This window comes from Dasypus novemcinctus, chromosome 24 (genome assembly GCF_030445035.2).
Source record: "Dasypus novemcinctus isolate mDasNov1 chromosome 24, mDasNov1.1.hap2, whole genome shotgun sequence".
NCBI classification, from domain to species: Eukaryota; Metazoa; Chordata; class Mammalia; order Cingulata; family Dasypodidae; genus Dasypus; species Dasypus novemcinctus.
The window spans coordinates 30,883,281-31,134,954 of NC_080696.1; the positions used below are offsets into that span (position 1 = coordinate 30,883,281).

At 44.8% G+C, this 251,674-nt stretch overlaps 5 protein-coding genes, 1 long non-coding RNA gene and 2 pseudogenes across 27 annotated transcripts; 3 read left to right on the forward strand and 5 right to left on the reverse strand.

The window, feature by feature from the left end:
- Positions 1-3,838: 3,838 nt before the first annotated feature.
- FKBP1A (FKBP prolyl isomerase 1A) lies at positions 3,839-34,796 on the forward strand. Its single transcript, XM_004463970.5, has 5 exons — positions 3,839-4,015; positions 4,103-4,150; positions 29,036-29,148; positions 31,911-32,075; positions 33,708-34,796. The coding sequence occupies exons 1-4, from the start codon at positions 3,979-3,981 to the stop codon at positions 32,037-32,039; spliced, it is 327 nt and encodes a 108-aa protein (XP_004464027.1). The 5' UTR covers positions 3,839-3,978; the 3' UTR covers positions 32,040-32,075; positions 33,708-34,796.
- Positions 34,797-59,466: 24,670 nt separating this feature from the next.
- LOC105746648 (uncharacterized) lies at positions 59,467-76,100 on the reverse strand. 8 transcript variants are annotated; one of them, XR_001118954.4, is made up of 5 exons: positions 75,969-76,078; positions 70,442-70,487; positions 68,258-68,611; positions 60,104-65,751; positions 59,467-59,773 (listed from the first exon to the last, which is right to left on the reverse strand). It is a non-coding gene; the product is annotated as an uncharacterized lncRNA (long non-coding RNA). The 8 variants fall into 8 exon arrangements; XR_009183177.2 differs by having other exon boundaries at positions 59,467-65,751; positions 68,258-68,488; XR_011647302.1 differs by having other exon boundaries at positions 59,467-65,751.
- SDCBP2 (syndecan binding protein 2) lies at positions 70,609-94,872 on the forward strand. Of its 2 annotated transcripts, none has more exons than XM_058286825.2 (10): positions 70,609-70,696; positions 70,904-72,312; positions 79,823-79,998; positions 80,653-80,722; positions 86,393-86,493; positions 90,851-91,009; positions 91,572-91,747; positions 91,824-91,995; positions 94,000-94,091; positions 94,325-94,872. In XM_058286825.2, exons 3-10 carry the CDS (start codon positions 79,945-79,947, stop codon positions 94,377-94,379), a joined length of 879 nt encoding a protein of 292 aa, XP_058142808.1. In that variant the 5' UTR covers positions 70,609-70,696; positions 70,904-72,312; positions 79,823-79,944; the 3' UTR covers positions 94,380-94,872. The 2 variants fall into 2 exon arrangements, with proteins under 2 accessions (XP_058142808.1, XP_058142807.1); XM_058286824.2 differs by lacking the exon at positions 70,609-70,696 and adding an exon at positions 78,173-78,221 and having other exon boundaries at positions 72,226-72,312.
- Positions 94,873-95,364: 492 nt separating this feature from the next.
- Positions 95,365-134,175, reverse strand: SNPH (syntaphilin). 9 transcript variants are annotated; one of them, XR_011647299.1, is made up of 7 exons: positions 133,916-134,054; positions 133,569-133,675; positions 107,439-108,084; positions 106,630-106,836; positions 102,842-102,991; positions 95,838-99,380; positions 95,365-95,788 (listed from the first exon to the last, which is right to left on the reverse strand). XR_011647299.1 is itself a non-coding variant. In XM_004463973.4 (6 exons), the coding sequence occupies exons 1-6, from the start codon at positions 134,140-134,142 to the stop codon at positions 98,207-98,209; spliced, it is 1,962 nt and encodes a 653-aa protein (XP_004464030.2). In that variant the 5' UTR covers positions 134,143-134,175; the 3' UTR covers positions 95,365-98,206. The 9 variants fall into 9 exon arrangements, 6 of the variants coding, with proteins under 6 accessions (XP_004464030.2, XP_071067719.1, XP_058142805.1 ...); XR_011647301.1 differs by having other exon boundaries at positions 106,630-106,737; positions 107,439-107,535; positions 133,916-134,021; XR_011647300.1 differs by having other exon boundaries at positions 107,439-107,535; positions 133,916-134,020.
- Positions 134,176-142,156: 7,981 nt separating this feature from the next.
- On the reverse strand, positions 142,157-143,899 carry LOC101412672 (heterogeneous nuclear ribonucleoprotein D-like pseudogene; annotated as a pseudogene).
- RAD21L1 (RAD21 cohesin complex component like 1) lies at positions 143,661-194,781 on the reverse strand. 5 transcript variants are annotated; one of them, XM_023590381.3, is made up of 14 exons: positions 194,653-194,781; positions 192,587-192,762; positions 191,297-191,426; positions 189,166-189,259; positions 186,972-187,072; positions 184,961-185,131; positions 183,907-184,002; positions 181,294-181,404; positions 177,430-177,656; positions 177,094-177,193; positions 161,091-161,215; positions 158,609-158,704; positions 153,882-153,959; positions 143,661-147,380 (listed from the first exon to the last, which is right to left on the reverse strand). In XM_023590381.3, exons 2-14 carry the CDS (start codon positions 192,728-192,730, stop codon positions 147,192-147,194), a joined length of 1,662 nt encoding a protein of 553 aa, XP_023446149.1. In that variant the 5' UTR covers positions 192,731-192,762; positions 194,653-194,781; the 3' UTR covers positions 143,661-147,191. The 5 variants fall into 5 exon arrangements, with proteins under 5 accessions (XP_023446149.1, XP_058142811.1, XP_071067717.1 ...); XM_058286828.1 differs by having other exon boundaries at positions 158,609-158,701; positions 194,653-194,778; XM_071211616.1 differs by lacking the exon at positions 153,882-153,959 and having other exon boundaries at positions 194,653-194,778.
- LOC139437556 (serine/threonine/tyrosine-interacting protein pseudogene) lies at positions 157,005-157,841 on the reverse strand (annotated as a pseudogene).
- Positions 194,782-233,594: 38,813 nt separating the features above from the next.
- Positions 233,595-238,520, forward strand: TMEM74B (transmembrane protein 74B). Of its 2 annotated transcripts, none has more exons than XM_004463978.4 (2): positions 233,595-233,681; positions 237,538-238,520. In XM_004463978.4, the coding sequence occupies exon 2, from the start codon at positions 237,579-237,581 to the stop codon at positions 238,275-238,277; it is 699 nt and encodes a 232-aa protein (XP_004464035.1). In that variant the 5' UTR covers positions 233,595-233,681; positions 237,538-237,578; the 3' UTR covers positions 238,278-238,520. The 2 variants fall into 2 exon arrangements, with proteins under 2 accessions (XP_004464035.1, XP_004464034.1); XM_004463977.4 differs by lacking the exon at positions 233,595-233,681 and adding an exon at positions 235,783-235,866.
- Positions 238,521-251,674: the final 13,154 nt, after the last annotated feature.

The window sequence follows — 251,674 nt, forward strand, 5'->3', positions numbered from 1 at the left end:
TCCTGTGCTGTCAGCACCTTTTGCTATGTTACTATTTGCAAAAGAGGCTTTATTGAACATTTTGAGGGTGAGTGTACCATTGGTACACAACTATAGTGGCAGCTTCTGCTTTAACTTTGTTCTCTGTCCTGCTGAGTTCTGACTTACAGCAACTTCAGCAATAGTCCCAGTCTGATAAAGACCTTCCATCCCCACAAGGTTGCTTCCTATACAAGTTTAGGAGAGGAAGGTCATTGAGTATTGGGTGGAAACTTTTCCATTTCCCTATTGAAGGAACCTTAGACCTAAAGTCAACACTGACTCAGAATCTAGGTTTTAAAGCATAATGTCCCTCAATCCTTTCTCCAAGTAGCTATCTCCAATCACTTTCTTTTTCCTGCTTCACTCCCTGTAAGGAGCCAAGAACCAATACTACATCACTCAGAGCTGGGGAGGGGCTGGTGGTTTCAACCAAGACCGATCCTGAGAAAGGGACTTGGCTTGGTGCTTCTGATCCCAAGGGCAGGGCCTGCCAGGGCCACATCACCCACAGAAATCCTTCCAGCAAGCAGTTCGGAGGTAACTGTGGAAGTTAAATGTGGACCTGGAAAACAACTATCTTACCCTGACCATTACAAACCAAAAAGACAACAGTGGAGTTCTGTACTTTCTAATGAATGACTTGCAAGGAAATTCATAACAGTCACCGTAATTGCTTCAGTGCTTCACAACTGTCCCATTTTTGCAGTACATAAACCGGAAGTCCAGGTCACAGCTGGTAAGTGGTAAGGCACTGCCTGTCTGCTCCCAAAGCCCATGCTCTTAACTGTATGTGCACTCTCCTTCGCCTACTTCTTAGGGTTCCTGCTTACATTAACTCGTACATACTAGAAGAGACCATTAAGAACATTCACTTGGGGAGAGGATATAGGTCAGGAGGTTGAGCACCTGCTTCCCATATACAAGATCCCAGGTTCTATCCCCGGTACTTCCTAAAAACAATAAATGAAAATACCAACTCATTGGTGAGTGGATGTAGCTCGGTGCTTGAGCATCTGCGTCCCATGTATGAGGTCCTGGGTTCAATTTCTGGTACCTCCTAACTAAAAAAATACACTTTAGTCTGCATCTAGAAGAGTTTACAAAGAGTTCATCATTGGATTGGATTTCTACCCCTCCCTGGCAAGTGAGTGATGCTGCTGCTATAATTGCTGCCCTATTGTTGATGAAGCCACCACAGACTGGCCACATGTCAGACCCAACGTTTGGCCAGATCCAGGGATCAAACTGGTCTGGTTCTAGGTTGAGTAGGGACGTTTATAATCCCAGATTTCTGTTCTAGATGGTCCAGATGAAAGGCCCATCCACAGGTTGGTTGGTTGGTTGGTTTTGTGTATGCAACAGCCACTGGCCCTGGGGCTTCTGAATTCTGGGCAGTTGTTCTCAGCTGAGGTATTTTGGGTTGTCCCAAAAGTTGTTTGGCATTAAATGGGCTGGGCCAAGGATGTCTTGCAATGCATGGGCCATGTCCTAATGGACAGTTATCCAAGATTCATTGTTGTTGTGAAAAAAGCAATTTAGCTGCCATGACAATGCCATTTCTAATGAGTTTCTTTAAAGCCATTGGTTTTTAAACTCATCTCTACTGGGGGACATCTGTGGCCTCATCACTTGCCCCCATGTCCAGTCCTTTAGCAAGCCTAAACCCCGCCTCTTGTCATCCCTCCCCTGCTACTTCCCTGGACCAGTCTCCATTGTTCCTCGTGTTTACAACTGCAGTAACCTCCTCTTTGCCCCCCTGCTTCTGCCCTTGCTCCCCTGTGCTATTCACACACAGACAAAGGACTCTTCCAGCAATGTTAACCACATCCTGACACTCCCCTTAAAGCTCTCTGTAACTTCTCATTACCCCTGGAACAAAATCCCAAGCTTCTTACTAAGCTCTGAAGTACTTTGTGTGACCTGGCCCCTGCCCACCACTCAATCCCTGTGCCCAGCTTTATTTTTCTTAGTATATCTCCACCCAGTGTCTCTACTGATGAAAGGGTTTGCTTCCTTTGTCCCTCCACTAGATTATAAGCTCCATGAGGGCAGGGATGTGTCATCTTCACTTTTTTTTTTAAGAAATTATTTTTTCCCTTTCCCCTCCTCCCACCCTGCTGTTTTTGCTATCTGTGTGGTCTTCTCATTTTCTCTCTAGGATTCACTGGGATTCGATCCTGGGGACCTCTGATGTGGAGAGAGGTTCCCTGTCAATTGGGCCACCTCAGTTCCTGGTTTCTGCTGCACTTCACCTAGACTCTCCCTTGTCTCTCTTTTGATATGTCATCATCTTGCTGCATGACTCACTTTGCACGGGCACTGGCTTACTGCGCGGGCACTCATGCAGGCACTGGCTCACCGCATGGGCATGTTTTCTCTTCTTTTTCACCGGGAAGCCCCAGGGATCAAACCAGGTCCTCCCATATCATAGGGGAGCTCTATCACTTGAGCCACATCCACTTCCCTCATCTTCACTTTTGTATCCGGAGCACCTAGCACACAGCCTGACTTATAGTAGGTCCTCAACTAATTACTGATAATTGGTTGAGTGAACCTGTGAAATGGAGACTAGATCTAATAGTAGGTGAACTACAACAATGCTTAATTAAAGTGCCCCCTATGTAGTAGAGTTTTAGTAACTGCACTCCCTCCCTCCCAGAGTACTTCTCAGTTTCAGCCACAGGTGACATCCTTCTAACGGGCAAACATAGCTTTAGGTTCTTCCTACACAAGCCCTAAAGAGAGGAAGCTAAAAACAGGTGTGACTGGGGGTAGGGGGAAAAGGCATGAAGGGAACATTTTCCAGCACCTTCCCTGCCTGCCTTGGCTGGACTAGGAAGTTTATGTTAAGGACAAGTTATTCTCCATATTGACCCATCTGAGACCTTCAATACACAGACTAAGTCTTTAGCAACTAGTAATAATGGCACCTGCCATTATTTGAGCATTAGCTCAGTGAGTAGATCTGAGAATATTTTATGCTAAAGCCAGCCTATTCTCTGGGAGGCACAATTATAGTTCAGAGGTCTGCAGGAAGAAAGGAAGTATAATCAGTTTGATTAACAAGTGTTTTGTTCCAACTTTTCAGAGGGGACATGTTCAGCTAGCCATTTAGGAGGCAAAACATGGACGGTCTGTGTCTGACCTTGTCACAGGTAAACAAAGCGGCATCCTTGAGTCTTAGATCTAAGTCAAACGGGGAACGGTGGTTGCAGTAAGCTGTTTCTGGAATACAAATGTTGGGGGTATTTCTTAACCCTCTTTACAGGACTCAGGTAAAATTTAACGTTGTCAGTACCTCCTTTCGTTCAAGACGAACAAAGTTCTGTGAGTTCAGAGACTGAATCCATCTCTTTCAATCTTGTATTCCCAGCACCTGGGACAGTACATGGCATAAAGTGGTGCTCATTAAGAATATATATATATATAATATGTAAGTGAATGAATGAATCAAGGCAAGAAAGCACAGGCTTCATGTGCTCCTCCAAAAAAGAGAAGCAGAACTCAGGACTTTTAGCCATTTATTTAACGCTAGTATAGGTACCACGTGTACTCGCTGACTTCTCATAACCATCCTTATTGTAGGATGAGTAACTGTGTACTAAGAATTGCAAACCTACTCAGAGTCACCCAATCAGTAATTGGCGACACCTATTATTATTCCCATTTCGTAAACGCCAAAACTAGTAACGGAGATGGCTAGAAGCACAAAGACAGGAAGGCGGAAGCTGTACGGTCCCTCAAACAAGGCGGCATCCGGTGGCTGCCGGGCTTCCGGTCCCCGCCTGGCGGCCGGGGCTTCCGGGACGCGCGCACTTTATAAGGGCGCGCACGCAGGGCAGGGCACGCGGGGGCGCGCGCGTGCACAAGCGACGGGCGGAGGGACGAGGTAGAGCCGCGGAGCTGCCGCCAGGTCCGCTGTTGGTCCACGCCGCCCGCCTAGCGTCCGCCGCCGCCATGGGAGTGCAGGTGGAGACCATCTCCCCCGGAGACGGTGAGTAGCTGCGCTCGGCGGTCCCGGAGTGCCTTCCGCCGCCACCGCGGGCATCTGCTCACCGTGCCTGCCTGTCTGTCTCCTCAGGGCGCACCTTCCCGAAGCGCGGCCAGACCTGCGTGGTGCACTACACGGGTGAGTCAGGCGAGCCCTCGGGGTGGGGCGCCGCGGTCCGTCGGGGCAGACCGATACGGCCCGGGGATCGGGCTCCGGGGCGTGGCGGCGCCGAGGCCCGCCTGGACGGAGACTAAGAGGCCTGGGCGGTGGCCGCGCTCGGGAGGGGGCAGCCTCGGGCCGGCGGAGCCCGGGACGGTCTAAGCGGGCGCTTGTGAGCTTTGACCGTGGGCCAGGCATTAGTCCGCACATCACTAGCATTTCTCTGCCTTACATGCTCCCATTATACCTACTGCAAAGATGGGGAAATTGATGTTTGGCGAGATGAAGTCATTTGCCCAAGGTCATGGGCTCAGGAATGGGCAGAGTCGGGGACCATTAAAGGAAAGATTTGTACCATTTTTGTGTCCGGGTTAACACCCAGCCCCTGCTTCCGGCCTTCTGTTCAGTGGAGATAAGGCGAGATAATTTTTTTGTCTGCGGAGCTGCCCCCTCTGCCGCGGGTGGGGAAATGTCCCACTTCCTAAGTCGTTGTTTTGGTTCAGCCTGCCTTGGAGGAAGTAGATCTGCATAGTTTTTTTCCTCTTTCTTACTTTTGAGTCACTTACAAATCCAAACCTCAGGCTGGCAGAAAGCTGCACATGTAACTTAGCCCTGCCCCCATCCCCCAGCTCTTCCACGAGTTGGAACTTTTCTCATCCCCATCTTAATGATAAGGTAACTTGAGGTTCGGTGAGACTAACACACAGTAATGTAAACTCAAGGAAAGGTTAGACCCCCCCAGCCAGAACTCAGTCGGTACCCCCTGGGGCCATCTTTTACCCCTTGCCCTTACAAGGGCCTCCTAGGCTGGAGGGAGGAGGAGGGGAATGACGGGATTGAGCAAGTTAAGATTCTAAAGCTGTGGGCTCTTTAATTCAAGGAAGGGGAGGAGTGATAAACTGGTGCTGCCCAGTTGTTGATATAACCTTCCCTCTCCCTTGTCCTCCTTTCTGCCTCTTGCCACCCCTTCCTCCCTTTCTCCCCTCCCCCTTCCTCCCTCCTCCCCCTTCCTCCCTCCCCCCCCCTTCCTCCTCCTCCTCCTCTAGGGGTAACAGTGCTGCTTAGCTCTACCCTTCTTTCCCAGATCATGGTGTTGGAGGACTCTGTTGATAGAAATTACTTTCTTTGAAAAGGAAAAGAGGAAGGAAATAAAGGCAGCTAATACGCACACACCCTTGCCCTTTTCTTTCTCTGGCTCTTTTCTTTCTCTGGCCTTTCTCCACGGGTAGAACGGGGGCAGGGGGCGGAGGGAGTTAAGGACTTTTAAAAGGCTGCCAAAGGAGGAGGTATTGAAACCCATCTTGTAGGGAACAGTCTCATGTCCGTGAATGAAACTGGAAAGTGGTTTTGGCTATTAAAGTAGCTGCCTTTGTAGGCCACAGTCAGCACCTAAGCCTAGGAGACCCAGTGAGGGAAAGCTTCATTCAAAGCTTTTTTGAAGTCATTTGATCAGTGGCATGAGAAGGTAACTGTTGCTTTTTACAAGACTCAAATAGTTTGCCACCTCCTGGGCTGAGTGGGCAGTTCACTCAGTCCCCACAGCAGCCACCTGGGATGGAGACTATGGCTCAGAGTAGTGGGGTGGTGGCTTCTGCCCCCTCTTCCCAGTTTGTAAGTACCACGGTAGGATGATTGGCTTCATCTGTCCGACTCCCAAGTCTGTGCCCCTCATTCTTGGCTTGCCCATATCCAGGTATTGCTGGCAGGACTGGCCGCCAGCACCCAGGCAGAACCACATTTCCCTGTGCCTCTTGGTGAAATGCCCCACTCGTCATGTCTGGAGCCTTTTCTTAAAAGAGCAGATGGTTATGGGACCCAGGAACATTGTCAGGGCTCCCAGTGCCTCTTCTCCAAGTCTGTGTTTTCCTCGCGGGTGGCACACACCCACATGTTCCCAGAACAGCAGCAGGACCCTGGCATGCATTAGGACAAAAGCTTGCTTTTTATTTCATTTTTTATATGCTCTACAAAGACGCCTTAGTGAGGAGCCAGCTCTGCTGCATGCTCGCAGAATAGGCTGTTCTCCGCAGGCGGGCGGCTTTGTTCCCATGGGTTTTTGCCACCAGCCTCCCAGGAAGAACCTGTTTAAGACCTGTGGGGGCGTGAGAGGAGGGGGTAAGCATTTTGAGATTTTAATCTGTAGCAGTTAAAGCTTTTAAGTCACCGGAAACAAATCCATCCTGAGTTCTCATCTCTTTTTCTCTACCTGGCTGCCTCAGTAGTCTCCTGCTACAGATTTCCATTTTTCTCTGCCCACCTGGTGGATGGTAGAAGTGTTCCCTCACCCCCAGGCCTACTTTCTCTGTCTCCTTTTGGTATTCTGGCTTACACTGCTTAGCTCTGTGTCTTCAATGATTACAATTCCTGGGAGGGAGACTCTGACTGATCAGGATTTATGTCAGGTGAACAACCTGGTCAGCTCTGGCCAGGGGTCCCTTGTTGCTGATTTGGGTCCAAGTCCAAAGAAAGGGGTGGAAGTAAGAAGGTCAAATCCCCCCTCAACCACCAGAGGTACCGCAGCACAGTCTGACTTGCATCATATGGATGTTTTAAATGCCACTGGTAGCTGCCAGTGGTAGACTTGACGCCACTCTCAAGGCTCCCTGTGGTGCCATCTGTGGCCTCTAGCAGAGTACAGTGTAAGCAAGACCTCAGAGTCCACTGCCATTTCTTTGTAGTGCCAAAAGGGAAAAGAAAACTCTACTGTCACCAGCCAGGCACCTCCTGGAAATATGATAGGCATTGAAGTAGGAGGGAGGAAGTAGAAAAGTAACCCCACCAAATAAGAGCCTTGAGGAACGAGGGGATTCCTGCAGCCCTCTTCATACCTGCTGTAGCGTCAACATCTTTAATGGTGAGCTTGTCCTGACATGAGACATAGCTAGGCTTATGTCCCTTTTACTCACAACAGCAAGCCCTGCACCTTCCATTATGAGAACTTAAAAATGTCTTTTTAATCCTCTTAAAAAGTAGCTGGACATCTTGCCCTTGGAATCCCTCATCTAGGTCTCTTCGGGCAGAAACACTGAGGCTCTTGGGGCATGTGTGGCCACTTACCAACTGCTTGCTCTCAAGCCCTTTTCCTCCTCTGTCTTCCCTTGACTGACTTGAATCCATCTACTCCCCTGCCTGGTGTTTCTTCCTTGATGATCAGTGTCTGTCTGGATGAAATCTCTTGGTAGAAACTCCTCAGATGGCACTCCCCTCCCCCTTGAGGCAGTCTGTAGCTTTAACTCTTCAGGCAGGGCTGTGACAGGACCCTTTTTCCTTCCTGCAGCTAACATGTTTATGAGCACCAGCAGTAGGCCAGGCACTGGGGAAATGGCAAAGACCCTGATCTGATGAGGCTTACCTCATATCGAGGGGACTGGTAACATGAATGTATGACACATGATGTGGTGGTGGGCAAGTGCTATGGAGAGATCCAGCCATTGTGAGGGTAAGGGGTGTTTAGGGAGGGTCGTTGGAAAAGACCTCTGATAAAGTGGCATTTTATCCATTACCCAGGAGAACTTAGGGAGTGAACTGTATGACTGTCTATAGAGTATTCCAGGCAGAGGGAATAGTTAGTGGTAAGGCCCTGAGGCTAGAGTGTGCTTGGCTTTTACAGGAAAAGCAAGGAAACCATTTTGGCTGGGGTGAATTGTGTGTGTGTGGGGGGGGGGAATAGGAAATGGGGTGGTGGGGGCCTTGTCTGTCATAAGAATGCTGGCTTTTTCTTTGAGTGAAGTGGGTCCTGTTAGAGGGTTACAACCGGAGAAGGGTCATGAGCTGACTCAGATTTTAACAGGAAGCTTCCCCTCTGGCAACTGTGAAGAATGGATTGTTGGGGTCAAGAACAGAAACAGGACTCTGGTTGTGCCCTGGGTGATGTGTAGTGTGGGTGGACCCTGGCATGTGAGCAGAGGTGGTGCTGGGTCGGCAGTGATCCCCAAAGAGGATGTCAGTCCTTTGCTGGGCCCACCCTGCTTGGGCTCCTTAGCAGAGGCCTGGTATGAGGACTAGGCAGTGAAGCCCTTCCCACAGGCTCTGAGAGCTTGGGTAGAGTGCCCCACTCTTCTCAGCTTTCATGTGCTGTGAAATGGGAGTGATTGTGCCTTTTGTGAGGTGTTGCTGGGGATGGTAGAGGTTGGGGTGAGTGTGTTTCCAGGACCAGCAGTGATATGATGCTATGATTGTATGTACTGTTGAGATTTCCTGTGTGCCAGGCATTGGGTGATGTATCGCCTCTTCTCTTTTGTCCTACTGGCGCCACCTGTGATATCTGTAATGAGAGGAGCACAGAGCCCTGGTCTCAGCACTCCAGTTCCCTGGAGTGGCTCAGACTTACATGCTAGAATACAGTTTAGGATCGGTAGAGTTGGGTGAGTTTGAGGTAGCATCCTCTGGGGAAATAGGCTAGAAAAGGAGAAAGGAGAGATGGATCTGAGGATTCGTTTTAAAACAGGGCTGCTACACATTACCTATGGAATATATTGTTGCTTAAGAAAGCTGCAGTTCTCTTACATTTGAGGGCTAAAGGGAGAGGTTGGAGTTTCTGTTTTGTTTTGTTTTATTTTTCATTTTGTTGTTTTTTGGTGATTGTGAGGGGCAGGGTTGGTCCATATGAGCTTGACTGTATGAGCTGGGTAAGGTATCAGTCCTTTTTCTCTCCAGTCAGTTTCCTTAACATACTGAGATTTTGAAACTTTGGAAACAGCCCTTGTTTTGAAAACATTACTTTCCTCTGGAATTGTGATGACCAGAATTACAGAATCATACAGATGCTGTTGTCTTCTTCCACAGTTGGAGCAGAAGGTTTGCCTGTCATAAATGAGCCAGAGGCCCATAGCCTTCTTGTATGTATGTGCAGCTCTTCCTTATGAAGTTTTCCAACATACAGAAAAATCGAAATAGAGTAATGAATACTCAAGTACTCCCACCTAGATTCAATGGCAGTTAACATTTTGTCATATTTGCCATTTCTATTTACTTAGAGATTATATAGATTGATAATGCTTTTTTGCTGACCCTTTTTAAGTTGCAGAAATCATGACACTTCTAAATACTTGTGTATGACCTAAGAATGTCTTATCCTCCTGCTTGTCACACTAAGAATTTAAAATTCAAAAGCTCTAGAAAGTGGTGTTGGCCCAATGGATAGGGTATCCACCTACCACATGGGAGGTCCGCGGTTCAAACCCCAGGCCTCCTTGACCCGTGTGGAGCTGGCCCATGCGCAGTGCTTATGTGTGCAAGGAGTGCCCTTGCCACACAGGGGTGTCCCTCGCATAGGGGAGCCCAACGCGCAAGGAGCGTGCCCCATAAGAAGAGCCATCCATCGCAAAAGAAAGTGCAGCCTGCCCAAGAATGGCACCGCACACGCGGAGAGGTGACACAAGATGACACAACAAAAAGAAACACAGATTCCTGGTACGGCTGATAAGGATAGAAGCGGTCACAGAACACAGTGAATGGACACAGAGCAGACAATGGGGGGGAGGAATACATTTTTTTTTTTTTTTAACAGAATTCAGTTAAGGTTCATTCATTGCAGTTGGGTGTTCTGTCTGTAGTCTCAGTCTAAATGAGTCCTCACATTTATTTTTTTCTTAATGACCCTAATTTTTTTTTAAGGAGAGTAGTCTGGTTATCTTACAGAATACTCCACATTCTAAATCTGTCCCATCATTTTCCCATGGTGATGTTTAAATTGTTCCTCTGCTTTGGTTTCCTGTAAACTGGAAGATCAATTTTAAATACCTGAGTAAATTCTGGTTAAACATTTTGGCTTGACTGCTTCATAACGTTGTTACATAGTTCATACTCAGCACATCATGAGGAACCTCAGTATTTGTGATGCTAAATTTTATCTTTTTTTGCTTTTTTGGTAAAGGTACATTTTTCCTTTGTAGTTAGCAGGTGAAGTACTTGGCATCACCTCCTGGTATTTACACCATTTGATCCTTTTTTTTTTTTAGGCTTAACAAGTATTTTAATAAGTTGATTCTCCATTTCTCAGAAAAACTCCAAATTTCAAATCAAACATAGTAAAACAATAAAAAATACACAGCATAACTACCTAAGATAGGCAAGGCTAAGAGCTACTGTCAGACCTTCAGTGTGCAGCATCCCCTGTTGCCAAGATTGTATTAAGTCTGTCAAGAGTAGCTGTACTCCCTCCCACATCAGAGGTCCCAGGTTCAGCTTCCGGTGCCTCCTAAAAAGAAACATGACGAACAGACACAGCAAGTGCAAACAAAGGGGGTGGGAAGAAATAAATAAATAAAATCATAAAAAAAAAAAAAAGCAAACAGCAGCATCATAGATGCAAAAGAGCCATTCCTGAGCAGTCCTCACCCAAGAAAAAGATGGATATAAGCTAACACAAAATATTTTTAAAGATATATTAAAATGGAAATCTGTGAGAAAATGTCTTTAGGACATGGAGGGATAATATATGAGATATAAAGTGAAAAATTTTCTAATAGTCATCCCCAGTGGTGCAAGTGACTTTTTCCTCTGTTTTATTTATTTTTAATATTACTCATATAAATTTTACCTTAATTCATGATATTCATTATTTTTTTGATTCTCAAATTGTCCTAAATTTGACCAGTAGGCACTTCTCTAAACTGACTCCAGTCTTTCTGACTTCTCCCATTAGTCTGGAATTACTTCCTTGCTTTCACTTCCTCTGGGACCGGTATCAGACATCTCTCCAAAGAGCTCTGGTTCCTTTCAGTGGGTCCCACAGCCTTTTGTTTTTAAACAGCTTGATGGAATATAATTTACATACCATGTTAAATAAAATTTATGTACCCATTTGCACAGCTTTTCAATTTCCTGTTGATAAATATTGTTTTTCTGAGTTGCTAATGGATTTATTGTATCTGGAAACTTGGACTTATCTGCCTCAGTTTTCTTTTAAAATGTTATTCTGACCTGCTGCTTCCTGTGGAAAAAGCTGGGGGTGTTATGGGTAACTTAAGCGTGTACTATCCATTCTCCCTTGGGTGCTTGTGGTGGCATGTGGGGTTTTGCCCCTCTTTGGTGAGTTCCTGCATTCCTTCCCCAGCTCTCTTTAATTTTGACCAAATGAATTCTAGCAATGAAAAAAGTAGGAGGAAAGGGAGAAGGGGGGAGAAATAATCAGCTCCTGGATGCTGCTGTCTCTGATCTCGTTACCTTTACTCTCTTCCTCCTAGGACCTGGAACTGCTCTGGCCTGTGTTTAGTTCCTCAGACACACCAGGTCTTTCCTCCTGGGGGGTCTCTGCCCCTCTCCATAGATGCAACCACACTGCCCCCACTCCCCACCACCTTTCCTAGTAGTTCACCTTAGGTCACAGGTTCTTAACAAGGGGTCTGTAAGGAATTGAAATTCAAAAAAGCATTATTCTCGTGGGGATATGTTGGTGCAGGGGTGATATAGTCATTAAATAATACACAGTATAGTGTAGACTTAAGGGTCCATAGAACAAAAAAGGTTAAGAACCCTGCCTTAAGTGATTCCTCTTCAAGTGATACCTCCTCTGATCCCTGGCTAAAATGGCTCTTCACCTGTATATAAGCACGTACCTCTAATTCTCTATAGCAAGGCGCCCATTCATTTTCCTTTTTAACCCTCATCACAGTGACGTCCTCTGTAGTCACGCTTTCTGCTCTTTCTTCTCCAGGGGGTAGGCTCCAGGGAGTAGGCCCATGCTCATGGTTCTCAACAGTGTCTACCTGTCATACCTGGCGTGGAGTGGGTACTCAGTGCGTGTTTGAGTGACCAGTTAGAACCTGGCATTAGACTCTCACTGGAGTGGACAAAGCCTGCATTTCCTATTGTGACTGGTATTATCATCTGTTTCCTTTACGTTAGAGTGAGAAAGAAAATATTTACATTTTGGACTTTGCTCAGTCCTTCTGGATTAATCAAATTGTGGCTACTACTTTCCTTCTCACACCACTGTCCACAAATCAGCACACCAAAACCTTTCCTTAGTCATTCAGCAAATGTCCTAGAAGCTGGGGGATAGCCTCAGCTGTGCCCTCAAGACACTTGAGTAGGCAGTTCCAACGGAAGTGCCTCAAGAGCAGCCTGCACCTGGGCTAGAAAAGAGAAGGCTTCTTGGAAGAAGCAGCACTTGACCTTGGATGTGCACGACTGAGGCAGGCAGGAGGGATAGTGTAGCCAAATACCTTTGATTTTTCTACAAGTACTTATTGAGCGGCTGCTGTGTACAGAGTATTGAGAATATAGGAGTAAAGAAAATAGTCCCTGCCATCATAGAGCTTACATTGTAGTGGGAAACACAGACAATAGTAAGTAAAAATATATGTTACTCAGTAAGTGCTAAGAAGAAAACTTAAACAGGGAAGGGGCAAGGGGAGGTTGAGATTTTAGATAGGCCAGTGAAAGCCTCAATGAGAAAGTAACATTTGAGCAAAGACCTGAAGGAGGTGAGGGACATGATCTGTGTAACTATCTTGGCAAGGCATTTTAGGCACAGGGAACAGCAAATGCAAAGGTCCTGGGGTGGGAGTATCCCTAGTGTGTATGTGGAACATAAAGGAAGCAGTGTTCTTGGAGTGGAGAAGTAAGGATGAGAGTAATCAGATGAGTCAGAGATGATTGCAGCAGCAGAGGAGGAGGATAGCTCTTAGAGGGCCTTGTAGACTGGCTTCTTTCAAACTATGGGAGGATTTCAGGCAGAGAAGTAATAGGATCTGACTTGTGTTTTAAAAGATTATCCTTCAATCTGCTGTCTAAAGTTTAGGTGTTAGGGAGCAAGGACAGAAGCAGAGAGAACATGGAGAAAATTATGATGTTCTACCTGGGAGGTAGTGGCAGCCCAAAATAGGGTAGTAGCTATGGTAGGGTGGTAGCTGATGGTGTTTGCATGGTGTCTTTTAATCCACACAGCCCCTGCTGAGAAGCCAGATGGGGCTCCTAGAGGTAAAATACTATACTAGTTCCATGGTGGTTTTTGTGGCTCCTGAGGAGGTGGTGTGCCACCTTCCCTGCCATCTCTGTCGACACAGCCCTCCACAAGCCCATGCAGCTTCCTGGGAGAAGATAGGCATAAAGGTAGCTTGGAGGTGGAAGACTGTCAGATTTCTGCTCCAGCAAGGCCATGGTTTCAGTAATTTGAACTCAGAATTCAGGTTCAGCCTTGCCATGTAGCTGGTGGTGTCTTCCCAGGTTGAGGTGGCCCACTGACCAAAGAATCCTTTACCACCACCCCAGAGAAACTCCTGCCCATTCCAGCTTCCAGAGCCACCTTGGTTTCTCAAGCCAGAAGAGGGCTGTGCCTGGTGAACTGGAGAACAGTTCACAGGAAGAGCAGATTCACCCACTCTCCTGGCAGTTATCGTGAAGGCTTGAGTGATCTAAGAGGGCTTGGAATAATAATGACGACTAACATTCATTTAGTGCTTATTATGTGCTGGGACCTAATGCAAGGGCTTTACTATGTAGTATATTTATTTAATCCCTATGAGTGAGGTTTGCTTACTAGGTTAATTTTACAGATGAGGGAAATAGAGAGGTAAGGCCACTGGCCTGTAATCACACAGCTGATATGTGGTAAAACTGAAATTTGACTGTGGGCAACCCAGTTCCAGAACCCATGCCCCTTGAACTATCATACATTATAGGCTCTTACCTCTTTGTTTTCTGGAAAACAGAAAAAAATTAAAAGAGCATACATATTTCTTCCATTCCCAGGTAGCCACTATTAAAGTGTTTCCTTCTGTGCGCTGCTCCCTCCCCACTTTGAGATCTAATGTTGTGATAAAATGGAAAGGCACAGACAGCCACAAGACATACTCTTCCCATTGTGTACCATGTCTTTGATAATAAAATCTCTAAAGGGATTTAGCCAAAGGTTAGAAGTGTTTCCAGGTCACTGATGGGAAATAGGCTTACATTCAGTTTGTGTACTTGAGAAAATGATGGAAGGGGGAGCTTGTGCCCTCTTTGTGTGGTCTCTCCAAACCTTAAGTCAGGGATGTGCTGTGACTGCATCCACAGAGGCCTGAAAATGGAGCAAAGACCCACCTTGGTGCATAGAGTCCCTTTTTACCCATCATGATGGGGTTTTAATCATAAAAGGAACATGGCTTTCCTAAACATCTTCAAATTCAAAATTTGCTAAAGGACTGTGTCCCTTTCTGAGTATGGTTCTGTTAGTGGGAGCTTCCCATCATGATTCTTGTGAAGACTAATTTTGGCTTCTTTTAAATTAGAGCAAGGATTGTTGTTAACATGATCTAAATGCTGAACTTATATAGATTTTCTTTCCCCACACGTGCAGTAATCTTACCCACACACAATTCACTAGCAGTATTTTTTAGTGACTTTTCTTTGCGTCTTTCCAAACAGTCACTAAGACATAGGAACAACCACTCTTTTTATTCTCATATTTCATTGATTTACACGCTATTTACTTCATCCTTATACAGTAAGTATAACTGACACATAGAAATTTGGGAATAAACACAGCTGACAGACCCAATGTAAGCATAAAACTCTCAAGAATGAGGAAGTGAGGATGAGCTAGAGACTGGAGCATGAGAGGGCTAAGAGAACTTCTCCTGTTATAATGAAAAGAGGAGAGGAAGGAGAATAGGTAGGCCATTAGACCTAGGTTGGTATGCCTGTTTGGGAATGTTCCATGAGGCTTCTAATGCAGATCTGCAGTATAAGGACATCTTTCAGTTTGGCTTCCCCTACCTGCATTCAACCATAGCACTTTTTTTTTAAGATTTATTTATTTCATTCTCTCCCCTTCCCCCCCACCCTGGTTGTCTGTTCTCTGTGTCTATTTGCTGCATCTTCTTTGTCTGCCTCTGTTGTCAGCGGCACGGGAATCTGTGTTTTCTCCTTGCTGTGTCATCTTGTTGTAGTCAGCTCTCCATGTGGGCAGCACCATTCCTGGGCAGGCTGCACTTTCCTTCGTGCTGGGCGGCTCTCCCAATGGGGTGCACTCCTTGCGTGTGGGGCTTCCCCAGGCGGGGGCACCCCTGCGTGGCAGGGCATTCCTTGCGCGTATCAGCCCTGCGTATGGGCCAGCTCCACGTGGGTCAAGGCCCGGGGTATGAACCGGGGACCTCCCATGTGGTAGACGGACGCCCTAACCGCTGGGCCAAGTCCGCTTCCCAACTGTAGCACTTTTGCCCAGGAAACTCACCCGTTTGTTGAAGGTAGAAGTCCTTTCTCCTTCCCTCAATTGTAATGGCAATAACTTTATTTTGTTTTGAAGGTTTGAGGCTCATGATCTGTTATCCTGTTGATGTTTGACTTATATATGGGATTTTGGTTTTTAATTTTTAATCTTAAACTTCTTATTTTGGTCCCTTTGAAATTCTGCCTATGAAAACCTCCAGCAAAGGTTGACCAGCAACTGAAAAACCTTGTTAGGACTCATGAGCTTAAACTAAAGTGCTAAAGTACATTCATCATCAGCCATCTTCCCTTACCCAATAGGGTATCTGGGAGCTCTTCCTTCCATGAAGCAGAGGGCACTGAAAGTGACTCCGTTTCTGTTGGGTTATTATCAGTGGTTCCTATGAATCTCCTAATCCTGGCCTTGGGTCTTAATTTAACCATTGCTTCTGTGGCTTGGGCCAAACACAGTCCAGGGGTACTTTGTCTCCTCAGCAGCTGCCAGCCAAGTCTCTCTCTGCCAGTGCCTTCTAAAATAAGAGCACTCAAACATGAGCAACAGGAAAGAGCAAGCTGCCGAGGGAGAGACAGACTTGAACTTTTTTAAGCCTTCTTCCTCCCTCTCCAAGAATTTGAGTCTGATTCTCCCCCTTAAAAAAGAAAAACAGCTGAACTGTTTGAGAGGAGACCCAGGTGAGGGGGTCATTAACTGCCCTACAGCCAGAACCTGCTTTGACAGTCCTGCACACAGCCATAACTTTTACTCCTTTCACGGTCTTGGGCTTTCAACTGCAGACCTCCAAGTTTTCACGTTTTTCTCACTTAAGTAACTTAAAGATGCTGAAAGTAAAGACTGCCATTCTGAGATTACTGTTCAGATTCTTCTTACCATATAAGGAAGAAGATCTAAATATGGAAGCCTCATGGTTGTCCTGCTGGTTCTTAAGAATCAATTCAAGTGAAGCAAATCCAAAACTGCTCATAAGAGCCAGCATTGCCAGTGCCAAGGGTTGAGATGAGTGCCACAGGGATGTAGACCTCTAGTGCAGGTCTGTGACCTCAAGCTGCACTCGACAAGAGACAGAAATTGATCCTTGAGAACATGGAACTATCCCAGGCAGTTTCTAGGTCATGAGGTATAGGTTAGTGTGTACTCAGAATGAAATTCTGTGAATTGAAGGTAATGCTGGTGATCTTTTATGCTAAGAAGTAACCTTTGGACCTTAAAGAATGTCAGCTGTTATTCTGTCACCTCAGTTGCCTTCTCAGCACAGCATGCTTTCTCTAGGAAATCATGGCAGGTCCTGGCACAAAGATCTCCAGAGTTAAAATAGGAGCAACTGCTGAGAGACTTGATTTGCTGCCTGCTTTACTTGCTCTTTCCCCCAAGCAAGAAGCACCTTTTCCCATTGCCACATTGGATGTAGGAGATAAACATATGTGGATTTTAGTAACTCTCACTAGCTACCATTTTTTCCTTTTCCTTTTTAAAAACCTTTTTTATTAGAGCAGTTGTAGGTTTACAGAAAAATACAGAAAGTACAAAGTTCTCATATATCACCATCTTCATTCTATGTTTGTTATGTTGAGGCATAATTGACATACAGTAATCTGCATATTTAAAGTGTATAGTTGCATAAGTTTTTATGTTTGTGTCTTTTTGTAATTCCTCTCTCCTCCGCAAGCAACTATTTTTATACTTTTCTGCTCTATATATTAGCTTTCATTTCATAGTTCATTTTTATTGCTGAATAGTATTCTATTATATGGCTAGATGATAATTTATTCACTAGTTGTTGGACATCCAGGTTGATTGTAGTTTTGTGGTATTACAAATCTGCTATGAACATTTGTGTAAAAGTCTTTATGTGGACATGGGCTGTAATTTTTCTTGGCTGAATAACCAGGAATGGAATGGCTGGGTCATGGGAGGTGCATGTTTAACTTAGACAAGTGTTTGTTCATTTTGCATTCCCACCAGAATTGCCTGAGAGTACTCGTTTCTCCACATCTTTGTCTATGGTCAGTTTTTATTTTTAGCCATTCTAATCTGTGGTAGCAATGGTAGTGATATATCCTAAGGTTTTTTAAAAATTAAGATTGTTTTGGATTTTTTTTCCTTTATTCCCCCACCCCCACCCCCAGATAGTTCTCCTGTCCAACTGCTCATTGTTTGCTCGCCTTCTCCAGGAGGCACTGAAAACCAAACTGGGACCTCCTACATGAGAGGCAAATGCTCAGCAGCCTGATCCTTATCTGCTCCCTGTGGACTGTGGCCTCTGCTTGCTTTTGGTGTCTAGCTCATTGCAGTGGGAGGCGGCAGTCTGCTTGTCTTCTTTAGGAGGCACCAGGACCAGAACCTTGGATCTCCCTCCCCTGTGGTAGGTAGGCACGGAACTAGTTGAGCCACATCCTCTTCCCTAGCCTAAGGGTTGTAATTTGCATATCTGTCATGGCTAATGTTGAGCATCTTTTCATGTGCTTACTCTCGGTTTGTGTATCTTTTTCAGTGAAATATCCGTTCAGGACTTTTGCTTTTTTTAAATTGTTGGATTGTTTTGTTTTCTTGTTGTATTTTGAGAGTTCTTTATAAGTTCTGGATACAAGTCCTTTATCAGATATATGCTTTGCAAAGATTTTTTTCACAGTCTGCAGCTTGACTTTCCGTTCTCTTACCATTGTCTTTTGAAGTGTAGACGTTTTAAATTTTGGTGTTGAGTTTGTCAGTGTTTTTAGTTGTTGTTTTTAAGGAGGTACCACTGAACCCAGGTACTCCTACATGGGAAGCAGACGCTCATACTACTAAGCTATGAGTTATGCTTTTTGGCGTCATACCTAGGAAATACTTGCCTAATTCAAAGTCACAAAGGTTTTTCCCCTATATTTTCTTATAAGTAGTTTTGTAGTTTTAGCTTTTACATCTAGGTTAATGATTCATTTTTAGTTATTTGATTATGCTGTGACATATAAATTCAAGTTTTTACTTTTTTGCATGTGGACATCCAGTTCTAGCACCAGTGTATTTTTTATCTCAGATATTGTTTTTATCTCTGGAAGTTTAATTCAAGTCTTAATATCCTTTTCAACTAACTCTAACGCCCTTGTCGGTTTTGGGTTGGTTTCTGTTGATTAATTCGTCTCCTCACTATGGATCGTGCTTTCCTGCATACCTGGTGGTCTTTGAATAGAAGCCAGACATGGTGGATCTCTTACCTTTTTAGGGTGCTGTATATTTTTTTATTCCTGTACATCTTCTTGATCTTTGTCCTAGGAAGCATTTAAGCTATGTGGAAACAATTAGATCTTTGGGGGCTTGCTTTTATGATTTGTTAGGTAGGTCTAGAACACTAGGACTGATTATTCCCCACTGCTGAGGTAAGATCTTCCTGAGTTCTCCGCCCAGTGCCTCTTGTCATGACTTTCTCCAGTCTGGCTGGTGGAACAGACATTGATCACAGTGCTGTGTGAGCACTGGGTACTGTTCCCTCTAACCGTTTTGGGTGGTCTGTTCTCCTCAGAGACATGGACTGATCAGAACTCTGCTGAATACTCAAGGGAACCGGCCACTCTCTCTTTGCTGGTATTCTGTCCTCTGGACTTACCTGCCCTAAGCTATCTACTCAGTTCCCTCTTCATCTCTCCCTAAATACTCCCATGGACATACACTGGAATATAGGCTTGCCTTTTTCTGTCTCTTAGTAATCACCATCCTTTACTGCCTGATGTACAATGTCTTAAACTATTGCTTCAGCTGTTTTCTCTGGTTGTTTTGTTTGGTTTTGTTTTTATTTTGGGATGTTTTGTTTTTTGTGTGTTGTTGTTCTTGTTGTTCTTGGTTGTTTCAGGTGGGGAGAGTATTTCCAATCCTTCTTTCTCCATGTTGGTTAGAAATGGAAGTTCCCACTATTTTGATGCTTCAGTTTCTCTTTCTACATTCAGCACTGACCAGCATAATTCCTTCTCCAGACACACTGCAGGCACATTTATTCCTGCTTCTTCACAGAAGCTGCCTCTTTTCCTGGGTCATCTCTTCTCCCAGTCTACCATCGTAGAGCTATAAATGGATGGTCCAATCCTCCCTGTTGGGGATGCCCTCCTTCTAGCACCCCAGGTCCTTATAGCCTATGCCAGTAATGTGACATCCACTTAATTACATGCCACTCCATCCATCTCTGGGGGTTATTGTTTAGCTTTTGGGTTTAGATTATGGGAAATTCACTCCACCACCCCACTCAACCCTTCTCTGAGATTTTTCCTTCTCCCAGAAAGTAGATGAGATTGACACACAGTGACTGGTCTAAAGTTCTAAGGCAAGAGCTTATAACCCCTTTCCAATAGCGTAGGATATAAGGATGATGGGCAAAGCTCCTGCTTATAGGTTCTTTACTTAGAAATCCTGTTTTCTGGTGTTTATGATTTCCCAAAATGGGATGAGGCCTACCTCTCAGTGCCCCAGATGAGATAAAAGAGAGGTGGAAGCAAACAGACATCCTCACAAACCAACAGTCTGAAGGCTCTTTCTGGTCTTTAGTCCCCCTTGGGCTAAATAAATCCTTTTGCTGGATCCAGGCTTTATCACTCACTGATTCTTTTTTTTTTTTTTTTTTTTAAAGATTTATTTATTTATTTAATTTTCCCCCCTCCCCTGGTTGTCTGTTCTTGGTGTCTATTTGCTGCATCTTGTTTCTTTGTCCGCTTCTGTTGTCGTCAGCGGCACGCGAAGTGTGGGCGGCGCCATTCCTGGGCAGGCTGCTCTTTCTTTTCACGCTGGGCGGCTCTCCTCACGGGCGCACTCCTTGCGCGTGGGGCTCCCCCACGCAGGGGACACCCTTGCGTGGCACGGCACTCCTTGCGCGCATCAGCACTGCGCGTGGCCAGCTCCACACGGGTCAAGGAGGCCCGGGGTTTGAACCGCGGACCTCCCATATGGTAGACGGACGCCCTAACCACTGGGCCAAAGTCCGTTTCCCATATCACTCACTGATTCTGACCTTGGGTAGGTTACTTAGTCTTGAGTTGCCTTCTTTATTTCTGTTACAAACTGTCTGGCAAAGTTGGATGGAAAATAAAGACTACCTGCCTAGCCAGGGAAAGGACTCTTAAGAATCATAACTGCTCATTCCCTACTGTTAGCCGTAACTGTGAGTTCAGTTTGTGGGTTAGATTAAGTGTCGAAGTAGAGCTTGAACTAAGACAAGGGGAACATGTTCACTGGGTACTCTAGAGAGTGGAGACCTGTTCCTCTCCTGGTTACTCATTTTTTGAAAACTCAAGTCTTCCCATTTGTCATTTCTTTCATCATATGGTGATTGTGAATTCTGGTGAAGAGATGAGCCAGATGAATACCCTATTGTCACCAGTTTTGGGGTTCCAGTTCCTGGCTCTGCTGATTTGGGACAAGGGCAAGTCACTGCCCTCTTGTCTCCCTGTCCTCAACTCCAGGCTTCATGCTGCCCCAAGACATCAGTGTTCCCTTCTCTTCTGTTAAGACAATAGCATGCACCCCTCCTCATTTCCTATTTAGTTCAAATCCTGATAGTCTGGTGACTGTGATAACAATCTCAGTTGATCTCCACTTTTTTCATTCCACTTAGTTGACATTCTTTTAGGTTGGGATTTTACTGGAATTCCCTCTTGCCTTTAACACACACAAAAGAATTCTGTTTTGCTGGGTTTTCTCAGTAAGGGTTAGAACCATGGTGCCCTCCCACCCCATGCCTGCAGCCTCCAGTCAAATCTGTATGTGTTAATTTTATGTCAGTAACTGGCTGGCCCCCTCCAATCTGGGTCCTCGTGTATGAGCGTTTTCAGAAGCTCAGGAGCCATGGTGATTGGCATGGTTTCCGCAGCAGCCAGTGCCAAACAGTCCCTTTTGATAAGGAAGGTTGCAGGTGTCTAACCCCTCTTTTCTCATACATTTACCCTCTGTGGTAGTACATGAGAAATTCCCCTGGAATCCTTGGAATTCCCTTTATTGGCAGTGGCCATGGTGGCTTGTCCAGCGTCTGGGAAACTGGTGGAGTAGAAGGAAGATGGTGTTTGGATTTATAGTCCAGTGTTACTGCTTGGGCAAGTTATCTCATTTCTCTCTACCTCAGTTTCTTCATATGAATTAGAGATGGCGAGGTAGGGAGGATTGACTGAATTCATATATCAAAGCACCTAGCCTCTGACTCAGACTACTAGAAGCACTGTTGACAGTTAAGTTAGAGTACTTACCCATACACTGGGTTTAGTGAATAAATTCCCTAAGGACAGCCATTTGAATCTCCTCATTACTGCTACTGTTCTTTTAGTCATCAGTCTTAGAAAAGTTAGCTGCAAATATGGTTTTCAGAGTTCTGGAGCTCCATTGTATAAAACAGGATGAATGCTGCACAAGTTCTGTCATTCATTTCTGATTAATCCCAGGTCAGTTTTTACCTTTCCCAAGAAGATTATGACAACTTGAGTCAGTCTAAGCCTGTAAGGGCCTATCTAAAACACTTGCTTCATAGCTTTCTCTTACAACATCCGACTACTGTGTGGCTTCTCCTCTCTGCCCTGTATGGACAAACACACAAACCCCAATAACCTGGAGGGCAGCCACGTTTATGGGTCACATTCAGTGAGCCCCACAGGAGATCTGGGGTGGCAAATAGGTGGGGGGGGGCCCCACTAAGATGCCTGCCTAAAGAACCTGTTTGCCTTGCTGAAGAATGGAAGAGGGGTATGTAAACACACTTCATTTAAAAGGTAATGAGGGGAAACAGGTGTGGCTCAACCAATTGGTCTCGCATCTACCATATAGGAGGTCCAGGGTTCAATGCCCAGGGCTTCCTGATGAGGGCAAGGTGGCCCACATGGCGAACTGACCCACACGGGAATGCCGCCCTGCATGGGAATGACACCCAGTGCAGGAAAGCCACCCTGCTCAGGAGTGCCAGCCAACACGGAGAGCTGGTAGAGCAAGGTAAGTAACGAGACACAGAGGAGAGAAAATAAGAAGACATAGCAGAACAGGGAGTTGAAGTGGCGTAAGAGAGTAATCGCCTCTCTCCCACTCCACAAGGTCCCAGGATTGGTTCCCAGAGCCGCCTAACAAGAATACAAGCAGACACAGAAAAACACACAGCGAATGGACACAGAGAGCAGACAACAGGGGAAATAGGGGGAACACGGGTGAAGAAATAAATTAAATAAATAATAGTTTTCTTTAAAAAAAAAAAAAGCAAATGGTGCTATTTTTTTAAAAAAAGGTAATGAGTACCTCCTGAGAGCCCCCTTGTTGCTCAGGTGTGGCCTTTCTCTAAGCCAGACGCATCATGTGGATGCATCACCTTCCCTCCAGCATGGGATATGACTCCCAGGAAAGAGCCTCTCTGGCACTGAGGCATTACTACCGAGCACCAACTAGCAATGCAACTGGAGAAAGACCTTCACCAAAAGGGGGAAAAGGTAGACAAATGAGTCTGTATGGCTAAGAGACTTCACAGTGAGTCGGGAGGTCATTCCCGAGGTTATGCTTATGCACATCTCATCAGGATCTCATTGACTGCCAAAGTAAACTACTTCAAATAGCATGGCTCCTGAGAGCTCTGGAAACATCCAGACACTATAGTTAGGGCAAATAGCTCAGGGGTTTGGTACCTTTCCAGTGATCCTTACTTTGGAATTTTTGCTCCCCAGTGTGACAGAGTTGGTTTCCCTACACATGACTCTTCTGACCCTTCTATTTGAACCTGTGATTAGTACTAGAGTCAATAGTTGTACGTCCAAGAGACTTAAATCTTTGGGCTGTCCATGTGCCAGCTAGACCCTGAATCTCAACGGAGTTGCAATACCTACTCTCCAGTTCATTGGACTCACCCTGGACTCAACCAAGACAACTAACACGGATAGACAACAACCATCCCAAGGAACCAAGGGAGTCCCATCTATCTGCTGTATGGGATTGAAGCCCCCTTTCAATTAGAGGTAGAGTGGGCATCACCATCCCAAGATCCTCAGGATTGAAGAGTGAACTACGGACCAAAATAGACTTACTGGTATTCTACTATACACTTATTGTGATTCTAGCAATATAAGAATTTATGTCATTGTTGTGGAGGCAGTGGCCACTGGAGGTTCTGAGGGCAGGGAGAGGAAAAAACAAGTGTAATATATGGGCATTGTCAGGACTTGGGAATTGTCCTGAATGACATTGCAACAGACCAATACAGATCATTATATATCTTGTCATAATCTACAAAATTGTGCCGGGAAGAGTGTATAATCCATGCTCAATGGCAGTGCTCTAAAATGCGTTCATCAGTTGTAACAAATGTGCCACACTAATGAAGGATGTTGTTAATGTGGGAGGTAAAGGGAGCAGGGCGTATGGGAATCCCCCTTTTTTTTTTTTTATCTTTTTAAGATTTATTTATCCCTCTCCCCCCCTCGTTGTTTTGCAGTCGCCGTCTGTTCTCTTTGTCCATTCACTCTGTTCTTCTGTGTCTGCTTGTCTTCTCTTTAGGCAGCACTGGGAACTAATTCTGGGACCTTCTGTGTCTCTTATTGTATCTCCTTTGTCTCTTTTTGTTACGTCACCTTGCTGGACCAGCTCTTTGCACAGGCCGGGTCACCTTCACCAGGAGGTCCTGGGAATCGAACCCTGCACCTCCTATATGGTAGATGAGAGCCCAATCACTTGAGCCACATCCACTTCCCAACCCTTTTATTTTATTTTAAGATTTATTTATTTCTCCCTCCTCTTTCCATTGTCTACTTTCTGTGTCCATTCACTGTGTGTTCTTCTGTGTTTGCATGTATTCTCATTAGGTGGCTCCAGGAACCAATCCTGGTACCTTCTGGAGTGAAAGAGTGGTGATCATTCTGTTGCACCACCTCAGCTCCCTGGTCTTCTGCATTTCTTATTAGCAATTCTCTGTCTCTTTTTGTTGCATCATCTTCATGTTCCAGTTCTCCACATGGGCCAGCACTCCTTTGCGGTGCAGCACTCTGTGTGGGCCAGCTCACCACACGGGCCAGCCGGCCTTTACCAGGAGACCCTGGGCATCAAACCCTCCTGTATGTAGACCTCCTTTATGTAGACAGCAGCCCAGTTGCTTGAGCCACATCTCCTTCTTCCCCCCTTATTTTTTATGTAATCTATCTTTATAAAAAAATAAATATGGGAGACAGCAAGATCGCGATGGAATAAGGAGCTCCTAGAGTCAACTCCTGCTCCAAGGCAGTTAGCAAACACCCAGAGCTCTCTGGAGTTAGCTGAAGCACCTGTTTGGGGACTCCAGGAGGCCAGAAGAGCATCTTGCAGTGTCCTTGGGGGAGTGGAAGGAGGAGACTGCCTGTCTGCAGAGAAGGCTCATAAGTAGAGCACTCCATGCCACGGAGGCCAGTGCCCATCTTCCACTGGAGGCACAAGCCGCCTTGAGAGCTCTTCTGTGGCTGGAATTGAAAGCTCCACTTCCCAAACATGGGGGAAGAAGAGACGGTTGCGCACCAATTTCAGCTATAATGAGGAAATTCAGTGGGCTACAGTATGATCCTGAGAACAGCTAAGGTTTGAGCCTGTCCAGGTCATAAAGAGGCTGGGAGCCGCCGTCTTAACTCTGCGCCTGGCACGAGGGGAAGCAGGGCAGACTGAGAATCCCAGTGCTGGTGGGGACTAGCTTCTTTCCATCCAGATCAAATTGCAACTCTAGCCTAGGCCTCAGTGCCACCTCCAGCAGGGAGGAAGCTGTGGGGGCTTGTGCCAGCCCAGGAAATTACTGGCCAAGCCGTGGAGCCTGGTGATTATCCTAATCTGGCGGCACAAGCCGCCCCAGGAGCTGCTCTGTGATGGGAATTGGAAGCTCCATTTTCCAGAAATGGAAGGAGGAGACAGTTGGCTGCAGATTTCAGCTACTGATTGGGAGACTTGGCTGACTAAGCAATAACCCTGGGACAGCTGGGGTGAGAAACAGCCCAATTCAGAAATAGGCCAGTAGCCACCATTCTGACTCTGCCCCCAGCCCGAGGGGAAGCCGGGCTGACTGAAACTCTCAGTGTCGCAGGAACCAGTTTCTTTCACGCAGATCAGCCTGCAGTCCGCCTAGGCTTCAGCCCTGCCTCTGGCAGGAAAGAGGCTGAGGAGCCGTGCTCCAGCCTATACAGGTAACTGCAGGGAACTTTGGCTGGCACAGACTGAAAATCAGATGTCTACCAGGGCAACTGCGGTCATCTTAGGACCCACACTGCATAGATTGCTGCCCACACCTGCAGTTCCCCCTCCCTGCCCCAGGTAGGGGAGAAAGAGATGTGAAGCTTCATCAGTCTCTCTGAGCAACTACAGTCTAGAGCCCTGCACGTGGATTATTCCACATAGCTGTGACTCTGTCCCTATCCCTGGCAAAGGAGAAAGTTAGAAGAAGCTTCATTGGTCCGTGGTGCAATGAAGGCAGCTTGAACCTCCACAGTTTACAGCACCAACTACATGCTTGGCTCCTACTGCATAACCAGCAAGGGAGAAACGATAGGAAGCCCTAAACTAGAGAGAAAAACGGCACCCAGAAAAAATACTCTAGTAAGCCAGATGTGAAGACACCAAAAAAATTTACAATCCACACCAACAAACAGGAAGCTATGGCTCAGTTAAAGGAACAAGATAAGCCTCCAGATGATATAACGGAGTTGACAACTAATTATAGATGTTCAAACAAATCTCCTTAATAAATTCAATGAGATGGCTGAAGAGATTAAGGATATTAAGAAGACACTGGATGAGCTGAGCACAAAGAAGAATTTGAAAGCATGCATAGAAAAATAGCAGATCTTATGGGAATGAAAGGCGCAATAAATGCAATTTTAAAAACATTGAAATCATAGCAGATTTGAGGAGGCAGAAGACAGGATTGGTGAGCTTGAAAAAAGGGCCTCTGAAAGGAACATACAAAAGAACAGATGAAGAAAAGAATGGAAAAAAATGAACAGTGTCTCAGGGAATGAAACAACAGCCAGAGATATGCAAACATATGTGTCATGGGTATCCCAGAAGGAGAAGAGAAGGGAAAAGGGGCAGAAGGAATATTTAAAGAAATAATGTTAGAAAATTTCCCAACCCTATTGAAGGACATAGATGTCCATGTCCAAGAAGGACAATGTACTCCCATCTGAAAAAATCCAAATAGACCAACTCTGAGACACATAATAATCAAAATATCAAATGCCAACGACAAGGAGAGAATTCTGAGAAAAGGAAGAGAAAAGCAATGCATAACATATAAGGGATACCCAATGAGATTAAGTGCTGATTTCTCACCAGAAACCATGGAGGAAAGAAGACAGAGTAGTATGATATATTTAAGATAGTGCAAGAGAAAAACTTCCAGCCAGGAATCTTATATCCAGCAAGACTGTCCTTCAAAAATGAGGGTGAAATTAGAATATTCACAGATAAACAGAAACTGAGAGAATTTCTAAGCAAAAGAGCAGATTTTCAGGAAATTACTAAAGGGTGTGCTAGAGCCTGAAAAGAATAGACAGGAGAGAGAGGCCTGGAAGAGAGTCTAGAAATGAAGATTATATCAATAAGTAATACAAAGTGTCAAAAGAGTGGTGAAAATAAAGTATGACAGGTAAACCTCAAGTAGTCAGGAATAAACTTAACCAATGATGTAAAGCACTTGTATTCAGAAAACTACAACTCATTGTTAAATCAAGAAAGCCCTAAATAACTGGAAGAACATTCCATGCTCATGGATTGGAAGACTAAATATCATTAAGATGTCAGTTCTATTCAAATTGATAAAGAGATTTAATGCAATCCCAATAAAAATTCCACCATCATTAAAGAAAAAATTGAAAACACGATCATTACATTTATTTGGAAGGGTAAGTAGTCCTGAATAGCCAGAAGCACCATAAAAAGGAAAAGTGAACCCTCATCTCCAGACTTTAAATCATAATACCTACTTATAGTAAAAACAACATGCTACTGTCCTAAAGACAGACACAATAGACCAATGGAACCAAGTTTATGGTTCAGAAACAGAGTCTCACAGGTATGGTCAAGTGATTTTTGACTAGCCTGTCCAAATTCACACAGTTCAGGCAGAAGAATCCATTCAACAAATGGTGCTGAAAGAATTGGACATCTATAGCAGAAAGTAAGAAAGAAGACCCCTATTGCACACCTTATACAAAAACTTAACTCAAAATGGATCAAAAAACTAAAAAGCAAGAACCATAAAACTTGTAGAAGAAATTATTGGAAAATATCTTCAAGACCTGGTGGTAGGTGGTAGATTCTTAAAGGAGATAAGAGAAGGACTGAGTGGACTACTGATGTTTAATGTATATAGAAGTTTTAATTAGCTTTACTGTAAAATTGTGGAAATGTACAGAGTGGATGGTAACACACAGTAATAGCTAGTTTATAAATGGGAATGTGATGGAAAATGGTAGTCCAGTTATGTAAATGCCAATTGACAGAATGCTAGAGAATAATCTAGGAACTGGATAGCACAGTAAACCAAGGGGTGGGTGACAATTGTGGTTTGATGGTACAGATACAAGAGTGTCCTTTGTTAGCTAGAACAAATGTATATCACTACTGCAGGGTGTTGGGAATGTGGAGAAGCATGGGAAAAATTCAACTGGAGTGACCTATGGACTGTGGTTAGTAGTAATAATATAATATTCTTGCATCTATGCAGAAGGTGTACTGTGTTGATACTGAGGCAGTATGGAAAATGTGAGCCAAATGTACATTATGGACATGGCAATAATCAGATGATATTTTATCTGTAGTAAATGACACACATATTGTGGTATGTTGATGGAGGGGTGTTTGGGAATTCTGCACATGTACATAATTGTTTTTATAAGTTTGCAACTTTTGTCATAAAAAATATATTTAAAAAAATAATAATAGGGTTGGTTGGGGGCAAAACACACCAAATGTAAGTTAAGAGCTATGATTTGTAGTAAGATTTTGACAGTGTTCTTTCATAATTTGTAACAGACATCTCATGACAATGCAAGGTGTTGGTGGAGGGTTGATGTATGGGACCCCCATATGATGTTATGCATGTTTGCTTTGTAAGTTCACAACTTTTCTATACACGTAATTGTTTATGTATGTTAATATATAAATGATATAAAGATAATTGTATTGGTTAGGGGAAAAATACTTTGTTTAGTAGTAATATTTTGACAATGCTCTTTAATCATTAGTTAAAAAGGTTTAAAAACTGCAAGTTATTGGTGGTAGGGTGAGATGTTATACATGTTTGTTTGATGTTATATATGTTTATTTTGTAAGTTCACAACTATTACACATTTATTGTTTATGTTTATGAGTGATATATTTCAATTAAAAATAAATATGTTTTTAAAAATAATATGTATGGGGGATTAATATTGTTTCTTGTTTTGTATGTGACTTTCAACTGTTGTGTGTCTTGAAGGGCCCACAGCTATTCTCAGTCTGGAGGAAATCCCCAAGGTGCTGAGAAAGTCATGGTAGAAGTGAATTTATACTTGCCCATTCTCTAGACCAGTGTAGACTGCTGCTAGGCAAGGTCCTTCTGTGGTCATCTCACACTCAAGGTCACGGGATTCTCCCCAGATCCTGCATTCCTGCTCAGGCCACAACACACTGCCAGGTCCTTCCTGCTGCCTTCTGTGATGTGTCCTCTGCTGCTGGTTTCTGACTTGCCTCATGTTGTTGGTCCTCATTGCTCATGTTACAACTGCCCTTTTTCACAGGGATGCTTGAAGATGGAAAGAAATTTGATTCCTCTCGGGACAGAAACAAGCCCTTTAAATTTACACTAGGCAAGCAGGAGGTGATCCGAGGCTGGGAAGAAGGGGTTGCCCAGGTATGCTCTTGTTTGTTTTCTTTTGTTTCCTAGTATCTTCTTTTTAAGTTATTTTTAAAGGTAAGGCATGCATGTGGTTCAAAAATCTGAAAATGGCATAAGTGAAAGGTCTCGCTCCATTCTGTCTCCATCCACCCAAACTCCCATAAGTAATTCCTGTTCTTAATATTTCTTACAGTTTTTTTTGTAAACTCACACGGAGACATATTCCTCTTTCTCTTGCTTTTATACACATTGTTCTGCACTTTCCTTTTACTTAACATGTCTTAGACACTTTCCATACCTGTACATAAAAAAGATGAGGATGCTCTCTCCAGCTCCATGGTACTCCCTTAGAGAAGTGTGCTCTAATTTGACTAGTGCCCTGTTGAGCATTTGGATTGTTCCCAGTACTTTGCTATTATAAACAGTATAGCAGTGACTTTATTTTACATGTGTGCAAGTGTTGCCATAGAACACATCCTCAAAAGTGGAATGAGAGGGTCAAAGGCTGTATAGGTTGTATTTTGACAGCTATCACTAAGTTGCCATCATAGAGTTTAAACTGCACTCTTAGAACTCCTCCCAGCAGCGTGTGAAGGTGCCTGGCTCCCCACAGCCCTGCCAGCAGCATATGCTGCTAAACTTTTCACTTTGGAACAATATGACGAGTGAAAATGGTATTTTGGTGTCATTTTAATTTGTGTTTGTCTCATTACTGACCAGGTTGTGTGAGGACACTTCTGAGAAGTCATATTGAAGGAGAGAAAGTCATTTTGTCTGTCTTATGTCTGTTTCCTCATGTCTCCACTTCCCATTTTTGCAAAAAGTTTTTGTTGTGCCAACACTGTGAAATTCCCAAGAGACAATAGGAAACCCAGGGTTGCCAAATTTCCCTTGGATTCTGTCCTATCAATACCAAGATTTTTTTATTTTTTTATTTTTTATTTTTTTGGCACTAACTAGGTAAAGGGAGATTTAGAGCAACCTAAGACCCAGGGGACTTTGTATTAATAACCCAGCCCTGTGCAGGGGGTAATCAGTCTATTTCACATTCACCAAGGAGAATTAGAGACTTAACAAAGATTAAGAGAAAGATTTGTCTTTTTTCCAGAATATACATTGCATCATTTCCTCTCTAAAATGTCACAGATTTATCTCCCAATTAAACCACTTTACTTTCAGAAGCTTTGATCCATCCACTCAGAGATATCTGGATTTTGGTTCCTGTAGGCCACGTGGTTGGCAGTCCAAGAAGGAGGGTTCGTTGTGATTTACATCCCTTTGGAAATGTCGCCAGCCTTAGCTTTCTGTCCTTTTGCCCCTACCTGCCTGGCTCTTGGGTCTATGGCCCATCCCCCATCTCATGTACCAACCGTTGTCCATACCATGACCCATCTTCTGTGACTGTTCCAGCATTGGAACAGTAACTATGTTGTATGTCCCTAGAGACATAACTGCCATCAAGATAGTGTTATCAGCGTTTTTCACTGCCCCAGGCTTGGCAAGACATGACGAGGTATTGGGGAAATACCCATACTCCTCCTCAGCCCAGAGAGCTTCGGGGACAGTCACAGCCATGTCAGTAATGAGGAGTGTGGGTAGTTCTAAGACCTGCATAGAACATCTTTTTAAAAACTCCTTCACAGTATTTGTTCAAATGAATACCTTGGGCATCTTCCCATGTTAATACATTTAAAGCTAATATATTCTTTATAATGGCTAATTCATGGTGTGGATGTTTCTATGCAGCCACTCCCCATGTGATGGACATTTGGTTGTCCCAGAATATTTCAGAAATGGAATTGTTGGCTTAGAGGATATATGGTTTTGAATTTTGTTAAAGCCGTATTGGAATGTGACAGGGACAGTGGTAATCTATGCTTTTAACTACAGTTCTGTTCCTCCCACCATGGTCCAACATGTCCCAGTTAATTGAAGGGAGCTATTGGAAAGCAAGTATGCTGAGTTGCAGTAAAGTTTCCTTCCATCCTTCAGCTTCTTACCTCTTGGCTGGATCAGAGACTCAGGAATGCTCAATAGAGACTAAAAGTAGAAACAAATGAAAGAATGGAAATAAAGCAGAGAACTTGCTCACTCTTCAGAAAAAAATATTTCTACTTTTTTGTGTTTTTGATTAGAAAATGAAAAAAATACACAAATATATCTTAAAAAGTAAAATCTACTCCACCCCAGCCATCATCTACCTGTTCTTCACACAGACACACACTGGTGGCATTAGTGTCCTTTCAAAGATGTTCTCTTTGTATACAGGCACATACAGATGTGTATGTATTTTTCTCTACTAAGTTGTTTTATTTTTCTGAGTATAAAAATAGAAAATGCAGAAAAGGAGACTACCAGTAAATACTGCATACTTTCTTTTTAAAAGTTTAGAGTATTCCTTTAAGAAGAATGTAGATGCCACTTAACATGTCCTTTGAGTGACAGGCCATTGAAGGAATAAGTGGTAAGGGTGCTACCTGCCCATCATCAGATTAAGACCTGGGTAAAAAGGTTGGTGGGCCTGACCATTCTGGAAGCCAAGAGGAGTGTTTAACCTCCTTGGGGCCCCTTGAAGTGAAGTGCAGGGATCATTGAGCCTGGCCACCAGCCTGCAAGCCCAGGATCCTGCACATGGCTGTGCCTGACAGTGCCTGATGTCCAGGTAGCTGCAGAGTCACTGGAATAAGACCTTTGTCTTATTCAGGAAACACAGCTCTGCTGCTTACAGAGACAGTTGGGGACTGTGTCCAACTGATTCCTTTTTCCTTTTTTCGCAGATGAGTGTGGGTCAGAGAGCCAAACTGACCATCTCCCCAGACTACGCCTACGGTGCCACTGGACACCCAGGCATCATCCCACCAAACGCCACTCTCGTGTTTGATGTAGAGCTTCTAAAACTGGAATGACAGGAATGGCCTCCTCCCTCCACTCCCTGTACTTGGGTAAGAGAACTAAATGCCAAAGGCCTTTAACTTACCTCTGCTCCTCCCGTGTTTCACCCAGTGTTTGTGTAGTAGAGAGAAAAGAAAAAACGCCACAGCGGTTTTTTTCCCCCCATGCATTCTACCTCTAGCAGGAGTTCTTTTTTGGTTAATAGTGTATACCTTGAATGTTGAAGTTGGTCACCCTGAGGAAAGGAATGGCATATGCTCTCCAACAAACTCATGGGGATGGAACAGCTGGTGAAGAATACCGTTTAGATGAAGTATTCTTATATGTAGCTTAAACTCAAACTGAGGTGGGGACTGGAAAACACAATTTTTAGTACCAACATTTCTTTAGAAGTAAGCCTGTTGATGAATTTGCTCTACCCTGTTTCTGTAGGCTTGTGAGAAAGGTGCTCTCTCTGAACCAGAACATCATGTCCTAACTGGTTCATCTTTCTTGTTCGTACATTGTTATGGTTTCTTTGTGCTTGATAAGAGGGAGGAGGCCTTACCACCTTAGACTGCCTAGCTCAGATAGAAAGCCCAAGCTACCTGAGGCCGGAGAATGCTTGTCAAGTGTACAAGATGTTCTCAGACAGTTCTCAGAAGGGAACTTAGAGACCAGGAATCAGCCTCCCTGTTTTGCAGGTGAGGAAACTGGGGCCTAGAAGAGAAAGGCCTTATTCAAGGTCACTTCTAGGCAGTGGAACAGTAGGGCCAGACTCATTTCCTCATTCACCTTCCTAGGTTTTTTCCCCTCTACCTTCATTTCTAGGAAACCCAACTCTATTAACTATGTTCTCACTTGCTTGAGCTCCGCAGACATGGGAAGTACAATCCTGGGCAGGTTTGATAATTCTGGCTTCTCCACTTATCCTTCCTACCAGAGGATAATCCCTGAGATTTTACTGAGTCTCTGTTTACCCAAAGGTCTCCATCTAGTCCAAACCCTCCTTCCTGTTCTTTGAGAGCTGAGTCATTTGGATGTAAATGTTCTTGAGCCTTGGAGCTTTTCTGGTTCAAAAACAGGCTTTCTGCAAGTGTGGTAGGGTGGGGGGAGGGGAGGAAGGAAGAGATTGAGGGTTGACCCTCCAGAGAACAATTCCAAACTTCTCTTGTTAATGGTCCTGAAGGAAAAGCTAAGGACAAACCCAGAAAGTTGTAGGTTTGAATGAATGAACAAATAAAACAGACATTTTCCAAGTCTCAACCTAAGCTGAACATTAAAATCACTTGAGAAACTTAAAAAACCTTGATGCCCATGCCACATCATGGAACAGTTAATTACATTCACTTAGGGTGGGGCCCAAACGTTAAGATTTTAACAGCCCCGGGTGAGTCAAACATGAAGCCAGGTTGGAGACCCAAGATAATGGGCAGCTTTACTGCCACAGTGTTGATGGGCTGCCCTCCTGCTGTCCTTAGCAAGGTAAACGGTAAAAGACCACTTTAAGCAGGAAGAATGTTGTCACCTGGGAATCCAACTTGATCTGACTCTCCCCAGCTGTAGCAGGAGTGTCTTGGTCTCAGGAGACCTCAGCACTGTCAGGGAATGGATTTAGTAGTGGCAGGTGGCATTGTGGCTCATCTCATTGCACTCACAGGTCTCTGAGATGTTGGAACTCACAGATTTTCTGTCCTCAACAGATCTGCCATGGAGGGATCTGGCGCCTCCAGACATGCGCACGTGTACCCATACGGAGCTTTTCCTGATGTTCCACTATACTTTTTGTATAAACATCTGCCCAGGCTGAATGTGTTCTGTCACTCAGCTTTGCTTCCAACATCTCCCATTTCCTCTTCCCATTTCTCCTCATATATGTTGACTTTAATGATATGCCATAAACCTCAAATTACTTATTTTTTGTTTTGGTTTTGGGGTGGAAATTCAGTTTCAGTCTTTTGGATCTAGGTTTCTAGTTAAGTGTATGTTCAGGTATTAACAGCACAAACAATGGGTTAACTTTAGAATAGGAATTGGTGTTGGGGGGAGGGGATGCAAGAATCTTTATTTTATTATTTTTTGGGGGGTGAAATTTTTATCTATTATATATTAAACATTTCTTGCTGCTGTGCTGCAAAGCCATAGCAGATTTGAGGCGCTGTTGAGGGCTGAATCCCCAAGTTGAGAGATGCTCTTGGGTTGCATTAAAAGCCCTACCCAAAACTGAAGTGGGAAAGGGGAGAGCCTTTGCCTCCACCAGTCCCACCCTATCCTCTCCTCAAACCCTCTGCCTTTTGAAAGCAGATAGTTTTCACTGCGGTGTTGGACACTACAGGGATCTGTCCCTGGGCCAGCAGGGACCTCTGAAGCCTTTTCCATGGCCTGGCTTATTTTTTTTTTCCATACTGTAATTTTTCTAATGGATCTTCAGGACTTTTGTACTCTTCTCATAGCTGTCAAAGCTCCACCACTTCCTAAATTTTAAGAATTTTAATCGAAAGTTTCAATTGAAGGTGCTGTTGTAGACACTTACCACCCAATGAAAGCCCAGCCATCTGACAAATCCTTGAGTGTTCTCTTAAGAAAATGATGCTGGTCATCGCGCATCTCCTGTTTTTTGATGCTCAGCCCCTGCTGCTGATCTCAAAGTTTCCTGGCTTTTCCTTCTCCCTCTCACCCCGTTGCTGACTTGTGTAGTGATTTGGTGAGAGAAACTGTTGCTTTTCCCCACCCTCCCATCTTCTGCACCACATACGAGTTTTGAGTTATTGCAATAAAAGTGCTTTATGCTGGCTTTTCTCATCTGTGTGATGATGGTTACTTGCAAGTGTCTCCCTCCACCATTCAGTGCTCACTGACAGACATGGAGAGGGTGGTAGTGGGGGGTTTAGTGTCTGAGGTTGTCTTGACAGCAGGACTGCAGCACTGAGCATCCTTCCCACTTGCCTGTGGGGGCAGAGAAGGAGTAGGTTTGCATCTGCACCTGTAGCCTCATCTGCTGTCATAGGAACTGCCTTGAGGTCAGGCTAAGATGGTGGGGGTGATGTTTGATCCCTGACTATCAAATGTTTTAAATATATGTTCTGGGTAGAGCACTGTAATGGGTTTTCTGGGGTTACAAAGAGGTGGGTGATGCAACAAGCCCTTAAGAAATGAGTTGCTGTCCAATTGGAGACACGAGCTACAAGCAAATTGAAGTTTTACAAAAGGAAGAGTTGGGGTTTAAGTTGGTGTTCCTTAATGGAAGTGTACTTGGCATTTGGTGTGGAAGGATTGTCACGTGGACAGGCCAGGCTTTGAAGAGTAGCCTCCCTGGCCAGCAGCACTTCCACACTCCTTCCCGATTACTGTGGCCACCTCAATCTTCCCATACCTTTACAAATGACATCCAGAATTCTGCTTGAGAGCCACTCATTTTAAGTTGACATTGTTCAAGGACTTGCTTAATGATTTCGTAAATTCTTTCCTTTTTTTTTTTTAAAGGAGGTACCAGGGGTTGAACCCAGGACTTGTACATGGAAAGCAGGTGCTCAACCACCGAGCTACATCTGCTCCACATCCTTCCCTTGTTAATGTAGGTCACTGAAGTAACATTCCAGGGTCATCTTATTTTTCCCAGTATTCTTTATGGAAATTGTTAAAAGAATTTTACGGTGAGCCACCCAAATATACACCACCCAAATTCTGTCATAAACCTATTATTATTTATCACATTTGTCCATATCAATCCATCCTTTTTTGTTACATTTCAGAGTAAATGGCAGAAGTACTGTTTTCCCCTCAATGCATACGTAACTAGACTCAGTATTTTACACCATTGTGCCCAAAACCCGATCAATATACAGAACATCACCATTATCCCAGAGAGTTCCCTTATGCCCTTTCCCAGTCTCACCTCACCCCCAGAGGCAGTAATTGTTCTGATTTTTTTCCCCACCATAGATTAGTATTGCTTGTTCTTCAATTTCAGTTAAATGAAGGAGGTCTTGGGTTCAATCCCTGGTGCCTCCTAAAAATGAATAAATGAATAAATTTATCCATTCATCCAATCTATTCTTACACTCAGCACCCAGCATTGTGTAGCAACTTTTTTCACTCGGCACATAGGGAAGCTGTTGGTTCTCACTGAACTTAACGTTAAGAGAAATCCTCTGGGTTGGGAGTGGGGGCCTGTGGTAAGCAGAAAAATGCCCCCAAAGATGACTACATTCTAGTCCATGGAAGTTGTGAATGTTACCTTAATGCCTTAAAAGGGACTTTGCAGACATTAAATCGAGGACCCTGAGATGGGGAGATTATCCTAGACTATCTAGATATGTCTAATATTGTCAGAAAGGTCCTTAAGACAGGACTGAGATTTTGAAGATGGAGGAAAGGACTATGAGGCAAGGAATACAGGCAGCTTCTAGAAGCTAGAAAAGGCAAGGAAATTGATTCTCCCTTAGAACTTCTTAAAGGAACACAGCCCTGCTGACAGGAGTTTAGCCCTTTCTGACCTATTGGTATTAAGCCTCTAAATTTATGGTTGGTATAGGAGCAATAGGAAACTAACATGGGCCTTTGTTTATTTTAGTTTTGATGTATAACAGAACAGAGTAACCAATCAGAACTTTTTAAAACTTTATCCAAGATCCTACTACCCTAACAAATAAGATTTTAATTTTTTTCTCCCTCTTCCCTTCTCAGTTTCTGCCCTAGATACTTAGAAATTTTAGTTTGAATCACAGTATGTTAGAAATTTTGCGTTCTGCCTTTTTCTCCAGTGTTTTATCAGGGGTCTTTGTCCATGTTGCTGTATGGCCTTTATATCCAAAAGGGCCATAAGTAAGTTGTACTCAATGAATGTATTAAATTTGTTTAACCATTCACCTTGCTAAAGCATAAATTTTTAAAGATAAAATCATGAAGTGAACATGTGTTAAAGATTTTAGTTAATTCAGTTAATGAGGGAACCAGTAAGATGATACAATTTGTTCAAAGGAGAGTCCAAAAGGCAAACAAATACATAAAGCCAACAGGAGTGATGAAATGAATTTCCCTAATAGGTACAAAATGGGCAGAATTGGTCAATATCCACAGAACTATATACTCAGTTACATTCCATTGGATACAAATTGCATTTCTATGCCAAGAATCATCTGCATTATAAGCTCCCCTCAATTGAATTTTAAAGTAGCTCAAAGACAACGAAAGATAGAGACAACCCAGAAGAGTGCTGTAGAAGGAACACCCAATAACTGGGGAGGGGGACCTATTTCAAAGTCTTCCACAATGTTTCCTGACACCCTATGGGATACTTGGTGTGATGGCTTGGTATTATCTACCCCAGAAAAACATTAATCCATTCCTGTGGTGTGAAGCCATTGATAAACAGGGCCTTTTGATGAGATTACTTTAGTTAAAGTACGGCCCAACTGAATCAGGATGGGTCTTTTTTTTTTTAATAAACTTTACATAAAAAATATAGGAGGGAAGCGGATGTAGCTCAACGGATTGGGCTCACACGTCTGCCATATGGGAGGCCCTGACTTCGCTTCCTGGGGCCTCCTTATAAGGGCAAGCTAGCCCGCACAGCAGAGAGCTGACAGCCTGTGCCCATGGAGAGCTGGCGCAGTGAGATAACACAACAAAAGGAGACAAGCAGACACAGAAGAATGCACAGCAAATAGAGAGCAGACAGCAAGCAAGTGGCAAGGGGGGGTAAATAAAATAAATCCTTAAAATATATATATTTTATATATATATTATATATATATATGGGATTCCCATATGCCCAACTCCCTTCTTACACACTTTCTCACATTAACAGCGTCCTTCATTAGTATGGTATGTTGGTTACAATTTTTTAACACAGTGAAGCATTGTCACTAACCATGGATTATAGTTTATGTTGTAGTTTATACTCTGTTCCATGCAATTTTGTAAGTTATGACAAAATATATAATGGCCTGTATCCAGCATTGCAACATCATGCAGGACATTCCCAGTGTCCCCAAAATGCCATCATGTTACACCTATTTTTCCCTCTGCCTCTCCTCAGAATCTCCGGTGGCCACTGCCTCCACATCAGTGATAAAAGTTCTCCCACTGCTAGAATCACAGTAAGTCTATAGTAGAATAATATTAAGTCTACTTTAGTACATTGTTCATTCCCCAGTCCTGAGGAATTGGGAATGGTGATGCCTACTCTGTCTATTGAAAGGAGGCTTAGATCCCATGGGGCAGGTGGATGGGGCTATCTTGCTTGCAGTTGCAGATTCTCCCTATTCCTTGGGTTGTTCATTGTCCATCCTCACCTTGTTGGTTATCCTGGGTGAGTCCAATGAACTGGAGAGTAGGTGTTGCAACTCTGCTGAGATTCAGGGCCCAGCTGGTACATGGATGGGCCAAAGATTTAAGTCTCTTAGACATACACCTATCAAGTATAGTATAAACTATAGGTTCAAATAAAAGACAGGAGTATGTGTAGGTAATCCACAAATGAGTCCAGCTCTCTCACTGGGGATCATAAATTCCAGGGTAAGGCCCAATGGCAGGGCACCAAATTCCTGAGCTGTCTGCTCTGCCTGTAGTGCCTGGATGTCTCTGGAGCCCTCACGGGTCCTGCTATTTGAGGCAATATTTCCTGTGGCAGTCAATGAGATCCTGCTAAGACGTGCACAGGTGTAACCTCAGGAATGACCACCCACCTCACTTTGAAATCCCAGGATGGGTCTTTATCCTTTTACTGGAGTCCTTATAGAGAAGACCACAAGGAGCATCCAGAAGCTGGAAGTAAATGAAGACCAGAAGACCACATGCATTGCCATGTGACAGAAAAACCATGGAACCCTGAAGATGGCCAGTCGGCCAGACCCCAGAAGAAGCAAGCCTACTAGCCTCTGAAATTGAGCCAATAAAAATTCCTATTAAGTCAACCCACAGTATGGTATTGTTTGGCAACCGAGAAACTAAAACACTTGGGTTATTTCCAATTCTGTGCTTTTAAAACAAATAATAAAGCCAATACATCTTTGAACTTGTAACTTTTTTCTTTCTTAAATGCCTAGATCCTATAAGATAAAACACTAGAAGAGAAATTGTAGACTCAAAAGAAATTCTGTGACTAGATACATGTTGCCAGGTTGTTAACAAGTGTTGTACAAGCCTTTCACAAACAACAAAAGTTTTTGTTTCCTGTCCTATGGCAGGAAATGGGCTAACCCATTCCATGGGTATCCTAAAGTAAAACTAAAAGAGATTTTTTTTGCTTATCAGCCACAGTTGAATCACATTCAGTTTTCTGTGGTAAATTGACTAACCTGGGCCTTTCAGGACCCACCCCCAGGGCTAGGGAAGGTCCCAGACTCCCCTGAAGCCCAGAGGTCCTGAATATAATCAGGGTTCTGTTATTTTTAAAATAGGGGACAGAGTTGTGGACAGGTTCAACCAAGATGCCCAGCTGAAACTGGGTCATATTGCTACTTAACTATGTTTTCAATTTTATCTCTCTTTTGTTTTTGACAAGCATACTGGTTGTATTTATGGCCCTAAGATTCAGGAAAACCTGTTTCTGACTTGAATTATGAACCACATAATTCAAGGCTTAGACATTGAATTACTCTGCATGTGAATTTTTCCATTCATTAAATGGACTTGGGATGGAGGAGGGATTGTGGGTGGTAGGCCAGAGTGACCAGATAGATGAGCTTTAAGAGATTTCCCAACTCTAAAATTTTGATTATTAGACATTTGATGATCCATGCGAGAAACTTCCTGCTATGGAAGCCATCCCTCATAAAGACTATAATGACAGTTTGACTGCAAAACAGCATCCCATCAGCCCCCATTTGTTCCAGCAAATGTCTGGCCACAGACAACCCTCCCCTGCTAACATTGAACAGTCCTTCCTCTTTTGACATGTCCCCAGACTGCTCACTTGCTCCTTGCAGCCAACCAAGTTCTGCCAAATAAATATGCCTAAAGAGCAGTTAGATAGTCTCTGCTTCACTTCCACAAATCCTCCTCTCATGTTTGCCAGACACTCTCAGTATTGCTTTCTATTTACTATATAAAATGTACTCCTAACATTTTGAACTCCTGTTGAAAGTGACAGCACAAGGGTTCTCTTGGTGCAAGTTTAGGAATAAATAGCCTTTGTTAATTTTGCCTTAGACTTCGACAGTGTAGGATGTGTATGAGAATTCTGCCTTAATACTCACCTCATGCTTCCTGGGTGATTGTGGGTTCACTTTGGTTGACAAACGTAGACTACACTGGATTCTTGAGGAACCATCAAGAACTATAGTTTGGGGATTCTCTTTTAGACCTGAAATTAAATTCAGTCAACTAATAAGGGACAGCTGGCACTAAACATAAAAATGCTAAGGGCAGCATCCCCTGGCTTCTGCCCAGAGTGTCTGATGAGTTCATCTGAGTTCCCCAAGTTCCGTGCAAGCATAGGACAGATCCATTACAGACTCATTAGAGGATGGACTTGCTGCAGCAGCTGCCCTATAGAGCATACAGGGAAACAGCTGTCAGCTTTTATTAGGAAGGTAGAAATATATGCCAGTGGGTATGTAGGACTGGTATATTACTGGATCTGCTTATTACCACCATAGTTTTTCCTGTTTTAAAATTAATGTCTATATATATTTTTTATATAATTGTATAAAGTAGTATATGTCCAAGATTTAGAAAAAAAATTTAGATAACAGCAAAATATGGTGTACCATTCCCATACCCAGAGCTGTTCTAGGTGCTGGCAACATAATAAAAGAGAACACCTCTGCCCACAAAGACCTTCTCTCCTACTGAAAGAGACCCAAAGCAAATGAGCAGATAATGTATCCAGAGTCTGAATTAGAGCTGACCTTGTGATTATTTTGACCATTAGAAGGCAGTAGAAAGGAAGTTCTGAGGCTTCTAAGTTCCTGTCTTAAGAGAACTGGCAGCTTTGGCTTCCTTCCTCTTGGGACACTAGCTTTTGGGCCCAAACCACATGGAGGGGAATTGAGGCCAACAGCCCCAGCAGAGCACCCAGCTATAGGCCAACACGACCTGCCAGCCAGGTAAGTCAGCCACCTTGGACATTCTGTCCAATAAGCCCAAGATGACCACAGCCCCAGCCAACAGAAGAACCACCCCACTCAGCCCAGGAAAACTACAGATTGTGAGATGTAATAAATTTTGTTTCGAAGTGGTTTGATTCACAAGCAATAGATAGCTAAAACTGGGTAAGGGTGGAAGCAGGACACCAGTGAGCTGGTTGTAGGAGTCATTTAGATTAGAAATGATGGAGGCCTTAACTAGACTGGTAGAAGTGTAGGGTAATAAGTGGTCAGAATCAGGATACACTTTAGCATCATGACTTTAAGGCTAGGGTGTGGGAGGGTAAGAGTTATAACAGAAAAGCAGCAGTTCCTTGCTTGGCCCCTACTTCAAATCATTCCTGAGAAACTCTTAGCTTTCTCTTCTGGTGGTTATCATCGTATTGTATCATATTGTACCTTGTTGCTTATACTGTTACTTCTTTCTCTTTTTTTTTTTAAGAGAAGATTAAAGTAAATCTGAGTGAAGGCCTTCTAGAGAAACAAAACCTGAAGGACAAAAAAGGAAATTATTTATAAATGTGATCACCTAAAAATAAAGATGAGAAAACTTCTATATCATAAAAAATATGTTAGGAATGAAAGAAAATATTTGCAAAATACAATTAAACATTTCATTCTATAAATATATTAACAGGACCATGATCCAGTGGTTCTTATATAAGATGAAGAATGTGTCCATAGATTCTTTGAGTTTGCAGTTAGAGGGATCATCAAAGGATATGGATAATTCCTATATCTGCTAATCCTCTGCAATAGAAATTGTATTGCCTTTCCCATACCCATGTTACAAATTCAAAGGACATAAAAAGCAATCTGGGGGAGCAGACTTGGCCCAATGGATAGGGTGTCCGCCTGCCACATGGGCGGTCCGCAGTTCAAACCCTGGGCCTCCTTGACCCACGTGGAGCTGGCCCACACACAGTGCCTATGTGCACAAGGAGTGCCGTGCCACGCAGGGGTGTTCGCCTAGAGGAGCCCCACTCATAAGGAGTGCGCTGTAAGGAGAGCCGCCCAGCATGAAAGAAAGTGTAGCCTGCCCAAGAATGGCGCGCACATGGAGAGCTGGCCCAACAAGATGCGCAACAAAAAGAAACAGATTCTCAGTGCCACTGATAAGGATAGAAGCGGTCACAGAAGAACATGCAGTGAATGGACACAGAGTGGACAACTGCGGGGGCGGGGTGTAGGGAAGTGGAGAGAAATAAAAAATAAATCTTTTAAAAAAATAATAATCTGAGACCAAGATTATAAAGCACTAAAATTCTCTGTCAAGAAAATTTCTGTCTTTCATGTGATTAATAAGTATATAACAGAGTAGATCAATGCAGGCAAATCCAGAAGAAACTGTCCTTTGTGGGATCTTGTGGTCTAACCATATAAAGTGATGCATCAAAGTTTTTCTCCCTTGGATCGAGAAGCAGTAGCTTTGAGAGCAGAAACTCAGTAATGGTGATGACAGGGGTCACTGTGGCAAGTAGACTCCTGGGGTCTGTCAGACAAGAGCAGATGATGGTGACAAAATTAAAGCATGGGATGGGGGGAAGTTCGCTAAAAATATGAAATAAAAGGCAGTAATGGAAGAATTGAGGGACAAAAAAGATGTAAGACCTATAAAATGGCAGAAGAAAATCCTGCATTATCAGGACTTCCTTAAATGTAAATGAATTAAACTCTCCATAAAGAGAGATTGGCAGAATGGATTTTTTTTAAAAGCATGACCAAACCATATATGTTTACAAGAAACTCACCTTGAATTCAAAGACACCTGTGGATTGGAAGTGAAAGGATGGGGGTGAAATCCATGAAAACAGTAACAAAACAAGAGCTAGGGTATATGTAACCTGAGTATCTTTAAAATATATATATATATATATATACATTGTATGTATAAAGAGCTAGGGTAGCTATGCTAATATCAGATGAAATAGACTAAGTCTAAAATTGTTACACGGGACAAAGAAGGGCAGTATATACTGATGAAGGGGTCAATTCAACAAGAATATATAACCATTATATATGCACCTAAAAGCAGAACCATAAAATACATGAAACAAATGTTGACAAATTTGAAGTTCTACATTAGTAAGAGACTTCATTTTACCACTTTACCATCTAGACAGAAGATTAATAAGCAAATCGAAGATTTGAACAATACTATGAACCAACTAGACCTGACAGACCTGTGTAGATCACTTCACCCAACAACAGCAGAATACACAATCTTCTCAAGTGCACATGGATCATTCTCTAGGACAGGCCATATGTTAGGGAACAAAACCAGTTTGAACAAGTTTAAAAATAGTGAAATCATACATTGTATCTTCTCTGACCACAATGAAATGAAGCTAGAAATCAATTGGAAAATTGACAAATTTCTGGAAATTAAACAATATACTCTTAAGTAATGGGTGAAAGAAAAAATCACAAGAGAAATTAGGAAACACCTTGAGAGGAATGAAAATGAAAACAACATGCCAAAACTTAAGGTATGCAGCAAAAAGCAGTGCTGAGAGGGAAATTTATAGCTCTAAATGCTTACAATAAAAAAGAAGAAAGATCGCACATCAGTGGCCTAACCTCACACCTGGAGAATCTAGAGAAAGAGAAAAACAAACAAACAAACCTGAAGCAAGCCTATGGAAGACTATAACAAAAATTAGAGCAGAAATAAATGAAATAGAGAATTAAAAAGCAGTAGAGCAACTTAACCAAAAGTTGGGTTCTTTGAAAAGATAATAAAATTAACAAACATTTGGCTTTAACTGATAAAATAAAAAAGAGGGCATGCAAATAACTAAAATCAGAAATTAAAGGGTCAGTGCTTCCAGCCCTACAGAAATAAAAAGGATTATAAGAGGATACTATGAACAATTGTGTGCCAAACAAATTAAATAACCTAGATGAAATGGACAAATTCCTAGAAGCACACTCCTACTTACACTGACTCAAGAAGAAACAGAAGATCTCAACAGACCAATAACTAATAAAGTGATTGAATCAGTAATCAAAACCTCCCAACAGGTGGCGATGGACTTGGCCCAGTGGTTAGGGCATCTGTCTACCACATGGGAGGTCCACGGTTCAAACCCCAGGCCTCCTTGATCCATGTGGAACTGGCCCATGCGTACTGCTGATGTGCACAAGGAGTGCCCTGCCACACAGGGGTGTCCCCCGCGTAGGGGAGCCCCACACGCAAGGAGTGCACCCTGTTAGGAGAGCCGGCCAGCGCGAAAGAAAGTGCAGCCTGCCCAGGAATGGTGCCACACACATGGAGAGCTGACACAACAAGATGACGCAACAAAGAGAGACACAGATTCCCATGCCACTGACAACAGAAGCCGACAAAGAAGACACAGCAAATAGATGCAAAGAACAGACAACCGGAGTGGGGGGAGGAAGGGGAGAGATAAATAAATCTTAAAAAAAAAAAAAAAAAAAAAACCTCCCAACAAAGGAAAGCCCAGAACCAAATAGCTTCAGTGGTGAATTTTACCAAACTTTCAAAAAAGAATGAATACCAACCCCGCCCAAACGCCTCCAGAACTGAAGTGTTAGGAACATTCCCTAATGCATTGTATGGGGCCAGCCTTATCCTAATATGAAAGCCAGGTAAAGATACCAGTATCTATTACAGACCAATATCCCTTATGAGTATAGATGCAAAAATCCTCAAAAAAATACTAGCAAACTTAATCCAACCTATAATAAAAGAATTATACACCATGATCAAGTGGGATAAATCCCTGGTATGCAAATGTGGTTCAACATAAGAAAGTTAATTAAGGTAATACACCATATTACCGGAATGAAGGGGAAAAAAAAAAACAGGATCATCTCAATTGGTGCAGAAAAGGCATTTGAGAAAATCAAGTGCCTCTTCTTGTTATGAACTTAGAAAATTAGGAATAGAAGGAAACTTCCTCAATTTGATAAAGGGCATATATGAGAAACCCATCACTGACATACTCAGTGGTAAAAAACTAAAAGCATTTACTCTAAGATCTGGAATAAGACAAGGATGCCTGCTGTCACCATTGTTATTCATCATTGTACTACAAGTTCTAGCCAGAGCAATTAGGCAAGAAAAAGAAAAGGCATCTGAATCAGATATCAAGATAGATGCTAAGAGATGTACACCAAGACACATTGTGGTGAAATTGTCAAAATCTAACAACAGAGGGGATTTGAGAGCAGCAAAAGAAGCTACTTGTACATACAAAGGATCCCCAATAATATTAAAAAGGATATCTCATCAGAAACCATTGATGCCAGAAGACAGTGGGATGCCATTTTAAAGTATTGGGGGGGAAAAACAAGAATTAAAATATAGCCAGCAAAATTATCTTTCAAAAATGAAGAAGAAATTAAGACATTTACACATAAACAAAAGCTGGAAGAGTTCCTTATCAGAAGATCTGCCAGATAAGAAATGCTAAAAAGGGTCCTTAAGGCTGAAAACAGATACCAGACAGTAACTCAAAGAATTAAGAATCAAAGAACATTGGTAAAGGTACGTACACAGTTAAATTTAAAATACTGTATTACTGTACTTCAGGTTTGTAACTGCTTCCCACCCTCCCTCCCCTTGAGACTTTGCAGGCAAATTTGTAAAATAACATTTTAAATCTATGTTAATGGGCACACAATGTATAAAGATGTAATCTGAGACAAAAACAATATAAAAGGGAAGGGATGGAAATGCATAGGAGTAGAGAATTTATATACTACTGAAACTAGATTGGTATTATTTGAATTAAGTTATTACCTTATGATGTTGGTTGTAATTACAGAGGTAACCACTAAGAAAAGAACTAAAAAATAGAAAAGGAAAGAAGGAGGAATGGAAATAGTACACACACACACGCAAAAAAAAACCCAAGAAACAAAAAAGCTTTTTTTAAAAAAAGGCAGTACTGGAGTAATTGAGAAACAAAAATCAGACAAGAAATACAGAAAACCAACACCTAATGGCAGAAGTAAATCCTTCTCAGTTATTACCTTAAACATCAGTGGATTAAATTCCCCTATTAAAAGGCAAAACTGACTGATTGGATGAAAAAGCATGAACCATCTATATGCTGACTACAAGTGACTCACTTTAGGTACAAAAGACGAAGTGATTGAAAGTTGATGGGTAGAAATAGATATTCCATGAAACAGTGACCAAAGAAGGCGGTGTGCCTATATTATTGTCAGAAAAAAATGGACTTTTTATAAGTCAAAGAAAGATTACAAGAGAAAAAGGATATTACATAAAGATAAAAGGCTCAATTCAGCAATATGATTTAACAATTAAAAACTCTTATATGCACCTCATGACAGAGCCCCAAAATATATGAAACAAAAATAGAACTGAAGGGAGAAAGTGTTCTGCATTAATAGTTGGAGACTTCAGTATACCATTTTCAATAGTTGATAGAACATCTAAATAATATCAATAAGAAAATAGAGGACTTGAACACTATTAATCAATTGGACCTAACACCCAGCAATAGCAGAATACATATTCTTTTCATTGCACATGCATTATTTTGAAGGACAGACCGTATGTTCACCCACAAATCAGATCTTAGCAAATTTTAAAATATTGAAACCATAAGGATCTTCTCAGACCATAGTGGAATAAAGGTAGAAATCAATAACAGAAGGAAAACTGGAACATTTACAAATATGTGGAAGTTAAACAACACACTACCAAACAACCAGTGTGTCAAAGAAGAAATCACAAGGGAAATTAGGAAATATCTTGAGAAGAATGAAAATGAGAACACAATATACCAAAATTATAGAAGTCCAGAGATAAATATACACATCTATGCCAGTTGAGTTTTGACAAGGGTGCCAAGTCCATTCAATGGGAAAATAGTCTCTTTAATAAATGGTGCTGGGACAACTGAAAATCCACATGCAAAAGAATGAATGTACCCTCTGCTCTACCATATACAAGAATGAATTCGAAATGGATTAATGACCTAAATATAAGACCTAATATTATAATCTTACGAGAAAGCATCTGGAAATATCCTTAGGACCTTGTAGTAAGCAATGGATTTTTAGATTTTACACCAAAAGCACAAGGAACAAAGGAAAAGTAGATAAAATGGACTTCATCAAAATTTAGAAAGGACAGTATCAAGAGAGTGAAAAGACAAGCTACAGAATGGAAGGAAATACCTGGAAATCATTTTTCTGAAAGATTTAATATCCAGAATATATCAAGAACTCCTACAACTCAACAATAAAAAGACAATCCAATTTTAAAATGTGCCAAAGAGTAGACATTTCTTCAAAGAAGATATTCAAATGTCTAATAAGAATATTAAAACCTGCTCAACATCATTAACCATTAAAGAATTGCCAGTTAAATCTACAATGAAATACCATTTCATACCCACTAGGATAGCTATTGTTAAAAGAAACAACTGGAGGTAACAAGTGTTGGTGAGAATGTGGAGATATAAGAACCCTCATACCTTGTTGGGAATGTGCAGTGGTACAGTACTGTGGAAAACAGTTTGGTGGTTGCTCAAAAAGTTATACATAGAATTAATTATCACATGACAATTCCACTCCTATGTATATACCTGAATGTATTGAAAGCAGGGATTTGGACAGACATTTGTATACCAGTGTTCATCACAGCATTATTCACAATAACTAAATGGAAGAAGCAACTCCCAAGTGTCCACCAACAGACGAATGTATAAACAAAATGTGGTATATCCATAAAATGGAATATGACTCAGCCATAAAATGAAGCAATGTGCTGGTACATGGTACAACGTGGATGTACCTTGATGATATCATGTTGAATGAAATAAGCTAACATAAATGAACAAATAGTATGATTTCTCTCAAACATGAAATAATCAGAATAAGCCAATTCATAAAGAGAGTGGAATCATGGTATACTCATAAATGAGTGTCAGTTTTTGTTCAGGGTGATGAGAATAGCCTAAAATAGTGATAAAAGTTTCATAGTATTGGTAATGTCAGAGAATTGTCCACTTAAAATGGTTAAAATGATTTTTGTTATGTATACTTTAACACAATTAAAAATTCATTAAAATTTGCATTAAAATATTTTTCTTGATTTCTGAGTTTTGAGGTGCTCCTTTAAATTTTGCGACTACCTCACTTGCTTCAGCCTGGTCCTGACCCCACCTGCCTCAACCTCTCTCCCACTCATTTCCTGCCACTTCTCTCCCTCGCCTCACTGCAATCCATTCTGCTCTCTCTGCATTCCACAAGTACACCAGAAGGTTCCCAGGCTTGCAGTTCTCTTCACTGGGAATGTCCTCCCCCACCATCTTCGCTTGGCTTGTTCCTTCCTGCCTGTTAGCTCTCTTTACACAGCCACCTCCTCAGGGAGGCCTTCCCTGATCCTCTGGTCTCAAAGATCTCTTCCACCCTCACCTCAGTCACTTTTTCACACCAACCTCTTGTTGCTTTGTTTGATTTTTATTTTTCTAACCCTTAGCTCAGATTATCTTATACATTTGTTAGTTCATTGCCCATCTCCTGCCCCTAGAATTCCATGGGTGCAGGTACCTTTCTCTCCTGGTCATCACTGAACTTCAGCATTAGCACAGGCTGGGCAACACAGGAGGTGTAAAGTAATATCTGCTTGCTTGGAACAACAACAACAAAAATGATTCCAAGTTCTGCTGACTGCAGTACAGCCAGGGAGTAGCTTGTGGGCTCTTTCTGTGCCTTCCTCTCTGGCTCCTGCTCTGGTCTGCTCACAGCCTACCAGGCACTCCAGGAAGTAGCTGAGGAGCTAGAGAAGGAGGGTGCTCCAGCTGAGGGTCTCGACAGTCGCCCAACTCCGTAAGGCCTTGAGGAAACAGTACACTCCCCTGACATCACCTCCCATTTCTACCTGAGCAAAGGCTTTTCATCTTCTGCTCATTTTAACATGAATTTACATAAATAGGTTGGAGGTATGAGTTTCCTAGACTTTGGAGGTGTGAAAGTGGAAGGGTGGGGACGATGATGTGGCCACACAAGAAGGGAAGAGGGAGAGGGAGGAGATGGTGGGAAAGGGGGAACCTCGGGGTTCTCTCATCTGCCTCAGTGTTAAGCAGAGTCTAGCCCTGGAGACCCTGTCCACTCTGTTTCCCAGACTTCACTCATGGCCTTGCTCTCTGATGTCCCCAGAAGGAACTCTTGTCACTACTTGGGGAAACTGACATCAGAGACCCTGTCATCTTTTCCTCCAGGGAGCTTTTACTAGTAATGCCACATTCTCTTTTCCTTACCCAGCCAGACTAGGGCTGTGTGGAGTGGTGATGTCCATATGTGGCAACACAGGGAGAAAAGCAGGGAAGTGACTCACATCACAGGGTGCAGGTTACCCACGGTGATTGTGAGTGGGGGGATGCAGACAAGGAAAGGTACCCAGGGTCTTTAAGGTGCAGGTGTAGTGTTCTTGTCTTAATCTGGGTAGGGGTACATGGGCCCTCCTTTTATATTTGTTCTTTAAACTATATATTACGTATATGATCTGTTTTATATGTTTTCTGACATATACACTTAAAACCTCAAACCATATTTAATATTTATTGTACACTCACTGTGAGTCTTATAAAGAGATTTACATGGAAAAATTCATTTAATTCTCTCGGCAGCCACCCTACAAGGCAGACCCCAGTATTATCATCCCATTTGATGGTGTGGGAATCTGACACACAGGGGAATGGTGTAGCCAGCTTCCAGCCCAGTCAGTCTGACTCTAGAATCTTTTTTGTTTGCAGTTCAGTTTTTAAATTTGGTACAAGGTAGAGAGGTGCCCAATTGCTTGAGCCACATCCATTGTACTTATTGAGCAGCTACTATGTGCATAGCTTCATGTCATATAATTTCTCCATTAATCCAACAATAGTGAGAAAGGCATTTCATATTCTATAGAAGAGGAAGCTGATGCTTAGATTATGGTTTGTGCCTGAAGTTTCATCTTTCCTAAATAGGAGGGTTAGGGAAGCAGATGTGGCTCAAGCAATTGGGCTCCCATCTACCATATAGGAGGTCCAGGGTTCAATGCCCAAGGCCTCCTGGTGAAGGCAAGCTGGCCTGCGCACCTAGCTGGCCCACACTGAGTACTGCCCTGCACAGGAGTGCCGGCCAACGTAGAGAGCTGATGCAGCAAGATGATGCAACAAAAAGAGACACAGGAAAGACAATAAGAGACTTAGCAAACCAGGGAGCTGAGGTGTCACAAGAGAATGATCACCTCTCTCCCACTCCAGAAGGTCCCAGGATCAGTTCCCAGAGCCGCCTAATGAGAATACTAGCAGACACAGAAGAACACAGCGAAATGGACACAGAGAGCAGACAATGGAGGGAGGGGGGAGAAATAAGTCAATCTTAAAAAAAAAAAAAAATAGGGTTATAGCAGCACTTGGATAGATGGACCCTGGACCAGAAATTAGGCCATCTGTCTCTACATGGATTCTTTGTAACCTTGAAATGATGGCAATGGCTCCTTTACTACATGCAAATGTTTCTGCAAAGTAGATACCAAGAAGTAGAACTGCTGGACACTTGGGTGCATCCATTTGTTCACTCTAATAGGTCTGGATAGTTTTCTCTAACACTTGATAGCCGCAACCTCAATATTTGAGACCTTATTTTCTAGCAACCTCCTCAACATCTTACATTATCCAACTTTATCAATTTTTGCCAGTTTGGTGTTTGATAATGGTATCTTTAAAATGTTTATACTGGCATTTCCTTGTCTAAAGGGAAGTTGAGTAGCTGCCATCTTCATCCATGAGGTCATATTCCTCATGAGCATATGATCAGTGCTGGGCAGGTCAGAGCACATCCCACTAGCCCCAGTGATTAGCCCAGACCAACTAGAGTCCTGCCTGGCTCCCCCGGGGGCCATAAAATGGCTGCAGCAGCTCTAGGCATCACATCGAGACAGAACACCATCCTGAGGCAGAAAAGGGGACAGGTCTTCTTTGTATTTCTATTTAAAAATCAGGGGAGTGACTGGATGGAACGTGGGAGAGTGTGGGCTATGGTGTGGACCACAGGCCATGGGGTGCAGCGATGCCCAGAGATGTGCTCACCAGATGCAATGGATGTGTCATGATGATGGGGGAGAGTGTTACTGTGGGGAGAGTGGTGGGGTGGGGGCGGTGGGGGTGAATGGGGACCTCATATTTTTTGAATGTAATATTTTTTTAAAAATGAATAAACTGAGTAGAATTTGAAAAAAAAAATCAGGGGATTGGATGTAGCTCAGTGGTCAAGTGCCTGCTTCGCATGTACAAGGTCCCAGTTCAATCCCTGGTCCGCCTAAAAAAAAAATTTTTTTTTTTTTTTAATAAAAATCAGGAAATGTTCTCTCTAGCGCCCTCCCACCACCCCAAGAAACTTCTTTTATTGGCCAGGCTTGCATCATATGCCCTTGCTTAAACCAATTACAAGGCAATAGACCACAATGACTGCCTTGGACCAATCAGAACCCTAATCCTAAGCCTAGGAATGGCGGCAAACTTTCTTTAAATACCATATGGAGGAGATGGACACATTCTGTTAGGAAGGGGAAGGAGCCTAGAAAAATATGAGAAGATGTTGAATAATCAACCAACAGAGTCAGCTGCATCATTTAAAAAGAGAAGTGTGGGAAGGGGACTTGGCCCAGTGGTTAGGGCGTCCGCCTACCACATGGGAGGTCCGCGGTTCAAACCCCGGGCCTCCTTGACCCATGTGGAGCTGGCTGATGTGCAGTGCTGATGCACGCAAGGAGTGCCCTGCCACACAGGAGTGTCCCCGCGTAGGGGAGCCCCACGCACAAGGAGTGCGCCCTGTAAGGAGAGCCGCCCAGCGCGAAAGAAAGTGCAGCCTGCCCAGGAATGGCACCGCACACACGGAGAGCTGACACAAGAAGATAATGCAACAAAAAAAAACACAGATTCCCGTGCCACTGACAATAACAGAAGCAGACGAAGCAGACGAAGAAGACGCAGCAAATAGACACAGAGAACAGACAACTGGGGCAAGGGGGTGGGGGGAAGGGGAGAGAAATAAATAAATAAATAATAAATCTTTAAAAAAAAAAAAAGAATAAAAAGAGAAGTGTCCCAAGGACCTTTCTCATGACTTTACATAGTAAAGACATTCAACAGTTTGAAAGAAGAGCCAAGAAGAAATATAAGAGCTTGGCAGAAAACTACAACAGTAAAATCAGAACAAGGGCACAGAGAAAAGATAACCAAGATCCCATGTCATCCATTGCTTCAACCTCTTTTCACAGTTTTTAGAGAATAGTCTTGTGAAACTCATAAGGAATTTTTCCTAGCTCATGTCATTCCTGGAGTATAATGTTCTATTTATGTATTTTATTTCTATCTACTCATCTTCCTATTTTGGTAGCTAGTCCCCAAAGATGGCCCCCAGCCATTCCTCTCCTCCCTATATGCACAGGCCAGTCCTTACAGCCTCCTTGAATTGGGCTGGCCTTGTGACTAGATCTGACCAATAAAATGCAACAGAAGTGGTGCTCTGACACCTGAGTTCAGATCTTAAGAAGAAGCTTGTACTTTTGTTTCGTTGAACACTCACTCCTTGGAACCCATCCCCTACACAATGAGGAAGACCAAACATCCATGTGGAGAGGCCCCAAATGAGGAAACCAGAAGCTCACCAGCTGGAAGTCCCAACTGAGCTTGCAGACACCTTCCCTACCAACTGCCAACCATCTGAAAGAGGAGGTCATTTTAGAACTTCTGAATGCCCCAACATCCCAGCTGACACCCTGTAAAGCAAACTTCCCAAGCTACCCACAGAATCTTAAAGAATAAATTGTTATTTTAAGTCTCTAAGTTTTGAGGTGGTTTGTTTTGTAGAAATAGACAACCAAAGGACATATTTATTCTTTTGTCTTGGAAATCCATTATTACTGATGAAAAGTCTGTCATCAGTCTTAATTGTTGTGACTTTGTGGATTTGTCTTTTCTCTTTGGTAATATTGAAGATTTTCTCTTTATCCTTAATGTTCTGCATTTTACCACAGAGTGCCTAGTTGTGGAGCTCTGAGGATTTTTGTTTCTGTTTTGTTTTCTTTCTCTCAATAATCCCCTGCAGATAGATATTTAAATTGTTGCCAATCTTTTGCAGTTATAAACAGGGTTGCAATGAGTCACCTTGTATCAATATCACTTTGAACATGTGTGAGTACATCTGTAGGATAAATGCCTTAAAATGAAATTTGAGTCAAGGGTATGTACACTGGTAGTTTTGATAGCTATTGCGAAATTATCCTCCATAAAGATTGTTCCAGTTTTCTCCTGTATTCAATGTCTTTATCATCTCATTTATGTATTCTCTTTAATTCTGTTTATGTTTTAAGAGAGTTACTCAGTTCTGTCCTTTAATTTGTTAATCCTCTCTTCTACTCTTTAGTCACTATATTCAGTATTTATTTCAAACACTGTATATTTGCTTTCCAAGATTTTTAATTGGTTCTTTCCCACATTGTCCTATGTTTATGTCACTTCCTCCTAGTCTTATTTCATGTAAACTCATCCATTCTTTATCTCTTTGAGACTTTAAATACACCTGCTTTGAAGTACTCTTCAGGTTGCTTTATTATCACTATTCTCTCTGTTTGCTGGGACAATTGGGTTTCATAGAGACAGACTGCATCCTGGCCCTTATAATTTCTGTTTGTGAATTCATCTTTGACAGAAGTGTTTTCCTCACATTGTCCTCCCTGTGGGTAACTTCCTAGTAGCCTCTGCCCCAACCTTGGAGGTAGATAACCATGGTCTCAGTCAGGGGTTCTTAACAAGGGGTCCATGCGCTTGAATTTAAATTCAAAAGAACATTATTTGTGTGGGGACATGTTGGTACAGGTGTGATATAGTTATTAAATAATACACAGTACAGTGTGGACATAGTAAGGGGGTCTGTGCTTTTCACCTGACTGGCAAAGGGGTCCATGGAACAAAAAAGGATAAGAACGCCTGGTCTTATAGTAGCAGCATGATGGGCCTCTTGCCTGACATGGATTCTGCTCCTGGACCTCAGTCCTTCCTTCACCTGGCTGACTCTGCTGCTTTTTCTGGCCTCAGCCAAAAGGATGATTTGATCATTTCCTTGATTTTGGCAAGGAAGTAGGAAAATGACACTCTAATACACTTTAGGACAAACAACAGTCTAAGCACTCAGTTTCATGTGGGGGATATTTGGCTTCTGGGCCTTTGAGGGTATTAAGGTCTCTATTTGTTATCATTTGCTATCTCTGTGTCAAACCACCCCCAAATTTAGTGGCTTAAAACAGCAGCAATCCTTTATCATATCTCAGTCTCTGTGGCTCAGGGATTTGAGGACTGCTTGCCAGGACAGTTTTGACCCAAGTAGCTGTCAACTGAGACTTAAATCAAGTGAAAGCTTGAATAGAGCCAGAGAATGTGCTTCCAAAGTGACTCACCCGCATCACTGGCAAGTTGGTGCTGGATACGGGCTGGATGCCTCAATGCCTTTCCATGTGGGCCTCTCCACCGGGCTCTGAGAGTGTCCTCACAACATGGCAACTGGTCTCCCCAGAGCAAGTGATCCAAGAGACGAAGGTGGAAGCTGCAGTGCCTTTTATGACCTTGACAGTCACACACTGTCATTCTCACTGTACCTTACCAGTAACAGATCAGCCTTGATTCACTGTGGGAAGGGGCGACACAAGCACACAGATACCAGGAGGCAAGGCTCACTGGGGGCTCTTGGAGGTGGGCTGCCACAAGACCCAAGGCTTACATCGAGGCCTGGCTCCCGAGGCCGGGCGGTTCTGTTTTGCTAACCGCTGTGCGGTTTTCTCTCTGGTTAGTGGAGATTTTGAAAATGATTAGATGACGATAACATTGATGATTACGATCAGTGTGTATAAACTTAGCATTTTTTCTATCAAATTTACATTTTATAAATAAAAGGGAGGAAGTTTCAGCATGTACTAATCTATGCTCTTAACCTTCAAATCCCCTATTTCTCTTTACAAGTTTAATTTTTCATTATAAAACAATTATAGATTTATAGTAAAATAGAGAGGTATAGAAGAATCCAAAATCTTATCCCTCCAAATTAATACTTGTAATAAGTTATTATTGTATTTTTTCCAGTGTTTTTAAACAATTAAGTGGTTAAAATAACTTTATTTTTAAAATTGTGCAGTTAATGCAGATTCATTCTGGAAAAATTGTTAACTGGATAAAAAAAGAGAATAAAATAACCAGCATTTGTAATTTTTCACTCATATATCCTGTGCTTTTTTCCTTGATCTATTCCAATGCACATACACAAATTGTGTATATACATATATATCCACATTTTATTTTTTAAAAATGGGTTTTATGCTATACATACCTCTACTTGCCTGGGTTATCAAATCTGTCTTCACAGTGCCAACTAAATGACTGCATTGCATTCCATTACATGTTTGACTTTCTTTAGTCAACCATTCACTACTTTTAGCCACTTAGAACTTTTGTAGATTTTCACTATTACAAATAGTGCTGCAATGAACATCCTTATGGCTAAATCTCTGTGTACATCACAGTTATTTCATAGAGCCAAATTCTAGAAGTAGAATTATTGGTCCAGGGCGTGAACATTTTCAGGCTTTTGAAGCATGTTAGCACAGTCCCTCCAGCCGGTCTGCCCCATACATTCACACAGGAGTGCAGAGCACAGCCCACGCTGCTCCCCCACCCAGCAGTGGCGAGAGTATTTATTTTCCTGCATCTTCACATCATGTTTTAAATCTTTGCCAGCCATTTGATGAGTGAACCAAATTATTTCTTTGTCCTCTGCATATGTTGAGCCTCCTGTAATTGTAGTTCTCGTCATTAATCAAGGCAACATCTACTGAGGCCCCTCCAGCATGGAACTTAACTTCCGGCCTGTGCATTGTGTATGTGTTTGGATGTCCTGTCCTGCCAGACTAGCTCACCGTTGTCAGGACCAGGCAGAGACCTGACCCGCCCTGGGATCCTCTGTGCACGCTGGGCAGACAAAACCTCCCTAGCCATCCCTGAGGATTGGCAGACTCTGGCCTTTGCTGTCTTTTGGTGGATATGGGGAAGTCCCCGTGGAAATAAGGGACCCAGGTATCAGGCAAGGTGAGCTTAGGAAAATGGCTGAATGCCAAAGATAAGGAGAGAATTCTGAAAGCCTTGAGGTTTGTCACTTACAAGGGAGCCGCAATAAGATTAAGTGCCAGTTTCTCATCAGAAACTATGGAGGCAAGAAGGCAGTAGGATGATATAATTAAAGTGCTGAAAGCAAAAAAAAAAAAAAAAAAAGTGCCAACCAAGAATTCTGCTTCCAGCAAAACTGTCTTTCGAAAATGAGACATTCCTAGATAAACAAACACTGAGGGACTTCATCACCACTAGACCAGCCCTACAAGAAATGCTAACAGGAGTTCTGCAGGTTGAAAGGAAAGGACAGCAGACAATTGACTGAAGCTGCATGAAGAAATAAAGATCTCCAGTAAAGATAAGGACACAAGTAAATATAAAGGCCAGTACTACTGTATTTTTCATTCGTAACTCCACTTTTTACTTCCTACAGGTTCTAAAAGGCAAATGCATAAATGCAGTGATAAATCAATGGTTTTGTACTCATAATGTATAAATATGTAATTTGTGACAAGAACTACTTAAAAGTGGAGAGATGGAGGGGTTTGGGAACATAGTTTTTGCAAGCTGAGGCTAAGTTGATCAAAATAAATGAGATTATTATGGATTTAAGATGTTAATTTTTTGTGCCATGGCAATCACAGAGAAAATATCAGAGAATATGTAAACTCATAGAGACAGAGAGTAGAGTACAGGTTACTAAGGGTTGGGGACAATAAGGGGAATGGAGAGTTAAGGCAAAATTAGTGTAGGGTTTCTATTTGGGATAAAGGAGAAATAATAGCAATGGATGGGGCTGCGGGTCCTGCAACTCTGAATGTGATTAATTCCACTGGATGGTGTGCCTGGGTGGTGGCAGAGGGTGTGGTGGGATGGGAAGATTTATGTTGTGTATATGTTTCCACAACTTAAAAAAAAAGAAAGGAAGAGAAACTACAGCGATAATGACAGTTAAATGCAATATCTGATACACGAAGAGATCTGAGAATGGAGGAGAAAAGGCTCAAATGGAAGTGATTGTAGCATTAAAAAAATTGGAATATAGAGTAAGTTCTATTTTAATGTTAAGTTTCTTGAACTTGATGAGTTCACATAAGTGAATATCCTTGTTCATAAGAAATGTTCATGGAAGATTTAAGTGTTCAAGGAGTATGATATTTGCAACCTACTCTCAAATGTTCAGAAATTAGAGTTTATGTAGCTAGAATGATACAGAAAAGGTGGCAAAATGTTAAAATTGGTTTATCTCGGTATCTGGGGGTAGGGGTGGTATATGTGGCGTTCTCTTTATGGGGTTTGTATTATTCTTGCAACTGTCCTATAAATTTGAAATTATTTCAAAATGAAAACTTAAGAAAAAGCCTAATGTGTAAAGATAGCCAGTTGTGGAGCAGAACAGGTGAGGTGCAGGTGAGGCACCTCCAAGAGAGGTGCCCAGTGTTGGAACGGAATGCATTTGTCACCTGTTCCTGCCCCTGGCCTGACAACTAAATCATCCAGGCTGAGCATATCAGGGAACAGTTGATTCATCCCATCTGAAGCCCAGAGAGGGTGTGATTTGCCCAAAGACACCCAGCATGTTAACTGAGTTGGGCTCTGTTCTGGGCTTGCTCAGTCACTCCCTCATTCCTCCCTTTCTGGGGACATTCAGTAGTGACATCAAGTGACAGTCATCAAAACCACATTACCCTGAACTGAGTACAGTGGAGGACTGAAGGTGGGTGCTGAGAGGGCCACCCCAGTGCAGGCAATAGGGGTGCATCATCTGTAGAGAATGAAGCTATAGTAAAACCAACTAAAAGTTGGTCTGTTTCTTACCACACTGCACTGGAAATTCTAAACAAAGTTGGTGATTACTCCCTCCTACAAAAATTTTTTGTTGATGTAAGTTCTAAACAATCATTGTAGTTATTAAGGTTTAATAATACAGTATTAGCCCATTTTGTGTTGCTTTTCCCATAATAAACATTGTATTCTGTATGGGAGCTAATCCAGAGAAATTCCAGTTATTCAGTCGGCCCCCAACAGACCCAGACTCAGCTACAGGCATTTGTTTTCGTAACAGTCTGGACTGGTTCAAACCCCGTCACGCTCCATTTGTGCCACCGTCTCCTGTGTACTCCATACATCTGATGTGAACAGTCAATGTGAAATAAGCCACGAGAGCCTGCGAGCAGGCAGAACTAGGCGGGAGGGGCTCCCGCACGCTGCTCCTCACACAGGGCGTGCAGGTCCCTCTTTGGGAAGTGTTTCCAAAAAAAGGGTAATGTGATTCAAAAGTCTTAATCCATCACTTCTTCCTTTTTTGTACTGTAATAGTGCATTTGCTTATTTTTTTTCCACTGGCACAATTATATTTATATGAAATGCAATTAAAAGGAGTGTTTCACTGTCCACATTTCTATCATTATTATTTTTCATTTTATTTAATGATTATTCAAGAAAATAATTATACTGGGTAGAGGAGGGGAAAGTGAGAACCTCTTGTCTGGGTAGGCTGCTGGGTGGGGGCTCCCTGCGTAGCAGGCCATGCTCCATCCTCTGGGTGACAGCCTCCCCTGTGACTTCACAACAATCCCGAGAAGTAGCCTTTTGTGACCCATTTTACAGTGAGGAAACTAAGGCTTGACAAGGGAAGAAACAAACCCAATATCACACAGCTAAAAAGTGGATTTGAATTCAATGTCTGCCTGACTCCAAAGCCCATCTATGAAACCAGAGTAAGCAGTCAGGGAGGCTTCCTGGAGGATGGGACGTTCACGAGGGTGGGCACTGAAGCATGAGAACATGCGAGGAGCCGGGGAATGGGGGCTCTAGTCCCAGCACATCCTTGCGTATGACCCTTCCCTCCTGGGCCTCCGTGTTCCCTCCCTGGGGTTTCAAAGGCCCAGGACTGCAGGAATCGGGCTGCCGGCAGTCAGGGCAGTGAGCTTGCGTGGTGAGCAGGTTTGACCTTTCCCTGCCCCAGGTCTGAGAACTGGGCACCCCCTGGCTCGCCCCCACCCTGTGCCTCTGGGGTTGGGTGCCCAGCCTCCTGCTGGGAGTCAGGAGGGCAATAGGCTGCTGACAAGAATAGAAGCGGACATAGAAGAACACAAAGTGAATGGACACAGAGAACAGACAACTGGGGTGGAGTGGGGGGAAGGGGAGAGAAAAAATTTTAAAATTAAAAAAAAAAAACACAGGCTGGCATGTATAGCAAGGGGAACAGAGAGAGACTGAGAGGTGATGAATTATTTGGTTTATTATTATTATTAAATAAAATGCTCATAATATTTGAAGGGATGAATGCACAGCTTTGTGATTATGCCAAATACCACTGATTGTACACTTGGGATGGAGTGTAAGCTTTACTAAAATGTATCAATAAAATTGATTTGTTAAAAATTTTTTTTAAAGAAAGAACATAGGCTGGGTCCTGGCATATCCATCACCTCCTTCTCAACTGAGTGGCCTTCAGCATGACGCTTTTTCTCCCCAAGCTCAAATTCCTAAATCATGAAGTGGGATTATCGTATTGACTTCAAAGAGCTGTTGTGAGAATAAAACGCAGAAATTAGTCACAGTTGTGTTGACTGCCAATTCTTGCATGTCAATGATGTTCTAAGGGTTTAACATTGACTTTTTTCTCATTAAATCTTCCTAACAATCCTATGAAGTTAGTATTATCCCCATTTATAGATGTGACCATTGAGAAAGAGTGGTGGCATTACTGTGCAAGGTCACACCTCCGTTCTGCTTACTGCAGAGCCTGTCCCCAGGAAACAGTAACCATGACCATTACTTCCTTGCTAGTTCTGGCACACAGCCCCAGCACCATCACCAGGATCTTAAGGTTTCTGGAATGAGGAGGTGTCTCACAATAGGTGTCCAAAGGAGCGTGCAGGCCAGCAGGAGGAGGGGTGAGTCAGAAGTGTCGTCACTGGCTGCTGTCTGATTGCTTTGGTGGCTGTAATCAAGCCCCATGGAAATCCCCAATTGGATCCCTAATTATCACAAAAAAGTATTTTAAAAATGATGCCACCTGGAAATAAAAGGTTGTTGAGTGTGAAGACAACTACCATCAACAAAACAATGCAATTAGAAGTAAAAATTGCCAAATTCATGCAAAGAAATTTTAGACTCTAAGTGTGAAAAACTGCTCATATGCATTTTTATAAATAAAAAATACTACTCAGTTTTTTAAAGGACATATCTAATGATATGCTTTTTTCACCAGAAAGCTCTTATTAAATACCTTTTATTTTCCCTTAAAGGTATCTTACGATTGATGATGACTTAGAATCAGGTAACTCTAACAAAAAGATTGGGATTCTTCTAGATGCCAGAGACAGAAAATCCACCTCAAACTGGCTTCAGCAGAAAAAGGCCTTTTGTTTGCTCTTGTAGTTGCCTTTGAGAGATGAACCTGCGTCAGCGAGCCCTGGTCCCTGCCTTGCCATCCCCAGGTCTGCCTTCTCGGTAGTGGAGCCAGCATGACTGCCAGCCATCCAGCCCCAAATTCTCCCAACTTGATGTAAAGATTTCTCAGCAGTTGCTGGAATTGGATCCCGTGTCCAACCCCACTCTGCTGGAGGGTGGGGAAGGGAACACGGGTTAGCCAAGCCTCCTCCCACTGCTTCCCTAGAAGTCAGGTCTGGGTCAGCTCCACCCACTGCCTGTGGCTGAGTGGAGGGAAGGCGGTTCCCAGAGGAAAACTGGGGGTGGCTACCATAAGAAGGGGAAATGGGTGCTGGGGAACCCCAAAATATCCATCCTTGGAACATAATTGGTGTTGAAAGAGAGGTTCAGAGACTCCTTTCACACACCTGGCCACTCAGGTGACCCCAGAGGACAGCATCTTTGTCCGACCACCTGTCAAAGCTAAAAAAGCCCTTGTAAGTCCCTAGTGTGGTAGGCATTAGGAATCCGGAGGCCCAGAGAAGGAGAGTGACTTGCCCAAAGTTGCACAGCAGCCTGCAGGCAGGGAAGAAACTAGAACACAAAACTCAGGTATCCTGGCTCCCATACAGTGGTCCTAGCTAGTCAAAAAGGGAGATCCAAGGGCTGTGCACCTGACTGGGGAGGCTGTCCCATCAGCCTCTCCCAGGGAAAGGGCTTTCTCCCTGCAGCTTTTGTGGAGACTTTAACAAATCTGAGACAAAAGGGCGTAAGAGGTAACAAAAAGGATTAAGAGGTGCTCAGATGCCCACGCCCCCCCCCTCCCCCCAGTCGTTGAGGACGCCCCTCTGAGGCCTCATGCTCTGTAAAATGCAGGAAGCACAACCCCATGGCCAGCTGCTGAATTCAGCCTTTCTGGAGATGCTGGAGCCACTGCTGTCTGGCCAGCCCGGGGCTCCCCAAGTCTTCCTCCAGGGCCCTGGGCTCCAGATCTCCATCCCTTCGGGATCCTCAGAAACCTGGAATATCACCACAGTTTGTTCAAAGGGCATCACCCCACAAACAGGCGGCCTCCAAATTCTCTGTGTGAGGTTCGGCACAGCCGTCTGCTGGGAGGGGCGGGGACGGGAGGCTCCTCCCGAAGCCTCATTTGCATAGCAAGTCCATTGTTTTCTCTGGATTGTGTGTATTTGGGTGGCTGAGGGGTTTCTGTGGGAGATGAGAAGGGGTTTAAGCACTCCTGGGCCACCCTGGGAGACCCCGCTATTAGCTCAATTAGAATTCAGAGAAACTACACCTTAATGAAAGAGCAGGAGTGGTGGGACGCCAGGCCCCCCAATCAGAAGAGCCCGGGGTGGGGCCGGGACGCGTGGACAAGCCTTCTCCACACCTTAGGACTGCACAGCGGTAAGAGCAGCCCATCTGGAGCCAGACTGCCTGGGTTCAAATCTCGCTTCACCTCTCACGTACTCTCTGTGCCTCTATCTCCCCATGCCTAAAATGGGGCGAAGAGCAGGCCCTGGCACACAATGTCAGTAAGTGCTTTACAAGCAATGTCAGCTGCCAGACTATTGCTAGACTCCTTCCCACAGCCTTTGCCACGGGCAGGCCAGTGTCGCCACCCCCACTGCCCCCACCCCCCCCAGCCCCGGGCTGCCGGAATCAGTGTGCTGCTGCCCATTGTTCGCATCTTCCTGCCCTGCCCCGCTCCAGGAACGGGGCGGGACCAGCCGCAGCCCCAGCGCAGAAACCGTCAGGCCTGCTGTTCGCCCTCCCCCACCCCGTCCTTACGGACGCTCAGCCATGTCCCCTCCTGTCGGCTGTGCGTGCACCATGAGTTTTGAGCACTGGACTGAGAGTCCTCAGACCTGAGTCCTCTCGCTTCGGTTTCCTAGCTGGAAAAAAATTAAACTTCGGAGGAGCCCACCCACCGCCCAGGGCTGCTAGGGGTTGGTTAAATGAAATAACGAGTGCAGAGCGCCATGCGCCACGCCCAGCCTTCCACCGCCAGCACGGCTGCTCTCAGTGGCTGGCTGGCTCAGAGTGGGCTCTCCAGTGCTGTTCCCAGCCAGGGGCGGGGACCGCCTGGCCAGCCCCTGGTGCCAGGGCCTGCGTGGTTTTCTCAAAACAGGCTGTCCCCACCTTGACCAATCTTCCCAGCACCCCAACACAAGGCAAAAGGTGAGTGAAAGGGCTGGCAGCTTTCCCAAGCTGGCAGCCAGAAGGACCCGAAGAAACCAGGATTTGGAGCCGTTGGGTCCTGGCCCAGCTACTGAATTGCTGTGTGACTTTGGGCCTGACCCTCCGCCTCTGTGCTCCAGCTTCCCTCCTGTAATGGCTAAAGGCAGGCAGATGTGGCTCCTCATGCAGGCCGCACCCCTGGCTGGCCGGGTTTCAATGGGCAAGTTGTTGGACCCTTCCAGGGATCAGTTTGTCTTATCTGCAAAATGAGTACGCTGGTGTGTCTAAGTTAATGAGCACCTGATACCCGGATGTTTTCCTCTGTCTTCCTGCCACTACCCCCCTGCCCCGCATTTCTCTGCTCAGAGAAGAGGAAGTGTTTGGCACCAGATGGGGGCTGGAAGAGTAGATCCCAGCCTCAGCTGTGTATTGGGTTTTGAAGTGTTTTCTCCACACCCCATCCCCACAGAAGCAGAAGGGGCTTCCGTGTGCACAGAGCCCACTAATCTTATTCAGGTTTTCTTGCCCAAAGGGTGGCTTTGACCCAACGTGGACATAAGGTGACATGTGGGCTGCCCACTGTGCAGGAGCAAGCCTCCTGTCAGCAGAGCAGAGTTTACTGAAGATTTGAGGAGTGAGAAGGACGTCAGGTGGGGCTTACCTCACAGCAAGGCCGACGGCCTCGAAACCCATCCACAGTCTCCAAGGACCCGACTGCTGCTGCCACCTGCCAGGGACGTGCCCTGGAGGTCCCTGCACTTGTCATGCTCCCATCCATCACCTGCCTTCCTTCTCTTCTCCTGCTCCCCTCTTTTTGCTCCCCCATCTTGCCACAGGAACCCTCAAATCTTCTCATTCTGTTACCTCCGCCAACTCCTCAAAACCATCCCAAACAAAAAAAGTCTAAAGAAATCTTAGGAATATATTGCGCTTTCTAAGTACACACAGCCTTACCATAAGGCCCCTGTCCCTTCCAACCTGGCTGCCACCCCCAGGCGCCTGTGGCCAAGCTCCTGCTTTCAAATTTGCCTGCCCAAATTCGTAGAATTTGCCTGCCCAAGGCGTCTGGCAGAGCAAAGGGCCTTCTGCAGAAAGCACAAGCATAAAGGCCTGTCCCCCATGCCTATTCATCTATTTCAGTTACTCTTCACTCAAACCCCGTAGCTTAGAAAGCACTGTCCTGATCTTACGAAAGTGGAAACTGAGGTTCCTGCCTGGGATAGAGGCAGCAGTGTCTGCTATCACTGCCCCAGGTTCTGTCCGTCAGCCCCTCGCTGGCCAGGTAGGTCCCTGGGCTCAGCGTCTGCGCCCCTGCCCCTGCCAGCCTCACAGGTCATCACAGCCACCTGGCAGACCCCCTGGAACAGGGGCTGGCCCCTAGTGTCTTTGCGTCCTAGAGCTGCCGTAACAAAGTACCACAAATGGGTGGCTTAAAACAACGGAAATGTATCGTCTGAAAGTTCTGGAGGCCAGATGTCCAAGATCAAGGTGTCGGCAGAGTCATGCTTCCTCTTATACCTGTCTGGAGCATCTGCTCCACGTGCCTTTCTCCCGGCTCCCCGAAGTGGCTTGCCAGCACTCCACGGCAGCGTCACGTGGCAGTCTCCCCTGTGTTCAAAGTTCTACTTCTCGTGGAGACACCAGTCCCACTGGGTTAAAGGCCCTATCTAGGACCTCATTTTACTTGCCTAATTCCATCTGTAACAACTCTCCTTCCAAATAAGGGCACATTTTTGAGGTACGGGGCAATAGGACTTCAACATCTCTTTTCGGGACTCGCAGTTCAATCCAAACACCATGTACTTCCCATCTCTGCCTCCAGGCACGTGGTGGGGCAGCACTTTCCTGGCCTCTGGGATCAGGTGGGGTCACGGGATGAGCCCTGGTCACTTCTGCCCAAGTTTGTCACTTCAGGTAGAATATTTAATTGCTGGGTAGAGACCCTGTTTCCCTCGACCGTGGCTACTGACAGCCTTTGAGGCAGTGGCTGCTCCACTGGCCTGGGTCCAGAGTGAGAAGACAGGGAGGCCCCTGCCGGCCCTGATGGCCATGTGGTGTGAGTGAGACATAAGCTTCATGTTAGAAGCCACTCAGATTTCAGGGTTGTCTGTTATCCCTGAAAACAAAATCAAGATGGAGCTGAAAACTGCATGGAGGATGTTCTGTCTCCGAAGACCTGGCTCTCTGTGGCGTCTAGGGTCTGGCTCGGGGGGGGGGGGGGCACTGAATTGGCCCCTTGCTGGATCTTAGATGGCACAGCTGGGGGAACCTCAGAGGTACTGCATCCAAACCCCTCCCTGGACAAATGTGGAGACAGGAGCCCAGAGAGGGCAGGGTCTTGATAGCATGTTGTGGCAAAGGCTGGCACAGAGCCCTCAGACAGAGCCAGAACTGTTACTGTCAGTCGTGACTCCCACTTGACAGATGGAGAGACTGAGGCCCAGAGAGGAGCAGAACATGGATTTGAAACCAGATTCCCCACTCAGGGCTCTTATGCACATTCCCCTCCATTAAAGGCAGATGTCCTCAGGCTGCCTCCATTAAAGGGAAATGTCCTCAGGTTGCTACCTGGGAAGGACCAAGACACAGACTCCGGAAAGGTTACCGTCTGGCTGGGAGGCCACAACACATCACTGGCATGAATGGCTGAGACTGCCTACCTAGCAGCCATCCTCCTTTTGTCCTTCGTAACAGAACTCCAGCATTATACAGCAATGTGTCCAGCTGAGAGACTCCAAGTTTCAGCCTCTGGTAGAAATGTGGCCATGGATTAAATGCTTGCCATCTAGGTAAGTAGACTAGCCCCTTGGAGAGCTTACTATGGGAGAATGACTCAGCAGGAGGTGCACTTTTTGTTCATCTGTTTCCTCCTTCCTGGAATGTAGTTGTCACGTCAGAAGCACTAGCAGCCATCTTGGATGGTACAGGTATCACGGTGGGTGCAAATACTGGCAAGACAGGGAACATGTCTTAATATATAATGAATGATTTATAAAGCCTCCTAGTTATTACTTAACTTTCACTTTGCAATCTGTAAAAATGGCTCTCCAAGAAGTGCCATGAATCTCCATGGTTTTACAATCCTATGGCATGCCCCACTGTACCCAGCCAGAGAGGCCTGACTGCACCAAACAGAGAGGGGCCATGCTGCTTCTTTCATTACTTCAGCATACCCAGGGAACCAAGAGTCTGGAAGGGACATCTTTGGGTGGGAGGAAGGAGTAAGGATATTTCCTACAACACTGGAGGAGGGGAAACCTTGGATAAAGCAACTCAGATACCTGGAGAAGTGGCGCTTTGAACATTCATTCTAGAGTTATTTTCACCTTCCTTACCCTACCCACATCTCCCCAGGTGGAAGTGAGACAAGGGAGGGCTCTTCCCACCTGGCTCTCCACTCAGCCTTCAAAAAGGTGGCCAGGACCCTCCAAGACGTGGGGCAGTGTGTAGGTGGGTGAGAGAAGCCCTGCACTGGCTGCTCCACAATCCAGACAAGTCCTTCTCCCTCTCTAACTTGGGGTGATAACTACCCTGCCTCCCTCCCAAGGTTGTCCAGGGGTTGTCCTGCTCTCTGCTGGGGGTGTAGGAGGCAGGGGAAAGGGGTGCAGGCAGGCAGTGTGGGTGAGTCCCAGGAAACAGTAAGCATGAAGCACATCACAGTGGTCATGTGCTCTGGACCAGGGTTCCCTGCCGTGACCACCACCCACGCACTGTGTGACCTGGGCCTCGGCTGTCTCACCTGTGAACTAAGCAGTTCCTGTAAGTAAGGATTGGAGCTAATGGATGGGAACCACCTGGCACACGTAGGCCCCGAATATCTGGTGGGTCTCCCACCACCCTGTCCTGGTCATAGTGGATGTTTGCCAATCTCATTGGCTGCTCTGTTTTGAACTCTTCCCACATCTAGGGAATCCCCCACCTACTGAGGCTTCCAGTAGAGCCACCCAAAGGTCAGATCTGCACTTTACCAACTGCCTTGCAGTGGGGGCCTGGGCACATGTCCCCAGCCCAAACCTTTGTGGGAAGCTGTGACCCAAGGAAGCAGGGGACACACATCTCCATTCAGGTGGTGGCTACACCTAGCATCTGCCATCAGGAACAGAGGTTCTGCAGGGACTGGTCAGTCTGGAGCGTCAGAAGGGTGAGCTGCCATGTGGGCATCTCATGGCAGGGGGCAGTGGGGTCCCCACTGACCAGTGCTGAGGTGTGATCTGGGGCCTCCAAGCTGGTTTCCCCGACTTACCCAGAGAATCTGTGGATTCCCTAGCAGCCTTCAGTAAGTTCCTTTCCTGCTTGAATGGCTCAAATCTATTTCTGTTGCCTGTATCCACAAACCCTAATATCCCTGCCAGGCCGGAATGCTAAGAGACCCTCCCTTTAAGGCTATTCTCTGAAATCCTGACATACCCCCACTCCAAGCGTTTAGATGTACGCCTCCATGCGCCCCCCCCCCCACCCATGCCTCTCTCAGGCCATGAATGCTGGCTGGAACAAGCAGCCCTCACCAAGGAATTTCAAAACCAGACCCAGGCCCAGGACTAAAGAGGGTGGCACAGGCAGCATTTATGGGAGATTACCCTTTTGTATAAGGGAAAATAGGCAGCTTCTGGGTTCTGATCCAAGCTCCATGACTTACCGGCTATTTTGATTTGGGCCCCACAGTTTACCTTCTGAACCAGTTTCCTCATTACATAAGAGTAACACCACCCCAACAGGCATCTTTTGGATATGTTCTGGGGGTTAAACAAGGTAAGGGATCAAAAGCCCTTTGCCCCAGGCTTAGCACATCATAGACACTTGAACTGAGAAGATACTGAGTCAGAGAGGAGGAGCAAACAGTAGTCCTCATCTGGGAGCTTGCACCTAAATCACCTGGAGAGGTGCGTCAAATGCAGATTCCTGGGCCCCACTCTGAGAGTTGGATGCAGGGAGTCTAGGTGGGTCCCTGTACCCCAAAGGTCTGCTGCAGGTGGCTGGGGCCACAACTGGAGAAACACAGGACCTGACAGGCAGGAGATCGCAGGTGAGGGGCCCAGGTGGCTGCCCCGGGGCCTGCCCTCAGGACGGCACTCATGCTTCTGAGCTCTTGGCTTCTGTCCCGCTGGGGGCCACTACAGTCTCAGCCAGTCTGACCTGGACTTATGTCCTAGAAAGGATGCAGGTGTTTCTACGTGTTTGGCCTTTGATCACAGTTAGGAGGGTAATGGTTAACTGCAATTACAGTTCACATTTACTGAGTACCTCCTAGAAGCCGAGCAGCACGCTCGGGCTTTACCTGATTCGACTAATAAGTAGGAGGGGCCATCACAGGTGCAGTGAGTAGGCCCAGCAGCCCATGCATTCGCATTCAGGTGAGCTGTTCCCCCTGCAAGACACTAGTTTGGGGTGCTGTGGGAGTGGCACAAAGGCCTCTGAATGGGACCAAATGGGGCACGAGTATGAGACATCACCTACCTGGGTTCCGATTCAGGCTGACTCACGGGGACCTTAGGAAACCGGGGCCAGCCTCTCCATCTGAGCCGTGGGGCCTTGGGCAAGATGCTTCCCTGTCTGAACCCAGGGGTCGCTGTGAACAATAGATGACACAAGCCGTGCCAATGCCCAGCAGAGGGCCAGTTCAGCTCGGCAGCTGTTCCGGGGACGAGCACCCGTTTTCACTTGAACCGATGAACTCAGTTTCTGTAACTTGCAGCAAAGACAGATAGCATGAGGAAGTCCAGCCCTTCCTGAGTGCCAGCTGTGTCCCAGATGCTCTGCCAGAGTGACTCATTTAATTCTCAGGACAAGCTGGTCAAGCAGTAAACAGCCCTGTCATGTGCAGATGTGGAAACAAGCTCAGAGAGGTTCAGGACTGCACATCGCCCCATAGCTGGGATTCAGATCTGATGCCACAGCCCAGCCCCCTTATTCACTCACTCGGTACATCTTTATTGAGGCTACTGTGTGCCAAGCCCAGTGCTAGGCCCTAGGACCCAGAAGTGAGCCACGGACAGGCCCCTGCCCTCAGAGTGCGACTCTAGATGGCAGAAGCCGCCTGCAACATTACCATGAGAGCATTATCAGCAGCCTCTGGGCAAGGAGTAAGGAACAGACCACTGGGGTCTGCTGGGGGTGCTCGTAGGGACTCTGAGCCTCTATTGCACATTGGTCACCTGTGCTTTAGACTTTTTAAGATCTTAGAAATATACAACAAAGCAGAAGATATGTCCTGGTTAGAGCACAGGTTCCAATTTTTACTTTAAAAATAAGAACCACTATGGATCTAATGGAATAATGAGGCCATGCACTAAGGAACTGAGGGCCTAACTGGGAGCCTAAGGGCCATGTGGCCAATACATGATTATAATCAAAGAATGGGATGGGACAGTCTGATCCAGAACTCAGAGGTACAGAGGCCACATGGATGGGCTAATCAGGAGAGGCTTTCTGGAAAGAGCAGCACAATGAGTTGGGCTCTGCAGAGTGAGGGCAGGAGAAAGGCATTCTAGAAGCAGTATCACAGGCAAAGGTTTGGAGTCAGGAACAAGCATGAAGTGGGTATCAGGTGGGGAGGGAGTGGTGAAGATTCTGGCCAGCCTGAGGTTAGAAGTGTTGGGGGGGGAGGTGGCGGCGGCAATGGACTTGGCCCAGTGGTTAGGGCGTCCGTCTACCACATGGGAGGGCTGCGGTTCAAACCCCGGGCCTCCTTGACACGTGTGGAGCTGGCCCATGCACAGTGCTGATGTGCGCAAGGAGTGCCCTGCCACGCAGGGGTGTCCCCCACAGGGGAGCCCCATGCGCAAGGAGTGCGCTCTGTAAGGAGAGCCACCCAGCGCGGAAGAAAGTGCAGCCTGCCCAGGAATGGCACTGCACACACGGAGAGCTGACACAAGATGACGCAACAAAAAGAAACACAGATTCCTGTGCCATTGACAACAGAAGCGGACAAGGGACACACAGCAAATAGACACAGAGAACGGACAACCGGGGTGGGGGTGGGGAGGGAGGAGAGAAGTAAATAAACCTTAAAAAAAAAGAAGTGTTGGGGGGACAAGGTTGAAGACGGAATAGAGGGGTACATGGGGTCCCAAATGTCAGGCCTAGAAGTTTGGTCCTGATCTTGAAGCAGTAGGGAGAGGGAGCCACAGAAGACTTTGGAGCAAGGGAATGTTCAAATTTAAGACATTACTGGGTGGCTGGAATAGGGGAAGAAGTGAATGAAAGGGAGGCGGCTATAAAAGCCACTGGATGAAGAAAGAGCCCCTGCACGTAGGGGGGAGGTAGGGGACCTGGATTCCAGCTCCAGACCTAGGCTGACTTGCTGTGTGACCATAGCAAGCACCTTACTCTTTCTGGGCCTCTGTTTCCTTCATCATCTCTAAAGGCCCTTCTAGACCATGACTGAGTGAATGGGATTCAATCAGGGTCTCTATTTTCTGCATTGCTTCGAACTCGGAGACCTGGCCCAAGGTGAGTCCATCACTCATGATTTATCTCAGGCTTTAGGCCCATATGGCTCAGACCTCAGCTTTCTTAAATGACATGTCTCAAAGAAAATATGGCCATGGAGCCAGGTTCCAGCTGTGTGACTTGGGAAAGGGATTTCACATCTCAGTGCCTCAATTTCCCCAACTGTAGGAATGTGCCAAACACACTTACTTGGCAGAGACGATCCGAAGTCATTGAAATGATGCCTTCAAAGCACCTGCAGGCAGTAAGTGCTCAGTTAGTGGCAACCATTTTGTTAGTGTTGTTTCCAGGGCGGGACTCTTGGCTGTGAGCCCCGAGGAAGCAGAGACGTGTCTCCTTCCTTATTTCCTCCAGGTGCTGACCAGCAGGCAGGAGCTGAGGCCCAGTGTGGGTGGAGCGCTGCAGGGCTCGTCATGGGGACTGTGACGTGGGCCTCCTGGCCTGGTGAGTAGCCTTGGTCCTCTCACCCCACCCTGGGAGATGCCTGTGTCATTCCTCATGGGGCTGGCCATACACGTGTCCCCAGCCCCTCCCTGAGGTCCCAAGAGTGACAGGCACCTTTGTCGAACCACACCCACCAGGATCTAAACTAAATCCCTCTCCCTTTCTGTTTAACCTCAATTCTATATAATTTTTTTTTTTTTTTTTTAGGTACTGGGGCCGGAGATTGAACCTAGGACCTTGTGTGTGTGAGGCTGGCTCTCAACCACCGAGCCATGTCAGCTCCCCTGAGTTGGTTTTTTCATTCGTTTGCTTGTTGTTTGTTGTTTTGTTTTTAGAAGGCAGTGGGAACTGAACCCAGGACCTCCCATGTGAAAAGCAGGCGCTCAACTGTTTGAGCCACATCTGCTCCCCTCTATATAATTCTTTTTGGAAAAGGTAATACACTCAAATTTCTCAAAATTTAAAAGGCACCAAAATGTGTATTATATAAAAATCTCCCTCCTACCCCAGCACCTATCCTTGGTTGCCCTCACTGAAGGCAATCTTTTTAGAAATTAAGGTTAATTGAGCCTCCATGACAAAAATCATAAGCATTCAAAGCAAAAAAATTAAAAAAAAAAAAAGACACACCTTGGAACTCACACAAAAGTATAAATTGAAAACTCCATCTCAAATATCTCAAATCCCACCTTCCAGAGATTCTTTGCATTTTAGCAAATAGCTGCCCAGACTGTTTTCGATGCAGATCCACTTTACAAAAAAGTAAGCAAAAGATCAGAATCTTAATACTAAATTTTCATCTTATACATTTCCTCATAGCTTCTTCCTTAAACAATGACAAGAGTTGTGTGACCTTCCATAGATAATTTACTTAACCAGACTCTCACAATGGGTGTTCGGGAGTTCCAGATTTTTTCCCTATTATAAGCAACACGTGTCCTCGACCTCTCTGCCTACTTACTTTCTTAAAACAAATTTGTAGAAGAGGAAATGCCAGGCCACAGGGATGGCCTTATTTACTTATTTATTTATTTTGAGGTACCAGGGCCAGAGAATGTACCTGGGACCTTGTATGTGGGAAGCTGGCGCTCAACCGCTGAGCCACATAGGCTCCCGTGTTGTTTTTTTTCATTTGTTTGCTTGTTGTTTGTTTTTAGGAGCACCAGGGACCACACCAGGGACTTCCCATGTGCACAACTGATTGAGCCACAGCCATTCCCCATGGGATGGTCATTTTTAAAACCCTGAATGTGCATCAAGCCACCATCTAGTTTACTGTCTTCCCTGGGTATGGCAGGACTGGGAGTTCAATTCAAATTTGGGTTTTCTCAAGGGAAGGCCAAGAAGTCCTGGTACATACCCAGCTGTGTGCACCCCTAACCCCACCTCTGAGTCTAGAGTAAGGCAAACCTCTCCTCTGGGCCTGGCGGCCTGCCTTATTGACTCAGCCACAGGTCTAACCTGGGCCTTCCTCCCTGCCCAGAGTGACTAAGTGACCAGGGGCGGGCAGCTGGCCAACAGGAACCTGGCTGGGACAACAAGGCCACCACCTCCCAGGGAGGGGAACAGATTCTCTCAGCAGTGGCTAGAGGACTGCAGCAGCACCTGGCCTGCAGGTAAGAGCGGGGCCTGAGCCCACATTGGCTGGATCTGGGATGAGCAGGACTCCCCCCACCCCCCTTAACTGCCCTTTCTGGGATTTACCAGGCACTTTTCTCTCAAGGTACTTCTATCAGGGAGGGAAGCGTGAACTGGGGCTTCTGCCCCCAGCCTGGGTCAGAGTGGAGGGCCGAGTGAACATCTTCACTCAGATATCAAACCAGACATCCCGAAGGCCCATGACGCACTCAAGGAGGTAGGGCCCACTCTGCTCCTTGAAGTGGGCCCCCTAAAGACCAGGTGCCACGGAAACCAGAGACTGTGGCCAGGCAATGAGCTTATTTCTAGAAGGACCGAGGGCCCATGTCTCTGGTTCTGGTTCCTTCTCTACCTGAAGCTGCTTCTATCTACAGCCTCCCTATTATGGCAAGGAAGAGCCTATTAGGAAACTGGGCCAGTGGCTCTACCTTTCTAAGAACTGGTTTCCTCATCTGGAGACTGGAAATACTCCCATAGTTCAGAGAATGAGATAATAGACACAGAGGGCCAGAATATGCCCTCCATAGAGCAGGCCCTCGGAAAATGGAGCTTAGAGGGAGCCTGCTGGGTGCTCCCCAGCAGGTACTGGCTGCTTTACATACGCTGGCCCGAGTCAGTAATAGCGCCACCACTGATCCTCACCTGGGCTCCCTGCCTCCACCCTTGCCCTCTAGAATCTTCTCATGTCAGCAACGGGGCCTGTTAAGTGACAGCCGGGCCATGTCATCCTGCTCAATTCTCCAGGGGCTCCCATCTCACTAGGGTAAACACCAACACCTTCGCCATGGCCTGCAAGGGCTTCCAGGACCCGCTCCCCTACTGCTCCCACTTTTTTTTCCTCTCCCCTTCCCTGCCCCCACCCTCTGCTCCACCCTCCGCCAGTTGTCTGCTCTCTGTGTCCATTCGCTGGGTGTTCTTCTGTGTGTGCTTGTATTCTTGTCAATGGCACCCAGGATCTGTTTCTTTTTGTTGCGTCATCTTGCTGCATCAGCTCTCCGTGTGTGTGTGCTGCCACTCCTGGGCAAGCTGCACTTTTTTCATGCTGGATGGCTCTCCTTACGGGGCACACTCCTTGAGCATGGGGCACCCCTATGTGGGGGACACCCCTGTGTGGCACGGCACTCCTTGCGCGCATCAGCACTGCGTGCAAGTCAGCTCATCACATGGGCCAGGGGGCCCTGGTTTTGAACCTTGGACCTCCCATGTGGTAGGCAGACACTCTAACCGTTGGGCCAAATCTGCTTCCCTGCTCCCACTTTTGATCAACTCATTTCAGGCTCACCGGTCAGCTGTTCTCTAAACATAATGGACAGACCCCTCACCTCAGAGCCTTTGCATGGCTGTGCCCTCTGCCTGGAATTTTCTTTCCTCAGGTATCTGTGGCGCTTCATCTCTTTTTGGCCTTTGCTCAAACATCAGCCATGGCGTTCTTCTGGACCTCCGGACACTCTGCTCCCTGCTCTCCATCCTGCTTTATTTTTCTCCTCAGCATGTCCCACCTTCGAACAGCATGTCTATTCTGTTCCTAGTGTGTACATTCCTTAAGGAGAAATTTTTCTTTTGTTCACTTCCATACTGTCAGCACCCAGAACAACATGAGACTTGGTAGGTGCTCGGTAATTATTTGTTGAATGAATGAATCACAGCTAACATTTACTGAATACCTATTCTGTGGCAGGTACTGTACTAAATGTTTTCCCTACATATCATGTCTCTTTTATAAAAAATTATTTAATCCCCACCAATATTCTGTGAATAAAGCAAGTATTGTTTTTCCAAATTTCAAAGAAATGAGACCCAAAAGAGATTTACCCTCACAAGCAAGAGGAAAAGTCAGTTTCAGTCCATCCTGCCTGTCTCCAAAGTCCTTGTTCCTGCTCCATCTCCCCTGCCCCCAATTTTGGGGGGCATCTGTGTTCCTTGTAGCAGTCCACAGCTTGTCTTCAGCACTCAGCACAGCAGTGACGTGAGGGTGCCTAGCAACATGCTGGTGGCCTAGCAACAGCCTCTTCCTTCCCGACTCAACATATCCCTGGGCTAATTTGGCCTTCCAGGAGCTATTCTGCTGACACTCTAACCCACGCTTCCCTCCCGCACACCTGCTAATGAAGGATGGATGAGTTGTCCACAGGAACGAGTGGGAGTCCATAGCTTCATGGAACAAAATGTTCCAAAGAATGTTCTTACTTTAAATCCAAAGACAGGGGCTGAAGACCCCTTTCAGCGCAGCTGATCCCTGAGGAACTGACTGCTGTTTTGTTGTAGGTGTTATCACTTTTAATATCAAAAAGTACAGAAACTCAGGGGTGAGAATTCTGGAAAGTTCTGTGAGAGAGGAAAATTCTTTCGGGAAAGAAGGGTTCCATAGGTTCTTTTCCTTTCAGAGGCCCCAGTGGCAGGAAGGCCCCAGCACAGACCTGCACAAGCTCTCCCAGTATCAGACTGTAGGAGCCAGTCTTTCACTCTACCTTGTCGGAGAAGTGTTTTCTCCTCCTTCTAGTCCCAGGGTTATTCTTCAAAGGACTTTTACTTTTTGATTGTGAACACAGAGGAGGAATGGGAAGAAAGGCTGTGTTTTTGGTTTTTGCTTCTCCACTCCTTTAACACTCCCTAACTCGATGCCCGGCACTGGGGATTCAGAAATGAGAAAGGCATTCCCTGACCGGTGAGGGAGACAGACAAGAGATACAGCGCAATGTAAACCCAACCAAGGAAATGCAGGCGGCCTCAGTCGGTGCTTATACCGTTTGTGCGCTGCATGAGTGGGGGAACTGCTGTGGTCTAGGGAAGGGAGGCCTGTCTACTTCTGTGGGTGGGTATGGGGATGTTGGGGAAGGTAGTGATTTGAAGGAAGAGGAGTGTGAGGGGGGGCAAGAAGGTGTGAATGGCATTCAAGCCAGAGGGAAGAGCACCTGCAAAAGCACCAAGGCATGAAAGAGCTGGGTGAGCAAGCAGTTTGGAACGAATGAAATGCAGGGTACATATACAAGAGTGAAGAACTGACACTGGGGACATTACCAGCACCCAGGTCAAGGAGCTCTGAATATCAGGTTTTAAGATTTATTCTGAGTGCAAGCGCTGGGAATGGCTTCGAGAGGGAAAGGCAGGAGCTGAGGTTAACTCCCAGGTTTCTGGCTCTGCCCACGAGATGGAGTTGGTGGGGGCCGCTGTGGAGAGGCAGTACGGGGTGGGGGTTGGGGTTTGTGAAAAATGCATTCAGTCTAGATGACCTGCAGGAGGTGGTATCCAAAGGCAGCCGGACTCTAAACTTGGGCCTCCCTATCTCTGGACTAGTAGTGCTGCGTGAACCCTCCAGGCAAAGAAACAGGTGGGAAAGAGGGTGGAAGGTTCGGTGACAAAGGAGTCGATAGCGATTCCTTTTCAGAATGAGCAATACGCGGGGAGCGCAGGAGTCGACGTCATGCTGTTCCCCACCCCCAAGAAGAGGCGGCTCAACCGCGTGCTTCTTCCTTCAGAAGCCATAAATGACCCTCGGGGGTCAGGGGTGTGGGGAGGCGACGGGACACTTGCCCCTTTAAAGCTCTACTTGACCCGCACCGCCTGCCATCCCGCAAAGGGGGGGGGGGGCGCGGAGCCCGTCCGAGTCTTCCCATCCATTACCCCACTGCTTTACCTGATCCCTGGCCACGGGCGGCTGGTCAAAGAGAGAGGCTGGGTGGGCCCTAGAAACACACTCAGCCAACAAAACACGCGACGCGGCGGTCGCAATTCCCCGCCCCGCAACCGCGGGGCACCCTGGGAGCCTGACCTGCGGGCAGAGCTGGCTTGGACGCATGCGCCCTGGACGGCGCTGCACACCCTCCGGTTCCCCGGAGTCTTTGCGCAGGCGCCGTAGCCCATAGTAACAAGGAGATGCCGCTTCCAGCCGGATGCCTCGGGTGTCTGGAGTGTTAGAGCGGCGAGAGGGTCAGTGTGGGGGTCATGTTTGTGCTTGGTTATTCCCATTTCGCAAAGCCGGCAGTAGCGGCAGAGGGCAGGCGTCCAAAGACTGCAGCCGAGGCGGCGGTTCACACTGGATAAAAAGCCAGTACACTGCCCTATCTTTATTATAAAGGAGAAATGAAAGTAGTTGTCAATAAAAGACTGTATTTAACTATATAAAGAGTCAGGCAGGATTACTTCAAAAGATAATTAACATACAACGAGGAAGTTTGGGTTTAATAGGAGACAGTATTCAACTATTACCAACATTTCATTTTGAAATTTTGAATCGGAGGTTAAATATATTTTGTATACAAGCGGGAATCGCTGTGTTGGCTGCAAATGCAGACAGACATGGGTGTCTGGTCTTGGCGAACCGATTGTGGTCAGCAGGGAGCCAGTCATTTTCCAAAATGGTGAGCAAGGGAAAATATAATTTCCTTCGATTAAACTGGTATGTGCATTCCTAGGTAATATGGGGTATATTGAACCTGGGAAATAGTTTATTATATTTGTATATAAAACAGTTTTTAGACAATATAAGGTTTTTTGCCCAAGTGAAGGTCTGGCAGGACATTTGAAAGTTGTGCAGGACAGAGGACAAATTGTTATGGGGAACTCCTAAGTATTGCAAAAGGTCCACATCCCTACTCCCAAATGCCAAAAGTGTCTCCTCAGTCTTGTGACACCTCGAAACACCCATACAAATCCCCAGACTCTTCTTTGGATAACCACTGATTTGTTCAATCAAATGGTAATATTTGCCAGCAAACTCTGTCTTGGTGAGGAGGGTTATCGTGGTGGACAGGACAAAGCCCCTGTCCTTGAGAAACATACACAGATAGTTATGTTTTAATATGCTAAGTAGCTCGACAATAGGGGCAGTAGGACAGGGTTGGAACATACAAGGAGACCCAGATGACTGGCAGAGTGGTACAGGGCCTGGGAAAGCCAAACGGAGAAGTAGCATTAGAGCTGAGTGCCACGCAGAGAAGGGCTGGTGTGCCAAGCAGAGGGACCAGCACAACCAAGACAAGTCCAGAATGGCTGGCACCCACTAGGCACTCAATAAATGTTTTGAATGAATAGATGAGTAATGACTGAATGAGAACACGGGCCACAATTGTTGTCAGGGAACCATTTCCCACTATATCATGAACTGCTAAAAGGCTGAGAGAGGAACACCTGCTTCCTTACTCCCCTGAGCCCAGTATCAAGTTGGGACCCAAAGAAGCCTCAATGAATGGGTCCTAGACAAAAAGACAAAGCTGTGTGCTCCTAGCCTGGGAGTGACTTCCAGGAAGCGGAACACTGATTATCTGCTCTCCCACAGGGCAACTGCTAAAAATACAACTGCACTGCTGCTTAAATGTGAGAAAAAGCAGGGCAGGGGTGGTCTCTTATTTTTGCATCTGCTATACATGCATGATCCGGTGTCAGGGCGTATTTCCACAAATGGTAACTTCTGAGGACTTTCCTAACATCAAAGTCTCCCACAGTGTGTGCACAATGGGGTAGGCCACGGGCAGAGGGTCATATCCCAAAGAAATTTCTCCCTAGGACAATCCCTGTCCTGTTGAGATGGTGGCCGGGCTAGGGCAAAGATCTGTAACTGGCTTCTTCCAGGAGCCAAGCAGGCAATGCAAATCAGCAAAGGGTTGCTTGAGTACTTGGGACAGCACCCCCTAAAAAGGCAAGCTGCTACTCATCTTGCCTGAGTACTGCCTAGCATAACTCTTGCTCTTGTGTGACCAAATATTTTGGTTGTTTTATTCAATACAAGCTAGAAAAAGAGTTTCATATTTCCAGATTTTTCTTATGCTGGCACTAATTCAGATATCTGTATCTATATATCTATCTATATGTATATCTATCTATATCTATATCTATTTTTAGTGGTGAGAGCCAAATGAACACCTTTTGAATCTCTGGTCCATGTTTTCAGGTAGGTGTTCTTAGGATATCAGTTTCACTTTGCAAGGAAAAAAGTGGAAGTTCAGGCAGACACATTGTTTCTGGTAATATTCAATTAGTTTCCATGTGGGGCTAGAGATTCCACAGCTAATGAGAAGATCCAGTTCCTGGCTTCTTGGGAGTCCCAATTTAGTAAGGTAGACAGACAGTCAAGTACAGAGGCAAACGCAGCACAAACTAATCAAAAAGTAAGGATACGTGCCAGGGGCGGGGGAGGGGGAGCGCAGAATGAGGACGACCCTCAGAACAGCCCTTGGTGGGGGGAGGGGGCCGGGAAGGTGGGCATTAAGGCAGATTTCCTGCAAGAAAGGTCCTCTGGGCTAGGACTTGGGAACTAGTGGACTTAGCCAGGCAGGGGTGGGGGACGGAGGTAGTATCCCAGGTAGAGGAAATAGCATATGCAAAAACCTGGAGACATGAGAGAATCCGATGTGTTCAAGGATCTGAAAGTAGTGCATTGGGCTGGAGCTGAAAATGGGTTTTGGTAGAAGGGCACATGGCAAAAAATGAGGCTGGAGAGTTAGGCAGGGGTTGCAAGCAAATGTCTATTGGGACTAGACAGATAGTGCCAGTGAGTAAAACCGCCTGGGTGTAAGAGACGATAGAGATTGGTGGGGACTGGAGTCTGCAGCTACTCAGCTGTAGTCTAGAGATGCCAGAGTTTCCTATTTTTCAGGAACAGTAGAGAATCTAGATTGTTCAATGCAGTCCTTTGAATTTTGCATGTAGGTGGCTAATTTAAATGTTCAGAGTACTCTGTGAGGTCCAAATAAAATCTGTTGCACCTGGCCCAATCTCTGATTCAGCTCCAATCTCTGGTGGCATCTTGGAGGCCTTGCTGGGCCACTTGAGCGAGTGTAGACTAGGTTCTGAGGGCGGGGGGGGGGGGCCTGGTGGGTGAGGGCCTGTTGGCTGCTGTCTGGAGAACAAGAGGGGAAGCAGAGACCTGTCTGTACAATGTTGTGGCACCTGGAGGGGTGTGGGGAGTGGGAAATGACAGCGGTCTGTGCAACAGCTTCAGGGCCAGGGATGGGGCAGGGAAAGATGGGTGGGTTTAGTGACAGATTGAAAGGAGTGGTGGAAGGGAGGGAGGGAGGATGACTGGGGTCCAGGCAGCAAGTGTGGAGGGAGGCCAGGAGGAGCAGTGATGGGTGAGGATGTCCTGGGCCCCTGGGGGTCATGCAGCAGAGGTGCCTGGTGGATCTGGGCCTGGGAGGGGCTAGAGTCACATTGCCCCTGGCACAGCCCACTTGCGAGGGGCCACTCAGCTCTGTGCAGTGCCAGGCATTCTTTTATCGTGTACCCCTGCCGCAGGTGGGCCTGGTGTGGGCTGTGGGTCAGACACACCTGACTCCAGGCAGCTGCAGCCTCACTGGGAAGACAGACTGAGGACAACTGCTGAGTCCAGAGTGGAGTCAGTCGAACGCGGTGTGATAGACTCCTGAAAGGAAGGAAACCACAGACTGGGAACCAGGCAGACTTGGGTTCAAATCCCAACTCACCAGCTCTGAATTCCAGCTTTTTCACCAACAAAATGGGGGTAATACTAGTTTCCTGCTGTCTTTCCCACAGCTGAGAGTGCTCCAGAGCACACAGTGGTCCCCAGCCCCAGCAGCTCCTTGGCCTCATCTCAGCAAGACACATCCTCCTCCCTCCTCTCCCTCTGAGCTCCGCAGGTGTTCCAAGGAGCAGCCATGTCTGCCCTGTACCCATCTCTGGAGGACCTGAAGGTGGACCAAGCCATGCAGGTACAGGCCTCAGGCCCGGGTTAGCCTGAGTTCCCCCATGGGGGTATTTGGGACACCCCCCTCCCCGGGTAACTAAGAAAAGCTTGCCTTGGGAGGTGGCTGGGTGCTGGGGTTCCCAGGAGGCCCTGGACATGCCCGACCCTACTGCAGGGCCTGCTGGGCAGAGAAGGTACCCCGAGGCCAAGATCATGGAATCACAGCAGGAATTAAAAAGTCCAGGTGACCACAGACAAGACACTCCCCTCTCATGCCCCTCTCTGTCCTCTGTCCCAGCACTTCCTCTGCCAGTTCAGGCTTTCAAGCAAAGCCCAGAGGGCCGGGGTTTGGCCCGCTCAGCCACCAGACGCTCCATCCCATCATTTTGTGGTCCAAGGGAGCTTCCAGAATTTAGGGTTTTCGACAGAGAACTTGGCTGGGAGGCTGACCTCAGTGTCCTGGCCGCCTCGGGCAGTAAGCGGTTCATGACATTTGGGGATCATGGCTCCTGGGAGAAACTCCTCCCAGAAATATGCACGTCCACAGAGGGCACAATTTATACAGTACCCGGAGGGTTCATGGACCCCCAGGTCCACAGCATACCTAATGGCTGGACCCCCACTTCAGCGAGCCCCGTGTTCCAGTCACAACTGACCAGCTCTCCCCTCCCCTCCCCAGGCCCAGGCTCGAGCCACACCCAGGATGCCTGCTCTGCCAGCCCAGGTGGCAGCCACCTCCCAGCCTTCAGGTGAGTGGCTGGGGGTGGGGGCGCTCGCAGCGGGGTGGCGGGATGCCCAGGGCTGTCAGGGCAGTGTGGAGGCGCCAAAGCTGTGGGAGGTTCCGGGCCCACTGCCTGGGGGACCTCGGCCTCCTAGAGCCTTTGCCCACGCCGCCCCCTCCCTCCTCACCTGCCGGGTTAGCTCCCATTTCATGTTTCCAAGCCCGGCTTGCAGAGTCAGGGCATCCAGGCCTGACTGCCCCCAGCAAGGCCACCTCCAGGGCGTGATTGTTCGGGGTGACCCTGTCTACACATTCAACGTGAGCCACCCCAAATCAGTGTGAGCAGCATTGTGGTGAGCCAAAGTCACGTGATCTCAGAAACAAAATACCGCGTTGGCCAGAGGGAGCCGTCCACTTGCCAGACCGCCTCCTGGCACCGGGGCCACCGAGGCGGGAGTGGGGGCTGGTACATAGAAGGTTGGAGATTTCCGGGAAGATGGCAGATTAGAAAAACACAGGACTTTCTCTCCTCACAAAAAAAATAGCTAGAGGACAGGCAGAAATGACGTGGAAAAAAAAGTCCTGGGGTGTAGGACACCAGGGAAAGGACGGACACTACCCAGAAGAGAAAGGGACAAAGAAAAGGAACCTAGATGTTAAGACCATGAGTAGAACCTGCAGCTGCTGCGCTCCTTCCTCACTCTAGTTGCAGAAAGCTTTGAATTCTCTGAGGCCTGTGGCCACAGACAAAGAAGATCCAAGGGACCCATCTCCCTAGGAAAGCGGAGAGAGAGGGATGCAGCCTAAGGCTGACTCAGCTTTTGGCCTGTGTCCCACCAGCCCTTCCAGGCCAGGCAGGGCCCTGCCGTTGTTTGCCTTGGGAGCCGGCAAGGGGCTTAAAGATATACGACCCTCCCCATCTCCCTCCCTACTGAGGGACTGGTTGTTGAGGACACAGAGGGGAATGGAATTATTTCCTACTCGGGAAAAGAGAGGGGGCTGCCAGCAAAGTTTGGAGAACTATCTCTGAGAAAGTTTTATTTGCCAGGCTCTGAATAGTCTCCAGGCAGGAACCTCTGTCACATTGATCCAGTCTCTGTTGCAACACACACACTCCAGCCAGGCTTTGAACTGAGAGGCCTGCCAAAGGGCGCCGTCTGCTGTCCGACCTAGGAAATGCATGTGAGGGAATTAAAAATAAACGAGAAGTTTTCTCAGGCCTTCACAGCCTTCCTCCCCAAGGCCCTTGGAAGTGGGTCTGCTACCCATTATTGGGTCCAGGGCCCAGATTTGAGCAACTAACAGAGACAATCCTAAAGACCTAAAACAGGTTGAACCAAGAATCAAAAGAATGGCAATAACACAGTCTCCCGCCACTAAATCCCTACAAAAGAGAGAAAAACTGAGTGACAGTGTAAATTCACCATCATAATCAGATGCCCAGACATCATCAAAAAATTACAAGCCATACCAAGAAAATGGAAAAAATTGCCCAAATGAAGGAATACATCAAAGAGCCAGATGAGACACAGGATTTAAGGCAGCTAATCAATGAGATTCACACAAATTTCCAAAATCAATTAATGAGTTGAAAGACAATATGGTTAAAGAGATAAAGGGGGCAGCGGACTTGGCCCAGTGGTTAGGGCATCCGTCTACCACATGGGAGGTCTGCGGTTCAAGGCGTCTACCACATGGGAGGTCTGCGGTTCAAGCCCCAGGCCTCCTTGACCCGTATGGAGCTGGCCCATGCGTGGTGCTGGTGCGCGCGAAGAGTGCCCTGCCATGCAGGGGTGTCCCCCGAGTGGGGAGTCCCATGCGCAGGAGTGCGTCCCGTAGAGAGAGCCGCCCAGCGCAAGGGAGGGTGCAGCCCGCCCAGGGATGGCGTGACACACGCAGAGAGCTGGTACAACAGGATGAGGCAACAAGGGGAACACAGATTCCCATGCCGCTGACAACAACAGAAGCTGACAAAGAAGTTGCAGCAAATAGACACAGAGAACAGACAACCAGGGTGGGGGGGGGGAGGGGAGAGAAATAGATAAATAAATAAATCTTAAAAAAAAAGAGAGAGAGATAAAGGGCATCAAGGAGACACTGAGCAAGCACAAAGAAGAATTTGAAAACCTGAATAGAAAAATAACAGAGCTCATGGGAATGAAAAATGATAGGTGAGCTCAAAAACACATTAGTGGCATACAACAGCAAACTTAGAATGATAGAAGAAAGAATAAGTCATACAAAAAACAGAAGAGCTGAAATTGAAGAAAGAAAAGAATGGAGAGAGTAAAGAATGGAAAAAACTGAGCAGAGGCTCAGAGTTGAGTGATAACATGAAGCACGATAATAAACATGTCACGGGAGTTCTGGAGAGAGAAGAGAAGGGAAAAGGAGCAGAAGGAGTGTCTGCGGAAAAAATGACTGATAATTTCCCAACACTTTTGAAAGAAATGAACTTATGTGTCCTAAAAGCGCAACATACCCCAACCAGAATAAATCTGAAAAGACATACTCTAAGACAAATACTATTCAGAATGTCAAATGTCAAAGATAAAGAGAAAATTCTGAGAGCAGCAAGGGAGAAACAAAGCATCACATACAAGGAACTCCCGGTAAGACTTAGTGTATCTCATCAGAAATCGTGGGGGTGAGAAAACAGTGGTATGATACAGTCAGAATACTAAAAGAGGAAAATTGCCAGCCAAGAATTCTTTATCTGGCAATATTTTCCTTCAAATACGAAGGTGAGTTTAAAATATTCACAAATAAACAGAAACTAAGAGAATTTGTAAAAAAGAATCCACCTTTTCAGGAAATATTAAAGGGAGACTTACAGCCCAAAGAAAAAGACAGGGGAGAGAGGCTTGGAGGAGAGTGTAGAAGCCATGAATAGCAGAAAGGATAACCAAAAGAATGAAAAGACAGATGAAAATAAGATATGACATACAAAATCCAAATAATAAAATGGTGGCAATAAATAATGCATTTACAGTAATATCACTGAATGTAAAAGGATTAAATTCCCCCAGTCAAAAGACATAGGCCTACAGAATGGATAAAGAAACATGAACCATCCATTTGCTGCTAACAAGAGACTCACTTTAGACCTGGGGATACAAACTGGCTGAAAGTGAAAGGTTGGACAAAAAATAATCAATGCAAACAGTAACCAAAAAAGAGCAGTGTTAGCTATACTATTTCGGACAAAACAGACTTTAAATGCAAAAATGTTATAAGAGATACAGAAAGCCATTATATATATTAATAAAAGGTAAAATCTGTCAGGAAGAAACAACAGTCATAAATATTTATGCACTAACCAGAGTGCCCCAAAATACATGAGGCAAACTCTGGCAAAACTGAAGGGAGCAATCTCTGCAATTATAGTTGGAGATTTCAACACACCACTCACATCATTAGATAAAACAACTAGAGAAAAAATGAACAAGGAAACAGAGAACTTGAACAATACGATAATCGAGCTGTACTTAACAGACATATAGAGAATGTTGCATCTCAAAGCAGCGGGTTATAGATTCTTTTCAAGTGCTCATGGACTTTTCTCCAGGACAGACCACATGTTAGATCACAAGGCATATAAAAAAGATTGAAATTATACAAAGCGTCTTCTCAAAACATAATGAAATGAAACTGGAAATAAAAAATAGAATGTGTAGAGGCTGAACAACACACTCCTAAACAATCAGTGGGTCAAAGAAGAAATTGTAAATGAAATTAGCAGGTATGTTGAAACAAATGAAAAGGAGAACACAATTTATCAAAACTTATGGGACACATTGAAGGCAGTGCTAAGAGGGAAACTAATAGCCCTTACGAAAGAAGAAAGAGCTAAAATTAAAGCTCTAACTGAACAACTGGAGAAACTAGAAAAAGAACTGCAAATCATTCCCAAAGCAAGCAGAAGGAAAGAAAAAATAAAGATTAGAGCAGAAATAAATGAAATTGAGAACAGAAAAACAATGGAGAAAATCAACAAAACCAAAAACTGGTTCTTTGAGAAGATCAATAAAATTGACAAATCCTTAGCTAAACTAACAAAGTAAAAAAGAGAGAAGATGCAAATAAATAAAATCAGAAAAGAAAGGGGGGAAGTTATGCTGACCCCGCAGAAATAAAAAGGATCATAAGAGGACATGAGAAACTGTTTGCCAACAAACTAAACAACCTAGATGAAATGGACAAATTCCTGGAAATGCACAACCAAACTACACTTATGCTACAAGAAATACAAGAACTTAACAAACCAATTAAATTTAAAGAGATTGAATCGGTCATCAAAATCTCCCAAAAAAGAAAAGTACAGGACCAGACGGCTTCACAGGTAACACAGTGAAGTTTTCTTACTGGTGTAATGAAATTGTTCTAAAATTTTTTTTTGACAGGCAAGTTTCTTTTTTTTTCTAAGATTTATTTTTTATTTATCTCCCCCCACCCCTGGTCCCCACAGTTGTCTGCTCTCGTGTCCATTCACTGTGTGTTCTTCTGCGACTGCTTCTATCCTTATCAGCAGTACCGGGAATCTGTGTTTCTTTTTGTTGCGTCATCTTGTTGTGTCAGCTCTCCGTGTGTGTGGCACCATTCCTGGGCAGGCTGCACTTTCTTTCGCGCTGGGCGGCTCTCCTTATGGGGCGCACTCCTTGCGCGTGGGGCTCCCCTACGCGGGGGGCACCCCTGTGTGGCAGGGCACTCCTTGCGCGCATCAGCACTGCGCATGGGCCAGCTCCACATGGGTCAAGGAGGCCCGGGGTTTGAACTGTGGACCTCCCATGTGGTAGATGGATGCCCTAACCACTGAGCCAAGTCCACTTCCCCCTAAAATTTTTTGTGGTGATGAATATACAACATTGTAATTACACTAAAAGCCATTGATTATACACTTTGGATAGATTGTATGGTATGTGAATATATGTCAATAAAACTACTTTAAAATAAATAAGCAAGAATAGCCAGAAATAGCAGCTATGTACAGCAGGAAAGCATAAAGAGTTTGAGAGGTTTCGTTTGTTCATTTTTTGTTTATTATTATTATTGAAATAATGAAAATGCTCTAATAATGATAGAAGTAATGAATGAACAACTATGTGCATTGGTACACAACAAGGTGTGCCGATGATTGTACACTTTGGATGGATTGTATGCTTTATCAATATGTATCAATAAAATTGATTTTGTTTAAAAAAAGCAACAAAGTCAGAGAGATGAGGCCAGGGCTTCTGGTGCTGGCCAGTCCCGGCCACCAGAGGGACTTGGAGGGGCTCTGAAACAGGAGGGAGGCGTGGGGTGGGGCAGGGCTTGCTTGCCCAGGGCTCAGGGCACTTCTGGTCCTAAGGACACAGCCACCACTTACATCGTTTCCCAAGTGCTCCGTCTCTCTGCCCCAGGGCTCTGGGCTTCCTGCACATCTCCCCTCACCACAGTCCTGGGGACAAGCAGTGTTCTCTGGGATGCAAGCAATCCCGGGGACACAGAGCCTTCCTAAGGGATGCAGTATTCTCACATATCCACGGCATTCTCAGGGATATACTGTGTTCTTGAGAACAAACTGCCTTCCTGGGCCCTGTTTCTAAAAATACATGAGATCAACAGCCTTAGCGACCGCACGGGAGCCAGGCAGGCTGAGTTAAGCATATGCCCTTCAGTAACCCTTTTCTTCTCTCTTCCTCCCCTTCCCCATCAGGTTTGTACCCCAATCTGGCAGAATTGGAAAGTTACATGGGTCTTTCCCTCTCCAGCCAAGAAGTCCAGCAGAATCTGCCCCGGATTCCAGAGGCTGACAACGTAGGTGCTCGCCTTTTGCCTAAATGGGTACAGCGTGTCCCAACTCTCCCACTTTCTTGGTCCTGCCATTTAAACAGACTTCCTTACTCTCTGTGCTAGAATCTCAGCCTCGCCCCATCATTTCTGGAACTCTTGTTTCTTGGTGACGCTCTTCATTTTGGGTCATCACTGAAAGTGTGGTGGAGTTTTATGTCTTCCTACAGGCCTGGGGCTGGAGGGAAAGGGCCTGCCCTTGGAGCTCTGGCTTCTGGGTTCTGGTCTGAGCCTGGGGAGTAGAAGGGGACACTAAACCCAGCCTGAGCCCGAGGGCTTCTACTGGAGGCTACCTGAGACTTGGCAGCAGCTGCAAGGGACAAGGGAGAGCTTGCAGGGCGCGGGAAGGGGAGGCGGGGATGGGGGCAGTTTATCATCCAATTCTTGGTCTCCAAATTAAACACTAGTGCATGATTGCTGCACTCCATGACTTTGGGGAGCAAAAGGCACCCTAACACAAAAATATTCACTACTGAAAATGTATTTGCTTATAAAACCAGGGTCCACTCAATTGTCCTCCCAATTGGCTCTAGGATCCCTGTCTTTGTCTGCTAACCTGTCTTTGAGTCAATGAAAACTAATTGCAAAGTGCAACTAAGGCTGGAGGGTTTCATGAAGTTGATGGGATTGATGGAGAATGGCCACAGCCACATGCAAAGAAAGCCACTGACAAACGAGGATACGGGGTCAGACCAGTTAGCAAACAACCAGGAGAAAATAGACAAGGATGAAGACATGTGGGACCCTGAGAAAAACTGGTGACATCCTGAGATGTTTTTGCAACATGACCCCCTTGATGGTTATGCTGTGAAATACAGACATGAAACAAAGGAGGCCCTGTTCTGTAGAGTTCAATTTTAATCCCTCAACCCAATCATTCTTTGTTCCAGTAATTGGGACATAAATTCATTCAACCTAAATTTCATTAAAAATGTAACAGAAAATGCATTTTATAGTGAAAAAGTTTTCATTATATTTATTTAACTTTTTATTTTGAAATAATAATAAATTCACAGAAATGCAAAGATAATAGAGCCCCACGTACCCTTCGCCCAGGTTCCCCAGCAGTTACACCACCACCAAGATTTCCCTTGTTCCACTCCTTCATAATCACACTTGCACCCACGCCCTATCCATCACCCCTTGGCACCCACTAATCTGTTTAGCTCCTCTATAATTTTGCCATTTCAGAATATTATATAAGAGCTTATACAGCATTTTTTTCACTCAGCATAACACCCCAGTTCCGCGTGCCAATGCTTTGTTCCTTTTTATTGCTGAGTTGTATTCCATGGTATGGTTGCACCACAGTGTTTAAACTATTAAGGGACCTTTTGGTTGTTTCCAGATTAGGTCTACTGTAATTATAGCTGCTGTGAACAACTGTGTACAGATTTTTGTACAGATTATAAATTTTCATTTCTTTGGGACAGATGCCCAAGAGTATAATTGTTGAGTCATATGATAAGTGAATGTTTAGTTTTTAAGAAACTGCCCAACTCTTTCCAGAGTGGCTGAACCTTTTCACATTTCCACCAGCAGTGTATGAGAGATCTGCTTTCACCACATCCTCGCCAGCGTTTGGGGTTATTACTTTTTATTTTAGTCATTCTGAGAGATGTTTGATGGTATCTCATTGTGATTTTAGTTTGCATTTCCCTGAAGGCTAATGATGTTGAACATTTTTTTTCTTGTGCTTATTTGCCATCTGTACATCCTCAAAAGACCTGCCATCTGTTTGTCTTTTTAAAAATATATATTTTTTATTTAATTTTAAAAGATACATAGATCACACAGAATGTTACATTAAAAAACATAGAGGATGCTCCTATGTCCCCTCCCCATACCCTCCACTTTTCATACATCAACAACTTCTTTCATTAGTGTGGTACATTCTTTGCAATTGATTAATACATTTCGGAACACTGCTACACAGTATGGATTATAGTTTACATTGTAGTTTACATTCAGTGGGTTATGGCAGAATATATAAAGTCCTGCCTCTGTCCCTGCAATGTTATACAGGACAACTCCAAGTCCTCAAAATGCCCCCCTATTACACCTTTTTTCCCTGTCCCTGCCTTCAGCAACTACAGTGGCCACTCTCTCTACATCAGTGATATAATTTCTTCCATTGCTGGAATCACAATAAATCTATAGTAGAATACCATTAAATCCACTCTAGTCCATATTTTATTCCCTAATCCTGAGGACTCTGGGATGGTGATGCCCACTCCACCTCTTAATTGAGAGGAGGCTCTGTTCATGTCTTTTGCCCATTTTCTAATTGGATTGCTGGGGGGGGGGGAGGGGTTGTTTGTTTTGTTTTTATTTTTTGCTTTTATTTTTTTATTGTTGAGTTTTGAGAATTTTTGATATATTCTTGAGTTCTCTGTCAGACATGTGATTTGCAAATATCCCCCCCCAAATCTTTAGCTAGTGTGTTTTCATCCTCTTACGAGGGTATTTTGCAGAGCAAAAGTTTTTAATTTTGATGTCCAATTTACCCATTTTTCTTTTTTTTTATAAATTTATTTCTCCCCCCATCCCCCCTACCCCCGCCCCGTTGTTTGCTCTCTCTGTCCATTTGCTGCGTGTTCTTCTGCGTCCGCTTGCCTTATCCAGCGGCACTGGGAAACTGACTCTCTTTTTTGTTGCGCCATCTTGCTGCTTCAGCTCTCCATGTGTGTGGCACCACTCCTGGGTGGGCTGTGCATTTTTGTGCTGCAGCGCTGCGCGTGGGCCAGCTCATCACACAGGTCAGGAGGCCCTGGGGATCAAACCCTGGACCCTCCATATGGTAGACGGACACTCTATCAGTTGAGCCACATCTGCTTCCCCAATTTATCCATTTTTCATTTGATGGATCAAGCTTTTGGTGTGACGTCTCAGACTCTGCCTAGCCTTAGAACCCAAGTATTTTCTCTTTATTTTTCCTAAAAGTTTTATACTTTCACATTTTACATTCAATTTGATGATCTATTTTGAATTACTTTTTTTTTAGATCAGGTGTGAGATTTAGGTCAAAGTTCACATTTTTGCCTATGGAAGTTCAATTGCTCCAGCACCCTTTGTAGAAAAGCTTATCCTTTCTCCATGGAATTGCTTTTGCACCTCTGCTAAAAATCAATTGGCCACACTTGTGTGGCTCTCCTTCTGGATTCTCTGTTTGGTTCTGTTGATCTGTGGGTTTCTGTCTCTGACATCACCATGCTGTCTTCACCATGGCTGTATTGTAATCCTTAACCTTGAGTTCAGCGATTCCTCCCACTTTATTCTTTTTCAGAACTGTTTTAGCTATTGTTGTTCCTTTGTCTTTTCATATAAATTTTAGGTTAACCTTGCATATATCTAAAAAAACATTTCATAGAGATTTTGATAGAAATTGCATTAAATCTGTATATCAGTTCAGGAACATCTTTACAATATTCTTCCAAATCATGAACACAGATTATCTTTCCATTTATTTAGATATTTTTTATATCTTTCATCAATGCTTTGTCATTTTCAGCATAAAATTCCAGTACATGTTTTGCTGGATTTATACCCAAGAATCACCCTCACCCCTATCCCTACCTTTTTTTCTGAGGGATTGTAATTGGCATTGTATTTTTAAGTCTGGTTTCCATATGATCATTGCTAGTGTTTAGAATAACAATTGATCTATATTGGTCTTCTATCCTGCAACCTTGCCAAACTCACTTATTAGTTCTGAAATTATTATTATTATTTTTTGCAGCTTCGTTGGTATTTTCTACATAAACCACCATGTCATCAGCAAATAGGGATAGTTTTATTTCTTCTTTTCTGATTATGTCTTTTATATCCTTTTCTTGCCTTATTGCACGGCTAGAACTTCCAGTACTTAGTTTAATAGTAATGGTGAGAGTGGACAGCTTTGCCCTGTTCCAGATATTAGAGGGAAAACATTTCCTCATTTAATTTTAGCTTAATTTTTCAAGACAAAACCAAAATTGAGCCTTTCCTCCTCAATGTTCACTATTTACTAGGAATTTTTGTTTCTGTTTTTAAGTGTATTTTAAAAGGGTCTTTTCCTGATATCAATTTCCCTTAGATAATGAAGAAACCCGCCCCCCCCAAGTATACCCTCCCGCTCCCCTCCCCCCATTTTTCTCCGAGGCGTGGACTTTGTCGCCCCCTCGTGGCTCCACGGGGCCACATCCCCCGTCGGCCCGTGCGGAGACGTGTGCGGTCTCAAGTGGGCTGGGCCTGCGAGCCGCTCCATCCTTCTCCGACCGCGGTGGCTTTTGCGGCGCGAATCCTTGGGGCCCGAGCTGACCCCCTGCTCCACTGGTGTCTGCAGACGGCGGCTCCAGGCCCCTCGCCAGGCCAGGTGGTGGCGCCGGTGACCGGGAACAGCGTGGGCGCGCGGCGTGCGGAGATCAAGCCCGGGGTTCGCGAGATCCACCTGTGCAAGGACGAGCGCGGCAAGACCGGGCTGCGGCTGCGGGCCATCGACAAGGTGCGGCGGGGGCGCACGGGAGAGGAGGGGCCCCGCCGAGGCGAGTGCGCCCGCGGCTCTGCGCCCGAGGGCACCGGACTTGCCTCCACCGGCTGCGGGGAGGAGGGGCTGCCCAGTGGCCCGTGCGCGTGAGGAGGGCGCAGAGCCGGCCTCTGCACTCCGCCGCCCTGACCCCCAAGCCCAGGCTCTTTGCCTATCCCGTATCCTCCAAGGCTCAGGCTGCTGCTGGGTTGCAGCCCTGCGGCTCGGAGGCCCCTTCGCCCCTCCCTAACTCAGCCACCAGGCAGTTGTCTACAGACAGCCAAGGCAAGGGATGGCCAGTGGCGGCGGTGAGGGCTTTGGAGGTTAGGGGTGTAGCCTCCAGCCAGGGTTGAAATTCCACTCAGTAGCTTCCCAGCTGGGTGGCCTGGACTGCCTTCCCCTCCCCCACCCCAGGAAAATGGGGTAACCACTGCACCAGCCTGTAGGCTCCCAAAGAACCAGGAGGAAAAACAACAGCCTGGAGGATGGGCCTGGCTGGAGGCGAGGCGGGGGCCAGCTGACGGGGCCCTGCCTCCCCCAGGGGCTCTTTGTGCAGTTGGTCCAGGCCAACACGCCCGCTTCCCTCGTGGGGCTGCGCTTTGGGGACCAGATCCTGCAGATCGACGGGTGCGACTGTGCCGGGTGGAGCACAGACAAAGCCCACCGGGTGGTGAAGAGGGCCTCGGCTGAGAGGATCGTCATGGTCGTTCGGGACAGGTGAGCGGCCGGGCCCCAGGAGGGTCTGTCCGACCCAGCCATGTTCCCCGGCCCAGCTCACTGTCCTCCCCACCAGGCCGTTCCAGCGGACGGTCACTGTGCACAAGGACGGCAAGGGTCACATTGGCTTTGTCATCAAGAAGGGGAAGGTGGTCTCTGTGGTCAAAGGGAGCTCTGCGGCCCGCAACGGGCTCCTCACCCACCACTGCGTCTGTGAGGTGAACGGGCAGAACGTCATCGGGCTGAAGGTAGGCCCCCCTCGTGCTCCGCCCCGCGAGTTTCAGGGCCAGTCAGTCGTGTTGGGTGGTGGGAAGGTCCAAGCCACAGGCAGGCTGCTGCCCCTTTCCAAGCCTCAGCTGGCCTCAAAGGTTCAATAGGAATTCACATACAGCTCTGAGAATAGTGCCAGGCACATAGGAGGTGCTCAGTGAATATCATCTATGGTTGCTGACACATGGAGACTGGAGGTGTGACAGAAGGGGGGGTGCAATGGCATGTGTGAGGACACAGACATCCAGGTGAGGATGTGGGAACTCAGGTGAGGGCACAGCATGCAGGTGAGGACATGTACCCAGGTGAGGACACAGCATCCAGGTGAGGCCATGGGCACCCAAGCTGGCTTCTGGCTGCACTGGTGCCTTCTTACTCTGTGTGACTCTTCTGCTTGCACACTGGTTCGCATTTGGTAATAGGAATATTTTAGAAAATTGCTCTTCAGAAACTCATTTCTGACCTTTGTTAATTTTTCAAGGGGCAAGTGGTATGGTGAATTTTTTTCTTTAAAATATAAGAAAGAGTGAGCAGTCCAGGACATGGATGGAGCACCCACTGCCTCTTGGCCCATGGAGGATGATGAGTCAGATGGCTTTTGCTTCACTGAAAAATTGAAGTTTTACCCTGACTTAATGCCACTGAAAGCCATGGCTCTTGATCTCAGTTGTGACTTAGAGAGAGTCCCTGCACCCTCCTGCACCCTCCCACGGCAGAAGAAGCCTTGGTGCTAGTATCTCACTGCACAGGTGGCCAGTCTTTTAAGCCAGGCCTCTGCTCCCCACAAGCGCCATCACCAGCCATCCCTGTCACTTGTTGTCTGCATCTCTGTGCTTGACAGCCTCCCCCACCTGCCTTGGAGGCTTATTCTGGTGGCTCATGACCGCTGTGGTCACCAAGTTCTTACTAATGTCTGTTTACCATCCCTCCTGCTGCTGCCTCCCCAGCCTTTGGGATCAGGCATGACGATCCAAAGGGAACCATCAGATTTAGAAAGTGGGGTGTAGGAATACCCATTCTGACTGGCTGGGACTTTTAGATATTAGTGAATTCACTCCTCTTACAGCATTACAGCCCTTGGAACTTAGCTCTTCTAGAAAGCAGTCATTCTAAAATGTGCAGTGGATTCTCCCATCCTCGCTGATAGTTCAAGGCATCATTATGAACTTACATATTACTCCACCCCTCGGAGATGCCGTGAAGCCCTCGGGGATTGGGTTCGCCCCTTTACTGGACAGCTCCAGGCAGCTCTGCTTCCTGCGTTCCCTTGTCTCTGTGGCCTTCACTCATCCTATCAAGCACATTATCATTTATTCTGGAACAACTAAGAAAATGCATAATCCAGGTAGATGTGTGTATAAAGTAAAAGTCACTAGGTTCTAAGTAAGGGCCAGAGGCTCTCCTGTGGTCACACTTTGAATGGTTGGTTGGCTGTTGGACACACTTTGCTTAGAGACTTTTAGTTTCTGGCTCTCCCCACGATCTGGATGGCATCTGAGGGCTTTCTCTTTGTACTGGTCAGCAAGATGTGTGAGGAAGAGGCCTGAGCCCGGAGGGTGAGTGGGTGCAACTAATGCCTTCCCCAGGGTGGGTCCCCTTCTGGTGGTCGGCGGCCAGAACCTGAGTGCGGCTGGGACCAGGGAGCTGGGGTAGAAAGTGTGGGCCTGGCGAGTACTGTTCACAAGGCCCTGCTGGACCCCGCCCCCAGGGAGCGTCTCTCGCTCCCAGCTGCCTCACTTTACCGAGGGCGTCCTTGGGGGGCGCCTGGAGGAGGATGCTCTTGTTGAAGCAAGGCTACACCTCGGGGCCTGCCTGGGACCCTCTTCAGACGGCCTCAGGGCTGAGGCGGCCCCGCCCTGGCAGTCAGGTGTCAGCATCCTTCCTTGCCACCAGCCGTGCTGACCCTCCTCAGAGGTGCCTGCAGGGTTGCCCTTGGCTCCAGCCCCGGCCGGGGGGTGACAGCTCACTTGCCTCCCCCCCAGGACAAAGCGATCCTGGAGATTCTGGCCATGGCTGGGAGCACTGTCACCTTGACCATCATCCCCACTGTGATCTACGAGCACATGGTCAGAAAGTAAGTCTGCACCCCCTCCCTCCTTCCCCCCGCACCTCCCTCCCCAGGACGTGCGTATTCCCAAGCCCACCGCGCGGCGCCGCCCGCCCTGCCTCCCACCCCTCTCCTCTCTTGGAGGTCTGGTGGCTTCTGGCGGTTTGGGTCTTAGACAATGAGGTGAAAGCGCCCATGGGGAGGCACAGGCTCTCAGGGAAGGTGTTACCAGTTTTGGCCACTGTCCTTGCTGTATCCAGGTTGTCCCCGGCCCTGCTCCAGCATACCATGGACCATTCCGTCCCAGATGTCTGAAGCCACAGAAGGGAAGCTGTGGCCGCCGCCCTCCACCCTTGGATGTTAGGAGCCTCCCGGGGGCGGGGCCTCCGGGGGCGGGGCCTCCGGGGGCGGGGCCTCCGGGGCGGGGGTTCCAGGTTGAGTGGACTGAGGATCACGATCACGTGGATCTGTCTTTTGTACACACAGGCCTCTAAAAGGGGCTGACGGCTGGCAGGACCCACAGGCAGCCGAGTCTCTGCTCATTTAAATGCTGGGCGCATAGGCAGGGCGACTAAACACTTCTTAAAATTGCAGCTGGGTCCCTTTCAAAATGTTTGCCTCTACCAGGAAAAGTTGCATGTTTTGAGAGAAGAGAACTACATGTTTTGTGAGAATATTTTCTTTTGCCTTTATTGCTCTTTGTCACAAACACACTCTGGGTGTCTGTAACTCTTGACTGTCTTTTGAACCTCATATTTTTTTAATGTAACATTAAAAAATCAAATAAAGACAAAAATTTTTAAAAAAAGATTTTAAATAAAATCCTTTCCTCAAATGTAGTAAAAAATATGAGTCCTTGGTCCCATCACTTGCCAGACCAAGGCCTTTCTCCCAGGTGCCCCTGGCCCTGGCCATCTTATGCGGGCACGACTAGACTCGGGGCAGGGTGGGGTGTGTGGAAGCGGCTAGAAGAGGGAGCGCCTCTTTGGATGACTCTTTGACCGAAGCCTCTGCACCTCCAAAGTGGAAAGCAGAACTCACTTGAGAGCGTGTTGGAGAGCGTGCACGCGAGGTGCTGACACTGCCGGCAGGGTCAACACTCAGAGGATGGGGCGGGCGGTTCAGTGATGCCCCCCACCCACACAGCAGAGTATGGCAGAGCCCTCGGGTCCCCTTGATACGGGAAAGGATGGGCTTTTACCTCCTAGGCTGACAGAGGGAAGTTTGAGCACTACCCACCCACACCCTCCACCTCAGAAAAAAGACACGGTATTTTAAAAAAGCAGGCCAAGGGTCTTGCTGTGTTTTCATGCTTTAATTCAGAGCTGTCTGCTGCCACTACAGCTCTGTCTGAACAAAAGGACAAAGGAGACAAGAGTGAAGACTCCCCACCCTCCCCCTTCCCAGAGCCCCAGGAATTCTTCGTCCAGGGATTGGCCCTAAGATCAGAGAATCCTTTCTGCCCGAGTCTGGCCCAGAGAGGCAGGTAGGCTCATCTAGCCCCTGGTCCCAGGCTAAGAAGGAGCTGCCTCCAAGTCACCTGATCCCAGGGATGGGCAGTTCCAGAAGCTTCCATTGGAGGCTGGGGACAGGGGAAGCTCAAAGATATCTGCTTCTGAAGTGGAGGCAGGAAGGCAGGTCGTGCCCAACAGGAGGAAGCATCAAGCAGGGAGGAAAAGGGCAGCACTGGAGGATGAGCAGTCCCCAAGGGAGGCCCCAGGGCCCTGGCCTCGACTCCCAGCCCCTTGGTCAGGGCCCTGGCACAGTCAGGGCTTGGATCCTGAGCCAGCAGGCCAGCTGACCCCTGCCGTGGGAAGCCCCGGGTCTTGCTGCTCCCTTTGCATAGAGGCAGGATTCTGAGCACATACACAACACGCGGGGGCCAGGCCGGCGGGGCCTGGGACCCTGGCTAACCTGGTCCCTGGGCTGGGGTGGTGAGATGCCCCCTACACAGACACAATGAAGAGAAGCCATCTGAGGGCCCCCCACTCCCCCAAAAGAGACCCTCAAGGCTGTGGGCTGGGGCCCCTGGTGATCACCACAGGCAGGCCTCGGGCCAGGGTGGGTGAGAGGGCGGCAGCCACGCGCCCACCAACCTTCTCTCCAGGCCTCAGACCCACCCAACCACAACCCAGCCCTTCACGAGTGGCTTCTCCATAGCAGGGACGGAGCAGACCACAGCCCCAGCCCTGGCCACGTCCACCAAAACACAAGACACACAGGAAGGCCACAGGACAGCAAGACACAGACAGGAGCAGAGGGGCTATGTGGCTCGACTGAATCCCAGTGGTGAAAAGATATAATTTTATGTCACCAGATACAGTAATACATTTATTTTTCTCGGCAAAGCTGTAAAGATTTATGAGATGCTACGCAGCTCCATGAGTACACAGCCAGGGAGGCTAGTCCACAGCCAGTCCTGGCTTGGCTTTGGATTGGATTTTGTCCGCTGCCCCCTCCATGTCACAACCCCAGCGTCCTGTGGGACAGCCTGGCCAGGCCCCAGGCATTCAGATTTGGTTCGGCTGGGGGGAGCCGCTCCACAGAGGATGGCTGGTCGGGGGCGCTGACCAAGTGGGAACTTTGGAGGCACAAGCGCTTGGCAGAGGGGAGCACTCTGCCCCACTGGCTGGGCTGGGGCCACTTCCAGTGCATGCAGGTGCCCCCCCAGAATGGAGGGCTCAGAGTGGGGCTGCAGACCCCAAGACTCAGGCAAGGCCTGGCGGAGCAGCAAGGGTGGGGCAAGCAACCTTGGCAGGAAAGTAGAGTGGGTAAGGTGCACCCACCCCAGATGTGGAGCCTGGACCCCTGAAAAGTGGGGGAGGGGCCAGATGGATGTGACCCAAGGGGGAAGGGGAGCCGGTTCTCTTTGTAACAATGGTAAACGTACAAGGTCAGCAGCTTTGCTGAGGTACCCAGGGATGGTCCAGGGGTAGGAGGTGGTGACAGTGAGCCTTTCCAGGCATCCTGGAGCAGGGCTGGGAGCCGGGCAAGGCTGCAGGTGTCTGGCTACCCACCCCCTCCTGGGAAATGCATCCCAGGGCACCCCGCTTTGGCCTGGACGAACAACATGGCTTCAGTATCCCGTTTGCGACTCATCCTGCCCACATTCCCCCACAGAGGCATCAAGGCTTGACATTTAGGAACCCTCACCCAGAAAGCAAGTGCTCACCTCCCCGGAGTCCTGGGATGGGTGCAAACCACGCCCCAAAGTGAACATAGTGCAAAGCAGAAGTTGGGCCTGAGGCCCCCAGAGAAGCTCGGGGTAAGCTCCAGGGGCAGAGATGGCCTCTGGCTATTCCAACAAGCCAAGGGGTCTGGAGTCCAGCCCTGTTTTTCAGAGTGGCGGGGGGGCGGGGGGAGCTCTCATCTCAGAAGGCTGGAGGAGTCCCCCTTCCTGTCCTCAGACTGGCAGGTTCTCCAGGCAGACCTGGGCCCTGGCGCGGCAATGGCCTGGCTTCCTTCACTCACAGGGAGAATTACTGGACATGCCCAGGATTACGGGGAAGGTCTGGAATGAAGAGACAACACAGACCCACAGGCCCTTGGCCGCCTCCTGCCCCCTCACCGCCCCTCTGCCCGCCTGTGGCCTCGACTGTGTGGCTGACTCTGGACGCGGGGAGCAGCGGGGGAGGCCGGAGCTCCAGCCCCAGCCCGGCTGCTCCAAACCCTGCTCTGAGTCCTGCACCCTGGGCCGCAGCTCCCTCCATCTGAGGAGATAATACTGACCCAGGAGCCTGGGCTGAGGGCCAGGGCGACTTGGGAGATGCACGGGAGGCACAAACGGAGTGAGCGGGGACCAGACAGGACGGGGGCAGGGCTCTGATGGGCGACTCAAGGACAGCCTCCCCAGGTGAAGATGGCCAGAGACTTCCTGAGGAGGGTCTCCCCCCGGGGAGCCAGGTGGGCAGAGGGGCTCCCTGCAGCCTGTCCCACCCGCGTGCCTCCCTGTCTGTGATCCCCCTTTGTTTCCTCCTGCCCCAGTTGGCCGATGCCCTTCCCCCACCTCTACCCAGCCCCCTGAGAAAACACCACCAAACCCCAAACGAAATAAATAAGATGATGCCCCACGGGGATGCGTGAGAGGGAGAGCGGCACCCCTACAATCAGTGGTCAGGCCGCCCGAGCCGCTGGCCGGGCCCTCAGAGCTGGGCGCCGCCACCCGCCCCGCCCGGGCCTGGCTGGCCGAGCGAGCGGCAGCTGATCCTGCGGATGGAGTGCAAGGCCACGGTGCAGCAGCCCCGCAGCAGGGAGCTGATGTTGTAGACCGGCTGGCCCTGGCGCCGCTGGGAGCGGCAGAGCCAGGCCACCGTGGGCACGGCCGGCACCACCACGGCCAGCAGATCCACAATGTAGTGGCGGCTCCAGTAACTCTTGGGCTCCTTCTCAGCCACGGCTGCCTCCTCCTCCTCTTCCACGGGGCACGCCACGCTCACCGACGGGCTGGGGTTGGGGTTGGTGCCAGGTTGGTGTGGGGCCGGCCCGTGGGTGATGGGCTCCAGGGCCTCGAGCTCGTCACCCACTGTCACCACCACGGCCGAGTTGGGGTCTCTGGGTCCCGGGGGTCGGGGGTCTGGCTCCGGGTACCTGTCCCCTGACTCAGGGACTGTCCCGCAGGCCTGGGCCTTGGTCACTTTCTCCAGGATGGTGTCCAGGTCGGGCTGGTACTGCGCGAAGTCCGTCTGGATGGCCTGCTCCTGCATACAGCTGGCCTGCACGCCGGCCTCCAGGCCGCACAGCAGCTTCTCGTAGGTATGGCTGGCAGGGAAGCGGGGGCCCAAGCTGAAGGAGCTGTGCAGTGAGGCCTCATCGGGGCCACAGTCCACCCCTGACGACAGCAGGCTGCTGGCTTCCAGCACATCCGTCCGGCTCAGGGTGTCATCGGCCACCGCAAAGCCGCTGTCAGCCCCATCCTCAGCGGAGGTACTGGTGGGGTCGCCAGGTGGGCGGTCGCCGCAGACGGCCGGATCACTCAGCTTGGTGTACGTGGAGCTGCGTGTGAGGGAGCGGGCGGGTGACCCGCCGCCCGAGCCCCCAGTACCGTCCTCCTTGGTGCCGTTCTGGGCCACCTCCATGCTGTGTAGCAGTGTCTCCAGCTTCTTGTTCTGGATGTTGATGTCCACGAAGTACTTCTGCAGCCCCTTGTCCTTGTCGATGAGGTTGTTCTTGACGGTGTCGATGACCTGCTTGAGCTGCTTGATCTCCTTGCGGGCCTCCTTCAAGGCCAGCTGCGCCTCCACCCGGTGGCACTCCTCCTCGATCCAGTCCTCCTGCATGCGGGACAGCTGCGTCTTCAGGTCATCGATCTCGGTGTCCCTGCGTGCAGACAGACACACACACGCTCGCTGCCTGCCTGGCTCATCACGGCCATCCAGGAGAGGCCCGTGGACAGGAGGAGGAGGGGACAGAGGGCCCTGCACTGCTGCAGTTCACAGCCGGGAGACAAAAGGAAGGGCTCGGCACCTCCTTCCTGCTGCCCGCAGCCCCAGCTGAGTCCCTCGTTTTCTTCCATGGGGAGTGGGGACAGGGACCACAGGTGATGATGGAAGAGCCTCCTCCCGGGCAGAACTGTCAGCAGGAAACACCACCCATTCCCACCCCCTAGAGGCTGAAGTACAGGTGGCTTTTAAAATTTAAATACATCATCTAGAGAAGAGACAAAAAAGATTCCCAATTCATAAATGCTACTTCCATGGAAACCTAATATTCTTTGTTTTAAAATCTTAGCATAAAACAACAAAAACTAAACAAAATCTGCTCTGTAGAAAGGGGCATGGCCTCCTACTGAATCAGGTTGTGGACATTTTAAATGGAGAGATATTTGGCCAGAGATCCCTGGGGAGGAGGTGGGGGGCTGCTTCGGCTTTATGGGAGAGGGAGATTATCTCCTTCAAGGCCAGGAGGGCTGAAGGCAGGGGGTGGGGGTGAGGGTGGCCTCATCTTCCCTTAAGCAGTGGGATTAGAACTGGCGGATAAATCAGAGAAGAGTGATGAGAACAGGGTGGCCCTCTTTTATCCGTGCTAGAAGCTTCTTCTTTGTATCTGCTATAAAGGGGAAAGCCTGAAAAGACGGACGAAAGCTAATCCTTAGAGGAGCGGCAAGTGCCATGCAAACAGGACAATTGGAAACTCTTGTCTAGAAACTTTCAGGCTTTTAAAAATCCCTGAGTCACACATGAATCCAGAGGAGGGGAAGAAGAAGGAGAGGAGAGAGAAAAATGTTTCATCAAGTCAGAAGTAAAACCAGAGCAACACTGAAGGGCAATGGACTAAAAGTAGTGAGAAGGGAGGAAAATCATCCACGAGGCTGAAATCCTGTGTGGAGTATTCCGCCTCCAACACACTTCTTTGTGATACAGCTCATGGGCAGCCACTCAGCCTGCACCCCATATTCATGCAAATAAAACCCAGAAATGATGTGACTGTCAACCTCAAGGTTATGAGCCCAGCAGAGTGACCATCCCAGATCAAGCATCATGTAGTTTCAAAAATCAGGTGTGAAATCCAATTCAGGAAATTGGCCCAGGAGTCACCTTACACCACATGCTGAAGAGCCTGGGACCGAGGGGCTGCAGGGCGAATGGTCAGCCAACGGCCTCCTCCGGAAGCTACTGCCCACCCAACAGAAACCACTTGGCAAAGGACGAGGGCTGGCAGAGGCAAAAACAGACAGGCCAACAAGCATGGTGGGATGTGTGATGGGGGTCACTTGTTCTTCCTTCTTCCTGCCTCATGGCAGGGACTCACTCTGGGGTGGCCCTCCTGGCCTCTGTCCCTACTCCTCACTCACGCCTCGCCCTGGGAAGAAGACGTTTAGAAAAAAGGAACTGGGCATGCTCAGCTGGGCTGGCCCCTGCCCCTCTCTCCCTGGAGCAGGCTGGTCTCCAGGGAGCTGTGGCTTCCCAGCCCTGTCTATGCCTGGGTGGGCTGCGGGGTGACAAGTCCACCTGGTCATGCACACTTATGCCAACAGACCCCAGTAGAGCTTTAGCAGTAACAAAGCTGATCTGTTCAACCGCTGTGTCTTTCTCTCACTGGCTCTGAACTTGGCGGTTGGTGGGGATGGGGATGGAGACTGTAGGGAGAAGGTGGAATATGGTGTTGGCCTCCTAAAACCTCAACTGAAAGTCTGTTTGAAGAGGAGGGAACCATGGGAAAGCTGTAGGAAAGGGGTGACATTGAACTGGATCTTGAAGGATGAGTTTGCCAAGGAGGCAAGATGGGGGAAAGAAAAGCCCAAGGTAGTGGACGCAGCACATGGACACATGGGGTGGGAAGCACATGGTGCCCACAAGGAGGCAGCTGACTGTGGGAACTACAGGTATCAAACTATGCGTATAGAGAGTGGGAGGAGCATGACAACATGGATGTGCAATTCCTGCAAGTAAAGAGCTGCCACAGGCTCCTGCTGGAGTAACGGGCAGAGAAGCAGCCAGGGAGTTTGTGTGCAGGCACGTTCCCAACAGGGCGTCCTGCCCACACCACTCACAGAGGGCCGCCATCTGTGCTGGGCGATGGAGGCACTCATGGAGTGCTGGGCATCACTAGGAAGGAACTGGAAACACAAGGGGAAATCCTAGTTCTACAGGCAGCGAGGTGCACAGAATGGCACTGTAAACTCCCCAGTTCAAAACCACAACAAAACCAAGCCAGCTACTTGGGAGAGCTCTGCTCAGGAAAAAGCCTCGTACATTCTAACTGACCCAATCGGGAAATGGGCAGCTAAGATAATGGAAGAGAACAGAAGAGATGTGGCCCTGAAGCTTCCATCAAAAAACTGAAGGCCCTAGCCTGGAAAGGTAGAGGCTGGGAGGGTCATGACTAAGCCCCTCAAAGCACTGAAAGTGACAGCTCAGCTGGCCAGGGAGGAGCCCAGAGAAGTGCTTCTGTGATTTTCCATCACCTTGAAGCAGGGAGTGGAGGGGGAGCAAGGCCTCTGGGGCTGGGACTGGTGGGCCAACAGCCCCCTGGTGACTCACCCACGAGGAAACCAAGGGCAGAAAATGCTTGTTTCTCTCCACAGAGACAGGGGTAGCAGGTTGAACTGTGTCCCTCAAAAAGAAATGTTCACGTCATACCCCCAGGCCTTGTGAGGTGGCCTTATTTAGAAACAAGGTCTTTACAGATAAGGTCATAAGGGATTAGGACCCTAAATCCAGGACTGGTGCCCTTATAAGGAAATGGAAACTTGGAGAAACAGAGAGAGGAAAGAAGGCCAGGTGAGCACGGAGGAAGAGATTGGAGTGCTGTAGCTACAGGCCAAGGCAGGTTAGGAATTGTCAGCAACCAAGAGAAGCTGTGAGGAGGGATGGAAGAGATTCTCCCGCAGATCTCCAGGAGGCAGCAACCCTGCCGGAACCTTGATTTTGGACTTCTGGCTTCCTGAACTACAAGAGAATAAGTTTCCGTTACTTTAAGCCACCCTGTTTATGGTAATTTGTTATAGCAGGCCTAGAAAACTAATCCAACTGGAAAGCCAGGATAAAATTCCCTGTGCTCCATCTCCCCATGTGCAAAAGAGCCAGGGAATAAGGAGTGGCCCAGAGGCTGCCCGGTGGCTCTGGAAGGGCACAGCCACGGGTGGAGGCGGGGCGGGACCCCAGCAGCTGCCTGGAGCTGTCAAGGGAAGCCTCTGAGGAGAAGGCAGGGCTGGCTGGGGGCTCGAGCAGTGGCTCAGATGGGGCCTTGCTGGAAGGAGAGGGCGGGCTGGAGCCCGGGCAGCTCCCAGCGACTCCTTCCCAGAGACGCACCGGCACTGTCCCTGGCTGCGCGCTCACCGGTCCTGGAGCCGGTCCTGCGTGTCCTTCAGCCGAGCCTTCAGGTGCCGGATGCACACCTCCTTCTGCTGCAGTGGGGTCAGGTACTGCTCCGGGGTGGGGGGCTTGATGCCGTGGTTGTCACTGCACAGCGTGTACTTCATGGAGCGCCTGCAGGAGGACGCTGCCCGTGAGAGGGGGGAGGCCGGCAAGGCGCAGGCGCCTCCCTCCGGAGCAAAGGATCCCCATCCAACCACCTTGTGCCACGGCCACCAGGCAGCGCCAGGCCAGGCCCCCCGCATGAGGACACCCGCCCTCCTGGAAGGTGGGTTTTGTCAAAGCTCTTCTGCACGAAGACCCGTGGCGTCAGGGTGGGGCTGCGGCCTTTTCTAGCTAAGGGTGGGAGACACATGCCAGGGCACACGAGTGAGCCGGCCCCAGACTGCACCCTGCCGGCACCCGTCTTCAACCCTCAGGGGCCCTGAGAGTGAGGACTGTTGTCACCTTTCAGCAGTGACCACTGGGTTCAGAGAGGTTAACTTTTTTTTTTTAGAGAGATATATAGATCACACAGAAGGGGTTAACTCTTGCCCAAGGTCCCACAGAGGGTCCTGGTGATACAACCCCGGAACCCAGGCTTCCAGTCTCCCAAGCCACAAACGAGTCTGGGGGCTGAAGGCTGAGGTGGGAGGGGTGCTCCTGCCATGTAAGACTCAGGGCAGACTCTGGGTTTGTGTGGCCGACGAGGACTTCCCGTCCCCTCCCCCCCACCAAGGAGGACACATGGGGTGGGGGAGGCGAGGAGTTCTCATCCCCACAGCAGAGTCCTCAGAGCCTAGAGCTGTCCCCAGGACCAGGATGGGCACCGGGAGAGAGTGTGCAGATACAGTCGACTGCTTGCACACTCTCACACCCTCCCCCAGCCTCAAGTATGCTGGGTGGGCACCATATGCACACATACTTGGAAAACACATCTGAGCACACCGATTCCCTGTCCCTGGGACCTGTGCCTGCCCATCCCCACAGTCCCCACAGTCTTGCTGCCACTCTCATGTGCTCTTGTGTACACCAAGATACCTGCCATACACACGTCTGCATAAATGCATGCTGACCCTTTCTGAACAAATGTATGCTGACCCACACATGTACACACATATGCTTGGGGTCACACATGGCCATCCCCTGCATGAGGACACACGTGACACCTACTGGTGCTGGACACCGCCCACCAACAGCTGATGCTGAGGCGGCACATGCACTGCTCCCAGCAGCCATGGGCTCCCCTGCATGGGCACCACAAGGATGTATGGTGCAGCCACACAGTGCCAAGGAGGAGGACTTCCCACCCTGAGGCTGTGTCAGGTACCAGCAGAGGCGCAAATGCCAAAGCTTTGGCCTCTGAGGCTCACAAGGAAGAAGATCACCTCAATTCCACCAACAGGCCAAGGCCTAGTCACCTCTACTCCTTCTATCCTAAAGAAACCTCCTTGGCTCTTGCCTCAAAGACCTGGGCGTTTTCTCACCCAACCAGAGAATCAGAGGCTCTGGTGCCATTAAACTGCTCCTTCAGGAGATAGGGGTTAGGCATCGAAGGGCCCAGATGAGGCCCATTTAACTGATGGTGGCTTTAAAAGTTTTGTAGGGGAGCAGATGTATAATAGCTCAAGTGGTTGAGTGCCTGCTTCCCACATATGAGGTCCTGGGTTCAATCTCTGGTACCTCCTAAAAACAAACAAAACAAAAGGAAAAACCAGCTGTCATTGGGGAGTGGATGTAGGTCAAGTGGTTGAGTACCTGCTTCTCATATACGAGGTCCTGGTTTCGATCTCCAGTACCTCCTGAAAAAATGAAAAACAAAGTTTTATGGTAGTTGGCTAATGTCTACTGAGGAAAAAATATTTGTAAATTGTAATCTACGGATGAGAAAGTGGGGAAAGATGCTCCAACTACCAGTCTGATAGAGAGGAGAAATGATTGTTTTCTCTTTACTGACCACTTGATCCCTAAGTTTAACTCAAGCCAAATCACACGCGGGCCTGTGTCCTGCTTGGCCAGAGGCAGAGGAGTGGCATGGGTTGGGAGCTTGGGGACGCCTCCTCTGGTGGACTCTAAGTGGACCTGAGCAGACTCCATCCAAAAGAGAAGCAAACCAGCAAGGGCCCTGAGTCTCGGCTTGCCCTGAAGCCCACATGCTTCTGCAGATGTCCCTGGGCCCTGCAAGGACTTTGTCTAGAGGGGCACAGCTTTGTGTTGAGTAAGAGGGAGGTGGCAGTGGTAGAGGAGGACCAGGCCTGAGCATTGAGGGCTAGAAAGGAAATAACTATTTTAACTCTTTCCATTTGCTTTTCTATTTTTTCCCACTATAACATTTCATGCTCACACACCTATTTGTAACTAGCTCTATTTTTTGTGTGTAGGTAGGTGGATAACAGAGAAGACAGATACGCTGTAATTCACTCTCAGTCACACACAGAGGGCATGAGGAAAACCCTTCCCAGCCGCAGGGTTAGGACTGCCCCCGTGGGCCAGAGTAAGGAGGTGTGCTACAAAAATCCATTACCAATGAAGAAGTACTGAAGTTGTCAACCACATGCACTTTAAAATGTACATTCAGGCACCAGTCTCGCTCATGTCATCTACATACTGAGGGGTTATGGCCAGGCCCTGGGCCCTGCACATGGGCATCTCAGGGGCAAACTCTGACACAGATGATGGTATCCCTGCTGGAAGGGGCAGGACAAACCTTCCCAGATGGTGCTCCAGCCATGGGCGCTGCAGGCCAGATGTCTCCCGCTCTTCTCTTACCATGACCCACAAGCCAGACCAAAGTCACAATAAGGACAGCGGCCAGCGATTGGCCACCTGCTACATGCACTGCATGGACCGCAAATCACGAAGCCTCTGCGCTATTAGCACCACTTTACAGACAAGGAAATGAGGACTCAGAGACCGAAAGTGACTGAATCTGAAGGTCACGTTTGTCCCCCCACTCCCCTAATTTCCCCTTGGATTCAATGCTGGGGGAACAGAGGCTGTGGCTCTGCCGTTACTGCTCTTACTTCCTGGTCTTTGAGGACCCACAGCTCCCCTCTACCTGCTCCTCCTTTTCAAGTCTTGGTCTAGCATACTTGGAGACCTCAACTTAGCGTTTACCGTGTTTGTAACACATTTCACTTTCCAAACCAATTCCACATCAGCTACTCTCAAAGCGTCTCCTGAGAAAAGCAAGATGCTCATGCTTATTGCCTTCCAATATCATTTCTTGCCTTCTTCCTAATAGAACCCCAGTTTTGTTTGGGGTGGCACCAACTCTCCAAGCCTCCCCAGCAATCAGAGTTGGCCCATGACCCAGTTCTGGCCAGCAAATTGCAGGCAGACTTTCCTGGGGAGGGTGTCCCTTCTCAGATAAAACGAGCCTCTGAGGACAGCTTTTGGCCTTTCTTTTTCCTTCCTGGACTGCTGATCTGATGCCATCTTGTAATGCGAGGATGAAAGCTGCACACCATGGACGGCGGAACAGGAGGAGAGAAGGAGCCTGGGTCCCTGAGGCTTTGGAGCGCTGCCTACCTCTGGCTTCCTGTTCTGAAAATGCCCCCTGGCTCGTTTAAGCCATGCATCTGGGTTTCAGGTATGTGCAGCTGGGTGGTATCATATCCGCCCTAGAGCAGGCCACCAAGGCTCCCAGAGGAGTGGCCTGCTCGAGATCACACTGCAGGCAGATGTCCCTGGAGTCGGGGAGGGTTAGACCCCATGCAACTCACTATCCCCTGCCTTGGGGCAGCCAGGCCCTGGGTGGGGGGACTGGTTACCTGGGGGTGGGGCTGCTGTCACTGCCCTTGCAGGAGCCGGAGTTGCTGCTGCTGCTGAGGGAAGAGGTGCCGTAGGCATCCCGCACGCTCACGGGGGGAGAAGTGCGCCTGGAGGCAGGAAGAAGAGGCAGGGGCTCATTCTGGCTGGTGGGCAGCTGCGGACACTGGGCGAACACCGCCAGGCCGCTGCGGCCCAATGTGCCCCCACTTCAGGGTCACCGCCGGGGAGACAAGCAGGGAGGAGAGGGGGATGCACAGACAAGGGTGACAGAACAGACAGTGCCAATCAAAATGGAAAACCAGAGGAGGTGGTCCCCCTGGCTCCCCAGGGGCAAGACTGAAGGTAGGGCAGGGCTGGGGGCTGGGGGGTCCCTGCCTGTCCTTACCCAGGGCCCTCAATTTCCAGGGCTCCCCCCAGCCCAGGGGGGAGATCCCCCTGTACAGACTGAAGCCAAGGTGGAAAAGAAGGGGGCAGACACGGGTGGGGACATTAGGTGGGGCACACGGGGTGAAAATCAAGGGCAGCCAAGTGAGCCTAAGAGGAAGTCCTCACAAAAACCCAAACAAGATCGACAAGGACCTCGTGAAAAGGAGCCCAGTGGCTACGTCCTCAGAGCGCTCCTTTCCACCGCATCGTCTGAGCTGGTAAATAGTTCCAGGAGGTGGCAAGTGTTATCGGGCCCATTCTAAAGGTGGGGAAACGGGCAACAACTTGCTCGGAGACACAGGGCAAATCGGTGGCAGATGGGCACAAAGGCCCTCCCTCACCGGCCCCGCAAGGCCGAGGTCCAGGCAAGGGGGAGGCTCACCTGCGGGATCCAGCAGAGGTCCGTCGGCTCCCGGGCAGGGACATGGCCATGAGGCTGCGGGTCCGGGTCAGGGGCGGGATGGGTGGTGTCCCCGGGGCTGAGGAGAGAGGGCGGGTTGGGGGGGCCGCGGGCAGGGCCGGCCCGGGCCACGTCATCCTGTCGTTGGGGCCGCTGCCCGGCATGGCTTCTCCTTTCACCCTTCAGCAGGGCCTCCCCAGGGCCCAGCGAGCACCCAGCCACAGGCTCTGGCTGCAGCTGCGGGGCTGGGGAACCAGCTCGGGGCACTGGCTCCTGCCACCGGACTTAGAGTCACTGGTTGCCAGAGCCTTAGGGGTGGCCAGAAATCTGCAGTGAGTTACTGTGCCCAGAGAGCGTGCAGGCCTTGATGGGTCACACTGGCACAGGGCAGGGCCTCCGACCGCCAGCGCAGCACTGAGTCCTCTATGCTAGGAGCCAGGCCTGCCTCTCCTCCCGGGTCCCTGATGCCCGGACCCCACCCCGGCACACGTCAGTCCCCCCTCCTCGGTGAGGGATGCAGGCTGGAGCACTCCTGGAGCAGGAGCAGGACCCCAAGTTAGACTGGGCTAGTCTCGCCGACCGTCACCTTTCCGGAGCACCCGTTGGTGCGTGGCTTGGGGCTTCCCGTCTACAGGGGAGACAAGACAGACCAACACACCAGCACACGTGTAGAAAGACAATGGATACACACAACCGTGAAAAGATACAATGTCCCTGCCATTCCAGGTTGCTGCCACATGTCTCGGTGAGCATGCTTGGGTGCTTGCCCACGAAGCAGGATGTGCAACAGACCCTCCCCCTGGCATGCTGTGCTCAGGTGCGCCCGCGCCCATCGTGCAAACACACCCACGCCCATCAGGCAAACACGTGCGGGCTGACTGGCATACAGCAGATGCTCAGGGGCACAGGCTCAAGGCAGATGAAGACTGGGGCAGATGGACATGGGCCATGGGTGTCCTGGGGGGCTGGAACAAGTAGGAAGTGTCCAATTTCCGGAGAGACCCATCTTTGGTCCACCTGACAAGTGGAAAGGTGGACTCAGGCCCTCTGGGTCCTGCGCAGGAGTCCTTAGGCTCCTTTCCTGCCTGTGGGCTTGGGCTCATAGGGCAACCCTACAGGGGCTTGTGCAGGGGAGAGGCCCCGTGCAGGGCTGGGCCAGGCTGTCGTGGGGTGATGGAGGGGTCTGGGTTCTTTGCAGCCAACATGCTAGTCCTATGCCAGCTCCAGAGACCCCAGCCCCCTCCTTCCACACTCAGAGAATGGACCGGGGACTGTAGCCAAGGACATCACGCACTGGCCCTCAAACATGCTGGGAGAGAAGTGCTCACGAGCACCGCTGTGCATCAGCCCCAGTGCCAAGTGCCTTACGTACATCACGCCACCAGTTCCTCCCAACACCCCCATGAGGAAGTGCTACGATGCAGAACCCGAGCCTCTCAGAGGGCAGGCACTTGCCCAAGTCCCACCTCCAGTGAACGACAGGGCCAACACCTGAGCCAGGGCTGCCTGATGGCTGAGCAGGTGTATCTCAAACCCCGGCATCCCCAGGCCAGGGTGCCACCCGCTTCCCACATCAGGGCCTCTTGGGAGCCTGGTTACCCCAGCCAGTGGTGGGCCTGCTTTCCGAGTGGACAAAGGCGGCCGCTCAGGTGGCCTATTTCCTGGCTGTGACACAGACTGGGGCCCAACCCTCCCCCCACCCTAAGCCTGGACACAGCCTGCATTGTCTGCCCAGGGGTGTCGGGTGCCGGGCTGCAGGAGCAGCTGCCATCATGCCCGACACCCGAGAGGCTCGCCCCAGCTTGGCGAGGCTTCCTGCCTTCCATGTTCCAACCACCCGGGGAGGGCCTCCTGCAACCACAGGGCCAGGTTCGGAAGGGGTGTTGGGAGGGGAGAGCAATAGTGCTCCACCTGACTTGCCAGGGGGTCACGAATGGCCCAGGAGGACCATGACTAGGAGCAGTTGGGTGAGTGACAGGCCTTCCTAGTGGGTGGGCAATGGCTTCAAGTATTACCTGTCATTGGTTGGACCCTTCTGTGGCCAGGTGGCCATGGGATAGGCGTTGATGTCCACTGGCCTGTCACTCTGTGCAGCGACCCTTCGAGGCAGGTGTTGCTATCCCATCTGGGCCCCAGGTCACACAGCTACAGGGCTGACACCCCCTGGCTTCTAGCCCAGGTCAGTCTGGCTTTACCAGACATCCTCCCATGTTCCTTCCTCCCCCCGCACCCTTCTGGCTTTTAGGAGGATCAAACAGGTGCCTTCAGAAGGGCCTCGAGCAGAAGGGTTCAGATCAGAAGATGGACCCGTCTCTCACTCCCGACTCGGTGAAGTTGCTAAGGAGCCAGGAAAGCCCATGTGCCTCCAGGCTGGGTCCTGGGAGGTAGCCCAGATGCCTGGTTTGCCTTGGAGCTGCGTGTGGCCTCAGCAGAATGAGGCCTTTGTCCCCACTGTCCCTGCTACTCCCTTGCCTGGCAACCTTACACCTCCCTCAAGTTCCCTGCTGTTGCTGGCACCTCTTTCTTCTTCCCTGGCTTGGGGGTGGGAAGGGGACAGCATTTGTATCTGGATGGAGCCAGCGGTCTCTGGGGAGGCCAGAGCCAGCCATTCATCTGGGACAGAGGTGGAAGTGGCACTTCCCCTGCTGGGACGGGACCTCGGGGGGAGGGGGATCCCTCACGGGAGGGCAGAAGTCACCCAGGCCCAAAGGGAGCCACCTCTCCAGGATTTCTACTCAGAAGCCTCAGTGTACACTCATGCTCCCTCAGGTCCTCCTGTCCGTGCAGGCCCCAGAGAAGAGGCAGGTTGCCATGGCGTTGGTTGCCATGACGCCTGCTCCGCTTGGAGTCCCACAGGCCTGTCCCTAGGTGGCCAGAGGCTGCCACTTGGAATGGAAGGCGGAAAGGAAAGCCTCAGCCGTGGGAGCAGGGCTGCTGGTCACCTCGAGCCTAGGTTAAAGCCTGCCTCTCCTCCCTTCGCTTCCCCGTTCTGCCCACACATTGGAAATCCTGCTGCATCCCACACCCAGAGTTTCCTGAGGGCCTACGATGGACCCTCAGGATCCAGGGTGCAGGGAACAGGAGACTGAGGGATTCAGAAGTAGAGCCCAGCAGATCTGGATTCAAGTCTCAGCTCTGTCATCCTCCAACTACATTCTTTGGGCAAATGACATCACTTGTCTGAACTTCAGCTTCCTCATCTGAAACTGGGCTGTAACAGAATGCAGCTCAAATGATTACTGAGAGAGGAACACAAGATAATGCAGGTGCAAGGCTTAGGCCAGTTCCCGCCACATAAACGGGAGTACAGAATTGCACTGCAATGTGAGTTTCACAATGGAAACAATTTTAGGGCATACTGGTGGCCCCAGGAGGGTCAGGCAAGCTTTCTCTAACCAAGACATTTACACTGGGTCCTGAAGGAGTTCCCAGGCAGTGAAGGCAAATGGGAGGGAAGGAGAAGCCTGGACCAAAGCAATGAGTAATTCAAGAGCAAGGCTTATCAGGAAACTGCGGGGGGCTGAGGGGAGGCTGGTGAGGGCAGAGCACAGTGGGCGGGAGGCTGCCGAAGGAGGCAGGGCCAGGCCAGCAGAGCCCCATAAACTGGGACTTTGTCCTGTGGGCAACAAGTAGCCGTGGAAGGGCTTTGGAAAGGGGAGGTACACAGTCAGATTTCCACTTTAGAAAGCCCCTTGGTAGGGGGCTCTGTGGAGAGACTGGGAAGGGACAAGAGCAGGGGGACCAGTAAAGAGACTCACAAACTTCCAGGGAGGAGGTTAGGAGGCCTGGGTCAGGGCGGTGGCAAGAGTGGTGGGGAAGAGGGCCTGCTCCCTGCTTAAAATTCACCAGAAGCCCCTACTAAGTAAAAATTAGGTCAAAATTCTTGTTCCTGGTGTTCAAGGCCCTCTCCCACGAGCTCTCTGCTGCCTCCCAACCCCCCAGGGTCGCCCTTTGGGACAGTCTGACCTCCTCATCTCCGTGCCTGCTGTTGGCCCACACTGTGCCCCCCCCCGTCCCCATACCCCAACCCCATCCTCAGGCATAAGTCACACTATTGCTGTAAGACGCCCTCCACCACAGGCCTGTCCTCCTGCCACTTCCCCATCACTTACTAGTTTGCCAGGCTTTGGGCCAAACCTCAGGGAACACCACCCCCTGGGGAATTTCATAAAAATAAGCACAATCAACACCAAATGCTGAGTAGCACAGTGGTTTAAACAGGCACCACCGATCGAGGTTGGATTGGATGATCTGAGGCACTTCTGCATCTAACAGTCTCTGTTTCTAGGGCTCTTAATGAAATGATGGAATTCCAGCTGATGATGTCTGCCCCTTGATTAGTAGGATTCCTGGGTCTCAGTTTCCACATCTGTAAAGTTAACAAGCTGGATTCTTTAGAGTGACGCTACCATTTTACTCAATCAGCTGGTCTTGGGAGGAATCAGGTGCTTGGGTTAATCTAACAATTAAGCCAAGCAAAAGTCCCCATATGCACTATAAATTGCCCTTTTTAATTAATAAAAGAAGAAAACGATTCTAAAATCCAAGCGAACAGAACAATCTGTGTCTCTGACTCAGGTCCCCGACAGCTGCAGCGCACTGCAGCAGCCAGCATAGAACCCTGGGAGGCAGCCCCTCTCTCCAGAGGCAACATGGAACCCAGAACATTCTGCCCATCAAATCACAGGGCACCTAATGCTCAGGAGCAATCTAGAATGCTAATAGCAGAGAGAAGTGAGAGATGGAGGACTGGCCGAAAGTGTCCTAGCAGAGCACATTAGATTTCAGAAGATTAGTGATTCCAGGGCTGTCTGTGGCTAGAAGAGTTACGCAAACCCCACTGACCTCACAACCTCAACGGCCATTACATTTCTCTGTGCTGTGGGGGAAACCAGCACTTTTCTTCCTGAACTCGGGAAGGGCAGTGTCGGCATTTCTCTGGCTCCTTCTGGTTGCCTGGCACAAACTGCTCTCAGAGCTGATAACCTGCCATGAGGAGCCACTGGACTCCTTCTTCTCAGGGTGGCAACCCCAGTAGAGTGGCAGGGCAGACCCACAGCTTGGCCAAATGCTGCAGACGGGTTCTCAAGGCAACCAGGATGGGACTTGAGGGCTGAGGCGGGCAATCTCCAGGGATTAACCTCTGATTCCAGAGCTTGGTCTTCAAACCATGGGGGGCCTCTGAAGCCTTGCCTCTGGGATTGTGGAGTGTGGGCTCAGTCTCCATCCCCAGTTCATCTGAAGAGGCTTCGCTCTCTCCATTCTATGTATAGAAGGTCTGAAGTAAGATTCTATTTTTAGAAAGGTTTTTCAGGTTGAAAACCTTCATAATAAATATTTTTCCACAGTGAGATACCACTTCACACCCATTAGGACAGCTACAATTAAAAAGATGGACAATAACAAGTGTTGGCCAGGATGTGGAGAAACAAAAACCCTCATACCTTGCTTGTGGGAATGTAAATGGTGCAGCTGCTTTAGAAAACAGTTTGGCAGTGCCTCAAAAAGTTAAGCAAAGTCTGATCATATGATCCGGCAATGCCACATTTAGGTATAGCCAAGAAAACAGAAAGCATATATCTACACAAAAACGTGTACATGAATGTTCATAGCAACATTATTCATAATAGCCAAAAAGTAGAAACGACCCAACTGTCTGATTTACATGGAATGTCCAGAATAGGAAAATTCTTAAACAGAAGTAGATTAGCAGTTGCCAAGGCCTAAGGGTTGGGGGGAGATGAGAAGTGACTGCTAATGGGCTCAGGGATTATGGAAATGGTCTGGAATTAGGTAGTGGTACCACCAGATGGATGACTTTGTGAATATACTAAAAACCACTGAATAGTATACTTTAAAAAGGGTGAATTTTATGGTATGTGAATCTACATAATATATATTTTTAATCAACGTGCTTCTCCAGGAATAGAAGGATAAGCACAGTCAAGAAAGAGACAGAAATGCCCAGAATGGGAACGAGAACCAGCTCTCCTTCCTCCTCCTGACCTCAGGCAGCTGGGCCCAGTACACACCCTGGCAGTCCTGACTCTGGGTCAGCCTGGAGGAGACAGGTGTCAGAGGCTGCCCCTTTTCAGGTTCTTGCCTAGGTGCCACCATCTGATCCTCACATGTTCCTTTGGGGGAAGATCATGCAGAGACTATGTTCTCTGACACATGTGGATCCTGAAACCACATGAGATTACAAGAGGTCACATCCTGGACTTCCAGAACATCTGTGTTTCTGTTGCATCATGAACATCTCTTAGTACAGTAGAACTGGACACATAACATTATGCTGCATTAAAAGGAAAATCCCCACTCCATCCAGAGACTAAACACCGTGGCAGGGATGAGGGGGTAATATCCCTGCATCCTGGGCTCTGCGTGCTTCCAAATAAAGCACTGCATCACAGGAAGAGGAGGTGAGCAGGGTTCTGAAGGTGGTTAAAGCAGAAATCTTCAAGCACCTTTCCTGTAACCAGCTTAAGTCCTTCCCTGTTACTCATAGAACCACCTTTGTGAGCCAAGGAGAAGCCCTCTGCCTGAGGACTGCTGCTCTCATCTTCCCCACAGCTGCTGCACCCACCCAGAGGTCCAGGCACTGTGCAAGTCCACCCCCGAGACCTTCAGCTCCTCTGAGCTACGTGGCATGGTCCCTGCTCATGACCTTGGGTCAGCCCCTTGACCGTTCCGAGTCCCAGCTACCTCGTACATTGAGTGGGAATCACCATTCTGGCCCGCCTGCCTCTCAGGGATCCAGCCAAGGCAATGAATGGACGGAAGGGGAAGATCTTGAAAAATTGTAGAGGACTGAATATTCCTTGCTCTTCCTCCTACCACTACCTCTTGAAGGTGATCTCTCTTTTTCCATTCCTCAGAGTTAGTCCTTGCTTTACCGCCTCAGGGGAAGTCAGAGCAGGCCTAGGGGTGACTCTGAAATTACTGGCATCCTCTGCCAGGCCAGTTGCCTGAGGGTGACTCTCCAAGGCAATGCCTGGCAGATCTCCTTCACAGGGAGGGGACAGTGGAGGGAACACTGGTCCCCATTCTTCCACCATCTCAGCGACTCCAGCATTGCTCCTTGCAGACACCTAAGGGGAGGTGTAAGGAACAGAGGTGCTGTGGGGTCAGCCCCAGCTTCCTGATGCCTGGCAAGTGGCTCCCGGCAGATGGAGGCCCTTCAGTGACCTTGGCAGCAGCATATGCTTCCCCGGGCTTCCCCGCTGGCAGAGCTGTCAAGCAGCAGCATGACCCCTCCTCCCGAGGTCCTGGCTCCAAAGTGTCACTGGAAGGGTAAGATGGAGGGGCTTCCTTCCCTTTGGAATCTCCCCTTTTTTAGACCATTCCTTGGTTGCTGGGACCCTTAAGCCAGCCCCACCCCCATCCCACCCCCACTTACTCCTAGCAGCAACAGGGAGCAGATCCCACTCTCAGAATCCTAGAGTGGAAAGGATCTTCAGCAGACTTTCACAGCCCATCATTTCAGAGAGAGAGAAAGTGAAATCCAGAGAAGCCACATGACTGGGCTGTGGATGCCTGGCCAGAGAGCCAGACTCCTGGCTCCAGTGACTGGGGCACTGCACTTCAGCCCCTCCCCTTTCTCCATTTGCATCCAGGCAAAGCTCAGTGAAAGAAAAGCAAAGCATAGCTTTCTGAGTAAAAAGTCATGGCAGCAAGGCCCAGGAGTCAGACAGGAGAAGTCCCACCAACTTCACAGCATCTCACAAGTGATGCAGAGTGAAAGGTGCATAGTGAAATACTCGAGGCCCGGTGGGGAAGGGAATGCCTGACCACAAACACCAATGTGGTGCCAATAACGAGGCTGACATTCACCTCTGAGCTTCCTGGCCACTGAGGCAAAAAGAGTAATTATGTCCTGCTATGTTGTTCTCGTGGGTAGGGCAGGGTGGGAAGCAGACTAGTTCTTTAGGAGAAATAAAGATCTCCCTAAAATGGATGCTAAAAAAAACCTTTTCAAATGGGATTTTCTGTAAGGGAAGAGAACTGCCCATCAGGAGCTTGCAAGGAGGGTCCTGAGGCAGTGGGAACCCCCAGAGCTTGCCTGTCCTCACCTTGTGTGTGCTGTGCTTTATTGGCAGGAGTTGAACATAAGGACCAAAGGGTTAAGAGGGTGGAGATGTCATCTGAGATGCCATCTGATCTGCCTGGATCTGCAGTCCCTTTCCATGGAAATAGGCTCCCACCCAAACTGAGAGTAAAGAACTTCCGCTTTCCTGGGAATACAGGCAGAAAACCGCATAAACACACTGCCTCTCACATTCTTTCTCCTGGCATTTCATGGCAATCTAGTCCAACTGCCCCATTTTCTGAGCAGAAAATAAGGACTTGCTGAAAGCCACAAAATGAGCTAGAAACAGAGAACATGAGGTTGAAACTCCAGGCTGGGGTGGGCTGGCCAGTCTGAATCCTACCAAACTACGCTGGCCAAGAGGCCCCTGTTGAAAGCCAAGTCTCATCTATCTCCTTGTGACTCCTGGGGGCTCAGTGTAGATACACTTGGGCCAGCTCATGGTTCTTCCTCTATCCCAGGAGCCCTGCCAATTCCTGGCAGCATCCTTCATCTCTCCTCCAGCACTTCTCTTCTTCTCCAGCTGCCAGCTTCCCTGCCAACCTCAGCAGCTGGTCCCTGTCCAGCTGATCTCCAATAGCATTTTAAGATCCAGGACTTTCACCATTGCTCATGGATACTGGAAGAGGGCAGGTGATTAATAAATTCTTTTTCCCTAAGAAGCCTTCCCTCTCTGGAAAAGCTGCTTTGTCCCTTAATTTAGTGGAAATGAGCATTTTAAAAGGCTTTGAAAGAAGATTCTGCAAATACCTATAATCTCATTTAAAAAACCCTTTGTCTCAGAATGGTCTTACTCCTTCACTAAGAGTCCATCTAACCTAACAGAAAGAAACCATGGATTTGGGTCTCACATGTGTCTGGGCTTGAATCCCCAATTCAAATTTCTCTAAGCCTCAGTCTCCTTATCTATAAATGGGGCTAATTACAGCTGTTATTCATGAGTATGGTAGCAATCAGCAATGACACATGCTAAATGCGTAGCAAGGGCCTGGCATAGGGAAGGTGCTCCATAATTGTTTTTCATCTAAATATATTCTTAATAATATATCATACATATACACATATATGTACACATACGTATATATGTATGCATATGTATCTGAATGTGTGCATGTACCAGTTATATCTTCATCTCAGTCCAAAATCTTAATCTGGAATATCATAACAATTTGTTTCTCAGGGCTCCCTGGCTACAGAATCATTTTATACTTAGTTAGATCTAATGGCAAAAACAAGATAAAAAAAAATCACAAACCAATTATTGTCTACCGAAAGACAGAATTTCAGGACATTGGCACTTTGGTCTAAAAGAGCATCTCAAAATTAACGTGCCCAAAACGTGAACAACTGATCTCCTTAAAAAATCCTGTTTTCCTGCAACTTTCCACATCTCCGTTCATGGCAATTGTATCATTCCAGTGGTTTGACCAATACTCTCATATCCATCAGAAGAGTCCGTCGGCTTTCTTTCCCTGAATCTCTTAGCCCCTCCACTGCCCCCTCCCTGATCCAAGTCACCACCATCTTTCTCCTCAATGTAATCTGCTTACCCACTACCATCTCTTCATGGCAGCCAAAAGAATCCTTTTAGAACCCGAATCAGATCATGTTACTCTGTGCTCAAAACCCTCAAACAGTTCCCATCTCAGCGGGAAGCAGAAGACTTGACTTTAACCGATGGAAAGCCCTGCACATCCTGTCCCACCTCCCTTATTTCTCTGACTTCACCCCCCACTATGTCTTGTTCACTCTGCTCCAGCCACACTGCTTCCTGGAGCATTCTAGGTGCACTCCCACCCCAGAGACTTCGCACATGCTGGGCCCTCTGCCTGGAATGTTCTTTCCCTAGCTCTTTGTCCAGCGTACTCCCTCTCTGTATTCAAGCCTTTTTCTTTGCTCAAATGTCACGTTCTCAGTGCTCCTTCTCTGACTACCTTATTTAAAAATACAACAGCCTCTCCTGGCACTCCCTCTTTTTATTCCCATGCTTTTTCTCCCTGTCTAATAGATTTCTCCAGCATCTAATATATTTATTTTTCTTATTTTCTCTAGACTATAAGCCCCAGGAAGGTAAAGATATTTCCTTTTTTGTTCCTTCTTTAATCCCCAGGGCTTAGACCAGAGCCTACTACACTACAGGTCCTCAATAAATATTTGCTGAATGTTTAAAAAAAATGGGTCTGCACCTGGATGATGTCACCACACATGGAAGAGTGGTCTTTTTAAGTCTAAAAAGAGGCAAGAAACCTTTGTGGCACTTTGTTTATACTATTATAGTCCACTTTACACATTTAGGTGGGTTTGTTTCTTCTGCTAGATTCTGTGCAGGAAAGGGTTTTTTTCACCTCCGTATCCCCAGTTTGCTACAGGTGTGGAAAAGCTCTCAATCACTGGGTCCCAAGGGAAAGAATAAAAGCAGCACAGCTGTAAAGCTGCCAGGGTGCCAGGCACTGTACTGGGTGCTCCACACTCATTCTCTCAGTTCATTTAGCAGGACAGAGCCTTTGAGGGCCTGTGTATTTGGCAAGGGAGGGATGGGGGTCCAAGTGAGCCAATCCAGGGCCTCCTCCTCGCCCTCGCCCTCGCCCTCGCCCTCAGCCTTTCAGCAGGCTGACCTTCCTCTCTCACAGGCCCAGGCTCATTCTGCCCAGAAATAGCTGTGGACCAGGGATCCAGGAAGCAGAGGAGCAGAGCCAGAGGCCCTTGGAGGCAGGTGACTCCAGTGGGCACACACCAGCAGCCCATGGGCCATAGTATGCCCGAAGACAGGTTTTCTCTGGCCTGCATATACGTGTTTTTTTGGTTTGTTTTTTATTTTTTTGGTATGTTTTGATTTGAGCCAACATTTACAACTTGAGCACTTTCATATAAAAATCCAGACTTCTGCCTTGCCTTAAACCAGGGGTTCTTAACCTTTTTTGTTCCACAGATCCCTTTGCCAGTCAGATAAAAAACATGGACCCCCTTCTCACAATGTAGTGGCAAGATAGAATTATGACACTTGACATCAGCGTGTCTTTAAATTATATTTTATGATTATTCAAAATTACGTTTTATAACTTTCCCATAATATCAATACCTGATAACCTAGCATGGTTCAACATCTGTTCAAGTGGTCATTTTCAGCAAACATTTAGAAATTTGAGTTTTCCCACAGCATCATAAAACCATCTCCGCCATCCTTACCAACCTTCTTGTAGGCAGTTACCCACTGCACTCAGAACATGCTACATCAAAATAAAAATCACACTAAGTCCATACTATACTGTGTATTACTTACTAAATACATCACACCCTTACCAACTCGTCCCCACAAGAATAATATTTTTTTGAATTTTCAATTCAAGCTCATGGACTCCCTCAAATCCTTGCATAGACTCCTGGTTAAGAATCCCTGCCTTAAACAAATCAAAAGACCTTGCAGCACTGTGGCCACATTCCTGCATGGCAACAATTGGTGGAAGCTGAAAAGTGGCTTCTTTGCCCCAGAGCTCTTACCAATGCTATTATTGATCTTATACCTGGATTGTTTCATCTCTTTGTTCACTGGCTGGCATTGCAGTTTGGGACCTCTAGTCTAGTCCAATCACATTTTACAGAAAGAGAATCTTGAGGTCAGGGGTTGGGGCCTAGGACAGGGCAGAGGCGGCTGCAGTAAATCTGTGGTGGAGCTGGGATTTGAACCCTTGGCTTGCAGCTCTCAGTCTTGTGGGCAGTGATACACAGGAGGCTGGGAACTTGGCCCTGCTGTGTACTTTAGGTTCCCAGCTGTCAGGTAAGAACTTGGGCTGAGGGGTAAACCCTGTTTTGGGAAAAAGCTGCTGGGGCCAGAGAGGCAAAGTAAAGGACACCAGCTCTGTTGTCAGCAAAAAGATCTCTTCTTCCCACCTGACAGCAAATGCTGGCCTCTCCTGCCCTGTAAAAAAAAACTCCAAGGAAACAGCCAAGCCTACCCTGGGCTCTGTTGCCACTGTGTGCTCAGGTGTCTCTCTCACCTGCCCTTTCCCCTGAGCAGACAGAGAATTGTGACTGTAGAGGCCACTGGTGTGGAGTAGAGCAGGGACTTGCTCCTAAAGCAGAGATGCAAGCAGAAAACCTAGATTTTTTTTTGTTATGTATTTTTACATACTTATAAATGTGGTATATATGCAACTTAGCACCTTTTGAAAATTTAACATGGTTTAGGAGTTGCCCATAATGTATTCTTTATGAACAGCATTTTATGGGCTTTGCAATAATCCATTCCACAGGTCCATCACAGTTAACTTTCCCCTCTGTTGAACATTTAGACTGTTTCTATCAAAAATAATGCAAAGTTGATATCTTGGTGCATAATAATAATTATTATTATTTGTGTTTAGAATTACTTCCTCAGGCTGGATCACCAAGAGTGGACTTATAGGGACAAAAGGTATGAATATGCTGTCAAACCGCTTTCCTAAAGAGTTTTGGTTGATTCTTCCACCCAGAACGCAGGCACATGAGATGATGATAAACCACTGGCACTTAGCCATGGTCCTGCAAGGCAAGGTGGTCAAGCTCAGATGAAGAATCATTCAAGACGATCTTTCTGTATCTCCTGGGCCTTGTATCTTCATCTCTATGAGGCAAGTGCAGAAACTAAGGCTTCCAGAAGAACCCAAGTTCAAAACTGACCTAGCCCTAAGATTCAAAGCAAGACCCCACAGACTTCTCCCTTCTCCTAGCTTCTGTACCTCCTACCTGTGTGGCAGCTCTGGCATGGCACTTGGAGTCAATATTTACCGAGTGTGCCAGGTCCTCTCCTCAGAGTTTCAATAATCACAGCATGTGTCAGGGAGGGCTGGGTAGAGGAGGAACCCAGAAGGAGGTTCCCTGGGATGACTGCATAGTTGTTCTCCAGGCACCTAGGAACTGTCTGTGGAGGAGCATTCCAGACTCAGCACAGGGGCAGGGGTTAATATTTACAGAGTCTTGGAGGTGGAAAAGAGTTACAAGGGCTGGACACTGCCAGGTCGTACAGTAGAAGGAGGCAGGGGCTAGAGAGGAAAGCTGGTCCAGGGTGAGAAAGAGCCTTTTGAGCCTAGGAAAAGAAGTTCTGAGCAGAGGAATGATGAGGCCAGGTTTATAGAGAAGCCCATACCAGCCTGCCAGGAATGGACTGGAAGCACCAAGAGGTATCAGGAGGTCAGGTGAGAGATGATGAGGCCTTAATGAGGGCTAAGATGGAATTCTTACAATGAAGCTAAAATGGACATAGAGGAGAGGAAATGAGAGAGAGAGATGGCTTCAAGAGACATTTAGGGGAAGTGGACTTGGCCCAGTGGTTAGGGCGTCCGTCTACCACATGGGAGGTCCGCAGTTCAAACCCCGGGCCTCCTTGACCCGTGTGGAGCTGGCCCATGCACAGTGCTGATGCACGCAAGGAGTGCCCTGCCACACAGGGGTGTCCCCCGCATAGGGGAGCCCCACGCGCAAGGAGTGCGCCCCGTAAGGAGAGCCACCCAGCGCAAAGAAAAGTTCAGCCTGCCCAGGAATGGTGCCGCACATATGGAGAATTAATGCAGCAAGATGACACAACAAAAAGAGACACAGATTCCAGTGCCGCTGACAACAACAGAAGTAGACAAAGAACACATAGCAAATGGACACAGAGAACAGACAACTGGGGGAGGGGAGGGGGAGAGAGAAATAAATTAAAATAAATCTTAAAAAAAAAAAGAGACATTTAGAAGGTAGACTCGTCAGGACCTGAAGAGATGGGCTGTGGGGCATGAGAGGGAAGAGTGGCCAGGGTGCCTAAGGCTCTGGGTGGACAGGGGAGGACAGACAGTAATCACTGATCACTGTCCACCCAGCATGTGGTCCCCAATTTTCCCTTAATAACAGAACACTAGAGGTGTTCGGGGGTGCACTGTATCCAGCTTTAAACACACACACACACACACACAACTCTGCATCCAGGGATGTTCATGTGGTGGTGCTGGCCCCAAGCTTGAAGATCTGGCTGGTTGTCTTTTAGCTTGCAAGGGCTAAAAGGGAAGCAGCTGTGGGCATCCTGCGTTAGTGGCTCAGAGTCTTCCCAGGTGCAAGAATTCCGAATTCAACCTTAGCACACACCTGCTGAAGGGAGTCGGGCAGCCAAAGAGGTGATCCTGGAGTCCTGAGAACCCCACACAGAGCCACGTACCAGGAAAGGGGCCCTGAGAGAGCCCCTCCCCATCTGCCCTGGTAACAGCTTGGCACAGTACAGAGAGCACAGTATTGGGGGCCAAGAAACTTGGCTCTGCCAGACTCACAGGCCAAAGGACATGCCTCTCTTGACTGCTCAGTGCCTCAGTCTCCCCACCTGTAAGAAAGAGATAATACCATCCAAAGTTCACTTCACAGAGCTGGCTGGGGATTGAATCATGACCCCCACAAAAGGTATGTTCAGGTTCCAGTCCCTGGTCCCATGGGGGTGAACCCATTTGTAAAGAGGACTTTTGAGGATGTTATTAGTTAAGGTGCACCCAAACTCAGTGAGGGTGGGCCTTACTTAAACATGGCTGCAGTCCTAAAAAGCAAAGGAAATTGGATCGGGAAGAAGCCATGGGAGAAGCAAGAAGCTGGAAGTGTATGGAAACCAGAAGAGAACAATGCTGCCCTGTGCATTGCCATGTGATGGAAAGGCCAAGGAACCACAGAGATTGCTGGCCAGTCAAAAGACACCAGCCCCGAGAAGAAGAGGGCCTGCCAGCCTTTGAAAGTACAAGTCAATAAATTCCTGTTGTTAAACTAACCCATTGTGTGGTATTTGTTTTAGCAGCTAGCAAATTAAAAGAGAACTGTTGGCCTCTGGCATCCTTATCAGCCTCATCCCCCTCACACCCTCTCCCCAGCCATCTTGGCTGAGCTTACCTGGTGGATTTTGCCCATTCAGGGCCCTCTGCCTAGAAAGCTTTTCCCACAATAGAAAACAATAGATGGTGTCCACACACACTCCCCGGCTTCAGAGGTGGGACAGTCAGCTAGGGGCAGCTGTCTAGCTCTCCCCAAGAGGAAGGCAATGCTATGTCCCTCTTACAGGTGGGGTGAGGGAGGCTCAAAAAAGCTACCTGGCTCAGCCAGGGTCACAGGAGTAGAAGGCATCAGGGCTTCCAGCCACGGCCCTCTACCTCAGAGACAGAGTCCTAGTGGAGACATGAATTTTAAGTACTTCCAGGCACTGTCCTTCTAAGATTTTAGATGGTAGTAGAGCAGAATTGAATTCAGAAGCAGGAGCCTCTCTTGGGTTCTATCAGTTAATCTGCCTGTCTGTCTCTTTTTCATACCGAAAGCATAGGCACACTGAGTATGAAATTCCCACAAGACCCTCCAGGGCAAGCCACAGACCAGGAGAAAATATTTGCAAAATACATATCTGATAAAGAACATATATCTAGAACGTATAAAGAATTCTTACAACTCAATGTCAAGAAGACCATAATCCAACTTTTTGAATTTGGCAGAATATCTGAACAGATGTTCCACCAAAGAAGATATATAGATGGTAAATAAGCACACAAAAAGATGGTTGTCATCATTAGTCAATAGGAAAATGCAAATTAAAGCTATAAGGAGATACCACTATGCAACTGTTAGAATGGTTCAAGTTAAAAGATTGGCCATACCAGGTGCTAGCAAGGATGTAGAGGAACTGCAACTCTCACACACTGCTGGTGGGAACATAAAAATGGTACAATCACTTTGGAAATACTAGCGCAGTTTCTTAAAAAGTTAAATATATACCTACCAAATGATCCAGCCATTCCATTCCTAGGTGTGGAAGAGACAAGGAAATGTATGTCCGTACAAAGATTTATGTACAAATATTCATAGGAGCTTAATTTGTAATAACTATAAATTGAAATCAACCCAAATGTCCACCAACCAATAAACAAATGTGACTTATCCTTTATCTACACAACGTAATAACACTCACCAATAAAAAGGAATAAGCTATTGATACATGCAAAACATGAACCAAAATAATTATGCTGTGTAGAAGTCAGACCCCAAAAAAGTAAATACTACATGATTCCATTTATATACAGTTCTAGAAAATACAAAGTAATCTATAGTGACTGAAAGCAGATCAGTGGTTGCCTGGGGATATGGGAGTGGGGGAAAGGGAGGCATGAGAGGGAGGAATTACAGAGGGGAATGATGGGATATGTTCATTACCTTAATTGTGGTGATGGTTTGAAGGGTATAAATGTTTGTCAAAACTTACTAAATTGTATACTTTACATACAGCAGCTTGTTGTATGTTGGTTATGCCTCGATAAAGCTGGAGGAGTGAGGAAGAGTGGAAGGGTCAGGGGAAGGAGGAGCAGCAGCAGCAGAAGTCTCTCTTAGGAGCCAGACACATAAACATAGACACACACACACATCACACACATGCACACTGAGTATGAAACTGCCACATGGTCCTCTAGAGTTGCCCTAAGAGTCTTTCAACCTAGAATTTCATCTGATAGGAACGCCGAGGCTATTTGTCATTTTTTCCGGAGTATCTCCTGTGTGCTTGGCTTGTGCTGGCACTGAGAACCAGAAATAAATCAGTTTTTGCCCCTCAGGAAGTTCATCCAAACAGCCATGGTGTATCTTTCCCAAAGTCCAACCTAAATATTTAGCCACATGCCTGAAACACCCCAGCCAGTTTCCCCTCCCAGGGTCTATTAAAGCTCTCCTTCATGGATCTGATTGTTTCTAGCCTTGCCACCTCTTGGGAGAAAGCCTTCAATTAGCTTACAACTCCAGCTGAATTCCATCTTTTATCAGGCTAAAAAGATGCTCAAGCAGAATCCCAACTGATTTCTAATAATTGACTAATGAGATCTGAATCTAATCTTCACAGAACTACAGAAATTCAGGGCAGGAAGGAATCTGAAGGTTTCAAAGCCTAACACATATCTGATTGAAGTTTCCCCTCTTTGAATAACATTCCTATTCTGGCATCACCCAGACCCAGTTTGAATGTCTCTAGTGGCAGGGAGCTCACTACCAACTAAAGATGCATTGGCTTTTTGGAAAACCAGGGAAGTTATAAAGTTCTTTCTTTCTAACTGCGCATAGAAGGACACTGACATTTACTAAACACCTACGTGTGCTAAACTCTGTACTAGGGGCTTTATACATATGGGATTTCAAATTTAGTTTAACAGCTTTGTTCTTGTGAGGCTGGAATTATGATTATGATGCCTGTTTTTGCTACTGAGGAAATACAGGGTCAGAGAAATTAAATGGCTTGCCCAAGGTCACAAAGTAAGTCCATGGTAGAGGCAGAGATGGCAGTCCAAGCATGTCCAACTACAAAGTCTGTGCTCTCTTTACTCTACCATTCAGAGACCAGTGCAAAGGATCTGACACTTTCTAGTCTTGGATCCTGGTCTCCTTCATTGGAAAGGTTCAGAAGGGCCTCAGCTGGCTTACCACTCAGATTCCTTACAACACCCATTTCCGGCTGGTCCTAACTAGCTCTGAGGCCCATCCTCTCCCAAGCATGGAGCCCCTAGAGTAAAAAGTCCCTCCCATGCAGAAGGGGAGGCTTTTCCAGAAGAGGGAGTTGGCCAAGTTGTCCTCCAGCTCCAGTCTGGGCCCTGGGTCCCACCTCAGGTGTGGAGCGGGTGGAACTTAGGATGGTGCCTAAGAGCTTGGGCTCTGTGAAAGGGCTGTGGGAGGCAGAAGAGGAACTCCTAAAAGATGGCATTTGAATGGGAGTTGAGATGGACAGGACATAAGCATAAGGAGATCGCAGATAGGGTGGAAACATTTCAGGCAGAGGAAACAGACTGCATGAAAACACCAAGGTGGAAAAGAATGGCCCGTGAGTCCACACCGCCAACCTCGGGTGGAACAAGTCCAAGGGCTCCACAGTACTAGTCCCCTAGGCCAGCTCACTCCAGTCAGGCCTGGGGCTAGCATCATGTTCTGAAAGGCCCAGCTAAGGGCTGGACAGGGAGGAAGAGACATTCACAGGCCTAAGAGACAGGAATAGGGAGAGAAAGAGAAGGAGAAAACAAAGGGAGAGAAAGACAGAGCGGCAAATCAGTATCAGGTATTTGGATCCTGACTCAGTCCCGCTTAATCACCGGGAACTTGAACAAGTTGTTTGAATTCCTTTTGACTCAGTTTCCTAATCTCTAATAATACCTTCCTCAGTACGGCTGCCGTGATTGCATAGCTCTGTGCCTGGCATGTGGTGTGTGCCCCATGAAACAGTGTTTTTAGAGAAGCAATTCAGGCCTGTGGAGAGGAAGCGACTCAAGAGGAAGCAGCATTGTGGGGCTGTCCACCGTTCGTGAGACCCTTTCCTGCAGAAAAGTTCATCAGATCATGCAATCCCCTTTCATGGCAAAAAACAACAGTTCCCTCTTTGGTACATGTGAATAGGCCCAGGAGGCTAAGATGATTTGCCTGAAGTCACAGGCCAGCAAGTGGCAGAACCAGAAATGAAGAATGGCTCCCAGGAGGCCCAGTGGCTGCTTCAGTAAGAGCCGGTCGGTCTCCTCCTCCTCTGGCTCTGCGCCCCAAACGGGAGAAAGTTGCCTTAGGCTGCTCCACTGCTTTCACCTCACTGCAGAGGCAATGTTTAACACACCTTCCTCTCAGCCGAGTTCACTGTCCACATTCTGCTACTTCTGAAAGGGAGGATGGAAGGGAGGTGGGTTGTACAATAAGTAAAGGAGGGGGAGAGTGGGAGGTAAGAGGGGGGATGTGGAGGTACGGAGGTGGAAAGATCCAGGATTCACTGTGACTCCATTTCCACCATTTAAAAAACCAAAGAGAACAGGGGCTGCCCTTTGCTGAGGGGCAGCAACCCTCTGCCCCAGGCAGGCTGGCGAGCTTACCTTACACAATCCTGTTCCTCTGTCAGCCTGAAGATCCTGCTTTACTTCCTCCCCTCCTGCAGGAAGCCTTCCTTCATGACCCCAGCCTACAGCTACTCTTGCTCAGTGGTATCCACTCTTTGCATCACATGTGACCAGCCCGACTCTAGAATTTCAGAGCCTCAGGACTGTATGAGACAGTCAAGCACAGCCACTCCAAACTCCATCCCATGGCAAGAATTCCTTCTAGAACATCCAGGCCTGTGTGTGCAGCCTAGAGATGAAGTGTGAGCTCTCAAAAACACAGTTTCACTGCTAGTTGCATTTTCATATTAGAATGTTCTCCCTTGAATTGAGTCAAAATTGGCCTCCCTGGCTGGCACTTGAGAGACTGCTCAGGGATCTGCCCCTCAAGGCATGTGGAAGACGGGCTCTCTACTGTGACCATTCTTCAAGCACCTGCTGACAAATGCCTTTATCCCTGCAGACCTGCCACCTGTTATAGTAGAGGAACCCGAGCCCAATTACATGGGTTGGAATACTGATCCCGCACCTCATAGTTAGGAAACTTTGGGGCAGTTTCTTCTTCCTGGTAGCCCCAGGTTCCTCATCTGTAAAACTCCCTACCTCACTGGTTACCTGTGAGAATTAAAGGATATAATACATGGAGAGCACTTAGCACTGGGCCTCACCTGTCGTGTGTGTGCAAAAAAAATGGAACTTGATTATTTTTTTCATCAATCACTAACTTAGAGGCAGTGTGGATCAGAAGAAAGGACATACATTTGATGCCAAACAGACCTGTATTTAGAGGTAGGCTCTGCTATGTAGATGTGTAACCTTGAACAAAGGACCTTGCCCCCGGACCTGTCCCTTCACTACCCTCTCCTGTAAAGTGAGGATAATATTTGCTGAATGGGCCTGAATTGTTTTGCTGCTTCTTGTTTTCTATGCCCCATCTGTGCCTGGGCTTTTCTTCTGGGTCTGCCTGGTTTTCCAGGTTAAAAACAATGCAGCTACCTTTCTGAGCAGCACGATGCGCCAGGCACAGTGCTGAGTGCTTTGGAGGAAGAGCCATTTAGTTCTCCCCCATACCCTCTAGAATAGGCACTGTTCTGGCCAGCACCTAACGCTCAGAAGACACACAATCAATGGCAGCTGTTATTACTATTTCTCTGTGCCAGGCCCTATCCACCATCCCCAAATCTTCCCTCCAATCAGGCCAAAAAGCCCCCTGAGGACAGGGACCATATCTTGTTACCTACACAGAGAGTACATGTTGGTTGAATGGATAGATGTAAATATTTCTTTGCATTCTCCCCCAGTGGCCAGAATAGAGCTTGCCACAGGTTTGATAAATATTTGATTAAATGGAACCACAGAAACGTAAACTGTCCTCAGTGGTTTCAGTCTGACTCCCAAAATGCCCTTCAACAAAGTGGGGTTCCTCCTGCTAACTGGGAGCTCCTCGGAGGTTCCTCTCATCAGTCACTGTGTGAGGACAGGGCCCTTGATGCTCTAGGCTTTCTCTGCAACCAGATCCCAGCTTTTCCTCTGTGGGGCTGTCTAGCTGTATGCAGAGAGACTGCTTGCTGCTTAGACCAAGGCAGAGACGGCTGAACCTTGGCTGCAAGGCCAGTTTGGCTTCCAAAGAACAGGAACTGCCCCTTCCACTGAAGAGCTGCCAGAAGCCTCTTCTCACACCTGTTTCTCAAGGGCAGCTTCTGTGCCACCAGCCAAGTTCCCACTTTTGAGACTGCCGACCAAGCCTCTGAGACTCTGTACTAGGGAGACCTGGCAGGGCCAGACAGAGGTGTCTGGAGGCCTCCATCCCTACAGACTCTATCCTGACAGTGCCAGGAAGGGGCACAATTAGGGCCTTTGACCCTAGGGGCCCAGCAGCAAAAGATCAGAAGCTGCCAAATTAACGCCATACTCCCTAGCCCTGCAGACAATGTATGCCTGGCCCAGGCCTGCCTTTCCAGCTTGTTTCCCTTCTCTACCCTCATCTGTGGACCAGTCAACAAGTACTGAGCATTACATGGCAGGCATCTAAAACTACATCACAGGTCTCAAACTGATGGCCTACCACAGTCACATTTTAATATGTGCATTTAAAAATTCTATCTAGTTGACCACATTTAAAAGTCAGGAGACACACACACATCCAGATTTCTGTCTTATAAATCAAAATATCTGACAACATTTAGCCTACGCTCTTGCATGGCAGTGATGGTGGGGGCAGGATAGAAGCTGCCCCTTGAAAGCAAGCACTCCCCAGTATTGTCTCTGTAGACAATGGAGTTGGAGGTCCTTTGCTTTACTCATTTTAATTTGGCATACAGATCTTCTATTGACCTTCTAATGACTTCATTTTTCCATTTTACAGATGAGGAAATAGAGGCTCTGAGAGAAAAATTGACTTGGCCATGATTCAAACCCAAGGAGCCTGACTCTAGCACCAAACACAATGACACGGGTCTGCAGTAAAATATGCAGTGAGTTTTTAATAAAGTGAAATTTATTCCATTTGAAAGGATATCTCTTTTTTTTCTGGTATTATGCCCTTCTCACTTTGGAGATAGAGGTGTTAAAATGCTCTTTCGCTTACTATGATAGAGATCATAAACAGAGCTCTATTTAAGGGGCATTTGAATGTCTTTGTTTGTTGAAATAGAAAGTTGGCCCACCTATGATGGATTCCCAGACATACTGGTCTTTGAAATCAGAGTCTAGAAATCAGTGTTCTCCTATATAGCTGGCCTGTCCCAGAATGACAGCAGGCTTCTGCCATTCCTTCTGGTTAAAACAAGCAAAAAAAAAAAAAAAAAAATCACCCCATCTATCTGTATCATCTTATCTTTGAAGAGGTAACTTTTGAACTAAGCCTTTCCCAAGCCCTCTCCCTCCAGCAAACCCACAGAGTATTTGTTCATGCCTCTTGTTAGGTTTATCTCATTCTTCCTCAAGTTACAGTTATCCGTATCCTATCCATCTTTGTACCCCCTAAAATGGTTATACAACAGAAGAAAGAGCTGCTGAATTATTAACCAGTCAGAGATTAAAGGTCCTTAGAGACCACCCATATCTGACTCCTGTGTTTTGCAGGTACGGAAAGGCAAGGGACCTTACCCAAGGCCACCCAGAGAGGGTTTGGCAGAGCCGAGGCAAGACCTGAGACTCCTAACTCCTCAGTTCTGGCTCTTTCCACTGTACTGGCTGCTTCCCAGACGCTCTCTTTTGGTTTGCTCAGCACCTAAATTCAGGGGACAGTGCTGAGCATGTGACAAACACTTCATAAATATCTGTCCAGTAAGAGGTGCAAAGCAGCCTGGGAAACACAAACCTCCCCCTCTGCGAAGGCCAACGGAGGATCTCAGCCTGACTTCCTATCACCCACATCCAATCTTCACTCAGTTCCAGCTGCACATTAAATGTAGAAATGACCAGGTGGGCCCCCAGGGTCCTGCATGTAGCCATGTGGCTCAGAAATGCAGTGCCATTAGGCCCTGGCCCTGCTGAGTAGTCCTGAGCAAACACCTTCACCTCTCCAGGTGAGAGGTGCTTCTTTAGACAGGTGGAATGTTGAGAACAGATCTAAGGAAGACATCCCCAAGCTTATCAGATGGTCATAGGCAAGAGACAGGCTTTCAAGAGGAATTTCAGACTCCTATAAGGACAGGAAAGGCTCTGGTCTCCCGGGGACAGACAGTTCCATTGGGACTATGCCACAGAGTGAGCTGGGAAGGCCCCTTGGACTCTTCTGGATTGCTGGGGCCTGGAGCCAAGACGTCTTCGGAACTGTTTGGAAATGTCCCAAGCTGGGTAGAACCCTATTATTATTATTACACAAACTCAATGCAGAAAATAAGAAGATGATATTAGCATTATCTTCTCTCTAAAGCCTTCCTGACCTACTGAGTAGGAAAGACCATCCCCTTCCTCTGTTTCCCCATTATACCCCATATCAATATGCATCACTGCTCCTAGATATTTTATCACATTCACATGTTTAGGTATCTGCTCCTTCTTGAAAGCAGAGATTGCTTCTTACTCTTTCCTATATCCCCTACACTTAGGCCAGGGCCTGGCTAATAAATAATAATCAATGGTTAGAAGACAAAGAATCCCCTCCAACCCCCTCTACTGGGACAAGGTTGCATTTAGACCTTTTAGAGTCAGTAGGTGCATCCAGCCTTGACTTACACAGTCTTCAACCCAGCAAGGTCCCTACGGCTATCACTTTGGGGAACGCCTGATCCCTGGCCATGAATCCTTCACCACTTTCCCTTCTCTATATCCATGCTTCTGTGCAAATGCACCCATAATTCACAGCTATGACAGCAAGGGACAAAGGGGGAGACAGCAAAACCTTTGGAAGAATTGCTCTTTCCTGGCAGACAGACCTGGTGTCAGATAACAATTCTCCCACTTCTAGCTGTGCACGCTTGGGTTAGTCACTTAATTGTTCTAAACCTTAATCTCTTCATCATTAAAATGGGTATAATTTGTCAAGAGTACTCCCTGAGATTGGTAAATGGTATAGTGCCCCATAAATTATACTATTACTACTAATAGCTGTCCCAGAGCCAGAAGGGGCCTTCGGGTTCATCTAGTCCAGTCTCCTCATTATACAGGTGGCACATGGAGGCCTTGAGAAGAGGTCTGATAGGCCCAAGGTCATACAGAGGCAGTGGTAGAACAGGACTGGGAGCCCGGGTCTCCCAGCTTTCTACTGTGTCCATTTTGGCCCACTTGATTCTCCTTACCTGTCCCCAGGCCCCAAATAGAGAAAATGGCTTTTCCAATGCTTTTCCCTTCACAGTGATGGTCCACCAGCCAACACCAGCTGGATTCCTGTTTGCCAACATCACCTTCTCCCAGGCATATCGAGCCCCTTCAGGCCCAAAGGAGAAGGCAAAACTTCTGTGGGCCACTGGCAACAGCAAAAATGACTGTGTCAGTACCAGCAACACTAACGATAGCCAACAAGCTGTGTAGTGTCCTGTACTGAAGAAGTGCCTTTTACCTATACCACCAACACCGTTCCTCGGGAGTTCTCTCTAGCCTAGTTGGCTCAGGGCTGTAATTTCCTCAAACTTGTTTGATTTAAGGCTTACCTAGTCTGTGCCTAGCCACATGCCAGAGGCTGGAAACACAGAATGGAAAAAGACAGGCCCTCTACTAGGGAAGGGCTCCAAGTCTCAGGGGAATGCAGGGCAGGGGCTGGGGGGCCAGGGCAACTTCTTTTAGCCCAAATGGTGCAGCAGCAAAATGCCCTGCCCCAGCCTGTGGGGAAATTCCTTCCTCATTGCTGTCAAGAGGCATAATGGGTCTATGGAATAAGTTGGAGCAAGAAAAGCCGAGTGCAAGGATGAAAACGACAGTAGAAGGAAAGATAAAGACTAAAGAAGATGGGCACCCAAAGCTCCACTGCCTTGTCTCAGGGAGATGGTAGTGAGAGACTTCAGGGAGGACAAGGGAGCAGTGGGGTTCAAGTCAAATCTGGAAGCCATGCTTCTACCTCACCCTACCCCCACCCCAGCTCATAAGATGCTGATGCTTCTGTTCCTTAGAGACACACTCCAGCTGCCAGGATTTTCCGAACCCAGTGCTAGGGTAGAGATGCTTCCTTGGGACCATCATTTGTGCGAATGATGTCACAGCCCTTGCAGTGGAAGTGTTTGAACCTCCTGGTTGCTGCCTTGGCCCTTACTGGGCTGCCTCACACACTCCAGCATTCATTATCCCCTGACACCAGCCACAGGGATGTGGAAGAGACTGCAGGATGGGAAGGGCAGGGAAAAGAAGAGGACCGAAAGTAGCCACCCCGGCCTCTTGTTTCCAGCCTCTCTCGAGTGCAGAGGCCCTCCAGGCAATGTGGTGGACCTGGTTCTGGAGGCAGAGAGGGGACTGGAGAAGGAAGTACCCTGAGTGGGTGCCAGGCCCAAGCACCATTTTAGGGGCTTCCATATTCATCTCATTTAATCCTCCGATCAACCCTCTGAAGCATGTATTCTTCCCAGTTTTACAGGTAAGGAAACTGAAGCTTAGGGAAGGGAAGTTACTTGCAAAGGTCACCCAGTGATGGGCACAGGGATGCCAACATAGGACTGCGATGCTTCCAGTCTGTGATGCTTCCACACAAGGTCAGTGTTTTACTTGAGAGTTCCAAAGTTGAGAGCGGTCAGCTGAGGCAACCCCAATTATGTCATGGACCCAAGTTTAAATTATGAGTTGCTTTAGTAGAGGAGTCCCTCTGACACGTAAGAGCTGCTTGAGTGGTATGCTGAAGTTGTACAGTCCATTTAATTAAACTCCTGCATTTAACTGATAGCAGGCAGACACCACAGCTAAAGAATGTTAAAATGGATACTTGTGGCCACCTAGCAAATAAAGGGACTAGAACCCCAATCTCTGGCACATTCCCTACACCACTGCCTGCAGAGATTATCTTTTTCTGGGAAGCTTCTTCAGCCCATTCAATACCACCAGATGGGCAGAGAAGGCAGAGGAGAGAGGCAGCATGTGGTCAGGCCTCTCCTTCAGTCCAGAGTACTGAGGTAGGAAATATGGGGCTCCGTAGGCTATAAGGTATTCCCAGCAGCCTAGATCCCTGCTGGGGAGCGGAAGAAGAAAGCCTTGTATCCCATGGAAGCTCCAAGGAGCCCAAGACACAGATCTCCCATTCTAGGGGTCATGGACATTTTTTCCCCAGAAGTACTGCGGGGCCCTGAAGCTTCACAGAGGTGGAGATGGGAAGGAAGCAGTCATTAGCACTTGACCTTGGGGTGGGTGTGGGGTTCCATTCTTCCCCCACCCCCAGGTATCCTTGCTCCTGCCCCAAGAAAGAAAAGAAGAGAAGCTTAAATGTTGCCAAATGCCAGAAGAGGAAGACAAATAGAGATTGGGGGGGGGGTGTCCCTAAAATCCTCCCACTTGCCCACCTTGGTCATCTTCCCGGCTACAATCAGCATCTTCTAATTAGTGAGTTTCAAGGGGGGGGGGGTGTTGGGGGTGGGGAGTAGAAGGAGGTAGGGGAATGCAGGGAGGGTAGAAATGAGTCACGGTTAACCCATCCTCAGCCGGTGCCCTCCGAGGGATTTTACCGCAGGGAGCGGTCGCAAGCTGCCCCCGCCCGCCGCGGCGCAGCGCAGGGCCCCGCTCCGGGCTCTGCCGCGGCCTCCTTACCTGAGTCCCCTCGCCCGCCGCAGCCCCGCCGGCTCGCACCACGCCGGCCCCGCTTGGCGCAACGCCTCTGCAGTCGCTGCTGCAGCCGCCCGGCCCTGCTCAGCAACCTGCAGCGGTGAGAAAAAGAGACAGATGGGGGCTGGCGCAGGCGGGCGGGGACACCGGGGCAGCCGAGCCCCCGGCCGCTGACAGCTGGGCCGTCGCAGCCCGAAGCCTGGCGGGCAGGCTGCCTGCCGCGCGCGGGGCTCGCTCCGGGGCCCGGCCCGCGCCCTCCGCCCTGGGCGCTCTCGGCTTCTGCGGACGCAGCTGCGCGGTGGGCGCGGAGGTGCCCGGGTCCCTGTCATCACCTGCGGAAGCTGCCATGGCTTCGGTTGCCAGGGCCGCGCCGGGGCGGCCGAGCTGCTCTCCGGAGCCCCTGCTGGAGGCGGCTCGCCGGGTGCTCGCCGGGCTGGGGCTGCCGGGAGGGAGGGGCGGGAAGGGTGAGGTGGATGGAGGAGAGAGCCAGTCGGGCGGCTCGCCCGCAGCTGCGTAAGCGGCCAGTCTTCACTTTCCTTCTTAAAGAGATAGTTGGCATCTTGCTCCAGAGGCCCCGGGAGCGGGGACAGAGCACCCAGGGGGTCGTCTCCCACCCACACACCAGCCTGGGGCATGGCCGATAGCGCTGTTGGCCCACTGACAAGCTGTGTGACCTAGGGTAAGTCCCTTCACATCTCTGGGCCTCAGCTTTCTCATTTGTAACATGGGGGTGATGATACCACTCTCGTAGTGCCTGGCACACAGTCGCTCCGTTAAATAGTAATTTTATCTGAAATCCTTTAGAAACAGTTTTCACTCCCCAAACCAAGTACCTATGTGTACCAAGGTTACTTAATGCAAGCCGCACTTGAACTACTAAGAAAAATGATAGCAGGAATCTTAAATATTTGAGAACAGATTTTTTAAGATTTTTATTTATTTCTCCTCACCCCCTTGTTGTTTGCACTTGCTGTGTCTGTTCATCTTCCTTTTTAAGGAGGCATCAGGAGCAAACCCAGGACCTCTCATGGGGGAGGGAGGCTCGTTAATTGCTTGAGCTGCCTCTTCTCTCTGCTTTGTTGTGTCTCTTATTTTATTATTATCTTCTGACTTATTATGTTTTCCTCCTTATGTCTCTTGTTGCATCATCTTGTTGTATCAGCTTGCCGAGCCAGCTTGTCACATCAGCTCACTGTCTTGTATGTCTTCTTTAGGAGGCACCGGGCACCGAACCTGGGACCTCCATGTGATAAGTGGGTGCTCAATTGCTTGAGCCACATCTGTTTTCCAGAATTTTTTTTTGAAGTATTAAGATGACAAATGGTTGGAAAGATAGAAAGATAAGCAATCACAACCTAAAGTAAGTGTTCATTATGTCCCTTTTTCTTAAATTGGCACCTTACTGCCTTCCATCAGCTATCATAGGGGAAACAATAAAACTTACAAGACCAGAAAACCAGATTCTTGGTCAAGTCCTTCCATTTCTAGACATACAATATTAGCTAAGTTAACTCTAGGCCTGGTTTCTCATTTGTTCCCTATGTGGGAAGTGAGATGAAGCAGGAATGGACTCCCTCCTCCTGAACCAGTCCTAACTACAGATCAGTCATTCCTTTGCTCAAAACTCTCCAGTGGTTTTCCATCTGCTGTCTGCTCCTTCTCACTCCACCTCTGACTCATCTTGCATGTTATTCCTGTACTTACTTCCCTTTTACCAAATGGGTCTCCTTGCTGAAGCCTGCATTTTGAGGCCTTTGTATTTGCTGTTCCCTTTGTCCGCTATACTCTATATCCACATGGCTTGCTCTCTTACTTCCCTCAGGTCTCTGCTCAAATGTCACTGCCTCACGGAAGCCTCCCTGGGTCACCCTACTTTGCAATATTTTCTAATAGTAACTCTCTTCCATCCACTCCCTTTTGGGCTTGTTTTGCTATATTCGGTTACCAGCTGACATGTTGCAGGTAGTCTGTCTTTATGAACTTTGTTTTTATCCCTGCTATATCCCCAGTGCCTAAAACAGCACTTAGGTATCAGTAAATGCCCAATAAACAGTGACTGAATAAAATTGGAGTGCAAGCACACATTGTGCAGGCCTCAGTCTTCTGTAAGAACACTAGGCCAGATGCCATGCTGGAAGTCTTTATGGTGTAAGTCTCCATCTACTCTTGGCAAGGCTTGAACTTGGTGCCCTCTACTCTCCTTCCCAAGATGACTTTCCCAAAAGAAGAATCTGTAAAGTGACTTCACTGACATATCATTATGCTACAGAACTGACTTGGTGAGGAATATTTAATAAATTTTCATGTACATAAGAAGAAATAATTATTTTAAATGTTACTTTCCAAAGTTAAAAATTTTAGCTCTGATTTTAATCTTTCTTTAGGTTTGCTATAAGTTCATCACTCTTTTTGTAACAAATACCTAAAATTATTTTTTGTCATTGGTTATATTCTTCCCCTCTATTCAATTAAATTGATTTCTCCTATCAGATGGATAAAATTACATTGTGCTTTTGGAAAAATATGACAGAGCAACTGTAGCAGGAATAAAAATTGTAATTGAAATGGTGAGGTCTGCTGTCTAAAAACTTAATGCTTTATTAGTAAATTAATAGACAAGATGTTTATCTGCCCTAAAGTCGTCCTAAATTATAGAAGTCACTTCTTTAGTACTTAAAGCAAAACCAAAGGAAGCCATCAAAGGACTATTTTTTAACTAGGAGATTATTACTGAGATTGTCATTAAACATTTGTTGTCTATCCCCCATGTTGTTTTACTTGGTACTTGGAAGACTACATTTCCCAGAAATCTCCGCAAGAAGCTTTCCCAAAGCAAAAGATTACCTTCACCCACGTTACTGCCATCTGGAATGGTGTTGGCTTAGTAAACCATTTTCTCCTGAGCATGATAGAGCAGGTAACTGAGAAGAGAGTTGGTGTTTAGTTATAATGTAAATTTCAACAAATTAGGATTGTAAGCATAAATCAAAATAAAATTATTCCAAAGGCATCAATAATTTTGTTGTTTTGGAATGAGGTAGTAAGAAACATGTTAATATATACAGATTAAAGGTTTATACTTTGGATTTAGCAAAGTATTTAGAAAACTTTTGGGGAGCTGATGTAGCTCAAGTGGTTGGGGGCCTGTTTCCTATGTACCAGGTCCTGAGATCAATCCCTGATACCTCCTGTAAAAAACAAAACAAAACAAAAAAATAACTTTCCTGCAAGGAATGCCCATGAATCAAGATCACTGATAAATGGGATTTAAATGCAAAAGCCTTAAAGTAACTTTATATTTTCAAATCAGTTAACCTCCCAATGGATAAATCATCAATTTAGTTTCTAAGAAGTAAAATGCAGAAACATTATGAAATGACTATAATTCTATGTCTCAAAGCAAAACTAAAATTAAAAAAAAGACAAAGTATTCATTGTGACTACAAAATAAATGAAATTCCACTAAGAGGTTCTTTCTTACACATTTACATTTGGGTACCAGCCATAATAATCTCATGGATCCCGCACCTTCCCTAATAGTTTAAGAGATGAATTGCAAAGTGCTGTACTTATATTTTAGTTTTTAAAAAGCAATCTTTAATCCCCTTCTGAGTAAGCACAATCCATTCTGTCTCTCCCACTGAATACAGCAAAAAAAAGCCTGGACAAAAGGCATGTAGTAGCTATTTGAGAACCCTGAAAAGAAAATACTAGCAGACAAATTGGGGAGGAAAGCCAGAGTTTGGGATGTCACTGAACTAGTGGGAGTTTCCCATTTTGTTTCCTCTTGTATCCCCTGGTCTGGTCTCAAGGCAGCCCAAAACCTGGATTTGGAGATCAGTACAGACAGAGAGAGCTACCAAAGCATTCCCCTACTTCTGATTTGAGAATCATGAAAGAGGACTCCTAAGGCTCAGAGACAATGGGGAAAATCATTGTTTTCTTTTCTTTTAAAATATTTTCTCTACTGTTCCATGATCCAGACCCCAGGCAATCCTATAGTTATGACTGTGACAGCATAAAATCTCTGAGGGAGAGGAAACTCCTCCAAAGAGGGGACCTGTGGTCCTGAAAGAGGGCAAATCCCTGCTGCTTTGTCTCTTTCTGTCCTCCCACCATTTGGCCCCAGATGCCAGTGCAGTTGAGGCAAGTGGGTGGCAGAGCAAAAAAAGTTCCAGTTTCCAGGCCAGAAGAGTGAAAAGAGGATTCCTAAGGAACCAAAAAGTAGTGGGGACATAGCAGAAAGAATGAAGTTTGGGAAAGCAACCCCATAAAGTTGTTTGTGGACTCCTGGTCTCACCCTCATGTTACACATGCGTCAATCTGATCCTAAACATCATATCAAAGACTCTGAGAAATGCACTAAGGGCTACACCACTGTGCAGGTCCCAGATTGGCCATTGAGTGTTGCCAAATAGTACTGCAAAGGCTTTGAAAATGGAACAGCTGTTGAAATCAAAACCCATAGAAGACTAGTCAGAACTTGCAGGCTCACCTAGCAGGGTCAACTATTTGCTAAATAAAAAATATCGACATCCTCCATGGGATTAAAAAAAGACCCAGAGTCTCATAATATAATGTCCAAAATGTCCAGGATACAATAAAAGTCACTGTACATACAAAGAACTAGGGAAATCTTATCTCATGTAGGAAAAGATATCAACAGATGCCAATGCCAAGATGATACAGATGTCAGAATTATCTGACAAAGACTTTAAAGCAGTTATTAAAATGCTCAAGGAGAGAGGACAGTCTTGAAATAAATGGGAAGATAGAAAGTATAAGCAAAATAAGAGGAAATATAAAGTAAAACCAAACAGAATTTTCAGCACTAAAAATCACAATAACCAAAATAAAAAATCTAACTGGAAAAGATCAGCAGCAGAATGGAAATGATGGAGAAAAGAATATGTGAACTTGAAGACAGATCAATGATCTAATCTGAGTAAGACAGAGGGAAAAGATAGAAAAATAGACAGTCTCAGGAATATGTGAGACAATACCCCAAAATCTAATATTCATGCCATTGGAATTCCAGAAGGAGAGGAGAAAGTGTGGTGCAGAAAATATATCTGAAGAAACAATGGCTGAAAATTACCCAAATTTGGCAAAATACATAAAAATACTGTTTCAAATCTCAATGAACTTCAAAGAGGATAAACCAAACCAAACCAAACAAAAAACCATGCCCAGACATATCATACTAAACTGCTGACAACTAAAAACAAAGGAGATCAGTCAGAGAAAAATGATGCAGTAATTATATAATATAAAAATATTTGAATAACCATGAATTTCTCATCAGAAACCATGGAAGGCAAAATAGAATGGAACAAAAAATATGTATTTTTTTATTAAAAAAAAAAAAGCCTCTATTCTTTATTTTTTTGAGGACCCAGGACTGGTGATTGAACCTGGGACCTTGTATATCAGAGGCCAACACTCAACAAATGAGCCACATTGGCTCCCCTAAGTTGGTTCCCTCATCTACTTACTTGTTTTTGTTCATTGTCTGTTCATTGTTTTTGCTTGTTGTTTGGTTTTTGTTTTACTGTTTTTTTTTTTTCCTTTAGGAGGCACTGGAAACCAAACCCGGGACCTCCCATGCGGGAGGCAAACAAACAACTGCTTGAGCCACATCCGTTCCCTTATTCACTTTTAAAAAAAATTTTATTGAAGTATATCACTCATATATAAACATACATAAACAATAAATGTATAGTAAGAGTTGTGAACTTACAAAACAAACATATATTACATCATACAGGACTCTTGTACCTCACCCTACCACCAATACTTTGCATTGTTAAACATTTTTAACTAATGATTAAAGAGCATTGTCAAAATATTACTATTAACCAAAGTATTTCCCCCAACCCACCCTATTTTTATTATCTTTATATCAGTTATATATGAACATGCATAAACAATAGGTGTATAGTAAAAGTTGTGACCCCTATTCTTTTTCTTTTTTTTTTTTGTAAGATATTTAGAGGGGAAGATGTGGAAGGTGGAGGGAGTGGGGTATATGGGAATCCCTTATACCTTCAATGCACCTTTTCTTTTTTTTAATTTTCTTTTTTAATTATCTTTTTTTTAAGTTAATAGATCACATAAAACATTACATTAAAAAACATAAGAGGTTCCCATATACCCCACTCCCCACCCCCCTACTCCCATCATTTTTTTAATTGTATTTTTTTGAAGATACATAGATCACAAAAAAATGTTACATTAAAAAATATAAGGGGCGGACGACTTGGCCCAGTGGTTAGGGCATCCGTCTACCATATGGGAGGTCCGCAGTTCAAACCCCGGGCCTCCTTGACCCGTGTGGAGCTGGCCCATGTGCAGTGCTGATGCGTGCAAGGAGTGCCCTGCCATGCAGGGGTGTCCCCTGTGTAGGGGAGCCCCACGCGCAAGGAGTGCGCCCTGTAAGGAGAGCCGCCCCGCCCAAAAGAAAGTGCAGCCTGCCCAGGAATGGTGCCACACACAGAGAGATGACATAACAAGATGATGCAACAAAAAGAAACACAGATTCCTGTGCCGCTGACAACAACAGAAGCAGACAAAGAAGACGCAGCAAATAGACACAGAGAACAGACAACCAGGGTGGGAGGGTGGGAAGGGGAGAGAAATAAATAAATAAATTAAAAAAAAATATATATATATATGAGGTTTCTACATACCCCACCCTCCCAACCCACTCCTCCCACATCAACAACCTCTTTCATCATTGTGGCACTTCATTGTTTTCGGTGAATACATTTTGGAGCACTGCTGTACCACATGAATAATAGTTTACATTGTAGTTTACACTCTCCCCCAGGACATCCAGTGGGTTATGGCAGGATATATAAAGTCCAGCATCTGTCCCTGCAATATCGTTTAGGACAACTCCTATTCACTTTTGATCAGGGAAAGGACAATTTCAGTGTCAGCCTGTTACCTCATCATAAATTTGAATTTGCAGGATTCACTACCCTAAAGAAATTGCACCTATTGACTTTGACAATACAACTTAAAATGATCTCCCTTTAGTTCCCTAAGTTTGCATGTTTTAAGAACAGAGAATTCCTTGTGATAGCCAATATTGGTACTTAGACTAAAGATCAAATAGTAACAAAGGAACAAATGAGGCTAAGAACATTACTTTATAGCCCAGTAAATACAAATATTATAGGGAAAAAAGGAAAGTTGCTGGCACCAAATTTTTGTAACAGCAAGTTCATCAACATAAAAAATATATACTTGTTTTAGTGTGAAATCAACTAGTTTGCATGTGAACGTCTGAGTAAACAAGTATTTTTCATAAACTTTTCCCTAAACCCAGTCAACTATATTGAATACAAAATGGAATGTTTGGATCTATCTTCTCGAAGTGCTCCAGGACCAGAGAGATCAGCAATGATATAAAACTGTCACACTTAGGTTTGCACTAATATACAAAAGATTTAAAGTGTTTTTTTCCACTTCTCCTTCCTATGTCTGAATATGGAAATGCTTAACTACTCAGGCTCATGCATTAACTGCAATAAAAATAATGGGACTTTTCTAAGAATTCACACCACAGGAGGTGTTCACTCCAATACTGGCCCCTAAGAAGGCCCGATGGAAAACATTCCTCAGTTTGATGGTGGCTATGGCATAATACCCACATAATATGACTTTACTCTGCCACTACTTCAAATAGCTTACCTAAATTAACCAACTTTAAGGAGTAGACTCATACCTGTCTGCCAAAATCCTGCAAATTTGTAGGTACTTTTGACACTCTTAAATTAGGTATAGCTCCTACTGCACTTTTACAGTGCTCTTCCCCTGTGTATATCAGAGATTTTGTCAAGATAATGTTTTTTTTTGGAGGGGGGGAGGGAGGTACCAGGAATTGAATCTGGGACCTCATACATGGGAAGTAGGCACTCAAACCACTGAGCTACACCTTCTCTCCAAAGAACTGTTAAAGACAAAATATTGTAGTTAACTAAAGTTTCTTCTAGAAGACCGCTGACTCTAAGGTCAAAGAATTAGCAAATCATAATAAATGGCTTTCCAGACAGGAACACAAAATCTTTTCTATTCATAAAAGGCACTACTAATGTTTTGTCATAAAAAATACTTTTTTGGAAAACAATTCAGAAGATTCATGGTTTACCAGAAAGCTAAAGCTAATCACAATACCATGACAATATCATCAGATATAGAGGGGAAACAACATTATTCAATGGTGTGGTGGAAGCCTTGAGTAACAGGGAGAGAAAGTCTAGAACAAAGTACACACCTACAAAAATGGGAACAGGGTGACAATAACTGGCTATTCATAAAGCACCACTGTTCCTCCCTAAGGACCAATACTCCCGACAAAATAAACGATGCCTTTGTTAATGCTTATTTAAAATTACATTTTTAAAGCTATTTAGTACCTGACACAGAAAAGCAACCACCTAAGGAAGAATTTATTTGAGGTTTACCATGAAATAATACAAATAAAATTTGTATAAACACAAATCCACATTAAGGTGTAACACAGATAGCAAAAGACAAAGTGAAAACAAAGAACATGAATTGGCAGCTATATATGTTGGGCACAGTTGTGTCTTGTACACTAGAAAGTCTTTTACAAAATAATCATCTTCAATCAACAGCAGACAAAGCTTCAATGTTATCCTACAAAGTGGGTTACTTTAGCATTTCCTCCTCTTTTCTCCAATGTCCTCCTTTAGTTTTGCTTGTATTGTTGGTGACTACCACCCCCTCGAGATGCCTTGCTATGTGCTTTGTTGGCCACCGGATCTGCATATCCCTGTCCATATCCATAGTTTCTATAGCTATACCTAGTATAATCATATCCACCATAGCCACTATAGTTTTGATCACCACCATAGGCACTATTGTAATTTCCATATCCTTGATCATAATAGTTATTAAATCTTTCATTCCAGTTTTGGCTCTGACCTTGTCCACAACCCCTAGTACAACCTTGTCCACTAGCTGCAGGCCCTCTTCCTCCTTTCTGTTGTTGTTGCTATTGCTGTCTGTATAGGTCTTTGGGTTGCGCAACTTTGATTTCACACTTCCCAGAACAAATTTGATGATATCTGCTTTCTAATAATTTCTTTACTGCCTCTTCATCTGTATATGTGTTCAAACAAAATCCTATTCTTTTATTGTTTTAGGAAGTTCAATATTTTTGATCTCTTAAAATGCTCCAAAATATTTTATTTGTTCTTCAGAAGTATCTGGGCTCAATATACCCACGAAGACTTTTTTGGGGGAGGGGGCAGGGGGTGGTTCTTTGCCTTTTAATGCCTTTGACCTTTTGGGGTCTATCTGCCATCCAGTTTGTGTTCCTTCAGTTCCAAAACCTTATCAACACTGGCAAGATTTTTAGAAAGCACAAATACAAATCCTCTCAATCTTCCAGTGACTGGATCTGTCTTAATTGTGCAGTCTACAACCTCTCCACAAATTGAGACAAATATTCAGATCTTTCTTGCTTGTACCCCAGCTCAAGCCTCCAATGAATATTTTACCATTATCCTGCTGATTCTTGCTTATGTTGATCTTGGATCCCTCTGTGAATTCCTCTATGTTGCTGTACTAATTTATGTCTTCCATGGTAGTGGAACTGTCAGTTGGGTGTGCTGGTGCATAGACTGAGTCCCAGCAGCAGCAGCAGAGCGTTGTATGTGGCTGAATTTTAAATGGTGGTAGAAAAGTGGAGCAAAAATTTTTAATTGCTGAAAAAACTGTCAAGCAGTGTTTTATATCCAGCAATAATAAAGGAATAAAGATGAAATAAAGACATTTTCAGTTAAAGGAAAACTAAGAGAATTCATTCACAACAGACCTGCTCTAAAAGAACTGATAAAGAAAATTCTCCAGATGGAAGAGAAATTATATCAGAAGGACACTTGGAAAATTTGGAATAAAGGAAGGGCAACAAAAATTTATCTGGATAAATTTAAGAGATCTTCCTTTTCCTCTTAAATTCTTTAAAATATGTTTTTCTCCAACCACAGTAGTCAAAACAGATAAATTGGTATTTTTCAGCACAAATTTATCACAAGAGTTTGCTTTTATATTGTTTTATATTGTTTATTTATAAAACTGCCATAATGGACATTAAAACTTGAATTTTGATAAAAATATGTTGACAGTTGAGAGCAAAAGCTATTACATTTCCAGATGGGTTTTTCAATGTATGTAGATATAATATATAAGACAACTCTTAATACAATACAAAGGAGGGAGCATAAAGAAACTTATATGGGGAAACGGACTTTGGCCCAGTGGTTAGGGCGTCCGTCTGCCATACCGGGGTTCAAACCCCGGGCCTCCTTGACCCGTGTGGAGCTGGCCATGTGCAGTGCTGATGCGGGCAAGGAGTGCCTTGCCACGCAAGGGTGTCCCCCGCGTGGGGGAGCCCCACGCGCAAAGAGTGCGCCCACGAGGAGAGCCGCCCAGCATGAAAAGAAGTGCAGCCTGCCCAGGAATGGCGCCGTCCACACTTCCCGTGCCGCTGACAACAGAAGCGGATAAAGAAACAAGACGCAGCAAATAGACACCAAGAACAGACAACCAGGGGAGGGGGGAAATAAAATAAATAAATAAATCTTTAAAAAAAAAATAAAGAAACTTATATGGTATAAGGTTTCTACACTCCACCTTAAGGGGTAAAATAGTAATTCTAAGTAGAGTTTGAAAAGTTATGTATGTTTTTTGTAATCCCTAGAAGTAACCATTAAAAAAAAACCTATAACAAGAGATATCGTAAAAACACAACATATACATTAAAATGGAATATTTTTTAAGGGTTCAAATTTTCCAGAAGAAGGCAGGAAAGAAAGAAACAGGAGTGAAAAATAGAGGGAACAAACAGGAAAAATAATAAAATGATAGAACTAAATTTAAACATATCAATAATGATACTAAATGTAAATGGTTTAAACACATCAATTAAAGACAGATTATCAGAATGGAAAAAAAGATGATTTAATTAGATGCTGTCTATAATAAACTCACTTTCAATACTATGGAAGCAAGCTAAAATTAAAGGATGGGAAAAGATATACTGGGTAAACACTAATCAAAGTGTTTATATCAATATAGAAAAAATAGAATTTAGAGCAAAGAAAATAAAAGGGTCAGAGTCATTCACCAAGAAAAGATAAAAATGATAAATGTGTATGCACCTAACAAGAGAGTTCCAAAAACTAACAGAACTGAAAGGAGAAAGAGATCCACAATTATAGCTGATGATACAAATAAAATCTCTCTCAGTAATTGATAGAATTAGTAGACAGAAAATAAGCAAGGATATAGAAGAACTGACCAACACTATCAACCAACTAAATCCAGTGACATTTATAGAACCACCTAACAGCTTCATAATCTATTCTTTTAATAAAAATATACAAAGACAGACACTGTTCTAGGTCATGAAACAAATCTTAAATTTACAAGAATCTAAATCATTTAAACTATGCTCTAGGACCATAATGGAATTAAACCACAAATCAATTACAGAAAGATTCCAGGAAAATCTTTAAACACGTGGAAATTAAACAATATACCTCTAAATAATCCACAAATCAAAGGGGAAATCCCAAAAATTATTAGGAAAAAAATATATATATATACATTTTAGGAGGTACTGGGGAATGAACCCAGGACCTTATTATACATGGGAAGCACACTGAGCTATATCCACTCCCTGATGAGAACTGTTTTTTTTCATTTTGTTTGTTTTTGTTTTGTTTTTAGGAGGTACCAGGATCAAACCCAGCACCTCATACATGGGAAGCAGGTGCTAAGTCACTTGAAATATATCTACTCTCCTAGAAAATATCTTGAACTGAACAAAATGAAAATACAATATATTACAATTTGTGCAATGGTGCTAAAACAGTGCTTGGATGGAAATATATAGCATTAAGTTTTCACATTAGAAAAAGAAGGAAGGTTTCAAATCAATAATCTAAACTTCCACCTTAAAAATAAAAACTAAAGAAATAAGAACAAAATAAACCCAAAGTAACCATAAGGAAGGAAATAATAAAGGTAAGAGCAGAAATCAATGGACTTGCAAACAGAAAAACAAAAGAGAAATATCAATGAAACCAAAAGCTGTTTCTCTGAAAAGACCAATAAAATGAATTAGCCTTTAGCAAGACCGACAAAGAAAAAAGAGAGAAAACAAAAATTAAAAATACCCAGAAAAAAGAATGGTCATCACTGCAGACCTTGCAGACAGTAAAAATATAATAAGGGAATACCCTGAACAACTCTACACACATAAACTCACCAATTTAGATGAAGTGAAGCAATTCCTTGAAAACCACAAACTATTATACCTATACCAAAACTCAATCAAAATGAAATAGCTAACCTGAGTAGTTCCTAAAACTATTTCAAAAATTGAATTCATAGTTTAAAACTTTCCAAACTAGATTTCAGAAAATTGTCCCGATCTGCAGACAACATGATTGTCTATCTAAAAATCCCAAGAATAGGTCCAGATGGTTTGACTGTTGAATTGTACAAAACATTTAAGAAGAAATAACAATTCTATACAATCTCTTCCAGAAAACTAGGAGGAAATACTTTCCAAGTTATTTTATGAGGCCAGTATTTTCCTTATACCAAAACCACACAAAGATAGTACAAGAAAAGAAAAATACAGACCAATATCCTTCATGAACATAGAAACAAAAATTCTCAAGAAAATATTAGCACATGAAAGATGCTCAATGACATTAGTCATCAGTGAAATGTAAATCAAAACCATTAGACACTGCTTCACAGCACTAGGATGGTTATAATAGAAAAGAAAAACAATGTCACTGTAAAAAAAAAAAAGCTCAGTAAACACTTAGTAAAAAACATTTATTTTAGTGACCTTTACTCAAATTGTAACTGTAGCAACACTGCTAAATAAGTGTCTGCTAATTTTTTTTAAAAACATAAGAAAATGATTTCGTTTTTTTGACACATTAATGGTGTTATAATAATAATTAAATAGTAAATAAAAATGGTAAATGATCTATAAATTGACTAGAAGCCACTCAGGCAATTTAAAACATTCAAGATAAATTTCACAACTCTTCAATTAAGATATTAGATTTAAAACCATGGCATTAGGTCAACTCAAAGATGATATGTGTTAAAATCAAGTAATTGTCTGTGGGGAAATAATGGAATTATTTATATATATGGGAATTAATTACCCCCCCAAATTTTAAATAATCCAATGCAAAACAGCCTTAAAAAAATAATGTTTCTCAATTCAGTGTTCCTTGAATGTTTCTCAAAGGCATATAGTATCCTATCTAAGCTAAGTGTAAAATTTAAGTCAGGGAAATGATAAACGCTATACATTCAAATCAGCTAATTTAAAAATAGTTACTTGCAATAATTAAGAATTTCTGTAAGCATGTAGTTTTCCAATTCTGGCTATGATTATTCTGAATTTATGGAGAGGAAACAGGAGGTCTGCTTATCTACGAAATGGATCTTTCAGCTGCTTCCAGGCAGCTTCTGCCTTAAAATTAACAATGTACAGAAAAATTCCAGTGATGAAATAAATCTGCTTGTTCTCGATTTCTTTCACATTTTATGGAACATTGGTCCCACTGTAGCTATAATATCTGCATAGGGAACACTCTGGCTCAGGTCAATAGCCCGCTGTTTTTTTAGGACAAGAAAACTATAAAATTTGGCAGCTGCTTGTTTTCGGTCACTATTTCTGCAGAGCTTCATCAGACTAAAGGACTGCATGCCCTTCTTATTGGATTCCTGGGAAAATAATTGGAAAAAAGAAAAGGAAAGGATCATTAAAAGTAGAGCAGGTTTAATATATTATACTGTGGATGCATGATAAACAACAAAATACTGATATTTTTGATAACTGAGTGTGAAATCTTTAAATGGAGAAATGCATTACTCTTCAGTAATCTTATAAAAATATCATAGGTCACTGAACACAAACTTGGTTCATTGACAATATACATGCAAAATAACTCTAAAGTGTTATACACATTTCTAATGTGTTATACCAATGTTATCTTTTAAAAAATTGATGTTAACATAAATGGCTCCTGTGGAAAGAACAATTAGTTTAGACTTGCAAGAGGAAAATCTTCCACATGAATTTGGTAGGCTTCAAAACACAATGATAAATCAGCCTATCAGGCTTCCTCTTCTTAAAGGGAGGGGGTGGAATGACTATAAACAACTCTAGTAGTAAATGTATAAGTACCTTTATACATTTCAATGGCAGGGGAATAGGATTATAAACATCTCCAAGTTTCTCTGCACAGATTAAAAAGATTCACCATAGGGCATCTGTGTACCTACTAGAAATAACTGAGGTACAATAAAGTAAGTAACTTGATGAATCAAATTCTAAGTTATAGGCGTTTTTTAGTTAGAAATACTGTAGCAAATACTGGCTAGTGCCCTTGTTAGTACAGTACTCCTTGGATGGTTGTGAAGCTCTTTTAGAAATATCATACACATATTCCACCCTCCCCCCCCAGTCCATAACATTTACAAATTAAAATTTACTTTATTGTACTTTATCTCCACCAAAGGACTGGCCTAACATCAGCATTCTTTCATTTATTTCATTATCCCTTCATTTATTCCCTCTCTTGAGACAAGATGTGGACCCGGTAGCTTTGCCCTGAGGAAAAGAAGGGACAGCTTTTCCAATTTTAGAATTCCTTTAAAACACACATGCACACACACACAAAAAACCCTGAGGGGACAAATATGCAAGATTAAACACATATGCTTATTTCTATTCCCTCCAGAAATCCCTTTAAAAAGTAACAAAGGAGATAAATAAAGTGGAAGATGTAACAGATCCAGCAGAGTAGAGAAAGCTGAAACCTAAGTGCCAATAAGGAGGAAAGCCAGAAAAAAATCAAGCCAATTTGAGATATAGAACCTTGGAAAAGCCCAGGTATTGAGGCATCAGTTTGCCATAAGGTAGGGATGAGGAGTGAAACTGAAAACAGAATTTTTGAAAGTCTACTTGGGAGCAGTTAGACATTCAGGTCTACTCAACCACTTCACAGAATCAGGAGACTATCCCATGTTCTAGCAAGTGGCAGGAAGTCACCTTTCTGGAGACATCAACTATTTAGGCTCTGGACTTGGAATACCAAAGACTGTGGATGGTGGAGGAAAAGTGTCAAAGAGGGATTAAGTGACATTCTAGCTTCTAAATTGTAAGACACCACTCCCTCCCCCAGCTTTTCCCTTACTGCTTTTTGGCTCTCAAACCACTGGTCATGTATTTATATTCCTCAGGCAGTGAACCTGAACATTTACCCTGGGAAAAATGACCATTGTGAGGAAAATGTGATACAGATAGTAACACCTGGAGTGGCCTCTTCAGCTACCTTATTAAAAGATCCAAGTCTACAAGCCCCACCCATACATATATAACTTTCAGCCAGCTTTTTGGTCCCTCACTCTTAAATAGAAACAAAGATCCACCAGACATTTGAGTAAAATCTCTAACACGGAAGAGCAAAAAGAAAAGAATAATGCATTTAAGAGAATCACTAAGGAAACAGTTAATGTAGGTAGCAGAAGAAATCTATAATTCTGTAAGTTAATAGAAGACACTTCATCCATGGAAAATGATTAGCATGAGTGTGAGAGAAATAGATCAGTGGTAGCCTAAGGATGGGAGGAATGGGAGAAGTGGGAAGAAAGAGAGGGTGGAATCACCAAGGGGACAAGGAAACCTTTGGGGTGACAGATATATTCACTATCTTGGTTGTGGTGATGAATTCATGATGTAAACATAGGTCAAAACTTATCAAACTGTATACTTTAAATATGTATAGTTTATTGTATGTAAATCATACCTCAATAAGCTGTGAAAAGATTAAGATGCCATAAAATAGTAGTTGATAATCAAGAAAAAAACTCTTGGAAAACGAAAAGGTGAAAGCAGAAATAAAAATCCAATGAAGGAGGGATACTGGTATGGGATACCAATGACAGATGATATATGACTGACAGGGAGCTGTACAGAACATATGTCCAGGGTGCATGGTAATGTTTGGATATACTCATAGTGGCAACAATTAAAAACCACAGTAGGGGGGGTACTGGGTTCCCGGCCAGTGGTGCTCTGTCGTGGTCCCTAGGGGAGCAGCGACAGTCTCCCAGGTACAGTGGTGGGGACCGGGAGGGAGTGAGGGTTCAACAGTGAGCCCCTGATACTAATGACTATGCTTGTGAGCTGATAAACCCAAAATAATAACAAGGCCTAGAGCAACTTTGTGCCTGGGAATTTCCTTCTGTCAGCCTTCATGTTACTCAAATGTGGCCAGTCTCGAAGCCAAACTCAGCATGTAAATGCAATGCCTTCCCCCCAGCGTGGGACATGACACCCGGGGATGAGCCTCCCTGGCAACGAGGGACCACTATCAACTACCAACTGATGATGCAACTGGAAAATGACCTTATACGGAAGGTTCAATGCGGATCAGCAGAATATCCATGTCTACATAAAATACCATGACTTTAAAATGCTGTTTGACCTAAAGTAAGGGGGAAATGGAAAGGAGAAATGAGTTTATATGGCTACGAGTTTCTAAAAAAGAGTCTGGAGGCTGGCAGAAGGTTTGCCCTCATGCACAACTGAGCAGAGTCAGAGAGACAGATAAAGCAGATACAACCCCCAGATATTGGTTCCTTTGAGGGCTAAAGAGACCCATGGGAGTTATGGTCATGGCTGATGGGGTTAACTACCAGGGCAGATGGCCCCTCTTTGGAAATGGTGTTTATGTGTGATGAATCTGGACTCAGATGGGATCTCCCTTCATAAGACTTTCATGCTAATGTGCTGGAGGTGCAGTTAATGTTGGGGTTTAAGATATATTTAGGGGATTTGAATCTCTGGACTGACAATGTGATAGCCAGATCCTGAGCCTCAACAGACTCCAGCACCTACAATCTGATTTATTGGACTTACCACACTCAGCTAAGATGGAGGTGAAGAAGGACAACCACCACACCATGGAGCCTAGAGTGATTACAACTGAAAATGGGAGGATTGCATCCAGCATCCAGGTGGAATCTGAGCCTCCTCTTGACATAAAGGTGCAATGGACACAACCAATCCAGTGTCCACATAGAAGAGGTGGCATTGGATTGGGAAAAGTGGACATAATGGACAAAGGGTATGGGGAAAGGCAGGAAGAGATGAGAGGTGGAGGCATCTTCGGGACATGGAGCTGCCCTGGATGGTGCTTCAGAGGTAATCACCGGACATTGTAAATCCTCACAGGGCCTACATGATGGAATAGAGGAGAGTATGGGACATGATGTGAACCAATGTATATGAGGTGCAGAGGTGCCCAAAGATGTACTTACCAAATCCAATGGATGTGTCATGATGATGGGAACGAGTGTTGTTGGGGGGGGGGAGAGGGGGGGTGGGGGGGTGGGGTTGAATGGGACCTCACATATATATTTTTAATGTAATATTATTACAAAGTCAATAAAAAATAAAAAAATTAAAAAAAAAATCCAATGAAGTTTGGAAGATAAAGTTGAGGAAATCTTCTAGAGAGTAGAAAAATGAAAAGACAAAGGAACATAATATAGACAAGAAAAGATTTTTTAATCATTAAAGAAGAAATTTGGGAGAACCAAAATCTGACCCATAAGCAGTCTAAAAAGAGAGAACAGATAAAGAGGAAATCCAGGAAATAGTATTTGACACTTTCTCCGAACTCAAGGATATACATTTTCAGATTATAAGAACCCACTGCATGCTTGGCACAATAAATGAAAAAAGATTCATATATCACTACGAAATTTCAGACCACCAAGAATAAAGAAAAGACCTAAAAGTTTCCAGAGAGAAAATAAAGGTTGCCTACCAAAGAATACCACCTAACAAAGTATCTGACTTTTCAATAACAACATTAGCTGCCTAGAAATGCTGTAATGCCTTCAACATCTGAGAGAAATTAATTCCAACCTAAAATGCTATGTCTGGAGACAACCAATTAAGTTAAAAGTACAATAAAGATAATTTCAGGCTTGAATGTAGAGTCTCTGTCTTCCATGTATTCTTTATCTCAGCATATTATCAGATGATATTAATCAAGATAAAGGAAGATCCCAGCAACAAGAAACAGATGAACTAATACAGGAGAAAGACAATGGAATTCCTGTGTTTACTATAAATGAATATCCCAAGATGAAAACTGTGGAGCAGACCTAGAAAGCAACAGTCCAGATTAAAGCAAAAGGATAATGAGCTCCAGGAAGGATATCTCCAAGAAAAGAAAATTGGAACTGATGGATCAGCTGATAAATCTGACCATACTAAAGGGGATTTTAGTATACTTTCAGAGAGATTGGAAAAAGAATTAGGAATAGTTTTATAGACACTAAACAAATGGGAAAGAGAACCAAAAAGTTAACAAAAAAAGAAAATAATCACACTATGAAGTTTCATTGTGAACTAATTTTTACAGACTAGCAGAGGCTGATAGTTATCCCTTAACATCCATTCCCCTCTTCTTCCATACTGATAGAATTATTAGCTGGGCCCTAGGTTGCTGAATAAAGACTACATTTCCCAGCTAGAGGTGACAATATGACTAAGTTCTGGTTACTGAGATCTGAAAAGTGGCATACACACAGTTTTGGGTTATACCATTAAAGGAAACCTTACTGCAAGTTGGAAAGCAGACATGGTAGGTAATTAGGCATTTTGGACCATGAGAATGAGGATGACAAGATAAAGGAAAACTGGGTCCCTGACAACTTTCTGAGCATACCTGCCATACCAGATTAAGCTTTTTCCTGAGATAGAAACAAATTTCTATATTTTTTTAAGCCACTGATATTTTGGCTCTATGTCATAATTGAACCTGTATCATAAATATTTCAATTATATTATTGCAGACCCTGAATATTGATTTAACCAAAAGTTGTGCTAAAATTATCCTAAGGGAGGATGTAACTAAGCTAAATTTTCATTTTCTGTTGGAAGAAGTCAACAGATAAAATTTAAAGCTGAAATATCAAGGAAAAAAACAGTAAAATGTTAATTAGAAATATGGATATAAATACTAAAATAAAAGTATAGAGTTTATCTTAGTTGCCTATGGTGAGCAAGACTTAGGATAAGAAGGGGTATCCTTTTTGGCTATATAGCATAATACCACTGAACTTTAAAAATTACATACCCTTTATTCTGATAAAAATATAAATTATTATTTAAAATTCCCTGCGTGATCACTCTTAAACTATTATAAACTTAGTTCCATAGTAAGAATTATTTGAAAGCCTGTTAAAAACTAAGTATTTGGGGAGCAGATGTGGCTCAAGCTTTTGAGCGCCTCCCTCCCACATGGGAGATCCTGGATTTGGTTCCTGGTACCTCCAGAAAAAAACAAAAAACAAGCAAAACAAATGAAGAAACCAACTCAGGGAAATGGATGTGGTGCCTCTTCCCACATACGAGGTCCCAGGTTCAGCTCCCAGCCCCCAGTACCCCCAAAAAACAACAGTCTCTTCCATTGCTAGAGTCACAACAACCCTACAGCAGAACACCAGCAAGTCCACTCCAGTCCACACTGACGTGGAGACAGTGGCCACAGGAGTTGCTGAAGGCAGGGAGAGGGAGGGGGAGGTATGATGTTGGGGCATTTTCAGGACTTGGCGTTGTCCTGAATGGTGCTGCAGGGACAGATGCAGGATGTTGTATATCCTGCCATAGCCCACTGGATGGACTGGGAGAGTGTATGAACTGCAACATGAACTGTACTCCATGTGGTGTAGGAATGCTCCAAGATGTATTCATCGAATGCAATGAGTGTGCCATACTGATGAGGTTGTCAATGTGGGAACAGAGGAGAGTGTGGGGAGTGGGGTATGTGGGAGCCTCTTATGTTTTTTATTGTAACATTTTGTGTTATTTATGTATCTTTAAAAAAAAGATAATTAAAAAAAGAATAAAAAAACAAAACAAAAAACAACAACCCAAAACAAGCATTTATCTGAATGGGACACAGAATAGATGCCATGGGGCATGAGTATGTGTAAGAAGTTGATTAGATCATGTAGGCACCAAAGCCAAACTCCTATATCTAGCCCTGGGTATACCAGTCAAAATCACCTACTCTAATGGAATTTGACTCAACAAAAACACAGCGAAAACTGTTCTGCATTTATCAATACTAGAAGCTTGAAAGTCAGTATTTTATTTATTTTTAAAAGTGAGAATAGGATTGACAAGCCCTATCTTCTTACCCGTAAGCTATTTAACACATGAAGTATTCTTCGATTCCATCTTTCTGCTTCAATAGTTTGCTCATTCCCCACTGATTCCTGTTTGAATGAATAAATAAAATATTTCATTTAAGCAAATTTTACAGAATGTTTACTATTTGCCAGGCATAGTGTTAGTTGCCACAAGAAAATACAACTGTATCAGGCTTACACCTATACTCTCCAGGCTACCTTCTGATAAGGGGGATCCAGAGCAGGAGATCCTGCAATCTTTATTGGTCATGCATCCCAGGGTGTTGGGCCTTTATTGTAAAAAGATGACTACTTTTGGCAAGGACAATCTGAACTCCGTTGGCAAGAGTGAACAAAATGCTCTACAAAGCCTGTGTCTTTTAAAGACCTTTATCTGAACTTATTTGGTGATATAGAAGCTCTAACAGTAACTGGTGTTTAGTAGTTTGTGTATAATTGGGTTAGAATCCTTTAAGACTTTGAGGGTTTTGTCCAAAAAAGTTCAGCCCACTGCCTGTCATGTTATCTGTTTTCAGTCTTTTAAAGCTTGACCACCTTCTGGAAGACCTCATTGTTTAAAACAGTAAAGTTGAAATCCCTTAGCAGGAACTCATTGTAAACCCTTACCAACTTAGGAGTCAAGAACAGAAACTGGGCCCAGGAAAGGTGCTGCTGAGTATGATGAAAGAGCAGACCTATAGAAGGATGAGGGAAGGGGAAGTGGCACAAATTTGACCAAGTTTATAAATTTTCCTAGGCTAGCTGTGACCGTGCAACCCACTAGCACCTGTGTCAGCCTTATCACATACATCCACTGTTGTCAAGCCTTCATGTATAGCTCTGGAGTCCCAGACACTTGCTAAAAGTTAAATTTCATGGGCTCCAAGATGATTTCAGAAAGCTCCAGAATATGCTGTAGAACATTTTTAATCATTCGCAGCTAAGGGGACTCTTAATAGACTCAGGCTGGGAACTGCCAAGTCCACATTCCCAGTAGCTATACTGACTATTTGGTCCTGCCTATGCCTTAGCCCTTGTAACATCCCAGAGACTGATTTGAAAATACAGTCACTTTATTCTAAAGAGTTTTCTAAATCCCTCCAGCTACAATTTCTTTATTCTTTTCTGGTCTGTCCTGGGAAAAATAAGTTTACCCATCTTCTGATGTTTATCTTGTTAAATACATGAATGATTATTTTGAAATGTAAAAGCAATAGTCCAACTTTTTGTTAAAGATCCACAAGACTGTAGCTTCACCTATATTGCATAACCAAACTAACCAGAAAAAAGCTCAGAAGAACTATTCTGTATATTTTGCTGAAGCCTGTCTACTTGATCTACCTGGACCCTCTATAGCTGACTCCATTGTGAGGAGAGTGCAGTGGATTATTAAAACAGCTGTACTTATTCTCTGTTGTGGTTTGCTTGACCATCTATGGAAATAACATGCATCTAAAAAAGTAAAGAGAAAGGTGAAAATGGATCAACCCACTTCTAGCTCAGCACTCTGGAAGTTTCAGGTAAAAATTTGGGTTACATATAAATTTTTATTCTGTCCTAGATTATCCAGAGAATTCAGTCAGTTCTTCACATAAGAAAAAACAATCATGAGTCTAAGAACTCATTACAAAGAAAATATATTAAAAAACAAATTAATATCGATTTTTAAAAAAAGGTTTATTTATTTTTTTATCCCCCACCCCCTACCCCCAGTTGGTTCTTTTCGTCCATCTGCTCTTTATTTGCTTGCTTTTTCCAAGAGGCACCAGGGAAAGAACCCAGGACCTCCCACATGGGAGGCAAGTGCCTAATGGCCTGAGGCACATCCGCTCCCTGTGGGCTGTGACATATGCTGATTTGTGGATCTGCTCATTTAGGCATCTGGCTTGTTGAGGCAGGGTGCAGCATCTAGCTCTTTGTGGTGGGTGCAGGCATCTAGCTCATTGCAGCGGTTGCAGGCATCTGCTCATCTTCTTTAGGAGGCATCAGGACCTGAACTCAGGACCTCCCATGTGGTAGGCAGGTGCCCAACTGGTTGAGCCACATCTGCTTCCCAATATCAGGTTCTAATAAGGATTTTTATACTATTTTTAAAAATTTATCAAAGTCTCTTCAAACCTTAATATTATTTATTCAAACTAACTTATAGTAGAAAAAAACAAATTATAGGAAAACATAAATCTTACTTTTCATTAGAATGGTATACTAATTTGGAAGTCATGAAGATTTATCTGTTTATTCTTTAAATTATGCAAGGCACTTTTCTTTTATGGGTTTCACATAGGGAAAAACCCCAATAGTGCTACATTAGTATATTATATTCTATTCAAAACCATTTTGGACAAAACAAAAAGAAAAACAACAACCACAAAAAACAGGTTCTCAAAAGGACAGATAAAAAATAATGCAGAAAGAAAGTCACTTGAGACTTCTAACCTTTTTTTGGGGGGGTGAATTTGGTAATATAAAGTAAGACATCTTCCTTTGATCATTAAACTTTTATTTTTTAATAGAATAAACAAATTAGGAAGGTAACAGGAAAGGAAACCATAACTGGATCTTGTTTAAGTAAGGAAAGTTGGCTAATGGCATGATTTAAAGACTATTAGTGAAGGTGCAAGAAAATCTTAGAAAAATAAAAGGACATTTAAGGTACTGAGTTATACTAAAAAAGAAAAATGTGACAGATTCCTCCATTTTGTTAATGTTTCTATAAAAGGATCCATCATAAAAGTTAACTGTAAAATTAATTTAAAATGCAATATATATAACACAAAGTGAACTTTTAGCAAATTTCAGTAAATTCTTTTGTTATAAGTTACCTGAATTTTATAAAGATATCCCCCTAACATGCATTTTGTATAAATAATTTTATATTGTACAAATAAATTTCAAGTATGAAGAAAAGTACATTATTGCAATAATACCTCTTTGCAAGTCCAAAATTCTTGGTTTATAACAAAACTGTAAAGTGGGGAAAGAAAAACTACAAAAAAGGAGTAAAATCATCAGTACTATCTATTGCAGAAGTCTAACATCTTCTTAAAATGTTGCTCAACAAATTGCCGAGAAACATGTCTGGAAACATGTCTGGAAGCAACATATAATTGAAAAGAAACTACTTGTGTTTTTACCATTTTACATTATTACTGCATCAAGTATTTTCCCCTTCTCAAATAGAAATTCACATCTTCCATAACGTTGCTCTTGACTCAGCCATTCTTTGCAGTCACGACTTGAATGTTTTCAAAATCATCTTGCCCTTCGAACAGCCTATGGTACCAGAATGGACAGATAATAACCTCCTACCTGTAGTGGTGACATCACTTGTATATTTAATTTTCCTAGGTCGATGGCTTCATATTACTAAAACGATGGACAAATCCAGCATTAGGATTAATGCAAAATCTTCTTTCTTGAACGTAGGCAAATGTATCTCTGTCTTTCATTCTAAATGTTTCCATAATGTTTGCAATAACAAAGGTAGCATTCCTGGAGATCCCTGCATTTCCATGGACTAAAACTTTTCCTCCAGGTTGGAAGCTCCCATCAATAAATTCTTTTAGTCATGGGCAAAAAAAGTATTATATTTTCAACTGGATTATCTGCAATATACAAGACTAAATATCTAAATAATTGCTAAAAGTTTGGTTTAATAAAGTTTGCGTCAATATTTTGTTTCATGTATATTATAGGGGTTATTATTCTATGTTTCTGTAGTACAGGTAGCTTGCTTTTCATAGCAGATGAATATGGGTCTAAAAATTCAGGTAAAACGTCCTGCATTTCTTCTCTCTTTGGATAGGTCGACTCTTCCTGTCTTCTTTGTACTTTGTACTCAAACTTCAAGTCTTCCGTGGTCCCCGCCCTCCAGCCTGTGGATGGGGTAGGAGGACGAGATATACAGCATACCAAACCCGAAGACAGGCAGTTGGCCGTGCAATGAAGAACCAGTGGACCGGAGGATTGGCAGGGGGCAGTTTACAACACAAGCAAAAATAAGAATTTTGGTGAGAGAGAAAGCATGGGGGAGGAGGGTTGAGCAGCTCGTACCCCGCCGCCGTGGTGCTACAATCTCCCTCCCCCAATGTCTCCGCACGCTCAGGGTGTCCAGGCTCCAGCACAGGCCGATACTATTTATTTTTAAACATACAAAATTTCTTACAATCTTAAAAATGCCTTCAAGAACTCTGGGAGCAGGACCTGGAAAAATAAGGGAGTCTGTTGAACCGGAATTTACTTCCGACTTTGCTACTGATATACAGACCTTTTTTTTTTCTTTTTTTTTTTTCTGACCTCTAGGTATCTTGAACAGATACATGCCTTGAGCCATTTAATGTTTTGGGGAAAAAATGTCCGTACTTTATTTGGCAAATAGAATAAAATTTGAAACGCCCTTGACCATACACCTAATAAATGTCTGTTTTTTCTAAAGATGGTATAACTTAAAGTAGTGATTCCCAATGTTTTTAACCCATGACCACTTTCGGTAAGCATAAAAATTACATACTTTCCTTTAAAGTTACTTGAAGCTTCAAAGTAAGTTTTAGAAAAATTAGTCAAAGCAATTCTCAATACATTTTCTCAAACTACACAAATCTATTGTGTTCACTAATTTAAATTATAAATTTACAAGTAACATGACAATCTTAAAAAACAATTTTTAGATAAAAAAGGTGTTAAATATTTAGAAACAAAGTTTTAAAGAACTTTTCTAAGACTATATATACATTTACCAAGTCAATTGGATAATTTTCAATTTCTTGTTCCAAGAAGACACTCATTAAAGAGAATTCCTGGGCAGCAGAAGAAACCACTTCAACAATATCCTGCTAAAGCAAATTAGGAAAAGATAGGTAATTCTGCTAGTAGTTATTGTAGGAACAATCTCATTTTCTTAAATGTTTTAATCACATGAATGCTCATTTCTAAAATTAATTTAAAATACTACCCAAATTCTCAAAATATTATTTCTGAATGAAATTAAGTCCCTACCTTAAATATCCCTATTTTCCACATGCCTCCCACAAATGAAGGGCTTGCACAGCTCTTTCCTTCTTGCTTCCTAATATTTTCCTCATCACTGATGAGGGAAATGTGTATTAGCATATTTTCCTAATTGTTGCTTTTGAGACTTCTTTCCTTTGAAGCATTTTACCTAGCCTCAGTCCCCTACCTCTCACTCCAGTAGCAAGGGGTAGAGGAAAGAGATCTCTAATGGGCAAGCATAGGGTATGAGGAAAGGGGTATTAAGCTCCTGCCACCACTGCTGTAGGGGTCACTGACAAAAGGGAATGAGAAACTGTGTTAATCCTCTGGAACAGGAGGGAAAAAAGGAAAAAGGGAAAAAAAAGAAAGGAAAAGAAAGCCAGAAACTCCCATTCTCCATCACCTGCTCCCCTTTTCATCCCTATAGAAGCTGTGGGCCTCATTTTCATCTTCTGCATGTCTCTTAGCTTCATTCCCCTACTGTCAACCTTGATCTTGATTAAGTTGGATGCTTCAGACACTGACCTTTACTTGATTTTTCACTTCGGTTTTAAAAAAATTTTAGTGATTTTGTGGAGTTGCATTTTATTCTTTAATATACATATGTGGGAAACGGACTTGGCCCAGTGGTTAGGGCATCCGTCTACCATATGGGAGGTCCGCGGTTCAAACCCCGGGCCTCCCTGACCCGTGTGGAGCTGGCCCACGCGCAGTGCTGATGCGCGCAAGGAGTGCCCTGCCACGCAGGGGTGTCCCCCGCATAGGGGAGCCCCACGCGCAAGGAGTGCGCCCCATAAGGAGAGCCACCCAGCGTGAAAAGAAAGTGCAGCCTGCCCAGGAATGGCGCCGCCCACACTTCCCGTGCGGCTGACGACAACAGAAGCGGACAAAGAAACAAGACGCAGCAAAATAGACACTGAGAACAGACAACTGGGGGAGGGGGGGAAATTAAATAAATAAATCTTTAAATAAATATATATATACATATGTATGGAGATTTACCATGTTTCTCCCGTTTAATTTCTGTGAATATTCTACACTTTAGATACCCTCCTTTTTGCAATTACTTTATATAAAAATTCTGTTTTATGAAAATTTGAGAATCATCAATCAAAATCAACATTTTCCTGTATCTTCAAACTGACTATGTGCCTATACCTGACTATTTCACATCTGCTCACCATTTCTGGAAGTAGAATAAGAATGAACTTGAAAGTTAAAGCATAAGACATACTCAGGAATGCTTCCCAACTCCTCAAATTAGGGTAAATGGTAAACGGTTCAAAGAACTCGTGCATCAATCTCTTTTCCTTCTCTCCACTTCAAGCACTTGGGAAAATCTATTTGTTAATATGACTGTGATAACTGCAACTATGTTTTCCTTCCAAAATATTATAAACTAAACAAATCTTCCTAGTCATAATTTTTAGTAGGTGCATGCCAAGTCTAAATGAGGATGAGCTGTACTGACAACCCAGTATCTAATACCCAGTATATTATCAAATATTTAGTAAAATACATTCCATTTTAATGCATAGTGAAATTCTTTCCTTCCAAGGGCATTCAGTTTCATTGTGGATTGACTTTTAATTCCCTGAGTGGTTATCAAAATACAATGATGATAAAACAGACCAGAAAAGCACTGGTTTATTTTTGTCTAGTGTGACTATAATACTTAGGTTTGTACAACCAATGAAATAACAATTAGGAAAATATGCTAAAGCACATTGTTTCCAACTATTGTAAAATGTATTTTTGAACACATTTTTTAAAAAATTTTGGTCATGGATTTTAGACAGTGTTTTAGATACAAGGCCAGGGTACTTTGTGGGTCTAAAATTTATGATGAGAAATAAAACACAAGTTTATTTGCTGGAATTCTAAAAGATACCATGAGATTGAATGTAGAGACTAGAAGGATACTTGACATATAGCCAGATTCAAGTATAAACAATCATTCATTGAATATACAATGGAAAATATGATTTCAGTATGAAACTACCTTCTCTTGTGATTTCCTATTCTAAACTTCTTGGGAATTCTGTTCTATAGATAAAAATCACATTTTACCCTGCAGCACTGACAGGCTAAACAAAATTGTGAAACAATGTAAGAGGAAATATGAACAATAAATATAAGGTATCAGAGTACCAAAATTCCTCCAACAGTCTTAAAACATTCACTCTGTCAGAAAAATACATTTTTTATGATTCTCTCTGGTTAACTCACCTCAGAGTTAATATTTTTATTGGGGTCCTCATGAGAGCTACTCTTAGATGCATCGATGATGTCCTTCCAAGTTTGGGCTTCACTGAACTCTTGCTGGGAAGTTGGGTCTTCCATCATGGAGGTCTCTGAATGATCAAGGAAGCAAAGAAAGTTTCACCAAAATACTTTTCAAATTGAATTGGAAAACTTTTGAGAGACTATTTGCAATCTAAGAATTTAAGCAAAGAGTGAAAAAACATTTTTATGGTTTCCCAAATCTCATACATCTTCCTTTTTCTCTCATCTGCCTCTTTATCATCTCTACTTCCCATCCTCCACCATCTCCTCCAAACTGAGTCCCACATATTTACTCATGAGACAACATGGATAGTTCTGAAGCTTATCTTGGTATCTTGTTCTGGAAGGGTGATCAAGAAGTGGAGGTTCACTCACCAACATAAGTTGCTTTTAATATTATTCTATAATTTTGACAGTAGTAACCAGCAATGATTAACATTCCATGTTTCCTCTGGGTGGACAGAAATATCGGTTCCTGGTTAATATTATTGTTTAAATGCTTACTTACCACTGGGTGATTTTTCACATTAACTGTTTTAACGTGAAACATTATCCTACTAGACATAAAGGTTTTTCTTTGTTGAGGGTTTGGGAGTACTACTTTTGGGGGTAGAAGAGGTCGTGAAGAGTGAGATGAAGAATGGTCTACATAGGGACTTCTAGTCCACCAAAATGGCATCGTAAAGACTTCCAGGGTGCCCTTCCCCCACAGAATCTGTGAACAACCAGCAAAACGAGCAAAGCCAACTTCCTCAAACTCCAGAAAACAGTTAAAGGGTTGCAGTAACTGGGCAAGTGCCAAATCAAGAAAACGAAGTTTTAACAGTGGTAGGAGAAGCTTGTGGCACCCTTGCTGGGCCCTACCCTGTGCCATCCCTGGTGCCACGTGGAACCAGCCTGCACTCCCATTGTGAGTCCCTGGCCCTGTTTTGGAAGGAGCAGAGTAATCCCTATGCACATACAGGGTTCCTGTTAGGTAGGTGCCAATCTTTTGGGTGGAAGCCTGAAAGACTGAACCAGGGCAAACTCTCCTCTCTGGTTTACTCTTTCACACTTTCCCTGCAGGCTGGAGCAGCTTGCAGCATTAGAAACAATTAAGTCAAAGTGCCTGGGATAAATAAAGGATTACCTCCTTTAAGTCATACAATAGAGTATCTAGGAGGGGAAGAAAGTCTTTTTCTTAGGGAGTAGAGGGGACATTCAAATTCCTATAAATGGAGGAATTCCTAAGGCCATGAGCAAGTACAAGCCAAGAAAAGAATCAGGGTCAGAAAAGACAGAGAGGACTCTGTGCTTCACATTTGCCTCCAGCTGGTCTTCTCCATAGGAAGGCTAAACTTTGAAGAGGTGAACCACCAATGCAAAGCCAATTTGCAAAGTTTGTGAAAGGTATTTTTGTGCTCGTTTTTTTTTATTTTGTTAGCTCCTGGCACTGAAGGAAATCTGTCTTATCACTAGTTGAATACAAATTTAAAGAACAGACAGCTCTAGTGTTAAATGCCACCACTTTAAAATATTAAAATACACAATTTACAACAAAATATTGTAAGGAAAAAAAAAAGAAAGAAGAGAAAAGAAACAGGCAATGATAGCCAATCCAAAGGAACAAAATAAATTTACAGAAAGCATTAACAAGGAAGACAAGACTTTGGACATACTGGACAATCACTTAATAATAATTTTAAAAAGATCCTCAATCACTAAGGAGATAAAGGAAAACACATAGAAAGAGCTAAAGGATGTCAGGAAAACACTAAATGAGCAATATGAAAATCCCAATAAAGACATAGAACATTTAAAAAGGAACCAAACAGAAATACTGGATGTGAAGAACAATAAGTGAAATGATAAATTCCCTAGTTGGGTTCAACAGCAGATATAAGATGGCATAAGAATCATTGACTTCAAAGGCAATGCAATTGAAATGATTCAAGCTGAGGAGCAGAGAGGAAAAAGAAAGAACAAAAGTGAACAGAGGCCCCTCACCCTGCAGTATGCCTCTGGTCCAAACCATAGACCATGTACTTTTATTGTTTTCTTGTTTCTTAATAAACTCTTTACTCCCTTGCCTGCCCTATGGCATGTTCTTAAATTCTTTTATGTGACATAAGCCAAGAACCCAGAAGCCCAGAAACCAGAACCATCCAGTAACAGTATTTAGTGAGCCAGGCCAGGAGATGGAGAGGCAAGTGGCACCCCCGGGGACCCCTGCCAAGGACTGAATCAATGCCTTATTAGTTATGCAGGGATTTAATCCAATTCCAGCCAGACCCATCTTCCCTCAACAGCAAAAGAATAGCTAGAGGGTTTATACCTTGTCAGGTAGGACATACTCCCCCTAACCATCAGGAAGTAGTTAGGGAAGAAAGACCATCACCCTTCAGTGCCTCCTTGAGAATAAGGGTGTAAACTCTCTGATGGGGGGTATTGAGGAAGGTTAGTATAGTGAAAGGGGAAAGGCGACTGGCCCACCAGACTATGTGACCAATAGACCACATGACCATGAGACCCAACCCAGAAACCTCCTGAGAGGAAGACTGCTGGAAAGACCCAGTGAGATCTTGGCCCTGAGACTCATTTGGAACAAAAGGGAAAGCCCTGGTGTCCTCAAAAGTTCTCACCATTGGTCCCCTGAGAAATAATGGATGGGGCAACCAATCAGAACTACAAATAGACTTTAAAAAGCCATGATCTGGGGCCTCATGTGCACCACTCACCCTGCAGTATGCCTGCGGTTCATGCCTGAGACTGTGTACTTTTCTCATTTTCTTGTTTCTCAATAAACTCTTTACTCCCTTGCCTACCCTGAAAAGAACAAACCAACAAACAAAAAAACCCCAACCAACCAACAACAACAAAAAATCATCACCAGCAACAACAAAAAAAAAAACAGAGCCTAAGAAACCTGTGGGACACATTATATAAGTCCCAGAAGGAGAAGAAAGAGAGAAAGGGGCAGAAGGAAAGAAATAATAGCAGAAAATACCCAGATTTAATGAAAGACATGACTATGCATATTCAAGAAGCCCAATGAATCCCAAATAGGATAAAACTCTAAGGGAACCATGCACAGACATATGGTAGTCAAACTGTTAAATGTTAAGGACAAGGAGAGAGTTCTGAAAGCTAGAGGAGAAAAGCAATGTGTTATGTACAAGGGAGTCCCAAGAAGATTGTCAGTTTCTCATCAGAAACCATGAAGGTGAGAAGACAGTGGGATGAAATAGTTAAAGTGCTAAAAAGAAAAAAATTTATCAACCAAACTAAGGGAAATTCTTCAGACTGAAAAGAAAGGACACTTGACAGTGGTTCAAAGCAGCATAAAGAAATCAAGATCTCCAGTAAGGTAACCATATGGGTAGTTGTAAATGCCAGTACTATTGTGTTATATTTTTCGATATGTAACTCCTATTTTTACTTCTTACAAGCTCTAAAATGCAAATGCATAAAAAGTAATGATAAATCTGTAGTTCTGAAAAGCAAATGTATAAAAATATAATTTTTTAAAAGTACAAAAAAGGCGGGGGGATTGAGGGTATAGGAATAGTGTATGTGTATGCTACTGAAGTTAAGTTGGTATCAAATTAAAAATGATTGTTGTAAATTTAAGCTCCATGGCAACAACAAAGAAAATATATGAAAAATATATACAAAAATAAATGAGAAGGGACTCAAAATGGTACAATACAAATAGTAAATAAACATGAAAATAGGCATCCATGGAAGAATTGAGGGAGAAGAAAGGTATAACACTGACAAAGACCAAATAGCAGAGGAGGTGTCTGGATGTTGATCTCGAGAGACTGCAACAAAATTATTGCTTGCTCAAGGGAACTTAGCCAACAACAAGGAAATAGAATAAGAAGAACAAAGTGACAAAGAGAAGACTTAACATGCACACAAAAACAACTAATTAAACCCTGAAAAGAAGAAGCTAATCAATGGAATAAACTCAACAAAATAAAATGATGACCAGACAGCAACAAAAAACTACAGACCATACCAATAATCGGAAAACATGGCCCAATCCAATGAAGAACAAACTAAAAACCAGGAAGAGGAGTGGAACACAGAACAACTAATTAAAGTTCTCAAAACATGTACCATGGACCAATTCAGTGAAGTTAAGGAAGAGATTAAGCATATTAAGAAAACACTAGGAGAGCATACGGAAGAAACTGTAATCATGCACAAAAAGATAATGGATATGATGGGGATCAACAGCACAATCCAAGAAATCAAAAATACACTCTCAGCAAATAACAGCAGATTTGAAGAGGCAAAGGAAAGAATTAGTGATGTGGGAGACAGTACATTTGAAATCAAACAGATAGCAGAAGTGATCAATAAAAAGACAGAAAAAATCCAGCAGGGATTTAGGGACCTGAATGGCAATGCAAAATGCACAAACATGTGCATTATAGGCATCCCAGAAGGAGAAGAGAAGGGAAAGGGGACAGAAGGGGTGTTGGAAGAAATAATGGCTGAAAACTTCCTAAACCTATTGAGGGAAATGCATGTACATGTCCAGGAAGCAAAACGCACCCCAAACAGCATAAATCCCAACAGGTCTACCCCAAGATATACTTGTCAAATTATCCAATGTGCAAGACAAAGAGAAAATACTAAAAGCAGCAAGAGAAAAGAGAACCATTACATACAAGGGAGGCTCCATAAGATTAAGTGCTGATTTCTCATCTGAAACCATGGAGGCAAGAAGGCAGTGGTATGACATAGTCAAGGTACTAAAAGAAAAGAATTTCTGAAAAAGAATACTCTATCCAGCAAAGGCTAGCATTCAAAAATGATGAAGAGTTCGAAATATTCACAGATAAACAGAAACCTAGAGAGTATGCCAACAAGAAACCTGCCCTTTGAGAAATACTAAAGGGAGTTCTGCAGGAGGAAAGAAAAAAACAAGAGAGGACAGAGTTGGAGGAGAGTATAAGAACAACTAAAATGACGAAAAGAGAAAAAATCAAACAACATATGACAAACACAAATCCAAAGTAAATATGGCTAATATAAGTAATTTCTTGAGAGTAGTAACACTGAATGTCAGTGGATTAAACTCACCTGTTAAGAGAAACTGATTGGAAGATTGGATAAGGAAATATGACCCATCTATATGCTGTCTACAAGAAATACATCTTAGGAACGTGAGAGAGTCTGGGCTATGATGTGGACCATTGACTTGGGGTGCAGTGATGCTCAGAGATGAACTTACCAGGTGCAATGGATGTATCACGATGATGGGAGAGAGTGTTGCTGTGGGGGGAGTGGGGGGCGGGGGGCGGTGGGGTTGAATGGGACCTCATATATTTTTTTTAATGTAATTAAAAATAATAATAATAAATAAATATTTAAAAAAAAAAAAAAGAAATACATCTTAGACCCAGGAATTCAAGGAAACTGAAAGTGAATGGCAGGAAGCGGACATGGCTCATCTGATAGAGCATCTACCTACCATATGGAGGGTCCAGGGTTCGATACCCTGGGCCTCCTGACCCATGTGGTAAGGTGGCCCATGAGCAGTGCTGCCATGTGCAAGGAGTACCGTGCCACACAGGGGCGCCCCTGCATAGGAGTGCCCCATGTACAAGGAGTGCGCCCAGCAAAGAGAGCCACCTCACATGAAAAAAAGCACAGCATGCCCAGGAGTGGTGCTGCACACACAGAAAGCTGATGTAGCAAGATGACACAACAAAAAGCAATGCAGTTTCCCAGTGCAGCCTGACTGGGGGCGGGGGGGGAGGGGAGAGAAAGAAAGAAAGAAATATTTTTTTAAAAAAGAAAGCAAATGGCTAGAAAACAAACTTACAGGCAAACAATAAGCAAAAAAAGAGAACAGGAATAGATATATTAGTATCGGAGAAAATAGACTTTAAGTGCAAAATTATTGTGAGAGACAAAGATGGACACCACATATTAGTGAAAGGGATAATCTTTCAAGAAGAAAGAACAGTCATAAATATTTATGCCCCTAACAAGGGCGCCTTCAAATATGTGAGGCAAACACTGGAGAAACCAAGTGAAGGAATAGATGCCTCTACAATTATAGTGGGGGACTTTAACACACCACTATCAGAATTGGACAGAACATCTCAAAAGAGAATCAATAAAGAAACAAAGACTTTGAACAATATATTAGAGGATCTGAACCTAATAGGCAGATACAGAACATTACACCCAAATATACATTCTTCTCAAGTACACATGGACCATTCTCCAAGATAGACCACATGTTAGGCCACAAAGAAAGTCTCAGTGAATTCAGAAAGATTGAAATCATACCAAACAATTTCTCTGACCACAGCAGAATGAAGCTGGAAATCTGCAAGGGCCAGAGACCCAGATTTGGCACCAAGATATGGAAGTTAAACAACACACTCTTAGAAAAATAGTAGGTCAAGGAGGATATCTCAACAGAAATCAGTAACTATCTTGAAACTAATTAAAATGATAACACACATATCAAAACTTATGGGATGCAGCAAAAGCTGTACTGAAAGGGAAATTCATAGCCACAAATTCATACATCAAAAAAGAAGAGCTAAAATCGAAGAACTAACTGCACGGTTGGAGGAATTGTGTAAAAAAACAATAATCTAACCCCAAAGAAAGAAGAAAGAAAGAAATAACAAAGGTCAGAGAAGAACTAAATGAAATATAAAATAAGAAAGTACTCAAAAAAATAAACAAAACAAAGAGCTGGTTCTTTGAGAAGATCAATAAAATTGACAAACCCTTAGCTAGAATAATAAGGAAAAAAAGATAGAAGATGCAAATACACAAAATAAGAAATGAGAAAGGGGATATCACCACTGACCCCACTGAAATAAAGACTATTTATTATAACAGGATACTTTGGCAAACTATATTCCAACAAGAATGACAATTTAGAAGAAATGGGCAAATTCCTAGTAACACATAAGCAGCCTATATTGATGAAAGAAGAAATCAATAATGTCAACAAACCAATCACAAGGAAAGAGATAGAATCAGTCATTAAAAACCTCCCAGCTAAGAAGAGCCCTGGGCCAGATGGCTTCACAGGTGAATTCTACCAAACATTCTGGAAAGAATTAACACCAATCTTGCTTAAACTCTTCCAAAAAATTGAAATGTAAGGAACATTGCTTAACTCATTTTATGATGCCAACATTACCCTAATACCAAAGCCAAACAAAGACACCACAAGAAAGGAAAATTACAGATCAATCTCTCTAATAAACCTAGATATAAAAATATTCAACAAAATACTTGCTAATTGTATTTAACAACACATTAAACAAATTATACAGCATGACCAAGTGGGTTTCATTCCTGGTATGCTAGGATGGATCAGCATAAGAAAATCAATTAATGTAATACACCACATAAAAAGATTGAAGGAAAAAAATCACATGATCATATCTATAGATGCAGAAAAATCATGTGACAAAATACAGCACCCTTTCTTGATAAAAACACTGCAAGAGATAGGAATAGAAGGAAACTTTCTGAATATGATAAAGGGTATAAATGAAAAACCCACAGCTAACATCTATTTAACATTGTGTTAGAAGTACTTGCTTGAGCACTGAGGCAAGAACCAGATATAAAAGGGATCCAAACAGGAAAGGAAGAAGTAAAAATTTCACTATTTGCAGATGACATGATCCTATATATAGAAAGCCCTGAGAAGTCTACAACAAAGCTTCTAGAACTTATAAATGAGTTCAGTAAAGTCACAGGGTATAAAGTCAATGCACAAAAATCAGTAGCATTTCTGTACACTGATGTTGAGCAATCTGAAGAGGAAATCAAGAAACAAATGCCATTTACAATGGTATATAAAAAAATCAAATACCTAGGAATAAATTTAACTGAAGATGTAAAAGACTCATACACAGAAAACTACACAACACTGTTCAAGGAAATCAAAGAAGACCTAAATAAATGGAAGAATATTCCTTGTTCATGAATAGGAAGACTAAATATTATTAAGATGTCTATCCTACCAAAACTAATTTACACATTCAATGCAATCCCAATAAAAGTCAACAGAGCATTTTTTAATGAACTAGAAAAATTAACTATAAAGTTTATTTGGAAAGGAAAGAGGCACCAAATAGCCAAATACATATTGAAAAAGAAAAATGAAATTGGAGGAATCACAGTACCGGACTTCAAAACATAATACAAAGCTACAGTAGTGAAAATGACATGGTATTGGCACAAGGATAGATACACTGACCAATGGAACCGAATTGAGAGTTCTGATATAGATCCTCATATATGCACTCATCTGATATTCAACAAGGCCACCAGCCCACTCAACTGGGAGAATGGTCTCTTCAACAAATTGTGCTTGGAGAAATGGATATCCATATGCAAAAGAAGGAGAGAAGGATTACCATTTCACACTTTATACAAAAATCAACTGAAGATCGATCAAAGACCTAAATGTAAGAGCAAAGATCATAGAGACCTTGGAAAACAATGTAGCGAAGCAGCTACAGGACCTTGTAACAGGAAATGGCTTCATGAACTTCACACCCAAAGCACAAGCAGCAAAAGAACAAATGGATAAATGGGACTTCCTCAAACTTAAAGCCTTTTGCACCAAAAGGAGTTTGTTAAGAAAGTGAAAGTGAAAAGAGAGCCTACCCAATGGGAGAAAGTATTTGGTAACTATATATCTGATAGGAGACTTATATCCTGCATATATAAAGAACTCCTATATCTTGAAAATAAAAAGACAACCCATTTAAAAAATGGGGAAAGATTTGAACAGACACTTCTCCAAAGAAGATATACAAATGATAAAAGGCACATGAAAAAATGCTCGAAATCACTAGCTATTAGGGAAATGCAAATCAAAACTACAATGAGATACCATCTTACTCCCATAAGACTGGCAGCTATCAAAAAAACAGAAGAATACAAGTGCTGGAGAGGATGTGGAGGAATGGGAACACTCATCCACTGCTGGTAGGAATGCAGAAGGGTCTAGCCATTCTGGAGGACAGTTTGGCAGTTTCTCAAAAAGTTAGCTATAGATTTGCCATATGACCCAGCAATTCCACTGCTGGGTACATACCCAGAAGAACTGAAAATAAGGACACAAACCAATATATGCTCACCAATGTTCATAGCAGCATTATTCACTATTGCCAAAAGTTGGAATCAACCCAAATGCCCATCAACAGATGAATAGATAAATAAAACGTGGTATATACATACAATGGAATACTACTCAGCTATAAGAACAAATACAGTACAAACACATGTGATAACATGGATGAATCTTGAGGACGTTATGTTGAGTGAAGCAAGCCAAACATTGAAGGGCAAATACGACATGACGTTTCTGATATGAAACAAGAAAACTAACCTGTCTCAGAGAGCTAGAGACTGGAAGATAGATTTAAAGGAATTTGGGAGAAGGTTGCGAGCTGACACCCACATGGGTGAAGTCTATGATAAACTGGAGGTAAGTATTTGTACAGGGAAGGGATAATATGGGGGCATAGGGATACCTTTGGGTGGGGCTTTGTGGGCTTGGGGGGGCTAGGGTTGGGAGGATGGGTCAGATGGCCCAAGGAATTGGGGAGAGGGCTGGGGGGAACAGTTGAATATGGGAGCCTGTCAGGTATATGGTTGAAACTATAAGGTTGAGAAAATGCTTTAGAAAATATAATAAGGAAGGATTACGTGTTTAAGGTGCTTAAGGGGGGGGGCATCTAGTACAGGAGCAGGCTTCTAGGAAGTGTGTGAGTGCTCATTTTGTCATAGTGTGTTATATCATTGGGTGGAGACCCATACAATGAGGGTGAAAGTGTACCCACATCCTGGGGAGACCTGAGGTTCTCAAACAGGGAATTGTGTCTCTCCAGAGAATCGGTGGCTCCCACCTGGTTAGGGCAGGCTAGTAGGTCAAGCCCTCAGCATTGTTACAAATATCTGTAAATCTGGTCCTTCAAGTAGTGAAGATTGATTGTCACTGTGGGCCCTGAGGGGAGGGGAAGAGAGGAATAGAATAGCTGGAAGCAGGGCAACTGGGGGGCAATGGAAGTGCTCCACAAGATCATATAATGATCGATATAGGACATGTTAACTTACACCAAAAGTGTATAAAAGTCTATAAGCTAAAATGTAAACCATAATGTAAAACATAAGGAAACAAAAAATTTTAAAATGTTACAGTCTAAAATATAAACCATAGTGTAAACCAAAATGGAACCATATTTGATAGCTATGTTTCAAAATCTGTACATCAGCTGCAGCAAATATAACATGAACATGTAAAAAGATCATTGCTGGGGAAAGGGTAAAAGGGTTTGATGTTGGATATATGGGAGTCCCCTATATTGTATATGTGAATTACTGTAATCTAAAACTTTTTTGAAGACAAAATTAAAAATTAGGAAAAAAAAAAGAAAGGATGTAGACACTGAGGATGAAATGAAAGAAAGTGCCTTGCCACTGTACATACAGGTCAACACCTATTACAGTGATGAAAGGCAAAACGTTTAAAACAAAGCTTTATAATATTTTTGATTTTTTAATACACCAATTTATTTTTACTTTATTTTAGTATTTCTAAATTAGTCTGTATTCTATTTCTAAACTTTAAACCCATCACTGTATTTCAACTTCCTATTAATTGAATTTGGCAATATATTAGGCTTCATTGTTGAAAAAGTTTGGAGCACAGAGAGGTTCAATAATGGCAGGGGAGGAACACTGGTGTGGGATATTATTGATGGGGGGGGCACATCCTAGAGGAAGTTCTCCAGGGCATGTATACAGAGGACATAAAATGTTCTGATATATGTTGGGTATTTTCATAGTAGTTACAGTTACAAACGTCACCTGAGGGAGTACTGAGTTCCTACCCAGGGGAGTTCTGCCACATTTCCTAATGGAACAGCAATAATCTCCCAAGTGCAATGGCAAAGACCAACAAGGAAGGATGGCCCAATAATGAGCCCTTGATCCTGATAACTATGCTTATGAGCCTGTGTGCCTGAAATATGACCAGGCCTAGAGCTGCAGGATGCCTAAGAGTTACCTCCTGAGAGCCTCCCTGTTGCTCGAATGTGGCCACTCTCTAAGCCAAACTCAACATGTAAATGCATTCCCTTTCCCCCAGCATGGGACATGACTCCTGGGGATGAGCCTCTCTGGTGCTGAGGGATTACTACCAATCACTAAGTGGTGATGCAACTAAAAACAGAACTTGAATAAAAGGGTCAACTCAGACCAGCAGAATATCTCAGCCTACATGTAGGATCATGTGTTAAAAACTGCTTTTGGCCTTGAATGAAAGGGGGAAATGGCAAAGACAAATGAGTTTATATGGCTAAGATACTTCAAAAAAGAGTCGGGAGGTCATCAGACGGGTCATGCTTATGCGTGCCTCAGCGGGACCCCAGAAAAAGCCAAAGTAGATAAATCCCTAGGTACTGGTTCTCCTGAAGGCTACGGAGACTCACAGGGTATATGGTCATGGCAGATGGATTTGGAGTTCTGTGCCATGTCAGAGGGCCCTACTCTGGAATTTGTGCTCCTGAGCATGATGGAGCTGGACTCAGATGTGATCTTTCTACACATGCCTCTTCTGTCACTTTTACTGAACCAGTGGTTGGTGCTAGGGATGGTATATACTCAGGGGACTTGAATCTCTGGACTGCCCATGTGCCAGCTGGCCCTGAGCCTCAGCAGATTTCAACTCCTACTCTCTGGTTCATTAGACTTACCCAGGTCAGTTAACAGGGAGGTGAAGATGGTCAGCCACCACACCAGGGACTCAAGAGTGCCTACAACTGTAAGCAGAAGCATTGCATCCATCATCCATGTGGAATCTAAGCCCCCTCTTGATATAGAGGAGTGGTGGATATCACCATCCCAGGGTCCACAGAATGGAGGAATAAAATATGGATTAGAGTGGACTTACTGATATTCTACTATAAAACTATTGTGACTATTAATAAAAGAAATTGTAGCATTGAGGTGGAGAAAGCGGCCACAGTAGTTGCTGAGGGCAGGGAAAGGGAAGAAGAGATGTGATGTGGGGGCATTTTTGGGACTTTGAGTTGTCCTAAATGATACTGCAGGTCAGATGCTGGACTTTATATATCCTGCCATAACCCACTGAATGTACTGGGAGAGAGTGTGAACTACAGGGTAAACTATCATCCATGTGCTGCAGGAGTGCTCCAAAATGTGTTCACCAAGTGTGATGAGTGTGCCAAAATGATGGGGGAGGTTGTTGGTGTGGGAGGTGGGGGTTATATGGGAACCTCTTATGTTTTTTAATGTAACATTCTTTGTGCTTGATCAACTTTAATTTAAAAAAGTAAAGTATAAAAAAAAAAAGACCAAATAGCAAAATGGTGAAGAAAGTCCTGCATTATCAGTAGTTACTTTAAATGCAAATGGATTAATAAAAGGCAGAGGTTGGCAGAATGGATTAAAAAAAGCATAACCCAATTATATACTGTTTACAAGAGACTCAACTTAAATTCAAAGACCCAAGTAGGTTAAAAATAAAACAATAGAAAAAAATATACCATCAAATAGTAAGCAAAAGAAAATTGGGGTAGCCATATTAGTATTGGATAAAATAGACTTTAAATAAAAAGCTGTTATGAGGGACAAAGAAGATCACTATATACTGATAAGGGGTCAATTCAACAAGAAGACGTAATAATTACACCTAACAGCAGAAACCCAAAATATATTAAGCAAATATTGACATATCTGAAGAGAGAAATAGACTGTTCTAAGTTAATAGTAGGAGACTTTAGTGTACCACTTTCGATAATGGATATAAATAACATCTAGACAAAAGATCAGTAAGGAAGAAGAAGCCTTGAATGATACTACAAACCAACTGGACCTAAGAAACAACTATAGAACACTTCAACCAAGAGTAGCAAAACACACTTTCTTTTCTACTGCACATGGATCATTCTCCAGGATAGACCATATATATTAGGTCACAAAACAATCTCAATAAATTAAGAAAATATTGAAACCATACAATGCATCTTTTCTGACCATAATGGAATGAAGATAGAAATCAAAAACTGTGGAAGAATTAGAAAATTATGAAAGGTGGAAATTAAACAAGTATGCTTAAGCAACCAAAAGGTCAAAGAAGAAATCCGAAGGGAAATTAGGAATAATTTGAAGCAAATGAAAGTGAAAACAAAACATACCAAAACTTATGGAATGCAGCAAAGGCAGTATTGAAAGGGAAATTTATACAGCTAGATGCTTACATTAAAAAAGAAGAAAGACTTCAAATCAGAGACCTCACAATGGGGAAGTCTTGAAAAAGAAGAATAAACTAAACACAAAGCAAGCAGAAGGAAGGAATAACAAAATTAGAGCAGAGAAAACTGAAATAGAGAATAAATAAAACAAAAGAATGAACAAAACTAAAAGTTGGTTCTTTCACAAGGTCAATGAAATTGACAAATCTTTAGCTAGACTGACAAAGGAAAAAAGAGAGAGGATGCATATAATGGAGTTGTCCCAGGTGGTACTGCAGGGACAGACGCTGGACATTGTATGTCCTGCCATGGCCCACTGGGTGGACTGGGGGAGAGTGTAAACTACAATGTAAACCACTATCCATGTGGTGCAGCAGTGCTCCAAAACATATTCACCAAATGCAGTGAATGTCCCACAAAGATGAAAGAGGTTGCTGATGTGGGAGGAGTGCGGTGAGGTGGGGTGAGGGGTATATGGGGACCTCTTACATTTTTTGAATGTAACAATAAAAAAAAAACAGAAAAAAATTTTGTAAATAAAATCAGAAATGAAATGGAGGATATTACTACTGACCTCAAATAAAAAGGACTGTAGGATATTATAAATGACTGCCAACAAATTAGTTAAACTAAGTGAAATGGTCAAATTCCTAGAAACCCTCAAATGACCTACATTGACACAAAAAGAAGTAGAAACTCTCAACAGACCAATAACAAATAAAGAGATTGAATCAGTAATCAAAAACCTATAAGCAGTGGAGGGGATATAGCTCAGTGGTTGAGTGTGTGCTTCTCATGTATAAGGTCCTGAGTTCAATCCCCAGTACCTCCTAAAAAGAAAAACAAAAAACCAAAAAACCTACAAGCAAAAGAAAATGCCAGAACCAGATGGCTTCACAGATGAATTTTACCAAACATTTCAGGAACAAGTAACACCAATCCTGCTCAAATTCTTCCAAAATATTGAAGTGGAGGGAACACTCCCTAACTCATTCTATGAGGCCAACATCACCCTAACAACAAAGCCAGATAGACACAAGAGAAGAAAATTACAGATCAATATCCCTTATGAATATAGATGTAAAAATCCTCAAGAAAATTCCAGCAAACTGAATCCAACACCATGATTAAGTGAGATTTTCCCCAGGTATGCAAGGGTAGTTCAACATAAGAAAATCTGTTAATGTGATACACCACATTAATAAAACAAAGGGAGAAAACCCACATGATCTCAAATAATAAAGAAAAGGCCTTTGATAAAATTCAACACCCCTTCTTAATAAAACTTGGTTTCTTAGGCTTTACACCAAAAGCACAAACAACAAAAGAAAAATAGGGACATAATCAACATTAAAATTTTTTTGCATCAAAGGACTTCATCATGAAAGTAAAAAGATAACCTACTGAATGGGAGAAAATATTTGGAAACCAATATCCAATAAGGGTTTACTATCCAGAATATATAAAGAAACACTATAACTCAAAAACAAAAAACAAACAACCCAATTAACAAATGGGCAAAAGACCTGAATAGATATTTCTCCAAAAAAGATTTACAAATGGCCAAAAAGCACATGAAAAGATGCTGAACTTCATTAGCCATTAGAGAAATGTAAATCAAAACCATAGTGAGATAGCTTTTCACACCCACTAGAATGGCTACTATTAAAAAAAAAACAACTGAAAATAACATGTGTTGGAAAGGATGTGGAGAAATAAGAGCACTCATTTGTTGTTGGTGGTTATGGAAAATGGCACAACCACTATGGGTAACAATTTGGTGGATCCTCAGAAAGCTAAGTATAGAATTATTATATGCCCTGACAATTCCACTTCTGGGCATATACACAAAAGAATTGAAAGTGGGGACTTGAACAGATATTTGCTCACCAATGTTCATAGTGGCATTATTTACAATTACCCAAAGGTGGAAACAACCCAAGTGTCCATCAACAGATGAATGGATAAAAAAAAATGTAGTATATATATACAATGGAATAGTTATCAGTCATAAAAAGGCATGAAGTTCTGATACATGGGACAACATTGATGAACCTTGATGACATCTTGTTGAGTGAAGTAAGCCAGACACGAAAGGACAAATACTGTATGATCTCACTGATATGAAATAATTAGATTAAAAAATTCATAGGGTCAGAAACTAGAGTCCAGGTTACCAGGGGCCAGGGTGGGAGTAGGGAATGGGGATTAGTGCTTAATTGGTACAGAGTTTCTAGTTGGGGTCACAGAAAAATTTTGGTAATGAATAGCAGTGATAATAGCACAACACTGTGAATGCAATTACCACCAATAATATATATTTGAATGTGATTAGAAGGGGAAATGTTAGGTTGTACTTATTAATGAATAATAATTTTTAAAAGAAACATACAACTATGCAATACGAATAGTGAATCCTAGTGTAAATTAAGGACTGTAGTTAATTGTACAATTATAATAATATTCTCTTATCAGTTTTAACAAAAGTACCACACTAATGCAAAGTGTTAATATTAGGAAAAACTGTGTGAAGTGGGTGTATGGGAACTCTATTTCTGCATGATTTTCTGTAAACTTATAACTTCTCTAATAGTAATAAAAAAAAAAGAATGGTCCACAAAGTACATATACTTCTCCACAACATTCCCCTCAATATCAAAAGTATTAGGAATTCTCACCTACTATGTTTTGGCTTCCCATTTCTTCCCTTACTGACTCCTTCTGTATCAATTTTCTTCCAAGTTTAAAACCAGAGGACATAAAGCATTTTGTAAACAACTGTAAAAATACACATATTTGTTTCTTGTTTTTGTACATGTAAGAAAATTCAATAAAACACATATGCTAAAAAGTAAAAACTATAATTCATGCACATGAACCAAGCAAATTAAGTCAAATGAAGTGAGAAGGTATATATTCACAGGTTTAATTTCTATTATATATCTGCATATAAACATACATTTATTTACATATAACTAAACATCATACCCATGTAAAAGGAAGGAAATTTTTACCATTTTTAGTTCAGCATGAATCAAACCCTGGGCAGCAGTTGACAGGAGGGTATCCACACCTCCTCTCTTCTTCCACATCATCAGTCTTTGGGTAGGAGGCGCAAGTTCCAAAACCATGAGTGTGTCCGTAAAGGAAGTAAGCTGTTTATGCATGGTTTTGCTACTGATCTCCTTGACTGGATCTATGAGCAATTTCCTCCTTTTACCTTTCCTTTTCTCAGCAATATCTAAGTATAAGAAACAGGTACACATGTGATTTCTTGTACAGCTTTTTAAAATGATATTTCAGGCACCACATATTTAAGAAATGTCTACCAAAACATACCCCACAGATTTGCATTGGAAAGAAAATGGTCCCTCTCTTCTAGTCTGAAAATTATACTTTACAAGGTTTTTGCACAGCAAGAATGCCTGAGCAGCCACCAGCTGATGCATTTTGTAAGGTGTTGTTTTAAGTGCTTAAAAGGAACTTGTGGCCTGCTCAGTGGGCAAGTGAGAAATGTGGAGCAGAGACTACATAGAGAAGGGACATCACACAATTTGAAAGTTCCCTAAAATGTAAGCTGCCTGTGTAACAGTATAACTTTCTGAAACATTAATCTTTATTTATCCAGTGTATTTTTCTCATCCCACTGAAATTCATACACAAATTCCAAGTAGATAGCTAGCTCCATGGGATTTTGCCATTTCAGGGAATTTCACCAGGAAATAAGCTGAAGCTGCCTGACACCAAGCTTTTCTTTAGTAAAGCTGCAAAAGGGGAGGGAGAGTTAGATTTCCTAGGTTGGTTGGGGATCTGAAATCAGATGAGCCAGAAGGAATAGGACCTGTTGGCTGATGTACCTCAGCAAAATTTTGGGAGCCTGACAGATCCCAGAGGGGTTGGCTGCCTGTGTGATCATCCCAGAGGCTATGTAGCCTGCGGCAGTGGGTACGATGAAATGGTGTGGCTGATGATCAGAAATCTGCTTCCACCTTCAACATCCCTTTTCTAAATCTTAGCACTACATGGCCCAGGGCAGATAGCTCCGTAGAATGAATTTTCTGCCAGTTCTGTGGATAGGGGCTCAGAGGTGAATTTATTCCTCACGTCTAAGTTTATAAACTGAAATAAATATTAATGTTTGTTGAATTACTGAATTCAAGACACCCACCAACTTAATAAGTTTTGTTAGAAGGGGGAGAATATTTTACTAAACAAATTCATTGATTGGAAAGAATGTGAAAAAACATGCATTTTAGAATTAAAGTAGAGATTGTCCTGAGCTTGGTGATTGGACTATCTTCTTCCTCTCCTTTCCTTCTCCTAAGTTTTTTACTGCAGGATGACAATGCTAATGTCCTAACTTCTTACAAATTGCACTTTCTGAATCTTTACCAATACAGACTAATCTACACAGGCCAACTCCACTATCCTTCACCAATTCACTCCTTGGACCCTTACAATATGAATTCTAATTCATCACTCTGCTGAAACAACTTAGTTAGATATCAGTGACCTTCTAATTACTAATGCCAATGACCTGCTCTAATTTCTCAATCTTTCGGATCTTTTGTAGCACCTAACAATAAAAGTAATTTTTCTGTCCTCAAAATTCTTTTCAACAATATTTATGGAGACAGCAGTTGTTGATTTGCACATGAGCTCTGGAAGCAAAACTCTAATAAAGTGAATGATCCTGACCTAATGAAGGGCCTGTTCTATTACATGGCATATCTAAGAATGATCACCGTGATCCTGGAATGTTTCAACTAAGTTTTGACCTCTCTACTTCTATGAGAGAATATATACATATATTTACACATGTAAGACATCATGTGAAATGATTCAGATATGGAAGGATTTTAGGAAACACCAAGAAGAAACAGGAATCTTTACTTATACCTAAGAAGTAATCACAGAAATATGGGGAAAGAAACTAATTGAAAATAACTGCCACAGGAAAAAAAACACATCTATTCTAATCAAGGCCTTAAGTTGGGTTCAGCTGAGTGTGGGGGAATCCATAAAGAAATAATTTGCATTTGGCACTTTGTGGTGGAATCTTCCAATAGATTTGAGAAAAGACTTGAACAAAAAGTTAAAGTATAGGGAATATAATGTGTCAATCTAATATAAAATCGGAGGAAGTTGAAGAAAAATCTGATACAATATTCAATATTTTTCTGTATATCCACAGATCATAAATGCTAGCGTTATATTACACAAAACCAATGGTGCCTTATAGAACCATTTCGGTGACCTACTGACCTTTGCTACCTCAACTCTATGAAGGGACCCTTATGTAATTTGCCTATCTGATCTCTGGCTGTGCCTCAGATCACAGTTGAAACAAAGATTCTTATTTGCTTCATTCAGTTGAATGTTTTTTTTAATCATTTCCTTTCCATATAATTTAGGAAAAGAAATTTCTATAAGTAACAATGTTTTGATTGTTTAGCCTTTGCTAAAAACATTTTTCCTTTCATATATATGTGCAGTTAAAATTGTTTTCAATTTTCCGTCCATTATTACAAAATCATTTTCAAAAGAAACAGTATATTAGAGAGCTCTGGGTCTTCCCATGAATAAAATGACTATTTTTTAAAGCAAAAAACAATATATTTTTAAATGCATAAATAATTAAAATCTATTGTTTGACATAAAAAAAAAACACACAACAAAAACTCTTTTCTTTCATGGCTTCAATTCTTTCACTATTCATCTCCAGGCACCCTTTCATTGGTACTTCTTCTATTCCTGCCCTCTACACTTAGGCATTTCCTAAATTTGTCTTTCTACACCTATATGCCCTTCTCATGCAATCTGAACTATTTTTATAACTCAATAAAAAGAACAATAATAGCTAACATTTAGCATTTGTTTTCCTAAAGCATTCCTTTACTTTAAAAATGTAAAGGCTTTCCACTCACATTAAATGAAATTTTAAAATCCTTAAGTTCAGAACTCAGGTTCCTTTAAGCTCTAGTGCCAATCTAATATATAGTCTTGCCAACTTCTATCTTTCATTTATCCATATTCTAATCAAACTCAACTACTGGTTTGTACTTGTCCTTTGCTTTTCTAATATTCCATCTTTCCTCAGAGTATTTTTTTCTACTAGAATGCCTACCCTCAAGTTCAGCTTTTGAAATACTTTCTATCTTTATGAAACTCAAATCAAACGCTACTTTCTTCCACAGCCTTCTCTTATCTCCAAAACAAATGCCATCTCTCCTTTACCCAAGCCTCCAGAGTGCATAGTTCCTCTCTTCTAATATTTTTATTCTGCCTTATATTATATTTTTTTGCATATTTATTTATCTTCCTTGTCAGATTGTAAGCTTATTGAAAGCAGGAACCATGTTCCATTTATTTCTGTACCAGACACAGAATAATAACTCAATATCTATTTGAATTGAATTAAGGATTAAAAAAATTTTAATTTCCAAATTGGATATGTGATTTGACCAAAACTGAATAAAATTTAAGGATAATCTTAAATTTCCTTCAGACTTTTCCCTATTTTTTGCAAATATTATTACTAGATTTACCGCATTCAATCATATCATATGTACTAGTCCAGGGGTTCTTAACCTTTTTTGTTCCACAGATCCTTTTGCCAGTCAGGTGAAAACCAGGGACCCCTTACTAAGTTCACACTATATCATATATTATTTAACAAAAATATCACACATGCACCAACATGTCCCCACAAGAATAATGTTTTTTTGAATTTTCAATTCAAGCTCATGGACCCTCTGAAATCTTTCCACAGACCCATCTGTGGACCACGGGTTAAGAACCCCTTTACTAGTCAAATCTCACAGTTCAATATTGTAGTATATTGAAAAAAAAAAAGTAAAAACATGAATGACTCTGACCTGAAGTATCAATTGGTTCAAGGGTAAATCCTTCCTCTTCATTTGATAATAACATGGTTTCCTCCATTTTTTCACTTTCAGGTAGATATATACATTCTGGATTATATGGTTCTATTAATCAACATAATCGTAAGAGTCATCACAAAAAAATAAAGGTTTTCTTGCAAGATAGAGTAATATATGAGAATTAAAATGAAAGATGAAGTTAATTGAAAATTTAGTCTGCAACTGAAGCCACATCTGAATTCTTAGAATCAAATATTTAATAGAGTTGAAGAGGACTGCCATGATAAAAAATGCCTCAAGCAGGGGTACTCCTGAGGGCTCTAGAGACATCTAGAAAATAAAGGTAGAGCAGACAACCTCAGGAAATTGACACCCCATGATAGGCCTTACCTTGTAAAAATGATAACCTATCTCCCCGATGTATCAGAATTAGACTCATCTACAATTTTCCTAAATATGGCTCTTCTGCCCCTTTTATTTGAACCTATAATTAGCACTATATTCATTAAATATATGTCCCAGAGACTTCAATCTTCCATCTGTTCATATGCCGGTTGTGTCCTGGATCTCAGCAAAGTTGCAGCCAACATGTACTCTCCAGTTCATCGGCCTTGCCCAGGACAACTAATAAAAGGATGATGGACAATGTCCATCCCAAAAAACAGAGAATATCTACAACTGCAAGCAAGACTGTTCCATCCAACTGCCCCATGGAATCTAAGTTCTCTTTCGATCAGAAGTAGTGTGGGCATTACCATACCAAACTCCTCAAGACTGAGAAATGAACATACATAAGGGGGTGTAGCAGTTTAATATTATTTATGAATTCCAAAAAAGATATTTGATTATGTTTGTAAACTGGTCTGTTCCTCTGGGTGTGGACTGTATTAGATTCAGCTGAGATATCTTTGATTAAATCATGTTAAGACCAGGGCTTTGAGTCGACCATGTCATTAGGGCAACTCAGCCTCTGCCCACTCTGTGGGCTATATAAAATGGACACTCAATTTGGGAGACACAGAAGTAGATATACAGAGAATATACATAGAGGAAGAGGCTCTGGGAAGAGAGATGAGCCATTCGCCTGAGAATTTATAGCGACCTTGTGAAGAGAACAGAGCAGCTGAACCCAGAAAAAATAACGAGCCCCAGGAAGAGAGATGAGCCCTATGCCAGCCTGCAGCTGAGATCAGAAGAAGCTGAACCCACGGAGACTTAAGAGGAAAGAGGAAGGCTGAACCCTCGCAGATGCCCACCATCTTGCTTCCACATGTGGCAAGAGAGTTTGGTAAGGAAGTAACCTTGAGTTAGACTCTTTAGGGCCTAGTGTGAGTTTTTACTCCAAATAAATACTCTTTATAAAAGCCAACATATTTCTGGTACTTTGCATCAGCACTCTTTTGCTGCAACTATGGACCAAAGTAGACTTATTATTATTCTAGTAATGGAAGAACTTGTAACACTGATACAAAGGCATTGGTCATCTGAGGTTTGAGGGGAGGGAGAGGGAAGAATAGGCGCAACATGGGAGCATTTTTGGAACATTGGAATTGTCTTGTATGACATTGCAATTATGGATACAGGCCATTATACATTTTTAAAAACCTATTAAATTATACGGGGAAAAGTTAAGCTATAATGTAAACTACAGTTCTTGGCTAGTATAATGTTTCAATATGTGTTCATCAATTGTAACAAATGTACCACAATAATGGAAGATGTTGTTAATGGGGGAAAATGTGAGAGAGGGAGGAGATAGGATCTGTGGGAATCTCCTATATTTTCCATTTAACTTTTATGTAATCTAAAATTTCTTTAAAAGTAAAGAAAAAAATAGAGCTGAAGAGGCTGAGAGAATATATGACCTGGGACCCACAATTTTCAGAAGAATCAAGTATCATCACCCCCTTTTGTACATGAAACATCTAAGGATGGGCTAAAGTCATAGAGAAAAGTGAAAACAGTGATAGCAACCAAAATAAATGTCTGACATAAATTTGACTGTATGTCTGCTAAAAATTTATATTCCACTATTCAGTGACCCATGAAGAATTAGGGATAAATTTTTATCGCTTAACTCTTAACATTTTCCCTTTCAACATTGTGTTAGAAAGCAAATGTAACATAAGAAAGAATAAAGAACCAAAACAGCACTAATCATACCTTTAATTACTAAGAAAAATCAGACTACTAAATGACTTCATATCATCTGAAGCACTTTTGCATGAATGTCATGTAAGTAAAATATCCCCACATTTGTAATTTCCCCCAAATAGTATACAAAGAATCAAACCATACTATTCTGTTTTCTTTTCTTTCTTGTTTATACCATGTAATAGATATCACTTTAATGATTCAAAAGCACAGTATTTTGGCAGAGTATTCAAATGTGTTCTCATACCAAATGAACCCAGTTCTATTTAAATACCCTTTATTGTGCCTTTCTCAGAACCCAACTTTTTACTTCTAGAGTCAGACTAAGAGAGTTTGAGGGATAACATTCTTTATTATCTTTCACTATACTATATTGCTACTCAGAAGTTTCTGAGGCTTAGTTTCAATATTAGCATCTGTTCACTTTCTACACAAAGAAAGTTTTTTACATACCCACTGCAATATTGGGAGGCTCAGAAGGCAGGGAAATTTCTCTCTCTAAATGCATGTCTTCTAACAGGATATTCTGGTCATCTTGCAACAGATTGTCTTGAAAACAGAATAAATGTTTTTTCCATGTGGAGTTGAATCTCAATTGTTTAATCACTTATTGACATTATTGTGTGCAAGGCATTATGAAAGATACAAAAATAAAGGAAGCTTATGTGATTAGATTTAATTGGTTACATGGGAGACCACATTTCATGTAGGATAAGAAAGAATTGCAGATATTCAATCTCCTTTATTTTATTAAAAAATCCATTTCCAAATGTTTAGTTTCAGGAATACTTAACCAAAAAATGTACAGTAGCTTTGGACAAAGAAGCCATGGTTAGATTTCAAATCAAGAGGTAAAAGTGCTCTAAAAAGATGTTTTAGTGCCTATAATTTCAAACTCCCTTGGTAGAGATCTAAGGTAAAACCACTGTTGTTTTTTTTTTAACTAATACTCGTTTCAAAAATTTTGTTGTACCCAGCCTTTTAATGTGAATTACAGAATTTTTAAAAAAGATTTGGTATGAACTGTCTAATATCTTTAAAATATATATCTTTCCCAGTTTTCATTCACCCTCTTTCTGTGATTATTTTATAATATTCCAAATGCTGGACAGATCCTTTAGAATAGCTGTCCCACAATTTATGTTAGGGGAAAAAAATGTTTTCCAACATACGGCCTAGTATATTTTCTGAGGGATATACTAACCTTACTATACTCCCTTTAAAAATTAAGAATTTGTAAAAAAAATAAAATAAAAGCAAGCAGCATTTCACAACCTATATAGAGAAAGTATTTAAACAGACAGTTATTTATTTAGGCCTAACCTAGATGTTTAAATATAACTATAGGTTTTGAAAACTTATGTAAAAATGTTTTGACCTATACAACACAGGAACATATATGAAATTTTAGTTTGATCTAATAAACCTACAATAGTAATTGTAGTAACCTACATTGTACTAATTTGATTGAAATAAATACACAATTTCTATTGGCTATATGGCATACCAATCATTTCTCCTGCAGCCCCTTCATCTCCAAATCCATCTCCACTATCACAGAATAGGGATTTTTCTCCAACGAGGCTTCCAGAACTATGTTCAACTAAAGGACCACTGGAATTCAGTAATATGTTGTCATCAAAGAAGCTGTGTCTTCTGAGAATTTCAGATTCCTCCCCTAAATAAATACATTAATAATGAGTTAACCATAGAAAGAATTATGAGTCAGAAGGAAATTCAGATATCATTTAATGTAACTCCCCTCAATTTCCAAATGAAGAAAATGAGAGCTGGTAAGCTTATCTCAATTATTCAACCAAAGTTACTCATTTCATCAGTGGAGTTTGAATTTCTAGTCTACTCCTTTTTCTAATACAATAGGAGAGAATTGCTGAAATATTAGGGGCAGAATTTTGTAGTTGCAATATAGTTTATTAATTTTTCTAGAAGGTAGAAATACTATGGTAGGTGGAATGATTTCTTCTACTTTAGGTAGTTAAGTTCTACTTAACCAAATATTATTTCACATCTCTTGTGTTTATTCATAATGGAGGTTAGGAAAATAAGGAGCATATCTGTCTTCTTAGGAAATGGACAGGTGGATAAAAGATTAAAGAGTTAGTTTATAATATTCATTCAATAAACACTGAGTGACTAGGTATTGGTTAGTATGCTTGGGGCTGGAGATAACAGCAGTGAAAAAGACAAACCCAGTGAGTTAACATGAACTCAGTATTTATTAAATGCATTATATTAAAATAGAAGATACTATTATAATCCTCATTGTACAGATGAGAAAACACATATACAGAGAAAGATTATGTAACTTGAACACAATCAAATCCCTAATAAATGACAGAGCCAGGATCTGAACCCAATTTTATCTGACTCTAAAGCCTAAATTCTGATAATTTCAGGCGACCAAGGAAGTGGAGAGAGTGATAATATCAGTGTTTTCTGACTTTATCTTTGAATTTCTTATAATGCCCAACAAAGTGAGCATAGAAGAAAACTGTTCTAAATCTGTCTGGGGCCCATACAAGAAAGAAATGCTTGAACTACATCTAAGGCTCATCCTCATTCTCTCTCCAAGTATCTTTTTATCTGTAGCAATGTTTCTCAAATGATCTATTGTGAAGGACCAGTTTTATTATTTTTAAAATTTCTAACCTGTCATGGACTGATACTTTCGCAAAACAAAATAAATAAAAATGAATCACTAGAAAAACTGAAAATTTAAAAAGCAAATACAATCCTCACTTTTTTATTAGATTTAACATATATAAAATTACTTTGTCAAACTGCTATGAAAGTTTCTTAACTCCCTCATGGAGTTTGCAGACCAATATAGGAGGTATACAAATATCATGATACAAAAAGAGAGCGGTAAATATCATAAAAAGAACAAATATTATATAGTTGAATTATACCATATAACTTCAATTCTAAAATAAACTCACCTTGCTCATATACATTTTAATATTTTAAAAATCAATATCTGTTTCATAATCAATGTGTACATAGTTTGGTACGATTTCTTCTTCCTCGCTCTTAAGCTGTTTTTAAAATCTGTTATTTTACAATTGATGTCATCATACACTGGAGGAGATATATTTTGAAGGCACTGTATGCAGCACACATGTAAAATCTTGTATCTTTGTTAACTACAGCAACTGTTTATTTCCCACGTTTATCTTTCTCCTGGCCTGAGTGCTAGAACAGCTTCTGTAAACCTTGTACCACCTGTGCTTATGATAGTACCTCACATACAGCAGGTAGTCAATAAATGGTTGTACACTGAGAAAAGAAGTATAGTCTAAGATTGAATTTTGATGTTGCCATCTATACTAGAAAAGACAAGGGCAAACTTACTGGAGATTCTATTTAGACATCGAAAGATTCATTCTAAATGTATTTTTATTGGCATAAAAATAGATATTTCTACTGGTATTATTTAATGTGAAAATGCAATTATAATTGATTATGACTTGGAATTTTAATTTTTCAAATATTCTCACCAAAGCTCCCAGCTTGGAAAAGTAAATCATAATCTTCTCTAAGTGTGATTTCTTCTGGTCTGCTCTGGTTTTGAGTAAAGTGTTCTGAAACATCAATAGCACTATGGAGAAATATAAGATTGAGGAAAATATGTGAACGGAACACAATGATTTGCATGATACTAGAAAACCTAAAAGAAAAATAGATTTCATTATAAAAATAAGCATATTTCTCAATAGTATTATTATTAAAACACTAATTTATTATATACGAATATAAATCAATGATCTCCAGGTTGCCAAATCCAATGTTTAATTCCATTCTTATCTCACTTGCCCTAAACAAAAGCGTTTTAAATGATTGTTCACTCCTCTGATGATTAGGCTAATGTGTCAACTCTGCCAGGTAATTATTTGGTCAAGCAAGCACTGGGCTAAATGTAATACAAGAGCATTTATGGACTTCAGTCATCAGTGAGTTTACTGCATAGATGGCTGATTATATCTGCGATCAACCAGGGTGACTGCTGTCAGAAATGAGTGATGTTTTATCCAATCGGTTGAATGACTTAAAAGGGGAAGTGATTTCAGCATTCAGAGAGAACTGCCCAGCTCTGGAAACTCATCAAGGACCTTCATTGGACTTTCATTGGAGCCCCTGGTTTGCAATTTGCCTGTGGAATCTGGACTTGTGCATCCCCACGGTCACATGAGAGAATATTATAAAACCTCATATTATTTACAGACATCTTCTGTTGATTGTTTGCCTAGAGAACCTTGACTAATACAACTCCCTTCTTCATGAACTCTGAGATACCACTCTTGATTTTCCTCCTGCCTCATTTCCCTCCTTTTCCATTTTCATGTTATCTCTCAGACTAATAACTATTAGGAATGACCCAACACTCAGTCTTTGGACCTCACTTTAAAAAAAACCTACTCCCTTGTGTATCTCTTATGTTCATGGTTAAAATTCATCTGTACGCTTACAACTCTCAGATTTATATATCCAGTCCAGCCATCTCTTCTGAAATTGAGACTTAGATATCCAACTGCCTACCTACATCTCCCCATGGATATGTAACAGTCACCTCAAAACTTATGTCCAAAACCTAACTTACTTCCTACACCCTGTTACCCACCCTACAACTCCACCTTAAATCTGTGATTATCCTAATCTTATTTAGTGGTAACTCCATTCTTATGACAAAAATCAGTTATCCTTCACTTCTCTCTTTCTCTTAGAGCCCTACAGTATATCAGCAAATCCTGTTGGCCCTGCCTTCAAAATACACCCTTAATTTGACTGCTACCACCTGTGATAAGATGAAGACTGAGAACTAATCACAGTCATCTTTCACCTGGGCTTCTTACTGCACTAGTCCCCTCCCAGGCTCTCTGCTTCCTTCCTTCTCCCCTACAGCAGTTAAAGGGAACACTGTGAAATCAGGTCAGATCCTGCCACTCCTCTGTTCAAAGCCCACCAGCCCCGCCACCCATGCTCCCTATCTGAATAAAATAAAAATCCTTATTGTAACCACAACACCTCAAAGCATCTGCATGCCTGCAACCTCTATGACTTCACCTCCTACAACTCAGCCCCTCACTCATGCCAATTGTTACACCTGCCTCCTTGCTGTTCCTTGAAAATGTCCAAAGTACTCTTCCTTAAGAGTACTTGCTCTAGTTGGAACAGTTTTACACCACATATATGAATGACTTGATCCTTCACTTCCTTCAGGTTCCTGTTCTCATGTTATCAGAAAAGCCTTTCCTGACCATGCTATATAAAGTAGCATTCCCTATCACCTAGTTTCTTCTTATCCCATTTCTATTTTTCTTCATAATGCTGATTATGTCTGGGTATATTCATTTTTTATTGTCTATCTACCCCAAATAGAATGCAAGATCCATGAGACCAGGAGCTATGTTTTATCATTGTTATTGCCTCAGTGCCTAGTATGTGGAAGGCAGCAAGTAAATATTAATTGAATGAATGGATGGATATACTGTCACTATTGCAAACAACATTCAGTAGGTATCACAATATGTTGTCAGTGTTGAACTCTGGAATTTCACACCAAATTTATGTCTCTATAAATTGCATGTATACTAGTTTGATTGTTAACTACTTCCATTTGCCTTCATGAAATCCAAATATGAAAACAATAAAATATTGAGAAAATCAAGATTGAAGGAAAATAAAATAATTTACTTCACATTCTGGGTGTCAAAATCATGAAATTCTTCTGGCAATGTGATAGCACTGTAAGCGGCTTCAAAGTTCTCTTTTGGAAGGTCTAACAGTCCTGAAAGAAATACTAATAATAAAAAAAACCACATTCAACAAGCAATGATGCTACATAAAATAAGAAACTTCCAACTAAATCTCTATTTTCTCTCATTGGCAACTGTTTAGTCTTCTATCTGGCCACCCTGTTATCTATTTCTACTCCTCTGAAGTCTGATCATTCTCAACAAAGCAGCCAGAGTGATATTTTTTAAAAGTGAATCAGATCATTCATGCTTGAAATGGTTCAGTGACTTTCCCAGTGCACTTAAATAAAATCCAAATTTCTAACTGGGGCCTTTGTAGCCCTACAAACCTATCTGGCATCATCTAATGACACTCTCCCCCGACTCACTATACTCTGCCACACAGGCTTTTTTGTTTCCTGAACAAGTCAAGCACTTTTCCACCTCAAAACCTGGACTCTTGCAGTTCCCTCTGCCCAGAATGCTATTCCCTCAGGGACTTTTTACATGGCTGTGTACTTATACTTGAAGTCTGAGCTTAAATTCTATCCCCTCAGAAAGGCTTTTCCCAACTATCTTAACAAAAGTGATTATCTCTGTTATTTTCTACTGTGGTGCTCTGTTTATTTCTCTTTATAACACAATCACAGTCTAGAATTATTTTAATAATTTAAAAAAATTTTTTAGCTGATTCCCTCACAAGAATGAAAGAGAACTTATTTTTCTTGTTTGAACTCATATCCCAGAGCCTTACATGATATTTGGCACGAAGTATGGGATCAATAAATATTTATGGAGTATATAAATGAAATAATAAATAAATAAATGAACAAAAGAATCATATTTGGTAAGAGATAAATATACCTCAGAGTCTACAAATATTTTAAATAACAAAACACTTTTCAATACTGATTCAAGAAAAATTGAGGGAATCGTATGTGCAATTGCACAAAGACAGGTACTATAAGAGATTCAGAAAATGAATATAACAAAGTCCCTGACTTTAAGGAGCTTGCAGACTAGTGAGAGAGGCAAGACCTGTACCTAAATTACTACAACACAAACTGGAAAATGACAAATGTCTTAAAAGTGGAACAGATGCTATGTAAATTAAAATTTGAAGGCATTGTATTCATGACACATGTAAATCTCTGGCACTTTGGAATATCTAAGGATTTACTATACTATTTCATAATAGTAAGCTACTTAGTGTTTTGAGAATTTTGAAAACAATGACATAGTATATAAGTTTTGTCAATCACACTATTTCCAATTTCTCTTATAAAGACAAAAATATATGGCAAACTAAGTGATCCAATAAAAACTGAGTATTGGGAAGTGGACGTGGCTCCAGCAATTGGGCTCAGCCTACCACACAGGAGGTCTTTGGTTTGGTTCCCTGTGCCTCCTAAAGAAGATAGTAAGTTGGCGCTATGTGCCAGCATGGCGAGCTTATTCAAAAAGAGACACAAGAAGAAAAACATAATGAGAGACACAACAAAGTAGGGAGTAGAGGTTCCTGGTGCCTTTTAAAGAGGTTGAGCATGACAGTGAGCTGACAGGCTGGGCAGATGCAGCAAGCTGATGAAACAAGATGACAGAACAAAAGACACAAGAAAAAAAAACACAAGAGACACAACAAAACAGGGAATGGGGGTGGTTCAAGCAATTAGATGCCTCCCCCCCATATCTGAATTCTGTTCCTAGTGTCTCCTAAAGAAACAAGGAAGATGAACACACACAGAAAGTGCAAACAATGAAGGGGTAGGGAGGATAAAATAAATCTTAAAAAAACAATGAGTTTCAGAGTTTCTTACACAAGTGTAGTGGCTTTAAGTATATTTCTTACATAAATATGCAGGGACTTTACAAGGTTTAGAAAGCATAAATTTTTCCTGCAAATACAGGGAAAGAACAAGGGAAAGAATATAATTTGTCACTAACCATGGAAATTTAGATTCAGTCAAATAGAAGTTTACATTCACTATACTTACTCTGGAATTAGAGATGCTACCAATTAAGAGAGTCCACCCAAAATAAAAATGCAAAAAGAAACCAGAATAATGAGACAAATCAAAATGCTCCTATACCTGGGCGAAATGTCATCTTCATTTTAAGAAATGCTTCACTGCAATCTGCCAAAAGATATCTTGCCTTTCTATTATAGATTCGAACAACTCCCAAAAGAAGGTGTCCTGAAGTTCGAAGTGCAATTTTCACCTTTCAATAATTTAAAAAATATTAGAATATTAAAAATTAGGTTCATAAACCTTGTTTTTTGAAAATCATTGGTCATAAGAATTTTCTCTTTAAAAAAGCAGACAATTTGTACTCTTATTTAAAGTGAATCACTTTACTTTTACCTTATCTTTTAAAATTATTTATATCCTTTTTTTCTTAGTGAAGATAATCTAATGTGGCATTTAAGTGATATATACTATCATGGGTATTATGGGAAGAATATAAACTTTGGAGTCAGGCAGACTTCAATTTATGCCTTGGTTCAGTTGCTGAGTCACTCCCTGAACTTCAAATTATTAATAATGGCTACAGTTTATTATCTTTCTATTTGGGCCAGGCATAATCCTTTTAATGGCCATTCATACATTAATTTATGTAATTTTGACAATTACCTCTACTTACAGAAGGAAAAAATACCCAGAGACTCAAATATGTGCAGTAGCATACCCAAAGTAACACAAGTATTAAGTTATGGAGCTGAAATTAAAATTAAAATTTGACCAACTCAAAAGGTCATTTATCTGTCTAACACACTTTATCAAGGTTAAAAGAAGCCCATCTCATAGGCTGTTGTGAAGATTAAATAAACTAAGGAACAAAGTCCAGTGCTGACACACAGTAGGTATTCAATTCTATTTCGTTCTCCTCTGAAAATATAGAAAAATATTTAACCTATAAAACTATGGCAACAAAGTTTAGAATCATAATGTAAATTCTAATAATAACTATATACAGCTTTATGAAGTGATTTCACATATATTTCGATCCACTCAATCATCCTTGTTTCTACTCTCCCCATTAATTCATTAATTATTTTTCTAAGAAATGCTTATTATGTACCTACTATGTACAGAGTATTTTCCTAAGGAATAAGAAAATATTACTATATATATATATATAAAACATGACTTTATCCTTCAGAGTTCAATTAATGATAAACATATGATATAGTTAACTATCAACAGAAACTAATATATACTTATGTTTCAACAACAAATGCTATAGGAATTAAAAGAGAGGAGACCATTTGAGAAGTAAAACTTCCTTGGACATAGACTTCATAATATAGATGTATTTTAATTCCTTGTGGGATTTAAAAACATGCCAAATGCAAACTATCATTTTAATCAGTAACATACCTTTGGTGAAAGAATTTTTTCAATGGTTATCTCTAGGTTACATTCAAATACATGGGCCTTTGTAAGTTTCTTCTCCCAATGAGCTGCAAGCCATATTTTGGCCAATGGTCCTCGTTTACTCATAAGCACGTGTGTATAGAACATGTTGCCTGTATTCCTTAGTTGTATTTAAGGAACTAGAGAGAATATTAAAAGATATTTAAAATTTGAATGCAAAAGCCTTTCAGTGCTATTTTACAAGAACAATGAAAATACTTTAATTCTATAAAAATAACAGATTATCTCTAATTGAGTGTATTATCGAATTCAAGTTTTTTTTTAAAGAAAACCTTATTTAGAGCATAATTATAAACTAATTACAGAGCTCTATTAGATTGTGAACCACACCTGGTTTAAATTTATCCTGATCAATAATCTCTTCTTACACTTTACTTTTTTTGTCTCACACACTTTCTTAAAAGCATAGCCAAATAAATGAAAGAGGAAGGTCAGAAAAAATAGGAAGTAGAAACAGGGAAGAAACAATATAACAGGAAAAAAGGTAGACAAATTAAGAAAAGTGAATACAAGTCACTGCTTCTTTTCTAAAATTCATGAATGTGAGAAGTGTTGGGTCATTGGTTTATGCCCCAGTGTTGAATTTATCTGTTCTTTTCTAGATGCTCTAGTTTATTCAACAATATATTACATATGTTTAAAATAATGGAACTCCAAATAATCATGAAATTTTAAAAAAATGAAGGAAACAAGATACCACAGGGAAAAAAACCAGAAGGTAATGAAGGAATCAAGTATTAAATTAAAATGTTTTGAAATAAGTATGGTAAAATACAAACTTCACTTAAAAACAAGGAATGCACATATACATAAATTTAACTATTGTGGATGACATCCTACTGTTCTATTATTAAGCCAAAAAAGGAGAAGGGAAGTTATAGCACTTCGGTTGACTTCTGGAGCAGAATTGAATTATTCCTTACATATTAAGTAATGGATGCTTTTTGCTTCTTTTCTACTTAAAGTTTTGATAAAGGAGAAAATTGACCCATAAACGAACATAAAAACAAAATCAGCCCCAGAGCTATAAACTTAGGCCAAGTCTGATCAAGACCCACTTCCTACCTCAAGAATCAAATCATTAGGTGCAAACTGAAGGTTTGCATCTATCAAAACCACATTCCCCAAGGCTGACATCTAGAGATTTAATGTTGATGGCCTGTGCATTTGCCTCAGTTTCACTTTCTTCCTTTATGGTTTCTGTGTGTTTTGGTATCTTGAAATAAATTCCAATTCATCTTTAATGGCTCCCCGGTGTGTGATTAGTAATGTTTTTTAAAAACATCAACAACAAAACAAAAAGCCTTTTGATGTAATATTCTTGAGGCAATGATTTTCCTCAGTCTTACCAAAAATAAAAATTTAAATACACACACACACACCCAAACCCTAAAAGTTCTGGGCGTTATTTCTAGATTTGAGTTCACTTCATGCAAAGCTAAGCTAACGATAATATAAAGGCAGGGAACAGGGAATGGGCCAAAACGGGCCCAGGAAAGGAATGGGGACGGTGAGGAAAGGAAGGGGGATGGTGGTGAGCGGTGTGGTTACAGCGGGCGGGAGGAACCGGTAGAAAGGAAGCAGGCGGGGGATGCTCTGGGAGAGGGGAACAGCGAGTGAGGAGAAAGTCAAAGGCGCGACGCCCTTCAGAGGAGCAAAAATGGGGTGTGGGGCGAGGAAAAGGAAGGCGCTAGAGCGTGTCCAGGGCTGCGAGGAGATCGCGGGGTAAGGGCAGGAACGCCCAGGGTCCCTCCACAGACAGCCGCTCAGAGTTCAAGGCCGGTGGTTAGGAAGGCAAACCGAGGCCTGAGGGGTGATCGCAAGAGCCCGAGTCCCCCACACGTGGGAGAGAGGAGGCCCCGTGTCGCTCCCAGCCTAGGGAGAGCTCGGGGCGGCGGCGCCTCCTCAGGCGGGGCCTTCAGGGCTTGGCGCGGCGAGCTGAAGGAGCCGCCGGGAACCCCGGCGGGGCGCGTGTGGAGGTGTGGGATCCCGGGGCCTCCATCACCCACCCTCTTGGGCTGCGCCCTTCTTTCAGCTCTGGGTCTGAAGAGAGCTGCGCCAGAGCAGCGGCTGCGAGGAGTAGCGGATCCGCGCGTCAGGCGCGAGACGTTCAGCTCCGGGTGCCGCTGGGCGTCAGCGGGTGGGGGGCCGGGCGAGGGGCGGGGCGGAAGGGGGCGAGGGCGGGGCAGGCAGGGGACGAGGCTGGGCGGGGCGAGGGCGGGGCGGCGGGGGCGGGAAGAGGGCGGGGCAGGCAGAGGACGAGGCTGGGCGGGGCGAGGGCGGGGCGGCGGGGGCGGGAAGAAGGCGGGGCAGGCAGGGGGCGGGGCCACCTGTTCCCGCTCTCTCGCAGCGCAGATCTCAGACTTCCAGTGCACAGTCGGATGGAGGGGTCGGGTCCTGGGCTCCAGAACTCCATTGTGAGTACTGACTTCTCCCGTGCTAAGAACATCGCTAGAATGGAACCCGTTTTCCTCCACTTCCTAGCTAAAGGTCCCTGGAGAAGTTATTTAATCGCTTGACCCCCAATTTTTCTCATTCGTAGAATGGAAACGATGGTTATAAAAGACCTGCCTCATGGAAGGGATTAGATGAGATGAAGCATGTAAAGGGCCTGTCATAGTGTCTAGCAATATAAATTGTGCTCAGTAAATATTAGTTATTGTTGTTGTTGTTATTTGAAAGAGCATGCACATTGACCCACCCTTTGGGGACAGCAAACATTTTTCTGCCAGAAATAGTACAGCTTTCAATAGCCAAAGCCACTTGCTAGAAAGTGAGGAAATCATAGCAGAATATGAGGGTCCAAGGCTGGTTTTGTTTTTGTTTCATAGTAAATCTTTTGTTTCATAATAAATACTAATAAATTCTAGAACAACCGTGGCATCCAATATATGGGTTACTGATAAGGTACCAGGCTTTTGGCTGGAGGTTTTCACAGGTTATCTCCTTTAGTTTTCGAACAGTTCCACAAGGTAGTTATAGATTTTCCCATTTTGCTGATGAGAGAATGGGTCTGAGAGGGAAGGCGACCTGTCCAGGGTCACGTGGTTGGGAATGGTGGAAACAGTATTCAAACTCAGGTCTAGCTGTCATTTTCCCACCTCAGGGAATGGTGTCACAGATATGTGGGAGACACCCTGGAAGCCACACTCAATCTACCTACTGTCAATCCATCAAAAAGCTCATCACTCCACCTTCAAATATGACTTTCATCCACCTACTTCTCACTATCTCTATCCACAGCACCCTAGTCTAAGCCACCTCTCTCCTGGAAAGATTCCACTAGGCTTTCTTGACGTCACCCGCTCATTTCCTGATGTCGCTGAAGCCCATTCTCCACAATGAAGCCAAAGGAGCCTTTGAAAAATATAGATCAAACCATGTTATCCCTGCCCCCAACAAACTCCTTAAGTCTTCCTGTTACTCTTAGAATAACACCCAAACCCCCTTCTACCAAGGACAAGCCTCTACATGGTCTTCCCCCCCTACTTACCTCTCATATTATGTGGGTGGATTTACAATAAGGAGTTTCAGTTTCAGGGCCCTCACTTGCAAGAGCCCCTCCAAGACTCTGGGGGAAACACAGCAATGTGTTCACATACACCTGTTTTTGTAAACTTTGCAGAAGTAAGGTATCTAATCCTTTGAGATGGTTATCTCTTTCTACATTGCCTCTCCCTCCATCACTCCATGTTGTCCATGGAGTGCCTGAGGGCATTTTGGGGATGAAGCTGAGGAGAGTTGCATTGGGAGCACATTTAATTTAGGTTCAAAGGGATATATTTATGTAGTTTGCAGTCACTTCCATGGATAATCAAGTAATTGATATCCATCATCTCAGTGTGGGAATGGATTCCAGGAGTACACTCTGCACTGTGTTGGCTCATCCTGTACTCTGACAAGAAGGTATAAAGTCATAAGTTGTATTAATGCCTATGCTATGTATGTGGTGGATGAGAAACAAAGTTTGGAACACACAGAGCCAGAAGCCAGTGTATGGAAAATTTTTGCCATCATCAGACATGTTGTAAGCAGAGGAGGTGATTCTCATCATAGTTAAAGCAGTTCTTTCCTGCCAGAAATATGTTTGGCAGTACAACACATACAATTAAAAGTACACTGCACATTTTTCTTCTTTTCTAATGAGAAGTACATAAACTAGAAGATACCACGGTCCTGTGTCTGTAGGCTACCAACAGAGTTAGCAGCACTACAAAGAGTGAGTGTGATGCCTATTAGGGAAGCTTCAGGTTTCACTGTATTGGGTCATGTCTTCGAATATTTGTCCTAGTGATGTCTGATGTTAGAGATGAAATGACATGAAGATCATATTCAGAGTAGTAATTCATTAAGAGGAATAGATGAATTTCAAATCAAAGTAATAAATGGGCTCTTATAATGTTTGCTAATTCAATTAATTAAAAGGATTGAATCACATAAATACATAGGAAAAATATTTAAATTTCCTTCTTGACATGAAATGCCTGCTTGGATGAAGATAACACAGAACTCATAATAAGCTACTACAATGGAAGCATCAACACAGTATTTAAAATTTAGTCACTGTACAAGAAAACTTGAAATGCTCTGAAATTTTACACCAAAAAAAGAAAAATTAATATTTTCCAAAAATTTTACAATAATCTTCAAAATATACTAAGCTTTACAGCTTAAAAATTTTTTAAAGTATCCACAAAAAACATCAATCAACAATGTGAAGGAAAGAGTGATTTGTTTTCTTACTCTACAGAAAATAATGTGACAAAATCATTCTCTTACAACTAGATTATCAAAGTATATACACAAAAATGCAAAGAAAGGGGAGCCTGGGTTCAACACCCAGGACCTCCTAAAAAGGAAAAAAATAAAAGATAAAAAAATTTAAAAATAATCCAATTGGGCTTTTAAAATAAAACGCAGAGAAAATATGATGGAGCCATATCCTGCAGTTAATTAATAAAAATGGTGTCCTCTTTTTAAATTTGTAATTTGGTGTTATTTCTTCTTTCATTCTAAAAAAATTTGTTTTCTAGCCTAATTCCGTATTTGTGACTTTGTATTCTTTTTTTAAAAGAATAAACAGATTGTCACAGAACCGGGAGTTGCTCCCTGTGCTTCGGCCATACTGGAGGAACCTCTGTGCCCTTGCTTAGGAAAGTGCCTGGCACATAGTTGGATCGAAAAAATATTTGTCAGTGATTGAATGAATGAGTTAGAAATCAGAATGATAAATGTTAACAACAGGAAAACATGAATTTTTTCTGTTTTATTCGTTATTACATTCTCAGCACTCACACAGTAGGTGCACAATAAGTATTTTTTATGATTCTTCCATGTTCAACTGCAGAAAATGCTGCTTTCCACTGCCCCTACCCCCATTATTCCCAGTTCATAAAGCACTTTCCCAAGATCCTCCCCAGTGCTCTGAGAGACATAATTTTCATTTTAGAATTAAGCTTCAAAGGAGGCTCAGAGAAGGTATGACTTGTCCAAAGTCACTCAGCCAGTGGCAGAGCTGGAATTCAAATCAAAATCCCTGGGTCCAGAATATATCCTCCATGGCCCTCCCGGTAAGATGGCTCTTGATAGGAAAGCAGATGATGAAGAACTGCCGTATGGACACCAGGGGGCACCCACCTACAGACTACTTACCTCATCTTTTTTTTTTTCTTTTCTTGGGCAGGGGATTGAACACAGGACATTTTATGTGGAAAGCCAGTGCTCAACCACTGAGCCACATCAGCTCCCCTGAGTTGGTTTTTTCATTTGTTTGTTGTTTGTTTTATAGGAGGCACTGGGAACTGAACCTGGGACTTCCCATGTGGGAAGTAGGTGCTCAACTGCTTGAGCCACATCTGCTCCTTACTTTCATCTTTGATGGCTCCTGCTCGGCTGGAGCTACTGTCTCTGTGCTCAAAGAAGGGCTGGGTAGGGCAGGGACTCCAGACTTCAGAGAGGAGCTATTGGCTGTCTGGGGCTGATGTGTCTGAGCTCAGGGGAGGGGTCCTCAGGGACTGGGACCCAGACCCCTACAAAGGGGATGTTGGCTGTTGCCAGAAGGAATTGTGGCTGTGAGGGGAAGAAGCTCTCCTGGGTGATGGTCATAGAACAGGAAGCCTGCAGGAAGCTACAGGGAACAGAGATGAAGCAACCAGTCCCTTCTCCCTCTTGCCGTCTCTCTCTAGCCCAACCCTGTTTAAAGGCAGAGTCTAACTGGGAGCATCTGGCAATGCAGAAGTTTTTTTTTGCAGGGTCCCAGCCTCAGCACCACAGAGCAGATATTTTTTATAGGCATCAAGTATTATATAAAAATTCCAGTTCATCCAACTACAATATTGTACTTATAATCTCTTCCCCTGAGAAAATGTTGGAGGACTGAGTTGATCCTGTCATGTTTGATTGGAAATTGCTGTTTCTAACTCTGTATGAGAATCAACTATAATGCATAAGTATTTTTATTATAACTGAGCACATACATATATACTACTGTAAAAACAATGTTCTAACAAAATACAGTAGATTTTCAAAGTCAAAAAGAACTACCAATAATTGAACCCTTTAGCATCTAGACTATATTTTCACCAGCTTCATTTTAGTCTTTTTTATAGACAAATAGAATTTTTCAAAGTTATGACTCCAGCACCCCTACAATGGAGTGAGTATCCTGCCATATCCTAAGCCCTATTGCCTGGCATTACGGGCTTGCTATTGTCAACCGTGAATGGATCAAATGCCATTTCCTTCATCTTTTCTCTCCTTTGCTTCTTTGAACACCTGGATTGTATTTCTCGGGACTGTTTTGGTTGCAAATGACTGAAACCCTATTCAAACCAGTTTAAGCAAAAACCAATTAATGTATGTCACAGTGAAATTTATCGGCTTTAGTAGTTGGAAATAATGCAAAGAAACTCACAGAACTAGGGTTTGAAACCAGGGAAGAAACTGAGCCAGGGTTCTTTCTCTCTGTTCACCTTTTGTTTGGCCGCTGTCTATTTCTCTTAAACATTAGCCTCATTCTTTCCTACTGCAGGCAGTCTTGCCTCGCCAGGTGGAGAACATGGTTACACGGTCAGCTTTGCAGTAGAAAGAACATCCACATATAACCCCTGGGAAAGACTTTGATTAGCTCCGTAGAGTCACAGGCTTATCCAATGGGCCAATGGTATTACTAGGGTGACCATGAATTATGATTGGTCATGCCTGGTCACAAGCCCACCCCTATGACTAGGGCAGCAGCTGGGTCTCTTGTTACCAGATATAAGGGGATGGGAAGACAACCATCAAGATAGAGGCAGAGTAAGGAGCTCCTAGAGTCAGCTTGTGCTACAAGGGTAGTTAGTAATCACTCAGAGCTATCTGAAGCACAGGTTTGGGGGTGCTCCAATATCCTTGAAAGGCTGGAAGGAGGAGACTGTCCATCTACAGAGAAGATTCATGAGTAGAGCACTCCACACCACAGAGGCTGGTGTCCATCTTCCACTGGAGGCACAAACTGCTTCAGGAGCTTTTCCAAGGCTGGAATTGGAAGCTCCACTTCCCCAAAAACAGTGGAAGAAGAGATGGTTAGGCACCAACTTCAGTTACTGTTTAGTAAATTTGGTTGGCGAAAGTACAATCCTAAGAATAGCTAAAGTTTGAACCTGTCCAAGTTAGAAAGAGGCTGGTAGCTGCCATTTTAACCCACCCCTGCCATGGGGGAAGCAGGGCTGATTGAAAATCACAGTGAAGGTAGGGACCAGCTTATTTCCATCCAGTTCAGACTGCAGCTCTATCCTAAGCTCCAGCCCCACCTCCAGGCAGGGAGGAAGCTGAGGGGACCTGTGCCAGCCTCTCTGAGAAAATACAGGCTATGCTGCAGAGACCAGACCCTCAGGAGCTATTCTGTGGCTGGAGTTGGAAGCTCCATTTCCCAAAAACTGGGGAGGAAGAGACAGTTGGCCATTAACTTCAGCTACTAGTAAATAAATTCAGCTGGCTAAAGTATAATCCTAAAAACAGCTGAAGTTTGAATCTGTCCAAGTTGTAAAGAGACCAGTAGCTGTCACTTTGACTCTGCCCCTGGCATGAGGTAAAGCCAGGCCGATTGAAAATCACAGTGTTGATAGGGACTGGCTTCTTTCCACCCATATTGGACTGCAGCCCTGGCGTAGGCTTCAGCCCCACCTTTGGCAGGGAGGAAGCTGGCGGGACCTGCACCAGCTTCTCCGGATAATTGCAGGTACATTTGACTTGCACAAACTGAATAATCAGAAGTCTACCAGGGCAACAGCAGTCATTTTGGACCTGCATGGCATAGACTGCTGTCCACACCTGTAGCTCTATCCCCACCCCAGGTAGGGGATGAAGGGCATGCCTTCATCAGTCTTTCCAGGCAACTATAGTCTAGGCCCACATAACTTGGATTATTACACACAGCTGTGGCTCTGTCCCTACCCCAGCAAAGGAGAAAGGTGGGAGAAACTTCATCAGTCCCTGGGGCAACACAGGCAGCTTGAGCCTCCACAGCTTATAACACCAACTATATCCTCAGTTTCCACTACACAACCAGCAAGGGAGAAAGAGCAAGAAAGCCCTACATTAAAAGAGAAACTGCACCCAGACTTAGTAAGCCAGATGCCAAGATACCACCAAAAAATTACAGTGCATACCAAGAAACAGGAATACATGGCCCATTTAAAGAACAAGATAAGCCTCCAGATGACATAAAGGAGTTGAGACAACTAATCATAGATATTCAAACAAATCTCCTTAATAAATTCAATGAGATAGCTAAAAGAGATTAAGGATATTAAGAAGATATTTGGATGAGCACAAAGAAAAATTTGAAAGCATATATAGAAAAATAGCAGATCTTACAGGAATGAAAGGCACAATAAATGAAATTAAAAATACACTGAAGTCATATAACAGCAGATTTGAGGAGGCAGAAGAAAGGATTGGTGAGCTTGAAGACATGGCCTCTGAAAGTGAACATACAAAAAAAAAGGTGCAGAAAAGAATGGAAAAAATTGAACAAGGTCTCAGGAAACTAAATGTCAGCAAGAGACGTGCAAACATACATATCATGGGTGTACTAGAAGAAGAAGAGAAGGGAAAGGGGCAGAAGGAATATTTGAAGAAAAAGTGGTAGAAAATTTCCCAGCCCTATTGAAGGACATAGATATTCATGTCCAAGAAACACAACATACTCCTATCCAAATAAATCTGAATAGACCAACTCTGAGACAGATACTAATCAGAATGTCAAATGCCAAAGACAAAGAGAGAATTGAGAGCAGCAAGAAAAAAGCAATGCATAACATACAAGGGATATCCAATAAGATTAAGTGCCAATTTCTCATGAGAAACCATGGAGGCAAGAAGACAGTGGTATGATATATTTAAGATACTGCAAGAGAAAAACTTCCAGCCAAGAATCTTATATCCAGCAAGATTGTCTTTCGAAAGTAAGGGCGAGTTTAGAATATTCACAGATAAATAGAAACTGAGAGAGTTTATTACAAAGAGACTGGCCTTAGAGGAAATACTAAAGAATGTGCTACAGTCTGAAAAGAAAAGACAGGAGAGAGAGGCTGGAAGAGAGTCTAGAAATGAAGATTATATCAGTAAAAGTAACTAAAAGTCTCAGAAGAGTGGTGAAAATAAAATATGACAGATAAAATGCAAAAGTCAAAATGGGTGAAATAAGAACTGTCTTTTAGTGGCAATTCTCCAAAATGGTTCATCAATTGCAATGAATGTACCACACTAGTGAGGGATGTTGCTAATGTGGGAAAGTGTGGGAGGTGTGGTGTAGGGAGTGAGGCATGTGGAAATCCACTATATTTTTTATGTAACATTTATGTAATCTAAGTATCTTTTTTAAAAAAGCATATAAAAAAAAGAAAAAAGAAAAAGGAACTGCCTTTACAGTAATAACATTGAATGTTAATGGAATAAACTCCCCAATAAAAAGACACAGACCGGCAGAAAGAGCCATCTATGTGTGGTCTGCAAAAGACTTACCTCAAACCCAAGGATACCAACAAATTGAAGTGAAAGGCTGGAAAATGATATTCCACATATGCAGTAACAACAACAACAACAAAAAGTACCTATACTTAATATCAGATGAAATAGACTTTAAAAGACTGCACAATCTGAGGAGGAAGTCAAGGGAAAAATTCCATTTATAAGAGCAACTAAAAGAATCAAATATTTAGGAATAAACTTAACCAAGGATGTAAAGCACTTGTATTCAGAAAACTACAATGCATTGTTAAAATTTTTTTAAAGACCTAAATAATTGGAAGAACACTCCATGCTCATGGATTGAAAGACTAAATAGCATTAAGATGCCAGTTCTACCCATATTGATAGGCAGATTCATTGCAATCCCGATAAAAATTCCATCAGCATTTTAAAAATAAGTGGAAAACACAATTATCAAACTTATTTGGAAGGGTAAGGGGTCCTGAATAGCCAGAAACATCTTAAAAAGGAAAAGCGAAGTTGGAGGACTCTCACTTCTAGACTTTAACTGATAATACCTAGCTACAGTGGCGAAAACAGCATGGTACTGGCATAAACACACATAGACCAATGGAACTGAACTGATGGTTCAGAAACAGACCTTTATACCTATGGTCAAGTGATTTTTTTTAAAAAAAGATTTATTTATTTATTTATTTCTCTCTGCTCCTCCCCCCTCCCCCGCCCCCGTTGTCTGTTCTCTGTGTCTATTTCCTGTGTCTTCTTTGTCCGCTTCTGTTGTTGTCAGCGGCACGGGAATCTGTTTCTCTTTTTGTTGCATCATCTTGTTGTGTCAGCTCTCTGTGTGTGTGGCGCCATTCCAGGGCAGGCTGCGCTTTCTGTCTCGCTGGGCGGCTCTCCTTATGGGGCACACTCCTTGCGCATGGGGCTCCCCTACGCAGGGGACACCCCTGCGTGGCAGGGCACTCCTTGCACGCATCAGCACTGCGCATGGGCCAGCTGCACATGGGTCAAGGAGGCCTGGGGTTTGAACCGCGGACCTCCCATGTGGTAGATGGACGCCCTAACCACTGGGCCACATCTGTCGCCTCAAGTGATTTTTGACAAGACTGTCAAACCCACCCAGCTTGGGCAGAACAGTCCGTTCAACAAATGATGTGGCGAGAACTGAATATCCATAACCAACAGAAAGAAAGGGACCCTTGTCTCACACCTTATACAAAGATTGACTCAAAATGGATCAAAATCTAAATATAAAAGCAAGAACCATGGGGCTTCTAGACAAAAATGTAGGAAAACATTTCCTACCATCAAGATCTGGTGGTAGGTGGTGGATTCTTAAAGCAGATAAGAGGAAGACTAAAATGGACTACTGGTGCTTAATGTATGTAGAAGTTTTAATTAACTTTACTATGGAAGTGTGGAAATGTATAGAGCTGATGGTAACACATTATAGTGAGTAACAGCGGGTTTATAAATGGGACTGTGGGTGGAAAGTGTAGTAAATGTCAATTGAAAGAAAGCTAGAGAATAATCTAGGCACTGAATAACACAGTAAACCCAGAGGTGGGTGAGAATTGTGGTTGATGGTACAGATTCAAGAATGTCCTTCTGAGAGCTGGAGCAGATATACGTCACCATTGCAGGGGACAGGAATGTGGAGAAGCATGGGAAAAATACAACTGGAGTGACCTGTGGACTGTGGTTAGATGATGTAATATTCATGCATCTATGCCAAAGATGTACGTATTGATAATGGGGGAGTATGCAAAAGTGTGCCAGATGTACATTATGGACCATAGTTAGTGGTAATAGTCTAATGATATTATCTTACAATCTATAAAAATGTTCTACCACGGTGTGGTGTGTTGATGGAGGGGTGTTGCGTGGGAATTCTGCACATGAGCATGACTGTTTTGTAAGTTCACAACTTCTGTGATAAAAATATATTTTAAAAAAATAATAGGGTGAGCTGGGGGGAAAATACCCCACATGTAAGATATGGACTATAGTTGGTCATAACGTTTTGATGATATTTCATAATTTGTAACAAATGTGTCATAACAATGCAAGGTATTGGTGGTGGGTTGATGTAGGGGACCCCTGTATGATGTTATGCTTATATGCTTTGTAAGTTCACAACTTTTACTATACTCTTATTGTTTATGTATGTTCATATATAAATGATATAAAATAATAATAATAATAATAATAATAAAAGGGTGGCTTGGGGGGAAATACACCAAATGTAAGATACTTTGGTTAGTAGTAATATTTTGAGGATGCTCTTTCATTGTTTGTTAAAAATGTAAGTTATTGGTGGTAAGGTGAGATATGAGGTATGAGAGCCCTGTATGATGTTAGTCATGCTTGTTTTGTAAGTTTGCAACTTTTATTATACATTTGTTTATGAATGTTTATGTATGAGTGATATATTTCAATAAATTTTTTAGATTAATAAAAGAGGGGGGTGTACAGGAAGGCCTTCAGGGACAGCAGAAAATAACCTCTAAGTCACTCTACACAGGGTTCTGCTTTTTCACCATGGCAACGCTCTATAAACATCCCTGCATATTGAGCTCTTTCTTTGTCTTAACGATCACCTTGTGAGAAATTCCCAAGTATAGAATTACTGCCATACTGCTTGCCAGAAGTCATATGACATGTTTTTGCTTTTGAAGCATGTTCACATCCAATATTTTATTTGTGCCTCACACAAAAGAAATGACAGAAAAGGAACCAACCTCATGGAGGGGTCCCAGGACACCTAGCAAAGGAGGGCAGAGGTGAACCCAGGGCCAGGGCATCCTGACTCCCATTCCAATGCTCTTCCCATAACACCACAGAGTTTAGACCAGTGGGGGGAGGGTTTAAGCCCCGTGGCAGCTCTAGCCTGTCTAAGGGAGGGAGCTTCGTCTGCTGTCTTCACCCCGGAGGAGCTGAGTCAGCCCCCTAGAGCAGGTAGGCTGGTGGCCCCGGCCTTCAGAGCCTGCTCGAGCTCTGATGGGAGATGTCCCTCCATGGCACCTGGCATCCTCCCAGTGGGCGCTTTCAGCACGCAGCTCCTCCAGGACACCATGAAGATGCCTCAGCGTGAGCAGGAGTCTCTGGTCTTGGATCTGCATCTCGGACTAGGAGAAAGAATGAGTCGGTGAGGGGCTATGTTTCCCACAAAGTCTGCTCCCAGCATTAGCTCATCGGATCCCCACTGGTGAGCTGCACCACCTGACAGAAGTTGTACCCACAAAGCCTCAGTTTCTTCATATGCAGAGTGGGAAGCAAACTACTTACCGGGCAAAGTTTTTTTGAGGACTGAAAGACGGAGTTCACTGGAAACCACTCTCTAAAATATGATGTGCTGAGCTACCAAGTTCTGTGATGATGGTGATCATCATCATCATCACTAAATATTTACAACCTCATCATATCCTTTAATCTTCACTGTAACAAACAAATCTTCTTATAACTATTAAGGTGATAGTGGCTTCATATTAAAGCAAAGTGGAGGCAACCCTATAGGCAGGTGGGACCTTTAGAACAGAAGTTCTTAACATGATGTCCAGGGATCTCCTGGATTCTGGAAACCGTTTGGGGGTCTGTGAAGTCAAAACTGTTTTCATAAGAGCTTATTTTCCCTTTTCAATATCAGTTTCTTATGAGCGTGAAGTGGAGTTTTCCAGAAGCTATGTGATGTGTGTTAATGCAACAGATCGAATGAAGAAGCAGGTGTGAGATCCAGGTGTCTTCTATGAGATCCAGCTATCTTCTATTAAGCTAGACATTAGAGAGATTTGCTGTAAGTAATACAGTGCCATTCTTCTCACTAATGTTTGTTTTGAAAAATATAGTTGTTTTTTAGAAAAATTGTTTTGCCAACATGCAATGAGTTTATTATTTTTAAATGCATTAATAAATATGAAAAATTTCTCAGTTTTGGTTTCTAATTTAGTCAATATTAATGGATATAACCCATACAAACAAAAGTTTTTTGTGTTCTCACTAATTTGTAGGAGTATAAAGTGGTCCTGAGATCAACACTCTGTATTCTCTACCATCATTACTCTCCCTCTCCACTCATTTTCTGGTTTGCCCCAGTTTTTTTCCCATACATTTTCACTCTTGCTTTCTTTCTCTTTATATATATATATATTTTTTTTTTCCCCCCTCTGAGATGGCTCCCTCATCTGTTTGCTCATTGTTTTTGTTTTTTTTTTGCTTGTTGCCTGCTCATTGTTGGTTTTTTTTTTTTTTTTGCTTGTTGTCTGTGTGTTGTTTTTGTTCATTTGCCTATTTATTGTTGTTGTTTTTTTCTTTCGGAGGCACAGGGAACCAACCCAGGATCTCCCATGTGGGAGGTGGGTGCTCAACTGCTTGAGCCACATCCATTCCCTGCTCATTGTTTTTGTTCAATGTCTGCTTGTTATCTGCTTGTTTATTTGTCTTCTTTGGGAGGTACCAGAAACCAAACCCAGGACCTCTCGTTTGGAGGCAGGCACTCAACTGCTTGAGCCACATCAGCTTCCCTGCTTTTTCTTTTAAACTGTTAAAATTTTATTTTTCTGAGCAGGTAATTCTTAAACATTATACAAAATTTAAAAGGTTCAGTGGGGTATAGAGTTAGAAATGACCCCAGCCCTTCAGACCCCACTTCCCACCCTCTCATCCCACTGCTCAAGTCTCCCTTCCCCAGAGGTAACTACTGTGCACAGTTCCCAATTTTCCCTTCTGAAGCTGGTTGAGGCATATGCATGCAATTAATCCATATTAGTTAATATTAGTAAATTAATTAAATAGTTGATTAGTATAATTACTATTTAATTAATAAGTATCCTCAATATCTCTCTCTCTAAGAGATAATTATTAACCTTCTTTTTCCACTAAAAGTAGGGTTTTTATTTTTAGGACAAACTGATCACTTTACAAATGAGAAGACAAAGTTGGTTTCCTTTCCTCAAGCACTAGTAATACCACCAAGAGAGCAGGTAGCTGCATGAAGGGGGAAGTTTAGACCAGGTGAGGTGGTTAAGTTCATGTGTCACCTTTGCTAGGTTATAGTGTCCAGTTGATTGTTAAGCAAGCTCTGACCTGTAATCAGTTGGTCTCATCTATGGCTGATTGAATCTACAATCAATGAAGGAGATTGCCCTTAGCAATGAGAGATGTCCCATCCAATTGGCTGAAGGCCTTAAAAGGACAACTGATGATTCAGCAGGCAGAAAGGAGAATTTCTATCTCTAATTCAGCCAACCACCTTCTCCTAGGGAATTCATCAAAACCTTCTTCGAGTTCCCAGCTTGTGGCTTGCCCTATGAAATTTGGATTTGCCAATCCCCGTAACCACATGAGCCAATTCCTATAATCTCTTAAAATTTATATACATATTCATGTACATATACATATATATTTCTGTTCTGTTTCTCTGCTGAACCCTGACTAGCATACCAGGGATCTTCCCTCGGGCTGCAGGGAGCAGCCAGGACCATCAGGTGCAAAGCGGGTGGGTGGCACAGTGGCTGGCTTGGGAAGGGGTACCTCTCCTCAGGCTAGCTGGCGATCACCCAGGGACGCAGGCCTTGAGAAGTCCAGTGCTCAAGAGAATCCAGAAACCTGGATCTTTGTGTAACCTCTCCTAATTTTTAAAGGAAGGCAAATGTGTTTTGTTTTGTTTTGTTTTCCTCTTCTAGGATTCACCGGGATTTGATCCTGGGGACCTCTGATGTGGAGAGAGAACCTCTGAGTGTGCCTCCTCAGTTCCTGGTTTCTGTTGCACCTTGCCTTGACTCTCCTCTTCGTCTCTCTTTTTGTTGCATCATCATCTTGCTGCATGATTCACTTGCATGGGCACTGGCTCGCTGTGCTGGCACTCGCACAGGCACCTGACTCACCGTGGGGCACTTGGCTTGCTGCGCAGACACTTGGCTCACCACGCAGGCACTGGCTCATAGCCTCCCCTTTGGGGAGCAGCCTCTTCCCACAAATAACAATGGTGAGACAGTTTTATGAAATGGGTCAGGGCCCTCGATCTCCCCCCGACCCTGTGGGGAAGGCAAGATAACCCCACTCCCCTGCTGAGGGAAGGGCTCAGCTGAGGTGCCCGCTGTCTAGGGGAGCATGGAGGCAGCTGCTAACCCTGGGTCCCAGATAAAGCCCAGCTGGGGCAACTCTACCCCATACGATGAAAACAAGTTCGGGTCCCCGAGAGCCTGCTGCTTGGCGACTCAGAAGGAGCCTCTGGTGTCATTTTCGCACAATCCTGTCTGTCCCTCCACAGAATGAGGCTGGCATCTTGGCATATGAATCTGGGGTGCCTTCTGAGGTTCCCTGAGCTGCCTCTTTCCCTCTCTTGACTGATCTCCCATGAACTCTGGGGCACCCTTCCCCTTTGGGACTTGCAGAGAACACCACAGTAAAGGGCATAACGTCTATTTGCTTGAGCAGCCACCAAGGGGCCAAGAAACCTAACGCATAAATTCGGGATGTAGGGTTCTGAGGGGCGAACCCTTCTCAAAGGGAAATGGGAGTCAGGACTGAACAAATAAATGTCCTGGCCTTTCTCTCTTCCCCAAGGTGCAGTTTCGCCTTTGATGCCTGCAGGGAAATCCTGCAGCCTTCTTCAGGTGCGCTGGCCAGCTCAGTAACACAATGCATGTCCTCATATAGCATTGGCCTTTGCCTCAACTCGCTAGCTCCCTACTCTTACCCCTCTGTGTTTGTACTTCCAAATGAGTTCATAGCACCTTAATCCTTGCCCGAGTCTCTGCTCTCTAGAGGACCCAGGCTAAGACAGCAGCTATATGCCATGTCACCTCGGTCAGGATATAGTAACCAATGCAGATATCCAAACGTGCTAAAGACATCACACATCTCCTTATTGAATTCTTACAATAACCCTTATGACATTGTACTGTTGCTGGGTTACTGATTTTATGATAAGGAAACTGAGGCTCAAAAAGGGTAAGCCACTGGCTGGAGCCCACACAGTAGCAGAACTGGGCACGAATTCAGCGTCATTCCAAAACCAGCCTTGCCAGCACTGCACCCAGGGCCTCCGATGTAGGCCATGACCTACTTATCCGAGCTCCTGAGACTGCCGTTGTGCACTCTGTGGCTGCTCCATGAGAGTTCCCGGGCGGGAAGGGGGGCACACCCCAGCCTGCAGCCTCTCCCCAGCCCAAGAGCACCTAACAGGACCAGGGAACCTTGGAAAATAGGGGGTGGGGGCTGCAAGTGAAGGAAGCATAAAGACTTACCAGCTCCTTTCTCAGCCACTCCAGGGTCTGCCCAAAATTCGAGGTTGGCTCTTCTGCTGTTTTCATCTCAGGGTCCTCGGGAGAGACCTTGACCCAGACCCGGTCGTGGGCCTGAGGAATCTGACTTCTACAGTCTCCCACCTCCTTCAAGCTGGGAGAAGGGTCTGGCCGAGTCACCAAGGATAGAGCTAATGAGATCAGGAAGTGGCTCACCTGGGAGAGTGTCTCTTTTATTTATTTATTTTTATTTTAAAGGGCTTCAGTGCTCTGAACAGAAGGCAGAGAAAGGGAGGGAGATCATTAGGGGTGCAGGTGCTGCAAGCCAAGAGATTTGATGCCACCAGGATTACAGCTTTAAATGGTAATAATAAAAAATATAGAAAAAAAACCAAAACAAGAAAAAATAAAATAAATGGTAATAATGATAACTGTTATTATGATGGTGAAATTAATATAGCCCTTTCTGAGGGCTTGTTTGGCTTTATATGTATATATTATCTCATTTGGAGCAGACCCCCCAGCTGTGTGTCCCCAGTCATCCTCCTCTATTTGTCACCTGTCTACAGAGTCTAGATAAAATGAAATACTCACTTCCTTTGCTTCCCATGTAATCCATTTCTACCCAATGAGATTAAAAACAGAAATTTGCTGTTAGGCTTCTAGGAAACTCTTACCTTCCAGATAACAGGGAAAATGTCACTGAAGCTTCCCCTTTACTCCTCTTTTTCCCTTCCTTCTGCCTTATATGTAGATATGACACCTGGAACTAAAGTAATCATCCTGCAACCATAAGACAAAGGCCAAGAAAATTGAAGAGCTATTTGAAATCAGCGAATTACAGAATCAGTAATGGCATCCTTGTACCTTCAGACTTCCTGTTATGTGAGACGTAAAACGTATTGTTAGTTGAGCATCCTGTTATTTGCAGCAAAACATGATCCAAACACATTATTTCTTCTTTACAACCTAGTATGAAGTGGGTATTCTTAATTCTTTCTTTCAACAAATACTTATGGGCTGTCTACTGTGCACCAAGCTTTGCTTTAAGCATTGGGGATTCAGACCCAAATCAGTCAGTCAAAATCCCTGCTTTCCTGAAGCTGACATCCTCATGAGTGGAGATAACCAACAATCAAATTAATGCTATGATGAAAATAAATAGGGTTTAACTCCTCACATGGTTGTTGAAATTGTTGCTATCCACATAAAGTGGTAACTACAAACCAAGAATTAACATAAGGAATGATCCTAGATGAAGAGCCAATATGACTGGCAAAACCAACTCAACCCATTTTAGAGGGATTTTCCCTCAACCCAGACTACACAAGATAGCTACAGAAAAAGCCCCCTTGATAATGAGAATGTAATGCAAAATCATGAAACATACAAGGAAACTATACACCATAATTAAGAGTCAACAGACACTCTGAACAATAGGATTCAGTCCCCCAAGGATTATAGATAGTAAAATCAAATGAAGACAATAAAAAGGTACATTGAAAAGAATGAATGATATAAAATATGGAATAAAAAAAACCAAATTATTAAAAAGGCAGATTTGAAAAAGAACTAAATAGAACTTATAGCAGTAAAAATTAGAGCAAATGCTTAATAAAGACAAAAGAGGAAAGACATTCCCCAGAAGACAGAGCTAGGGCCAGTGTGCAGAGGATACAGGGAGGCAGCATGGGACTCGATAGGGGGAAGGTGTTGCTTAGAATTCTTGCAAGCAGTAAGCACTTGATCAGTGGAGTGTGGAAGCCCAGCCCAATGATCAGAGAGGCTAGAGAAGGGACTCCACTGGCTCGGATGTGGGACCTGAGGCTTCTTCTAAGTGTGAGACTGACTGGACCAGAAAAGGGGTTCTGTATAAAGAATCAGAATGCCTAATTCTAACCCTGGCTCTGCCAAACTCTCTGGGTGATCTTGGGTCTCATCCTTTCCCTCTCTAGGCATAGTGGGGCTCAATATCATTACTAAAGTGCATAGTAAGGAACATCACATTTCCTGTATCCTGACTGAGATGCATCTGACTACCACTTGCAGACAAAATTTTTTGTACAGTTTCTCCTAGTTCAACTGTCACCCTCCAGTACCAAAGAGGATCTGAGAAACTTCTATCTGCCATATTCACATCCCACCTGAACACGGAGGCCGAAATGATTCCTTTTAGGAAGTTCCCCAGGCTTTGTGTTAGGTGACCCTGTAATTATGGGACCACTGCAGATCAGAGATGTGTGCTCCAGCCCAAGGTAGCCATGTACAGCCTGGAAAAGAGGGAGATACTTGGTTTGCCGGCTGCTGTCCTGACAGAAGCTGAGCTCTGAGTGGTGACCAAAGGATCCTATCAGATCTTCTCCCAAGGAGTTTGAATTTGCTGCAGGTCGAGAATTTGGATTGTCACAAGAATACTGTGGAGCACATCTTTCCAATACTCCATACCTTTAAACAATGGGTTATTTTCTCCTTAAGAGTTTGAGATTGGCTGGGATGGTCTGCCTCAGCCTGCAGATTGGCAGGTCTAAGTCTGTCACCCATGTCTTTTGCCCTCCTCCTTCTAGAATCATCAGGTTAGTAGGGTATGTTCTTCCCAGTGGCAATGGAAAAGGATAAGAGAGCAAGTGGAACTCCAGAGGTCTCTAAAGGACCAGACTCGGAACAGGCATATTGCTGCTTTCGCCATGTGTTCTTGGGCTAAGCAAGTCACATGGCCACGCCCAAGGTTGAGGGGCAGGGTGTATACTCCATTCACGCTGGGATCCTGGCATTTGTGTGGAGCCAGGGAGGGTGAAGAAATGGGACCAACAATTCTACACCAGGAAGGAAGTTAGTTGACCAGTGGAGCCTCGGAGGGAAGGCAAAATAAATAAGCCATGAGGTCATAAGATCTGAAAGCAAGAAGTATTGCTTGGTGGCAGTGACAGGAGACACAGAAAGAACCAGGGAGGAGGTGATCTTGGAAGATTCGAAGGATAGTTTAGGACAACCAACAATTATTGATTTCCCACTCTGGACCAGGCTGGTGCTGAGCCCTCAACATGCATGACCTCGTTTCATCCTCAAAACCTAATAACTGCAGTTCCCAAACTGTGTGCCAAGGCAGCCTGAGGCACCACAGCAGACTCGCAGAGACTCTCAAATGTATTTTTAAAATTTGAGGAAAATACAATGACACTTATCAGGTACCACACAAACTACTATATTAAGTTGTCAAACCTAATTATTTAATAAACAGAACTGGGCCTGGGGCACTATGAAAAAAATTACTGAGATATTATGGGTTCTATGAACTGAGAAAATTCAGGGCCCTCTGCCCTGTGAGTTAGATGCTATTATGATCTTCATCTTACAGATGATTATAGATGGGCCTTATTATTTATTAACTCTTTTCTTTTTTTGGCTACATTTTTTTTTCACAAATCAATTTTATTGATATGTATTAATAAAGCATAAATCCCATTCAAAGTGTACTATTAGTGGTGTTTGGTATAATCACATAGTGCCCATTCATCACTTCAATCATCTTTAGAGCATTTTCATTATTCCAATAATAACAATAATAAAAAACAAACAAAGAACTCATCACTTCTCAATTGCTCTGTTTCCCTTACTGTATATAGTTGATATCATGTTTCCTTCTCTCTAGTTAACTTGTATTTATATTTTGTAAAACACTCTTATATATGCAATATCACTCACATTCATATTTTGCATGAGGTTTCACTATCTTATACAGTCCCGTGCTACATTTTGTAGCTTTCCTTCTAGTAATATACATGACCTTAGACTTTCCCTTTCAGCCACTGTCACACCCATTTAATAGCTTTCCTAGTTACAAACACTTTGGTGTGCTTTTACCATTTGTACTCATTTCCAAAGATTTACAACCATTTTACCAATTCTGCACAGATTAACCCTCAGCTTTCCATTCTCTAACCTCTTTCTATTTTCTGGTGACCTATATTCTAGTTATTAACTCCCATGAGTTTACACAATATATTTAGTTCATTAAAGTGCAATCATAGAGTATTTGTCCTTTTGTCTCTGTCTTGCTTCACTCAACATAATGTCCTCCAGGTTCATCCATGTTTTCATATACTTCATGACTTCATTTCTTCTTATAGCTGCATAATATTCCACTGTGTCAATAGATAGTTTGTTTATGCATTCATTGGTTCCTGGACAACAGGCTTGTTTCCATCTTTTAACAATTGTGAATAACGCAACTATTAACACTGGTGTGCAGATGTCTGTTTGTGTCACTGCTCTCAGTTCTTCCGGGTATAGACCTAGTAATGGTATTGCTGGGTCACATGGCAAGTCTATATTCGACTTCCTTAGAACTGCCTTACAGTCCTCCACAGTGGCTGTACCATTCTATATTTCCATCAGCAGTGAATAGGCATTCCTATCTCTCCATATCCTCTCCAACACTCCAACTTTTTAATAGTGGCCATTCTAATGGATGTGAAATGATATATCATTGTAGCTTTGATGTGCATTTTCCTAATCCCTAGTGATGTTGAACATTTTTTTCATGTTTTTTTCTAACATTTGTATTTCTTCTTTGGACAAATGTCTATTCAAGTCTTTTGCCCAGTTTTTAATTGGGTTATTTGTCTTCTTATTGTTGAGTTGTATGATCACTTTATATATCATGGATATTAGACCCTTATCAAATATATGATTTCCAAATATTTTCTGCCATTGAATTGGCGGCCAGTTCACACTTTTGAAAAAGTCCCTTGAGGTGCAAAATGTTTAATTTTGAGGAGGTATCATTTATCTATTTTTTCTTTTGTTGTTTATGTTTTGGGTGTAAGCTTTAAGAAACTACCACCCACCACAAAATCTTGAAGATGTTTTCCTACATTTTTATCTAGGAGTTTTACAGTTGTTGCTTTTATATTTAGGATCTTGATTCATTTTCCGTTAATTTTTGTATAAGGTGTGAGATAGGGGTCCTCTTTCTTTCTATTGGATAAGGATAACCAGTTCTCCCAGCACCATTTATTGAATAGACTCTTCTAGTCTAGCTGGGAGGGTCTTGCCAAAAATCACTTGACAATAGATATGAGAGTCTATTTATGAGTTCTCAATTCAATTTCATTGGTCAATCTGTCTGCCTTTATGCAAGTTAGCATGCTGTTTTTTTGTGTGTGTATGTGTGTTTTGTTTTGTTTTTAACCACTGTACCTAGTAATATGCTTTAAAGTCTGGAAGTGAGTGTCCGCCAACTTTGTTCTTCTTTTTAAATACATTTTTGGTTATTTGGGGCCCCTTACCCTTCCAAATAAATGTGATAATTGACTTTTCCATTTCTGCAAAAAAAGGCTGTTGGGATTTTTATTGGGATTACAATGCATCTATAAATCAATTTGGGTAGAATTGTCATCTTATCGATATTTAGTCTTACAAACCATGAACACAGAATGTCCTTTCATTTATTTAGGTTTTTTTTGTTTGTTTGTTTCTTTTAGCAATGTTCTTTAGTTTTCTGGATACAGGTTCTTTATGTCCTTGGTTAAGTTTATTCCTAAATATTTTATTCTTTTAGTTGCTGTTATAAGTAGAATTTTTTTCTGATTTCCTTCTCAGATTGCTCATCAGTAATGTTTAGAAATGATATTGATTTTTGCATATTAGTCATGTATCCTGCCACTTTGCTATTAGTTCTAGTAGCTTTGTTGTGGATTTTTCAGGATTTTCTAAATATAGGATTGTGTCATCAGCAAATAGTGAAAGTTTTACTTCTTCCTTTCTTATTTGGGTGTCTTTTATTTATCTAGCCTAATTGCTCTAGCTAGAACTTCTAGCACAATATTGAGTAACAGTGGTGGCAGTGGATATCCTTGTTTTGTTCCTGATCTCAGTGGGAAGGCGTTCAGGCTTACACCACTGAGTACAAACTATCTGTAGGTTTTTCATATATGCACTTTATCATATTGAGAAAACTTCCTTCTATTCCTATCTTTTGGATATTTTTATCAAGAAAGGGTGCTATATTTTGTCAAAAGCCTTTCTGTATCAATTGAGAGGATCATGTGATTTTTCATCTTCAAATTATTAACGTGATTTATTACACTAGTTTATTTTCTTGTGTTGAACCACCCTTGCATACCTGGGATAAAACCCATTTGATTATGGCTTATAATTCTTTTAATGTGCTTTTGGATTCGTTTTGCAAGTATTTTGTTGAGAATTGTTGCATCTATATTCATTAGAGATATTGGTCTGTAATTTTCTTTTTTCATAGTATATTTATTTGTTTTGGTATTAGGGTGATATTGACTTCATAGAATGAGTTTGGTAGCATTCTTTCCTGTTCAAATTTTTTGGAAGAGCTTCAGCAAGATTGGTATTAGATCGCCTTTGAAGGACTGGTAGAATTAACCTGTGAAGCTATCTGGCTCTGGGCCTTACATCTTCAGGAGGTTTTTGATGACTGTTACAATCTCTTCACTTGTGAGTGGTTTGTTGAGGTCTTCTGTTTCTTCTAGTCAGTGTAGGTGGTTGGTGTGTTTCTAAGAATTTGTCCATCTCATCTACATTGTCTAGATACAGTTGTTCATAGTGTCCTCCTATTTCTGTGGGTCAGTGGCAGTGTTCCCCCTGATTTTGTTTATTTGCATCTTCTCTCTTTTTATTCGTCAGTCTAGGTAAGGGCTTGTTGATTTTGTTGACCTTCTCAAAGGACGAACTTTTGGTTTTGTTAATTCTTGCTGTCGTTTTTTGTTGTTGTTCTTGATTTCATTTATTTCTGCTCTGATCTTTACTGTTTCTTTCCTATGGCTTGGTTTGAGATTAGTTTGCTGTTCTTTTTCTAGTTTCTCCAGGTGTGCAATTAGATTTTCAATTTTAGCTCTTTCTTCTTTTTAAACATAAGCATCGAGGGTTATAAATTTCCCTCTCAGCACTTACTTTGCAGTGTTCCATAGGTTTTGAATATGTTGTGTCTCATTTTCATTCATCTCCAGATATTTACTGAATTCTCTTACAATTTCTTCGTTGAAATATTTAATCTCCATATTTTTGTGAATTCATGAATTTTCTCTTTTTCTAGCCATTAATGATTTCCAGCTTCATTCCATTATGATCAGAGAAAATATTTTGTATGATTTCAATCTTTTAAAATTGATTGTGACCCAGCATATGGTCTTCCTGAAGAAGGATCCGTGAGGTCTTGAAAAAATGTATAACCTGCTGTTTTGGGGTTCGGTCTGTATAAATGCCTGGTAGGTCTAGTTTATTTATCATATTATTCAAGCTCTCTGTTTCTTTATTTATCCTCTGTCCAGATGTTCTATCCAATACTGACTGTGGTGTAATGAAGTCTCCTACTATTATTGTAGAAACATCTATTCCTCCCTTGAGCATTGGCAGTGTGTGCTTTGTGCGTCTTGAGGCACTCAGGTTAGGCATATACATATTTAGTACAGTTATGTCTTCTTGGTAAATTGCCCCTTTTATTAATATATAATGACCTTCTTTATCCCTTATAACAGTTTTGTATTTAAAATCTATTTTGTCTGATATTAATATTGCTACTCCAGATTTTTTTGGGTTACTATTTTCATGCAATATTTTTTTCCCAACCTTTCACTTTCAACCCGGTTGTGTCTTTATATCTCAGTTGAGTCTCTTGTAGATAGATGGCTTATATTGGGGAGTTTGAGCCATTAATATTCAGTGTTATTACTGTAAAGGCATTATTTACTCCAACCGTTTTGTCCTTTGGCTTTCTGTTGTCATATCTTACTATTGTCTGTCTTTTTATTCTTTAATTTACCTTTCCTAATAATCTTTACAGTCTTCTGCAAGTCTCTTGCCTTTGTTTTTTCCTCTCAGGCTGCAGCACTCACTTCAATATCTCTTTTAATTCCAGTTTTTTTGGTAACGTACTCTTTCAGTTTTTGTTTGTGAAGACTTTGAACTCACCCTCATTTTTGAAGGATATTTTTTCTGGATACAGAATTCTTGGCTGGCAGTTTTTCTCTTTCAGTATCTTCAATACTTTTTCTCACTTCCATGGTTTCTGATGAGACGTTGGCACTCAATCTTATCGAGGTCTCCTTGGGTGTGATGCTTTGCCTTTTTCTTGCTGCTTTCAGAATCCTCTCTTTGTCTCTGATATTTGTCATTCTGAATAGTAGGTTAGTAGGTGTCTCAGAGTAGGTCTATTCAGATTTATTCTGTTTGGGGGGAGGGGGGTGTTGTCCTTCTCGGATGGTGATATTTATGTCTTTCATAAGATATATTAGTTAGCCAAAGGGGTGCTGATGTAAAGCACCAGAAATCCATTGGGTTTTATAAAAGGTATTTGTTTGGGGTAGAAGCTAGTAAGCATGAGTTACTTCCCTCACCAGAGTCTATTGCCACATGTTGGAGCATGAAGGATGTAGTCTCTGCAAGAGTTCAGCATTCATTCCTCTTCCTCCTAAATGTCTCTTTCCCTGGGCCCCATTTCTTTCTGGGTTCAGAGGCACTGTTCTCTCCACAAGGTTAGCTATAAACCATCAGGCTCTCTCTCTTCCTGGGGCCTCTGCTGTGTCTATGGAGCCATCTCTATTCCTGTGTGTTTACTCCCCCAGGCTCCAGTATCGAAACTCCAACTCTCTCCTCTGCTATGTTGGTTTCTCTGTGAGTCCTTACCACAGGACTCAATGTCCTACTGATATGGCTCAATTAAAGCCCTAATCATAATTTAATTAAGTAAAAGTGAAACCTCTGAAGTTAATACAATCTAATATGCCCAAAGGTACAGACCAGTTTATAAACATAATCCAATATCTATTTTTGGAATTCATAAACAATACCAAACTGCTACAAAAGGTTTGGGAAATTTTTGGTCATTATTTCCTCACATATTCCTTCTACTGCTTTTCCATTCTCTTCTCCTCTGGAACACTGATAATAAGTATGTTTGTGTGTTTCATGTTGTCATTCAATTGCCTAAGACCTTGTTCCATTTTTTCCATTCTCTTCTCTTTCTGTTCTCCTGTCTTTTCCAGTTTAGATGTTCTGTGCTTGAAATGACTTATTCTGAATTTGAGAAATTAAAATGTTCTTATGTACCCCTACTGTATTTTTTAACAAGTCAATTCTATTGATACATATTAATAAAGCATAAATCCATCCAAAGTGTACACTCAGTGGTATTCAATGTAATCACAGATTTATGCATTCATCACTTTAGTCATTCTAGAGCACTTCCATTATTCCAATAATGATAATAATAAACAAAAAACAAACAAAACTCTTCACCTTTTGATCTCTCATGCTTCCCATCATACTAATCTAGTGTATTTGTTCTTATATTTTTCTACTGTATTTTTAATTTCATCCATCGTGTCTTTCATTCTCATAAGTTCAGTTACTTTTCTTTGTAGGATTTCAAATTGTTCTTTATGCTCACCTAGTATAGCTGTTTGATATATTTTTTAAAAAGATTTATTCATTTATTTCACTGCCCCCCCACCCTGGTTGTCTGTTCTCTGTGTCTATTTGCTGCATCGTCTTCTTTGTCCACTTCTGTTGTTGTCAGTAGCTCCGGAATCTGTGTTTCTTTTTGTTGCATCATCTTGTTTTGTCAGCTCTCCATGTGGGCAGCACCATTCTTAGGCAGGCTGCATTTTCTGTAGGGCTGGGCAGCTTTCCTTATGGGCGCACTACTTGTGCGTGAGGCTCCCCTACACGGGGGACACCCCTGCGTGGCATGGCACTCCTTGCGCGCATTAGCACTGTGCATGAGTCAGCTCCACGCATGTCAAGGAGGCCCTGGGTTTGAACTGCAGACCTCCCATGTGGTAGGCGGACGCCCCAACCACTGGGCCAAGTCTGCTTCCCATAGCTGTTTGATATTATTTATGAATTCCAAAAATAGATATTGGATTATGTTTGTAAACTGGTTTGTTCCTCTGGGTGCATTAGATTTTATTAGACTCAGAGGTTTCACTTTTATTTGATTAAATTATGATTAAGTCTTTGATTGGGCCACATCAGTAGGATGTTGAGTCTCACAAAGAAACTGACACAGCAGTGGAAAAAGTTGGAGTTTTTCATGCTGGAGCCCCAGGAAGTAAACACACAGAGAAGCAAATACATGAGGAAAGAGAGAAGGCCTCATTAGACAAGGCAGAGGACCTGGGGAGAGAGATGAGTTCTTCACCTGATATTTTAGAGCTGGCCTTGTAGAGAGAGCAGAGCAGCTGAGCCCAAAGAAGAACGAGCCCCAGGGAGAGAGACAAGACTTATGCTACCCTACAGCTGAGAAGGGAAGGAGCTGCGACCATGGGGCTTTAGGAGGAGGAGGAAGGTTGAACCCTTGCAGAGAGACTGGCAGTCATCTTGTTCCAACATGTGGTAACAGACTTTGCTGAGGGAAGCAACTTATGCTTTTTGGTCTTGTGACTATAAGCTTCTATCCCAAATAAATACCCTTTATAAATGCCAACAGATTTCTGGTATGCTTTGTATCAGTACCCTTTTAGCTGACTAATATACCTAGTGTCCTCTTAATATTCTTTATCTCTTTAGTTATATTTTCTTTTAATTCTTTGAATTGATTTAGGAGATTTGTGTGATTATCTTTGATTAGTTGTCTTAAATCCAGTCTCTCTTCGGGATATTTGGTTTGTTCCTTTGTCTGGGCCTACTGTTTACTAGTAGGGCTTGTAATTTTTTGCTGTTGTTTAGGCATCTGAATATGTTGGTGAATTTACTCTGGTCAATTTCTCTCTTTTGCCTAGTCTTGCTGCTGTTGTTGTTTTTATAGTTTTTTTTTTTTTTGATATTTGATTCAACTTATTCTAAGTCTCTAAAATCGCCTAGCTGAAGTTATCAAAATTGGGGTAGGGACTCCCTAATCGGGTCCAGGGTTTCTCCCAGGGGCCTAAGGGAAGCCTAAAAGCAGTTTTTCTACATGCAACTTCCAGACAGGTCAGCAGAGAGCGCTGTTAGCAAATGTGCCCATGGAGGTGTTTCCTTCAACCTTCATTTTCCAGTGTTTCTAGTCAGGCCAGAGCCAAGACTGAAAGCAGGCTTTGTTGGCTGAGTTCACTGAAGAGAAGCCCCCGACTCACCTTTTTTCTTCCCTTCTAACAGCTGACGGGAAGGAAGACATCTGTCCCCCTCTTAGTCGGCTGCAGTGAGCCAGGGGTTTTATCCCAGCTTAAGGTCTTGAGGGAGGGGGATGGGAGCCCTTCCTGGCTGCCGTGGGGGTTTGGTAACTCATGTTTGTTGTTTCAGGTTCTTCATCTCTCTGTCCCTCACCTGCTGGGAGTTGTGCTGCTGGCCCCCAAAGCAGATCCTTTGGGCAGCTTCTGATCCTTTCTCCATTGCTTTTGTGAGAGTTGAGCCCTACCTGTCTACTCTGATACCATCTTCCCAGAACTCCCTATTAACTCCTTTTTACAAATGAGGAAACTGAGGCTCAAAGTGGCATGGATTACCTAGTATCACCCAGGGAGTAAGTGGCAGAGTTGGAATTAGAAGCTGTTCTCCCTGTGTGGGGAGGGTTTTGCCTGTTGTGCGGCGGGGCTCGAGCCACAGTAGTTGTGTTGATACAAGCTCTTGGCAATAGATTCTAGTACTCTCACTTTGATCTCTGGTACTGATGCCCAATTACCCTGGAAAGTCATTTCTTGTGGTTAACGTGTTTTGATGCACTTTCATTTATTTTTAATCCCTCTCTTTGTATTCTGGCTCAGAGCACATTTTATTTCACAGGCTCAGAAAGTCTTGGGCCATGGGAATAAGCAGAGGTGGAGCCAGGAGGCTTGGAGAGGAAAATAACTTGAGCCGGAGTGAGGAAAAATGTTTCCACTAAAAAAGAAAGCCAGAATGGCCAGCTATCCATTCATTCAGACACCACACCTATTTATATGTGCCACACCCCTCACTGAATGCTGAGGATGTAGCAGTGAGTAAGAAAGACTCATCCCTGACCTCACGGGCTTAAGTCCAGCTAGTAAGAGGGTCCATTAGCAATCAACTGTTTCAAGACTCTCTCTTCATACCACAAGCAGGACAAATACATGTGTGTGTGTGTGTATGCAATGAATACACAAAAGAATGAAAAATTTGAAGATGGGGAAACAGGTTCAGATGAGGATGTGTGCTGTCCAAGTGAGTCAGCAGTTGTGGTATAAATTGAAGGTTGCTCCTCAGTATCCCTTTTCCCTTTCTTGCATGGCAAGAGTCCATTTTCCCAGACTCCCTTACGGTTAAGTGTGATCAGGTGACTAAATCCTGGCCAATGGGATGTGAATGGGAGTGATGTCTGCAGTTTCTGGGCTGCGCCTTTAAAATGACAGAGGATGCCTGTCCCTTCCTTCCCCTTGTCCTCCTTCTGTTGACTGGATCGTGGTCATAAGGGCTGGATCTAGCGCAACCATCTTGGAACACAACATCCTTTGTGATTGGTGCAGTCACCATAGCAGTCTGAACTGCAAAGTAGAATTTTACATGAGTGGCAAATATGTTCTGTGTTATCGAAGTTTCTATTATTTGGGTCTCTTTATAACAGGAGCCAAATTGATGTCCTAGAGCAACAGAACCAGTAGCAGAAGTCACATCTCCTGACTTCCCCACTCAGGCCCTTTCCATGATCCCTCCACCCATGTATTTAAGTGTTTTATTGTCTTCAAAGTGTTCTCCTGTTGGTGGTTTTTTCTGCTCCTCACAACAGTTCTGTGAAGTCCATTGCAGAGAGATCACTTCCATGATCCCCACTGGGCAGGCAGGAAAACCAAGACACAGGAAGTGTGGGTGACCTGCCCTAAGGCACACGGGACAAAGTTGTCCCCATATCCTGGGCGGAGCAAGTAGATTCAGAGGTGTCATGTCCAACTCCTAGTCCAGGGCTCTTCCCATCCTCAGGGCTGTTCCTCTCCTCTCCTGGGCAATCTACCCCCCCCCCCCCAGCCACACTTTGTGAATACAAATAAGATGGAATCCAGCAGAAAGAAGCTTCTACCTGTGAGAACTTTCAAGCCCTTCCACTCTCCCTTCCCACCTTGCTGGCACATGGCATCCTGCCAACCAAAGGGAGCATGGGAATGGACCTATCCTGTGGCCTGTTCTAGCAGGCCCTCCCTTTGGCCCAAACAAGAGAGACCAGCAATCGAATCATCTTTCCGCTGCCTGCACCCTGCACATCTGCACTCATGGGTTCTGAACACACATGCCCTGTATCCCACTGTGCCTGGGAGCAAATGCTGCTGGGGTCCCAGGCATATCCCCATGACACTCACCTTCCTCATATGTGCCTGAGGCTTTCTGCTGCAAGCTTGTCTGATCCTCTGTTTAAGGAACAAAATCAACCTGTACAGAGGACAGGCTAGAAGGGCTGGGAAGAGCCTTCAGCAATGACAGATGGTGTTTGTAGATGAAGACCCCAGTTCCCTTGGACCTGAGGGGCCCAGCAGGATTGAGCTTCAATTGCTCCAGTAACCTGCTTGTTAATATTCAGTGCCTTTCCTTTGGGCTTACTTCTCCACTCCTCCTCCTGTGCTTCCTGGGTCCACCTCCCAAAGAAACCACTTGCACTCACGTTGTTGTCTTGAGTCTTCTTCCAGAGGAACCCAGCCACCAATACATCCTATCCACTTGTGCCTTGTACACACAGCTCCCACGTACCTCCCTGCACACTCCCTCCCTGTACCTGGGTGGTATGAACACAGGTGGTCCAGCCCTTCTGCTCTGTATACATGTGTTCTAGACACACCAGTCCTGTGCCTGTGCACCCAGCACCCTGTACCTTTCTGTTGGGGAGGAAGAGCAACTCCTGACTCTCATTCAGTGGTGGAGACTCTGGGGAAGCAGAATGGGTCTGTCGCGAGACAAATCAGGTTTGAGCCTGCAGTGACAACATTTTATTTGGGACACCAAAAGTTTTGCTGCAGCAAGGATGCTGGACACTAGCAAAAAAGGAAGCAGCTTCGAGTTTCTAGGGATGGCCAGCAATTTTGGTAGATGTAAAAAGGAAGTTAGCTTGAGTCCTGTTGATTGTGCAGGGATTTGTCCCTCTTAGAGGGGAGAGTTCAGGGCAGGCAGGAATTATTTTGTGTTGGGTCAAACCTAACTAACTAGAAGCTTGATTAGCTATCTGGGTTGGCCACGTTGGTGGGGATTTCAAATTTCAAAAGATTTTAAGAAGAAGCTCAAGATGGTGTTCAAAGACAAAGTAGGGGGAAGCGGACTTGGCCCAGTGGTTAGAGCATCTGTCTACCACAAGGGAGGTCCGTGGTTCAAACCCTGGGCCTCCTGGACCCATGTGCAGCTGGCCCAGGCGCAGTGCTGATGCGCGCAAGGAGTGCTGTGCCACGCAGGGGTGTTCCCTGTGTAGGGGAGCCCCATGTGCAAGGAGTGCGCTCCATAAGGAGAGCCACCCAGCATGAAAGAAAGTGCAGCCTGCCCAAGAATGGCGCCGCACACACGGAGAATTGACGCAACAAGATGATGCAACAAAAAGAAGCACAGATTCCCGTGCTGCCGCTGACAACGACAGAAGCGGACAAAGAAGACGCAGCAAATAGACAGAGAACAGACAACCAGGGAGGAGGGGTGTGGGAGAAATAAATAAATAAACAAAGAAACAAGGGAAACGAACTTTGGCCCAGTGGTTAGGGCATCTGTCTACCACATGGGAGGTCCGCGGTTCAAGCCCCGGGCCTCCTTGACCCGTGTGGAGCTGGCCCATGCGCAGTGCTCATGCGCACAAGGAGTGCCCTGCTACACAGGGGTGTCCCCCGCGTAGGGGAGCCCCACACGCAAGGAGTGCACCCATAAGGAGAGCCGCCCAGCGCGAAGGAGGGAGCAGCCTGCCAAGGAATGGCGCCGCCCACACTTCCCGTGCCGCTGGCGACAACAGAAGCGGACAAAGAAACGACGCAGCAAAAAGACACAGAAAACAGACAACCGGGGGAGGGGAGGGGAATTAAATAAATAAATAAATAAATCTTTAAAACAAACAAACAAACAAAACCCAAAGACAAAGTAGGTTTTGGGTTCTTTTTTGTTTGTTTTGTTTTTGTTTTTGGCTCTGAGGAGTCCCCCGGGCTTTCTCTCTATAATTTCATCAGGACAGTGGGAAGAGCACTCCTTAGCCTCAGAAAGTCTTGGGTGTGACTCTGAGCCAGGTGGCCCGATTGACCCAAGTCCCCGTTCCCAGCCCTGGTGAATGAGCTCCAGGGAGCTGCCTTGTCAGAGTGGCCGGAGGGGCAGGTGAGATCGCCCAGGGGAGCCCCAGCCCCGGGCATGGCACACTGGAGAGGCTTCATCAAGGCTCCTCTCCTCTTTCTCTGCTTTTCCTTTGCCCACTGTCTCCCTGGGGAGTTGCTTTAGTCCAGCTAACTGACTGCCTCCTGGGTGCCGGGCCCCGTGCTGACCAAAGAGGGGTGGGGAGGGGGCACGCAGGAACCCAGCCCTCGAGGTCCCTGCCCTCAAGGAACTGCCAGGTGGAGGAGGCACCGGCTCTTGCAGAGATAACCAAACCCGGGAACGTGGGTCTCAATTTCCCTTCTTCCCCCCTCCTTTCCTTTCCCAGGGCAGGCAGAGAACACAGCACCCAGGTTTTCCCCTTCCCAAGGCCGGGAGCTTCAGACCAGAGCAGGTGGAGAGGAAGGGAACGCCAGCTGGGCTGGCTGGGCACGTGTGTGCGGGCGTGGGCGTGTGTGGACGCTCCCTCCAGGCCTGGAGCGCTGCCACCAATTCATTTCCTCAAATCCCTGAACCATGTCCCATTATCATGATATCAGGGCCACTCCATAAAAGCACTGAAGTTCCAGGAAAACCAGATGAGCTGGGCTGGTCGCCAAGGGGTAAAAATGAAACAAGTAAACAGTCCCAAACACCAGAACTCAGCAAGGCACTCAGAAACAGATGAAATCTGAGCTGGGTAGAGACAAGTAGGCAAGTGCTTGATGAGCCCCGGGACTAAGTCTACAGGAGACCTTTCCAAGTTGATTTTTGCACACCATCTCTACTTTGATTTACTTATATTTGTTTAAAATTGATCGTATGTAATAGGTGTAATTCTGAGTGACAGCTTATGCCAGGTAATTGTAGCTTATACAAGATAGAAGTTTATTTCTCTCTCACATAAAAGTATGGGAAGTAGGGGAACCATCCCAGGCTAGTGTTTCTCTGGGCATCCGGGATCCAGCTTCCTTCTTTCTTGCTCCCCCATCCTAATATACCTCTATGTAGTCCAAGATAGCTGCTAAAGCTCCAGCCCTCAGTTCTGCATCTTGGCAGGAGGAAGGACAAAAGGGAAGAAGGCGAGCATACCCCCTTCCTTTAAGGACATATAATGCACATTGTCCACAACAGTTCCTCTGATATCCTAATGGCTTAATCTCCACTTGGCTATACCTAGCTGCAAGAGAACGTGGGAGGTGGAATACTTATTCTGCATGCCATGCCAGCTATCAAGCAAGGATTCCATCCTGATGGAAGAAAGGGAGGAAACCAGCAGACTCCGTTGCACCATCTCTATGTAGACTCATGTTTTTTTCTCCCCTCACTTTAAGAAATAACATCTATATTATCTCTTGTTTCTTGAACACATTATATATTTTTCAAAAACACATTACAATAAATACCTACCCATTAAAATGAATACATATATGTGTGTATAGATAGAGATAGAGAAAGAGTTAGAGAGAGACAGACAGTATAGATGGTGGGAGGCTGTTGCTTGGGTAGACCCCAAGGGGATCCTTCCCTTATGTAGTCCCCACCCACTGAATCTGTGCTCACCTGTGACCTCCATTAAGCAATAGAATGCAGAGGAAGAAACACTATGCCAGTACCTGCTCTCAGCCTTAAGAAAGTCCAGCCACTTTTCCTTTTGTGCTCTGGGGAAAGTTGCACACCATATCAGACTCTGACTAGCTTGAGACCACCATCATATAAGGAAGCCCAAGCTAACCACACGTGGAGAGACCATATGGAGGAAAACAGAAAAATGTAGCTGACAGTGAAAGCCAAGCCCACAGACGTGACCCAAGTTTGAGTTTTTCTAGCCAGCTCCCAGCTGTTCATGCCACTCCAGTTTACACCATGTAGAGCAGACTTGAGTTGCCCCTGCCGAGTCCTGCCCTGATTGCAAAACTGTGAGCAAATAAATGATTTTCTGTTCAGCTGCTAAGTTTTGGGGTGTTTTGTTATGCAGCAATGGATAATAAAAACACGTTTGTCTGTAGAAACTCAAATCATATTCTGAACCACTACCCTTTGGAAAATCTGGATTGCGATGTTCTAATGTTCTATAAGGGGTCTCCATTCTCTCTCACCCACCCACACATGCGTCCACAGATACACAGATACATATAGACATAGCCAGTTGACTGGGGGCCTATTGTGTGCCAAGAGGACCACAGTGACCCCCCCAAATGGTCTCTGTGTTTTCTCTTTTGTCCTCTTGCACAGCAGTTAGAGGGGAATGTTTCTAAACTGCAAATCTGATCAGTTCAATCCCTTGCTCAAAACCCACTGTAGTATCCACAGTGGAGATCTTCTTAGGTTCAGCTGCAAATTCAGACTCAAAAGATGACCATGACCGACACTTGGCATTGGCCTACTCTGAAAGATATAAGACAAGAACCTCAGCTTGCTGGCCGGGCAGCATCAGATGGCTCCTCTTGGAGGGAGCATTTGCTGAGGTCCATCAGGTAGCTGCAGGAACCACCCTGGCCTAAAGCTTCATGCCATGGAAGCCAATATCTCAGCCTGCCCAGTCACACGAGTTGCCATGCTCAGGAAGCCCAAAGAGTGACTTTCCACAGGCATTTATAGTTCCTCAAAGTTCAGATGCAACTTATCAATCAGGAGTCCTTTATTATGGAAAAAGAAACCTTTATTTTGTAGAACAGTTTGAGATTTACAAATTATTAACATTTTATATCAGTGAGGGACATTTCTTGCCCCTAATGTACCAATATTGATACATTATTACTAACTAAGCTCTCTATTCAGATTTCCTTAAGTTTTATCTAAAAGGATCCCACATTACATTTATTTATTTTTTAACAAATTAATTTTATTGATACATATTAATAAACAATTTAACCAAAGTATACAATCAATAGTATTTGCTATAATCACATAGTTGTGTATTTATCACTCCAAACATTATTAGAGTAATTTCATTATTTCAATAATAATAATAAACAAAAAACAGAAAAACAAAAAATTCCTCACCTCTCTATCTCTCTGTGCTTCCCCCACTGTACATAGCTGCTGATTTTAGTTATTTGCATCAGAGATTAAGCAGACCAAGCTTATTTTCCAGATTATCTTTCCTGACCAAGTTACAATGATTTCTAATAACTCATCTACTTCTATTCTTCACAATGTAGTTTTTTTAGCAAATTTTTATTGTCTTTTTTTTTAAAGATACATAGATCACACAAAATGTTACATTAAAAAATATAAGAGGTTCCCATATATCCCACTCCCCACCCCACCCCCATTCCTCCCACATCAACAACCTCTTTCGTCAGTGTGGCACGTTCATTGCATTTGGTGAATACATTTTGGAGCACTGCTGCACCGCATGGATTACAGTTTACATTGTAGTTTACACTCTCTCCCAGTCCATTCAGTGGGTTATGGCAGGATATATAATGTCCTGCATCTGTCCGTGCAATATCATTCAGGACAACTCCACATCCCAAAAATGCTCCCATATCACACCTCTTTTTCCCTCTCCCTGCCCTCAGCAACTCCATGGCCAGCCTCCACATCAATGATACAATTTCTTCCATTGCTAGAGTCACGATAGTTCTATAGTAGAATACCACTAAATCCACTCTAATCCATATTTTATTCCTCCATCCTGCAGACCCTGGGATGGTGATGTCCACACCACCTCTAAATCGAGAGGGGGCTTAGATCCCACATGGCCAATGGATGCAATTCTCCTGCTTGCAATTGTAGACTCTCTCGGTTCTCTGGTGTGGTGGTTGACCATCCTTACCTCCCTGTTAGTTGACCTGGGTATGTCCAACGAAACGGAGGGTACATGTTGCAACTCTTCTGAGGCTCAGGGCCCAGCTGGCACATGGACAGTTCAGAGATTCAAGTCTCCTGAGCATACACCAACCACAGCACCAACCACAGGTTCAGTAAAAGTGACAGAAGAAGCATGTGTAGAAAGGTCACATCTGAGTCCAACTCCATCACACTCAGGAGCGAAAATTCCAAAGTAGGGCCCACTGTTGCATTTCCCAATGGAACAGCAACAACCCCCCAAGTGCAAGGGCAAAGATGATGAGGAAGGATGGTCTAATGATGGGTCCCTGATACTGATGACTAGGCTTATGAGCCTGTGTGCCTGAAATTCCAGCTAGGCCTAGAGCTGCAGGGTGCCCAAGAGTTACCTCCTGAGAGCCTCCATGTTGCTCAAATATGGCCACTCTCTAAGCCAAACTCAGCAGGCAAACACATCACCTTCTCCCTAGGGTGGGACACAACTCCCAGGGATGAGACTCCCTGGCATCGAGGGATCATCACCAATCACCAGCTGGTGATGCATCTAGAAAAAGACAAGAGTATAGGCAGGAAGGAATCCTTCTCAAGATGAGGTGAAGGAAAGCTGGCTCTCTTGAGGTTGAGGTCAACACTTAAGCAGGGTTCATTATGGGTATGATGCATATGTGTCCTACCATAACTTAGGGGATGCAGCAAAGGTGAAACTCAGATGAAAATTTATAGTTGTGAATGCAGCAGCCAAGGGGTCACCACCAAGAAACTACAGCGCTGCTTGTGAAACACTGCCCACTTGGTTCCACGAGAGGAGTGGGGTCTCGGTGGAGACCCCCGCAATGTCCCCGCAGGCAGGGTTTCCTTGGTTGAGGTTCACTCCAGGTCCCCATGGCCCTACTGCATGCAGGTCTCCATGGCGCAGCTCCAAAATTGGTTTCTGGGTTGATTTTAGGGAAGGGGAAGGGGTGGCTACTGTCACTAGTGCTGACCTTGGTTTTCCGGGAACTCCGCAGGAACCCAGGGGCTAAAGGGACCCCTCCCCCAACATGCACAGGAACCTGGGCCTGGGGGTGTGTGGTGTCTAGTCTGCCCGGGGCATCCTTTAGAGGTCGTGCCTTCTGAGCCAGGCCTTGCTTATGTCTGCTCAGACCCCCGCCCACCCGCTGGGCCATCTCCTTAGCAGCCTCCTGCTCTGTGGCTGTCAGACCAGGCCACCAGCTGCCTGGCGCCAGCCAAGGAGAGCTACTTGCCAGCCAAGGAGAGCTACTTGCCGGCCAAGGATCCAGTGGGATGGTGGCCGCAGAAGGACGGGGCCAGGGCACTCCAGGGCTGCCCAAAGGTCAAGCCCACATTACATTTAGTTGTCATGTCTCCTTAGGCTCTTTGCTGTGAGAATTTTTCAGATTTTCCTTGCTTTTGGTGGCCTTGACAATTTTGGGATGCACTGGTCAGGTATTTTGTAGAACATCCCTCTATAGGAATTTGGCATTTTTCTCATGGTTAAATTGGGGTTATTGGTTTTAGGAAGAAAGACTACAGAGATAAAGTACTATCCTTGTAACTTCAGTTTAAAGGTATATACTGTCAATCTGATTTACGACTGCCAATGTTGGAAGGAAGTCATTATCTGCAGCCCACGCTCACGGAGTGGGGAATTATGCTCCACCTCCTTGAGGGCAGGGTGGCTACCTAAATTATGTGGACTCTAGATTTGTCTCTTCTCTCACACTTATTTATTAAATCATGCATCAATATCAGTATGGACCCGTGGATATTTATTTCACACTTTAGGCTATAACCCAATACTACTTTATTTTCTTGCTCACTGATTTCTTCATTGGAAACTCTTTCAATTGGGCTCTGTGTCCTTTGACAACCCCCATCATTGTGGAGTTTACTGTTCTTGTTGTTTAGCACTTACTTCCCTATTATCTGGCACTGCAGGCTCATCTTGTATATTTCCTGCCTCTGTCCTAGAATTAGCCATTTCTCTAAGAAGCTCTGGCTCCCTTTTTGGAGAATGGTGTTAGAAACCAAGAACTAATGGCTAGGTGTGCTTGTTGCTATTGGGGTGTCACTGCTTTTGGGACCTCTCAGCTGACAGAACAAGGGAATATATGTATGTGTACTAACTTGCGTAGTAAATATTTCTGTATGTAATCATCTGTATCTATATTAGGTTAAACATGAATTCATAATGATGTCTCCAACTCTTAATCCATTACCACATCAATCATTCCAGACTCCTTCTCAGGGGTCATTTTTATTATACACAATGTTGCCCAGTAACATGGTAGATACATGTTTACCTGTTTCCCAGGAAACAGAGCTAGACAGTTAAGCAGGAGTCAAATTCTTATGCAAAAGAGGAAAAGGCTTTGTTAACTCTTTACCTACACTCATCAGGGTCTCCCTGCTGCTCTGAGGATAAAGAATAAGCCCATTTCCCTGGCCCACCAGACTCTTCAATGGCCTTGCCTGCTGACGTGCCCAGCCTGCCCTCCTACCATGTTCTTCACTGAGCCCTCTATGGCAGCCACACTAGTCTCCTTCAGCCCTCATACTCACCATCTTCCCTTCTGTTCCATGGCCTTTGTACATACTGGTCTCTCTGTTGGTCCTCTTTTCCCTGCCCTCTTTACCTGGCTGCTTCCTGCTCATCCTCCCAATCTCAGCTCAATCTTCACTTCTGCAGGGATGACATCCTGTGATCTCCCCATCCCCCAGACTGTGTCAGCACCCCTGCTTCAGGCTGGCCCAGCACTAGGTGCCTTTGCTTTGTAACACTTAGCACAGTAATGATGTTATAGCTACTTATCCTTTTTTCTCACTAGAATACAAACTTCTTGAGGGTAGAGATAGTATCTACCTAGTTAATTAGTACATAATAGGTGCCCAATAAATATCTGCTCATTTTCTCTTTTTTTTATTTAATAAATATTTATCAAGGGCCTTTTATATGTCAGGCCCTTTTATAGTCTCTGGGGATATGTTACAGAGGGAAACAGGCAAAGCCCCTGCCTTCTCCCTTTTGATACTTATTTTTTAAGTGGTAATCACAATAAAAAAGAAATAAACCTTGCCACCTCCTGTCAGGAGTTGATCAATGCTATGGAGAAAAATGCAGGGCAAAGGAATAAAAGGTGATGGAACACTATTGTTTTAAAAAAGATGATCTGGGAACGTACCTCTGAGAAGGTGACATATGAGCAAAGGCTTGGATGGTAGAGTGAGCTCTGGGGATATCAGGGAGGAGAGTGTCCCAGGCAGAGGAAAGGGCGTGCATAGAGACTGAGGCAGGACTGTGCATGACCGAGGGGAGGAACTGTGTGCTCATCAAGTCCCCAGTAACCCTTACGAAGTCCACTTCACGGAGTAGGAAAGTGAGCTCCAAGAGAGATAGAGAGAGGAGCCCTTCCCAGCCTGGAGGTCCTGCCCAGGGCTCGCCGTGCCGGCCTCAGGAGGCCCAGGTGCCAGCACCTGGACGGTGAGGACTGCACAGGCCTTTGGACAGACCAGGGCAAGTGGTGATAGAAGCACGCGGAAATCTAAATGGTGGAACATACCTGTTATCTGCCCGTCTTTCCAGATGGCTGGCCTTCTGCTGCCCTTCCTGGAGCCCCCTGAGCCTGCATTTTCATAATACCCATCAACAGAGGTGGGCACTGAGGACACAGAGGTGAGGGCTTGCCTGAGGCCACATGAGTGAGTCTTCCCAGGAAACTCCCGACCTTCAGACCAAACCTCCTCCTCTGGCTTGGCCTGGGCCCCAAAGCGAGGGAGTGCCTCCCTAAAGTTCTTGCTCTAGACACCTTAGTCACCTCAACTTAATCTTGGTCCCGTAAAGGAAAGAAACCTAGTGAAAGTCACCCCCCCCCCAATCTCCTGCTCACCCACACCCACTGCGCAGGGCTTTGGCAGATCAACCATGGGTCGTCTCCTCCAGGAGCTGCCATCTGAAGGGGAGAAAGGCACTGAGAAAAAACGGAATGCACAGAGATGGGCAGTAATGCAAAGAGAGAGCCCAGATGGAGGAACCCTTGAGGTAGGGGGGAGTGTGAATGAAACCCAGATAGATTCTCACAGGAGGAGGCACCGCAGCTGGGCTTGGAGGGTGTGTGTGGCCGTTGGTAATGGCCCAAGGGGACACCCTTCTTGGACCTCGCACCCCACTGACCTACAGCAAAAGAGCAGGGAGAAGGCAGGGGAGGGCGTCGGACTTCCCTTTTGCCTCCAGGTGGCGCCCTCGAGCCACGCAAAGGCCCGCTCCTAGGAGCCTTCAGGACCTAAAGACCTCAGAGAGGACCTGGGTCCTACCTGGAGGCTGTGTGTGTGTGTGTGTGTGTGTGTGTGTGTGTGTGTGTGTGCGCGCGCGCGCTAGGGGTGGGGGTGGGGGTGGGTAGAGAGGGGAGTCTGGGTCAGGGGTGTTGCATCTGGCCCTGGAGCAGTAAGGCTTCCCAGCTAAGGGAAGAGTTGAGTGGGGCCGAGAATCAGGTGGCAGGAGGGGGTCTTCCTCCCTTCCCCGCCCCGCGCCGCGCCGGGGACCACCGCTCCCACGCTCGCGTTCCTTAAGCCCGGGCGCCGGCGACACCCACCTGCCCAAAGGGAAGGGGCCGGGGGTGGAGCGGCGTGCCCGCACCCTCACCTCCGCGCATCGCCCCCTTCCCCGCCCGGTGCTAACTCCCCGGGCGCCCTCGCCGGCCGCGGGCGGGGCTCGATCCGCGGCGCTCGGCGATCCCGGGCCCCCGCCCCTTCCCCTCCCTCCCTCCCCGGGGCTCCCCCAGCGGCGGCCGCCGCCGCCGCACAGCCTGGCGCGGCGCGAGCAGGTACGTGAGTCTCGGCAGCGGCTCCGGGCCGGGCAGGGGGCGGGAGCCGGGGAGGGCGAGGCTTCTGCGGCGGGGCCCGCGCCCTCCCGGGCCGCGCCGCAGGGCAGACCCCGGGGGGCGGGCGCGGGCTGCGGGGAGTGGGCTGGAGCCCGGGCGGACGCCCCCTCCCGCCGGCCGCCCGGCGCCCTTCTCCCGCGTGGGGACGCAGGGAGCGAGGCCCTACCCAGGTACGCGCGCGGCGAGGGAGCTGCGGGGGCGGCGGGGGCGGCGGGGGCTGCGGGCCGCGGGCGGCGGCGGGGCGGGGCGGGGCGGGGCGGGGCGAGCCTGCCTGACCTCGAGGCCCGGCCGAAGGACGCGGGGCGAGGTGCCCCGGGCGCACGCCGGCCGCGGTGGAGCCCGGCCTCCCGGGCTGCCTGGCCGCCCAGCTCTGGGCGCCGCCCGGGCCGGCCTGGCCCGACCGCGCCGCCCTGGGGGCCGAGGGCAGGAGCAGGGGGTGTGAGCCGCCGGCCGGCGGGCGCGCGGCGCGGGGGGCGGCGGGGTGCACCGGCTTTCGGCGCGGAACTTTGGGTAGAACAGCGTGGACCAGCGTGTGCATATGTGCGCGCCCCGAGGCTTTGTGTACAACTCGTGCGTGTGTCTGCCGCTGGGGTTTCGTGGAGCTTCAGCGTCCGTCTCCTCGCCTGTGTGTGTGCGGGGGTTGGGGAGGGGGGTGGTGGTGGTGGCGGAGTGGGCCCGAGCGGGGGTCTTTGTGGCTCTGCCACGGATGGATCTTGCGGTTTTGTGTGTGTGTGTGTGTAATCGGCTCTGCCTGCTCCTGGGCTGTGGGTAGTGGACTGGCCGGCGGATCTGTGTGTGTGGGTTCTGTGTGTGGAAACGGCTCCTGGGCTCTAAGTGTGGAACCGGGGTGTGCCTGGTGGAACCGGGGTGTGCCTGGTGTGCCGGGTGCCGGTGTGGGGGTGTGAGGGCCAGCACCAGTGTCTGTGTGAGTTTGTTTCTGGGTGATGGACTGGGTGGGGAGCCACTGTGTGCAGGTGTCCCTGCCCTTGTGTGAGTGGTGGGTATCCCTGCACGGGAGAGAGACTGGGCAAGGGAGAGCAAGCACTCAACTCTGTCCTCATTCTGTCATCCTAAGGAAAAAGTTTTGGGTTCCTGCAGGGTGAAAGAGAGCCCTGCTTCCAGAATGGGGTGCCTTTTGGCCTGGGTGCCTCCAGGCCCACTCCAGGAGCTGACTTCTGTGGAGGGAGCTGAGAGCCTGACCTGCGGGTCGGGGGCCACATCTGAGCACCCACTCAGTATCCCCTGGGCAGGAATGGACCCTGCCTGTGACTGGGTGCTCCCGGAAAATGCTTTTGGTGCCAAGAGCAAAAAGCCAACGGGACACCTTTGCTCTCTCACTGGACAGTGAGAGCAGTTCTGTGCAGGGCCTGGCCCCAAGGCGGCGCCCACCCAGTGGGTGGGAGGGATTATCTGCCTGGATGGGTTGACAAGTCATTCCTGAGGGCCCACTGAGTGCCAAGCCCTGTGCAGGGATGGGGGACCCAGACTTGATTTAGACACACCCCTGCCCAGCAGATGCTCACACGGTTGTTAAACAGTCCCTTAAAGTGGAAGGTCTATGAGGCAGGGTGAGGGATGCCCCTGGGCAGGAGGGTGCGACTGTGCAGATGTGTGCGTCCTCATGATAACTCTTCGGGAATGTGCATTCAGCTCCCGGCCTCCCTATGTACACGCCGAGGGATCTTGGCTATACTTGTAACATGGAGGGAGTGATTCCTGCTCGCTGGGCTCGTGAGGGTTGTGTGCGACACTACTGAGTGAGGTGCCAGTTCAGGGCCCAGCAGGTAGAGTAGGTACTCAGGAAACATTTATTAGCAAGGGACTTGGGGAAGAGGGCTGAGGGGTGGAATGGTTGGCAAATAGACTCGGGCTTTGTTCTTAGATGAGCGGTCTGATGTGTGCTAAGAGATGCCTGAGGCAAGCCCGTGATGGAAAGGAGGATTGAGAGCATGCCTTCCTTTGCTGAGGCTCTTTGAGTTTCATTCCTTCTCACTTCATTCATTTTTTTATATTCTTTCTCTTACATTCATTTTTTTATATTCTTTCTCTTACACACACACAAGGAACCACAGAGCACTGGAGAATAAAATAAACTCGGACATGGGGGTGCAGAGATACATCAAGCCTGGTGTGTATTTGTGTGTGTGGATACATCCGGGCATGTGAGCCCCTCTGCACCTGGGGGTCTCTATACAGCATGGGGGCTGGGGCTGTGGGCCTGGGGCCTCGGTAAGCTCCCGCACAGTGTCAGTGTGTACACGGAAGGGTGTGGTTTTGCTGTGGGGTGGGGAATCACACATGCCAGGTGGGTAAGGAGGCCAGTGGAGGTGTGGGGAGAGCAGTACCCTGTCTAAGGAGCCACACAGTCACCAACTCCTGCTGAGTGTTGGTGGAGGGAATGGGGACCCAGGTGGCCAGATTCCCCCATTTTGCCAGAGAAGCCACAGATTCAAATTTCAAAATGTAAAATCCTTTACTTTTTATATATTGGCAATAAATTCTCCCAGAACAAACAGAACAGAAACAAACAAAATAGAACTTTTATCAACCAAATATGGTCCGTGGGCTGCAAGCTGGCATCCTCAGATGGGGATACACATGAGTTGTCTGTCTGGAGGGCTGTGTGTCCAGGAGCTTGGGTGGACTTTCTCCTCTTTGTGGTACAGAGAGTGCCCTGGTTCTCCCCTCCCCTCACAGCTCCCCTCCTGTGGTCCTGACCCTTCCTCCAAGTCCTTGACCTCAAACCCTGGACTCCCTCCCTGCTCCCGCACTTGCATCCAGTTGGTGACAAAGGCATTGGACTTTGGCCTCGTTCATGGCTCTCCAGAATCCTCTTCAGCCACCATCCTTGCCACCCAGACCATGTCAGCCTCCTCGCCGGTCCCTCGGTCCCCCCTCTACCCCCTCCTTTCTCCCAGGGCTTCCTGAACCTGAGCAGAGCTCAGCATTCCCTGCTCCAACCCCAGGGCTCCTGTAACTTCCAGAGTGACTGTTCTTAGCTTTCAGAATCTTTAGTGATCTGGCCCCAGCGGACCTTAGAGGCACCCCTCCTGTCCCTCCAGAATGTCCTCGTCCCTGCTCACTGCTCAGCTCATCTCTGAGATCTTGCTCAAATGCCAATTCTTATCAGCTCCCCTGACTTTCTCCTCTTTGTTCCTGTAGCGCTTTCATCATCTCTACCCCTCTCTCCATCCTCATCCCATCCCAACAGTGTTTGTTTATTGAACTGATTTGGTGCCTTACATGCATTATTTTATGAAATCTTCACAATAACCCTCTGAGGCGGGTATTTCACTTCTTCCCATTTCACAGATGAGAAGCTGAATTGGAGGAGGGTCATATCACTTGCCCAGGGTCAAATAGTGAAGGTGGGGGTTAAACCTGATACAGTGTATCTAATTTTCTCCCATCACAATAATAGTGCACTGCTGCTTCTGAGCACTCACTAAATGCCAGGCACTGTTCTGCACACTTCATATGGACGATCTCAATCCCCATATCAGCCCCATGAAGTAGGGGTAGTAATAGTGTTGTCACTTTATTGATGGGGAAACTGAGGCCCAGAGAGGCTAAGTGACTTGCCCAAAGCCACGCGCCAGCCAGTGGTGAAGCAGGATCCTAGCCTGCATCGCACAGCTCCGTCGTCTTTGCTCTGCCTCTCCCCTCTGGCCGCTCTGCTCCCCCAGGCAGGAAGTGTGCCTGACGCACCTTCCCGCAGCTGGCCGGTGTGATGTCCAGCACCGGCAGGCCCTCAGGGGAGATTTGCTAAATTTAACCGCCTTTCCCTTTTCTCTTCCAGCTGCCACGGGGCCACGGGATGAGCCGGGGTCCTCCTTCCCAATGGCATCTCCCCCTGGCCTGGAACTGAAGACACTGAGTAGTGGTCCCCAGGTTCCAAGGAGACCAGCTCCTCTGGGCCCAGGGCCCCCGCCCAGGGAGGGCCTGGAGAACGCCTGCTTTTCCTCGGAGGAGCATGAGACTCATTTCCAGAACCCTGGGGATGTCAGGCTAGGCAGCTCCCCCAGCCCCCCAGGAGGCGTCCCCTCACGGCCCCGGTCCCAGCGGGATGATCTGTCCCTGCGTTCGGAAGAGGGGCCCGGCCTGGAGCCCGTGAGCCGCCCAGTGGATTACGGCTTCATCTCCGCGCTGGTTTTCCTGGTGAGTGGGATCCTCCTGGTGGTGACAGCGTACGCCATTCCCCGCGAGGCCCGCGTCAACCCGGACTCAGTGTCGGCGCGGGAGATGGAGCGCCTCGAGCTGTACTACGCCCGCCTGGGCTCCCACCTGGACAAGTGCATCATCGCGGGCCTGGGGCTGCTCACGGTGGGGGGCATGCTCCTGTCGCTGCTGCTTATGGTCTCCCTGTGCAAGGGCGAGCTGTACCGCCGGCGGACCTTCGTCCCCGGCCGGGGCCCCAGGAAGACCTACGGCTCCATTAACCTGCGCATGAGACAGCTCGCTGGGGACGGCGGCCAGGCCCTGGTGGAGAATGAAGTTGTCCAGGTCTCAGAGACCAGCCACGCCCTCCAGGGGTCTTAAGTCAGCCCACCCCCCGGTGGCTTTGGCTCCAGGGCTGTGAGGCCTGGAAGGCCCCAGGGTTTCAAACAGCTGCACATAGGGCCTCATGGAAGGCGCCTTGGGCCCCGGAGGGGGCGCCCGGGCCTGGCCCAGACCCCGCTCTGATGGGCGGCTCGCTGATCTGTTTTGTAGCTTGAGGTTTTGCATAAGGTTTTGTTGGGAGGATGGCTTCTGCTGCTAAAAATACAAAAGTTTGGAAACTGCTGCTCTTGGAAGATGAGGTTTCTTGGCATTTCCGAGGATTGAGAGCTTTTTGAAAGGCTGCCCATCCCATTCCTGGTGCCTTGGGGAATTCCGAGAACTCCACTGTCCTCGTCTGTCAAATGTGGTGCTGGGTGACCTTGGTGAGAGCCCCGTTTAGCCCTGGCCATCTAAGGTGGGAGGTGGCTTCACATTGGGGTGGCCCACCCCCCAACACCACCGCTGACTTAGCTGTGACCCCCCACCCCTCTCTGGGCCTCAGTTGTCCTATTTGTAAAGCCCCTCCAGTTCTGCCTTGGGAATGGGAACCCATTCTCTGCCTCTGGCCACCCCTTCAAGGGAAGAGAGTGTCCAGCAGGTGCTGACCATTTTCGTGCCATGTCCTGGCCTGTCCCTGGTGACTGCACTGTCGGCCAGCAGCTGGGACCTCTCACTGTCGTGCAAAAGGGCCCCTGAGGCCCCTGAATCCAAAGCCCGCCACAGCTGGCTTTTGGTCTTGGGGTCTAATTTCCTGTGGTTGATTCAATCTTAGCACACATTTTACAAAGTCAGTGCATGTTTTTCACCAGCTCTTTGGACAAGAGGGGTCTCTGTACAAGAAAAGGTGGGGGCTTTGCTGGATTTCTGTGAATGTGACATGGGCTTCATTGCATCCACCTCCTCCATAGTATGTGTTGGACCTGACTTTATTCTTGGAGAAGAAAAAGAAAATTAAGCTGAATCTATATCCTGCCCCCTCCCCTGCCAACCTAGCAGTAAAATGCATCTCTAATTTTGGAGGAGAAAGGCACATTTGAGTGGCCTAGACACTCTGGCCACCCTGATCACCCTTTTTCTCTGTTTTTCTTGTGGGATGTTTCCAGGCCCTCTTCAAACTCCTAGCAAGGAAAGGAAGTAGGCTGGGTAAGGAGAGACAGGTGTTTCAGGACTGGGGGTGGCATTGTCCAGCCTGAACTCTCTAGAGGGTTTCAAGAGTACGTGCCTTCTAGGCCACTGGTGTGAAGACCTCTCGAGTGGTCATTTCAGTGAGCCCCCCTGCCACCAGACAGGCCCCCAGCTTAGTCCATTCAACGTGCTGAGTGGCTGTGAATCCTGTCTCTTCAGGAGGGAGGGTGGAGGGGCTAGAGAGGCCCCGATGAGCTGGAACAGGGGCTCTCATTCCAGCTACTTGATATCAGGGCATTGGAACATCCCAGCTTCTGTGACAGATCAAATATCTGCTCCTTCTGGCAGGCTTTGCCAGGAGCAGAGGGCTGTGGAGGTCTGGAGGGGGCCCAGGGCTGTTCAGCTTGGCCTGCCCTGGTGTTGAAGGGATGTGGTTGGAAAAAAAGCCCCGAGATGGTGAAAGCTTCAACAAGTTGTGGGCTTCCACTGATGTGTCAGTTTCTCCCAGGTTCCAAGCAAGGAGCGGCCCTGTTAGGGGGCACTTCACTGGAAATAGCATCAGTCCTTCTAGGTGTGCTACAATAGAGTTGGACATCCCAAGTGGTGGGTTAAGGCCTTTCCAACCTACAATAATAGTAACAAACCTATCAGGCTAAGCCTCATGGATTACTCTGACAGTGGGAGGACTCCTTTGGAGAGGAAACCCAATGAGTAGCTGCATCTGCAGTGAGTGAGATCATCAATTCAAAACAGTTTATTTTATTTAGAAGTTTTTTTGTTTTTTGTTTTTTTACCAGGAGGCCCCAGGGATCAAACCCTGGTCCCCTCCCATGTGGTAGGCAGAAGCCCAATCACTTGAGCCACATCCGCTTTCCCCATATCAGTTTAAACGCAATGAATTATATTTAAGGGCTAAATCTGGTAGAAGATTAAATCCCAGAAATCTCAGGTTTGCTCCAAGCAAGAGAAGGCTGCTTTGCATCCTAATTCAGAAACTCCTTTAGAAAATGTGCATCATGGAACGAAGCAGTCATTACCTTGTCAGTGAATTAGGAAAACTTGAGAGATGCCAAAAACATTTTCCCAAGATTGTAGCTGAGATCTCCCAGCCAGTGGGTCAGAGGCAGTGAGGAAGGTATTGGGGAATTGATGTAGAGTAGGGGATGAGAATTTTCTTTGCAGAGGTCTTTGGGGGGAGGTGTGGAATGGTCCCTGAGGCCCACTTTGGAATGTGCCCCTTTTCTAGGAACTGCCGGTCCCACCCCTGACGTGCTATGAGGGCCCCCAAATCTCATGTATCAGAATCTGTCCTGGTGTGTCAGAACAGATAGTGATTTTGGACTCAGTCAGACCTGGGTTTGAATCCAGCACTGCCATTTACTGGCTGTGTGACCTTGGGCAAGTTACTTCACCTCTCTGAGTCTTTTTCCTTATGTGTGAAGTGGGGTGGATGACAACTGTGCCCTGAGGTCTAGTAACAGCTATTGCTTTCCTTCCTCACCTCAGCTGGGGTAACTCAATTCGGCCTAAAACCTCAGGGTCTACCCTTGTACCTGTCTTCTGCCACAGCTCACGTCCGGTCCCAGCAGATCCACCTTCAGAATCTGGCCGTAGTTTGCGCCCTCCTCCCTCCCCTGGCCCCCTGGATCTGCCTCCACTCAGCAGCCTGTTTAAAGGGGAGTCAGGTCATGTCACTCCCATGCTCAAGACCTTCCCGGCTCTGGCTCACTGCAGTGAGAGCCTTGCCGTGGCCACAGGCGGATTTGCTCGAGCGTCTGGGCCCTTCACACACACAAGTCCCTTCCAAAGCCCTGGAGCGAAGCTTGCATTTGGAATTTTATTCTTCTTAAGGATGGCCTTGAAATTATATAAGCTTTGGGCCCCCCAAAACCTGGATCCGCCCCGCCCAGCTCTGCCTCTATGCCACCTGCCCCCCTGTTCCTCTCTGAGCTTGTTTTCTTCCCCTCTCCCCCTCATGCAGTCTGCCCCAGCCACACGTGTCTCCTGGCTGTTCCTCAAACCTGCTGGGCACACACCTGCCTCAGGGCCTTTGCACTTGCTGCTCCCTCTGCCTGGAAGGCACTTCCCTTTAATATTTGCAGGGCCTACTCCCTGCAAATATTAAAGAGGTCTTTGTTCATGTACCACCTTCTCAATGAGGCTTTTGCTAACTACCTTATTTAAAAACGCACCCCCACCCCTAGCCCACTCTCACTGCCTCTTCTCCTTCCTTGCTTTATTCTGCTCCAGAGCACTCACTAGTCACCACCCAGCAGGCTGTATCTTGTCATTATTGTCATATCTCCCACTGCCTCCCCCACTGGATGACCTCTGGCATTTTGGTCTAACTGGTTTGAGCTGTGTCCCAAGTGCTTAGAACAGTGCTCGGTACATAGTAGGTGCCCCTTGTTGAATAAATGCGTGGATTTAACAAATAAAGATTTCCTCTGCCTCCTGCAGTGCAGAAAGGATCCCCCACAGTCCCTGCCCTGCCTCTCTGGAGCTCCCTCTAGAGGTGAGAGTCAGTCACACAGATCACGGGCCCAGAAATGTTGAAGGAGCTTATTTGTCACCAGGCAATGCGATCGGAGCTTGGGAATCTGTTTACCCTCCTCTCTCTGGGCCTTGGAAAAGGTAGTGGGGTCTTCCTGTTGGAGCAAAACCCCCTCAAGGAAGATCCTTGTCTCCCAGCCTTGTCTGGAGCCAGCCAGGTTTCAGCTAGTCCTGGAGGCATTTGCAGGGTGTCAAGGAGCCGTGAGATTCTTGCCCTCCCCAGGACCTCGAGTGCCCAGGCCTGGACCTCTGGAAACTCTGTGCCCATCATCTGCTCGCTTACTTCTGGCATCCTAGGAGAGTCTCCCAGCCAGAAATGCCTGCCGCCTGGGAGTTCACCTCTGTGCTCCTTGCTCCCTTTCTTGGGCTTGAACTTTACCTTCTCTGGGCTTCTCTGTAAGTGTCCTTCTCCCTGCACGTACACGCCTGCACATACATGCACCCGCATCCAGCTTCCTCTTGTCTGACCTAGCTTGGAAGTCAAGGACACATACTCTTTTGAAGAGGTTCCAAGCCAGGGCATCCTCTGGACTATTGATAACATTTTCTCTTACTACAAAAGCCTTGGGCGTTGCGGTTCCCAGGATGCTAGCCTCCCCAGGCTTGGCTGGGTGTCTCCCACTGGGGGAGAGGGAGGAAGATGTCCAGGGAGCATTTCCTCCTGGGCATTTCGGGAGGGGAATGTGTGGTCCTGCTGGTCATCCCTTCCCTGCGGGCTTCTGCACAAATTGCTCTACCTCTCTATCTACCAGAGTAAAATGGGTGCCTTCTCCCGTGACTGAGGGAATCAGGAGACATAAGAAGGGCTCTCCAGAGTTAAGAGCATGGTGCCCTGTGTCTGCAGTGCTTTGGAGGGGCAGGAGGATGGGAAGAACGGGAGATACTAAGAAGAAGCCACACGAGGTGGGGAAACCTGAAGGGTCAGTCGGGGAGGAGAGTGGGGTGTCGGTGGCACTAACAAAGTTGAGGAGATGCCTTCCAGTTGTGGCCATGATTTTTTTCCCAGAGAGGATGGGCTCCCCCTGATGCATTTGTAATTCGTAATTTTGACTTATTCCCACATTGCATAGGCTTCAGGCCCCCCAAAACCTAGACCTGCCCTTCACAGTGGCCTGCAAGGCCCTACACAATCTGGCCCCTGTTCTTCTCTGATCTGAGAGAGCTTTCAGCTAACAGAGTATACACTTGCTGAGTTCTTGTCCAGGATGGAGTGGTTGGGAGCTCCTTGTTAGTGGAGCTGTGTTAGCACTCACTGGTCAGGTGTGGAGTATCTTCAAGGACGGAGTGTAGAGGCGTTGGGTAGGATTTGACCAAGGGGCCCCCTAAATTTCCAAACCCCCTCCCTTGAGGAGACCACATGCCCCAATGGCTAACACATGACTAAAGACAGTGACAGCTCTGCCCCTGCTCTATCTTGTCTCTAACCCAAACCCCTTCTTCCCCACCCCGAGCCTCTTCCTCTTCGTGGTGGTGGCGGTGGAGGGTCCACCAACTGATGGCAGACACCTGAGAGGTGCAGAGGGTGGCAGGATTGCTCTCTCCTTCTTCTCAGGAGACCAAATGCTTCTGAGCTTTCTCTTCACTCATCAGAGAAGCAGGGCCCCTTATGGCAGAGGTCCACTGAGGACTGTCCAACTGATAAGGGTAAGAGGACACTGGCTGATTGTCTGGGTGTTTGGTGGTTGCCTGATACCTCCGAGCCTCGGTTTCCTCATCTGTAAAATGGGGTCTAATAGCACCACCTTCCCCACAGGGCTGTGGTGAGGCATAAATGAGATGATGCTTGTAAGGCACTTAGCACAATGCCTGGCACTGTGCTAAATGGAGCTATTGATTGTATTCATTCACACCTACTCAGCAGTCTCTTCTGGGCTAGGCACTTAACCCCTAGTTGGTCAGAACCTGGCTGGGGACACAGGACATGTGATTGCAGCTGAGATGGGGGTGCACAGGAGGTATCTGATTAAGCCAGAGTCAGAGAAGGGCTTTCCTGGAAGGGATGGGGTCTCAAAGGAACTTCAAACAATGAGGCAGTATCTATGAGGGGTAGGAGAGGGGAGAAGGAAAGGTGCTCCAGGCAGAGAGGAACAGTATGGGTGGAGGCTCAGAGACATAAAACAGCCTGGTGCATAGTAAGGAAGGGGCAGTGGGGGGTAGGAGGAGGGATGGTCTGCAGGTTCCGCACTGGAGTGTCAAGATGAGGCACACTAAAAGGTCAGGGGCCTCGTAGTGGGGGCGTGTGCTTCATCTGTAGAAGGGGGCAACAACAGTACTTAGCTCATAGGGTCATTAAGGGGATTCTCTGAGTTTTTATGGATACAGTCATGGAGCCTGTACCTGCTGAGCACTGGTCAGTGCTTTCAGATATATGTGGCAGGAAGCATTTTCTGGTATCAGGAGCATCTTCTGCTGTCAGGAGCATCATGGGGGGTGACACTGGCACTGGGGAGGCCAGTACGTGGGGCTGTGGCTTCCAGCCCCCTGCCCATCCCAGTCTCTGCTCAGGGCTCCAACTGCAACCAGCGGACATGACTCCATGCTCCAGGCTCTCTCCATCTCGGCACCCGCTGCTCCTGGGCTCTGGAGCCACCAAGGTCGAGGCAGCAGCTGCTGATCTTCTGGGCATGGGGAAGGTTAGTGAGTGGAAGGATCTTTTGGCAGAAAAGCTGGCCCCAGGGGAGCAGGGAGGACAGGGGAAGAAGGCGGCTGCCATGCCAACCTCTTCCCGGGTGGCCCGGGCGTCTGGGCCAATATTGACTTTGGGCCAAGAGCATTCAAAGAGGCCACCTCTCCCTTTGCATCTCTTCTTCCCATCCTCCAATTTCTCCCTTTCTTCCTTCCTTCCCTCTTTTTTATTTCTCTCTGCATCATCTTTCACTGAAGCCTCTCCTGGGGTTAGACATCCACAGGTGAGTTTGGACTATTGTGGACTCACCTGCCAGCCACCTGTCTCTCCTCCTATGTGTGCTCTGCCCTCTCCCAACTCAGATTAAAGCGGGGCCCCCAAGCAGATGCCTGCAGGGCTCGGCAGGTGACATGAATGAATGGAGCAGGTGGCAGTGGACAGCAGTGGCAGAATTAAAGGGAGCACGTGGTACACTCTGGCTGGCTGTTGCCTTGTGGTGGATGGGCTTGGGGTTGCCAGAGCTCCTGATTTTTCAGGAGCAGCTGAACATCTGGCCCTTTTTGTGGACGAAAGAATGCCGAAAGGGATTATTCTGTTGCCGAGGACAAGGGAGTGTCCAATGAGATGGCACCTGCTGGGGTCAGACATGTCCCCGCCAGCACTGCTAAGCTGCGGCAGAATGCTCTACCACCACCATCCTGTGTCAGGAGAGGACGAGAGGTGCGGGACTTGTGGTCACTAGCTGCCTTTCTGTCCTCCCTGCGGTGGGGGAGGCCTGTGGCACAGCACTCACTCCATGATGGTGCCCATGAGGTGGGGTGCCTCGAGAAGGGCCTAGCTCTGGAGGCTGGCCGAGCTGCAGGCCCTGCCACTCACTGGAGCGTTGCCCATCTGAGCAGCCTTCATTCATTCTATCAACAGACACCTGGGCCCTCCTCTGTGCCAGGTCCCATGCTAAACTTTGGAGATAGCCCCTTGAACAGGGGGAGACATAGGGAGAGTATTCTGGAGAGAGCTTGAAGTGTGTCTTAACATGGAGATGAGTTTTTTTCTGCCCTGGAGCCTTCTGAAATTTGGAGACCCATGGAGCAGCCCATGCTAACTTGAAGGGGTGCAGGTGTGGGGGCTGGGGGAGGATGGCTCAGAGGCCCTGGAAGGTATGTGGAAGAGCCTGGGGCCCCAGAGGCTCCCAGTGCCAAGACAGGGAGGAGAGGGATGTGGGGTGGCACAGCTGGTTCCTCAGCCCAGAACACTACCTCAGGAAGGGGGCGGGAGGGAGACTCTGGTGAAAACCCCAACCATCTCCAAGGGTCCAGAGTGAAGCTCTCACCACCCCAAGAAAATTATGCCAGCTGTCTCCTGGAAACCCATTATGAATTAGAGTAAGACTCCCCACCTACACCCATAACCATGACCAGTTAAGAGAGACTTCACTTTCCTCCCGTCTTCTCTCTACCCAACACACTGAAGGAGCAGGAGCCCAGAAGTCAGGAGACCTCTCAAATCTGGAACCAGATGTGAGTTGGAAAGTTTTAAAGTGAACTTGATTGAGTTTGTAAAACCAAAGTGAGCAGGTAGTTATCGGTTGGGCCCTAGATGTTGAGGGAGGGAAGATTTGATGGTGCTCAGTTGGGTAAAAAGAAACCACTTCAGGTTTATACATTTCAATGAGTCAGTTACACATTAAGTCATTCAGTTTTTCAATAAGAAGTAGCATTTGCTGTGCTCCAGGCACTCTTCTAAGTGCTTTACCTCTAGCTCATGGAAACCTCACAAACAGCCTTGTGGGGAGGGTCCTAGACTGACCTCCATTTTACAGATGAGGAAGCTGAGGCACAGGCTGGTTAAGTGATGTGCCCAAGGTCACACAGCTGGTAATTCGCAGTCAATGTTCAAATTTAAAAATACCCCATGGGGGCCAATCAGGGCAAATTTTGTGGATGGATCTGGTCTGTGGGCTGCCATACTTTGAGGCCTGTCGTTTATATGTAAATTGGGAAGATCTGTGGGGAGAAGTGGAAGGCGGGTTGGGAGTATTCAATTTAGGCTGACGATCCACTTAGAATCATGGAATCTCTCAGTTGGGCAGGGTCTGGGAGACAATTAGAACCACCTTATCCCTGTTTTACAGATGGGAAAACCAAAGGGAACAGGTCTTGTCCAGGGTCACCAATGGCGCAAGCCTCCTGACTGTCCTTCTCTCCTTTTACATCTCACTTAAATTTATGTCCTGGGAGCAAGAAGCAAAAAGGATCAAACTGCTCCTGTGTAGTTCCAGTCTAAAGGAAGTGGAACAGGAGGTCAGGCCTCTGCCTGGGAGGCAGGGCATCTCCGTCGAGGTCCCCTCCTCCTAGGGATGCCTCCTGTCCCCAGGAGTGCACAGGGAGGCACGAGTAGGTCTAACCTGCTGCCTCTGACCTCCTCAGGGGTGGACGCTGACCAGGGTGCTGAACCTGATGGCCTTCTCAGCTCTCGGCCTAACCAAGAGTGACAGAGGGAGGTGGAAAGGAAGGGGATCCCATGACTGTTTCAAGCACAGTACATAGTGGGAAAGTCATGGGCCTGTAGCCAGGATTTCTGTGGTCTGTGTGGCTTGGACTAGTCACTCAATCAGCTACTCTGGACCTTTTTCATCCTTTGTAGCTCCCATCCTTTTCAGCTTAGTAGGCTGAAGTGAGCATCACTTGGGACCAGGTGACAGAACCCTGCAGATCCCAAGCCCATCAATGGGGGCTGGTGAAGTCTTTCAGCTCAGGTTTCTTGGGCCTGGATCTTGAGCCTGTTTTCCTCCCTGTGGAAAGAAGGTTGTGCTGGGTGGTTTCAGATGCTCCTTCTCACTTGGGTACTTTGAGTGCCATGGCTTGTAGGTGAGAGTGCTGGGAAATGGAGCACATGTTGAAATTTAGGCATCTCAGCCCATCCTGGGAACTGTGCAGAGCTGATTTTCTCACAAATATCCTGACTTGGTATTCCAGGTTCTGGAATAAGTGTTGCCCAGGCACCTGTGCTCCTCACTTAGAGAGGGAATGTGGGATCTAGGTACAGCTGTTCTATTAAAAAGAGCACCAGTTCTGGAACCAAGCAGATTCAGGTTCAATCGCAGTTCTGACATGCCTAGTGGTGGTGAGTCCAGCCTCTTGATTGGTACTCCTAGCAGCATATACCTCAGGGGTTGTTAGGAGTACCACATTAGATAAAAAAACCTAACATGCTAGGCACCAGGAGCTTGTTTTCTACATTGTGGGGCAGCCCAGAGTTCCCCTCTTGCCCTCAGGCCCCCACCATTACCTACCCAGATGGCCTAGAAATGATAACATCTGCACCCACAAAGCTAATCAGACATTTTTTGGTGGTTGCTGCAACAGCCCTGCAGATGGGAGTGATGCTCGTTTTGCAGATGAGGAAGGCCACGCATCAGCAGAGGGGGGGGGCTGGAGTCACACCCATGCCTGCCTGCTTCTAAGACCCATGCTTGGCCTTCAGCAAATTACTGGACCTATCCAAACCCTTTGTCTGGTCTAGAAAGTGGGACTACTACCTCATTATGGTCATTATGATTTGAAGATACAATGTATGCTATTTTACAAGGGTCCATGCATATTTAAGGATATACATGAAACACCTGAGTGACTCATGGGGGAAAGGGAATGGAGTGAAGGGGTTAAACGGGGGGAAATGAGAGGGTTCTTGCATGTAGAACCCTCGCACATTTTGCGTACATAATGTGCCAGGAACCCAAAAGGCGTGACTCAATTCTTTGCACCTGAAATCCAGGTGAAAGAAAAAGAGTTTGTAGACCAGAGCTTCTCAAACTTTAATATGCACACAAATCACCTGGGGAGCTTGTTAAGCTACCGCTTCTCATTCAGTAAGACCAGGGTGGAGCCTGAGTTTCTGCATTTCTAATAAGCTCCCAAGTGATGCTACTGCTGCTGGTCTGAGTAGCAGGATGTAGTCTTGTCCCTTCTCAGGAATTCTCCAACTTGCCTGTTCATATGAATCACCAGAGAAGCATGGGAGAAAAAAAAATTTGCAGGCCTTTCCCTGCAGATTTGGATTCAGGTCTGGGCTGGGGCCCAGGATGTATGCATGTGTACTTTTAACAAGCATCCCAGAGACTGTTAGGCTGGGCAAGCTGGGACTCCCATCTACATGGCACATGGTGGAAACAAAGGAGATTGGCTCATGAACCTCTGTCCCGATTTCCTAATGCGCCTTGAACAGAGAGGAAGGATAAGGGAAAAAAGGACATTTTCCTAGGTTCCCTTGTAGCTGTGGTCTAGAGGTGTTGAAGGTTCCAACGATCAGATGCATTTAAGCAAGTCTTGAATTTGGAATTGGGCCAAGTGGGGGTTGCAGTGGCAGTATGAAGGGCATATGAAGGGCATTCTGGTGCATATCCAGGCAATTGCTTTTGTGACTCTGGAGCTTCCTGATCCCCAGATCGTGGCAATGATGTGATCCTGCTGCTCTCTGTGCCAAAGAGTTGTTTACAATAGCTAAAATGGTTTAACTGCAGCTGACCCAGTGAGACCGACTCTCTCCTCCCTCTGAATCCCCCCACCCCACCTTTGGATTCCCACAGCACTCACTAATTTGGCTCACCTGGAACACAGGTTTTTCAGATGCTCCCCAGTCTCCTCCATCAGACCATGCTCCTCTAAGCAGCAACAGGGCCTCCCATTTGTCCCTCCCACAGGGCCCTGCCACTAGTTGAGTGTCACTGCAGCGCCTTGCAGTCCAAGGCCCATCCTAAGACTCTTGGGCCTTGCCACTTCTCACTGCCTGCCACTCCGGCCTTTGTGACCCACCACGTCCAGGGCACACACAGGCTAAGCACAGCTGGAGTGACTTGGGGTGTGTCTTGTGGTATCCCAAGAGCAAACAAGGATTGAGAACTCGAATACCTGCCTTTGAGCCTTTCCTTTGGTGCAAAACTTTGAGAGTGGCCTACAAACAAGCCAGTTTTATGACAGAGAAAACTGGGGCTGTGCACATGAGGTACCTTTCCTCCCCTTGGTGGCAGCACCCATCTTACAGGAACTGCACTAAAGCAGGCATGATTAGGTGGCAGAGGATGTGAACTGCTTCACAAACTCTAATTTTCCTCCCAGGAAGAGGAACAGGGAGAAGCAGTGGAATGCCACTGACAGCAGGAAGGGAAGCCACGAGGGAAACTGGGTTCAGTGAAGTTCTGTGGGGCGTGTTGCCCATCTTCTAACCTGAGTGTCAACAGGTACTGACCACCCAGCACAGGAATAAAGCAGCAGCCTCCATTCTGAGCACAACACATTCTTGGAGATGGTGTCTTAAGTGACTCATGACTTCACCATGAGGTTGATAGAAGCTCATGCCTGAGTTGATAAATGCAATAAGAAATAAAGCCATCTCTGAGATTTGGGGAGCTGACAAGGCAAAGTGGGGCTATGGGGGCTGCTGGTGCATTTTGTGGATGGTATGAGTGGTCTATGGTACTTCAGCACCAAGACAATGATTTGGAACTGAGCCTTTATTTTTTGTAAAGTCACTTGAGTAAAAATGTTAAAACCAAGCAAAGGTGATTCCTATGAAACTCCCTAAACCTAGAGGGGTTATGGGAACTTTCCTAGAGACCAGATCTGTTCCATATCACATCCATCCTAGAACCTTCCCCCAAAGTCAAACCCAACTTCTCTGTAGCTCACCAGCTACAGTCATCCCAAGGTGGTTATTACCAAGGCCATGGGCTGCTCCCCAGGGGTGAATGGCTCTGGTTTCTGTCTTGCTGGGCCTAGGTAAAATTCTCTTTTTAAAAAATGAGGACAAAACCACAATGAGATACCACTTCATACCTACTATGATGGTTGTAAAAAAAAAAAAAGGTGTAGGTCAACTACCACACCAGGGAGCCAAGAGTGCCTACAACTGAAAGCAGGAGAATTGCATCCAGCATCCATGTGGAATCTAAGCCCCTTCTTGACATAGATAAGGAGTGGACACAACCATTCTAAGGTCCACAGGATGGAGGAATAGAGTATGGATTAGAGTGGACTTACTGATATTCTATTCATGAACTATTGTGATTAGTAATCGAAGAAAATGTGGCATTGGTGTGGAGAAAGTGGCCATGGTGGCTGCTGGGGGTAGGGAGTGGAAGAGATGAGATGTGGGGGTGTTTTCGGGACTTGGAGTTGTCCTGGGTGGTGCTGCAGGGACAGTTACTGGACATGGTATGTCCTCCCATGGCCCACTGGGTGGACTGTGGGAGAGTGTGGGCTATGATGTGGACCATTGACCATGAGGTGCTCAGAGATGTATTCACCAAATGCAACGAATGTCTCATGATGATTGATGAGGTTGTTGTTATGGGGAGAAGAGTGGGATGAGGGGGCTGGGAGGTATATGGGGACCTCATATTTTTTGAACGTAACATTAAAAAAATAAAGACAAAAAAAAAAAAGATGGACAACAAAAAGGGTTGATGAGGAAGAGGAGAAACTGGAACTCTTATACATTGCTGGTGGGAATGTAAAATGGTGTGGCTCTTTTGGGAAGTATTCTGGCAGTTCGTCAAAAAGTAAAAACTTTCGAGTTATCATATGACCCAGCAAATCCACTCCTAGGCATATACCCGAGAAATGAAAATATACATTCACACCAAAACTTGTACACAAATGTTCATAGCAACATTATTCATAATAGACACATGGAAACAACCCAGATGTCCCCCAGATAAATGGCTATACAAAATGTATTAGCCATAAAACGGAATATTATTCAGCCAAAACAAGGGATGACATACTGACACATGCTCCAACATGGAAGAACTTTGAAAATATTATGCTAACTGACAGATACCAAACATACAAGGCCATATATTGTGTGACTTCCATGAAAAATGATCAGAATAGGCAAATCTTTGGCAATAGAAGGTAGATTCATGGTTGCCAAGGACTAGAGAAGGGAGAATGGGACTGCTGCTAAAGGGTATGAGGTTTCTTTTGGGGGTGATGAAAATGTTCAAGAATTAGATGTGGTGATGGATGTACAACACTGTGAATATACTAAAACTTAACACTTAATGGGTGAACTGTATGGAATGTCAATTATATCT

Excerpts from the sequence above, each read along its gene's own strand:
- FKBP1A (XM_004463970.5), top strand. The coding sequence starts at position 3,979 with ATGGGAGTGCAGGTGGAGACCATCTCCCCCGGAGACG. Across the intron at positions 4,151-29,035 it reads CTGCGTGGTGCACTACACGG|GGATGCTTGAAGATGGAAAG; the intron begins GTGAGTCAGGCG and ends CCTTTTTCACAG. Across the intron at positions 29,149-31,910 it reads GGGAAGAAGGGGTTGCCCAG|ATGAGTGTGGGTCAGAGAGC; the intron begins GTATGCTCTTGT and ends CTTTTTTCGCAG.
- SDCBP2 (XM_058286825.2), top strand. The coding sequence starts at position 79,945 with ATGTCTGCCCTGTACCCATCTCTGGAGGACCTGAAGGTGGACCAAGCC. Across the intron at positions 79,999-80,652 it reads AGGTGGACCAAGCCATGCAG|GCCCAGGCTCGAGCCACACC; the intron begins GTACAGGCCTCA and ends TCCCCTCCCCAG. Across the intron at positions 91,996-93,999 it reads AGAACGTCATCGGGCTGAAG|GACAAAGCGATCCTGGAGAT; the intron begins GTAGGCCCCCCT and ends CCTCCCCCCCAG.
- SNPH (XM_004463973.4), bottom strand. The coding sequence starts at position 134,142 with ATGCCAACTATCTCTTTAAGAAGGAAAGTGAAGACTGGCCGCTTACGC. Across the intron at positions 107,536-133,568 it reads CGGCGGGCGAGGGGACTCAG|CCCCGGGGACACCACCCATC; the intron begins GTAAGGAGGCCG and ends CTCTCTCCTCAG. Across the intron at positions 106,837-107,438 it reads ACCTCTGCTGGATCCCGCAG|TGGGGGCACATTGGGCCGCA; the intron begins GTGAGCCTCCCC and ends GTGACCCTGAAG.
- RAD21L1 (XM_023590381.3), bottom strand. The coding sequence starts at position 192,730 with ATGTTCTATACACACGTGCTTATGAGTAAACGAGGACCATTGGCCAAA. Across the intron at positions 189,260-191,296 it reads GAAGATGACATTTCGCCCAG|GACTGTTAGACCTTCCAAAA; the intron begins GTATAGGAGCAT and ends TATTTCTTTCAG. Across the intron at positions 158,705-161,090 it reads ATAAAAATATTAACTCTGAG|CAGGATATTGTTGAAGTGGT; the intron begins GTGAGTTAACCA and ends AATTTGCTTTAG.
- TMEM74B (XM_004463977.4), top strand. The coding sequence starts at position 235,839 with ATGGGGGTGCAGAGATACATCAAGCCTG. Across the intron at positions 235,867-237,537 it reads GCAGAGATACATCAAGCCTG|CTGCCACGGGGCCACGGGAT; the intron begins GTGTGTATTTGT and ends TTTCTCTTCCAG.